At 35.7% G+C, this 279081-nt stretch overlaps 34 protein-coding genes, 3 long non-coding RNA genes and 2 pseudogenes across 75 annotated transcripts; 21 read left to right on the forward strand and 18 right to left on the reverse strand.

Moving 5' to 3' along the window:
- Positions 1 to 405: 405 nt before the first annotated feature.
- Positions 406 to 3972, forward strand: LOC127261909 (exportin-2-like; annotated as a pseudogene).
- Positions 3973 to 8200: 4228 nt separating this feature from the next.
- On the forward strand, positions 8201 to 10722 carry LOC127263333 (uncharacterized protein At4g00950-like). The gene is made up of 2 exons (XM_051292313.1): positions 8201 to 9292; positions 10499 to 10722. The coding sequence occupies exons 1-2, from the start codon at positions 8528 to 8530 to the stop codon at positions 10577 to 10579; spliced, it is 846 nt and encodes a 281-aa protein (XP_051148270.1). The 5' UTR covers positions 8201 to 8527; the 3' UTR covers positions 10580 to 10722.
- A 1576-nt stretch (positions 10723 to 12298) lies between these two features.
- On the reverse strand, positions 12299 to 16937 carry LOC127261313 (bifunctional fucokinase/fucose pyrophosphorylase). 2 transcript variants are annotated; one of them, XM_051289626.1, is made up of 7 exons: positions 16522 to 16937; positions 15860 to 16151; positions 15312 to 15676; positions 15018 to 15144; positions 13837 to 14847; positions 12925 to 13619; positions 12299 to 12815 (listed from the first exon to the last, which is right to left on the reverse strand). In XM_051289626.1, exons 1-7 carry the CDS (start codon positions 16861 to 16863, stop codon positions 12423 to 12425), a joined length of 3225 nt encoding a protein of 1074 aa, XP_051145583.1. In that variant the 5' UTR covers positions 16864 to 16937; the 3' UTR covers positions 12299 to 12422. The 2 variants fall into 2 exon arrangements, with proteins under 2 accessions (XP_051145583.1, XP_051145575.1); XM_051289618.1 differs by having other exon boundaries at positions 12925 to 13622.
- An 8356-nt stretch (positions 16938 to 25293) lies between these two features.
- Positions 25294 to 28286, forward strand: LOC127262214 (3-ketoacyl-CoA synthase 1-like). Its single transcript, XM_051290804.1, has one exon. The coding sequence runs from the start codon at positions 25689 to 25691 to the stop codon at positions 27528 to 27530; it is 1842 nt and encodes a 613-aa protein (XP_051146761.1). The 5' UTR covers positions 25294 to 25688; the 3' UTR covers positions 27531 to 28286.
- A 1113-nt stretch (positions 28287 to 29399) lies between these two features.
- On the reverse strand, positions 29400 to 31944 carry LOC127262346 (protein TILLER ANGLE CONTROL 1). Its single transcript, XM_051290999.1, has 5 exons — positions 31619 to 31944; positions 31385 to 31424; positions 30573 to 31261; positions 30340 to 30472; positions 29400 to 29765 (listed from the first exon to the last, which is right to left on the reverse strand). The coding sequence occupies exons 1-4, from the start codon at positions 31622 to 31624 to the stop codon at positions 30365 to 30367; spliced, it is 843 nt and encodes a 280-aa protein (XP_051146956.1). The 5' UTR covers positions 31625 to 31944; the 3' UTR covers positions 29400 to 29765; positions 30340 to 30364.
- A 4261-nt stretch (positions 31945 to 36205) lies between these two features.
- On the forward strand, positions 36206 to 41408 carry LOC127262505 (U-box domain-containing protein 43-like). 2 transcript variants are annotated; one of them, XM_051291215.1, is made up of 5 exons: positions 36206 to 36404; positions 36890 to 38255; positions 38430 to 38733; positions 39394 to 39887; positions 40208 to 41408. In XM_051291215.1, the coding sequence occupies exons 2-5, from the start codon at positions 37020 to 37022 to the stop codon at positions 41204 to 41206; spliced, it is 3033 nt and encodes a 1010-aa protein (XP_051147172.1). In that variant the 5' UTR covers positions 36206 to 36404; positions 36890 to 37019; the 3' UTR covers positions 41207 to 41408. The 2 variants fall into 2 exon arrangements, with proteins under 2 accessions (XP_051147172.1, XP_051147181.1); XM_051291224.1 differs by having other exon boundaries at positions 36206 to 36394.
- A 292-nt stretch (positions 41409 to 41700) lies between these two features.
- Positions 41701 to 50136, reverse strand: LOC127262470 (calcium-transporting ATPase, endoplasmic reticulum-type). Of its 6 annotated transcripts, none has more exons than XM_051291164.1 (8): positions 49594 to 50136; positions 44800 to 46345; positions 44602 to 44735; positions 43623 to 43901; positions 43162 to 43545; positions 42923 to 43032; positions 42556 to 42799; positions 41701 to 42455 (listed from the first exon to the last, which is right to left on the reverse strand). In XM_051291164.1, the coding sequence occupies exons 2-8, from the start codon at positions 46277 to 46279 to the stop codon at positions 41874 to 41876; spliced, it is 3213 nt and encodes a 1070-aa protein (XP_051147121.1). In that variant the 5' UTR covers positions 46280 to 46345; positions 49594 to 50136; the 3' UTR covers positions 41701 to 41873. The 6 variants fall into 6 exon arrangements, with proteins under 6 accessions (XP_051147121.1, XP_051147130.1, XP_051147139.1 ...); XM_051291173.1 differs by lacking the exon at positions 49594 to 50136 and adding an exon at positions 46531 to 46683; XM_051291182.1 differs by lacking the exon at positions 49594 to 50136 and adding an exon at positions 46507 to 46673.
- Positions 50137 to 52661: 2525 nt separating this feature from the next.
- On the forward strand, positions 52662 to 55451 carry LOC127262528 (protein LEAD-SENSITIVE 1). 5 transcript variants are annotated; one of them, XM_051291261.1, is made up of 5 exons: positions 52662 to 53171; positions 53267 to 53371; positions 53704 to 53835; positions 54523 to 55192; positions 55280 to 55451. In XM_051291261.1, the coding sequence occupies exons 3-5, from the start codon at positions 53742 to 53744 to the stop codon at positions 55335 to 55337; spliced, it is 822 nt and encodes a 273-aa protein (XP_051147218.1). In that variant the 5' UTR covers positions 52662 to 53171; positions 53267 to 53371; positions 53704 to 53741; the 3' UTR covers positions 55338 to 55451. The 5 variants fall into 5 exon arrangements, with proteins under 5 accessions (XP_051147218.1, XP_051147226.1, XP_051147210.1 ...); XM_051291253.1 differs by having other exon boundaries at positions 52663 to 53171; positions 53267 to 53612; XM_051291269.1 differs by having other exon boundaries at positions 52662 to 53371.
- Positions 55452 to 55493: 42 nt separating this feature from the next.
- On the reverse strand, positions 55494 to 57892 carry LOC127262518 (aluminum-activated malate transporter 10). The gene is made up of 6 exons (XM_051291235.1): positions 57212 to 57892; positions 56913 to 57053; positions 56518 to 56790; positions 56274 to 56416; positions 56027 to 56170; positions 55494 to 55916 (listed from the first exon to the last, which is right to left on the reverse strand). Exons 1-6 carry the CDS (start codon positions 57567 to 57569, stop codon positions 55494 to 55496), a joined length of 1482 nt encoding a protein of 493 aa, XP_051147192.1. The 5' UTR covers positions 57570 to 57892.
- A 4721-nt stretch (positions 57893 to 62613) lies between these two features.
- Positions 62614 to 65122, forward strand: LOC127262554 (uncharacterized). The gene is made up of 3 exons (XM_051291287.1): positions 62614 to 63053; positions 63843 to 63991; positions 64696 to 65122. Exons 1-3 carry the CDS (start codon positions 62868 to 62870, stop codon positions 64832 to 64834), a joined length of 474 nt encoding a protein of 157 aa, XP_051147244.1. The 5' UTR covers positions 62614 to 62867; the 3' UTR covers positions 64835 to 65122.
- Positions 65123 to 66177: 1055 nt separating this feature from the next.
- Positions 66178 to 68602, reverse strand: LOC127260242 (dof zinc finger protein DOF2.5). 2 transcript variants are annotated; one of them, XM_051287951.1, is made up of 2 exons: positions 68236 to 68602; positions 66178 to 67655 (listed from the first exon to the last, which is right to left on the reverse strand). In XM_051287951.1, exons 1-2 carry the CDS (start codon positions 68255 to 68257, stop codon positions 66643 to 66645), a joined length of 1035 nt encoding a protein of 344 aa, XP_051143908.1. In that variant the 5' UTR covers positions 68258 to 68602; the 3' UTR covers positions 66178 to 66642. The 2 variants fall into 2 exon arrangements, with proteins under 2 accessions (XP_051143908.1, XP_051143903.1); XM_051287946.1 differs by having other exon boundaries at positions 66182 to 67665; positions 68236 to 68601.
- Positions 68603 to 71630: 3028 nt separating this feature from the next.
- Positions 71631 to 74652, reverse strand: LOC127260227 (laccase-6). 3 transcript variants are annotated; one of them, XM_051287936.1, is made up of 7 exons: positions 74489 to 74652; positions 74360 to 74419; positions 74039 to 74190; positions 73686 to 73930; positions 73419 to 73571; positions 72394 to 73341; positions 71631 to 72023 (listed from the first exon to the last, which is right to left on the reverse strand). In XM_051287936.1, exons 1-7 carry the CDS (start codon positions 74537 to 74539, stop codon positions 71893 to 71895), a joined length of 1740 nt encoding a protein of 579 aa, XP_051143893.1. In that variant the 5' UTR covers positions 74540 to 74652; the 3' UTR covers positions 71631 to 71892. The 3 variants fall into 3 exon arrangements, with proteins under 3 accessions (XP_051143893.1, XP_051143884.1, XP_051143879.1); XM_051287927.1 differs by having other exon boundaries at positions 73443 to 73571; positions 74360 to 74652; XM_051287922.1 differs by having other exon boundaries at positions 74360 to 74652.
- Positions 74653 to 78019: 3367 nt separating this feature from the next.
- On the forward strand, positions 78020 to 92494 carry LOC127260850 (uncharacterized). 3 transcript variants are annotated; one of them, XM_051288824.1, is made up of 16 exons: positions 78025 to 78585; positions 78948 to 81548; positions 82439 to 82871; positions 83135 to 83363; positions 83904 to 84068; positions 84949 to 85221; positions 85323 to 85568; positions 86594 to 86980; positions 87066 to 88412; positions 88498 to 88554; positions 88923 to 89348; positions 90516 to 90739; positions 91012 to 91145; positions 91349 to 91606; positions 91683 to 91861; positions 91946 to 92494. In XM_051288824.1, exons 1-16 carry the CDS (start codon positions 78183 to 78185, stop codon positions 92051 to 92053), a joined length of 7470 nt encoding a protein of 2489 aa, XP_051144781.1. In that variant the 5' UTR covers positions 78025 to 78182; the 3' UTR covers positions 92054 to 92494. The 3 variants fall into 3 exon arrangements, 2 of the variants coding, with proteins under 2 accessions (XP_051144781.1, XP_051144791.1); XM_051288834.1 differs by having other exon boundaries at positions 78444 to 78585; positions 78968 to 81548; XR_007840816.1 differs by lacking the exons at positions 91683 to 91861; positions 91946 to 92494 and having other exon boundaries at positions 78020 to 78585; positions 91012 to 91271; positions 91349 to 91488.
- A 1125-nt stretch (positions 92495 to 93619) lies between these two features.
- On the forward strand, positions 93620 to 98594 carry LOC127261377 (heterogeneous nuclear ribonucleoprotein Q). Of its 4 annotated transcripts, none has more exons than XM_051289712.1 (9): positions 93620 to 93782; positions 95002 to 95454; positions 95535 to 95651; positions 95770 to 95910; positions 96002 to 96181; positions 97322 to 97526; positions 97779 to 97957; positions 98035 to 98123; positions 98202 to 98594. In XM_051289712.1, the coding sequence occupies exons 2-9, from the start codon at positions 95071 to 95073 to the stop codon at positions 98335 to 98337; spliced, it is 1431 nt and encodes a 476-aa protein (XP_051145669.1). In that variant the 5' UTR covers positions 93620 to 93782; positions 95002 to 95070; the 3' UTR covers positions 98338 to 98594. The 4 variants fall into 4 exon arrangements, with proteins under 4 accessions (XP_051145669.1, XP_051145693.1, XP_051145686.1 ...); XM_051289736.1 differs by having other exon boundaries at positions 98038 to 98123; XM_051289729.1 differs by having other exon boundaries at positions 93630 to 93782; positions 94977 to 95454.
- Positions 98595 to 99530: 936 nt separating this feature from the next.
- Positions 99531 to 105361, reverse strand: LOC127261716 (uncharacterized). 2 transcript variants are annotated; one of them, XR_007840977.1, is made up of 5 exons: positions 104896 to 105361; positions 103997 to 104099; positions 103369 to 103471; positions 102035 to 103249; positions 99531 to 100463 (listed from the first exon to the last, which is right to left on the reverse strand). XR_007840977.1 is itself a non-coding variant. In XM_051290055.1 (4 exons), exons 1-4 carry the CDS (start codon positions 105229 to 105231, stop codon positions 102325 to 102327), a joined length of 1467 nt encoding a protein of 488 aa, XP_051146012.1. In that variant the 5' UTR covers positions 105232 to 105361; the 3' UTR covers positions 100795 to 102324. The 2 variants fall into 2 exon arrangements, 1 of the variants encoding a protein (XP_051146012.1); XM_051290055.1 differs by lacking the exon at positions 99531 to 100463 and having other exon boundaries at positions 100795 to 103249.
- On the forward strand, positions 99697 to 101073 carry LOC127261720 (protein CURVATURE THYLAKOID 1B, chloroplastic). The gene is made up of 6 exons (XM_051290066.1): positions 99697 to 99892; positions 99992 to 100104; positions 100188 to 100274; positions 100369 to 100431; positions 100524 to 100561; positions 100686 to 101073. The coding sequence occupies exons 1-6, from the start codon at positions 99697 to 99699 to the stop codon at positions 100744 to 100746; spliced, it is 558 nt and encodes a 185-aa protein (XP_051146023.1). The 3' UTR covers positions 100747 to 101073.
- Positions 105362 to 108642: 3281 nt separating the features above from the next.
- Positions 108643 to 111316, forward strand: LOC127261727 (UV-stimulated scaffold protein A homolog). The gene is made up of 2 exons (XM_051290079.1): positions 108643 to 108935; positions 109267 to 111316. Exons 1-2 carry the CDS (start codon positions 108750 to 108752, stop codon positions 111046 to 111048), a joined length of 1968 nt encoding a protein of 655 aa, XP_051146036.1. The 5' UTR covers positions 108643 to 108749; the 3' UTR covers positions 111049 to 111316.
- A 1000-nt stretch (positions 111317 to 112316) lies between these two features.
- Positions 112317 to 118016, forward strand: LOC127261745 (E3 ubiquitin-protein ligase SINAT5-like). The gene is made up of 3 exons (XM_051290105.1): positions 112317 to 113054; positions 116893 to 117279; positions 117452 to 118016. The coding sequence occupies exons 1-3, from the start codon at positions 112845 to 112847 to the stop codon at positions 117812 to 117814; spliced, it is 960 nt and encodes a 319-aa protein (XP_051146062.1). The 5' UTR covers positions 112317 to 112844; the 3' UTR covers positions 117815 to 118016.
- Positions 118017 to 118219: 203 nt separating this feature from the next.
- Positions 118220 to 121439, reverse strand: LOC127261737 (phosphatidylinositol 4-kinase gamma 4). Its single transcript, XM_051290090.1, has 2 exons — positions 119450 to 121439; positions 118220 to 118921 (listed from the first exon to the last, which is right to left on the reverse strand). The coding sequence occupies exons 1-2, from the start codon at positions 120815 to 120817 to the stop codon at positions 118535 to 118537; spliced, it is 1755 nt and encodes a 584-aa protein (XP_051146047.1). The 5' UTR covers positions 120818 to 121439; the 3' UTR covers positions 118220 to 118534.
- Positions 121440 to 123002: 1563 nt separating this feature from the next.
- Positions 123003 to 129497, forward strand: LOC127262101 (dynamin-related protein 5A). Its single transcript, XM_051290629.1, has 15 exons — positions 123003 to 123441; positions 124139 to 124202; positions 124313 to 124417; positions 124656 to 124757; positions 125418 to 125468; positions 125590 to 125651; positions 126094 to 126184; positions 126337 to 126401; positions 126490 to 126684; positions 127211 to 127330; positions 127529 to 127599; positions 127694 to 127919; positions 128448 to 128498; positions 128686 to 128914; positions 128997 to 129497. Exons 1-15 carry the CDS (start codon positions 123313 to 123315, stop codon positions 129263 to 129265), a joined length of 1830 nt encoding a protein of 609 aa, XP_051146586.1. The 5' UTR covers positions 123003 to 123312; the 3' UTR covers positions 129266 to 129497.
- Positions 129498 to 129715: 218 nt separating this feature from the next.
- Positions 129716 to 142371, reverse strand: LOC127262091 (protein REDUCED CHLOROPLAST COVERAGE 1). Of its 2 annotated transcripts, none has more exons than XM_051290615.1 (25): positions 142171 to 142371; positions 141791 to 141867; positions 141633 to 141694; positions 140899 to 140991; positions 140714 to 140786; positions 140046 to 140429; positions 139050 to 139117; positions 138844 to 138975; positions 138543 to 138584; positions 137931 to 138455; positions 137687 to 137844; positions 136699 to 137230; positions 136559 to 136621; positions 136376 to 136477; positions 135623 to 135940; positions 135009 to 135101; positions 134812 to 134913; positions 134511 to 134615; positions 134265 to 134398; positions 133917 to 134100; positions 133467 to 133598; positions 133139 to 133251; positions 132753 to 132843; positions 130227 to 132498; positions 129716 to 130087 (listed from the first exon to the last, which is right to left on the reverse strand). In XM_051290615.1, the coding sequence occupies exons 2-24, from the start codon at positions 141849 to 141851 to the stop codon at positions 130336 to 130338; spliced, it is 5730 nt and encodes a 1909-aa protein (XP_051146572.1). In that variant the 5' UTR covers positions 141852 to 141867; positions 142171 to 142371; the 3' UTR covers positions 129716 to 130087; positions 130227 to 130335. The 2 variants fall into 2 exon arrangements, with proteins under 2 accessions (XP_051146572.1, XP_051146563.1); XM_051290606.1 differs by having other exon boundaries at positions 141791 to 141910.
- Positions 142372 to 149063: 6692 nt separating this feature from the next.
- On the reverse strand, positions 149064 to 149683 carry LOC127260297 (uncharacterized). Its single transcript, XR_007840694.1, has 3 exons — positions 149591 to 149683; positions 149431 to 149526; positions 149064 to 149334 (listed from the first exon to the last, which is right to left on the reverse strand). It is a non-coding gene; the product is annotated as an uncharacterized LOC127260297 (long non-coding RNA).
- Positions 149684 to 162533: 12850 nt separating this feature from the next.
- On the reverse strand, positions 162534 to 166315 carry LOC127260290 (uncharacterized). Its single transcript, XR_007840691.1, has 4 exons — positions 166223 to 166315; positions 166063 to 166158; positions 165572 to 165966; positions 162534 to 163068 (listed from the first exon to the last, which is right to left on the reverse strand). It is a non-coding gene; the product is annotated as an uncharacterized LOC127260290 (long non-coding RNA).
- A 1418-nt stretch (positions 166316 to 167733) lies between these two features.
- Positions 167734 to 170529, forward strand: LOC127261223 (probable F-box protein At3g61730). Its single transcript, XM_051289474.1, has 8 exons — positions 167734 to 167950; positions 168622 to 168821; positions 168910 to 168954; positions 169520 to 169684; positions 169811 to 169858; positions 169984 to 170154; positions 170220 to 170327; positions 170446 to 170529. The coding sequence occupies exons 1-8, from the start codon at positions 167862 to 167864 to the stop codon at positions 170526 to 170528; spliced, it is 909 nt and encodes a 302-aa protein (XP_051145431.1). The 5' UTR covers positions 167734 to 167861; the 3' UTR covers position 170529.
- A 1712-nt stretch (positions 170530 to 172241) lies between these two features.
- Positions 172242 to 174157, forward strand: LOC127261208 (putative RING-H2 finger protein ATL21A). Of its 2 annotated transcripts, none has more exons than XM_051289455.1 (2): positions 172242 to 172827; positions 173577 to 174157. In XM_051289455.1, exons 1-2 carry the CDS (start codon positions 172242 to 172244, stop codon positions 174005 to 174007), a joined length of 1017 nt encoding a protein of 338 aa, XP_051145412.1. In that variant the 3' UTR covers positions 174008 to 174157. The 2 variants fall into 2 exon arrangements, with proteins under 2 accessions (XP_051145412.1, XP_051145419.1); XM_051289462.1 differs by having other exon boundaries at positions 172242 to 172816; positions 173577 to 173970.
- A 93-nt stretch (positions 174158 to 174250) lies between these two features.
- Positions 174251 to 176829, reverse strand: LOC127261201 (uncharacterized). The gene is made up of 3 exons (XM_051289444.1): positions 175910 to 176829; positions 174819 to 175314; positions 174251 to 174649 (listed from the first exon to the last, which is right to left on the reverse strand). The coding sequence occupies exons 1-3, from the start codon at positions 176680 to 176682 to the stop codon at positions 174503 to 174505; spliced, it is 1416 nt and encodes a 471-aa protein (XP_051145401.1). The 5' UTR covers positions 176683 to 176829; the 3' UTR covers positions 174251 to 174502.
- A 996-nt stretch (positions 176830 to 177825) lies between these two features.
- Positions 177826 to 182212, forward strand: LOC127261232 (long chain acyl-CoA synthetase 4-like). Of its 2 annotated transcripts, XM_051289490.1 has the most exons (19): positions 177829 to 178110; positions 178282 to 178348; positions 178444 to 178533; positions 178640 to 178696; positions 178812 to 178860; positions 178976 to 179052; positions 179153 to 179192; positions 179281 to 179375; positions 179472 to 179648; positions 179758 to 179868; positions 179958 to 180045; positions 180130 to 180196; positions 180294 to 180369; positions 180446 to 180563; positions 180647 to 180892; positions 180964 to 181103; positions 181207 to 181392; positions 181479 to 181598; positions 181685 to 182212. In XM_051289490.1, exons 1-19 carry the CDS (start codon positions 177926 to 177928, stop codon positions 181718 to 181720), a joined length of 2025 nt encoding a protein of 674 aa, XP_051145447.1. In that variant the 5' UTR covers positions 177829 to 177925; the 3' UTR covers positions 181721 to 182212. The 2 variants fall into 2 exon arrangements, with proteins under 2 accessions (XP_051145442.1, XP_051145447.1); XM_051289485.1 differs by having other exon boundaries at positions 177826 to 178110; positions 179281 to 179648.
- Positions 179125 to 185423, reverse strand: LOC127261246 (uncharacterized). 6 transcript variants are annotated; one of them, XR_007840875.1, is made up of 12 exons: positions 185187 to 185423; positions 184884 to 185082; positions 183963 to 184012; positions 183682 to 183840; positions 183454 to 183559; positions 183177 to 183359; positions 182912 to 183077; positions 182512 to 182837; positions 182339 to 182428; positions 182170 to 182247; positions 179558 to 179858; positions 179125 to 179465 (listed from the first exon to the last, which is right to left on the reverse strand). XR_007840875.1 is itself a non-coding variant. In XM_051289528.1 (11 exons), the coding sequence occupies exons 3-10, from the start codon at positions 183969 to 183971 to the stop codon at positions 182177 to 182179; spliced, it is 1110 nt and encodes a 369-aa protein (XP_051145485.1). In that variant the 5' UTR covers positions 183972 to 184012; positions 184884 to 185082; positions 185187 to 185423; the 3' UTR covers positions 179472 to 179858; positions 182170 to 182176. The 6 variants fall into 6 exon arrangements, 5 of the variants coding, with proteins under 5 accessions (XP_051145485.1, XP_051145467.1, XP_051145476.1 ...); XM_051289528.1 differs by lacking the exon at positions 179125 to 179465 and having other exon boundaries at positions 179472 to 179858; XM_051289510.1 differs by lacking the exons at positions 179125 to 179465; positions 179558 to 179858 and adding an exon at positions 180892 to 181116.
- A 7127-nt stretch (positions 185424 to 192550) lies between these two features.
- On the forward strand, positions 192551 to 197513 carry LOC127261611 (DEAD-box ATP-dependent RNA helicase 31-like). 2 transcript variants are annotated; one of them, XM_051289891.1, is made up of 11 exons: positions 192551 to 192654; positions 192749 to 193675; positions 194112 to 194218; positions 194652 to 194707; positions 195121 to 195345; positions 195920 to 196126; positions 196195 to 196281; positions 196368 to 196463; positions 196593 to 196808; positions 196940 to 197122; positions 197189 to 197513. In XM_051289891.1, exons 2-11 carry the CDS (start codon positions 192984 to 192986, stop codon positions 197414 to 197416), a joined length of 2097 nt encoding a protein of 698 aa, XP_051145848.1. In that variant the 5' UTR covers positions 192551 to 192654; positions 192749 to 192983; the 3' UTR covers positions 197417 to 197513. The 2 variants fall into 2 exon arrangements, with proteins under 2 accessions (XP_051145848.1, XP_051145839.1); XM_051289882.1 differs by having other exon boundaries at positions 192607 to 193675.
- A 917-nt stretch (positions 197514 to 198430) lies between these two features.
- On the reverse strand, positions 198431 to 202454 carry LOC127261621 (protein WHAT'S THIS FACTOR 1 homolog, chloroplastic). Of its 6 annotated transcripts, none has more exons than XM_051289910.1 (2): positions 200614 to 202454; positions 198431 to 198794 (listed from the first exon to the last, which is right to left on the reverse strand). In XM_051289910.1, exon 1 carries the CDS (start codon positions 202230 to 202232, stop codon positions 200631 to 200633), a length of 1602 nt encoding a protein of 533 aa, XP_051145867.1. In that variant the 5' UTR covers positions 202233 to 202454; the 3' UTR covers positions 198431 to 198794; positions 200614 to 200630. The 6 variants fall into 6 exon arrangements, with proteins under 6 accessions (XP_051145867.1, XP_051145861.1, XP_051145894.1 ...); XM_051289904.1 differs by having other exon boundaries at positions 198431 to 198797; XM_051289937.1 differs by lacking the exon at positions 198431 to 198794 and adding an exon at positions 198835 to 199057.
- A 1684-nt stretch (positions 202455 to 204138) lies between these two features.
- LOC127261654 (probable serine/threonine-protein phosphatase 2A regulatory subunit B'' subunit TON2) lies at positions 204139 to 219229 on the reverse strand. Of its 3 annotated transcripts, XM_051289953.1 has the most exons (18): positions 219150 to 219229; positions 218903 to 219071; positions 218725 to 218816; positions 218482 to 218544; positions 217875 to 217973; positions 217391 to 217549; positions 216960 to 217031; positions 216751 to 216883; positions 216606 to 216670; positions 216216 to 216291; positions 210358 to 210459; positions 209423 to 209615; positions 208989 to 209239; positions 207682 to 207809; positions 206495 to 207014; positions 205290 to 205561; positions 205051 to 205167; positions 204139 to 204446 (listed from the first exon to the last, which is right to left on the reverse strand). In XM_051289953.1, the coding sequence occupies exons 2-13, from the start codon at positions 219033 to 219035 to the stop codon at positions 209029 to 209031; spliced, it is 1398 nt and encodes a 465-aa protein (XP_051145910.1). In that variant the 5' UTR covers positions 219036 to 219071; positions 219150 to 219229; the 3' UTR covers positions 204139 to 204446; positions 205051 to 205167; positions 205290 to 205561; positions 206495 to 207014; positions 207682 to 207809; positions 208989 to 209028. The 3 variants fall into 3 exon arrangements, with proteins under 3 accessions (XP_051145910.1, XP_051145907.1, XP_051145918.1); XM_051289950.1 differs by lacking the exons at positions 207682 to 207809; positions 219150 to 219229 and having other exon boundaries at positions 218903 to 219143; XM_051289961.1 differs by lacking the exons at positions 207682 to 207809; positions 208989 to 209239; positions 219150 to 219229 and having other exon boundaries at positions 218903 to 219143.
- Positions 219230 to 225172: 5943 nt separating this feature from the next.
- Positions 225173 to 228351, forward strand: LOC127260069 (rhodanese-like domain-containing protein 4, chloroplastic). Its single transcript, XM_051287732.1, has 8 exons — positions 225173 to 225922; positions 226573 to 226666; positions 226769 to 226855; positions 226938 to 227012; positions 227089 to 227163; positions 227231 to 227311; positions 227787 to 227987; positions 228075 to 228351. The coding sequence occupies exons 1-8, from the start codon at positions 225270 to 225272 to the stop codon at positions 228120 to 228122; spliced, it is 1314 nt and encodes a 437-aa protein (XP_051143689.1). The 5' UTR covers positions 225173 to 225269; the 3' UTR covers positions 228123 to 228351.
- A 1118-nt stretch (positions 228352 to 229469) lies between these two features.
- On the forward strand, positions 229470 to 231300 carry LOC127260078 (MYB-like transcription factor ETC3). Its single transcript, XM_051287743.1, has 3 exons — positions 229470 to 229609; positions 229690 to 229786; positions 231043 to 231300. Exons 1-3 carry the CDS (start codon positions 229573 to 229575, stop codon positions 231134 to 231136), a joined length of 228 nt encoding a protein of 75 aa, XP_051143700.1. The 5' UTR covers positions 229470 to 229572; the 3' UTR covers positions 231137 to 231300.
- A 9313-nt stretch (positions 231301 to 240613) lies between these two features.
- LOC127260085 (transcription factor WRKY19-like) lies at positions 240614 to 243109 on the forward strand. The gene is made up of 3 exons (XM_051287756.1): positions 240614 to 241141; positions 241234 to 241380; positions 242037 to 243109. Exons 1-3 carry the CDS (start codon positions 240819 to 240821, stop codon positions 242635 to 242637), a joined length of 1071 nt encoding a protein of 356 aa, XP_051143713.1. The 5' UTR covers positions 240614 to 240818; the 3' UTR covers positions 242638 to 243109.
- Positions 243110 to 249538: 6429 nt separating this feature from the next.
- Positions 249539 to 251242, forward strand: LOC127260093 (hydroquinone glucosyltransferase-like; annotated as a pseudogene).
- A 3164-nt stretch (positions 251243 to 254406) lies between these two features.
- On the reverse strand, positions 254407 to 256226 carry LOC127260100 (hydroquinone glucosyltransferase-like). The gene has a single exon (XM_051287781.1). The coding sequence runs from the start codon at positions 256206 to 256208 to the stop codon at positions 254775 to 254777; it is 1434 nt and encodes a 477-aa protein (XP_051143738.1). The 5' UTR covers positions 256209 to 256226; the 3' UTR covers positions 254407 to 254774.
- A 4747-nt stretch (positions 256227 to 260973) lies between these two features.
- Positions 260974 to 265547, forward strand: LOC127263381 (uncharacterized). The gene is made up of 3 exons (XR_007841473.1): positions 260974 to 261130; positions 262165 to 263715; positions 263808 to 265547. It is a non-coding gene; the product is annotated as an uncharacterized LOC127263381 (long non-coding RNA).
- LOC127263350 (protein ENHANCED DISEASE RESISTANCE 4-like) lies at positions 262650 to 271053 on the reverse strand. 3 transcript variants are annotated; one of them, XM_051292337.1, is made up of 9 exons: positions 270650 to 271053; positions 269397 to 269492; positions 269106 to 269180; positions 268715 to 268790; positions 265576 to 265709; positions 263424 to 265371; positions 263292 to 263352; positions 262991 to 263214; positions 262650 to 262901 (listed from the first exon to the last, which is right to left on the reverse strand). In XM_051292337.1, the coding sequence occupies exons 4-9, from the start codon at positions 268759 to 268761 to the stop codon at positions 262844 to 262846; spliced, it is 2472 nt and encodes an 823-aa protein (XP_051148294.1). In that variant the 5' UTR covers positions 268762 to 268790; positions 269106 to 269180; positions 269397 to 269492; positions 270650 to 271053; the 3' UTR covers positions 262650 to 262843. The 3 variants fall into 3 exon arrangements, with proteins under 3 accessions (XP_051148294.1, XP_051148308.1, XP_051148300.1); XM_051292351.1 differs by lacking the exon at positions 269106 to 269180; XM_051292343.1 differs by lacking the exon at positions 270650 to 271053 and adding an exon at positions 270431 to 270455 and having other exon boundaries at positions 268715 to 269180.
- A 162-nt stretch (positions 271054 to 271215) lies between these two features.
- Positions 271216 to 273112, reverse strand: LOC127263372 (lycopene beta cyclase, chloroplastic/chromoplastic). Its single transcript, XM_051292363.1, has 2 exons — positions 272989 to 273112; positions 271216 to 272754 (listed from the first exon to the last, which is right to left on the reverse strand). The coding sequence occupies exons 1-2, from the start codon at positions 273108 to 273110 to the stop codon at positions 271332 to 271334; spliced, it is 1545 nt and encodes a 514-aa protein (XP_051148320.1). The 5' UTR covers positions 273111 to 273112; the 3' UTR covers positions 271216 to 271331.
- Positions 273113 to 279081: the final 5969 nt, after the last annotated feature.

A 279081-nucleotide genomic window follows, 5' to 3' on the forward strand; every position in this document is an offset into this window, starting at 1 on the left:
TAAATTTAACAATTTATTATTCAACTGTAAAAAATTTATATTTGACATACTTTTGGAATTTAAAAATATTATTTAATATTTAAATTTAAAACTTTATTATTCAATGATAAAAAATTTAAATTTGACATACTTTTTGAATTTAAAAATAATAATATTTTATCAATTAAGTATAAATATAATGTATAAAATAATTATATATTATGTAATAATTTATTATTATTTTTAAATAAAAATTATTTTAAAGTGTTACAATCGAAAATAATGAAAAGGATAATCGGGACTAAAGACATTATATTTTATGAAAAAAATATTCCGAGGTATGTTTTTAATATATTATTTTTATAAAATATGCAATAATAAATGGTTGAAATTTACGGTAATCATTTATCATCGCTTATCACAGCCGCAGCTGCACAATTCACAAATCTCTCTATTTTCTTCTTCTCATTTTGTCTTCATTTCTTCTCCTCCTTAGTCCTGCTGCTCAGTTAAGGACCAAATGTGACTGATATTCTGATGGTATGATTCCTATAATTTTTAATTTTTTTTCAAAAAAAAAAAATAAAATTACTGAACCGCCGGTTGTTGGGATAATATAGGAACTGGAAGTCGGTTTCGGTTCAGCTTCAAACCAGGACCCCGCCGGTTCGAAACTGACTGGGCACGCTGACACGCTATGTTTTTTTGTTTTTGTTCTTTTCAGTGCAACCATTTCGTAGTTCTTCGGAGGTATCTGCGTGCGGTGCGGTGCGTTCCATCTCTCTCCGCTTCTCAGTCTCAGGATCTTTTCTTCTTCTTTGCTCTCGACGTTTTCTCATACTGCCCGGGGCATTTGGGGATTTATTATTTTTTTCTTCCTGCAATTTCAATCTAAAGTTCTCTGCAAACCTTACCCTCCCCCTTTTCAGCCGAAACTCGGGCCTACTGCGAGATAGTTATGGAGTGGAATCAGGAAACCCTGCACTTTCTTTCCCAATGCTTCCTCAACACCCTGTCTCCACTTCCTGAACCCCGCCGGAAAGCGGAGGCGGCTCTGGCGGAGGCCGCCGGTCGACCTAACTATGGTTTGGCTGTTCTACGTCTTGTTGCGGAGCCCTCCGTCGACGAGCAGAACCGTCAAAGTGCTGCCGTTAACTTTAAAAACCATCTCAAAGTTCATTGGGCCCTGCAACCCGACGACCCAGCAAAAGTTGTAGTCCCGGACTAGGAAAATGAGCAGATTAAGGCTCTGATTGTCAGTGTGATGGTGAACGCTTCCCCTAAAATTCAAGCTCAGCTTAGTGAGGATTTGACTATTATTGGAAAGCATGATTTCTCCAAAGCATGGCCAACTTTGTTACCGGAATTAGTGGTGACTTTGGATAAATTGAGTCGGGGAAATGACTATGTTTCAGTGAATGGGGTTTTGGCTACTTCAACTCATTGTTTAAGAAATTTAGGTATCAGTTCAAGACAAATGAATTGTTGCTTGATTTGAAATATTGTCTTGATAACTTTGCAAAGCCATTGTTGGAAGTGTTTAAACCGACTGCAGGGTTTATGGATCAGGTTGTGTCTTCTGCAGGTTCAAACCCTAGTGTTTTGAAGGATTATATAGAGTCACAGAGGCTTTGCTGTAGGATTTTTTATTCGCTCAACTTTATGGAGCTACCAGAGTTTTTTGAACATCATATGGACGAATGGATGATTGAGTTCAAGAAATATTTGACAGTTAAGTACCCTATTTGGAAGCTAGCGGGAAGGAAGGGCTTGCTTTGGTAGATGAGCTGCGAGCTGCTGTTTGTGAGAATATTAGCCTGTACATGGAGAAGGAGGAGATATTTCAAAAATATCTCAGTGGATTTGTGGAGGCGGTATGGGGGCTTTTGGTCGAAGCTTCAAGTTCTTCAAGCAGGGAGAAACTGACTGTGACCGCAATTAAGTTTTTAACCACAGTTAGCACGAGTGTTCATCATACATTGTTTTCAGGAGATCATATCTTGCAGGAGATTTGCCAGAGTGTTGTGATTCCAAATGTGATGTTAAGGGATGAGGATGAGGAGCTTTTTAAGATGAATTATGTGGAGTTCATTAGAAGAGACATGGAAGGCAGTGACCTTGACACAAGGAGGAGGATTGCTTGTGAGCTGCTCAAAGGAATTGCTTTAAATTACAAGGAGAAGGTGACTAAGAATGTTTCTTCTCAGGTACAGAGTCGTTTGGCATCATTTTCAGAGAACCCATCTGTAAACTGTGCTATCTATTTGGTTGTCTCCCTTGCCACAAAGAAAGCTGGTGTTAGTTCTGTTTCTACTGATCTTGTTGATGTTGAAAGCTTTTTTGGGTCCATTATGATGCCAGAATTGCGAAGCCACGATGTGGATGGATTTCCTATGTTAAAAGCTGGGGTCTTGAAGTTCTTCACCATGTTTAGGAATCAGATATCCAAGCCTGTTGCACTGGCGTTGCTTCCTGATGTGGTTCGCTTCCTTGTCTCTGAGTCAAATGTGGTCCATTCATATGCTGCTAGCTGTATTGAAAAGCTTTTTCTGGTGAAAGATGGAAGTATGGCTAGATATTCAGCTGCTGACATCAGCCCATTTCTGCTTCCATTGATGACCAACCTGTTTGCAGCCCTGTAGAAACCAGAATCTGAGGAGAATCAATATGTGATGAAATGCATCATGCGGGTTCTTGGAGTTGCTAATGTTTCACGTGATGTTGCTTTACCTTGCATCAATGGTCTGGCAAGTATTCTAAACAGGGTCTGTGAAAACCCCAAAAATCCAATCTTTAACCACTATCTGTTTGAATCGGTGGCTCTTTTAATCAAGCGAGCTTGTGAGCAAGACCCCTCCATCATTTCTGCTATGGAAACGAGTCTGCTGCCCAGCGTGCAAATGATCTTATCCAGAGATATCACTGAGGTTTTCCCGTATGCCTTCCAGCTGCTGGCTCAGCTTGTTGACTTAAATATAACTCCATTACCGGGGAAGTATATGGAGGTTTTTGCATTACTTCTTTTGCCTGAATCATGGAAAAAGTTGGCAAATGTTCCTGCCCTAGTGCGCTTGCTCCAGGTGTTCCTTAGAAAGGCACCACATGAACTAAATCAGCATGGGCGATTATCTAGTGTCCTCGGAATATTTAATATGCTAATTTCCTTTCCCAGTACTGATGAACAAGGATTCTATGTGCTCAACACTGTGATTGATAACCTTGGTTATGATGTACTCACTCCCTACATTAGCCATATTTGGGTTGCATTATTTAACCGACTGCAGCAGGTCAACCGAACTGTGAAATTTATCAAATCTCTTGTTATATTTATGTCACTTTTTTCTGGTGAAGCATGGCCCTGAAAAACTTCTTGGCTCCATGAATGCCGTTCAGCTTGATGTATTTCGGGCAATATTAGAGCAGTTTTGGATTCCTCATCTTAAGCTGATTGTTGGCTCAATGGAGCTCAAGTTAGCAGCTGTGGCTTCAACTACAGGAGGACAGAGTGGAAGGAGAGCCTGAGATTCCTGATTTCGGTGAAACTGTTGGTTACAATGCCACATTTGTTCATCTATACAATGCTGGAAGGAAAGAGGAAGACCCCCTACCAGATATTAAAGATCCCAAGCAATACCTGGTTGCATCCTCGGCAAATCTTTCTGCTTGTTCACCTGGAACATATCCATCAATCATTAATGAAAATCTTGATGCGGCAAATCAAGCTGCGTTATTGCAGCTTTGCAACTTGCACAACGTCACAATTGTTTGAGGCAGATACTAACCTAGTAAGTTTATCTTCTCGTGTGCTGATGTGGGGTGTGAATCATGTTAGTGCTTGTGCTAGGATTGCAACATGATATTTTGAGTTGTTCTTTCGTCCGCTTATGTGATCAAAGAAAGGAGTCTAAGTGTTGTGTCTCCCGTCAGGTTTGGATTCCAACAGATGTTTCTGGTAATAAAGAATGCAGTGACATATGAGAGTTATGAAATCAATTAATTTCCACTGATTCTCTTTATCTTGACACCTCTGGTAATAAATAATGCACTGACATGTGAAAGTTATAAAATCTATTAATTTCCACTGATTTTCTTTATTTTGTGGGTTCATACTCTCCAGATACCAATGTACCTTTGTTCTATGTTGCCCTAATGAATAATGATATTATGTGTATGCTTTAATAACTGAAGGTTCAGAAAGGATTATATTATCATAATATGGAAGGAGGATCCTTTAACAGATAGCTACCCACTCCTTAGTGAAGTACCGGTTTTGGAAAACCTGAAAAACTACTGTCTGGTCCAATAGTGAAGATTTTCCTCAAATGAATAGCTACCCTGCATCATCATTATTGGTATGTTGTAGTTCACATGGAATGTCGATGATAATTTGTTTTGTTCAGGTTAATTGATTTGTAGTAAATGGCTAATGTGGATCTTTATGTAATTATGTTCCTTTCTTTTCCTATATATCTTTTCTTGACAATATACTCTCTCCCCAAATTCTTGAAAGAAACAAAAAATTCTATGAAGTCAATTCGAGTTAAAAAGCTCTAGAAAGCCACAATGAAATATATAAATGCTGGCTAGACCAATTTACTTCCATCCAAATTGTTTTTCTCTGCCCTTAAACTTTTATCGGTCTTTATCTGAAGTTTTGAAGCTCACAGTGAAGTTATTTGTGTTCTGTCACACCATGTTATGGAATCAAGGAATTGGTGGAAATAATAGGCCTATCACCTGAGGTCTTTCTCTAGATGTTTTTGGTCGATTGATTGATTGATTGATTGATGATGGTCATTACTTTTGTGTCAGATCTTAATTGTCATTAACTGGTCCTTTTCTATAGTTCCTGGGTATCTCCCATGCAATGCAAGCTTATTTTTGGAGCCTGCTTGTTGGTTTAGGTGTGGTTATTTGCATTCTCTTGATTGATGACAGAGAGTTGATGATTATAACATGGGATTGAATTTTAAATACGCTATTCATCTTATTTTTTTTTTCAAAAAATATCAAATCAAACATCTATTTTTTATTTTTTATATTATACTAAAAATCAATTTTACATTCAAAACATCATATCAACACTTATTTATATCACGTCCATACAAGTATTCAAATTCAAAATTTTTACTATTTAAATTCCAACTCGAAATCCAAACCCCCAAATAAACACACGCTTTTCTGAGTTCTGCCTTTGGTTTGCTTTCAGGAGTGATGTGGAAATTATGGGAAGCCTGATGGTCTCTAGATGTAGTTCCCAGCATCTGGTCGTTTGACAACTGCCTGCTATTCTTGCGTTGTGATGTGGTGAATGGTCAGATTAAGGAAATCAATGGATGGATACTTGATAAGTTTCGGGTCAGTTCAGTTCAGGTCCACCGATTTGTTGTGAGGTTATGTTGGTGGAAATAGAGTTGCTGTTTGAGGAGAATTTGATTTGGGAAACAATGAAGGGTCAGTTGTGTTTGTGTGTTTGTTGTCAAGTGATTGAGGCCAGGAATGACTTTCTTTTTTGGGAGGCCATAATTTACAAACACCATTCACTCATTCGATTTTTGTTTTGGTTGGGGTCACATTGATCTTACTGGAGATATCTTTGTGATGGAAGGGTATGGTTACTAACGTTGTTGTTCTATTTGTGTTGTGACGGTGCATATCAGTCAGGTCGGTCAGAATACGTATGTGCGTGTGCGTGTGTGATTTAGTTGAACTTGTGTGTTAAAAATTCCTTCTGCCGGGGTTAGGGTTTAGGGTTAGGGTTAGGGTTAGGGTTGCGGTTGGGGTTGTGGATATGGTTATAAGAAAAGATGAGTGAGCAAGCCACTGTGTAGTCTGTCCTTCTAATCAGCAATCAATGTATCTAAGCTGCCAAGCCAAACCATATGCGTACATGCTGCTGAATGTTAAACATTCTTCTTTCTTCTTGTTAGAAAATTAGAATATTAAAAGTGGGGATGTGGGAAGGGGGAATATTTAATAAGCAGTCCTTAGTTGAGTTCTTGATGGGGATCTCAAATTTGGATGTGTGGCAAAATCCATCCAACCACGGTGACTGAGACTGAATTAATGAATGATCCAAGTGCGTGTCAAGAGAAGTGAACCCCTGGTTAAAATCAAAATGTACGGATTCAAAATTTCGTAACTTAACTATATATGTGTTACAATATGTTTAATTTAAGTAAAAATTAAAACATATTTAAAGAAATATTGATAGCAAGTGTATAATAATTATAATTATTTTTTTTTTTGATGAGTAGTGTAGAATTATTTTTAAAAGTCATATTTTGAATCGGAAAGAGAAAATAATAAAAAAATATATTCTGAATTGAAAATAAAAAAATTTAAAATATTTTTTGAATAAAAAAAATATAAATTATTTTTTAATATAATATAAAAAAATAAAAAGTTCATGAATAATAAAAATCCTGTCAAAAAATCCACAAAAAAATATATTTAAATATTTGAATTAAATATATATACTTAATTGCCAGTGAAGTTGTAGTTTAAAACCATTTGTCTATATATTACTATATGCTAGCAATTTATCATTGTGCTACTTACCATAAAAATAAATTTTAAAATATTAGATTTTAATTTATTTAATTTATCATTTGTCTATATATTACTATATACTAGCAATTTATCATTCTGTAAGTCCAGGTGTAATGCTAACCTGGTTTATGAAATAAAAGATTTCAACATTGTTATGATGACGGTTCAACCTACACAAGAAAATAGAAAATATAGGATGCTGCTTCATCACAGTTAATACTCACTCGATTCCACTGATTATTGCATATCATCATAGACCCTCATGCTTGTGTTGTGTTGTGTGATTGATCAAAAAAGGAGAATCTTCACCAAATAATGATAGTAATAATAATAATAATAAATAATAATGCTGCTAAAGGTAAAGCTTTAAGAGGAGACAAGATGAAGCAGAGAAGAAATTCCAAATGGGAAAACCAAAGAGTTAAAGAAAGAAAAAACCACAAAGATAAGACAACCAATATGCATCACTTTTACCGAGCCATCATATCATCCCTTTGCAGGTGTTGCTGTTGGTCTTGTGCTTTATGATATGTTCCCTATCTTTAATTTGAATATGAAATAAAGGGACCATTTCATTTCCCGTTTCTCTCCCTTTATTTTGATTTCAGATTGGCCATGATGATGATGATGATGATATAATAGTGTGAAAAGAAGAAGGCTTCTCCTGTGTTTTTTATTGGTTCCCCTGCGACGACTGTGTAAGCTAGCAGCAGAGACAAGATCGAGTACTGTAGTCTTGTCTCGTCTTGTTTCTAAATCTCCTACTAAACTAGAGTGTTTGAACCTGACAGTACAATAAAGAGAGGCATGTGTATGGAACGAATGAATACGCACCAAGTGAAATAATACTCCATTAGTGACTGACTAGTGAGATTTTTGAAACGATAAATAAATTAAACTCACAAGGATATGGGCAAACAGACAAAAAACTACAGCAGTACTGTCTGTGTGTCTCTCTGTAACTAGTGTATTTCCAACAGACAGAAAACTACAGCGGCCACTGCGCAATCGCCATGAATGAAAAGTATGTCAAGGAGTTGATTAAATAAAGGATTGGTTGAGACTAATGCAATTAGGGAAGATAGACAGTCAGTCAAATGGATGATGATTATGGCCGGTATATATCTAGATGTAGTTATTTTTTATTTTACTCGGTAGATTTTCTCGAAACTATTATTATCCAATATTCTTAAGAATGGAGTATTACTCCTATATGCATGCCAATGCCAGCTAACACTTGAAAATTTTCATACAAAATGCACTTCCAACGACCATTTAGTTTCAAAAAAGAAAAAGAAGCGATAATTCTCTTCTTTATCGCACACTATTCCTAGTCAGCCACAATAAAATAATCAGAGCACCTTTTAGCAGTCAACCATGGGAATTTTCAAAAGAGCTGCTGTATGTATGTATGTAGTACGACATGATACATCCATCCCGCCCAAGACAGAAAAAACTAACCACAGCAGCAATTGTCTACAAGTGACGACGACAACAACGATAATGTAGTAATAATAGTAGTAATAGAGTTAAGAGCGGAGTAGAGTGGGGTAGGGTAGGGTAGGTTAGTGATGGGATGTGTTTTATGAAAACAACACAAAACAAACTTAATTGATTCGATTCACATAAATAACCTTCCTTTCCTTGCCTTGCACAAATTAAAGCTAATAAACTCAAGACAGACAGACAGACAGATGAATGCAAAAAGATTAACACGCCATGACCAACCACATTAGTATTAGTATTAGTATTAGTATTAGTATTCGCATTCGTATTCGTATTCTTCCCGATAGCCAGCCGTAAGTAAGTAATCAGTAAAGTCCCTCCCTGTCCCTGGCCTTGAGCAGGCAGAGGAAATAAAAGCCTAATACAGTACCCTATATAGGTGACCTGACCTGACCTATCCACACATTGTTATCCTCTCCTCTCCTCTCCCATCTCCTTCCTCCCTCTCAAGGAAAGCATCATCGGCAGCGCTCCCCCAAGCAAAGCAAAGATGGGACTGGGGCACGAGGAGGAAGATGATGTAAGAAGAGATCCAACTCTCCCACCACTAACAACTACAACTAGTCTTCCGCCACTACCACTACACATACCAATACCATCAACAGCCACGATACACTCCCCAGACCATCCATCCACACCACCCCTGCAAGCCCCCGTCTCAGTCCCATTCAGGTGGGAGGAACTACCTGGAAAGCCCAGATCCTCCTCCTCCTCCTGCTGCTGCAACACCAACACCCCACCTCAACCACCACCACCCTTCAAGTTGGAGCTTCCACCCGCCAACAAATTTAAATTTACCAGGACACCCTCCCCCGCCACGGTTCTTGATGGGCCAGCTCATGTGGGCAGACCTAAGTTCTCTTCCTTCAGATGGTTTAGGGAGCGGGATTTCTATGGAAGCCCTCACGGGAGTAGCAGCGGCAGCAGCAGCAACAGCATTATTGGTGTGGAGGAACTGCTTGGGAGCAGCAAGCAGAAGAAGAGACGAGGAGGCTTCTTTGGTAGAATCAAGAATGGTAAGAGGGTAGTAGATGGAGGGAGCAGCTGCAGATTTTCGCCTTCCTCAATATCATCACCATCATCAGCATCATCATCAACAACAACAACAACTGCAACTTTTGACAGTGATTGTAGTGGTAGCAGCAACAAGGCTAATAATGCAAAGAGCAGTGGACTGGCACTGGCAGCAGATACTAGCATGACAACAAACGGGAGCTTTTCCAGTGTTCCAGCTTCTAAGCCTTCTCACTTCTTGGTGAGCTTTTCTTACTTGTGCACCTTACCTTTTCATTCACTCTTCATTAACAGGCCTGGTTTTTTAGGTCCTACTAACAACAAACAGGATGCATGCGTATTCTTGTTGTTTCTCTAAGTAAGTAAGAATGTATATATGCATAGTAATAAGTAGAGTATAGATGTTAAGGCAATGAGTGAGTTAGTAAGTTCAGTGAATAGTTATTTGGAACAGCGACACTAATTAACTAGGCGTCCATAGAACTGAGCTGGCCTAATGCAGCAGCAGCAGGCCAGGCAGCCCATGAGTGCATATATAGTGCTCGTATTCTGGCTGGGTTGGTATCCCAATCTCACCTCCATGCTTCTGCCAGTTCGTGCGTCAACTGTTTTTGTAGTAAATTTGATTTAGAATACTAACAAGTTCCACCGATTGATTGATGAGATGAGATGACATCATCAAGTCCTAATTAATGAGACAAGTGTAAACCTCTGAACTGGACCTTATCTACAACTGTGACTAGGTGCTGGGAAGTATTTCTTGTATCTTTTCGAGATTAACCCTTCTTTCTAAGTTGTTGAGTCAGCCGGGCTACATATCCTTGGCTCTTTCTGTTTCTATACAATAGAAATAAGGAATACTACTCTTCTTCTTGAAAATATTCTACCTTTTCTCCGGTTCTAGCTAGGGATGATGAATCGGGTAGAGCGTAGTATTATACTTTTCCCCCCCAAAAAGGATAAGGAGCAATAAAAGACAAGGCAAGCTACATTTCAGTCTGGCATTGTCTTCGTCATAGTTGTGTGCCCAAATGAACTAATTAATGTAGACATGTGATCATTAATCTTGGTGACTACTAGTGCTGCAGCAGCAGCAGGGAAGTGATACTAACAAACACATGACAGAGCATTGTTGGGGTCTTGATTGATTACAATAATGAATGTCCTGGCTCTTAAATAGTAATAATAATAATAACAGAAAGCACAGCACACACTGCTGGCTAGTCGGCCCAACCATTAACCGAAGGTAGTTGGAGGTACTGATTTCCCAGCTATCAACTCAACTTTGAAGAAGAGAAACAAGTGGGGTCTGGTCTGGTCTGGTCTGATAAGACTGCTACAATCACTAATCAGTTTCGCCTATTCAATAGACAGCTACTTCCAGGATCTTCAATAAAAGATGGTAGGTAACATGAGACACTTCTTTGTTTGTTTATGGTAATTTCAGGCATCTATCTACCAGGGTTTGAAACAAGTTATACAGCGGAAGAGTGGCCGAAAGTCCAGCAAAGAAGGGCAAGATTATTGAAGCATAATAAAAAATATACTTTGCCGCTTATATATATATATATATATATATATATTGTGAATCTGGTGTGCGCCTTTATCCGTTAACTCTGAGGTGGTTTGTGATAATGACTATATATATATATATCAATCATATTTCGTGTTTCTTCTCTTCAACTGTAACTATGAGCCTGATCGTTGTCAACATCCTAATCAAGCTTATTGTTGTAAAAATCACACAAACTTCGCACAAACTACAAACGATCCATCTGAAGAACAATGTGAAAATTAGACAAATGGGTTACATATAAAGAGTTCTATATATATATATATATATCATATATATTCTTGTATGCTTTTTCACTTGGTTAGTTTTAAAGACACATCACTCCAGCTGCCTTCGAGAGAAGTTAAAAAATATTTCATTAAATTTATTCCCATGTCTGACCTGCACGGGTCAAGTATATTTCTGCCATTCCAGTCCCCTCCCCTCAAGCTTGTTTATTTACCAGTAGTATCAGAAACCACCTGCAAAAAGGATAAAAAGTGTTGATCCGTTAAAGCAACAAGAGGTTAAGAACATGCAAGGCAGGTATGTAAGCTGGGCATATCATTTGGCAAGGCTATTTAGTCGCCCTAAATTGTTTGGTGTAGGCTTTAAACAGAATTGACAAAGCCCTCAGCAATCGAAAGCCAATATTGTATATTCAAACAAATATGATGATGCTGATGATGTTGCTAGGGGTTTAGGAGTATTTTCTCGTGCAACCAACTAAGAGGAGGCCTGGTGCCTATCCTAAGTGGTAAACGAGAATCTCACCAACATACATAAAATGCAACAGCAAAGCTTGGTGAAAATTGAGAAGGCGCTGCCACAAAGATCCATGAAGAAGAGTTCATAAAGATTGATAATGGAGTAGTAGTAGATGTTATGTTTACCACGTTGGATTTTTGTTACGCTTGTTCCTATTATTCTTCTCTCCTGGCTTGGACAAAAAGATGCGTGCGTTCTACAGGAGTGCCAGCACTCAGCAGCACCGTGCCATCGGTAGCAATTTGGCTCCATATTTCAAGCCATGAATTTCAGAATCAATTAACAGGATGCAAGAACGAGAGGAAAGCTAGTTTTACATAAATTTAGACAGACAGACAGCAGCAGCAATACATGTTACAATAGTCGACTCGCCCTGCTATTCAATTCAGCACCTACAGCAATATCCCAATGCACAAAAAGAAACAAGAATAGAATAGAAGTAGAGTCATCTCAAAAACAGCAAATGTTTATTATGTGAATGCAGAGGAGTGACCCTAAAGCAATGGCAGCTTACATCATTCAATGCAGACTGGGGGACATGCCTGGATGCTACATACGAGCCCAGCACAGGCCTTACAACCGCCGGAAGAAAAGAGCCCTGCACATCCACATTCTATAATTTCAGAATAGCATCCTAACTGTGGATTGATCGTTCAAGTAATGCAGTTGCACTCAAAAGAGTTGTTTCATTACGAAGCCGACCTCTTTGTGCGAACGATTTATGACTATATACGGTTCTTATCAGGTGATAACCATATGATCGCCGCTGCATACTTTCACTAAAAGGCAGCATAAATCCTAAACCCAGGATAGGATGAAGATGGCCCATCCAATGGGTTTGTTCAATTCAGACCAGCAACAAAGTGCCCCGGCCCAATTCTGAGTAAATGCACACATACATACATACATACATACGTAGAATAACCATATCCATCCAATCTTTTATTCAATTCAATTGCATATATATAACAACATTAACATATACCACCACCACCACCCATTTTGAGAAACTGTAAATGTTAAACATGTGCTCAGCTCAGCTCAACTCAGGTTATAGAAATACTTCCCAATCATAGATTACAACATCAAACTCGGGATTTCCAGTGACTAAATGCCTCAGCTCCTTGGCTGATTCAGCAGTTTTAGCCAGCAGCAGTGCAAAGCCCCCTCCCCCGGCGCCCACCAGTTTGTACCCACAGCAATATGGACTCGAAAATGCAAACAGCTTGTCCACAAACTCATTGCTGCAGTAGGGATCCAGCTCCTGATGCAGCCTCCAGGCCTCCACCATTATATCCCCTACCTCATCTATATCACCATTCATCATTGCTTCCCTACCCACCTTTGCGAGCTCCACAAGCCGTCTGATGCTGGAAACAAGTAGATTGTCCCGTTGGAGATATCGTACCACCACTTTTTGTAGGACCTGGTGAGCAAGTCGAACCTGGACATGCACACCAACACAGAAACACTAAGTACCGTTATATCTTTCCCCGGTCATAGGGATAATGGCAAAGGCGGAACAGTGTCTTAATAATAATGCTTGGTTTTACCTGGCCAGTAAATACAACAAGAAGCCGCTGCTGCAGTTCTGTGATCAGTTGAGGCGATGCAAGCAGGGGATTGACTTGAAGGCGCAATGGGACTCCAGGAAAACTTGAAGTAAATTTAATGCCAGGATAGAGTCCGCCAACCTGATCCTGCCAGCCCCCACCAGTGCCCATCACCTGTTCCAACACCAAAACAAGCTGCGTGATATTTTCATTACTATCATCTCCACCTGTTATTTGAAGAAGCGCTTTCACAACAGCTGCAGCTAAGATGCTCGAAGTCCCCAGGCCACTACCTCGAGGTACATGCGCCCACGTGAATATCTCCAAGCCATTAGATTGAAACTCAGTCTCATTCATAACATCAGTCACAAATAATGCAGACTTGACTAGTCGAAACGGATCGTTGCTGTCAAAAGGAGGTGCGATGGAGGAAGCATCACCAATATACAATCTATTTCCAGCATCATCATAAATCAACAGCCCAGTCTCTTTGGTTGTTTCTATGGTTGCACCGATGGGAAGAGAACCGCCCAATTTTATTGCCATGTTCAGAACGCAGCCAGATCGTTCCAAGCTCCAAGGAGGAGTATCACTCCAACCCCCGACAAAATCAACCCGGACAGGTAACTCCACCTTCACCTTCCTTGTGTGAAAATGTTGCTCAAGATTACCATGTGCTGGATTATATTTATGTGCTACTGTGGAGGACCAATTAGAGCAGGTAAAAAAAAAAAAAGAATAATAATGTCAATGACATAAAAGCTTTGTTAAAAAATAAACTTATGACATCAGGCATTTAGGAAAGTATCTGGGATCATTCTATTTGGATCACACTTCCCAAATGACAAGTTAATGACATTTAAGAGTACTCACAGTTTCATGAATAAATCTGCATTGAAAGAGTGATCTTACCTTTAAAGCCATATCTCACTGCCGTAGCAGTTTCATCTGCAACAGCATTCCATACTTTGAGTTCAATTTCAGAATTCACATGTTCCTGGTCGCACAATCTTAGCAGATCAAGGTGAACCTGGTGTGCCCTGCTTTTTGGAAGAATATGTGGATTTTGGGTTTGATGTTTAGTGCAAAGGGGTAAAAATCCTTTACATATTTCAATCCCATTGGTTTCTTTCTGCAAAATTTCTTGGCATAATTGAGATAGATTACGGCCCAGTAAACCAAAATTAAGGCAAGCTGAAACAATCCCTGCAGCAAGGTCAGCTTGGTGATTCGTGGAGCCCGACCACATCTTCGAGAAGTCAATAGATTTATGCAACTCCTCCAGACTCATACGATCTGACTCTTTCCACAAATGCAGGAGGTTTTCATCTTGTTTACACAACCCCATAACCCATGTTGCCACCTGTAGCATCTTCGAATAGGGAAGAACAGGAAATATCTTAGCATTCCACAAACACTTATCCTTGCTTTCCTTGGTACCCCATAGATCAGCATCATGGATTCCTAAATCCCCAATAACTTTCTTCCAGGGTTTCCCACAAAAGGTCCCATCATTTGAATGTGAGATTTTAGGGTTGTCATGAAGACCACAATATACTATAATTCTTTCTGTGTATTCTACCAAGGGAACCTCCCATAGACAATGGCGATCTGGAAGAATGAACCTGAAAGAACTTCCAAATACCATACTATCAGTTTCAGGCATATTTATGCCAACAACTATTGACTGAGAACCAATCTGGACTCCAGTCAAAATTGAGGAATCATATACAAGTGACTCTTCACCAATAGAGACACCTTCAGCTATTTTGCTAGACACAATTATAGCTGAGGCAGCAATATCAGATGCCGTTGTTGCTGGAATTGAACAGAGGTGCCTCCTGCCAACAAGATCAGAGCCAGTACCATTAAGATGATCCAAAACTTCACTTGAGGTTCCAAAGTGCAAGAACAATAGATCATCTGCACAGGAAAAGAATACATATTGTGAATACTTGACAAGTAAATTAAATTGAGAACTAAAATATATAAAACAAAACTAAAAAGAATAAATGATACATAAACTAAGCATCAACTAGCATTGACCTTGCAACATACATACAAGCAGAATAGCCCAACATCACTCAACATACTTGCACAAAAGGAGAACATCTTTTGTCTCCCCAATGACTCTATAAGTTCTTTCCCTAAAGGGCGTGACTTCAACCATTCATGCTTGGCAGGCACCCATGCTGCTACCAGATCTTCATACAAGCTCATCTACAAATGGTGAAATATATGAAGATAAAAATTTTCAGAGATGCTTCTAAAGCACGAGAACCTAATACACAAAGACTGAATTTACAGTACAAATGATGTAGCAGGAATGCAGATATGGAGTATAATTTATAACAAAGACAAGATCCACCCAAGCTTCCTTGACTTGCCTCTTTCCTGCTCTTCAGAAGTCCTGAAATCAGTGGTTGGCTGGAACAGGAAAGGGTGACAAGATCCACCCAAGCCTTGCCTCTAACTGCAATAATTCCAGTGTCAAGCAATGTTCTCCCATCATCTAGGATTGCGCTATGGACAACAAGATCCTCTACACTAGGTTTCTGGAGCAAATTCTCCACTGAAAAAATTGAGCGATGATCCATATGACACTCAATTTTAGATGCCACAATGACCCCATGATTAGAAGCAATGTCAAGGGTTATAGGAACAGTTACAATGGAAGCCGTATCCTCCGGAAGAACCATGCTGAAAGCATCAAAACAAGGAAGAACATCCCCAGTCATGATGAACAACCCACCTGAAAAATAATTGTTAGATAAGTAGTGAAAGCTAGATAGCTAATTGATTGCCAAGCACAAGATCAGTAGTCTTATAATGAGAACCAAATATATAAACAACAGGTGATTGTTCGACATACAATGTGAAGCCAATCTTCATTCCTGATAACATTTACTACAGCTAACAGGTCAGAACAAGTAACCTTCATTCTTAAAAGCTTGTCTCGCACAAGAAGCAATTGCAAGTATATGATCAAAGAGCAAGGGTACTGGGCCATCAGGATCATCTGCTGCCATATATGGAAGTGGAAGGAAAACTTTTCCCATTGGATTAGCCCACGGAACCCTCTTAGAGTCTCCTCCAGCATGAAGTAATAAGGTATTCTTTTTGCTTACAAACCCAACAAGCTCCCGAAGGGGGATTTCTTGATTCGAGGAGTCAGGAGGGGATTGCGAAACAGAGGTGGGAGTACAACAGTCGCTTGAACCTGATACCTGCTTGTGATTTTTCATGAACACTCAGTAGTTATCAATTAAGCAGCTACAGTTTAATGCGCCCGCAACTTGTCGCTAAAGCAAGCAGTTAAAAAAAACTCGGGATCTTCTACCTAACAAGAAATTACGAGAGAGCACACCAGAACAAACAAATGACACGCACGTAGTCTTATGATCAAATATGGATATGAGATCTTAATAAAGCGTCAGGACAACAGCAAAATGATCGAATTCCGTAGGTTTCAATGCGGCAATGTGGCCATTCCTCAAAGTCAATCAGCAGTCAACGTATAGCGGCACTCTATTCTATAATAGAGAGAGCAGAAGGAAGTGAAGGATAATAATCTGGTGTCCGGGCTGTAGAACATACCTCCGGTGAATCAAAAAGAGAGAGATGGCGGAGGTGATTGGCGAGGGCAGAAATGGCATTGAGTGTAGCAGCACCGGAGCCGATGCGGTGACCAAGAGGGTCGGGCACAGCCAGGGTGACGGTGGAGGTGGCGATGCGACCCATTCGCTTGGCACGGGTGAGCTGCCAGTTGTAGAGGTCGGCCTGCTCAGGGCTGGCGGCGGTGAGTACGATAGCATCCCAGGTAGGGACCCGGGTGGGATGGCGAACGGAGAGGCGTAGATGGTACCAAGCCCGCCGAAGCAACGTCGAGAGGTCGGCCTTGGATCGCCGCCGAGACCGAGATCGAGATCGGGTTTCCATGCCGATTCCAATTCGCCGACAGAAAGGGAGAAGACGGATCAATTTTAATGCTAAGGTAAATGTTATGTGGGACGCTAGGGAGTACCGCAAATGGGTAAGCATTTGACGTAATATTTATTTTTTCTTAAAAAATAAATAAATTGTTTAGGATGGATAATAATTATATAATTATTTGAATTATAATTATATTATATCATATATCACATATATATATATATATATTACTTTATTTTCGTTAAATCACAATTATGGTACAATGTTATATTTATACAAGAGATATATTAGATAGGATATATATATATAAATATATACAATATATATAGAATATATATCAACATCCCTTCAAACTCGGAACGGTGAAACCCAACTTGAGTTTGCTCAAAAAAGACTAAAAACGGCCGGGATGGTGAGGTTTGGTGAATCCGTCGGCCGTCTGACCAACAAAGGAAATGGGAGACAATGAGATGCTTCCATGAGCAACGTGATGATGTACAAGGTGACAGTCGATCTCGATGTGCTTCGTACGCTCGTGGAAGACATCATTCGTCGAAATCTTCATGGCGCTCTGACTGTCGCAATGGATAATAGTGGCAGAGGGCTGAGGCACTCCGAGATCAGCCAGCAGCCAGCGAAGCCATAGAAGCTCGGCAGTGGTATCGGCAAGGGCTCTATATTCGGACTCTGCGCTGGACCGGGAGACAATTGTCTGTTTCTTGCTGCACCACGAAATAAGCGAGTCGCCAAGGAAGAAGCAAAACCCGGTGGTCGAGCGGCGATCAGAGGGATCTCCCGCCCAATCAGCGTCAGAATACCCGGTCAAAACTAAGGAAGAACGAGCGGAATAATGAAGCCCATAAAGAAGAGTGTCTTTGACGTACCGGAGAATCCGTAGGACAGCAGAATGATGAGTCGTCCGAGGAGCAGACATAAATTGACTGACGGTATGGACGGCATAAGCAATATCCGGTCGAGTGACAGTCAGGTAGATGAGACTTCCCACCAGCTGACGATACAAAGTCGGATCATCAAGGGGAACGCCATCCATCGGAGTAAGACGACAATCAGAATTAAGAGGTGTAGGAGCAGTCTTGAAGTCAGTGAGACCGGCACTAGATAGGAGATCGGAGGCATTCTTGGCTTGAGAGATATATATCCGTCGGAGGTGTCGGAGATCTCAAGTCCTAGGAAGTACCGAAGAGGCCCTAAACTCTTCATCTCAAAGTGGCGGTGTAGATGAGCCTGCAACTCAGAGATACCTGATGCATCATCTCCCGTAATGATCATGTAATCCACATAAAGCAATAAAACAGTAATTCCAGTTGACCCACGTCGAATAAAGAGAGCCGAATCATGATCGTTAGAGGTAAAGCCAAGCTGGAGTAGAGCAAAGCTAAATTTCGAAAACCAAGCTTGAGGTGCCTGTTTCAAACCATATAGGGCACGGCGAAGTTTGCATACCTTGGAAGAGGTAGGAAAACCAGGAGGATGAGACATGTAGATGTCCTTGGATAAATCACCATGCAAGAACGCATTCTTGACATCAAGCTGATGCAAGGGCCACTGACGAGCGGCAGCGATGGCGATAAGACAACGGACAGAGGTAAGACGAACAACCGGGGCAAATGTCTCCTCATAGTCGATACCATACTGCTGGGTGTAGCCTTTGGCTACCAAACGCGCCTTGTAGCGCTCGATGGATCCATCAGAGTGAGTTTTGATTCTGAATACCCACTTGCAGCCAATAGGTTTCTTGCCAGAGGGAAGATCAACCATATCCCACGTATGAATTTTCTCCAAAGCCTGCAACTCCTCAGACATAGCCTGCCGCCACAACGGATTCGCATACGCCTCACGAAAGGACCTGGGCTCATGATGGGACAAGGTGGCGGAGAAACAGTGATAATCAAGTAAGTGAGTAGGAAGGTGACTAACCCGAGTGGAACGACGAGGGCCAGGATCAGGGGCTGAGATTGAAGTCGTGTCGGGCTCTGGTGATGGTGATGTATCGGAGTCGAGAGTAGGAGTAGGCTCGGGGATCATCGTCGGTTCAGGAGGCACAACCGGGACAGCGTCAGGGACGGGAGACAGAGCCGTGTCACCGGAGGGGAATAGAGGTGGAGAGGACAAGGTAAAGAACGGAGACGAACGATCAAAGGGGACTCGAAAGTGGGACAAGGAAGCGAATTTGGTATCCTCCCAAAATGTGACATGACGAGAAATACGTAGCTTATTGGAAATGGGATCCCAACAACGATAACCCTTATGCTCTAACCCGTATCCCAGGAAGCAACACAGACGCGCGCGAGGTTCTAACTTAGTGCGCTCATGAGGAGGGAGGAGGACAAAACTGACAAAACCGAAAGGGCGGAGAAAACTATAATCAGGGGTACGATTAAATAGTTTTTCAAAGGGACTGATATTACCCAAGACAGAGGGAGGGACACGATTTATAGTGTGGACAGCGGTAAGTGCGGCTTCCCCCCAAAAGCGATCCGGACAAGAGGCAGATAAGAGAAGGGTGCGGACTGTATCGAGGATATGTCGGTGTTTACGTTCGGCGCGACCATTTTGTGGAGAGGTGTATGGGCAGGAGCGTTTGACAACAGTACCTTGATCAGATAAGAAACGAAGAAATGATGAATCAGTATACTCAAGAGCATTATCTGTGCGGAGAGTTTTTATGATAGAGGAAAATTGGGTATGTATCATTTTAGCAAATGTCATATAAATAGATGGAAGTTCAGAACGATGCCTCAGAAAGTAAATCCACGTAAAGCGAGAATAGTCATCAATAAAAATCACAAAATAACGAGAATCATTCATAGACACAGCGGGCGAAGGTCCCCAAATATCTGAGTGAACTAAGGAAAACGGTGTATCCGCAATGGAAGTACTATGAGGAAATGACAAGGCAGGTTGTTTTCCCAACGAACAATCCACACAATGAAAAGACTCAAACTTGACAGAACCTAAACTACCCTGACTAATCAAATACCTGACTTTATTGGAGGACGCATGACTGAGACGATGATGCCATTGAAGGCAGGATGGTGTAGAGGTGGTGGCAGCCGAGATAGAGGGACGAGGGACCTGGAGTGACGTAAGTTCAAATAAGCAGCCCATCTTCCGGCCCTTCCCAAGAGTCCGCTAGTTTGCGCGTCCTGAACCTGCACACCAGTAGAAGAAAAAATCATTTGTTAGACCTTGATCAACTAATTTACCAACGGAGATCAGATTTAAGGTTAATTGAGGGATACAGTATGTGTCGGGGAGGGATAAGGATGAGGTGGATGTATGTCCGGTATAGGTGATGCGCATATGGGTACCATTTGCAGTAAGGATAGGAGGTAAGGATGGTGCGGTGGATGTGGAGGTCATAAGGCGTATATCAGAGGTCATATGATTACTGCAAGCAGAATCAAAATACCAAGGAGAGTTACCTGATGTGGTAGACATGGCGGTATTGAAGATAGAACCTGTTGCGCAGGCGCAGGCGTGGCAGAGGCTGTGGCAAAGGAGGTACCAGACTGAGGTCCATGAGAATGCCGAGGTTTGTAGTTACTACTGCTAGAGCGAGACGGCCTAATGGGGCAGTACTGTATGGTATGACCTAAAACATGACAGTAGTGACACTCCACCTTTGGGCAATGACCGAAGTTATGATCAGAAGACTGACATCTTATGCAGCGATGAGAACGATTCTGAGTAGGAGTTCGGGCGGTGACCGCAAGAGCAGAATCAAGCTGAGGAGCCTTAGCTAGGTGGATACGAGTTTCCTCAAACAAAATCTCCTTAATAGCTGCATCCAATATAGGAAGTGGATGCCGATGTAACAAAGAGGCAGGAACTGCCTCATACTCTGGATGCAAAGCCATCAAGACCTGAATGAGGCGAAGATGATCAGGACTGATCTCTGCTTGATCTAACCGATGCCAAAGGGGTTGCACTTGGGCAAGGAAATCGTTGATAGATTGCCCTGGTTCCTGTTTTAAATCATGGAGAGTGCTCCATAACTGATAATAGTGTGCCAAACCAGTAGCACGGAAGCGGACTGCCAAGAAATCCCACGCTGCCTTTGCAGTATCAAATTGAGCAAGCTGAACATGGATCGCCGGAGTGGAAGTATTGCGCAACCAAGTGAGAATTTGATGGTTCTTACTATCCCAATCCTCCAATTTTTCAATATAGGATTCAACAACTGTGGCGGTAGACGTAACTTCTCCTATAGAAACCGGAGCAATTGGAGCAACTATATCTCCCGTAACAATTCGCCACAATTTCCGACCTATCAAAAAACTTTTCATCGATTGTGCCCACAAACTGTAATTATCTCCGGACAGAACAACATTGATCGGAATATGGACATCCATATTTTCCATAGAAATTCAAGAGAAGACAATATCTCAAACTTCAACCCGAAAGCCGAAACGACAGAAACACAAGAAAATCGAATCGAACCCGAAACTCGAAAAGTCAACCGGATGCAAAAAACTACTCAAACGGAAGAAGTGAAGATACAATTGCGGAGGAAATCAAATTCCGAACATGACGGTGAAAAGATCGCCGCCAACGGCCGCCGCACGCGCCGGCGAGGCGTCCGGCCGAAAAACGCGTCAGGCGCGTGTGAGGCTCACGCGCCGCCGTTCGCCGAACTGTTCCGGTGTCCGGCTGGTCTCGTGGCGGCGAAGACGATGGTGGTGGCGGTGACGGTCGGAGGTGGTCGGAAATATGCTATTTGAAATGCGTGGATTGTTTCGATTTGGTCGGGAAAAGGCATGGCTCTGATACCATGTTACGATTAATGGAATAAATTTTATTTTCATTAAATCACAATTAGGGTACAATGTTATATTTATACCAGAGATATATTAGGAAGGATATATATATATATATATGTAAATATATACAATAATATATATCAACAATATATATATATAAGAGCTTAAGTGGATTCCATATTTTATAAATTTTTGCAATTTTGCTCTCTTATATATATAATAATATAATATGATAAGATGATTATTTTAATATATTTTTATTTAATTTATTATTTTAGATTTAAATTTTATTTTTATTTTTACAATTTTTTATTTTTTAATTAATGAAGTTACAATTTATTATTATTTTTACGTATTAATTTTATAAATAACTATTTTTATTATACATACTGTTTTTATAATTTTTTTATCTAATTAATTATTATTTTTTTGAATTTAGATTATTATAGCTTGTAATATTTATACTTATAAATATGAAAGGTTTGTTACTAAAATTTTATTTTTTTATTTGTGACTTACTTTAATAAATATGAAACTAAAATTAAATATATTTATTTTTTTAATATTAATTATATAAACTTGATATATCATATGTATATATATATTTATACTCAAACTGATATATTAACTTGTATATATATATATATATATGATACCCTGGAGTTCAACTGTAGCGGATGATCTGGTATTAGATTATTTGAAATTAGAGATTAAATAAATTGAATAGATTATTGTATATATTCATTTTTCAGAAGTTTAAAGGGTGTTTGTCTTGTAGTAATTTAAAAATTGGGACCTGAGAAGTCTTCCAAGTGCGTGTGAGTGCGACATAAGGACTCGTAGTGATCTGTAAGCCAATTTTATGATCCCGGTGCAACATGGAAAGTAAAGAAGGATGTGAGACCCCGGAGTTGGCCGTTGCTTGAGTCAATAATGTGAACATTCTTTTTCGGAGCAATACTAAAAGAACTAAGACTCTTGTTAATTTAATTTGTATGGTCAACCGTCCTAATACGCTTCTCTTGCGGGGATGTTACAATATATATTATATTTAATATTTATAGATGATGTGATTTTGCAGATAACTTTTATAAATAAGATGGTTTACTGTTTTTTAGAATATGTTTTTAAATGAATTTTTAATTGAGTGTTGGTGGAGAAAATTAATTTTTACATTCATAATATTTTTAAATGTGTTCACTAACCATAGTTTTGTAAAATATCAGTTCTATCAAATAAATTTTCTTTTTTTTTTTTCCTCATATTATGTCAATTTCTTAGTATTTTTTTGCTACTCTTTCTTATTAATTATATTTTATTTTTGATATATATTTTTCTACACGTAAAGTTAAGACCCGAAGAAACTGCCTTTTGAAATTGTTTGCTGATGAATCAGTCGCTCTTATTTCTAAATTTTGTTTAGGTTTATTGATTTATTTTTACTGCCTAAATTTTTTTCTTTTCATGAAATTATATTCACAGCACTAGCAAAAAATTTCTGTTTGGACGTTAAAAATTGTTCGATGAAATAATTCGTTATTGTTGTTGCATCTACCGTTGGTATCGTTGTCAAAGTTGCCAAATTACAAGAAAAGAAATAAGGTGGAAGGAATATGGAGAGAAATTATGCTGAATTTTTCATTAGAATTGATTAATAAAAAAAAAAAAAAAAAGTTGAGGATTCAAATTTGTGTCTATTCGCAACTAGACACTTTCCTCCCCATATATGTTATATCCGATTGTTATTTCACTTTAGACCCACATAATATATTATATTTAAAGACACAAATACATCATAAGTTATACCAAAAATAAAAATACACTTAAAAATCTCAACAGAAGTAATTGAGTTCACAACTGGTCTAGCCTGAGCGATTCCAACTCGATACTTTGCCTTTGATTTTAAGGCTATTGCGAATGATTGTTTTCGAGGGAGGGAGGCGACGCCGTTGAAAGAGTGAGAAGATTCTAAAAATAAGCCACTGTGTGTGTGTGTTTTCGTTCTTAGCTTAAAAAAGGCGTCGAAAATCTTGTAAGAACTGCTCGTGTGAATCCCTCTTTGTGTGGTCGGCCAATCAGTGTAACTTTCTTTCCATGGGGGGATTGGGTGGCAGTAGTAATAGTAATAGTAATAGTAATAGTAATAGATACAACTACTGCTCCCCCTCTTTCTTTGCTTCTTTTATTAAGATTGTCCGACTCGTTTAAATCCAAGGTCGTCTCCGACCGTGAACTTGATATCTATATATGTATCCAATTGGACGCATGCACAATGTGTTATATATATATATATATTGACTGTATGCTAAGAATATTATGCAATGATTATGCAACTAACCGAATAGACATGCATCATTTTCCAATCTCCCTGTTTGTGGGGAACACACTCACACACATATATATATATATATATTTCCAACTGCAGCCAGCCAACTACAACCAGTCTTCATTCATTCATGCCATGCCATGTCCATCACCAAACATGCATGCATGCTGCATGCCTCCCTCCTCCCTCATTAATGAACGAACAATCAAATCCAAGTAGCCCGCCGCCCCACACGTACGTACGTATTTATGATTAACGTTAACCTTAGCTAGCTATCTGCCTGGCCTGCAGTCGGCCTTAATTTAAAACTCCTCCTCATTATATATATTGCTCATTTATTCTAACGTTGAATTAAGTATATGATATCGGAAACATCACCAACATTTATTTAATTTTAAAATCCCTATGTATATATTACTTCATCGTGAATGCAGCCTAGTGTTTTGATCTCAGTCTCAGACATTGTGGTTATATATGAATATATAGAACCGAAGCAAATATATATTATTTGCTATTCAATTCTTTTTAAAATTTAAATGATATTATTTGAAATACTTTTCAAATTATTCAATTCAATTTTTTAAAATATAATTTTAACAATGTCATGCTCAAAATTTGATCCGAGTCAAAATCTTGTAATTATATACTCTCTCCATTAAAAAAAACAATAGTCCTATTTTTATTTTTACTAATCAACCTTCTACTTTTTACAAAACAATAGTCTTATTGTCGTCCTGGGTTCAAACCCCGACGTCTCAGGTCACCGACGCCTCAGATCACCTGCCACGGATTTTCACATCATCAAAAAAAAAAAAAAAAAAAAAATATTATAGACTCAATAGATCTGCACTAGAAGGAAAGCCTGAGTGAAAGTCTGAATATCACATTATCATTTGTCACTTTGCTTGCTAGCCTGCGCATTGATCACCGATTCAATATTTTACCCGTCACTTTATACACGCGTACATTATATATATATATATATATATAGAGAGAGAGAGAGAGAGAGAGAGACAGACAGAGAGACAGAGAGAGATAGGAGGAGTTTGGCTACCTGCAGCACGGAGAAATGAAAAGAAAACAATACTATATATATAGGTAAAGGTATGTAATATATACATAGGTAACATCTTCATAGGCACAGATAATATTTATTTACTAATAATAGTTCATGCATGTGTTAGATGAGATGATGGGTGGTGTTTGATATCTGCTTCTCTTTCTCTGTCTGAAGACGTAACAACCAACGACCCTTGTCATTAATTTCTCGGCTGCCCTTTTCTTCCTTTGGCATTCCCATTCTGCTATGCTATGCTATGCTACGCGTAGAGAGAGAGGGGCATGGAGCTGATCTGGTTGGTTGGTTGGTGAGTCGTCACTTTCTTCCATTACTCGCTCGTGGGGTGTTATAACCCAATCCCAGTTTGTTTTCCTGCACCTTTATCTATGTTTTTTATCCATACTGCACCGCACTGCATTGCATTGCATTGCATGATGCCCATCATCAGCCCAGTTAGTATCACCTTCCTTTCCTCATTCCACCTATACCATTCCCATTCCCATTCCAATTCCAGGCTATATATACACACACACACACACGCGCGGTACATACCCTCCACAATAAACCGCTAGCTAGCTAGGCTTTTCATGCTTTCCTATTGATTGGTTAATTAGTTTTAATTGATTGATTAATTAGAGCAGCAAGGTTGCTCGCTCAACTTATGCCCACTGCTCCCGCCTCCAAACTTTTTGGTTGGTTGGGTACCTTCCTTCCTTTCTTTCTTGTTGTTATCTATCTTATCTGTTTACACCCACCGGAGGGGCAGGGGAACATCTTCGTCAACACGGTCGATCGATCCGATCAATATTGGAAAATGAATGATACTACTAACAATGATGATAATAGCAGCAGCAGCAGCAGCATAGATATGAATGAGGAGCGGCTCCTGGCGGAGGTGGCTTTCAAGGAGGACTCCCCCTCCTCCGTCGTCATCAAGATCCGTCGGAAGCTGCCCGACTTCCTGCACTCCGTCAAGCTCAAATACGTGAAGCTTGGGTTCGGTTACTCCTGCTGCAGCAGCAGCAGCAGCAATCCTCCTCCTGCTGCAGTGTTTGTGTTCTTTACAGCCATAGCCATAGCCATAGCCGTGGCCTTCGCCACACACCTTTTGGGTGCGACTGCATTCACCACGACGTCTTTGCTGGCGGAGGCGTCACCATCATCGGTATTGGTGGGATGCGCAGCCCTCGCCGCCCTGCTAGGCATCGCCTGGGCAAGACGCCGGCGCTCCGTCTACCTGGTAGATTTCGCGTGCTACAAGCCCCACGATGAGAGGAAGCTGTCGGTGGACGCGTTCCTCAAGATGACCCAGGACACCGGCGCCTTCGGGCAGGACGCCGTCGACTTCCAGAGGAAGATATCCCGCCGCTCCGGCCTGGGCGACCAGACCTACTTCGCCCGGGGCATCACCTCCACCCCGCCTTGCCTGTCCATGGAGGAAGCTCGCCGGGAGGCGGAGGCCGTTATGTTCGGCGCGCTGGACTCCCTCCTCGGCAGCACCGGCGTCAAGCCCCAGGAGGTCGGGATCCTCATCGTCAACTGCAGCCTGTTCAACCCCACGCCGTCCCTCTCTTCCATGATCGTCAACCGCTTCAAGCTCCGGGCCGACATCAAGAGCTTCAACCTGGGCGGGATGGGGTGCAGCGCCGGCCTCATCTCGATCGACCTCGCGGACCGGCTGCTTCAGGCCAACCCCAACACCTACGCGCTGGTGGTGAGCACGGAGAACATAACCCTCAACTGGTACATGGGCAACGACCGCTCCATGCTGCTCTGCAACTGCATCTTCCGCATGGGCGGCGCCGCCATCCTCCTGTCCAACAGGCGCGGGGACAGGCAGCGGTCCAAGTACGAGCTGGTGCACACGATCCGCACCCACAAGGGGGCGGACGACAGCAGCTACGGGTGCGTGTACCAGCGCGAGGACGAGAAGGGGGTGGTGGGGGTGTCGCTGGCCCGGGAGCTGATGGCGGTGGCCGGCGACGCCCTGAAGACGAACATAACGACGCTGGGGCCCCTGGTGCTGCCGCTGTCGGAGCAGCTGAGGTTTCTGATGACGCTGGTGAGGAGGAAGGTGGCGGGGGCCCGGGTGAGGCCGTACATCCCGGACTTCAAGCGGGCGTTCGAGCACTTGTGCATCCACGCGGGGGGGAGGGCGGTGCTGGACGCGGTGCAGAAGAACCTGGGGCTGAGCGAGTGGCACATGGAGCCCTCCCGGATGACCCTGCACCGCTTCGGGAACACCTCCAGCAGCTCGCTCTGGTACGAGCTGGCCTACATGGAGGCCAAGGGCCGCCTCGCCAGGGGGAACCGGGTCTGGCAGATCGCCTTCGGGTCGGGGTTCAAGTGCAACAGCGCCGTCTGGAGGGCGCTGAGGCACATCCCCTCCTCCTCCTCCTGCAACCCCTGGCTCGATTGCATTCGGAAATACCCGGTGCAACTGGAGCCCCCCCATGCTACAGAAGAAATTCTCGCGCCCTCCTCCTTCAAAGGATCTTCTTAAAAGTACGCCCTACCCCTTACCCCTTCCGATCATCTATCTCTATCCATCTATCCATCTATCTATCTATCTATTGGGGGGAGTATTCATTCCTCCCTCCCGATTCCTTAAAATATATACATACGGATTACATTTATACGTGGGACATACATTAATATATACACACGCATATAAATTGGAAGTCCCGCAAAACTTCAACATCCCAAAGTGTTGGTACGGCCGTGTGGATCAATTTATATTAGTATTATGATTATTTTTATACGCAGCAAGTACTGTGCAAATTGATACATCCCATTCCTTGTGTTGTGTTGTATCCTCTTTCTCCGAATCCCTCCCTCCATTCGCCGCCCGCATCAATCTGTCAGTTGTTCGATGGATTCAATTGTCACCCGAGTATACACTGTTAGCTGAACGCGGTAGGATCTACATATTTACATGCTGGCTGTTAAACTATATATATATATATATACACACACGTAAATTACATTTATTGCTGTTGATAAGAAATTAGACCGTCAATTCTATCCGACTTGTAAGAGTTATTATTTGTATCCAATGAGATTCCAAGGTTGAGTTGTTTTGAAAATTAGCAAGACACTACTCTGTAGGATGGAGTGATGCATAATGCTCTACTTATATAAAGCATTAGCAAGACACTTGAAAAGAAAAGAGAGCTGTTGAAGCTGGCTTGGCGCTATAATTTTCATCCTTGTAATGGCGTGCTCGGCAGCCTTTCTGTTAGTTAAGGTTCTTTGAATATCTCTGTTGAGAAATTTCTTTCATGGTCGTGCCATTTTTGGGCTTTAGTACTGCATTGCATACCATTTTCTTTGTTTCGCTAAAATTGGTTGAGCTATACATACTGTATAGTCCTAATCGTGATGATGTGCCATAGTACTGTCTGTAGCTTCCGACAATGGTGCTGTGCCTGTGACAGCATACTGTATGCCGATTGAGTTGTCCTGATAAGTCGTAATTTGCTTGGATATATAACCATCAAATTATTAATTGGCATCAAAATAATGGTGTATTAGGTGAAAAGGGGGTCAAGATTTTAGCACGAAGTCGGGGTTGCTATTGAAACACTACAAGCTAAGCAACACACATGTATTTAATTATATATGAAAACGTATTTGCTCATTCTTCTGTTATGAACTTGCTTGTATTTTTCCTTTGAAGGCCAAAAAATCTGAGAAAAGAAAGGGCTGGGCTGCTTTTCTTTTCTTTTCTTTTCATTTCGTTTGGACATGATTGATCATTATATTATATAATATATAATTAATAATGAAATAAGGAGGAGGAATTGGGGGAGTGACTTTTAGTATCAAATTAATCAAACACAAATTAAGAAAGAAGATGATGATCAATGGTGAGGGAGGGAGGGGAGGCCAAGGGAGGAGCCTCAATCCAATCCAATCCAATCATTTTGAGCTAGTGCTCGCTCTCCAACACTAATATCATGTATCATCCTGCACTAGAATCACTGTTAGTTTGGATATCCGATCTCAACTACCTACCTAGTCAGTCCGGCTATTGAAGTTCTTACTATATATGGCTCCGATCTTTAATGAAGGAGTGTGTATTGATCGATCTTCTTGCGGAGTCCATGTCCATGTCCATGTCCATAGCTTCCTTCATGGGCTCGATCTTTACCGGTAGTAAAGGCTCATGGAGCAGCCATTAAATTTTATTTTATGGGTGTGTGGAAACTTTCTCTGTTCTATCTTCTTGTGTGCGATGAGTCCGATGACTAGTTTCCTTTTTTGGATGAATTGTGTTCGATTGTTTGTATGCATACATAAGCGGTTCAGTTCAATCTTTCAGCATTAGTCATATATTTGTTCAAATGAACAAACACCTTCACAGTGACACGCAACGGAAAATCAATGGATTTAACACAAACAGAGAAAGAAACAAAGAAACAGCAGACACACACACACTAGGACAGCAAGCAGCCAATAGAAGTAATTAATGCTGCACTGCATTCACGCGCAGTAAGTAACAACACGTAAATAAGCACCACGCACTGCCACCACTCGATCGCAATAACAAGTAAACACATCACATGTAAAAGACACACACACACACTCACACAAATAGCTTGTCCAGATATATAAATATATATATTCATTCTGACGACCCAATTACACAAGTAGATGATGATGCAGTCGAATCATCATCGTCATCATCATCAGCCGGTCTGTGCCTCATAGATCAATCTTATGTTTGCCGTAGCTCCTGCAGCAGCAACGAACATCAGGAGAGTAATTATATCATTAATTACATCACTCAAATACACGCACAAATATATATATATATATATATAAGGAGTGATTAAAAATTGAAAGGGGGAGACAGAAGGGACCACAAAAGTGTATGAACATGTTTGGGACAACTACAAGAATGAATATGTATGTCTATATTACAAAGTGAATAAGTAAGGGACATGACATGAAGCATGTGATGTTTGTTATCCTTGCCTCTTAATTCTCTCCACCTCAGCTTGCATCAGATAGATATCAGGAGGGATGATGTTAAAAATGTAACAATATCCAAATTCAGAATTTTCTTATAAAACTTAATTACTAATATGCTATGCTTGCTTGGGTCGATCGAGGCAGGCAGGCAGGCAGCCAGACAGATCATCTACAAACGATAAATTTGTTTTACCTATCAACTAATTAATTGATGCAAATGTGGTATGTATGTATATCTATTAACGAATTGGGGTTAAGCATTAACATATAGTAATTGCCAAGTAGTAGAAGAAAAGATAATTGCAGAGTAGAAATATATGTATATGCATGTGCACCATGAAGAAGGAAGGCTTCAGATAGCTAGTTGGTTAGATCTAGGAGGAGAGGTGGCTGTTTGTGAGGCTGGTGTGCCGCTGCCGCCACGTCAGTAGAAGGATGGATCTTCCTCTTCAGCATTCTCCTCATCAGCTGCACCCACCCATCCATTCAATACCATGAATACAATTCAATACACCCATTCAATCAATGATATATAGCCAGGGAGGGAGGGAGGGAGGGAGGGACTCACTCGATTGAGCTTGTGCATGGCGGGGCGAGCATGATCCTCCCCAATGATCTTCTTGGCGAATGACAGCCCTCCTCCATTTCCATTACTAGTACTATTACCAATGCTATGATTCTTCTTCGATTTCACCTGCTGCATCCCTGCAGCTTTCAAGTTTTTCTGCACCCTCCTCTGGTCATCATCATCATCATGATCGTCGTCAGCATCGCCCTCCTCCTCGTCAGAATCAGCCGAGAACAGCTCCGCAAGCGTGGTCCTCTCCCTCTTCATCTTCATCATTGCCGCATACTCAAATTGTGCCTCCTCCTCCTCCTCCTCCTCCTTCCGGCAGCTACAAGGACCGCGCTTCATCTCCAGCAACCCCGCGTAGTTGTGCGCATACGCAGCATACATTAATGGATTCGCATCCTCCTCACATTCGCTCATTGCCGCCTGCTGCTGCACTACCTGCTCTTCTTCCTCCTCCTCTTCCTCATAAGAAATTAGTGACATCACATCGTGACGATATTCTTCATCATCATCATCACTATGGTGGTCGACCTTGAGCCGATCATAGCCGAACGTCCCTATGGCCAGAATCCCTCCCTTCCACTCATCAAACACGTTGGAAGGAAGCCCTTTCTTCTCCTGCACCTGCAGCAGAAACTGCTTTTCATCCTCTTCACATTTCTTCCCATTTTGTGCTAATCCACCTGCCGCCGCAACACAATTGCATACAAGACAGGCAGACATTAATTAACTAATTAATAGTTTAAATCACTCAAATAACGGTTGTACGATACTTGCAAGAGAACCAACCACTCGGGGTTACTTACTATCTTTATGATAGAACCTTCGATGTACCCAGTTGAAAATCTACAAGAGCAACCCATCACCAAAAAGACATAAAAAATCAATAAGCAGCGGATCAAGTATGCATATAATATATATGTATGATATATATATATATATATATGTGGTTAGATAATTAATCAAGAAAGAGGCGTGTGCATGGGGATCGGAGGGGGAGGGCACATTCTTAATGATACAATCAATGTGAGCAAGCTTGCCTTCATACTGTGTTTCCCTCTCTTGTTTATCCTCCCTCGATCGAGATAGTTGGTTAAGTGCAGAGATATGAAAATTATTAATGGAGTCCAAGTAGAGATGATGATGCATGTAGTGAAAAAGGAAGAGGGGCCAAATGAACACTAATCTGTAATCCTGACATAGATTGCCACGTGGCCCGCCTCCTTCGTCCCGCTCTCCTTGGAAAAATTAGATTCTTGGAGTTGAAGTGGATAGACACATCTGCCCCTAGCAAACCTCGATCTACTCACTCACTCACTCACGTACGCACACTTTTATGTAATTCCATTGAGAATATCTTCTACTGTGAGCCCTGCCAAGTTAAAACTAGAAATTTTTGGGCTGTCCGACCGCATGCTAGATTTTTGATCTATATACATACATATATATAGTTGAGCTTTCATTTCCCATTTATCTTCTCTCTCTTAATACACATATTCAATCAAAGGGGCTTAGAACACCTTAATCACGTGTAAAATTATTTTATAAAAATAAAAAATTTACATTGTTATTTATAATCAAAATAGGAATCTATATATAACAGATGTAATAAATTCAAATTATATATAAAAGTGGCATTAGAGTATAGTGAAGTGGACTAGGTGGCATTGGACATTGGCTGTGATAGTGGGCTCGCCCTTGTTAACTGCGGATGTGCCTTGTGTTGAAAGTCTCCTGACAATGCTGGGTCGGTTCCGATTGAGGTGGTCAGACAGTGGATCCCTTTGTAATAGACGGTAAAAGGTGGGCAGAGAAAGTCCATTGGTTGGTCCTTGGTTTGAGGGGAGGATTATTGGGGTGCAAACCCAAGTTCCACATTGAAAATTGTGAAGAAAATTACACACCTTGTAAGTCTCAATGAACTCCACTAGTACGAGGCATTTTGAAAAATATCCAAAAACAAATCAGTGCGAGCTCAGCTGAGTTGACCCAGTCCCAACATAATCTAGAATAAAATCAACTCTAAAATAACTAACTTAATTTAATTTGAAAATTCAATAACTAAAATATCTCAACAACGAGCACAGCTGCTGCTACGGGAGGATGAAGATGCTTAATCTCATCCTTTTTGTTGCTGGTCTGTTAGATGTCGAAACTGTAGCCATTGTTCTTAAACTATAATATATATGTACTTGAGAAAGGATATAAGGAAATAGCCATATATATAAATAAAGGTGCTACAAATAAGGAAAAGGGAGAGGAGGAGGAGGAGCTGTTTGGAAGAGGGGTAGGGACGTCGTAGTGTTTGTTTGAGGGATAGTGCATCTCTCTCCGGGACAATGTATAGTAATTGTTGTATTGTCATGAATATTGTCGATGAGAAGTATATGGAAAGACCCAAGAGGAAGAAGCTAAGCAAAGCTAGCTCTAGCTAATGAAGGCCAGCCGGAGATGTATCATGTTAGTGTGTGTGTGTGTGTGCATAATGCATGCATGCATGCATATACATGGTAATGGTAATGGTAGTAGGTAGGTAGGTAGGTAGGTAGTGGTGACATTGACATGAGCTTTGGATTCCCACAAAACCCAATTCATCGACGATCACATGTATAGATACATGGATGGTATATGAATGGGCCTTGAGGATATCATGTGTTGGACTAGCTCTGTGGCTTGGATTGGCTTGGCTTGGCTAATTGGCTAATTGGCTTGGTAGACCCGACCATGATGAAAATCGACCACAAGCTCGCTGCCGCCCAATCGATTCATTCAATCATATATAATTATATGCCCATGTATGGATGGATCATTTATATTTTATATATATATATATATATATATATATACACCTAGAGGGGGAAAGGAAAGGAGAGGAGAGGAAAATGGAGATCTTTTTAAACAAACAAGTGGACCTGCCGGCTGGCCGGGGTGTGCTCAAATTAATTACTAAGAGCAGTAATTATCAACTATATTATTGTAGGCAGGGCAGGGGTAGGTGGGTGGGTGATGGCGACCAGGAAAAAGGTTCGATCGCCTTATGAATTTGTTTAACTCTTACGAAAACGCAGTCATTAATCATATATCCGCAAACGAAAATGTCGTCCATTCATATTTCCTTCCATCCTTCAAATGTATAATTACTCTATTAATTGACCATTTCATAATATCCACTCTCATCCACCCTTAATTATTGTCTACTTGCTTGCTTGCTTTCTTTCATTCAAATCAAGTCTCTCTCTCTATATATATATATATATATGTAAAATTGTTGGACCAACCTACGATCGATCTATCTATCAAATTCCCATAAAAAAAATAATAATAATAATAAATAATAATAATAATAAAAACAAAAATTTACCCGAGGGGCATTTACAGCATGACAACTAGATACTCCGTACTAATGAATGTTTTAATTAATCTATGCGTGTGTACTTTACTTTGACAAATATATTAGCCTCGGTCGGTTCCATCTATATATTTGAGATTGAGAATGATTTGTTTTATTATTAATTTTTGGACAAAATTATTGAATTATTTAAGTTGTGAAATACATCCAATTTAGATAGTATTTTTATTCTTTTTTTTTTTTTTTTGTTTAAGGTAAAGTATTTGAAGAAATTTTAACTAGGTTACTGTTTCGATATGCAAGACCTATTTTGTACTGAATTGGACCAAGTAAATGGGCCGAATTGAACTAAGGATAGTTTGTACCATTTGGGTTGATGGGCTGTTTTAATGTTTCTAATTTGGCCCACAGGTCTAAGCTATCTTCGGGCAATGGACTAAACCCGACCTTGTGGGTTTGGTTGGACTTTTCTCCATTTTTTTAATCTTCATGTATTGAACTTGTTTGGAGATTCTTGACGATTTACCTTTTAAGAATTAAAATTCTACTTTTTATACATAAATAAAGTAACATATAGTATTTAGAACTGTTATACGAATCGAGCCGTTCGTGAATTCGACTAGATTTAGTTCGATTAAAGCTCATTCACGAACGTTAACAAGTTGAACCGAGCAACATAAACAGACTCGTTTAGTTAACAAACGAGTCCGAACTTTGTTTGCAAAAGTTTGTTTAAATAATATATTTATTATAAATATTATATATATAATTATAATTTATAAATAAATGAAATATTAATTTATGATATATAAATAAAATAATTTAAAATTTTCTTTATAATTTATATATAAAATTTAAAAAATAAGACAAACAAGTTCGAACGAACTCAAACGAGCTTAATCGAGTCTAAACAAGCCGAACACGAACATAAAATCGATCACTATAAACGACCTCGAAAGCTTAACAAACGAACACGAGTCTTGTTCACGAACGTTAACAAATACTTAAAATTTGACTCAGCTGGTATAGTTAACAATTCTAATAGTAATATAATAATACTCATTCAATCCATGAAATATATATTCATATAAACTGGGTATGAGTTTTAATGAATATAATATTATATTAATTAATTGTAATATAATATAAAAATATTTTGGTAAGTACATAGGTGAGTTGATAAAATAATTGTTTTTTTTATAGATTAAATGTGTAAATATCTGGAAAGAGAGAGTAATATATATCACATATTTTAGAGCATATTATATACTAATATGTCACATGGTTGATTTGATCTAATTATTACATATTTATATAAAAAAATAATCATAATATTAATATAATATGTAAGATATATTTGGTGTCGGAAATAAATATTGCTCGAGGAATGCTATATAAGCCCGGAAAATTTAGCATTTTGTCGGACAACAGTTAGTGGTTCAATAAATTAAGCATTCCCTATGCAATAATCAATATGATTCAACATTTCTGCCATATCTTTTACAAGTACATTCTATCTTAGGGTATGTAGATCAAGCATATATGTCACATTAATGAGAATAATAACAAAATTTTATAATTACTGCCTTTTATAATTTCATATATGTGTAATACTACTAGTAGTTAGTTACTGCCTTTTTTAATTTCATATATGTGTAATACTACTAGTAGTTAATTACTGCCTTTTGCAAATACGTACATATTTGATATCCGAACTGAACCGAATAAATACCCGAAATCGCAAATCGTATTCAAACCGAAAATTTCGGGTAATCGAATTTTCGATTAATCGAAAATATTTGCAATATTTGCAAATAATTCGAATCGAACCGAAATTAAAAAATAATATATTAAAAAATTAATTAAAATTATAATTAAATCAAAATATTTCAAATATTCGAATTGAAACCGAACCGTAACCGAACTGAAACCGAACCTAATATAATTATTAATATAAATTTTAAAATATAATAAAATAAATATATAAATATATTCGGTTCTGTTAATCGAATCGAAAAAAATATCAAAAATCAAAACTGAACCTAACTAAATAAATATCAAATATGCTGTATTTGAACTGAATTTACTCGATTACCAAAAATTCGATTCGATTCTGTTCGCAGTTCAAAAATTCGGTTCGGTTTTTTTCCTACCCCTCCGGGCCTACATTGGATTGCACTTATTATTTCGCTTGCTGACCCCACCCATAAATACTTAATGCCCCTTCCCTTCCCTTGCCTTTCTTTCCAATTTCCATCCATCTAATTAGTATAGAATCATTTCAATTCTATTTTATATTATAATATTATTATACATATATATATATTAAATCCCGAGAGGCAGACCCTTGCAAGGTATGTTCCCGGCTACCTCCATTCATCTTCCCTCCCGCTGCTGCTGCTGCTGCTACTGATCAATGACTTTCTTCCTGTACCAACGATTCTCGAGTCTTTGTTTGGTAACCGAGGTCTGGTCAGGTCGGATCAGCTTTCTTCTTTCTTTCCTTATTTCCATGGTTCTAATGCGCTAGCTTTATCTTGTTGACTTTTATGGTCTTCGTGCGCAGAAAATATTGCTTTACCCCTAAACATTTACCAATGATTTTTAGGCCTGTCTCCGGATTTTAGTCTTGAGAATCTAATCTGTGCTTAGTAGAGAGCATTTATTGAATGATTTCATATCGAGACACGCTTGTTTAAAGTTTTTCTGTGAATTTAACCACTGGTTGGAGCTTTTCAATCCCAAACTGCTAAGCTTCATATAGTTCAATCGCATTGACTTCGAGTAAAGTACACAATTTTCCTGCTCCAACTTTCTTATTCTGTTCGTTTGTTGCATGGATTGATTGATGATTTCAGTATGCGTGCGCGCGCGCGCGTGTGTCGTTATTATAGCTGGAAAATTTGATTTATTGATCGATTGACTGGTAGGCGGATTCCTATGAATGTGTATATATGTATAGGTGGTATCAGAGATACTTGACAAGATAAGATGTATTAGAGACCTCTGAACCATTGTTCAACTCAACCTAATATGTGCATGCGGGCTGTTGAGTCGGCCGGTTCCTTCTGCAAGCGGATTGACTAGAGGGAATGGTAATGGATGTGATAACAAACTCTTCTCTTGATCCATTAATGGACTGTCTCTCTCAGATTGTTCAAGCTATCATTGAGCTCATATTAGCCTCAGAAAATGTCCTTGTTGAGAAGAAGAGCTTCTCGGAACTCTCGTCTTACTTGCATAGGATTGTTCCGCTCTTGAATGAGCTGAATAAGAAAGGCATGACTGATTCTGAAGGCTTGACTAATTTCATGGAGATTCTAGACCATGCACTTAAGGAAGCAAATAAACTGGTCAAGGACTGCAGTGAAAGGAACAGGTTTTATCTCTTTGTCAATTCTCGATCAATTGCAAAGCAGATTGGCCATATTACGAAAGAGATTATTCGTGCGATAAACTGCATTCCTTTTGCCTCCTTAGATATTTCATTGAAAATCAGGGAAGACATTGGCCATCTCATTAGTAGCATGCAGGCTGCTGAGTTCCAGACTGCGGTGGCTGAAGAAGAGATTCTGCAAAAAATAGAGTCAGGCATACAGAAAAGGAATGTTGATTGTAGCTATGCCAATAATTTGTTGGTGTCGATTGCCAAGGCTATTGGAGTTTCAACTGATCGTTCAGCATTAAGAAGGGAATTTGATGATTTCAAGAGTGAAATAGATAGCTTGCGACTGAGGAAAGACAAGGCTGAAACCATTCAAATGGACCAAATTATTGCCCTGCTGGAAAGGGCTGATGTTGCTCTGTCTATTGAAGATCGAGAAAAAAAATACTTAACCAAGAGAGAAGCTTTGGGTACACAGCCATTGGAGCCACTTGTATCATTTTATTGCCCGATTACTAATGAAGTTATGGTTGATCCCGTAGAGACACCATCAGGGCATACATTCGAGAGAAGTGCTATAGAGAAGTGGCTATCAGAGTCAAAAGAACCCTTGTGTCCGTTTACTTCAAATCCATTGGACACTTCAATGCTAAGACCTAACAAAACTCTGAGACAGTCTATTGAGGAATGGAAGGAGAGAAATGCCATGATCTCCATTGCTGCACTGAAATCAAAATTGTCATCTGGAGAAGAGGATGAGGTGCTTCATTGCTTGGAGCAGCTGAGGGATCTCTGTGAACAACGGGAAATACACAGAGAATGGCTAGTTTTGGATAACTACCTCCTGAGCCTTGTTGAGCTTCTTCGTGTGAGAAATCGGGATGTTAGAGCTGGAGCACTTCGAGTCCTTTGCTTGCTAACAAAAGAAAATGAAGATGCCAAGGTACTTGAGTTTTTTCAACTGTTTGGTTAAATATCCAATCCATCTGCCTGCTCCTCCCATCATAGAATAGCTCATCTATAGGGCAGCATACTATACTGTAGACAAGTTGTCTGTTGTCTCAATGATTACGTGTCCTGATATAAATGCACCTTTACATTGTGATTCATTTTCCAGGGAAGAATTTCTAAGGTTGAGAATTCCATCCAACTAATTGTTCAGCTTCTTGCACGTAGCCCTGGGGAAAGAAAATTGGCTGTGGCATTACTTCTGGAACTTTCAAAATCTGAACTGATCCGCGAGTGCATTGGCAAGTTCCAGGGCTGCATTCTTCTTCTTGTCACAATGTTGAATAGTACCGACGATCAAGCTGCCACAGATGCTCAGAAAGTGTTGGAAAATCTTTCATACTCTGATGACAATGTTATCCTGATGGCCAACAATAACTATTTTAAATATCTTCTTGAACGTCTAGCTTCTGGTATGTTTTGCTTTCCTTTTCTGTGTTAAAACTTAAATCACATTTTCTAGAGGAAGCTGTTTTGTTTTGAGATGCATAAACAATCCCAACTTTTCATCAGTACTAGACTGTATCCAATGTTTAAGTAGAGTGAGTGACTGACTCGCTGATTAACAGATTCACACTGCTTATGGGATCATTTTGATCGGTGGAATTCTTTTGGTAATCACAATAACTTTAATCAGTGCAGCCCTTAGAGTTTGATGATCGAGACAGGGCATGATGCAAATTTGAGATCTTGTCAACTGAATTACTAATTGATGGCTGTTCTTTATAATTATAAGCTATTCGCCTCAGCAGATTCAATAACACATGAAGATTGAGAAGTCCTGAAATATAATAATTGGTGTGGACTTGTCTTATTTGTAACTGGAATAATTTGTAATGCACTTGCTACAAAATTGACAGATGTGTTTCTGCCCTGAATTTTGTCCCATGAAGTTTTGCAACTCTTAAGGAATAAGGAACTGCTGTTTGAACTCAATAGTATTATTTGGTTAAAGGCTGGTTATGCAAGAAACAGAAAAGAAACTGACATTATAGTTTAACTTCCCTGTGCTACTATCTGGTTCATGACATGTCTTTGCAGCTGTAAACTTTATTCTGTTCTATTCATGGCAGGCTCAGAATCTGATCATGTTAAGAAGAGAATGGCAAAAACCTTGGGCGATATGGAATTGACTGATCACAACAAATCTCTCCTAGTTGAAAGCGGTGTCCTGGATTTACTACTTGTCTTAGTCTCGCATAATGAGCTAGAAATGAAGCAAGTAGCCATTCGAGCACTTTTGAATCTTTCCAAGTTGAAAAGGAACGGCCAGCAGATAATAAAGAAAGGTGCAGTCCATACTTTGTTGGACATTCTCTACCGCCAAACATCGTCGCAGAGTCTGCGTGAACTAGCTGCTGCCACCATAATGCATCTTGCTTTATCAACTATACCTGAAGATTCTGATTTAACACCTGTTCCAATGTTGGACTCTGATGAGGATATTGCCAAGCTCTTCTCCCTAATTAGTCTAACAGGCCCTGATCTGCAGCAAAAGATCCTCCGGGCTCTTCATGCCTTGAGTCTATCTCCATCTGCTGATATGGTCAAGTCTAAACTAAAGGAGGTAACTAGTTTTGTCCCAAGTAGAAACACGCTGCTTATATTTTTCATCACACAAATGCCTCTGCTCGTTTCGTGGTTGCACTGTCATCAGGATTTCAGCAGAGGATATGGCTGTTTTTATTCTCTGTCTAATAAACTAAACATGTGAAATAAAAGGAACTCCAAGTAGTGTTGTTAATGTTGTTTAATGCACGTCAAATCCCCTAAACACAATGGCACATCAAGAAAGAGATGAAAGATGCTGCAGTTTTCTTACAAGTATACTACTTTGCTTTATTATTACATTGATGCTCACGGATGCCTGATTTATTACTTTTACAGTGTGCAGCTGTCCAGATGCTGTTTCGATTGGTCGAGGGTGATGATGCCAATTTACGAGCAAGTGCTGTTAAGTTGTTAGGTTGCTTGACTGAAGAAGGTGATGAGGCCGCTGTGTCCGAACATGTGACGAAGAGTTCGGTTGAAACCTTGCTCAAGATCCTTACGACATCTGGTGATGACGACGAAATCTCCTCTACATTGGGTATAATTGCTAACCTTCCAAAGTCTGCTGAAATCTCTCGGTGGCTGCTGGAGTCCGGAGATCTCCAAACAGTTTTTAACTTTCTCGATAGCAACGGTAGTATTAGTGGCCGCCCTAGCCATAAGTTCATAGAGGATGCCGTGGGAGCTATTTGTCGGCTAACCATTAAAACGAGCCTGGAGCTGCAGAAGAAAGTAGCGGATGCCGGCGTCATCCCTTTGTTGGTGAACTTGCTACAGACAAGGAGCCGCCTAACAATAAAACGAGCCGCCACTTGCCTTGCTCAGCTCTCGGAGAGCTCTCCGCAGCTGAGCAGGCAAATGTCAAGGCGTCCAAAGTTGTGGTGTTTCTCAGCCATACCAGAGGCCGCCTGCCCCGTACACATGGGAGTGTGTACAGTTGCGTCGTCATTCTGCCTACTGGAGGCAGCAGCCGTCGGGCCTCTGGTCGAGGCCCTCGGGAATGCTGATCCCACGGTGTGTGAGTCTGCGCTGGATGCCCTCCTGACTTTGATGAGCGAGGAACGGCTGCAGAGGGGTTGCAAGGTGCTGGGCGAGGCCGGGGCGGTGCCGGCTATCATAAGCTTGCTGAGCAGCCCATCCCCGGGTCTGCAGGAGAAGGTTCTGAACTGCGTGGAGAGGATTTTCCGGCAGGTGGAGTACAAGCAGAGGTACGGAGCCTTAGCAAACATGCCGCTGGTGGACTTGACCCAGAGAGGAAACGCCAGGGTGAGGTCGTTAGCTGCCAGGGCACTTGCCCGACTCAGCATGCTTCACGAGCAGTCGAGTTTTTTCTAGGGACTCAGGTTCGATTCGGTTCGGAGATTCTTTTTGGTATTGTATTGTATTGTATTGTATGGTACCGTGCCTAAGTAAATAATAAGTAGTTAGCAGTAGTAGTAGCAGCACAAGATATGTATGTAGGGAGGGAGGGAGGGAGAGCTGGGATTACAAATAGTATCACTTACTGCTACGACTATTTACCACATATTCTTTTATAGATGGCATCCCATCCCATGTGTCGTTGTATACATATATATATAAAACACCCATGTCTTAAATCAATCTTTGTCCAGACCGGATAGATGTAATGTTTATTTATCTTTCTGAGCACAACCAATCGCTCCCCAGCTTGATGGATGATGGAGCAGTGAGTGAGTGAGTGACCTAGGTCGAATCCAATGATGATGTTAACTTATGGTCATTCCTACCTGCGCTGTGCTATTGCTGTGGTGTGGAGTTGTTACATTCATGATTCATCTCATGTGCAAAGACAAAAGCAAAGGCAGGCAGGCAGGCAGGCAGAGAGAGAGGCATTTCTAACATTGCCAAAACATATATATATATATATATTCAATTACATTACATTTAGAGAGAGGGAGGGAGGGAGGGACTTAGTAGTATGTAATGCTGCTCCATTCATTTCAGTTCAGACAGACGGAACATGCAGACAAACAGATCCACATCAAGCCAGTTTCACTTTTGCCTGCCGCAATCTCTTCCTCCTCCTCCTCCCCACAAACTTCAGAGCTTCGTCTATGAGGACGACGGGGGCAGAGAAGGCCAGCACAAGCAGCCACTCGTTCAAGCCAAGCGGGACGACGCCAAACACGTTGGCCAGGAAGGGCACGTAGAGGATCAGGCAGTGGAGCACGAGGGAGGCTGACATCGCCCCGAGAAGCCAAGGATTCCTCCACGGCGGCATGCTCATCAGGCTGTTGTCCTCCGACAGCGCATTGAGAGAGTTGAATAGCTCTATCGCCACCAGCACGGAGAGCGACAGCGTCGTCGCCTTGATCTTGCCGGAGGGGGAGAAATACTCACAGGGGTCGGAGAAAGCGATTGTGTGGCGGCGGAGGCCACTGCCAACGGTGAATGGAGATGCCGTGAACTCCGGCCAGGACGGGCACTCCCCCCAGCGCTGAAGCTGAGACAATGTAACGAGTGTGTGTCCGTCGTTCGCCAGGTCGATGCCGATGAATGAAGCCTGTGTGTACCACAACACAAACACTCCAACAGTTGCAACTCCGACGTAGGATCCAATCACCTGCAAGAAACAGATGGCAGAGAAGAGAAGAAAGGGTGCAGCACTGCATCAGAACAGATTCGAATTAAGTGAAAAGAAAAGGTATAGCAGCAAATCAAACCAAACCAAACCCAACCATGTAGCGGAACAGAACCCAAGAATCAATGAGAGCATCACTGCTCTTCCGGGGGGGCTTCTGCATGATACCCACATCCGGAGGGTTGAACCCAAGCGCAGTCGCTGGGGGGCCGTCCGTCACCAAATTCACCCACAGAAGCTGCACAGGTATCATGCACTCCGGCAGCCCCATAGCAGCAGCCACGAATATGGATATAACCTCTCCAATATTTGATGAAATCATGTACCTGCAGTGGAGGAGGGGAATCAATCCCTCATATTTTACAGAATCAGGGACGAGCAGCTACTCAGCTGTGGCCTGCCCCTTCTACTACACACACCTCACCCCATCTGCCAAATTCACTTCTTACCTGATAAAAGCCTTCATGTTGTTATAGATGGAGCGCCCTTCCGCAACAGCGGACACTATTGTGCTGAAATTATCATCTGCCAACACCATATCCGATGCCTCCTTCGCTACCTAACATCAACCGTGTTGAAGAGAATTTGAGCAACACAAGCTTAGTTTGTCAAGGAGATTAAGGAACAGAATCACAATGTCAAGTTCTTCAGTTTTCTTCATGTAAGGTGGTGTGCCTCCATGGATTACCTCAGTCCCAGTAAGGCCCATGGCTATTCCGATATCAGCAAGTTTTAAGGCGGGTGCATCATTGACCCCGTCTCCTGTCATGGCAACAATCTCTCCCATGCCCTTGAGCATCCTCACGATGTCTTGCTTGTGTCTAGGTTCGGATCTAGAGAAGACACGCCCTCCGGGTTTCGACAAAATATCCAATTGTTGTGAAGATGGAAGTGCCATGAACTCCTTACTGGTGAAACTTGCTCCTCGAAGATCCTCACCTTCAGAGAACAGACCAATTTCCTTACATATGGCCTCCGCAGTCGACTTATTGTCCCCAGTTATCACCATGACCTTTATTCCTGCACCCCTGCAGTCCTCAATCGCTTTGCGGACTTCCTCACGCGGAGGATCCTGCAATCTGAATTGTTCAGAAAAAGACCAGGCCTACCTTGTAACTAATAATCACAAACAGAAACACACTCACTCACCTGTATACCAATCACTCCTACAAAAACTAGACTGCTTTCTATTAAGGAATAGCATGAATGATCAAGCAACTTCTTGTGGGCTGCATGACCTTCAGTGTAGTAGTCTGAAAGCTCTTCCAGATCATCTTTGTAGGCTAAGCCTAAGCATCGAAGCCCCTTTGAACTCATGTCCAGCAGCCTTAATTGCAACTGTTGCCTACATTGTTCATCCATTGGGATAATTGATCCTACAGGGAGTAGCACATAGGAACTACGCTCCAATAAGCTTTCAACTGCACCCTGCAGAAGAAAAGAGCCATTCCAGCAGAACAATAGACAGAATGTAGATTCAAACCTTCACAGTGAGTGTTCTTCTAGTTTCACGAACTAATACACACTGAACCTATTTTAAGTATTCGAAATTTCAGGCTGGATACTTCCATTGCTAATGAGGAATGAGATGTGCTTCTTTGCATTTTAAAGTGTTTCGGATGTTGAACGAATGTTAGATGGTGCATTCTATGCTTTAAGTAGAACTACACAATAAATTGCATAAGATAAAAAACAAACATATCTCATGTTCACCATGACAGCTTCTCAAACCTATTTTCTATTTACAGTAGATTGCCTAAGGGTGTCTGATTGTGTTTACACACCAATTTTTACACTATTTATTTTACAGAAAAGTGTTTGTTCACTCTAAAAGTCATCAAATCCAACACTTACTTTCATCTAAAACTATTATATCCAAAACCTATTTTCTATTCAAAATAACACATTTATTCCATACAAAACACAAAGATAATAATAATAAATAGTACAAAATGAAAAATTACATCCAAAACCTATATTATATTCAGAAACATTTTAATTTTATAACAACCTAAAACATCACAAACCACAAACAACTACAGTTTAGTCTTTGCATGACATGAATAACAAGTCATCTCTTCTATAGGCACACAAGGAAATTTAGATTAAATAAATCTAGCAGCTATACCTTGACAAGAAGTCGGTTGCACCCATCTGGCTTGCGAACAAGAACACTCATTGACTTACGGACACGATCAAATTCCAGTGTCGCAACTCTTTTCAATCGTTTTATCCACCATTCGCAGCATGCTGAAATGAACACTGGGTGTTACAAATTTTAGACAGAATATCAGCAAAGATAAAATGACTGCATGCTGTTACTCACATAATTTAGCAGTTTTGTGGTCGATCAAATAATTGGACAAAATCTTTGAACAACGGATACTGTTCTTGACCTTGATGTCTGGAACACCCATCTTTTCAACTAAAACCTTGAGAGCAGCTTCAGTCGGCAATCCAGTTGCTCTATATAAAAGGCCATCACAATATACCCCGGCATCATTACAAACAGCACAAATCTGAGCCACAGCTAACAAGCTGGCATCCATATTATTGCAATTCCAGTCGACGATCCTCCCATCCTGAGGATCATAAGTTGTGCCTTCAACCCAGAAAATTCTTGAATCTGTTGTCTTAGCACCTAAGGTAAAAAATTCTGTGACTGACATTTGATTTGTTGTCAAGGTTCCTGTTTTATCGGAACAGATAACAGTTGTACACCCTAAGGTCTCCACACTCGGAAGCTTTCGTACTATTGCATTCTTTTGAGCCATTTTTCTAGTACCGAGAGCTAAGCAGGTTGTAATCACAGCAGGAAGGCCTTCAGGGATTGCAGCCACAGCAAGGGCAATTGCTATCTTAAAATAGTATGTGCATTTGTCAAAAGAGAAACGGAAATTGGAAGGCCATCCATTTGAAAGCTCCCATGTGAGAAAGTATTTGTAGTTGATAATCCACACCATGAGGCAAACAATGCCAATAGCAGTAGTAAGCCTATTACCAAATTCATCGAGCTTCTTCTGCAAAGGAGTTTCGTTTTCTTCATGTGATGCCTCATCTATCTGTGATTGTATCTTTCCCATTTCAGTGCACATCCCAATGCTCACAACAATGCAAACACAGCTGCCATTAGCGATGGTCGTTCCAGCAAAGACCATGTTTTCCTTGGCCTGCAGCTCGCAGTCATCCAAGAAAATGGGGTCAGTTCCTTTCATGACAGGCATGGCCTCTCCCGTCAGTGAACTCTGCTCCACTCTTAAAGTTGAGGTCTTCAAGACTGCCACTCTCATATCAGCCGGTACTTTGTCCCCAGCCCGTAAGTCCACAATATCCCCAGGGACAAGCTCACACGAAGGCAGATCTGGGACAACATACCCATCCCTAATCACCTTGCAAGAGTCGCATTGCATATTCTTCAATGCTTCGAGGGCTTTCTCAGCATTGCCTTCTTGCCAAACTCCAACCACAGCGTTAAGGATTAATATTGAAACTATGACAAAAGGTTCCATGTAGGATTCCAACCCTGATTCTTCAGTTTCATTCCGTTGCAAGTAGGCCAGTACAAATGAAATGAAAGCTGCAACTAGAAGGATTTTGACAAGCATATCATCAAATTGTTCCAAGAAAAGTCTCCAAAGGGGCTTACCCTCGTGTTTCTTGAGTTCGTTCCATCCATAAATCTCTCTCCTCTTCTCAACATCGTAAGTGCTCACACCTTTGTCTAACTTCACTTTGTACTCCTTCAAGCACTGCTCAACTGACCACGACCATGCCTTGAATGGCTTTCTGTCTGCTACTTCCCCCATCAAGAAATAAACCCACTCACTGAGTCCCCAAGATAAGTCTCCAGTACATTACCTCACTTCAAGCTCCTAAAATACGAAACAATAACTGAATTACAGGTGCAGTAGAAAACAACTGAGAAAATGTAGTAGTAAATGGAGATCCAATAATTGTGAAAAACATTACGTATCTTTCATAATTTGGTAGATAGATAGTAATGAGAATGTTAGGTCTAACCAGCCAACTTTACCAATCATCAATGTTGTTTTCTTACAGTGTGTGTCCCAGCCTCAGACATTGTTCTTAGTTTTTTTGCACTTGTTTCTCATGCGCCCAGACTCCTTTTCTTGTATTAATCAACAATCAATCGTGAGGCGCGAAAATAAACTCATGACTTCACTGTGTTACAAGTCTACTGATATACCAACTTGGCCACCTAGAAAGTTCAATAAAGGTCTGTTGGTGTTTGGTATGTTTCAGAATTAGTAAGGGGTGTTTGGCGAATAGCTTTTTTAAGAGTTTTCAATTTATTGAATAGTTTTTAGCTGTTTGACCAGTCAAAAAGCTAATTTAGGTGTTTGGACCAAAAAAACTAATTTATGAAAAGCTAACTTACCCAGCGTTTTAAAATAGTTTTTTCTATAAAAAATTTTTTATTCCTTATATGCCCTTAAAAATTTATTATAAATTTTACACAAATAAATATATTTTGATTATTTATTAATTATACTAGAATATTTTATTATATTATAGTTTTACTTTTATAAATTTAAAATAATTAATTTTTATATAAAAATTATTTTAATCGTAAAATATATAAATTTATTAAAATCAACATAAAATAAAAATATAAATATTTATAATTTATTTTTTTATTAAAATTCCATTATATAAATTTTATACTAAAAATAAATTAAATTTATTGAAAATTATAAATATAACGAACTAATAGATAACTAAAATAATAAATATATACGAAAAATTTATTATTTTATATTTTACATCATTTTCAATAAAAAAAAAAACTATTTATATATTTTAATAAAAATGTATTATTTTTTAAATCTAACTGTAATAAAAATAAATACTTTTATAACACTTTTACAATTTTCAATAATTAATAACAAAAAATTTTAAATATTCCAAACTAAAAAAACATAATTGAATATATTAAAAACAAGAATAAAATAGAAATGTCCTCAATCGTCATTTTACGTATAAACAGCTAATATCAAATAGTTGTTTTACCAAACATTTTAATACAAACAGCTAATCGAATCAGCTAGTCAAACCAGCTAATTGAATCAGCTAACAGCTAACAGCTAATTGAATCAACTAACAGCTATTGCCAAACACGCCCTAAAACAATAAATTAAAATTTATCTGATATGATATATTCATTCTGTTTCATAACTAAATATTCATTTACTTTTTGCACGTAATTTTAGAAATATTAGTATTATATTTGGATGTAGCAGGAATAAAGTAGAAATGACTAAAATAACTTTATTAGTAGTTTTGATATAAAGGTAATGACATTTGTGTAATATATTGTAAATTGTAAAAGTACTTGTTATGTAAATAATATAGTTACTAAAAAGGAAATGAATATTTGTTACGAGACGAACTAAAATAAAAAAAATGGATATTTTATTATAAGACGAAGGGAGTAATAAATATTTAACATGCTCTTTCGAATAGAATGAAAATAAAAATTCAGATGTAATATTAAATAAAAATATATATATATATATGATGGATGTATTCTTTTAGCAAAATTTCCAGAATTTCTACTATTTATAAAGTTTTTATTTTAAAAATAGCAAATCAAACATTTATTTTTCATATTATACTATCAATTTTATGTTCAAAATTCAAAATTTTTATCATTCCCTGAACAAACAAGCATGATGTGTTTTTAGGATAAATAAATAAATAACTGCAAATACATAGTCAAAATAAGATGGTGAAAACATAGTTGGATTTTAAGTACTCCTTACTTACAGTGAAATTAGTCCACTTGGATCAAGATATCAAGAAAAATAAATATTTTATAAAAAAAAAAATAAAAAATAAAGAACATAATTTAGTGTATTTTAAAAATTTAGTTAAAAATAAAGGTAATTAAAAAGAATGTAATAAAATTAATAATATCTGTTGTAAATAACTATTGAATGAAAAAAATATTAATTCGTTTACTTGGTCAAAATTAGCAAATTAGTAATAGAGTAAATTTAGGGTGTGTTTGTTTGGGGGTTTGAATTTTGAGTTGAGATTTGAATAGTAAAAATTTTGAATTTGAATAGTTGTACGATGTGATATATAAAATTGATTTTTTTAGTATAATATAAAAAATAAAAAATAGGCGTTTGATTCGATGTTTTGGAGGAATAGGATGAATAGTGGAAATTTTCACAAATCCTTCAAACAAACACAGGACGAACTACAAACAGACTGGAAAGTAAAATAAAAATAAATTTAATATAAATAGAATATATCTTTATTTTAACAATAATATAAACAATTTATTATTATTTTTTAAATATTTTAATATTTTTATCAATTATTTAATAATTATTTAATAATAACTTATTTTAATATTATTATTATTTTTAGTGTTCTTTGTCAATCAAATCTACCTAATTTTGACATAGGGGGGTGTATATAAAATTGAAAAAATAAATAGTTAAAAATATTGAGAGCATATTGGCAACACTCGGATGGATGGTAATTGGTAACTGGTAACCAAGCACAGCTAATAAATATACTACGCACACTCAACTCGTTACCGCAATATGGTTGACTCTTGGAGATCATATCGGATATAGAAAAGCTCCGGTTAGATGGAGACAGTTTTTGGAAGTTTGTGAAAAGTAATAATAAAAAAATAATATTTAATTTAATGTTATTTGAAAAACAGAGTTAAAATATCGTCCAGCCAAAAATGATTAAGTTTAAAAACAATTAACAAATACAAACCATTTTAATTTAATTAAATTTTTAACATTTTTTTTAACGAATCTCATTAACAAATATTTTATTTATTTATTGATCTTTAAAAATAGCTGATAACCGGAGCCATACTCTGTAGCTAGCACCTACCTACCTAACTACCTACCTAGATCTATTGTGTTTTGTCGTCGTCCCTATCGATCTGTTTTCTTCATAATCAACACATTAATTTGTCTAATTTCCTCCTACGAACGAACGAACAAACAAACAAACAAACAAACAATCTAACTGGAGAGCTTCTAGCAGTGCATAGGGTACGTGGATTACATCACATGGAAGGATTGGTGTTTAATTAATAAATCTGAAAGAACAAATTAAGGGTTACCCGGAATTGGAAGCAATCATCATCATCATCGTCATCGTCATCGTCAGAGAAAGGAAAATTGTGGATCTGCGAACCTCACCTCATCTCATCTCATCTATAATTGCAGTTTCTTTAAGAAATTTCATAGGGTGGGAGGGTGTTTGGAAGGAAGGAAGTCGAAAGTGTAAGCGAGCGAGCGAGCAAGCAAGCAAGCAATGCGCAGCAGCACTCGGAAGGATTGAAATGCGTAGGAACCCCAGACAGTCAAACAAACAAACAAACTCGCCTGATCGATCGCCGCTAAAACCACAGATAATTAAACCCTAGCTTCGACTTCGACCTCTGCGATCGAAAGAAATATCGCAGATTCCGAGCCGCAAATTAAAGAGAGAGGTAGGTGGCAGTGGGAGTGGCAGTGGCAGTGACGTGCTGCGGTCTATTGTTGGTGTGTGTTCACTCGCTGTTTGGGTGGGAAATGGGAAATGGGGAGAAGAGGAGATGTGGTGACGGGAATGAATTGGTCAAAATTGGTATCGCTATCGGACCCCTCCCTTCAACTTGTACCTCTATTCAAAAAGAAAACAACGTGGTGCCGTGAAAGAACGTGCTGCCGTGGACTCTGCTATAAATAAGGTCACGATCCTTAGCAGTTGTTGATATATATATATATATATATATATATTTTTTTTTTTTTTTAATGACGTGGGAATTCGGCTCACTGGGTAAACATAATCTCACGTTACAAATTCAACTTCTGAACCACTCGTCAAGTCTTAATTCTTTATATAGAAAATATTTTCTCATCATATATATATATATATAATTATAGCAAATGGTGTGACCTCATCCCTCAAATTTATGGCTTCTTTTATTTTTATTTTTTTATTTTAGATTTTTACAATTTTTTAATGCAATTTTTTTAATATATATCATTTACTAAATAATGAGATAGCGGGGTATAATGGAATACCAGAGTAGTTTATTTATTTATTTATTTATTTTAATTCTCTCAATAATTTTGGAGAATATTTGCAATTAGCCTTCGTTGCATTTTCGAAAGGATTTGCTAACTATCTCTTCAACCATTTGAGATTTTTTTAAAGAGACAAAACTCTCTCTTTTGCCATTTGAGATTTCGACCGTCTCACCTAAAAGCTCGAACTTGTTAGGGAAACTAAGCCACTAGTTACATATCCCGCAAACGGGAGTCCTCAACATAAGAGACAAAAACTCGACAAGGACTCTCCCTTCTGCCATTTAAAATTTCTTTGAAGAGGCAAAAACCATTTAAAATTTCTTTGAAGAGGCAAAAACCTTTCACAATAGTAGACCCACCGTTTTCTTATTTTTACATAATAAAATTACTTATTTCTTTCTAATCAAAGGATGTTTTGAGATTTTTTTTGTTATTTATATTTTTTACATAGAAACATGAAATTCAGAGCAGTTTATTTTAATTACATTTATTTCTACATTGTCTTATATCTTTTATTATAATTTCAATTTTATTTTTTTTCGTTTGCTAATTAACATTTTTGTATTGATGAAGTTAATTTGGCAAGGATTTGGTGACTCTCTATTCTATCATTTGAGATTTTTTTGAAGAGGCAAAATCTTGGTAAGAACTTACTTATTTATGATTAAAAGATGTTTTGAGATTTTTTTGTTAGTTTTTTATTTATGCAGAAGCATGAAATTCACAACAGTTTATTTTAATTACATTTATTTCTAAATTGTCTTCTATATTTTATTATAATTTCAATTTTTTTTTTTTTTGTCGTTTGCTAATTAACATTTTTGTATTAATAAAGTTAATTTGAAAAACATATTATATATATTTATTTTATAAATTATAAATAAATCATATATGTAAAATTTATCAAATATATAATTATATTACAATATTATTTTAAACATATTTTAATTATATATACATGGGTTTAAATGCTAGTATTATTAGAAAAACAAACAATCAAACAGACAAACTTCAATTCAATTGACTAGCCTTGAAATGAAAAAGTAAACGGGACTAACTGACGGTTAAAAGTGTGGAAGCAATGAATTGAATGCCGTCTAGTCCAGTCTCCTGCTTCGCGTCCCGTTAAAACCAATTATAATACTTCTTTTCTCATTCAAATACTCGCCTATTTTTTTATTTATTTTTTAATAAAATTATTACACTTTGTTTTTTCACATTAAAATCCTCTATTGAATTGATTGGAGCAATACATTGTACAATGCCAACGGTAGTAACTTGTTATTTGCATTGGATGCCACAAATTGAATTAATTGTATTGTTGAAGCAAGTTAATTAAATAAGTACATAATGTACTACAGCATTTATATATGATGAGGAATTGAGGATACTCGATCGATCTAGCTACTCCTGAATGAATGAATTGACCGCACCTGGAATCCCTTGGAGACGATCGATGTCATCGTGAAGTTTCTGCATTTGTAGCAGCTGTAAATAATCCTGCTGCAGCAGCAGCAGATCTCATCCTCCATTCTTCTCTTGTCTTGTCCGACTCTCCTCTCCTCTCGCCTTAAGTTTTGTCCATTATATTACTCTCCATCGATCGATCGATCACTTCATCATCATTATTATTATTATTATTATTATTATTATTAATAATATAATATTTATATAGACACCCAAAGTGGGCTCAGGCTCAACGCCTCATCCTCATCATTCCTCTTGTTATATAATTGTATCGGTTGATTTGGTTTGGTGTGGTGTGGTGTGTGGATTTCCATGTTCCATCGATTCACCATATATATATATATATATATATATATAATTGAGCTTAGCTTAGGTTAGGCTGCATGCCCCACCCCAACCACTTCTTTTCTCATCTACCATCATCCTTCAATTCATCACTCCTCTCCTCAGTATGCAGCAGCATCCCTTTTCTTCTACAACTCAATCATTTCACAGTATATATATATATATGTATATTCTATCTTTCTTTTTTCTTATGAGTGAGCCAAGATAACACTGTTTTGGGTGCCAAGATTTAAAGTACTATTTTTAGTATTTTTTTATTGAATAAAAAGTAATTATATATTTATATTAAATTAGTCTTAATTTTTACCTAATCAAAACTTCTTTAACACATTTTCATCTATTCATTTTTTGTATAACAATATAATATGTATCATATACATTGAAATCGTGAATAAATTTTGAATTGGACAAACAATCCCTTAAAAACGTGAGATAAGTAGAAACAAAATTGTAGTTTGAGCATTCCGCATAATCTTCGTGACTAAAAGTTTTCTTCAATTTACCCTGTGAGGGAATTCAGAAGGTACTTTGAAAAATAATTTATCCGGAAAGCAGCTCAACTGCAAATTAAGAGCGAGCGAGCGAGCGAGAGAGAGAATACGGCACAGAGAAGCAAAGAATGACTTCCTCCTCTGAGGCGAGGCGAGGCATCAATCAATCATCTACGGATGGACATGGTATTTGCATATTTGCATAGCATTGCAAGCACCACTGCATTTTTCCTTGGATTGGATGCCCAAAGCCAACGCAAGAATCTGTGGAATTTCTTCCCTTTATCGATGGGTCCTCCCTTCCACCCTAGCAGGGAAAAGTAAAATCATCCCTAGTTTCTTTTTTTTTTTAATTAAAATAATATTTGATAATATAACTATTAATTTTTTTTGAAACATATATAAATTCAAATAGTAAGGAACAATCCCTGGATGATACCATGCCCGTCGCCCGTCCATATTCCACGAGCTCCATAAAAGGCAAACAAAGAAGCCACAACACCCCCGGCGTACGTGTTGGGTGGGTGGGATCCATTAATTATATGCTATTGCTAGTGTAGTGAGTGAGTGCGATGCACTGCCTTGCTGCATCCCTATTTTCATCTTCATTTTTATTTTTATTTTTATAATGGTTGAGGTGGTTCAATAATCAGTACTAGATTAGTTTCGCAAACTAATCAATTGTGTCCTCTACCTATAATCTCCGACTTGTGTTTCTGCCTGCCGCTGCCCGGTGTTGGATATTCATTTTCGGGTTTCTGGTATAGAGATGTTTGCGTCCATTTGTTAAATTTTGTGAAAGGGAAAGGGAAAGGGAAAGGAATTGCTGAAATTTTTGCTTGTTTTTCGCAGCGGGGGTCTCATTCTAAATTTAACCCACCTTAGAAGAGATGGGTTTGCTCACGAATAGAGTGGAGAGGAATGAGATCAAGCCTGGGGATCATATCTATACTTACAGAGCAGTGTTTGCCTACTCTCACCATGGTTGCTAGCGATTTCCTAGTATTTTCTAATTTGTTTCTAGTTTCTGTTATGGTGCTTGTCTGAGGCTGTTTGTGTACATTGAGGAAAGAGGCAATGCTGCATTTACTAGTTTAGGATTGATTTCTTATCCAATTGGGTTAGCTAGCTTGATTGTGCTTTGGAATTTTGATTGCCCTGCCCGCCCGCCCAGGCTATTTTATCTCCTTGGTTTTCTCTGGAACCGAAAATATATATATACTTTTCTTAAAATCTCATTAACTTGTGGTTCTGGATGATGAGATCTGATCCTTAGTCACTGAGAGACTCGTTGCCTTCCATGTTGTACTAATAATTTGCTTGTCAACTGTCAATCTTCCTTCCTTGTGCTCATCGATTGAAATAACTATGCTGAAAGGTGAACATTTTCACCATTTTACAATTGCTCATTCTTAGATTCGAAGCTATGTGGCTTTTCTGCTGTCACTGAGTTTTATGATGGGCAATTCATATGGCTAGTTACTTAGAGGTCAATCTTGTCTTGTCTTGACATGTATAAGCCGGCTTCTTTCATATACGTGGAGCTGAACCATTTTTGTTCATACAATCAAGAAATCTGTGTGAAATGAAGTGAATTGAATTGAATTAGAATGTGTTGGTTTCGAATACCTACCTGCATTAACCACTTTCAGTGTGGCATTGTTTGTGTAGGTATCTTTGTTGGGGGTAGCAAAGTGGTTCATTTCACCCGTGTTGAAGGCTCGTCCACATCAGATCGCGAAGCATACAGCCCGGATGCGCAATGCCGAACGTTTCCAGACTGTGGCTTTAGGCAGCCAAACAGTGGGGTCGTTCTCTCCTGTCTTGATTGCTTCCTTCGAAACGGTTCCCTGTATTCCTTCGAGTATGGAGTCAGCCCGTCTCTTTTTATCGCTAAGGTGCGTGGAGGCACCTGCACAACTGCTGCCTCCGACCTAGCTGAGGCCGTTGTTCATCGTGCAATGTACCTGCTCCAAAATGGATTTGGGAACTACGATGTGTTTCAAAACAACTGCGAGGATTTTGCGCTGTACTGCAAAACTGGACTCCTCACAATCGATCGTCTGGGAGTTGGAAGAAGTGGACAAGCTTCGTCGGTCATTGGTGCGCCACTGGCTGCTCTTCTTTCCACACCATTGAAGCTGCTGATGCCCAGTCCAGTTGGCGTGGCTACACTGACTGCTGGAATGTACTGCATGAGCAGATACGCAACGGATATAGGAGTCCGAACGGATGTCATCAAGATAGACGTAGAGGACCTTGCTGTCAACCTTGGCTGGCTCGGGAATAACACTGAAGACCCAGCTTCAGGAGCTGCAAATTCTAACAGCCAACTTATTAGGTAATGTGTGATGTCTCTCTCCTTCATTGATTTAACATTGTGAAATCGTTTTGCCATCTTCTGTTATTATTTCTGCCATATATACAGACAAAACTACAGCATGGTATTGAATCACTCTGAAAAACTCCTCTCCCTCCAGTCCTGACTAAAGATTGATACTCGAACTCGATTAATTCTGTCGAGATCATGTTTATTATTACGATCGACACCAGTTTGCCTCCGCTGTACAGTAACAAAGGTATTACAATGTCCTGTTAAACAGTCATGTTGTGGCTATGTAGATCATCGTATGACTCGTATCTTAAACTTTCTGGCTTTGGAATTTCTTCGTCTCCTCTGCGCTTTCAACTTTGAATTCAGCTTTATCCGCAAGCCCAGTTACTGTCTGTGCAACAGTCTCTGTTCTTGCAGCGATCTCTATAAGTAGCGATGCCACGGTGACCAATGGAACAATTTTGGTGAGAGTAACAACCCGAGGACTGGCTTTCTCCTCCCCTGTATCACTAGCCATTTCTCCTGTTGATGCCATCCATTGTGTGGAGAGGGATTTCAGTGCATTCTGCAATTCCCGAACTGCGTTTCTCATCTCCTCGACCATGAGATCTGTTCTAGATGATTTCTTCATTGCAGCGATGGAAATCGCCAATTCTTTAAGCAGTGCAGAGGATGAGCCGCTTAATCTCACGCAAAACTTGCTGAAATGCTTCTTGAGAAAATCAGGGGCCTGTCGAGTTGGAAAATACGTGCGTTTGAGAAAAGAAAAGAAGACGAATGATGGGTGATACAGCATAAGATGTCCATATCCATATCAAATGATGGATGAATGACGAGTACCTTAGCATCCGAGGCGATGCTGGCATTAAGTGCTTCGATGCAGTAGGCACAGCTCCTCAGGGACGCCCCAACCTTGAGGTATTCCTTCCATGGATGCCCGAAGTTGAAGCTCCCATGGGCAGGCTCCCATCTGGCAAAGTTTGCCTGCAGGGAGAGGGAGGAGAATATTTGGTATTATTCGAACAGAGTTTGGGTAAATCAAAGAAAGGAATGAAGGACAAGACAACACAGTGAACTGAGAGCCTACCATGGATTCTTCAGTAGTTTTAGAATTGAGAGCACATTTGTAGCCATGTAAGGCTTTGGTGGTGGCAGCAGCTTCATTTTTACCACCATCACTGGCCTTGGCATCATCGTCATCACCATCTTTGAAATATTCGGCAACGCATGCTGCAGAGTGAGTTGAAGAACAAATGCATCAATCAATGGATACCTCCTCGATTAAGCTGTGTTGTGTGCGTGAGTATTCCTTATAATAAACAAACCATTACCATTTAGGGAATCGGAAAGCCTGTCCATGTTGGTGTTGATGATGTTGTGGAGCTCGGTTCCAGCCCAGACCGGGGAGACGACCATGGTGGTGATGACACAGAGCGAAGTGCCGATTGCGATGGTGGAGAGCCTGTGATGAGCCATCTCGAAGAGTTTGTCGACGCGGTAGCCCGAAACCGAGACGAGGCTGAAGGTGAGGATGAAGATCATGGCCCCGTAGTCGAACCGGGCTTTCACCGACGGAATGAACCTGGAGAAGGTCGCTGCGGTGGCTGCAATGCAATGCAATGCCACAAACAGATTTATAAACCAAATTAAATTAAGTCTGTCAGGGTCAGGCCAATCCCACAAAGACAAGTAAATTAAGGCTTAACTAAGTAAGTAATTAAGTTACCCAGAATGAAGACGGAGGCTTGCAGAATAACGGGCTGGAGGTTGTCGCCGGCGTGGCTGGCCACCCAGTGAACACCCATCCCCAGCGCCCCTGCCAAGAACGTCCCCGTCGCTCTGTTCACCGACTTGCAAAGCGTCGCGCCTTCCTCCGTCCATGCAAACATTCAAACCAACAAATCAAATAAAATAAAATCAATATATATATATATATATTATAATGAGCTAGGAACAGGATGGATTGATTGATTGATTGATTGTTGGTGTGGACGATGCCTGCAGGCTGTACATGTATATACGTACCCACAGTGTACTCGAACACGACGACGACGGTCATGACGGCCCACATGGCGGTTCCGCCGACGCCGTCGTAGAGGGGCCGCATGTAGTAGAACAAGGACACCAGCGAGAGCGCCAGCCCTACTTTGACGCAGTGCATTACCTTCTTAGGCTCGTTCCTGGCCATCTTCCACGCCCTCTCCAAGAACCCCCCAATTCCCATTCCCAACCCTAACCGGCTGCAGATGCACATTCTGCTGCTGCATCTTCTTCTCTCGCCAGCTGCTGCTGGTGCTGGTTCTAGAGCCCGACTCGCACCGCCCGGCATACTCACTCTCCATTCCAACGCCGCCGCCTGAGGTTCCTTGGAAGACGTTTTCATTTTGATTTGATCTGATCACCCAAGTACTCTCAGGTACTGCTACGTACTGTCAGTCAACTCAACTCAAGAAATGCTATATATGCTATGCTAGCTTAATTATGATTGTCCAATCTAATTACGGCAGGGCAAGGATTCTCTCTCTCTCTCTCTTCTCATGTGTTTCTGTCGACAAAAAACACAGATTGTGTGGTGTGGTGTGGTGTGGTGTGTTGGCTAGCACGCAGCCACAGGCGTACATTTATATATAGATGGCTGCTGCTGCTGCTGCTGCTGCTCCTCCTCCAATAAGAGCAAGGAAGAAGATTCTACATGCTGCTGCTAAAACTATATGCAATGCAAGGTAGGTCAGCTTAATTATTAATTCACCTCTCCATTTGATTTCTTTAATCTGGCTACCTCATTCCCCAATTCTGCACTTCTTTTCTATCACCACCACTAATAATATCTCTTGCCAACATGCAAGAGAAAGAAAGAAAGAAATGATAATAATAATAATAATCATAAAGGGCCACCATTGTGTGTGTGTGTGTATGTATATGCATGACCTAAACAGCGATGTAATAAACAGCCAGCCAGCTACAGCTACCTAAATTAATTCGGTTGATCTTTGTGAAAAAGAGAAATTAAAAGCAAAAGACCTAATTCTATTAACTAGTTAGTTAGTTGAAGACAGCCTCAAGTAACCGAGGAGCCATATATTGAATAAATAATAAAACTTAGTGGGATTGCTATTAGTTAATTAATTACTAGTATGTATATATACATATATTGCTGCTATTGTTATTACTATTGCTTATTTCCATGTAATATATACACATACATAATAATAATAATAATAATAATAATAATAATAATAATAATAATAAACAGATAATAGGAGGGAGGCCTTCATTCATCAACGCATGTAGCCAGAGTCACACTCAAATGTTGTCCTTATTCAACGCATAAAGAAATTAATTAGGTAACCATGCACACAGACACATTAATTAATTAACAAATTAGTTTTAGATATAGAATTACTTCTAACTAAATCCATAATAATTAATTAATCAAGAGCACTATGAATTTGGAAAAGCTAGTGCACCTATCACCATGAATTAATTATTAATTAGTCGAGATTAGAAAGAGGTAAACTAGCTAGGAAGCCAAATATATCAATTACATTAAATTAAATTAAATTAAATTAAAAGGCCAGTGTGCTTATGATACATCATCCGTCCACTACTTTTGCACATTTCATTTCTCTGCAGCATCTAATATATATATATATATATATATATAATGCATGCATGCATGCATGCATCTCTAATTTGCACAGGATATATAGCAACCTCTATCCACGTCCAATCCAAGTTGAGCTATTTACTAATTTGATCGACGTTAGAAATTTGATTTAGTTATGTAAATAGTAATAAATTGATTATTTGAATTATATGAATGAGTGAATCAAATATTGAATTGATTGGGCTATATATATATATATATATATGTATGTTGGGTCTTGTTTACAAGGTGAAGAAGGGAGGGCAACTCTCCGATCCGATCATTGTTAATTAGTATTAATTAGTTTTGAGATTATTTGGAGCTGGACCCACCGAACCGGATTTTGGCTTGCTCTTGCTCTTGGGCATGAGCATGGGATCGGAACAGATCATTTTATACCAATATAATAATACTCCATCCATGCCCTAAACTTTTGTAATTTTACTTGGACACGTACAAATACTACTATTTTAATATTAAAACAGGATATATGAAAAATAAATTCAAAGTATTATTAAAAATTAATAAAAATACGATATTCAAGTAATAAAAAAATAATTATTATTTGCTAAAATATAAGACCTAAAATTATAAATGAATAAAATTATTACTATAAATAAAATATATAGAAATTTAGAGAAATATTATAATTTTAGCTGACGGATGAAGTAATATATTTTCTAACAATTCTTTTTTTTTTTTTTTTAAGATAATACTAATGAGACATAAAAAGTATACATGATGCTAGTTTATATTAAAGGTAAAAATAAGTATTTGTTTAGTGTTTATATGATACATAATTTTTTAAAATATTTTTAAAAAATATAATATATATACATAATAAAAAGTACAGTATATATATAGAAAACATCATTAACTTATAGTATGTTTACAGTTTCTCACACCACTAAAAAACCTAAAATAATATATATATATATAAATATATATATAAATGTGCTTCTTTGGGTTTAATTTTTCAAATTTTATTAACCCTATTGAGTTTGTTTGACTACAATTTTTTTATTGATACGATTTTCAATTTTATCATTTCATAGATATCAAACATTCAATATAAAATATTTTATATTATTGATATAATTACACATCTTAAACAAACACAAAAATTTATTTACTTGTATTTGTATTTTTCTAATTATTGTTTGATTTTTAATGTTTTCTAAAACAATAATTATATTGCAATTTTTTTTTTTTCTATATGCTTGTCAATTAATATTATAAAAAATACAATATATAATGTATGTACTCTATTATTTAAAAGAAAGTTTAACAATTCAATATAATACTCCATCTCAACCCAATTAAAGATACTTATTTGACTTTTATACTTGAACTTAAGTATATTAGTAGTATTTTATAGACATGTAAATATAGTATTTTGATATTTAGTTGGAGGTTATTTTATTAAAGAAAACATATATCTTTTACTTGAAGAAATCAAAATGACAAACTAAATATATTTGGAGACAAAAGACGTATTATTTATATATTAATAACACAGTTTTTTTTACTTTATATAAAAAAATATTTCAAATAAAAAAAATACATATTTTGTTTTTTAAAAAATAGTAAAATAAAATAGGTATTATAAATAAGTAAACAAATCCAAAAATAATTTAAAATTTGTGCAGTATGGAATCCACCGCATCCCCATGGGTTTTGGGTAATTAATTAGGCAGATCGATCTTATACTACAACTACAAGCTAGTGCCTAGTGGTGCGTGACGCATTACACAACTTACACGTAGAGATACACTACACAACATATCAACCCTTTCTTTAATCTTAATCTTGTTCTATACTTATATTATTATTATTCAAATCTACAGAATAACGCTTATACAAGTCTCCTAAATATGAACTACTTATGTTGTAGTGTGATAAATTTTTAATGTATTTGGGGTTAGTAGCACCATTCTTGACTTTCGAAGTCCCAGAGCGAAATAAAAGCTACGGCCATAAATATATATATATATATATATATAATATTCTTTACTTATTATAAAATAAAAATAAAAAATATATTTTTTTAGTATAATTTTTAAAAATTGTGTAACGCCCCCTTATATTTTAACAAACTCTATATAAAACTCTCGTCATGTAAAAAATATAAATGAAAAGTCATATTCTCATCACAAAAAAAATATAAAAATAAGTTTCATCGAATATTTTTTAAAGTATAAAGGGGTTCATGTCATTTTTAAAATATATAGAAGATTTACAATGAGTTTCAAAATTATAAAGAAGTTATTGATAATTTTGCCTAATAATAATAATAATTTTATCTAATATTTATTATCTTTTTAGTGTAAAAAAATAATTAAAACAAAAATAAAAGACCCCTAAATATATATAAATGATCTACTCCGATTTTTTTTTACCTATAATAGAATATAAATATCAAATAAAATAATTTTTTTAGAATTTTTAGATAAAATATCAATAATATTATTAATATTAACAATGTTAAAACAAAAATTAGAAGCCCATAAATATGTATAAATAATATTTTTTTTATCTATAATAAAATATAAATAATTAAATAAAATAAATTTTCTAATATTTTTATATGCAAAATATCAATAATATTATTAATATTAACTTTGTTTAATTTTCTTTTTAATGATATTTTTAAATTTTAAAAGTATTTGGATTTGAACCCAAAACCTCAAAAATAATATAAATAAATCTTAACTATCAAGTCATGTCCTTCTATTAATATCAAATGATATATATAATATATAATATAAATAAATAATGAACTCTTTGGCCCGGGCTAGGACCAAGACGGCCTAGGGTTAGGCTATCTGACTTTACGGCTGTATGTTTTTGGGTGTGATGGGAAGTTTTTAGAGTGTTTGTGCGATAGTACAAAATCTAAGTTGGGAATAGGTGAGTTAGTTTTTTATTTCAAATACACAATTTTATTCTATTATATATATATATATATTTGATGTAGAAATTCGTAGCCGCTATTTGAAAGTGTGCACCGGAGAATTCTGCCGAATCTAATGCCCTGCAAACTAGACTCGCAAGTCACGCTAGGCGAACCATGACTGGCATGTGACCTGAGACTTGGGGTTGAACCCATAGCCTTACGGTCACGTCCAACACCCACACCACCAAATCATCCTTTACAGAATAATAAATATATACTTTTTAAATAGACGGAGAGAATATATTTTATCAGTAACAAAGGAATCTAATAACCCAAAAATTATTGAGCATTTTATTTTATATTTTGTATGAGTTGAAGAACATAATTAAGTGTTAGTTGTATATTTGAGATTTGAATAGTAAAATTTTGAATTATAATTTAGTTTTTAGTATAAATAAAAGAAAAAAAAAAATACTACTATATTAAATTTAATGTTTTTAAAATATTTTCATAAATAATAAATTTGGAGCAAAACTTAGAAACAAACAACCAGGGCCTAAAGAATAGTTAGCGAATTGGGCTTTGATAAAAGATGAGTAATTTCCGTTGGGCGACCATGAACTGAAATTAGAAGTAGGAATGAATCATACGAGCCGGGGGGGGCAAATGACAGTGGATCCCATGTTATGTTATGATGTTAAATATATATATATAATATAATAATCAATCAATCAATTAATTTATTTGTTAGCGGAGTTGCCAGAGTTGGATGGAATGGAATGAATTTGGGCCTGCAATGCAAAAGCAAAGTGATTAATGGGCTGGAAGCTCGCTAATAAGTTTGTAATAATTGCACCTCCAACGGTTACAGTCTTATCCACATTGCGTCTTCTTCTTGTGTTGTGTTGTCTTCTTCTTGTGTTGTGTTGTGCTGTGTTGTGATCACGGAACGGAGGAAGAAGAAAGAAATTAGGAGAAGAAGAAGAAGAAGAAGAAGAAGTAGAGCAGCAGAGAGGCGAGGTGGACAGGAAGGAAGAAGAGCACACGCTACGCTGCTGTGCTGCTGAAAGTTTTACAATCCTCCTCCTCCGTATCTATTATCTTCCATCCATCTGCTCCTCCGATCCAGTAGCGCAGCGATGGCCAAGCTCTATGTGAAGATGGTGCCGCCGCCCGATCTCAACCGGAACACCGAGTGGTTCACCTACCCAGGCGTTTGGACTAGTTATATTTTGTTCCTTTTCTTCTCCTGGCTCGTCGTCCTCTCCCTCACCAATTGCACCCCCGGCATGGCCTGGACAATCGTCAACCTTTGCCACTTCGTCGTACGCTCTCAATTTCCCTAGTTATTATTACTTTGATTGATTGATTGATTGATTGATTGGTGGTTCTGAATCTGATCAGATTCCGTGTGTCCTGTCCTAGCTGTTAAATGGCCTCAATTACTCCCCTCCCTCCCCTCTAGTTGCTATATATATATGTATGTATGTATGTATGTAGGTGGTGGGTATTTAGATCTGCTGTTTATTTGGGGGTCTACACTATTAACCCCAGCAATTGGATTTTATCTTTGACTTGAAGTCTTATTGTTTTCAATTCATATGTTGATTAGGTTGTTTAAACCTTTTTTTATTCAAAAATATAATATTGGATGAGTTGGTTGTTTGCTTCTGGATGTATGATCGCTTCCATATGTTGAAAAAATGAATTAATTGTGGAAAGCACAGCTTGGTAGTTTGCTTGGCTACTTGGTATTCTTTATGTCGGACAATTCAGTTAATAACTAAAAAGCTAGTTGCTTGATTGATAAACCATTGATGTTGCTTTCAACTCCTATCTTCCTTCTAAGAAGATAGAAGATTGAATACAATTCTTAACAAGTATTTGTTTTGATGCAGTCTTCTAAGTCTTTGTGATGCTTTGAGATAGATAGAATAAACCTGCTGGAGAAAACTGTGTAGTTTGAGCATGTTTAGGTCCTTTACCTCTTGAAACACATTGCTTTGGGGTGTAATCTACATCTAAAGCTTGTTACATTAGGCAGAATTGCTATGATCATCATTGAATCTCTCTGTGCAAGATCTTGTTTGACATGATTTTATGCATATGTTTAGGTGACTTACCACTTCTTTCATTGGAAAAAAGGGACCCCTTTTGGTGATGATCAGGGAATCTATAATCAGTTGACATGGTGGGAGCAGATGGACAATGGAAAGCAGCTCACTCGCAATAGAAAATTCCTCACCGTTGTTCCTGTGGTTCTGTAAGTTCCTCATTCGCATGTTTATCTTTGTCTCTTCACTTGGGCGATGTGTTATGTGATCTTTTGAAGTGCTCGTTGTTCTGTCCATGTGCTAGTTACCACAACATATGATATTGCTAATATATAGGCATTTTCATTGACTGTTTTTGTTTACAAGTAGATTAAAACATTTAACTATTTGTGTCGACAAACTAGATTGTGGGTTTTCCAATTTCAGTGGGACACTGTAACAAACCCCACATACTCAAAATAAATCTTGTTGTATTGGGAGTACTTGTTTTCTGGGTGAATACCATTTTCCTTGGTTAAGAGTCGCTAAAAGGATTTTGCATTGGTACATAAAAATGTGGATATTGAGGCACATATATACATCTGCTTCTATTGAGTATATTGTTAGAGGGGAGACAGAGCTATTTAGAAGATATTCAACAATGGACTTGTAAGGTCTTAATTGGTAGCTCGAAGTCGAATAGCAGGGATGGGAAAGTTGTATAGCGATTGTATGTATACAGAGTACTCGAGACTCGTGTTGTGCAGGTTCACTAGTATATTGTAATCAGCATGCTCTCTTCCTTTTTGTGCTCTTGTCTATCTCTATCTTAATTGTATCTTTGCATTGCATACATTCGCTTCCTTTCATTTCATTTCATTGCAAGTGTTTAATGGGTATCCATTCACCTGTTATCTGTATGCCGTGGTGACAGCTACTTGATGGCCTCACATACAACCGACTACCAAAATCCAATGCTGTTCTTCAACACGGTTGCAGTGCTTGTGCTGGTCATAGCAAAGTTCCCAAATATGCACAAGGTCCGAATCTTCGGAATCAATGGCGATCAGTGATCTGGAGCATGTGTGTGTGTGTGTATGGTGCCTTGTAAAGTGAGCTTGCTACACCCCACCCCATCCCTTCCCTGCCTGCCTGCCTGTATAGAAGTGAAAACTGGGAGTATATATACACATGAATACTGAATTTGTAGTTGTAGTTTGTACGAGCATCTTCTTCCCTGCCCGGAAGTGAAGTGAATAAAGTAATTATGTAAGCAAGTTGCATCTGTACAGCACATCTGAGCTTAATTATTTGCTGCATTGGATGTTGAGGATTGATTGATTGATTGTTTTTGCCATGTCTCTCTCTCTCTCTCTCTCTCTTTCTCTCTCTCTCTCTCTCTGCTTATGTTAGCTTATGTGAATCAAATCTTCCCTACGATGATGAAGTTTGGGTGTCGAGAGGAGGAGCTAACGATCCACTACAAAAAAAAAAAAAAAAAATAGTATATTTGTAACCGAATTCCGTTACTAAAGTTCACGTAGCTAACGTAATTTCATCTCAAATTCCGTCTGTAATATCATTAGTAACGGAAATATTGGATTTAACTTGTTACAAAATTGATATTTTTTTTTGTAGTAATCCAATCTCAGTTTCTTAAACACGTCAGTCATATCAATATATTCAATATATTTCATTTCATAGCCATCGCGTCACTATTCAAGTTGGGGTTGAGTTTTTTTTTTGTTATTTGGTGACCTGATCTATTATGCATTTTCAGTTATCGCGAGTCGATCCAAACCTCGATATGAAAAACACTATAAAATACATAGCTGCTACGTGTGTGTACATACATACATATATAAAATACGACATTACATATACTGATGGCAGGGCAGGGCAGTATTCCTTGCATGCTTATAGTCAGTCAGTCAGTCAGAGAACATGATTCTTCGAGGGACCCACCCACCACTACACAATAGTACTAATTAATTAATTACTTGTTTGAATTTGCTTTAATTATGACCCTTAGCCCCTGCGCTCTCTCTCTCTCTCTCTCTCTCTCTCTCAAGTGCTTTGTGACCTGGAAGAATCTCAGATCAAGATACGGACTTAATTAATTAATACTAGTAATTAAATAAACAACAATAACAGCAACATTTAATTCATCAAAACGCAGCAGGTAGGTACTGATGAAAATAATAGCTCTAAATATGATTTTACACACATGCAGATATATATATATATATATATAATAGTCTTTTGCATCCTCCAACCTGCAGCAGGGTCAGGGTGTGTTTGTTTGACTCATGTCATTTGAGTTTTGAATAGTAAGAATTGATTTACAAAGTATGCATGCATGTATTAATATATTTTTAGATTTTTGTTAACAATAATATCGCCTCGCCGTACAATAGACATAAGACGTTTGATCCAAGTAAGCTGCCATCACGTCCAGTACCAACAACCTAAGGGTTTCAACATGAAGACAAAAAACATGACTCCAAATATGTTGATGACTAAAATTAATTAATATATATTGGAATTAATGTGACCAATAATCAACCAAACTTGCTCTTAAAACTAAACAAAAAGAGAGACAGCTAGCTAAAATGTGAAGTAGCTAATATATATATCTAACTAATGACTCATTAATTAGAAATACAGTATTAATTAATTTGATTATACCTTTATGCAGGATGCTCGTATGTATGTATGTATGTCAGTTCTAAACACATATATATATATACATACATAAAGCAGCTATCCAACCACATACAGAAAGATGCACAAAAGGGAAGAAGATAAAAGTGAATATTAAAGCTGAAACAAAGAGAAATATTAAAAAAAAAAAAAATGCAGATGCAGTTGTCTCTTCTTTTCACCAAGACTCGCCACCTAACATTCCATTCCAAAATCCATTTGAACTATTATCATTGATATTCTCGTCGTGTCCCTTGTGGCCTTGATCCCCTTCATCTTCATCTTCATCTGTACCTGATGATGATTGTCTTTTTGCTCCAAAGGCAAACATGAGATTTCCATTGATATTATTATTATTATTATTATTATTATTACGATTCTTATTCTCCCGGGGGTTGCCGTCACAAGTACTAGAGGTAGTCGTAGTCGTCTCGTGTTGTCTATTCCCATTGATCCCCCCGACATCCATGGAAAAGGCAAGTGTTGGCTTATTGCTGTATTCATGGAACGGAAAACTACCTGATGCAAAAACACAAGTGGCCATACCCATGGGGAAGAAGGAGTTCAACCCTCCTGATCTACCTGCAGCAATTCCATTACTCAAAAAATTTAGAGCTGTGGAGGGGGTACTGCTGCTGGCGGAAGATGACGAACAAGCAATGACATCTGATCTATTCTCGATCTTGGGAAGCTCCAGAAACTGAGAGATCCCATGATGATGGTGATAGTCGTCTGGATCTTGGAAGCCAAGATTAAGATCTTGGCCTTGGCCTAGGCTAGTGTGGATTTTAGGGTTTTGAGAGGAGAAGTGATGAGGAGACATTAGCATGGTTGGAGGGTTGAGATCTGGAATCAGTTTGTGAGACAGGGAAACAGGTGATGTGAAAGTCGGTTTCCTGTTCTTCCTGGATCCCCCTCCAACTGGGACATTCCTTAGGGTTCCACCCTGGGTCCAGTACCTCCTGCAAGTCTTGCAGAAGTACCTTGGCTGGGTGAGGCTGTAATTGTTGTAGTAGCAGAATTTGGTGTTGGTGGAGTGGCATCTTGGGCAGTTTAGGGCTTGCGGCGGCCTCACTTTTCTCTCCACTGATGCTGCTGTTGCAGGCGGCGGGGGCGGCGGCTTTGGATTATTAGTATTTGCAGAACCACCGCCACCACCACCACCACCACCAGTTTCTGATATGAATCCCACTGCAAATTCCTGAAATCAATCAACATTATTGGATTTGGATTTGGTTTTGATTGATGCGTTTGGGGATTCATGAAGAAATCAATATGCATCAAAAGAAGAATTATATACACAAACACACATATTTATTAGCTGCTAATTCTGTACTGAAATTAAAAAGATATATACATATATATGGATCAAACTTGCTTGCCAAGCCCTTTTACTCCCCTAGCTAATTGGGAATTTATTTGAGAAGAAATAAGTCTTGAGTAATAAGAAAATTAATGATGCAAAGGTTTCCATTTTCTAACGAAGTCCTTCATCATCACTTCAATTTTAACATATCTATATATATATATATATATATAGATGGAAGAGAGGAAAGCGCAGTTATCTTCTGAGGAAGATACAGCTAGCTATCATATATATATATATATATATATAAATGGCAAGCTAAGCAGAAAGAAAGAAAGAAAGAGGGCCAGAAAAAGCACCTAGCTGGTTAGCTTCTTCACTAACAGCCACTAAGGGATGATACAAGAGGAAATTAAAGAGCAAGATCATATCTCAACAGGAAAATTGGCAAAAAGAAGAACTCACCTGCTGCTGCTGGTGCATCCATTGATGAGCACTATCCATGAATATAATTAAGACAGGCCGACGTGTGATTTGAACAATCCACAAAAAGCTAATCAATCCTATCCGGGAGAAAAATATGGATCATAGAAAAGTGAGGGAGAATACTTTTCCTTTCCTTGTTTGTACGTGTTTGATATGCAAATTATAGGTAAAGGAGGAATGTCTTGGTCGAATCGTTGAGGAATTGTGCTGTGCTTTGGGCTTGGCTTCTGATCGATCTTATGAGATGGCTGCAGAGATTAAAGAATAGAATAGAATAGAAATGCTTTATGAGATCATGTGATTATGGCAGGAAAAGGGGAGATGGTCCTGCCTTCATTAGCTTGTTTGTTTTGACTGCACTCATTACTCTCAACAAAAGAGTTTAATTAATTATTAATTGCATACATATATATATATATATATTATACACATGATGTGAATGTAAGTAAATTAGTGTTTTGTGTCAAGCTAATCTATTCTATCTATCAATCGAGAGTCAATAATCAATCATCATTTTCATCTCTAACCCTCCCTCCCTCTCAACCTAATCTGTTTTTTAATTTTTACTTTCTTGATTTGTAATGCTTCTCACCTTCTTCCTCTTCCTCCTCCTCTATCAGTGGTGGTGGTGGTGGTGGTGGTGGGGGGCGTTGTGAATGCATGTATCTATCTGTGTGTACCTTCTTTGGTGGGTTTCTGCCTTTTTTGACTCTTGAACGATGATCCATTCCATTCCATTAACTTTATATATATAATATATATATATATATATATTCTTCAGGTTTAATTCATGTCCCATTCGGAACATTCCCATTTCCCACTCACATTTTTCCCTATTCACCTGCCAATTTAATATTATCAATACCTTCAATTCTCCTCTTATACATATATATATATATATATATATTCTCTAGGGTCAATGTGAGGCCAACCCTCCATTCATAAAGTCATATATATATATATATATATATAAACTGACGTCGGATGATTTCTGAAAAAAAATATATATAATACATATACGCGTGTCCTGTTTTTGATCCTTTAAAACCCAATATTCATTAGCAGAATGTTGGTGAAAAGCGAAGGGAAATTGAGGATAAAATGGATATGGATATATATATATATATATATACTTTAATTTAAAACTTTGAAATTTAAAGAAAAGGTTATGATCACTCACAAAGAAATGATGATGGAGGGAGATGTGTGTAGGTATATAGCTGCTGCTGCTTTTGATATTTACTTGTGACTTTTCGAGGAGGTTAATTTCTGTAATGTTTCAAAGGCATCATCATATATATATATATATATATATATATATGTGAGCTCCCTTTTCATTTCAAAGGGAAAAAGTGATTCTTGTATATATGCATGCCTGCATGCTTAACATCACATCACACCATGGCTACTGCTTAATTAGAAGCCTTTTATATATATGTATGTATGAACTTCCATATTCTTTCCTAACTGAAAAAACGTTTCTCCATATTCTTTTTTTATATTATTTTTAAGGGTTAAGTCGATCTTGAGGGTAGATCGTATCAAATTGGAAGACAGGGATTAATTTCTTGTACCAACCACATCCACCACTTTAGTTTTTTTGTATATATAATCCATCCATCATATAATTTTACTTTATGTGTTTCGGCTGCACCTATATATACATATATATATATATATAAATACATCATCACATCACATCGACTGTGGTTAGGAAATTTTTAACATACATAGGACGTGTGATTTAATTTAACATGTGACTCGATTTATTGGATCTAATATCCAATGTGACTTATTTTTCCGAATATAATTTATATGTTATTAGATTCGTTCGGGAGTTTACCCAAATCAGATTATAAGAATAACCGTTGCGAGTTATCGCATTATAAATTTAAAAATAATAAAAAAGAAATTAACGAATATCTTTTATGTTACTTAGGATTCTTTTAACAATAACTAAAAATATCTATTTTTATTGAATAGAGAAAGCTCTATGTCATTGACAGTGACAAGAATAATTTTGCCCGTAACTTGCGTAATTATGTTAATAATATACCAACAATATTTTTTGATAAATGATGTCTCCTATTATAGTGTCCTATAGATAGATAGATAAATAAATGATCTATATTTCTTTAGATTTTAAATTTTAAGTGAGACTATTATTTTATATAGTATTAGAGTCAAAGCGTCCAATCTTACCATCCTCATTTATCGTCGTTCACGTACAAAATTCGTTAAGTAGTGTATATTTACCTTGTATGTGAGAAGACGTGTGGGTTAACTCCGCTATAAATAAATAAATTATTTGTGTCATTTCAAGTTTGTTGTTATCCTATATTAATTATAGACATGTTTCTTGGAGTTCTTTTTTTTTTTTTTTAAAGAACTTCCAAAATCCAAAGATATGGATTTTCTGGGGTATATGTTTTCTTTATTTTTAAAATCCAAAAGTTATAGTTTATGTAATTTGTGATTATAACAAATAGCATACAGATATGGGATAGAGTGAAGATGCAGTTATATAATGGTATGCTCCAAGACTCTAACATTGAAACTGAGTTCACATATTTATCTTAAATCAAGTTCATTGTAGGATGTATTATTTATTCTCTCTCTCTATATATATGAATGAATTTAATGTGTTGGCTCGATTTTCATAGCATCTCCAAGTGTTAGATTTTTTGTCAAGGTAGTGCCTTAGTTAGGATCTTGGAAAGGTGGTCTTCGGATTGACAAATTTCAGCTTTATTGCTTTGTCTTTAATTAATTGCCTCTTGAATGAAGTGGTGCTTGAGGGCAATGTGTGGTGCCTCGGATTCTTTGCCATCTGATTTGTTGTCACAATACAACACAGTTCCTTATTGTTGTTTGTGTCGCACATCAACCATGATTTTTCTTAGCCAAATGAACATATTTAATTTGGTAGATGATTGTGGTTTATTTTTTAAAGCTATGAAAATAGGGCTGATCCGATCCTATTATGAAAGCTATATCCAGATGTGCTTTTTGAATTATCAAGGGATTCGATCGCCTGATCCTATCACAATAACCAATCAAGTTGATATCAATATTATATTCTTCTTGTAACTTAATCTGAAATTCATACTACTTTGGATACATAAGAAAGATGAACCTTACTTGCTTAGATTAAACCAAAGGCTGTAAGTCAAAGTAAGACTAACACCTAACCACATTAGCTTATACCTAACAACACATTAATCTTCATTATTGATCAAAATGTTTGTTCATCTTCATGATTCATTCTATAGTTCTGCATCATCAAGCCAAGAATAATAAGGATTTTCATCCCACAAGAGGAAGAATATAGTAATATACTCCTATATGCCATGCTGTGCGTGCCTCACATATATTTGTTTCTTCACAATACTAAACATGGCTCATATACAGATATATAGACATATTTCAATGATTATTGCTGTCAATTTAGGGGAAAGACAGACAGAAATGAATGTAGAAATTACAAACTTAATGATAAAGATTCTTCTCAACTCATCATGTCATGTGAAAAGAATCACTCCCAATTAATACACACTTGCATTTTTCTTAAAATAATTTATCTCATCATTAACTAAAATCGTTATTGATTGGGCTGGACTGGACTGGACTGGACTCTTAGCAGCGAGGATAATCAGCGGGAGGATGGGGCAGGGTTTCCAGTGGTCCTTCCCCATTTTTGACGATGAACACCACAGACAATCCCCACGATAAATGTATGTCCAAATGGCAGTGCATAAACCAAACCCCTGCATGCATACACACATAAATATATAGTAGAATTATATATAAATGACTTTTGTTATATATTGAGTAGTAAGTAAAGCACTGGTATGTGATGCCCATTGCATTAGTTGAGATAGTCGAACAAAGAGAAACAGTCAATTAACGATCGAATGCAATTTTCTTAGTAAAAGCCAAAATTGAATACCAAGAGAAGTAACTAAATATTTATAAGTTTGAAAAACCTAAAGCCCTAATAAAAGAAATAAACCCAAAACACCAAAATCTTCACGTGGTCAAAAAATGTTGGATTAACTTAGAGATGAGCAGTGTGAACTTTGTCCAATTTCAAACATGCAGACAAAAAGACATAAAAAAATTAGGCATAATACGTACCTGGATTATCCGCGATGAATCTGATTGCAGCCCATCCACCAACAGGAACTCCAATGGTGTTCATGTAGGGCGGGTCGACTATATTGAGTTTCGCCGTATCGGGATTGTAGTTGCCGCTGCCATAGCCCACAACATAGAAGCTGTATCCATGAAGATGAATAGGATGGTTTTCAGTCGAAACAGTCCCAGTATCCTGCAAGATTAGCTGGATTCGAGTTCCATACTCCACCACAAAAACCCTAGTTCCATTCATGGAGTTGGTATCATTGGGAGCATTATTAGGTGCCCCAAATACAAAATCATAGAACTTCAGGGGTGACTCGGGAAAGTTGTCTGTAAAGTAGCCATCGATGCCCTTGTAGTAAGCTTCTAAGAGCGAAATGGTAGTAGGCCTCATAAAACTTATGTTGTTCATGGAAGCTGCCATAACCCCACCATTAACCCCTTGGCAGTTCTGCTTAGGGTTCTTTCTGCTGCACTTTTGGACATTGACGCCGATGGTGACAAAGAGGTTTCTGTCGATTTCTTTCGGAACTTGTGAAGAAGTATCCAGCCCTCTAAGCCCATCCATCACGGTTTTAACAGCGAAATTGTCGTTGAAGGTTGGAAGAGAAGCTGGTAAAGATAAGCTGTTTGGTGTGGCGCCTAAGTAGTGGAAATAGGCTATGGAAGTTATGTTCTGGAAGGGTACATTTTGTGCAGACATGTAAGGGCCCAAGGACATGGAATATCTGGCTATGGGTTGATTGGCAGTGACGAGAACATTTAGTGTCTGGCCAGGCCCCAGCATGACCTGGTCTGTGGTGTATGGCTTCGTGTACTCTGCATCTGCTTCCACAATTGTCAGTTTATGACTAGCAATTGCAAAGAAGTTTTCTGTGTTCATCCCTGCGTTGATCAGTCTAAGCAGGTATGTCTTCCCTGGAACTACATCAATCTTGTACACATCTGATCAATATATTAACCGATGATCGATCAGTAAGTCCCAGATAGATCTAATATATATATATATATATTGTTATTACAATGAAATGATTTGTAGTGCTTGCCATTGGAGGAGCAGTTATAATTGGGACCAGGATGGCCATTGATGGTGAAAGCATCTGCAGTAGGAGGCCCTCCTCCGCTCGCCAGAACTGCTCGCTCTAGTCGGGCTATGTCTCTCACCCAATACTCCCCTGCATGTATACATACACATTAGGTTTTTAATGGAGAGTTTATACTTAACTAATTAGGGCAATATATATATATATATATATATATAATTAATGAGATGGAAGAAGGAAGACGACCTAGAATAAGAATGTGCTCCTGATAGGGGTAAGGAAAAGGGTATGGAACGGCGGGTTTGGGGTAGACAACCATAGCACCATAAACAGTGGCTCGAAGCCATGAGAAGTGAGCGTGCCAGAAGAGGGTGCCCTTCTGCTGAATTAGGGTGAACTCGTAGCTGAAGCTCTGCCCGCTCTGGATTGGGCACTGGGTCACGTAGGAAGGCCCGTCGGACCAGCACGTTAGCCTCTGCCGGACACCGTGCCTGATGGATGGATGGATCGAATTAATTTATATCGATGATATGATGGATATATCAACAAATCGATCATGCATCAATTATATGGTATAGGATGGAATAGAGTACAAGTACCAGTGGATTGTAGCGTTATAAGGTGTGAGGTTGGAGACTTTAACAATAACCCGATCATCTTCTTGAGCATACACCACAGGTCCAGGGAACATGCCATTAATGGTGACTATGTTTTTGGTGTTGCATAGCTTCGTCACTCGCTTCATTTGCACCTACGTACATATATATATATATATATATATACACAAAGGCAGATAGACGTTGGTGAAGCATTAATTAAAAGTAAAACCCAACAACTGATATTAGTGATTCGTATAGAAGAAGAGAGAGTAATGAATGAATGAATGACGGATGGTGATAGATCTAGAGGAGGAGATCGACCTTGAAGTCATAGAATCTAGTGGAACTTCCGCGAGGCCATCTCTTGATTCCATGCACAAGCTGAGGATGAAACGACAATAGTAATATTGCTACTAAACCTAACCACAGCCTGCAAATAATTAGTAGTACCGCTGCACCACTGCTGATTCTTGAAGCAGCTGCTGCTGCTGCTGCTGCCATATAATCTATATAGCTAGGTGTGTGTATGTGCAGTACAGTAGTAGTGCTGAGACTGAGAGAATTAGCTAATTAAAGCTATATACATATATGATATATATATGAGATGGAGTTGGAGTTGGAGTTGGATTGCAAGGTAATTAAGGGAAGGGAGGCTTCTTTATAATGCAACCTGCAGTAACCACCCTATATAATATATATGTAGATACAGATACATTTCTCAATTAATTGAAACATATACATATACATATGCATGGTGCCACTGAGTCCATGCTTTGTTAAATATTTATTACTATATACAATTTGTTGTTCATGGCATGGCATGGCAGCCGATCGAGCAGGTGAAACGTACTAGTATTTATGGTGTTGTATATACTTATAGTGGCATCTAAATTGTGTAAATAATCTTTTAAGGCGAATGCCATAATTATAAAAATCTGTAAGAGTAGTAATACACTTAAGTTGTTGGGCGTAGTTGGTTCTTTATTGTCTTAATTGTCTTTATATATATTATACAGTAATGGACTCGCCTGGACAGGACTGTAGGAGTAAGTGAACATAATAATAATATATATATATATATATATATATAGATTAGGATTTAATTTAGATAAGGAGACGTGACCAGCTAACCGAGACGAGACGAGACGAGACATGCATGCTTTAAAACAAGTCTCATCAGAATCTTAGAACAATTGATCTTCCATGCGGAGCGTCGTAGGTATTTCTGTCCGTGTTCACGCAAATGGGGCAGTTAGAATAATTTCAAAAACAATTATGCACAACAATTATTAAAATAAATAAACAACAGCTTGATATATTTATTTATTTATAAATAATTGCTTATTAGTTTGTATGATGTCTTGCATGTTCATTTCTTCAGTAATGTATGTATATATATATATATATATAGGATAAGAGCTACAGCGTAACTGCCGTTAAACATGCAAGTCTCTGTCATTATAATATATATATGTATGTATGCCATAATTACCTAATACCTGTTGACATATTATTTGATACAATATTAGCTTGCATTGCAATGATTGTTTTGATAAAATATAAAAGCAGGGAGGAGATTCCAAAAATTTAAAAATTAAAGGGTCCATTATAAACACTAACATATTGGATTTGAATTATGAAGAAATCTATTGTAATAGCTAGATTTGACAGGACCGGAATGAGATATTACAATGATAGATAGGGGCCATATATAAGGGGATGATGCTTGGTCTGTAAATAAGCCCAAGGACAACCAAAGTCAATACACACACATACTACCGAAGATATGCATGCATTAATTATATATAATTAATATATCCATGACTGTTGGATATCATATCAGGCTGAGATTGCATGTCTTTTGAGATAATTAAAGGCTGAAAATGCATGCCTAAACTAGCTTAGGTAGGTAGTTACGTTGGGAATGAAATCAACCTAACTAGCTAGTCTAGTAATAATTATTGGACACAAGTCGATCAATGCAAACTAGATATTATATACATGCATGCTCCAACAAATTAAATGAATTAATACTAAACATAAATCTAATCAAACAAATTTTCTAACAATAAATATATATATATATGTACAACACATAACCTAGCTAGCTACATATCCTATCCTAACAATCGTATATATGGACAATGGATCTATCTATTCATAATAATAATGACTATTTCTTCTTCTTCTTCTTCTTTTTTTCTTAATTTGTTAGTGTGCCGTAGGTGCCGGCCAATAACGGGAATTAGAATTAGAATTAGAATGAGAATGATGAGCGGTTAGAGATGAGAATTTGGTGAGCATGAGGGGGCGATCGACGGCCTCTTCGTCTGCGTTGTAGCTGTAATTAATAATGTCAATGTCGTCGTCTGTGGTGGAGATGTTGATGCAGGCACAGCGCTCGAGCGAGGTGAAGAAGGCCGCGGCTACGGTGGCACCCACCCGGCTCGCCACCCTGTCCAGCCTCTCGCACCCCATCATCATCATCATCATGCCGCCGCCGCCGCACCCGCCATTGCCATCCCTCTCCCTCTCCCTCTCCCTCTCCCTCTCATTCCCTCCTCTCATTTCCCCCCTTTTGTGTTTTTTAAATTAATAATATCCGATATCGACCAAGTTCCTTCTATCTTATATTCTTATTTCTTCTACCTATACCATTACCATTAGCATGCAATGCAACTACAGCTTTGTTTAATTTTTTATTGGAGAAAGAATAATAATAAATGAAAGCTAAGTTAATTACAAGCAAAGCAAAGCAAAGAAGAAGCTACTTAATTAAGGGAGGAGGGAATTGGTGGTGAGAATTAATTAAGGCACATGAAAAGGAACAACTCACACTTGGAGGGATATTCCCATGTGTGTGTGTGTGTGTGTGGATAGGATCACAAGGCGTGTTAATGAGATAGAATATGATATTGCATGGAATTGGAACGGAAATAGGAACGGAAAATGGATCAAGAACCCCAAATATATTTTAACCAAATTCGCCATGATCATTGAAATTAACATACATATATATATATATATTTAATCCATATATGCAGAAAATTAAATATACATATATATATATATATATATATCTTTTGTCCAAATTTACCAACAACTAAAAACTATCATTTACTTATAAGTACATGAATGACCTTTGTATTGAATATTGAACTGAACATTGTTGCGCAGATTTTAATTAATATAACTTTCTATTATCAAGAAATACTATAATAAAATAGATATAATTCAAGATCTTCTTTCACTTTGTTTTAAAAGTTAGGTGAACTTTAATTTCTAATAATGAGGTGTTTATATTATGTAGATATATGGTATTATATTTTATAGAAACAAACATTATGAAGTTATTGGCTCATATTCATCTTTAAGGTCATGTGTATGATAGACAAATAATTATTAGATAGGCGGACTTCATATATACTACTAACACAATTAAATTTTATATAATAAATAAAAAATATTGGATATTTTAACCATTGTAAATAAAAATATTGGATATACGCAGTAACAGTATACTATTATCATACAGGTTTGTGTCTTTCGAGAAGTAAAATTGATTATGTATGTATAGCTGGGCAATCTTTTAACTATTATCCTACATTCATTCATTCATGTTTTGTTGGATTGACCTTTTATATTTGCATGGGCAATCTTTTGTTGTGCTCTTCCAATAAACAAACAAACAAAGGGGATAAAAGTCATTAATAGCTGAAGTCTTATCCCATACACCTTTTATTTTATTGACAAGAAGAGTATAGTATTGTAGTATAAGTTAAGTTGGCATTGAATCACACAAGTCATGTTTAGATGTGCTTGTGCATGGTTCAATTTATGAAATTAATCTCGATTATTATGTTACCTTTACACTTTATTATACTATACGTACGGTCTAATGAGATCATCTCATAAATTTTATTTTCGTTTTCTTTTTCCTCAATGGATCCATCCACCAATGTTCTCTGTTGTGTCTTTATTCTTTCTTCCCCAGATGTGAAAGCGTGCTCGCTGTCGTGTAATCAATCGTGTTTGCGATTTCAAGAAAGACCCTGCTGCTTGAGAGCTCCAAATAGACTACGCAAGCAGGCAGGCTGTCTCTCTCTCGAACAAATCTTACGAGAGGCCTTTTCCTCCTCCGACGATGAGAGAGGCCCTGTCCGATTCGCCGCCGCCAACACCGGATATTGCGTCCCGCTTCCCGTTAAGCTTACTCAATTACGAGACCATTCCGCCCGCTCCGTCCCGACCCATTTCTGGATCCGAGCCGCCGGCTGATTTTCTACTGGACTTTGTCGGCCACTCATGGATCGCTTACGGCGCCTCCTCTCTCCTTGTAATCTCTCACTTTCCAAATCCTCTATTGGAGGCCGAAACAAAAATTGGCCCTATTTATCGACAAGTGATAGAGCTGTCGACAGAGGCCGCTGCCGAATGCGTCTCGGCGGTTTCTTGGTCTCCCCTCACGCCTTCCGTCGGAGAACTCGCTGTGGCATTGGGTGATCGTATTGTGTTATTAAGCTACACTGAAGAAGAGAAGTGGAGCGGTAAGTTTGTCGTTGATTATACTTTGGAACTTTCAGACTTTCTTGAATGTCCGATACAACTGTAAACAAATATGCTCGAGCATGTGAAAATTTCACACACACTACTTACATGACATGATGCTGAAGCTTGATAAGTTCGATATGGTTGGAGGCTGGTGAATCAATCTTTCTATGTAATTTCTTCATCCATAATGTGCCTTTTCCTCTGCATTTTGAGAAAAATATCCATCCACTACAAGCTTAGTTGTCAATAATTAAAACTCTTCATATTTGCAAACCTTCAAACTTAATGTCTCTCTCCTCTCTGTTTCTGTGTCTCCTTGTTCTTGAAATCAAATATGAACTTATTTACTGAGATTCAGGTTCTTTTTGTTGGAGCCAGACTGCGGTGCTTGTACAATCCATGAAGGTGGAGGCTATGAAATGGACAGGTTCTGGAGATGGGATAGTTTCTGGAGGCAATGAGGTGGTGATGTGGAGGAGAAGGGATAAATCATGGGAACTAGCTTGGTCATTCAAGCCAAAAGTTACTCAAGTGCTTGTCTCTACCACATGGTCTGTAAATGGGTTTTCGGCTACAGCAGCACAGAGTAAACTGAAACTTGGGGGTTCATCATCTCCGTCAAATGAGGCAATAAAATGTGTTCTTGTCTGTCAAGGTGATGGACAATCCCCATACCCACTTGCTGAACTGCACCATCCAATGCCTGTTAGTATGATTCAATGGAGACCATCAACAGGAAAACTATCCAGTAGACATATCAGGCATGCATTCAGGCCCGTCTTGTTAACTTGCTGCCTTGATGGAGCTGTTAGATTGTGGGGTGAAATTGATGATGGGAGGATTAGAAGAGCTGGAAAGGATGGTAATGACCACAAAGCTGCGGAGTTATCTTTTTGTGTTATTGCTGTCATTGAGGTAAATCAAATTGTAGATGGCTTGTTAGGCTTTGATTTTTTTGTTCATTGGTCAACAGAAGTTGAAGGTGTGGCCTTTCTTGGTGGAAAAAATTGCTACCTTTCATGTTCTGATGATCTTCGAAATGATACTGCTGGTCGATGTGAGTGGTTAATTGGCTTTGGTCCTAAAAATGTAGCAATATTTTGGGCTGTTCACTGTCTTGATGATTTTGCTCCTGTGCGGTTTCCAAGGGTTACCTTATGGAAGGAACACCAGTTAGCCAGTTTTGAAATGGAGTCTACTCAATTGCTTATTCATAAAATTTTGATGATGAGGACTCAAGATTCTGGACCACCTGTTGATTGCTCTTTGGTTCACTTGTTGCCTAATAATTCTTTTGCCTGGATTCATTTGTATTCTCAAGCATCAACTAACTTTGAAAGGAATTCCACAAATGACACTAATTCTGAAAATCCTTCAACAAAGTGTGCCAGAAGGTTATTAGAAGTTGAGGGTCACACTGGAAAAGTTATTCAATTGGCAATTCATCCTTTTTCTTTTGAAGTTGAACTTGCTGCCTCTTTAGATGGAAATGGCATGCTTCTTTTCTGGTCACTTTCAACGTTCTTCAATAGCCATATAGGCCTACCGGTATCAAGTCCATCCTGGAAATTTCGAGGAAAATCTTTTTTCGATAATTCTGCAAAGTACACATGCATGTGCTGGGCTCCAACACTGCTAGGCAGGGATCAAGTTCTTCTAATGGGATATGCAGGTGGAGTTGATTGCTTTGTAGTCTACGCTTTGGACAGCGATGATGAAAAAATCCACATTCAAAAGTTATTTTCTATTCCTTTCAATAGTGGACATCATGAACAAAGTCCAAGTACTATCTGCTCAATTCCACTGCCATCTATCTGCAACGGGAAACTTGTTCATAGTAAATTTCTTCTTTTTTCTATCTGGATGGATGATTTTAGGGCCTTATCATGGGAAATCACAATTCATTGTAGTGAGTTACAAGGAAGCTTTTGTTCTGAGCATTTGCAAAACTTTGAGTTTGAAGTTTCTGATAAGAAATACTTTGTCACAATTGATCCTTCTTCATCGGATTTTCCTGCACCACACAATGATGACAAAGTTACAAGTTTTGCTGTTGTTTGCCCCAGTGAATGGACTTGGACTGTAGAGCAAAAGCTGAGTTATGATGAAATGGGCCCCTGTGGCTATGTATATCATATTGTAACTGGTTGCAGTAATGGCACTTTAAAACTGTGGAGAAGCATGCCATATCAGTCCCAGACATTGGATACGAATTGGTGTCTTGTTGGTGTGCTTACTTCTGCAGATACCCCTATCTTGGAAATATCTCCTAGTGCTTGTTGCCTAAATATTGCTACTGTTTCCAAAACAAGTAGACCAAATCATACTAGTATCCTTTCCATATGGGAATGCATGTACATCCAGAGTGCTGGCAGTTTCATGCTAGATGATAAACTATATTTTGATGGAGAGATTGTTGCAGTAAAATGGCTTAGGTTGGGAAATGGTCAGCTATTACTTGGGGTATCTCTACGAAATGAGTTGCATATATATGTCCGGAGACGGCATGGTGGCCAATACATTCTGAAATGTGAGAAACCTTTGGAAGGAAATTCTTGGGTTTGTATTGCAGTCAGTGGTGCTTTGCCTGCCATTTATGACTTCCTTTGGGGACCTAAGGGCACTGCTGTGGTGGTTCATGATGAGTATTTTCGCCATTTTAGTCACTTTTTATCATTATCTGAATATACTGGCTCAAATAAACATGCACACTCTACAATATTTGCTGATCCTAAACAATCACAAATACAAATGGTTGGAGGACTATATCATTCACAGTCGACTGCAAAGATGAAAGGTACATGCGGTTTGGAATCGATTATAAATGTTGAAAGTTCTCCATCAAACTACAAGAGAGGTACCGGGTTATGTTTCTGGAGCATGTCAGTAATAGCAGAAGTCATAGGTGGATCTCTGCCTCTATTTCACCCTGAGGTCCTCTTGATTAATTTGTATACAGGTAATTTGGGTGTAGAAGGGGTAATGATATTTCTATGTTTACAGAGTAGACATTTCTTTTTCCACTTTATTGCCTTGCGCTTATGTTCAACTATGCAAAAATTGTACAATTGCTGTTCAACTATGCAAAAATTGTACAATTGCTGTTCAACTATGAGAAAATTGTACATTGCACTTTAACAACTTTGAACAATAGAAGGAAGTTTGCTAATTAAAAGATGTAATTCTGACAATAATAGATGCCAACACTCAATATTTGGGATACTGGTTTCAACTCTACCTTTTTTTGCATTCTACAATAGAAGGAAGTTTGCTAATTAAAAGATGTAATTGTAACTGATATAAGGTGTATCAATGTTATAAAGCTGGATATATGATTGTGGTCCTTGTAAATATTTTCGTGAGGCCCATACTTACTGGTACCTAGGTAGATATTTATACTTTTACAATTAATGCTTGGTCAACTTGATCATTTTGTTTAAATGGCTAATGGCACAGATCCAAGCTTTAATATGATAGTTTGAGGGAATTAACAGCTCTCTTATTCCTGTTTTTTTTTGGGGGGGGAACCTTTTACATCTGTTGCTTAAGATGTGCTACTCTGTGTGCCTTTAGTACCCTCTGAAACGTGTAGCTTGAAGTGCTGCATAACTGATCCTCTTGATGTTGGTTTGCCCTAATATCGATTCTTTATTTTCTATATTGTATTTGTTACCACAGAAGCATCACAACTCTTTAAGACTCAGTTTAATTATTAGAATGAAAATACGGAATGGTTTAGCTTTCTCCAATGTGCATTCTTGTTATGGAACCTTTATATATCTTTTCATTAAATTATTGATTTTCAGTCCTTCATCCATTTTTATCCTCTACCAAATTGTGTTTATGTAGGTAACTGGAAACGTTCACTTATAGTACTGCACCATCTTGTTAAGCACATTGGGTCCAAAAATTTTTCGAAACTAGGATATGGTGCTAAAATGCCAAGGAATATAATTTTCCCTGTTCCACTGTCAAATTATTTTGAAGGGATGCTTCCATCCAGTTCCGGTGAAAAATCATTTCAGTGGAGCATTTCACCATTTCAAACAGGGAAGGCAGAATATACTTCATTTGGTGGTTATGGTGCTCTGAGTACTTCTCTATCTTCTTCACCACAATCTGAATTTGACAATTTCATTGAAGCACTTGAGAGATTGTATAAATATACATATATAACTGAAGTTGAAAAGTTACAGGCTATTGCCCTAATTGATCTTCTACGAGAAGTTAGTAGTCATCATTCGAAATGTGCATACGGAAGCCTTGATGAACCTGGTAGAAGGTACATTTGAACTTATTTATTTGCATCCTAGTTTTTAGTCATCTGATATAGTTACATTCTAACTCTCCAAACCATTATTCATGATACATGGGAGTCAAAATTGTACAGATATTAAAGAAATACAAGACCCAGCATTTAGGCATATGGATTTATTTTCTTTTATTTTCTCCCACCTATCTACAATATATTGATGTTCTTGCTCTTTGGTTTTTGTTTCCACTATGTACATGCTTATATTAACTTGGCAACATTTTTGTTCTAAGATTTTGGGTTGCAGTTAGGTTTCAGCAACTATATTATGCCCGAAGATTTAATAGGTTGCCACAAGTGGAAGAGATTGTTGTTTCTTCAGAGCTGATTGGGTGGGCTTTTCATTCAGATTGTCATGATAATTTGTTTGATTCCTTACTACCTACGGAGCCAACTTGGGACGAAATGCGTAGCATAGGTGTGGGATTTTGGTATTCAAATGTATCTCAGCTACGGGCTAAGGTACTTTGGAAGCTATACTAAAACTTAGAGCCGCTTTTAGCTATTGTGGTTGCTATGCTTGTTAACTTGAACAAATGATGCACAAGAATAATTGAATTTGGTTTTGTTTTAACTGTTTTTAATTTTTATTTTTAGTTTTATTATTTATTTATTTTTGTCAATTGCTATGGTAACATACTCATTTTAGATGTTAATATGAGTTGCGTGAGGAATTTACATTCAAACTTAACTATAGAATTAATGAGAAAGATATATGGTTGCATGCTCATGGTAGTGTTCCCTACTGCGGGAACGAGGTACAGTGACCTGAGATGCACGGGCCTTGTGGCCTGCTCAAGTCATACATTTATGGATGTGGCTGCAGTTAGCGACATGATACGATTTGTTGCCACCTTTGTGGATTGAGCTTATGTAACTATGTCATTCCATATATGTGGGTTTTTTCAGAAACTTCTTACTATTATATAAGTTTTATGTCCTTGATGATAGTTGTAAATAAGTCCTAATCTTTTGTATGAATTATTTGTTCTTTTGGATCAGATGGAACGATTAGCTAGACAAAGGTACATGAAAAATAAAGATCCAAAGGCCTGTGCACTGCTTTACATAGCATTGAATAGGGTTCAAGTTTTGTCTGGCTTGTTTAAAATGAGCAAAGATGATAAAGATAAACCATTGGCGGGATTTCTGTCTAGAAACTTCCAGGTACTTATTTTTGAGGTTCAATATTTTATTGGAAACTAATATTGATTGCTTGAATCCATGCTTCTTGTTTGATTGTAACAGAAAATTGTAGAGTATGCTGTATACCTTTATGTTTGATCTGCTTCTAGTATTGTTCTTTTGTTTGTGAATTAAGCTTGCTCTATACTTTGTGCGTGCAAGTAATTCGATGAGCATGGAGAAATGATAGAGTGACAAAAAATAAAAAAGGACTAGAAAGCCCCGAGTTTTTGGTCTAAAAATGTAATGACAGAGGAGAAAGATGATTGCTACATAGAGCTGTAGAAAGGAACACAATTCTTTTATGAAACTCCATTTCCCCCTCTACCATTTTATTAACAGAATCTGATCTCTATATAGTTGCTTTCCTTGTTTTCATGAAATTGCCACAACTGTATATGACATGACGTTGTATTGTTCTTAATTCTTATCACTATCAAAATCCCATAAACAAACTTTTTGACATGCATAGGCCAGTGTTATCTAGATAATTCTATTTGTGTCCTCTCTTTGTTCATGCATATGTATACTTTTATTCTTCTGTCTGTTCTACCTCCCACCACCCGCTCTTCTGGTTCATTTATGTTTTATATCTCATTATTAGTTTAATTTTCTTCTGATTTTTCAAATGTATAAAATGTTTAATCTTGAACGGGGCTTGAAATGATTGTTTTTGTAATTATCTAGCTGAATCTTGTTTTTTTACCATGTAATCTTGTACTCATTGCAAACCATTAGCTTAGTTTTGTGAGCGTCAATTTTTATCATTGATGGTGCCAAAAAGTGATTTTGGGGATGTAATATTGCATCCTCCTAGTTACTATTTTATAGTGAATCAACATTCTCAATTCTATCTTCCCAGGATGATAGAAATAAGGAAGCTGCTCTTAAAAATGCTTATGTACTTCTGGGGAAACATCAACTAGAGCTTGCAATAGCTTTCTTTTTGCTTGGAGGAGATGCATCTTCTGCTGTCACAGTTTGTGCTAAAAACCTTGGAGATGAGCAACTTGCTCTTGTAATTTGTCGTCTCTTGGAGGGGCATAGAGCCCCCCTTGAGCGCCATCTTATTTCAAAGTCTCTCCTCCCATCTGCAGTATCAAAAGGTGACATTTGGATGGCAAGTTTTCTGGAGGTATGGAGATGCAACATATTTATCTCATGAATCCATTTATACGTCCAATAAAGGTTGCATTTTTTCATGTTAATAGCTCATTCACTTTTGTTTTTGTACAGTGGGAATTAGGGAACTATTCTGTATCATTCATGAGAATGCTTGGTGGTGAAATGGGATCTGAGGATAATATTTCACTTCTTTCATCCTCTCATGTTTCTTTTCTAGATCCGAGTGTTGGTCAACATTGCTTTATGTTGGCTTTGAAGAATAGCATGAAAAATGCTATTGGGGAATTTAATGCTACCATTTTATGTCGGTTGGCAGCTTTGATGAGTTTCACTTCCCTTAGCAAATGTGGCTTGCATGTAAGTCACTCTGTCTTTTCACATTCTAGTTGGTCATTGTTTGCATTTTAGACTTGAAGTTGTTTGGTGGCATAAAATGCTGTTTGTCTGTCATATTTGTATGCTTGTAGCATTGCCTATTCTATGAGATGCTTAATGCATATAAATAGTTTCATCTAACAAAATTTATAATAATAGTTTAAGTAATTTATACTTATATGGAAGCTGTTCATTTAAACTACGGATTATTACTATTTGAGCCTTCTATCTTCACATAGTCTTTTTAGGTTTTTTTTTAGTTCAAATTGTGCCTATGCGATATCTTAAATTCCAAGTGAATATTTTAAAGCTAATATATATATATATATATATTCATCATAGTTGCTAATATTATCCTATAGTAGCACTATCGTGCCAGCAGTGTGGCTGTCGTCTGTTCCCCCCACTGTGTGGCAGTGGTCTTGCAGCAGGGGCAGGCTGTGTTTTACACACCGAAATGTCTGCCATCAGTGGTTAACTTTTTTTTTTTTTTTTTCTAGATCAGATGGACTCTTTGGCTTCCAACTTTATGATTTTTTAGGGTAAAAAGACCACTTCCATATTTTAGATTTAAAACTTGAAATCATTATGGTTGCCATACATAAAACTCCTTTCATTATTTATGTATACCTTCTTCTATACAATGACTTAAATATTGGTCATATCAGTATAGGGTAGGGTCTTAGGGGCTGGCTGCTGCTGTTATCATTGACCACCTATATATTTCATAATTTCTTAAAAAACTGAAACTTGCATCATATTTTAATATTTATTTTTGTGAATCAACACACCTTCCAAAATTGATAATTAAAACCTTGGCCTCAGTTAACTGATTCCTTGTGGTGTCTGCCATGATAGGCTTGACATATTTTTTAACACTAGAGCTCTGACCATCCATCGACTTGTCTAATGTAAACTATGCTTGTTGAGGGGATTTATCAAGATCCTCCATTGTTTTATATTATCCACTTTGACAGAGATTAATGTATGTTTTGTTCTTCTGTAAGCTTGAAGCTCTGGAGTGCCTTTCCTCATCATCTAATCTCTTTGGTGGCTCTACCCATGGGATTCAGATGCACAGCCCAACATGCAGTATTTTTGATATTGTGAAGCCATCTCCAGATAAAAGTTCCTCAAACTGGATAAAGGATGATGATAGCCATTTTATATCTCATTTTAAGTTACATTTGGCTATGCAATACATGTCAAATGTGTTAAGAGAGCATCCAAGTTGTGCAAACATCGACAAACCCTTTTCTGAAGAGTTTGTTAACAGTGTAATTGACTGTCAGGGATATCAAAACTTGCTAAAGGAATTTCAAGATGAATTGACTGCAACTATTGCCTATTTTCAGCAGAAATTTTCACTGGTTCCTTACCATCTACTTAGTATGGTAATTATTATAGATGATTTCATTTTTCTGCAATCTCACTTTTCTGTGCAAGACCATATGATCTCACTTGTTCTTCTACATGCAGATCCTGCTATATTTGCATTGTAACGGTCTTACGATTGTTGGACATTCTATATTGCAAGACTGTCTCAGAGAGTTTCTTCCACAAGGAATGTGTAATGGAACTCAGAATTTGATTTTCTCTTCATCCAATCTCCTCTTGAAAGCTACAGAAGAAGTTTCCAGCTTATTTGTGAAATATGTTGCTGAAGCTTGTAAAAATTGCTATTCCTCCACATTGTTTGCTAGTAATAGGCTTTCTGCTGATGGCAAGTTTTTCTGGCTTTCTGCCTGGGGATTTTCCAATCAAGGCATAGTATGGTCGTTTTGGCACTTAAGAGCCATGCTGCCGCTGTTTCTCAGATTCAATTCAGAAGAATTTTATATGTTACTCTCCTCTTTCCTGGATTTGTTTGAATTCAAGATACTTTTTGCTTCAGCGTGGCTTCAAAAGAATTTCAAGGCTGTTCTCGAAACTGTTAGACCTATCCTTGTCACATTCATTAAAGGGAGATCTCAGCATGAGATCAAGATGACAGAGCTAAAAACACTTTCTACTGAGATTGTGAAATTGCTCACACATGATTTGTCTGGTTATGATTTAGGAGTGTATGTTGGAAACAATGGAAAAAATGAACAACACAGTGAGGAGGTTCCAGTTGACAAGATCTGGCATATTATGACTGCTTCTTTATGGATGCATATGTCTGAATTCCTACATCATCAGCTCAGTGCACTGTCTGAAGAACTTGGTGAAAGTCTCCCTTCACCTTCCCTTTCTCCATCAGATTGTAACAGCAATAATTTAAGGATGCAATGTGTCTCAGTTTCAGGCATTTTAACTGATAATTTAAAGTTTGCATGCATTGGTGTATCCTCTTACTGTTCAAAGCAATTTGCAGCATTCCTACTTCATGTTACAAAGGAATCAAGCCAACTCAACTTATTTGATTCTGAAGATGGTCTGTCTAGGCTTGGAGCTGCAAATGAGTATCAGTTAAGTGAAATTTCAAATGGAAGAAGGTTTGTTGATTTTGAAGAATTATGGCATTTTTGTAATGATCCAAAAGTAATCCATGAAGCTCTTCTGCAAGAATACCATAATTGGTTACCTTATTATAAAGAAAAATTATCTAGTGGTTGGGGTGATGCATATATAAATATCACAAGAGAGTTTGAATCTGAGGAGATTTGTGATAAAGAAGATAGAGTTGGCAGTCCTAACCATTCAAGTGGTTCGCCATTAGCATGCCTATCCCCTGATGATCATCCCTTCAAAGGTTCTGGTGACAAAGATTCACATGATTCAAGGAGGATTATGCCTTTTCAAAATCCTAAAGATATTTATAAGAGAAATGGGGAACTTATTGAGGTATCATTTTTACTATTACTCTGGTATTAAGATACTATGATTATACATGAGTCTGTGTTTTCTCACCCTCATTATTTTGGAGTAGGCTTTGTGCATAAACTCCATTGATCAATGCCAAGGTGCCCTGGCTAGCAATAGAAAGGTCAGAACCTTCTCCATGATATAGTTGTGTTGCATTTTACTTTGGAATCTGCATAGTCAAACCTCACGACTTTGTGTAGGGTTTCCTAGTTCCTTACTTTATTTCTTAATCTTCTATAATTGTGCTATTTTGACATTTCGTTGCTTATTGGAACAGTAAGGATGTTGCTTGACGCAAAAGGGAGCAAACTAGTTTAGATTGAAAAATGATGTTGAAAGTATCATCCTGATATTGTCTACACCTGTGCTTGTGCCTTGTAATATTATTTAATAGATCATTTCAACTACATTATACATGTTTTCACCTTAGGTTGGAATTTGGTTCCTTGACTGTTGTTTATTCATGAATATGCTACTGTTTCAATTCAGGGGATAATATTTTTTAACTGGGAAGATGGGGCTCTTCATGGAGATAAGTCAGAATATATCTGGGAAGAAGCTGACTGGCCCCATAATGGGTGGGCAGGGTCCGAGTCCATTCCAGTACCTACTTATGTTTCTCCTGGTGTTGGCTTGGGGAGTAAGGAGGGTGCACACCTTGGATTAGGTGGAGCTACGATTGGTGCCAGTGCTTTGGTTAGACAAGGCAGGGATTTGAAAGGTGGAGCCTTTGGGATATCTGGTTATGCTGGTGTGGGAGCATCCAACCTTGGATGGGGGATCCAGGAAGGATTCGATGAGTACGTTGATCCACCAGCAACGGTGGACAACATCAAGACAATGGCATTTGCATCTCATCCATCGAGGTCTTTCTTCTTGGTTGGTTCTAGCAACACTCATGTATACCTATGGGAGGTATATATATCTAATGTACCGTAATCATCATGTATTTATCTGCAATCCTGTTTTAGACTGCTTATGATTATTCTAGCATTCAGGGCTCAGGTATGTCCTTGCTGAATTGTCATGTTTAAACAATAGAACCATGACTCTTTTGAATCTTTTGACTATTAAACTCCAGTATGTTTGCATGCATTGAATGACACCAAGCCACTGCTGTACAGTTGGTGTCCTAACTCCTAACCCTGCTAAGATCTTACATTAGTTGTTATTGAATCAATTTGTTTTCTTAAACTTATATTTTCCCAAAGTTAACTTATGCATTCGTCGGCCTACCTTTTCTTTTCTCTGGTCTAATCATGCTTATTTTAACCTTTACCTACTCTGGGAGTTGGCAATGAATACAACTTTGTGTTTTGCCAAGACATATACTACTTCAGATACTATTTTTTCTGAGTAATTTCTAGGTATTGTCTTTCCTCTTTTATTATGAATCAAAGAATCTTATTTCTACATGTATTGGACATATTGATATCTATCCACTTAACAACCATTTTACACTTATTATCTTGTTTTCATTACTTAACAACCCTATGTCTACACATTCCTTTAACATTCTCATTTTTGTTTTCCTCATCATGATAGCTGATCGAAAAGATTGTCAGATCAATCTTTTTGCTACCATGTGTTTCACAAAATATAGTTCAATTATTTGTCAATTATTTTCCACATGCTTTAACACTATATGAACTTTTTAATTTCCCATTGTTTCTCGAGGATACATCTAAGTAATTGGTGATTTTAGCTTTATGCTGCTGTGTATATATCCCTCATTGCTTCTATATTCCATACAAAGTTTGGTTATGGTAGAACCTGTCAATTTGAGATTATGATATACATACAAAGCTATATTAGTGTTATCCTCTCATAACTTTGAATGCACCGTTATTTTTAAAATTACTTGTTAGTAGCATCGACTGGTTGGTGGACTTTGGTCCTTGTCCCCGCATCTTGTTGAGCTAAGACGGTTTAAAGAGGAAATATTTGATGATGTCAACTTGTTAATTGAGAAACCATTGCGGCTATGGACTGAATGGGCACACATTCCATTTACTTTAATTCAAGATATGCAGTTAGTTTTTCTTACATAAATCAGTGCCTAATAAGTTTAAATTTTGACAGTTTGGCAAGGACAGAGCTACTGCAACATATGGAGTACTTCCAGCTGCCAATGTCCCCCCTCCTTATGCCCTTGCTTCTGTTTCTGCTTTGCGATTTGACCACTTTGGACATCGGTTTGTGACTGGTGCATTGGATGGCACTGTATGCACATGGCAGCTTGAAGTTGGTGGAAGGAGTAATGTTTGTCCTTCGGAATCTTCTGCCTGCTTCAATAATCATACAGCGTATGTCTCATCCCATTTAATTAAACTACAGTAATTTGAACTATAATTATCTAAAATTGAGAATCCTTGAGATTTCTAAAGATCTGCAACATTGTTGAAATTCTTACATGTTAATGTGTTAGCTACACAGTTCGATTTTACTGTGTTTTTATTGTTGGGGCGTTGTTGCACTTTATCTGAGAACTAATCATTAACGGTATTATTTTTAATCATCGTTTCAGGGTTTGATCCCTTGAATTCAATTATAACTTTTTGAAATTGTATTGTCATAGGGATGTGACTTACGTTACAGCAAGTGGATCAATTGTTGCTGCTGCTGGGTACAGTTCCAGTGGAGTAAATGTTGTTGTGTGGGACACACTTGCTCCTCCAGCCACGTCTAAAGCCTCTATAATGTGTCATGAAGGTTTGTTTTATTTACCATGTTCCTGTGATCTCTAGATGCATGTGATCCCAAAGGAAGTCTAAACCCTCGACAGGAGATTGTGTAAATTGATTCTTATCTGGCGGTGACATTTTTTGCCTGTCTGAGGCAAGTAAAATTGCATAGTTTTAATCTGAATCAATTGGGCAACTTATTAACTTATAATGTCATTTGTAATCTTCCAGGCGGTGCTCGATCCCTTGCTGTTTTTGACAATGACATAGGAAGTGGTTCCATTTCTCCACTTATTCTAACTGGTGGGAAAGGGGGAGATGTTGGATTGCACGATTTTCGGTACATAGCAACTGGAAGAACAAAGAAACACAAGCACTTGGATACTGGAGAGCAACATATGCATGCTCCATCTTCTGTAGATATGCGAAGCAAAACTGGGGACCAAAATAGAAATGGAATGCTTTGGTACATTCCAAAGGCTCACTCAGGTATGGTGATGGACACTGTATAGTTCAAATACTATCAAGAATTTGAACTGACTTGCATACTAACATCTGCATGAAGGTTGTGTGACCAAGATCTGTACAATCCCAAATACAAGTTTTTTCTTGACCGGGAGCAAGGATGGCGATGTTAAACTTTGGGATGCAAAGAGGGCCAAGCTAGTATTCCACTGGCCAAAATTGCACGAAAGGCACACCTTCTTTCAGCCTAGTTCTCGTGGATTTGGAGGGGTTGTCAGGGTAATGAAATTTTATGTACTGCCCATCCATTTGCATTCAAATGGAAGTAATCTCAAGAATTAATGGTGTTGTTTTGCATTGCAGTCTGCAGTTACGGACATTCAAGCAGTGTCTCATGGTTTCCTAACATGCGGTGGAGATGGTCTGGTCAAGTTTGTGAGGTTTCAAGATTTTGCTCCTGTGCCTCGCTGACGAGAAACCAATGATGAATTTAGATGGAATAGGGAGGTAGCAAAGGAAGAGGAGATCGATCATGGACAGACAGACAGACAGACCGACAGATAAATGATGCCATCGATCATGGACAGACAAACCGACAGATAAATGATGCCGTCTCCTTCCCTTCCTTCCCATTAAGGTCGATTTCGATTGCCAGTGGTATGTATGTATATATATATATATATATGCCCCAGCTACTGTGCCTTTCTTTTCTTTCTTTCTCTCCAATGGTAAGGAAGGAATTGGATCAGGCTGAAAGTAACTGTGTGGTATGTGTATCTGTATTATAGTGTCACGGGGGCAGAAATGTCAACATGGGACAATAGTGAGTATAGAGACACAAACATACCGACAGGACCTTACATGAAAATATACTGTGCCAATTGCAATGATGATTGGTTCACTTATCAGTTTTGCTTCATATTTGTTGTGTTTATGACTTTATGTATGTGGTGTTTTAAATTCTGTAGTAACACTATTCATTTAATATATACAGAGAAAACAAATTATTAATCGAACAATTGTAATTGTATTTTATTTTAAATTACTTGTTGCAAAATACAATATATTAGGAGGAACCAAAATAATAATAATAATAAATTAAATTATGCATTGTAGTATTCAAACTTGCTCCTATTGGTTTGCAATTTACACGTTCATTCTTTCCTCCTAACACGTTGAATTATTTAAGGCACAGAAACAATCCCATAATATTTAAACAAATAGGTGTTTTCGATAATATACGTCGGATGCAGAACGACTGTCCCACCCACCGTCATCAATTTATATATTCGCAAACGGGAGCCTCCAACAATATATATTAATATTGAGTCACAACAGCCGCTGCCACTTGAAATCTTGATTCTTTTGAATGCAAATGTTGCTCTCGAATGAATGGCGCTTCTTGGAGGAATTATTCCATCTTCTTTGAGGTTTTCATTGGGAGTGCTTCTGATGCCCTTTTGGTTGGCAAACGAAGACAGATAGGACCTATTGGGAGTGCTTCTGATCCCCTTTCCTCCAAAATGGATAGGACCTATTGATCCTTTACTAGTTGTTCCAATGGAAGAACTCTAAGAACCTATTAAGGTGGTACATTCTCCTACTACATCTAGGATAGGAGGACCCTTTCATGGAATGGAATGCTTGTTCAATAATTAATGATTCAATTCTGAATGGTATTCGGCATATCAATTGAAAGCATGAAATGGTAAAGAAAAATGAAAGATTTGAAGCTTGTACTATTCATTATTTTATTGTTCAACTTTTCTTTGCTCTTTATTCAGCGAATCTTAACATATAATATAATGAATAACTAATAAGTGCCCGTCAACAAAAAAGGAGTTATTATTAAATTATCGAAAAATAGAATCATCCTCTACATATTCTGTAAAATTGAATGTATAATTTGGAAAGTCATTAGAAGGAATGGTTGGCAGAGATAAATTGACAGAAATATCCTAAATAAAATTATTATAGGAATAGTAGAATTACCGAGGGCGGGTTAGGGTTACAAGTCTGGAACCGTGTAATGAATACATACATACATACATACATACAGCGATGGGGTTGGGGTTGGGGTTAAAAGCAACGCCTTTCTCATTTCTTACGGATTAGATCTTCTCATCACATCTCATGCTCCTCCTCCTCCTCCTCCACCCAGACAGTCTGATAAAGGAGAATCGATAAAAAGAAATTCTTGGTATGCAAAAAGTCTTACTACTGAAAATCTCCTCCTTCCCTCTACTTCTGTTAACTACATCAATCAATCAATCAATCACACGCACACAATTCATACATATACATACATACATACATATATACATACACAACTCACTCGCAGTCTCGCCTCTATTTTTTCTGATTTTGCCCGTGAATCAGTTTTGAAATAGAGCCCCAAAGGCCCTTCCTTGTTAGCTCCATGATGCGATTGATTGGTTTTTTTGTTTTTCCTCTTGTTTCGGGTTTGGGGGGTTGGGGGCTTGCGCGCCTTTGCTATCAACTCCACTACGATTTCCGGATCGAGGGCCTTTATTTGGATTCCTTTTCAAGGTTTTTAGGGGGTGGGGTCTGTCTGATTTAAGGATTAATACTTCAAGGTAGACGACGGTTCTATTTATTTAATTTTCTTCTCCTTATATTATTATTACTACTATTAATTCTTTGTTGGTCTTTGAGGATGGGATTGTAGTTTTTTACGGGATAACATCTTGTTGGTTGGAGCTGAATTAGGATGGGCGATCTTTTTATCTTTTACCTAAATTTGCTGAAACGTATGTTGATTCCTATTAATTTAGCATGCTACCGGGAATGGCTGCCACTTACTCCAAAAATGTTATGTGTCTCTATATCCCTTCCCTATACCAGGAACAACTTTTGTGCTTTACTTCCTTACAAACAATTTTCCGATAATTTGTTTGCCTTTCTTATATTTGGGTTATGGACGACTTTCTTGTTGTTTTTGGCCACACAACTACTTGATCTTGAAGTTTGTCCATGGGCAAGTGTCAGCTGCTTTCCGGTTTCAAGTGTATATGAAATCCCATGACACTTAGCTCTTCTGGTGAATCAACAGTTACCCACAATACTCATTCGGCTTTGGCTTTAAGTAGCTTGTCCTCTTCCAATGCACAAGTTTGGGTGGTTTTGTCTTGGAATTGAGTATTAAATTCTCTTCTATGTATTCCTTGGTTCATGACAATATACAACATTCCCAAATACTTGAAGATTACCACATAACACCCAAGAAACCGGAAGCAAAGTGCCCATATCCTATAATCCTACTATATATTGTATTTGAGAACCAATAACCCTTTTTGTTTAAATTCTTCCTAGGTAAATACCTATATAGCCTGCACCCATTCAGTCCGTGGATGGTTTTCTGTTTTGCCTGCAGTTGTTATAACAATGTAAGCATGCAGATTCTGTTGTTGGAAGCAAGGCTGAAACGGTGATTTCTTGTATCACAAGACTGGAAACATAAGACAATCATGGCAGAGAACAATGAAATTGAGGACCATGTGGAGCTGGATGATGACAATTATATTGAAGACGAGGATGATGTTGAAGAACCCATGGAAGATGAAGGATCTGGAGAAGGGGTTGAAGGAAATGTTGAAGAGCGCTATGATGATGTAAGAAGCGAAGATAGTGGAAAAGATCAATCTCCAGGGACTGAGATAAATGATAACCGCATTGGGGACATCGAGGATGAAGAAAACCCTTCGCCTATTGATGAAGTTGAGAGAAAAAAACGTGATGAGCTTCTTGGCCTTCCTCCACATGGTTCGGAAGTTTTCATAGGTGGACTACCTCGGGATGTTTCAGAGGAAGATTTAAGGGAACTCTGCGAACCATTTGGTGAAGTTTTTGAGGTTGGCCATAATTAAATAGAAATAAGCTTAAATACAGGCACTTTTTGACTTTCTACTCATAGATAAGTCATATAATGCAGGTGCGGATAATGAAAAACAGGGATACTGGTGAAGGTAAGGGCTTTGCTTTTGTAGCCTTCCAAGAAAAAGATATGGCTCAAAAGGCAATTGAAGAGTTGCATAACAAAGAATTTAAGGTGATTGGCTACTCTTGTCAGAAATTTTCCATAATGCCAGTGTTCTGGAGATATTTTATTTCTGTTGTCCTGCTGATTGGCTGAAATTTGTTGATATGTTGGTTGTTTTTGGCTGCAGGGAAGGACACTGCGGTGCTCACTATCAGAGTCGAAATACAGATTGTTCATTGGAAATGTACCTAAGAGTTGGACTGATGATGAGTTCAATAAAATCATTGAAGCTACTGGTCCTGGTGCTGAACTAATTGAACTGATCAAGGTGTCTTGCTTTCTTTATTAATTTCTAAATATGTGTAAATATGACGAGTTAAATTGTATATTTAATCTACTTTATTGCCCTTCAACTACAGGATCCACAGAACCCATCCCGTAATCGTGGTTTTGCATTTGTGGAATATTACAACCATGCATGTGCAGATTATTCTAGGCAACAAATGTCCTCAGCAAGCTTCAAGCTTGATGGCAACTCTCCAACTGTAACATGGGCTGATCCCAAGATAACATCTGATCATTCTGCTGCTGCTTCTCAGGTGTAATAATATCATTGAAATGCTCTGTATAATATTAATATGTATTGAGGTGCTATGATTCTTGGGGATTTTTTTGAGATCTAATTGTAGGATCAGCCGTTGGGTGGACTGATTTATATCAGGAATATATCAAGGAATCTGATTTTCATTAATGTAGAATGTGTGGCAATAATTATGAACCGTTGATAATTTGTTTTGACTGTCATGTGTAAGTAGAAACATGCTAGAAATAGCAATATTTTTACTTGGTTTTCATTCTACATTAACTTTATGGTTCCTCATTAGTGATTTGAATCATCCGAACTATATTAAATTTGCATTTTTATCTTCTTATTGATGCTTGATGTTGCTCAGTGTACGCATCAAATTTAAGGTGGTGTTAAATTTGGGATCAGATGGTGTGTATTTAGTGGGTTAAGTGGCAAAAGTTGGTTACGTGTAAAATGAATATTCTTATGTGTATGCACATTGCTAATGCTTCTAAATTCTAAGACAAATTTCCCTGCAGCATTTAACATTCCAGTAACTTGGGGTGGTTTTTGCACTATGTTTTTTTCCACATAGAATTATTCCTTTTTTCTTCTTCTCTTGATGGACAGCTTATTAACTTTTTGTGGAGATCCTTATTGGAACTTTTTGTGAATTCTATTATCCTTTATGCAATCCTCCATGCAAAATTTGAAATCCATTTTTTCCTCTCAATTTCTGTAACCCTTTTTTTCAGTAACTGTTTTTATTTGCATTGCTATCTATCAATTTATGCACTTGTCATTCATCATCTGTGGTTATATGCATTGTAAATATAACTGTAGTATACCGCGGTAATAAATCAGAATCATAAAATTAATTTGTTAATAGGCTTACAGCTATTACAATTAGTAATGAAATTAATACTCTGTTAGTATGATTTGCACTTATACACATCTAAGTTATTCATCATTTGGCACAATTACACTTAAAGACATTTAGGACAAGTCTTTTTGCTGGATTAGTATTGGTTGATATCCTGTGATAATTCCGCTTTGGTGTACTTATATGGCTTATCCATTTTGTAATGTTTGTGAAGTTGTTAGTGGTAGAAAATAAGGTTTTTGGTTGTTTGGTGCTTATGTTACTGGATGTCCATTTTATGTTATTCAGGTCAAGGCACTTTATGTCAAGAATATACCTGAAAATACATCTACCGAACAATTAAAGGAACTCTTTCAGCGTCACGGGGAAGTGACAAAGGTTGTTATGCCTCCAGCTAAAAGTGGTGGGAAAAGAGATTTTGGGTTTGTTCACTACGCAGAACGGTCAAGTGCATTAAAAGCTGTCAAAGAGTCAGAGAAATATGAGTTAAATGGTAAATTCCACATACTTCTTGTCCAGCGTTAACTTGTTCCAGTTTTCCAGTTTTTATTGTTAATAAATATTTATAAGTATTGCAACACAGGTTAACTTTGTGCCATGCTGTAATAATATACCAGTAAATTGGGGTTCTTGGATATTATCAAAAGAAACTAATGAACTATAAACTTTCTATGTTATCGTAGCTCTGCTTGCAGTGGCGTGAATTGTTTGGTTTATGAATCATATTATCTCATGTAAAATGCAGGTCAGGCGATAGAAGTTGTGCTGGCAAAACCTCAGACAGAGAAGAAATTTGATGCAGCAAATTCTCATGCCGCGTCACCAATTCCAAATTATATTCCTCATCCAGGTTATGCTGGCATACCCATGAATCCTTATCCACCAATAGCTGCTGGTTATAGCGCCGCTGCGGGGTTTCAGCAGGTACTTGCTGTAACATGTTTCTTTTATGGTTTCTTTTGGATACGTTCCACTGAGAGTCGTCTGTCTGACCATTTCAGCAGCCTATGATTTACGGAAGGGGACCAATGCCAGCAGGAATGCAGATGGTGCCAATGGTTCTACCAGATGGTCGAATTGGCTATGTGCTGTAAGTTCCGATTTGCTGCACGACTAACAAGGAACAGTTGATGTGGTTGACCACCTAATTACCATTCTTTTTTTGCAGCCAGCAGCCTGGTGTACAGATGCCATCACCTGTAAGACCAAGGAGGAATAATGTTGCCGGTGGACCACAAGCCCGCGGAGGGACAAGCAGTAGTAATGATGATACTAACCGTAACAGACGATACCGCCCTTACTAGTAGTGGTAGGAAAGTGAGTTTCTTCTATATGTGGATAGCAGCTGTAGCGGATCAGCATAACCTGAGAGATATTTGATGTTTAATCAATCAGTACAACACAACATTGGGCATAAAGAGAGTGCAAATGGTATATTCGAGCATTAGAGTCCGCAGCAGTTGCTGAATTTTCACTTTACTTTTAACATTTGTTTGGTGGTTTTGTTTCTTGGGGATAGAAGTGCAAAGATTAAAATGGGAATGCCAGCTTGCTTTTATTATATTTGGGGATGCATGAGCTATTCTGCTGCAGTGGTTTTTCTTTCTTTCACCTGTATCATCTTTCTCAGAGCCATATATCATTGTTCATTCATGGTGCTGAATTGTGCTGGGATGGTATAAGCATGATTTTTGCATTCAGTTTGTTTGGGAAGGAAGATTGAATCCTGAAAAAAAAAACATTTGTTTTTGGATGTAGAAGAATATCATTTTGGGAGAGGGGTTGATGTGTTGATTAGGCTGTGCCCCGGTTAGCACATAAAAATAGGTGCTATGGTAACATAAAAATGATGTGCTAACTGTTCATGCTAATCGGGTTTGCTGCATGAATATATTTTTATTGTTAAAATCAATGGTAACATATGTTGTATAAAAATTACAATATATAAGTCTCGTGTAATTGAAATTGTATGTTTTACAAAAAAATCTACCATTCATTTTTTTTTTTTTTTTTTTCTCCAAGAAAAAGAAAAGAAAGGAAAATAAAGCATAGAATAGAAGATAACTAAGAATTGTGGTGGAGATACGTTGCGAAGAGGATATATGTGCTTGTTACTTGGCTAATCCTCTAAATTAATTAAAAAATAATAGTAATAAATAAATAAATGAAAAGAAATTTCATTTTATTCTCAATAAAAACCGTATCATTTTTTTTTAACTAAAAAAATATCAATTATTACATATTCTCATCTAAATAAAATGGAATGACAAGTTAGTAGTAGTTAATAGTGAATTTGTAAAATGGATATTAGGAACGTATAGTAGCTACGTACATTATCCAGATTGAGTTCGAAATGAGTGGCTTTCCTTATACCGCTAATGCTATGCTGCTCATGGGACACGCACGTGCCCCAATATCACCATATATCCATTCTCCTCTCACCTCAACTTTTTATTATGGCCCAAGAAAAATTAATAATTGGATTGGAGGCTATATGTATTATTATTATTATATCAAATAAATAAAATTGAAGTGGGAGATCGACGGTGTACGTACGTATGTGAATCAATCAATTAAATCCAGCAACAGAAAAGGGCATAATAATAATAATAAGTAGCTAAGCTAAGCTGAGCTGAGATAGACAACAGAAGAGAAGAGAAGGCATGGCTTCCACAACTGCTGCGGCAACAACCCCTACTCGTCTTTCTTCATCGTCGTCCTCCTCGTCCTCACCTGCACCTCTCATCATCAATGCCAATCCTCGTCGTCCTGAATCATCTGCTGCTGCTGCTGCATTAATCAATTCTCCTCCTCCACCTTCTGGCAGCTTCCTTCATCTCCGGGCCACTACTGCCTACTGTCAGTACTACTACATACCCTACCTATTCGGTGATTGACTTGACTTGAAATTGTTGCTATATATAGATATCTAGCTCTGTTTTTTTGTAATTTGTGCAGATGCGAAGATGGCTCGGAATGTTATTGCCAAGGCTTCTGCCGGAGAGGTCGCCGCACCTCAAGCGGTCACCGCAACAACAACTCCCGAGATTGTCAAGACACTTCAAGACGCTGTAAGATCAAATTAATCAATCAATTAATTAATATCAACAACAACAAAAATAATATAGAATTTGAAACAAACATGTGCGTGCAGTGGGACAAAGTCGAAGACAAATATGCTGTTACTTCTCTTGCGGTGGCCGGAGGAGTTGCGCTTTGGGGATCTGTCGGAATGATATCGGTACCTCACCATCCTCATCCTCATCATCACCACTATCACCTAATCAATTGATTATATAATATGTGTATGTATGTATGTATGTATATGTATGTAGGCTATTGAGAAGCTCCCACTCATACCTGGAGTTCTCGAGCTCGTGGGAATTGGGTACACTGGCGTAAGTTCCATTTCAATTCAATCCTATTTCAACTGTATGTATGTATATATACACATTAATTTTAATTTGTTTCTTCTATCCTACTACTGCAGTGGTTTGCATACAAGAACCTGGTCTTTCAACCCGACAGGTAATTAAAAATAATATTTTATGATGATACATGGATGTTATAATCAAATAAACAAACAGTTTAATAAGATATCTACTAGTATAATGTATTGATTGATGGCATGGGTGTCCTAATTGAATTTCAGGGAAGCATTGATTCGAAAAATCAAGGATGCATATAAAGAAATCACAGGAAGCAGCAGCTGAAACAAAGGAAATTCCAAGAGGTGCACCCAAACAAACAACACATCTCTATTGTGTGCATCAATCTAATCACTTTCTACCACTTTGGGTTGCATAACATCTATAATATACATGCAACTCTACTTCTTTTGTATGACAAATTAAGACCTAACTGAGAAAAAAAAATATATATATATATATATAATAAAATTCTTACAAAAACATCTATATATATTTATTAAATTAAAGGGCATGATCATTTTTGTACATTGTAGATTTCAAATCCCCTGTCCCTGCCAGCATTCTTTTTTTGTTGCCCACATGAAGAATGAATGACTTACAATTATCAAACTTCATTGCATTAATATTGTTGCTATTGTATGTATGTGTATATATATATATATATATATATAATATACATACAGCTCGATCCGTTTTGGTGATGAAAGTAGAATTCACCACCATGTTCAATGTTCAACACAAAATTGAAATAATTGCTTTTGTAGTATATGCAATTGCAATCATTGTAGTTAAAATCATTTGACAAAACAATTTTGTCAATTTTTAAGTTCAAGTGTCTTAATGTTGGTTTTTAAGACTCTACAATGTGTTAACAAGTCCGCAAGCATTGCCTTCTTGGTCGGATATTGCAAATCATTTCACTTTATATCTTTACTTCTAATGAGCAACCCGGTTTCTAAAATAATCTATAAATGTGTAAGAATTCTCCAAACCACTCAGTTCCATAAAAAGGTAGTATTTCTGATCATTTATTTTGGTTCAAATGAACCATGAGATTGTCTGTCCATGCTTATATTATTGAAAAATGACCAGTTGGGGAGAGTTTCCAAATAGGGGTGTCAACTCTAACCGACCCAAGGGGAACCTGGATGATCAATCAATGAAGTCGATGATATCTCTAGGATTAACTGAAATCAATGTTCCGCTCTCCATTGGTCCAGAATCGATTCAAAGGATAAGAGCGGGCATGGAAGAAAGATTGTTCTTGATGAGAGCAATCCATCCTCCATGAGAAAGGGGATCTCTATCCCAAGAATTACTACACTTAGTTTAATTACCATAATGATTATGATTATGGTTGCTAGCAGCACTAAAGCTGAGTGAGTTCTGGGAATCACACCTAGTAAATCCTTGTATTTTTTACGCTGTGTGATTAGAATATTCGGACATCTGGCTAAGGTACAAGGGCACAAATCTACAGCTGCTCAAAACTGAGTCCTAAGGCAAAAACCAAAAAAAAAAAAAGTGAAATATCTTTGTAGAAGTAACACAAGTCAGACTCAGAACTGACCTTGTGCAGCAGTGGGTAACTACAGTTTCCCGGCCCAACAATAAGATTGCGACGATGATGATGATACAACAAAAGAGTAAGGAAAAGCGATCCATTGTAGCCACTGCAGAGAGAGAATTGATTGGTAATGTGCTTGATAAGGAGGGCAGCTGAAGATTCGATTCACTCTGTGTCTGCAGCTGGTTCAACATTTTTGTCTCCTGTTACTGGAGATAATACTCGGTTATGCTCTTTCTCGTTGCTCCTATCACTGGCATCGGACTTCCTGTCCCGGTTAGGACAATTTTTAATCAAATGTCCCTCTTTTCCACATAGTCATGAGAATTCTTATATTCTTTCTTGTGACAGCTACGATACTCTTCCTCAACCTTAATAAGATCCATCAGCATTTTGATCGGTAGAAATTCATCATCCTTCATCAACCTAGCCCGGAAGTCCTTCCAAGAAGGCGGGAGCTTTGAGATTATAGCACTGACATGGAAGGTGTCATCTATCATGATTCCAGATGTCTTGATAGAATTAGCAATATTTTGAAGTTCATTAATTTGCTCAAGAATCGGAAACCCATCAACCATCTGAAAATGAATATACTTGTAAACTTGTGAAATTTTTGTTCCAAAATCTTCGTTGTATGCTGCCCTGAGTTCTTCCCAGAGCTGTCGAGCAGACTGAACCTTTAGTGAATATGTCTGAAAGATACTGTCACATAGAGAATTCAAAATGTGGTGGCGGCACAGGTAGTCATCATCATTCCACCGTCGAATTCTAACCTTTTCATCGGAGCTAGCTTCTGCATTCAAATGTATGCTAGGGGTTGGCTCCGTCAGCACATATGCAATGTTCAACTGATTAAGGGATAACTCCATTCGATGTCTCCAACAATGGAAATTTCTTCCATCAAATCGAGTAGGCTGTATAGGAATCAACTCAGTACGAACTTCATTAGCTACTTGTCCTTGCCGGCTTGCCTCAAAGGGAGCCTGAACAATTCTTGTTGGACTTAGAATACTGGTCTTTAAAAGTTTATTCTCAGCAGCAGAACCTGTCACTTCACTTTCAGTGCGCTTCCTCGTACCAGTACTTGTCAAGTGAGAAGCTCCTACACTAGAGCGACTTCTATCCGCAGCAGAATCTGCCACTGATTTTCTAAAACCTGCTTCACGAACAGCTTCAGAGCAACGGCTCCGATTTTTCTGTTGATGGACAGCATGCTTCCTTCTCGCAAAACATCACACAGAACTTCAATTAATCTTAAATTTTGATTTGCAGGATGCACTATTGAAAAAAAGAAAACATCATTCTTTTAAAGTTCAAAGACGTAGAGATATTCTCACCCCAGCCGTGATTCTAATTTTACAATGGCTTCGTCTACAGAAGAAAACCTATTCCTGAACAATGACCATTGCTGCCTTGTCAAATTGACCCCCCCATCCTGTGCTGAATTCATAATATGTAAGAAAGTCATGTAAATACAAATTCAAAACAACGATGATATAGAAGAAAAAGGCCCAAACAAGAAGCAATGCTATGAGTGATAAAAGTCAAAAAGCTTAGGAACTCATACTTAAATCTCCAGCAGAGCATCTTCCAGTAAATGGTATTAAGATATATAACCAACAAAAACATGTAATCAGAAAAAAAGAACCAGTGATGACACAATCACTTTTCATAGAAACTAAAATTTTGATTATGTCAAAACTTGAGAGTGGTCATTGACAAAGTTAGCATAACTGTCGCACATCTAGGTTCTACACAGATGTGCTTATTATTTGAACCCCCATAACTTCTTATATTAGACCACAGAAACATAATAGGATCCTGAGGCAAATTAAGGTAAACAAAACTTAATATGTGACGACTTGATCACTTGGTGATAAAATAGTAAAATACCCAATTATATCCATAATAAAGGGCCTAAGGGGCTAATATAAAGCAAACGACAGCTACCAGAAAGAACATCACCTCTAGAAGGAAGCATATTTCCATCTTTTAGTACGAAATCCCGGATCCCAACCACGGTTCTGCCATATAAATCATGAATTGTCACCCACCTCTTCTCCGATAACTAATAAACCAGAAAACGACAAGCAATGTTAAACAAAAGCAACAAAGGGCTTTCCAACAGAAACAGTAATATCATCCAGTTGGACTTAGGACTTCTTTAGTAGCAAAATCTACCTAGAACTTCATCTATTTTAAGCGATAAAATTGACCGTTATGATGGGGATAAAATTCCGACAGTAATAATTAAAGAACACTATCACAGCTCTTTCATTCCATCATATGTTGTCCTTTTTAGTTCCATATGGAATAAACCCTTGGTTTATATCTCCTTGTTACTTTTCTCTAGACTAGACTTTACATATAAATGCTTCCTAGGGAAGAAGAATACTTCCTTGTTTCTCAACACTAAGGCAAAGCAGAAAGAGAAATCTTGATAAATCCATAAAAAACCTACTGCCAGGATTTCAAGAATGCCAACAAACCAAGAAATCATTCCTTCTTATAAAGAAGTTACATGTGCATTTCTTGATGAGGGAAGCTATCCCTAAATGCAATCAATGGACTACTAGATCCTTCTAATTTGTATATGCAGCTTAATCTTAAATAATATAAGCACTTCCTCAAAATCCATTCGTCAAACAACACTAACCATAGGACTTCTAACATGTCACACTGCACACATTTCCTCTTACAGAAGCCAAAGACGAGTGGCATAAACAAATTACAAACCACATTTCAACTCATAGAACGATCGTTCTATCCTTCGATTATGTAAATATAATCTTGGCCCCCTTTTCTGGCAAGCGTTGATTAGAACTAACCCCGATAATCAAAGCAAAAGAAACAACGAAACTAACCGTGACAACAACTTTGCTGCGGCTATTCCCTTGCGATCCGACTCCACTACTTCTTGGTTGCTGTTGCGGGTTACGTTCTTCTTTTAACACAGGATTATCACCGCCACCAGAACCTTTCGCCGAGGAAGGTGTTTCAAGAGTAGAGGCAGCAGTCGACAACAGAAAACGGTCGACGAGCTGTTGTACGAACTGGCGTTGGGCGAGGCTGGAGAGTTCGAATCCCAGCTTTTCGGTCGCGGCAGCTCGAACGCTACCTACGGTGGCTTTCTCCAAGTTAGACGCTTTGAGAATATCCAGGACCGCCTCCTTGATTCTGCGGCGCTGTTGCTCATCCATGGCTCTCTCGCCCTTTCTTGGGTGTTGGCAATGAGGATTGTGGGTGAACGACAATGGGGCAAACTATTACGGCGACGATCCTTGGGTGCCGCAGTGGAAGAAGGCTCTGTAAACAGTTTTAGAGTATTTGGTTCTTTTTTTTTTTTCTTTTTTTTTTATATTTAATTATATATACTTTTTTTACCAAATCCTATATCAATATTAAAATATTATTTAAAATAAATTAATTTTAAAATAAAATCAAATAAACTTTTTGTAAAAATAAATAATTTTTTAAAAATAATTTTTTTCTAGCAATATGGGTTTGTTTCTTCACCCTACATCCTAAAAAAGTAAATACTTCTCAAAAAAATATATTTCTTTTCTTTCACAAAATATTTGATCATATATTATTTTAATATGAAATTTAAACTAAAATTTTTCAAACTCTATCAAAAAAAAAAAAAACATACCTTATTTTAAAAGACTACCAAATTTAAAGATGCTAACAAATTCAATTTTTAAAATATAAAAATTTAGAAAACAAATAACCATATATTGAATTATTTTAAAATTTTAAGAAATTGGACTTTATATATATATTTTTTTTTTCAAACACAAAAACATACTCCTTACATTCTTTAATTAGGTATATTAGTATTAATACATGATATGAATAAAATAGAAATGATTAAATTTGATATAAAAATAATATTATTTGTGTAATATATTTTGAATTGTAAAAGTACATGTAATGTTAGGTACACAGCATACTTACTTAAAAAAAAATTAATGTTTTATTACAAGACGAACTAAACTAAAAAAAAATAATAATTTATAAGAGACGGATGAGTATCACATTTCAAGCCTATCAACCGATATGTCTTTGTTCGTGTTTAGACATACACAATGGAGTCTTTTAGATGGCTTCGATCTCTATATGGAAGTTTTTTCATTTTTTTTCACGTTGAAAAATAGAAGTAGCATTGACTTGTGTTTTTTTTTTTTTTTTTGGTTTTATTCTTTGAAAATATATCTTGAATTCATAATTAACATGGTATAATTTTTATATTTTTTTTTACCATATATAAGCGTTGACATGTCAGTTTTGTACGTTGCATTGAGGCTTTTTTTTGTCTGTCCATTTCATATACTTTCGGACGTCGCCTCTAATCAAACAGATCAGGCAACGGACTTCGGCCTTTTTTTATAACAGATAGCGACATCAACTACAACAACTCGGAGATGGTACCGAAGCACAGCTCCGAGAACCGCGTTTCCAGCTAACAACGTTCACCTCATCCATCCGGCTCTGAACAAATTTCCCTTTGGTTGTTTCGAATGGCTCCGGTCTCTTCTCATTTAATCTTCTTTGACTAAGAGACTTTGATTTTCAGCTCAGACCAAGTGCTATGGTTCGAAGTAACCACGCCTTAATATGGTACTTGGCGCGTGCTCTAAGCTACCCCCTAGAATCGGCTATTGGAAAAGACTTATATTTTCGTGGAAAACTTTGTCGTAGCTCACTGAATTTTACTAGCGATTTCTTTGTTTTTTATCTCTCATTTTTCCTCTCTCTATTTTAGTTTTTCACACATGACAAAGAACCACTCACACAAATATCTTTAATTTCCCTAAATTACCTCTGAATTGGCAAGGTTATTAACAAATTGATAACAAACTAATTAAAAGGGCGAGGGATTGCTTTAGGATTTGAATTTGGATTTGGGTTAAGAGTTTAGGCCATGTCTAGAGGGTAGCTTCGGAGTTGACCAACACATTATATTTTCGAAGGGTTGACCAACACATTATATTTTCGAAGGACTAATTGGATTAGACATTGAACAATCAAAATTTTCAACAGTATACATAACATCAAAAAGAATCATGTACAAATTGATATAAATGAGGAATAAGTGTACAAATTTGTATATACGAGGAACGTAATCATACTTCTCATTGTACAAATTGGCGGTAGCGGATCTAGAAGGAGTTTGAGGAAATACTAGTCTTTCCTAGTCCTAAATTTTTCACTCAAAATATTAAGACCGTTACTTTGTTATGTCTTTTTCTTTTCATCCATTACTACGACAAATAGAATAAAAAAATAAAAATATATACGTCAAATTTACAAAAATATTTCGATAGTCAACCTCTCGAAATTTAGAAACTGATTTTACCATTGTAAATGGGTATTATATGAAAAATATGGCCATACTTCTCAATATACGATCTTGTTTGTTAGAAACTTGTTGTGTTCTAAGCACATAGACATGTTATACGATTTTTGAATTAAAAAATATAATTTTAAAACACACGGATATACTTGTTTACATATATTATGAATATGATTACGCTATTTGATGCATAATCGTATATGCTAGGAGTATATCAATAAAATAACTTGTATATTTGTTTGTATATCTCATAAATATAATACTCCCATCGTCCCACATAACTTGTCCTTTCTATTTTTGGAAATATAATTATGTACTTTAATTGCATTTTAAATTTTAAATTTTATAATTTTCTTAATTTTAATTAAACTATTTACTTATCTTAATCTTAATCTATAATTATTTTTACTAAATAATAATTATTTTTACTAATACACTTCTTAATTACTTACTAATTATACTTTACCTAAATTATCGTGTCTACGGTAATACACCCATATTACATGGGACCGAGGAATATATTTTTTAATATACAATTATGCATTTTTTACGGTCATATAAATTCAATTTTTTTGAGTCTTGGAGATCCAAAAGTAAGTAGAGAATAGTTATCTACGGGATGCTAAGATTATAGATTGAAAGACTTCACTGAATTTCTCGTCTAATCCTTGAATTTTCACGGTCATATCAACAAAAACTCATTAATGCAACAGAATAATTAAATTTATATAAATTTGTGTGAAATTAAACTAATTTTACATGAAAAACTTCCATAAAACTAATTTTACATTGTCTCCTTCATATTGGAACGAAATTTGTACTTCATCCGTTTATCAAATTTAAAGGTTCCTTTTATTTGTTCATAAAAAAATATATATATTTTTAATTATAAATAATTTTACTTACTTATTAAATTATATCATTCAATATTATATTTATTTATAAATGCATTGCGACATTTAAATTCTCAATTTATTTAAAATAATTTCTTACTTTATTAATTTATATATATATATATTTTTATTTTATATTTTATATCAATCAATTAATATAATATTATATTACTAAATTGATGTGAGACTTAAATTCCAAGTCAAATTAAGATATAATTTGGGAACAAACGAATATTTAAAAATGATAATTTGATTTTTTAAACATAATGATATATATATATATTATGAAAGAAAAACACTAATGAAAAATTGAAAATATAACATAAGAAGGAAAACCTTAACCGCCATTGACTTTCTCAATAACAATCTACAATACCATATACGACTACAAAATCAGACAAATGCCACCGCCGGGAAATCCACGATCTAAATAAGAATAACTCCACCTCTCAAATACCGGTGGGAAGCCATGGCGGAGGAAGAAACCCAGAAACTAGTGGTTGTGGATTTGATTGACAAGGCGACCAACTCTACGGCGGGGGAGGTAGATCCCCGCCTTCTCAAGGCGATTAAAGTGACCGTTCGTTATTCGGATTCGGAGCTACGAGCTGCCGCCAAAGCCCTAATGTCACTCATGAGACGCGATCATTCTCAGGTGCGTAGAGGTTACAAAGACTCAATTATCTCTTGCTTATAAATAAAAGTCTAATTTGTACCTGGAGAGTGGTTGAATTGTTGTAATTTTCTCGTTGGAATTGGGGGTTAGGGCTAGTTTGCGAGTGATCCTGCTAGGTCAGAAAATCATTGTAAATCCCAGCTTCACTCTAGGAAGAAAGGATTTCCTTGTAAAAGAAATTTATATATATACATACATACATGACAGCCTTGTTTTCATTGTTGAATTGTTGCGACTCTTTTTTGTTCCATGCAATTGCATATATGGCTGAGTATGACATAAATTGAATCTCTTCGATTTCTTTTGGTAGGTTCGCTATCTTGCTCTTTTCATAATAGATGAACTTTTCATGCGCTCAAAGCTTTTCAGAAGTCTTCTTGTTGAGAACCTGGATCAGTTACTTAGCCTAAGCATTGGGTTTAGAAGAAATCATCCACTCCCTGCTCCTGTTTCTGTTGCATCTGTTCTGCGGTCAAAGGCTATTGAGTTTTTGGAGAAGTGGAATGAGCAATTTGGAATTCATTACCGGCAGGTCAGATTAGGCTATGACTATCTCAAGAACACTCTTCGTTTCCAATTTCCTAACCTACAAGCCAATGCTGCCCGAATACAGCAAGAGAGAAGGGAAAGAGAAATAAAAACAAAAGAGATCTTACTAAAAAAATTCGAATCTCTGAAGGCCAACTTTCCTTCAGTGAAAGAGGAAATAAAATCAAAGATTGACGAAATTGATGGGTGTTTAGAAATTCTTAGAGCTAAGGATGAAGATATGTCGCTGGCCCCTATGGATGAAGAAGAAATGGAAGAGTATCGTAATCCAGAGCTACGGCAAATACGGATTGATTCTTTGAAAGAAGGGGAAAAAGTTCAAGAGAACAGTGAAAATAAAGTTGTTTTTGATGCACTCAGGGAGTCTTACAAGGTTCTAATGACTAAGCATCTGGCTTTTATCCAGGAATCAATTTCAGTTCTAATAAGGGTGGAGACTACTGACAACAGGTTTATAGATGCTGCTTTGAAAGATCTCATAGATATAAGAAATATTATCCAGTCAACAATAAGAAAATGTGAAGAATCAGGTTGTACTCTTCCTAAAATTACACCTGCTGAAGAGGATGTTGTTTGGGAAGAAGGTATCATAGAAACATTTGATCATGGTAAACTTGGTCCAAGCCTTTCCAGAAGTAGCAATGAGCAAGATCCATATATTGGTGGTAGTTCAAGAGAAGCTGAATGCAGTAATAATTTGTCACGGGTAGATGCCAAAGAGAGTAATGCGAAGACTGGAAATGAATCAAACCCCTTACGAAGTAAGCTTTTGACTGAAGCTCCAGTTCTTAATTGGGGATCATTCCTTGACAGCTGGGGATCAGACAGAGATGTATTAGCTAATCAGAGGGGGTTGGAACTTGAAGGTCACTGGGGTAGGGTTGACCATGATGCGGTCATACCAGCAGAAAAGATTGCAGAACTCAATGTCCGGGCATTTGTTTATGAAGAAAAACCTGTTGATATCAAACCATGTCGAGCTCCTTTAAGGAAGGGTGGACTTTGTCAGAGAATGGATTTGAGAGTTTGCCCATTTCATGGACCCATCATCCCTAGGGATGATGAAGGAAAGCCTATGGAAGAGAACTCCTTAACAGATGATACAGTTACCCAGAAGCAGCCGGAAGTGTTGACCCCAGATGATGATAATAATGTAGTTGATCAGCTGTTTAGACAAGCTGTAAAGAATGTTCGGGAAAAAGACCAAGAAGCAGTGAAGAAGAGAGATCTTGACAAGCAGACCATAAAGAGAGCGAAGCTTGCAAAAGTGAGGGAGCATAATGAATCTGTGTTGCGTGATGCTGCAATCGCTTCAACTTCAAAATCTTTTCACGTTGGGGAAGATGCTGAAACGAGCAATGGCTCAGGATCTTCAGCTAAAACCAAGAAACAAACACTTGCATCAATGCTGAAAAAGAAAGAAACTTCTAAAGACAGATTAACTCAAAGGCTGTTGAACGCTCGAGTAAGGGACGCCACAGTCAGACAACTGACAGCATCTGAGGATGCAACCTACAGGGAAGCATTTCCAAATCAATGGTAGCTTAAACTCTTACATCCCTTCCATACTTGTTTTCTAAATGCTGGCTGGGGATGTAAGAGACCAAAATTGTTGTTCTTGTCTTGTCCAGTTTTACTTTAATATAGAGATTTTTAAATAAGTCGGATTACTTGAAAGTAGTTCAGTTGCTACTTCTCCCCACCCCTAGAATTCTGTTCAAATTCCTTGAGACTTTTCATTACATTTGTGTGTTTGTAAAATATGACTTGCAAAATTTAAGGAAATAAACACGTTTCATGATGTTTTCTTCCTTGTAGAATCTTACTTCTTCTTCATCAGCAATTAGGAATATTTTCATATGGATCTATCACAGATGCAGCCTTTAATCTTTGATTGATGTGAACTGATCCACACATTTCTTCTACTTTCTTGAAAAAATCATACATAAATATATATATTTCCATCTGTTTGGCAGGAAATGAGGCGTGAAGAAGTCAATGCCAGTGTCCCATAAGTCTGGGATTGCCACAGAATATATTGAAAAGATTCAACTTTCTTTTCAGACATTTCTGTATATTAATCTTGTCATAATTGTGAAGATGAATCTGACCATTAAGCATGGGAATATTGTTGCACTGTCCTGTACTCAGTTTGTTGCAGGAGAAGAATCTTGTGCACTTTGATAAAGAGAAGCCCAAAGAGAAAAAGGGATGGATTTCTTGCAATTCCAACTTACATACATACATGCTAAGGCAAAAGATGCTTCAAAAACTTGTTCTACTCTATTGCCCCTTTTTACTTTATAATAATGACTAGCATTAGCTGTTAATCTAAGCTTTGCTTTAATTTTATGTCAATTATACATAAATTCCAAATCTTTGTGTGGATAATTCTCTCCACAATCATTACACATGATTATGACAGCCCCAATATGTTTGCACAATTCCAACCCAATTTCTTTGCAATAACAAAGACATGCATCCATCATAGGTTGCTTTTGACTGACGACTTGTTAGTGAACTTGTTTAACAAAAGCCCATTTAGCATTTCAGACGTTTTACATTTTTGAAATATCCAAAATTAAAGATGCCAGTTTCTCCATGATATAACACTACATGCATACATACCAGTTGTCTGACTAGAATCCTCATCCAATTTAAGCACCCAAGCTGCCCATTTCTGACAAGCCTTTTAATAAGAAGAGTGTTGTTCTTTTCTTACATTGTGGGTGTGGTTGAGAAGTGTTATACCTAAATCTTTAAGAATTCAAAACTCATATTGAATAAGGGGTTGGCAAAACCTGCAGCCTGCATTTATGGCCACATCTTCTAAAGGGGGTTCCTTTTTTTTAATCTTTTTTCTTTGGCCAGCAGCAAAGAAATGGGAGCATGCTTATATTTATGGAAATCAATGCACCCTTTGAAGGTGTTTGGGCTGTATCGTACATTTGATTAATTAGCATATAATAATAATTATTGTTTTTAATGGCCGAAAAAGAAAAGGGGAAAAGGCCTCCAATGCCCATACTCTCTCTCTCTCCCCCCTTCTCTCAATGTCTCTCTCTCTCTCTCTCTCAAAAGAAACACCAAAAATATTAATTCAGACGAGAAAAGGGAAACTCAATCAAGAAAAGCACCTTGGCTCTCTCCTCCTCCTCCATTTTCTTTTTCTTGTTCACCCTCCAAAAATCTCGAAATCTGATGAGAATTGATTCAGGGTCATCAAGAGGAAGGGGAGCCAAGCCATAGGGAGAATTTCCCCAATATTTCACAACCCTCATGTTCTAGAAAGGATTTTTGCCCTTTTGATTTAAACCCAGAGAAATTTAAAAAGCAAGAATGGAATCCAGCATAGAATGCATATCTTCCACAGACGGAATGGATGAAGATGAGATCTCTCCCGCAAATCCGTATTCTCAGTTTTCATCCTCCAAGTCACCCGGCAATAATATTGGCAGCAATGGCGTGGTGATTAATCCAGCCACAAGTGTACACGAGCTTCTAGAATGCCCTGTTTGCACCAATTTTATGTATCCTCCCATCCATCAGGTTTAATTTAATCTGCTCTCGTTTTTATTTTTTTTATTTTTATTCTTTTTCCATTTTGAACTTTCTGTTAATTGGGTACTTGTGATTGTTTCCAAGATTCGATATTATACTGGTATTACGGACAAAATGCGTTGCCAAGATTCCATTTTTATGGGTTCGTTATTTGAAGGTTGAATCTGTTTTTAATGTTTGCTGTTCAGAACTATCTTGGTTTTTGTCGTGTGGAAGATGCCGTTTCTCTAGAAATTTCTGCATTTTTAGTTAGGGAGATACTTAAATGGTAAATGGTAATTCTTGCTTCTATGGTTAAATTTGATGGGATATTGGATTCTTTGTGAAGTGGTTTCTGGGATTGACCCAAATAGCTCCCCTTTCTTCTTCTGCTTTCTTATTTGGTTTGGCTGCAAACACACGGTAGATGTGATGTTTAATAACTTATACTTCTGTGCTGATTTGTTTAGTAGAATGAACAGTTTTTACTACCCTGGATTTTACTCTGGGAAGCTTAAGAAATGACAAGCATATAGGTCTTTTTTTTTAAAAATCTATGTTTGTACTTTCTATAATTGTGACATCAATGTCAGGTATGGTTAGGAATCCCAGTGCCACATCTTTGGCCGAGAACTGAGTCATAGAGATTAACCAAATCATTTGGCAGTCTTGAGAAGAATATTGTAGAATTCTATTTAAAATAGGGTAGAAGTATTCTATTTGGGAATGATTGTTATCGCAAACGCAAACAACATTGCTACTATGCTTCCAACATTTATCATCTCAAACCATTTAAAAATATGTCAAAATAGGATCACTTGTAATATTCTATTTCTATCCCTTTCCTATATAAAAAAATGTATACATTCAAAACTTTCTATTTTCTTTTATGCAAATGATTAATCATATATAAATATGTATTATATAATTTTATTTGTTACAAAACTACATCCATATTGAATATACTTTGTAGAGTTATAGCTTTAAAAACACTTAGATATACATTTTAAATTTATTTTTAGTCATGCATATGTTACATCATAACTCCAACATTACTCGAACATCTCACTCCAAACAGGAAAATGAAACTTCCAACCACAACCCGAAACAATAACCAACCATACCTATGGGTATGTTTGGTTATTATTTGAAACCAAAATCGCTTGCACGGTTTCTAATAAAGGTTTCTAATAAAGATACACTAGTTCTCATAAAATATCATATTGAAATACTAAGGGTGTGTTTGTTTGGAGGTTTGGATTTTGAGTTGAGATTTGAATAGTAAAGATTTTGAATTGAAATAGTTGTATGATGTGATATAAATAAGTATTGATGTGATGTTTTGAATGTAAAATTGATTTTTAGAATAATATAAAAAATGAAAATTGGTGTTTGATGTGATCTTTTTTGGGGGAAAATTTTGGATGAATAGTGGATTTTTGGCAAAATCTCTCAAACAAACACACCCTAAATCAAAACTTTAATAGAAAAACCCAAACCCAAATCAAAACCAAACGAACCTGTTTGGGATGTGTTAGAAATTCTATTTGATGCAAAATATGAGATAACGGTCTATATATTTTCCCAAACTTCTAAATTTGATTGTATTCGTAAGGTTGAATTAACATTGTTTTTGCTATAGTTGAGAAGTTGTTAGGTTTCATAGGGTGTATTAAAGTAGGAATAATTTGGTCCGTGAAAAGTTTTCAAAACCAAGTGCAAGTTCGACCTATAGGAGGTTAGATTTTTAAGGCATATTGTGGGCAATGAAAACACAAAGATGGACATGACAATGGAAAGACGATAATGGAGGGGGTAACATTAAAGTCCTATTAGAACTAAGGTCTTTTCTTTTGGAACGATTACCTTTAGTTCATCAAGGAACACTTATTGATCATGGTGCACTTGAATAACATGTGAAAAATCCCTAAGGCATTTACAGAGATAAAAGTGTCGATCAACAAGGAGCTGGTTCCCGTGCTTCTGGGCTTCTCAAAGTTGTTTTAAGTAATGGTGGGTGCATCAGGTGCTGCCATGGAGGAGTTCTAATGCAATATGATCATCCAATGGCATACTAGAGCCACAAATTGGTGGATATAGAGAGACAATGACACATGAGAAGAAGATGCTTATGGTAGTGCATTCACTGCATTGCCTAAAAGTGTGGGAGCAATACATGAAAGTGGGGATTCCTACCAAGATTGTCGCTGAAAACCGAACACTAAGGTATTTCCAATCTAAAAAAAAGAACAAAAACACTAACTAATAAACAAGTGTGTTTGTTGGATTTCATAATTCAAGTATGAAATTGAGTACCACCAAAGAAAGAGACACATAGTGGCAAATCCATAGTGTATGATGTAAGAAAACATCATAGGCTAGATTAGGGAAGGCTTAGTGTATGACAAACAAGTGCAAGGCTTATATGACCTAAATGAGAAGGATAAGATGAAGTGATTCTCATTGAAGAATGGCTTGTTTTTTTCCATAACAAGTTCTGGATGTATATGTTGGCATAAGGGCAGTCAATATGAGATATCGTAATGATAGCAAATATGTGGTACATGCTGGCAATCACCGACCTTAGTACTATTGTAGAAGAGGTTCTAATGGCTGAACATGAAAGAAGATCTAGACAATTATGTTTAGACTTTTTTAGTGTGCTAGTAAGACAAGGTGGAAAACCAACTATCAGCGGGTTGCACAATTTTGCTTTAACTTACAAAAAATGAAAATATGAGGAAAAGCCTACTCAAAACATACTTGGTTTCCAACAAGCAACACAAAAGAACTTGGTGGTTACAAAGGATATAGCCTACTACCATTCCACTTTGTCAAGGGTTGGTAAGATCATACCTGCCTGTGAGAAGGTCCAAAAGAGGGTGAAAAAATGAGGACTAGAAGAGAACGGACCAAGAGTTCAAAGGTGACCAAGTATTAGTGACATTTTACCAACACGGGAGATTCAAGGTGTCACTAAGGTTTGACTCAATGTTATGGGGGATTATTTATCATAGCAAAGAATATTGGAGCCATTATACATTTGATGCTAAAGCCATACCATAAAGGCAGGATCCAAGCCGGACTGGGAGAGCATTGATAGGGATGTAAGTGCCATATGACAAGGTTGTCAAGGAGATTTTAACCGATGGGGTTGTGAGGCATAGGAATTACACACCATTGATGGAATACTTAGTGCATTAGAGAGTGTTCCCCGAGGATGAGGTTAGTGGGAGCCAACCAAAAATTTGTGGCCATGTCTGAAGTTTTAAGTAATAGTGCACTACCAAGATAGGAGAAGCCAATATAAACTGTGGGTGCAATTGCAAATGCTGAGATAAACTAGTATGCATCAAATGAATCTTTGGGTGCGAATGCTTAGAGCAAAGACTATGAGTTTCTTCTACCTGTACTGTCCTCTCACATACAGACATCGATTTGTTTCATGAAGACTTGCATGTAGAACACTTCCGTATGTATGGGTGATTGTGGGAATTTGAACGAGACTCCCAAACATTACATCTGGTCTAAACTAGTAGGAAGTCGCACTAATATTTGATTACATCAATCTTACTATAGTTTGGGTCTTGTTTCTTATTTGATATCTCGCCTAGTAGGTGATCTGATGTGAAGCTTTCTTCAAATTTGTCACTTATTTGTTAAACCATTTTCCCAATTCACCTGATTGATGAAATGTAACCATGCAAAGTTTATTGCAATCTTGTTGACTGGGTGCCTAATCATTGCCTTCAAGTGAACCGATCCTGTTATTGTAATTTGTGTGAGTTTGGCACTGTCCTGATTACATTTTATTGAAGCTACCCTAACATCAAGTTGATTGCTGCAGTGCCACAATGGCCACACTCTATGTTCCACGTGTAAGGCAAGGGTTCACAACCGATGCCCGACTTGTAGACAGGAGCTAGGTGATATAAGGTGCCTGGCTCTCGAAAAGGTGGCTGAATCGCTTGAACTTTCATGCAAGTATTCTTCCCTTGGGTGCCCAGAGGTCTTCCCTTACTATAGCAAGTTGAAGCATGAGGCTATCTGCAGCTTTAGGCCATACAACTGTCCCTATGCTGGCTCGGAGTGCTCTGTTGTTGGCGATATCCCATACCTAGTTGCTCACTTGAGAGATGATCACAAGGTGGATATGCATTCTGGGTGCACCTTCAATCATCGTTATGTCAAATCAAATCCTCGTGATGTAGAAAATGCAACTTGGATGCTGACAGTAAGTACTTTTTTTTAGATGTATGCTCGACTCTGCTGCATAAAAACAAAAAAAAATGATGTTATTACCATCTCTTGTCGAGTTTCTGTATATACCTTCTGCAAATCAAGCCTCAGGAATACTTTAAGCCCGAGCAAACTGGCCTGTAGTGAGTGTCTTTTTCCTTGTGCAGGTTTTCCATTGTTTCGGCCAGTACTTCTGTCTACACTTCGAAGCGTTTCAACTTGGAATGGCTCCTGTCTACATGGCTTTCCTTCGGTTCATGGGTGATGAAGTGGATGCTCGGAACTATAGCTACAGTTTGGAGGTAGGTGGGAATGGTCGAAAGCTGATATGGGAAGGCACCCCTCGGAGCATCAGAGATAGCCACAGAAAGGTGCGGGACAGCCATGATGGCCTCATTATACAGCGCAACATGGCACTGTTTTTCTCCGGGGGTGACAGGAAAGAACTTAAGCTACGAGTGACAGGGCGAATATGGAAGGAACAACATAGCTTGGATGGTGGAGCATGTGTGCCCAATTTGTGCACTTAGTTAATAACAATAATTATAACAAGAAGAATTGCTGCCTATGCTTCATTTATGTCTGGGCTTCAGCAATCTCTATCTCTCAGCCAGTCTCCTGTGCTTTAAACCTTCCTTTTATCTTCTTTGGATGTTGCCAGTAACAATGTGTATTCTTACATTTCTTGGGAGTGTACTGTTGTTTCTTGAAAAGGGGTTTCCTGTCTAATTATGACACTGTTGATGCTGTAAGAACGTGTGTTTTCCGAACTTTCTGAATTTCAAGAAAGGTTAAGCAAGCTGCCTTAAGTTCTCTTACAATTTGAAGAGTTGGGAGTTTGAAGTCAGGTAATGTGTTTGATTTAATTTGTTTCCTCTTTACATACATATGTAACAGAAGAGTATTTTCAAAATGGAAAGGGAACAACTGAAAAATGAAAATTCAACAGATCATTCTTTCAACAATCACAGAGCTCGAAAGCAACATTGACATAATAATGGAGGGAGTCCGGATGGATTACCCGAAGGGACTACATATCAGAACTAACCCAAGTCCGGATATCATTATTATGAGGTCAAGAGTGCTGAACTAAAATCACACATAAATCAGGTGAGATGATCATCCCTGAGACACCGACTCGAGTAACTTAACTTAAAGAACAGACATTCACAATAGGAGGTATGTGCGGGTGAGGCAACGCTGAGGAGATAACATACTATAAACATAGACACACACTTATGTAAGGTTTACTAATTAGAGTTGAGTACGCTGCGCTCAAGGCGGCGATCCATGATGATGGAGACAGACTCAAGGAATGCTGCTTCGCTCGAGCCTGGGAGCACACAGTCCTGAGCTTCCCTAACTATCTCCTCAATCACAGATTCCTTCCTTATTGTTTCTCTGCACATCATATTGCCTATGGTAAATGCCGTGAGTCCCTTCTCTGCGCCTTTCTTCAGAAGCATGGTGGAGATGCGTAGCACACGAGCACACTCAGGGGATAACTCCCACCCATAGAATTTGAGCAAGGCAATGTCTTCTTCTGCATCCATTGACCTTATGTATTCAATTGTGTCTGAGCTGAAAGGCTGACGAGCTTGAGGCCAGTAGAGCCAGTCAAATGTACAATCTTCAAACTGTCAAGGATAAGGATGATCATCAGTAGTGAATTCTGCACAACCTACAAATGGTACTCATAAAGTATAACTAATTACAGACTTATATGTGAGGAACTCCACAATTTCACTAATTAAGTATTCTATGCAAGAAGCTCCACGACAATTAGTCATTTGAGAATAAAATAACAAGGGCCACAAAGATGTACGGCCAATAGGCAGGTGCACTTGATGTATTATTTCATCATTACCAGCCATGGAGTATATCATTTCAAACTTTCAAAACTCTAATAGCTTCCGCCAAAACAGCAAAATATTATTATAGAATTTAGCTACTCTATCAAAGGAAAATACACTGTTTCTTTGCACTGATTCACAGTGGGAAGCACAAATTGATTTTAATTGTCTCGACCTAACCTGATGTTGGGCCATAAAAACCAGAAGTTTCCATGAAAACTAGCAGAGATCAATACATATATATATATATGCGTGTGTGTGTGTGTGTATTAAAGAGCCCAGCAATAAGTCGAACAGAGAAAGAAAACTTACAGTATATGGTAAGCAATAGCCATGGTCAATGGGGATAAGCTTAATTTGACCATACTCATCTTTGCTGACTAATATATTCCCAGCATGCCTATCTGCATTGGCCATCCTCATATCCAGAACAGCAATCTTGTGCACCTCCTGGACAGGGAAGGCACTAGGGCCTATATCCTCACAGCTCCCATTATTCTCCATGAACATTTGCAAGGAGCCACACTTGATAGATACACCTCCTTGATGATTAAAACCTTCGTGGAGGCATCTGACATAGACAGTTGGAGGGACCCCCGCAAAGCCCCATGTGTCAGCATAGAGAGTGCGCCGACCACCCTTTGGATGATCCAGTAAATAGACAGCACACTCTCTGATTGCACCCTCTCCAACTCTGGTGCCCTTCTTCAATCCTTCTCCATCCTCTGACAAGGGCAGCCCTCGGGGGTTATTCACAGCCATGGGCTCCTCATCCACTGGCTTGAAAACAGATACATATTTTGTCCCAGAGGCATCCAGCATAAAATATGCACCGCCAGTGCCCTCGGAAGACCTTATTGGATAACTCCCACTGTCCAATCCATTCAGAGTAGACTCAATCAAATCCCTAATCTCTGAAGGTAACTCAATCTTCTGGTTAACAATTACAGGCTCCAGTACTATCTGCCTGTCTGGAGGTTTCCTCGGCGCTGCATAAATACTTTCACTATCAAAATCACGTTCATACCCCTTTTCTCTCCCTAAATCACCCTCTCTTATGCCATTCTGCCGTGGTGCTTCGATAGACAGCTCAAAGTGCTTTCCAACTGGTGAAGCCCTGATTTTTGCAGTCTTGCGGACAAAGAAATGAATCACGGCATCAGTATAATCCTTGGAGAGATCATTAATCAACCTGTGATCCTCAATTGGCTTGCCATTCAGCAAAACCTCTTGATCTTCCTCAACAAGCTCTAAGCTTCTCTTATGTGCTATCTGCCTTTTAACATATCCAACATTTCGGCTCCTCTCGACATGGAAAGAGAACTCTTTACCACAGCAAGTGCTAACATTAATAACCTGAAGATCTGACAGACGAAGGACCAAATGCAGAACATTCCCATCGCTCACATCATAGTCTCGAACAAGGGAATCGCTCCGCGACAATGCCCTACCTCCACAAACCAATTTTTGGTTCCTAGTGAATATGCCTTTAAAGGTTTGAATCCTGAGTTTCACAGATTGAATTGATTCAGACCCCAGAACCTGCATTGGGACAAAAGAACCCGGCATTGACACAAAGATCGAAATGGATTCTTGATCAAATTCAGGCGATGGAGGCGGCATGAACGTCAAACTATCCTCTCGAAAGGGGACGATCGAAACTACACCAGCAGAAGACATTTCTACAAATTCCCCTTCAGCTCAAATCCCAAAACCTAAAATGTTAAACTCCTGAAATACGAAATCTCACCAAATCGGCACGCCCATTATATTCATCACGCATATACAATAACCTAAATTAATTAAAACGAGCCTAAAACTAAACCGATTCGAATGGAAAAGCCCACAAACCCTAATAGGATTCGTGATTGGCCATATCGTCAGCAATCGGCCAAATACCTAAAAATCAATTTTATTTTTTTTTAATTTTTAAAAAAATGAAACAATGCGCGTAGCTTTCAGGAACGGAGCATCAAGAATTTGATGGAAACGGCGTCTTGAGACTGAATGATTCCACGAATTGGGAACCAGATGAGCTGAAAACAAAGAGGATTTGTGACCACCGAGGAAACCCCTCCCCTCGGCAGAGTTGGCGAAGGCGAAGGAGTAGGGAATCGCAGGGGCAATCGAATTGAGAAAGGGGAAACTGGGATGGATCTGTGTCTTCTTATGGCTTTGGGTTTGTATACGTTAATGGAAAACTGAAGATTGGAGAAGAAGAAAGGGTAAGCGCAAACGTGGTTGAACCGTCGGGCTGCAGTAGGCGTTGAATGACGACTTTGACGGGGAGAAGAGGAGGAGGAGCCTATGAATTTCAAATGAAACAATAATTATTAATTAATTAATCGATTTTTACAACTTTCCAAAATATACCTTATTATTCTAATCGAAGAATACAATTTAGTCCTAGCATACATACCTCGACTCGATGTAAACTTAGGGTGTGTTTGTTTGGGGGTTTGAATTTTGAGTTGGGATTTGAATAGTAAAAATTTTGAATTTGAATAGTTGTATGATGTGATATAAATAGGTGATGATGTGATGTTTTGAATGTAAAATTGATTTTTAGTATAATATAAAAAATAAAAAATAGGTGTTTGATTTGATGTTTTTGGGGGGAAAATTTTGGATGAATAGTGGAATTTAATCCAAATCCATCAAACGAACACACCCTTAGGGTGCGTTTGTTCAGTAGTTTTGAATTTTAAATTGATATTTAAATAGTAAAAAGTTTTGAATTAAAATAAATTTTTAAAAGAAAATCTTAAACAAACACACCCTTAGTTGTCTTTTTGAGCAAGATTAGGAAATTTTACTTGTCCTTTTAGCAAGATTAGTCTAATTTCCTACAGTACTTTCATTAAGGTCCGTCACATATTGAATAGTACTATCATTTTTCTGAAATAAATTATACTATATTTTAATTAGATTTTAAATTTTATAATTTTTAATTTTTAAAACTTTAACTAAAATTAATTTTAATTTATAATTATTTATATTATATTAAAATTAATTTTACTAATACTTATATTTACAGTAACCTTAAACGTAACGTTATATTCAAAATGAATAAAGTATAAAAGTAATTATTTTACATAATTTTAGTGAATATTACTATTAGCTAAGAAGTAAGACCTATAAAGCATCATATAGATCGACGGTCCAATCATTATTCATCTCATTTTTTTTTAAAAAAAAATTAAATCAAAAATCTATTTATTATTCTTATATTTTTTATTAAAAATCAATTTAATTTTATATTCAAAATATCACATTAATACCTATTTATATCATATTGTACAACTATTCAAATTCAAAATTTTTACTATTCAAATCTCTAACTCAAAATCCAAACCCCCAAACAAACACACCCTTAATGTATTTAACTATTGTACTAAAATTAATATATATATATTATACTACATGAAATTATATTACGTATTATTAAACTATATGTTATATGTATTGTATATTTAAACTGGATTGAAAGTGGATAAACATGAGCCAAATTGCTCTATTTACACAACACAATTTCATTCATTTAATACTTTATTTATTTTTTAAAAAATATTATATTAAATATATATTTTTTCACAAAATATCAAATTAAATAGTAATTTTTTATTTTTTTTTCAAACTTTTAAATTCCTAAAAACCTCATAAATTCCTATCTAAACAAATCCGTTATTCATTCATGTGTAACATATTAAAAATTTTTTATTACCAGATGTATTGATTTAATTTTTATTTAAATAATATTTTATTTTAAAAAAAATAATAATATATTTTTATTAAAAATAAAATATAAATGTAATTTAAGCTTTTATTTGTAAGGCGAAGAGCGTCCGATCCTTACGAGTAACGAGTAAAAGGCGAAGAGCGAGTCAAGCCCCCCCACTTATTATTACAACTTCAAGACAACCTCCGAGCCGAACAGAGCAGAAAAGGCCACCGTTATTATCACCGTGTTTGAATTTTGAATTTCGACTCTCCTCAGACTCCGATCCATCTCTCCTTGCATCCCCACTTTGAGTTTGATATCTCTTCTTCTCTACGCAATCGAGTTCGAGGTCGAGGTCGAGGTCCAGATCCAACGCTAGTTTGCGACTGGACTGCTGCCCCATCGTATCGTATCATATCGTATATCATTGACTGGGAACTGACTTGGAGGGGATATGGAGAGCTTGATTTCGTTGGTGAACCGATTGCAGAGGGCGTGCACCGCGCTCGGGGATTACGGCGATGAGAGTGCCTTGCCTACTCTCTGGGATGCTCTGCCTTCTATAGCTGTTGTCGGCGGACAGGTTCGATTGATTTTCTTTCATTTTTTTTTTATGCGGATCTACCGAATTTGATTTGGTTTAGTTTCTCTTGTCTTCATCGGTTGTGTATACTGTATAGATAGATTCGCATCAATCTTTGTTTAAACCGATGATGGTTGATGCTATTTCTAGCGCCTTGGAGCTTAGATCTACGTCTTAAGCGTGTTCAATTTTTTAGTTTGTTTATCTCTATTGTAGGGTTATCCTGTCATTTTTTGTTCTCAAAACTGTTGAGGCAGGCTCAAAGTTGTAGTATGACCATTTGAAGTGGTTTGTTCTGGAAATAGCTTTCATTAGGGTTTACTTTTCTATAGTTTCACAGTTCTTTAAACTTAATCGAACATGCATTTCTCCCGATAGTTATACTGATCTACGTTTACAGAGCATCCCTTGGTGTAACTGAACGCTTGCTGAATATTTTCTCTGAAAGTATTGGGGGTTTGATTTTCAATACCAAATAGATGGTGTAGATACGATCTGTTTCCTTGTGATGCAACTAGTTTTTTGAGTGCCTTATATTTTTGAATTCTGCAGATACTCTGTATTAGTTTTCTAAAGATTTCTGCAGTATCGCTACAGCTATCCTGTAAATTGTAAATTGCACTTTGTTTTGACACTCTTTCCACTTGATGTTAAATATGTTTTTGGTTTAAATACATCTACTATTTATTTTGTGCAGAGTTCTGGAAAGTCCTCTGTACTCGAAAGTATTGTTGGGAAGGACTTCTTACCTCGTGGATCTGGTAAACTAGTGTTCTTACATGTCAAAGCATGCCATTTCTGATATGTGAAAACACCTTTTGGCACATTGGCTCACAATATTGTCACTGCTGATTTTATACATGATATACAGGTATTGTTACTCGACGTCCACTTGTCTTGCAGCTTCATAAGCTAGAGGAAGGTAGAGAATATGCAGAATTTGGCCATCTTCCTAGGAAAAGATTCACCGATTTTGGTAAGTTCCATCATCAATTCATCTGTCTGTGGATCAAATTTCATTTAGAAGCACTGAGAAGATTCCACAGATACTTCATTGAGTTCTGATCGGATAGTATATATGTGGATTAGCCATACATATTATTTTCTCCTACTTCTTGTTTCTAGAGTGAGTTTTTCCCCAGAGTGAATGAATATATCGCATATTATACTGATTTGAGAATCTGATTATTATTTAATTAATTAATTATGTACAGCTGCTGTGAGGAAGGAGATCGCTGATGAAACTGATAGAGAAACAGGACGCACTAAACAGATTTCTTCTGTTCCAATTTATCTTAGTATTTATTCTCCAAATGGTAGGTGTAGATTGGATCTCACCCATTTATGTTAGTTTATTTATTTATCAATGTATAATTTTGTTGATGTTCTAGGAGATGTGTATAGATACTTGTTCTGGTTGGATTTTATTAAGAATCATATGATGGCAATGATGGTTATACAGAAATGTAGCTATAAAGTAAAAAAAAACACAAACAAAAAAAAAAAACCACTAATTAAAAATCCCATGTAAAATAAATGATGTAAAAGTTGAAAATTTAATAAGAAATGTGGATTATGTTCCGAAGACACAAAAAGCTACACATGAAATCAAGACATGATAATTTATTTAACTTATAATTTCAAGGCCTTGTTTGTTCAACTCATTCTTCATTTGATGAATTCTCTTATTAGTGTTTTATTTCTACTTTAACAGTATAAAATCTGTAGTTTTTTTACCTTTCTGGTGATTGCAAGACATTGCTCTTGTTATTGTGTCTTTCAGGCATACACAAGCACCCATGCCCCTTAATTTTTCTTCTTATAAAGATAGTTATTCAGTTCAATTATCTTTCCATTGAGGTCCTAGTTTATTTCTAGTTCCTTATCCAGCTCCAATTGTAGATCTACTTTTAATTGGAAGTGGCCAATAATAGATGTAGCGAATAGTGAGTAATTTCATGTTCTTGTTATTGCAGTTGTGAATTTAACATTGATTGATCTTCCTGGACTTACTAAGGTGGCCGTTGGTGAGTTATTTTAGCATTATTATTATTATTATTATTATCATCATCACTACCACACACTGTCAGTTCTATCATAGTACCTTCAAAAAATAAACTTAGCAATTGATATACTGGTTTATCATAGAGGGCCAGCCAGACAGCATTGTGATGGATATTGAGAACATGGTCCGATCTTATATTGAAAAGGTACTCCATTACTATTGTTAATGTAATTTTCATGAAAGATAGTATTCTATGTTCATACTTCAAAATGTTGTACGAATCTATGATTCATATTACTCATATTTCCAGTTTGTCTAGTTGTCAACTATGTCCTTTTTTTGTCCTTTTTCTAATCATGAGAAACTCATTTTAGATTTATGGGTTCGTGCGGTACACTTTTGAGATTGGAAGTCTTTCAAATTTGTGAATGTAATATACTTGGATCATACATATTTACTTTTTTATATTACTTTCAACTTAGAGAAGTGTACACAAGGTTAAGCATAAAAGACAATGGAGTCTAGAAGATTCTTTTGTTTGCCTTAATTGTAAAATGAAGTAGACCTCATAGGACACATTATTTGATTTTTGAATTTTTTTATTAGTTGAATGGTGTTGATATTTATGCCCATAAATGTATTTTCAGCCCAACTGTATTATTCTGGCAATTTCTCCAGCCAACCAAGATCTTGCAACTTCGGATGCCATTAAAATTTCCCGTGAAGTAGACCCAAAAGGTAAAATGAGTACAAACTGATATACTGGTTTGTGATCATGTTTCCACAACTTGCACAATACACCAGCCTTATGCTACTCTTCAAAAGTTTTACTTGAAATAATCTTTATTACATGTGTTTTATTGTAAACTGTTTTTACTATTCTTTCTCAGGAGAGAGGACATTTGGAGTTCTAACCAAGATTGACCTTATGGACAAGGGTACTGATGCTGTAGATGTAAGTTCAAAATTATAGATTGTATTCTCCTGGTGTTGTAAAAGGTTTATATACTTTCCATATGACTACTTTTTATTTGAATTCTTAGATTTTGGAAGGAAAAGCATATAGGTTGCAGTTCCCATGGATAGGTGTTGTTAATCGCTCTCAACAAGACATTAACAAGAATGTCGACATGATTGCTGCAAGACGTAGAGAGCGGGATTATTTTGCTCAATCCCCAGAGTACAAACATCTTGCTAACAGGATGGGTTCAGAGTATCTGGGGAAAGTCTTGTCCAAAGTAAGTTTCATGTTGCCATTTATAACATTTTGGTTTAGGTATAGCTATGTAAACTATTGCAAATCAGGTTTGTTCTTAAATTTGTGATAAGAAGATTGAACTTGGTTGAAACTTGAAATACTTGTCTTGAAGAAATTTCTAAAATGATCATTCTCGCTACAATTTGTGCTTATTTGACTGGTATGCTCAAATGTTAGACAAGTGAAGGGTTTGTTTGTTTTGTAAAATAGTTTGAAAAAATATTTTTTTATGTGAGGTATAGAAAATTGTGCAGTTAATATAAAAATAAGTGTAATATATTAATTTTTTTGGAGAAATGTGTTGGTTTGTTTTGAAAAAAAGAACACACCAGAAGTTTTCTCTCTTTTGACCTAGACACATGCTATAGCATTGACTCTATTGAGTCCTATATGTTGCTATGCATTTGGTAAATTAAATTGGGAACAAGTTTGGTTTTATTGACTGTTGCTCCTTGGGTCAAAATTTTAAGTCCGATTACTGATGCTTGTATTTCTTGCTAATCTAGCATTTGGAAACCGTTATCAAATCCCGAATTCCAGGCCTTCAGTCCCTAATCAACAAAACTATTATTGAGCTGGAATCTGAGTTGAGTCGTCTGGGAAAGCCCATTGCAAACGATGCTGGAGTAAGTTTTTTCCTTGCTCATTCTTTGGCTATTTAATCTCAGTTATATAGCAATGACTCCTTTGTATTCTCTTGATTGGACCTGGCTGTTTCTGTTCTTTCTAGGAATTCTTATATCCACTAAGGATGCTATCTTCAATATCAAACATGCTGCATGATTTAATAATCAATACCTTGACAAATATGGGTAATAATGCAGGGAAAATTGTACATGATCATGGAAATTTGCCGTACATTTGATGGAATATTCAAGGAGCACCTTGATGGAGTGTATGCATCTGTGATTTTTTGATACATACCTTCGTAGTGCAAAATACTTTGCATAATGTATTTTGATCCTTCCTTTTGTTATCTGATTTTGCAGACGTCCAGGCGGTGATAATATAAATAATGTCTTTGATAACCAATTGCCTGCTGCGTTGAAGCGTTTGCAGTTTGATAAGCATCTTGCTATGGAAAATGTACGAAAATTGATTACTGAAGCTGATGGTTATCAGCCTCATCTTATAGCCCCAGAACAAGGTTACCGTCGTCTCATTGAGACCGCCCTGCTCACAATTAAAGGTCCTGCCGAAGCTGCTGTCGATGCGGTATGAAATTTCAGCATTGTAATGTTAATATAAACATGGCATTTGTTTGCACAATTTATACGTTTATACCAGGATTAATTTATTTCCAGCATTATGTCAAAAGTCACTATGATGATGGCTGGTGCTACTGTTTCTGCCAACTGATTTTTAACACAGCGATTTTCTCTATATTTTTTTGGCCTCATCCTTTATAACTGGTTTAGGTCTCTTTATTTATTTATTAAATATATAATGAAGCAGATTTACTTTTGCCATTACATAAGATGAATGTAGAAAATTAGTCTTCTGACATTGATGAAAAGACTAATGTTGGGTGATGGTTCTGCTTAATTTTAGTGTGCAACTTGATGCTTCTACCATAGTTCTTGGGTTTTCACAAATCATTGAAATAAAGATGTGTACTTTATTATATTTCCTGGTTCATCGAGAGGGCTTTTTGAAGTTGATTCTGACAGCACTATCTATTATCAATCAGCTGAGTCGATTATGACAAGCTGCTTTACAAACCTGTTGATGTTGTCTTTACAGGTCCATGCAATCCTGAAGGACCTTGTTCACAAGTCGATGAATGAAACATCTGTGAGTCTTGAGCCCATTTGGTTTAGAATTACAGTGCTTTTTTGTTAGTTTGATCTTCAGATTTCATTTGTTAACATTGCTAGAGGTTCTTCGGCAGGTTGGAATTGGAAATAAATCTCTACTAGTAAAACCGTATGGCTGTGTGAGTTATAGAATTAATAAATGTATCTCTCTGTTGATTGGGCAGGAGCTGAAGCAGTACCCCTCTCTCAGGGTCGAGGTTGGGAATGCTGCGATCGATTCCTTGAACAGAATGAAGGAAGAAAGCAGAAAAGCCGCTCTACAGCTAGTAGAAATGGAGTGCTGTTACCTGACTGTAGATTTCTTCCGGAAACTTCCTCAAGACGTGGAGAAAGGCGGGAATCCCACCCATTCAATTTTCGATAGATACAATGACTCGTATCTACGCAGAATAGGTGAGTAATAGTTGCATTTTTTATTATTTTTTTAATCTTTGTTCTATTTCAGTATTATTGAAATATTACGTTTTGTGCGCAGCAACAAATGTGCTGTCTTATGTGAATATGGTGTGTGCAAGTTTGAGAAACTCGATTCCGAAATCAGTAGTTTATTGCCAAGTCCGAGAGGCGAAGCGCAGCCTGCTGGATCATTTTTTTACAGAACTAGGGACGAAGGAAGCTAGGCATCTGGGCAAACTGTTGGACGAGGATCCGGCAATCATGCAGCGCCGGACATCGCTCGCAAAAAGGCTGGAGCTGTACAGAGCGGCGCAGGCTGAGATTGATTCTGTGGCTTGGTCCAAGTAAGATGAACGAATGAATAGGTTTGTACTCTACTCTACTCTACTCTACTGTTTTATTTCTGCATTACGCATTTGAACCACCTCGATCGCTCGCCCGCCCTTTTACCTTTAATGTTTATTTGTTTGGTCGATTGATCTAGTTATATTCTTTGTACACTAGCGTGAAATCTCATTGAATCATCATCTACTACTACTACGTGATTTTGGTTATGATAATACTTGTCCTTATTTTATTATTTTTGGTTTGCACACTCTATGACTTTTAATTAAAACATGCATGGTAGCCATGAAACCGTCTCGTGCGTATGCACAATCCTTACATAGTTGAAGAATAAGTGATCGAAGATATTGCAGCTATATCCCTGTACACGGAGTGTTCGTCGTTTCTTATGAAAACAGGGCTGGTTTCCGCAAGCTCATGGAAACTATTACATGTAACAATTTCACCTAATCAAATATAAAATTCCACAATAGGCTTGGCAATTTCACCAAAATGAATTAAGTCAGAAAATGTAAAGAATCGGAACAAGAGTGACAGACAGTGTTCAGGTCTCTTGTATAAAAATGATAATAATGTCAAGAAAGAAAGAATAGCTTTGTGTAGTGTAGTGTAGTGTAGTGTCGGAAGGAGCAACAAATTGTAAATGGTTTATTGTGCATGGCCAAAGGAATTCCTCATCCTCAAAAATAAGAAAAAGTAAGCAAGGAAAGGAAAGGAAAGGATCAAGACTCATCTGAAAATGCAGAAATTTTGCTCAAAGGAAGGAAGCCCTACTCCTACTGCTACATCTCCAATTTCCATCCATCCTTGAGATCACATGGCAACCTGCATACATACAACGACAATGAACTCGATCGGATTAGTGATTGATGATCTATCTATCTATCTATCTATCGAGCAAAGGCAACGGGCAACCCCGACAGAATCATGGAGCATTCAAAAAGAAAGAAGGAAAGGTACGAACCGGCATGTTTGTGTGCTGCCCACAAATACATTTTACTCATCACATCAGAGCTGGCACTGATCATACTTTCAAAATACAACACTTTTCTTATATAAGCTGCAGGGTCCTCTTACGCATTTGCAGTGCTACTTTCTCTGGAATCAAAACTTGTTGATCTAGGATGTTCGGTTTCCCTCATAACTCTGGTATACACAACCTTGAACGGCTGCGAACTGTATGGTTTCTTCAGCATACTTACAGGCATGCGCAGCATCTGCTTCCGGTTCCTTCTACCTCTAACTAAAATGCTAAAGGTTTTCTCATTCTCTGCTTTCCACTGCTGTCTTTGCGCGTGGTAATCGTTAAACTCATGACCTTCTTCAGTTTGTCCACTACTGCGGCTCAACAGGTTAACTGGAAGGGATATGCTGTGATAACCAGAATCGCTGAGTTCTTCCTGATTTCCCGGTTTACTTACATTGGTCTCAGTTAAGTTCTCAATGGCCTCTGATGCTGGAAGATCTATTTCCTTCTTAGATTCATTGCTGCTGTCAAGATCTGCAGGTAAATTCGGCGCCAAATTTAAATTCTCCGAGTTTATAGGATGTTCCCCAGTCTCCAAAACAGGTTTACCAAATGACTCAACCACAGTTGGAGAGGGTAACTCTATAGATTGGCAGCCTGGCCACATTGTGGCCGGGATGAACTCTGGTAAAGTGTTGGTGCGCATGTTGCATTTCCAGGGGAACTGACTGGGATGGAATTGGTTGCCAGTCATTTGAAATGTGCTAGCTGGCATCGACTGGGGCTGCGTATATGGAGGGTATATAAATGGCGGCAATGGGTGAATCAAGTTTGGTGTTTGAGGGGGCGACGGATATGGATGGTGGGGAGAGGTACCCATAGGACTCGGTAACATGGTAGCATGACCTGGATGGATAGCCATATTCATTTGCCAAGGCCCAATTGGTGGAACAGCTCCCGGACCAGACGGGAGAGTAATGTTCAAAGGCAGTGGTCCAACACGCGGAGAAACTAGTGATGGATTGTACGGCGCGGCTGATGCAGATAACTTTTTGTTGGAAACCTCTCTGTAGTCATTCACAGGTTTTGCTTTCAGTTCTTCGCCGCCTTTGTTGGTTTCTGTAGTCTCATCCACTGAATTTTCTCCGGAAGCATCAATCTCTGAGGGATGAACATAATTCGACACATCATCAGTGTCGAGACTTAGCTCATCCATTGGATTGGACACATCATAGCTGGATTCCATAGGTGCAATGTTCTCAGTGATGACCTCTGAGTTATTATTGTTCTCTCCCTGATTAGACTGTATTTCCTCTTTCTGCTCAAGGTTGTCATTTTCTGCATCATGTAGATCGGCTGTGGAATCCATTGATACATCCTCAGTAATAACTTCCTGCTTGTCTTCAGCATTCAATACAACTGACACTGATTTTTCTTTCTCATTGTCTTGCATCTTTATATGTTCTTCGGGTTCATCATTCTGAGGCTGCCTCGCCTGCAACATAGATATGGTACCAGGTGGTGCCAGAGCTACTTCCTTGTACGAGGGAGATTTGCCCAAATTTACAATTGAACCTCTTTTTGCGACTGTTCCAACTTCTTTTGGTGAAACTGATGATTCAGATGGAGGGTGTAATGCCTCACCTTCATTGTTAGCGCTGTCAACCGCCGCATCCACATTGATTGAGTTCACAGACTTCACTCTGTATGCCACTGTTTTCACTACTTTCCGTCCAACTTTGGTTACCAATGATGGATTTTTTGCTACATAATATTCTGTAAATCTTCCGGGAGACATTGCACGCCTCTTCAACACATAGTATTTACCACTTTGATGGTTAGTTTTCTGTCTGGACTGATCCACTTCAGTGACAAAATCTCTTTTTTGATGATTAAGCATCTTGTATCCATGTTGACGGCGCTGTCTTAGACGCCTTCCAAACAAACCAGCTGATCTTGGTCTTTGGACTGGCTGCCATCCATCTTCTCCTTCTGGATGTGCTTCAACTGAGGCATCAATGGAAATGGCAGGGGTTTTAACTACTGATTCTTCGGGCAATGGTTTCTCGGGCTGGACAGGTGTCTCCTTGATAGATTCTTGTAGATTTTCTTTCGACTGAACTGGAAGAGAATAAGATGCATCATTTGATGACTCAGCAGCAGAGTCAGAGACTACTTTGTCATCCTCAGACTCCTCCTTGAAGGCATCTTTTGGGAGCACTTCAGTATCGGAGGTGGCTAGATGGCTTTGAGGAGATTTCACCTTTGCCTGAATTATGTAAAACATTATAAAGGCGTCAGAAAATATGATTATTTTGTAAATAAGTTGAAGCTTCTAGGCATCTTCAGGGGCTAGTGCTACACGAACAAACAACTCGTTTCTTTCTAATGAAAATCCCATTCCATTATGTGTTAGCAACATCAAAGCCTTGAAAATCATAAGTGGAAATAAATCCTCATAGCCTTCTAGTAAGACAATGTGACCAGTGTCTTGCATAAGTAAATAAAAGAAACAAGGAGAACCTTTGCAATGTAATTTCTTCTCTTTGATCCTGCAGCATCTTTGCCTTTAGCATCATGACTTGGATTGATGTAGTCAAGCAAATCTGATACACTGCCAAAAACAACCATCTATAGATTCAGAATAGTTAGAGGCTGAAGAAACTACATGGTAACAGTGGGATGGATGACATATCCCTCTGTATTGCCAAACACCCACAAATTATGCCATCAAAGTGATAAATTAAAACTGTAAACTAATCATTTTCCGTGAAAAGGACCACCAGGAACCTCAGTCTCTAATTATGCCGGCTAAGGATAAAAATGGAGGCTGCAGCAATTAGCCTTTCAAATTGCAACATCACAGAATGCATCAAATTCTAGTTTTACCAGGAAAACTGATGATTTACCTGAGGTGGCCCTTGCTGGCTATAGATGCATCTGGCTTCCGAGTTCCATTTCGAGCAGCTTCTTGCTGCTCAAAAGCTTTCGATTCAAAGTATTCTAGCCATGCAGCGGCATCCTGTGGAATTCATATGTAAGAACAAGGAAACCAAGTAATACTATGGATGCCAAAAATACATGGAAGTTTGATCGATTAGCATAGTCCCAATTATACAAGACATGCAGTATTAGAAAATTAAAATTTATTTATAATTTAAAAAAAAAATAAAAATACTACTATCATTTCTGTTTTACATTTTGAGGAGCAAGAGGGAAAACCTTTTAATCATATACCTGTGTTCGAAGATCATCAGGTCCCAGCTTTGCCCGGAGTATTTGTAAGGTTGTCTGTTCATGCTGAACACTCAAAGGATATGCCTCCATCAATGATAGGGCAATTGCAATGGCATGATAACTAGCAGCTGTCTGAAAAACAGAAAATAATTCAATATCATTTTAGAAGAAAAAGAGGAAGAAGAATTATGCAAGCCGTTTTGTAACTTGCAAAAAATTCATACGAAAAATGAAAAAGATGAACGGAAGAAGCACATTGTTTATTGTCATTAAGTGCAAAACGCTGCTCATAGTTGAGAGTAAAGCTTAGAGGAAACAAAATGGCATTTAAACACGGAAAGACACAAGTGCACAGTCCACTGAACAAGGCAAGTTCATGCATGCTAAATTGCTAATGTAAAAATTGATTTCACAAATATATAACGATTAATGTAAAGTTGTAGTCTGAACCTGAATGTGGTCCGGCCCAAGAAGCCGTTGATTGCACTTCAGAGCTTTATGAAGATATCTTAGAGCAACATGCACATTACCCAACCCTTCCTCCATCATTGCTACATTTATGTATGTTGCAGCAGTGTTTGGATGTGATGGGCCGCATGTCAAATGTAACAGATACAACGCTCGCTTAACATATCTGAACAAAAAAAAAAAGAAAAGGAAAAATTACCTCCCTCCAAAAGAACAATAAAGGGCAAATTGCAAATAATGACTTCATCATTTAAGATGCAACCCTGATCATTTTCAGATAATATATTTATTTTGGGGGAAATTCCTAAGAACCAAAGATTGTATACATACTTGAGAGCCAATTCTGTGTGTTGTAGTCTGTAGTAGAAAACAGCAAGATCCCCATAACTTTTCATGGTATCTGGATGATCAAGACCAAGCTCTCTTTCATTGATATCCAAAGCTTTTTGCTGATATATTGTCGCCTGTACGTAATGAATGAAGTAGACAGGATGCACCGATACTGCATTAGATGTTTGAGAATATAACAAAATTTTGCAGATTCAATCTTCCAAAGAAACAAAAAGGTTGAGCAACCTGATTGAAGTCTCCTGTGTGATATAAAACAACCGCAAGAAGGCTATAAGCACCGGCAGTCATTCGATGATAGGGTCCACACACTGCCACCAACTTTGCCAAGGCCTGACATTATGAGGAAGATAGTATCCAACTCATTGATAAGAAAAGGGTAATTTGGATTTTATTTTATCTTTTATCAACATTGTTGAGGAACAACCTTCCGAAAAAGAAGGAAAGAAAATGCTCTTATGAAATTACAATCAGAATTACATTCATAACAAAAATCTTGCAAGGATTTACTGTCAGCCCTATGAATTACCTTTGTTCCATAGCTAACAGCTTCTTCAAGTTTTCCCTTATCCAGAGCTGTTTTAGAAGATTCCAAGAGTTGCCTTCCATCCGCTGAAGAACAGGCCGCTTGCTATAAGAAATAACAAGTTTATTACATGTGTTCATCTAATAAATGGAAAAGGAAAGGCAGAGTATGCGTTGCACTTATAGTGGAGTTAAAATCACCTTGTGCACTGGTACAAGACTGACTATGTCTTCTTTCCTGAAAGGGCGTTCTGATTTCATATCGAAATCTCTAGGTACAAGCTCAATACCCACCTACGAACATAGGAAAACAATCCTTTATACCATTCTTATGTTTCAAATTCTAGCCAACATGTGGAAAATGAAGCATGTAATAATTTTACTCCCAGCTAATATATGTCGCTAAGAGAATTCAATACCTCCAATATTAATGCTAGATGCATAACCTCTTTCTCCATTAGAATAATACCAGCGCTATTACGACGTGAGTAAAATTACTAAATCTCATTTTCTTCGACTAGAGTTTAAGAAATTAAATTTTAATGATTTGTTGAAGCCTACATACACTCAAAAAACCTACTGACATTGCAAAAGACCTTACTACCTCTATAAATATCTTAATTATTAATAGGCATAGTAACTAGCATATGTGTAGCATTATCAGCTGAGCCTTGTAATTTTCTGAATGTATGTGATACCTCTCACCCTATGTCATATCTATTCTTCTTATCTAGATCACATGGTCGAGATACTAATTTACTATCAAGATTAAGAAGCACATATATTTAACCTGCCGAAACATAAAATCAATGTACCTTATGACATAAGCCACGAAGAATTGCATACTTTCTCACATCTTCATAATTAGAACTATTTAGATGCCAATCATATCTCTTCTTCAGAAACATTTCAAGCCATCTCCATACAATAGAATTCACACCATAAGTTTGATTTGATTCTTCTTTTCCAGGAACTCCAAGCATCAAATTCAGCGCTGCAGCAATTGTTGCTGCCATTTTCTTAGTATTGTCGACTGCAGATATTACTGCCTGAAGAATATGCTTAAAAGCTCGCACTATCATCTCATGGATGCAAAGAGATTGCACGTGAGATAACTTCTCCGAAAGCTTAACCTGTTAAAATTGAGAATTAGGTGGTGCTCAGCAGGTGCATTCAAGTAAGAAAATAAAAGAGGTTTCATTTCCTTCAATAACACTGAAATCATGAGGCTTGCACATACATCAGAATCATGGTTATTTGCTAAGGAAGTAGCATATATCATCTTAAAAAGAAACCATTAGTGAATCGAATTGGCTGTGACAAAGACGCCAATGTTGACAGAATTTTTCAGTGTGTTCTTAGAGCATGCAGGTTTGGGTGTCACCTAAGCCAATAAACGCACCGTCAACCAACATTTCATGGCCTTCATGTGAGGATAAAGTTTTTCTCTAAAATTCATAGCAAGAAAACAACAACAACAACAACAAAAAGAATAATAATAATAACAACGACAACAAAAAACACATGATAAGCAGACAGAAGAGTCAATATCACCATAAGGAACGTACAACTTGTCCAAGAGAACGCATCCGAAGGCCTCTAGTGTGCATGAAATCTGTTAGCGTACGACCATCCACTGGAGAAAGTTCCAAAGAACCAAAATCTGCAACCTGTTTAAAACATGAATGTAGCATGAATTTGAGATTATATTCAGCCATACATATATGTAGAGGGAAAATTTATCATATTACCAGTTTTGGCAGGGCAACTTCAGTATAATACTTTTGGGACAACTCAATTAGTTCACGCACCGACTGTGACATAATGAAAGACAGTAAGCACAGTTTACATTATTAATATACATATTCATGATTAAAATATACTCCGCTACCTTTGCATGGAGTCCAGTGTCTGACTCTTTTAGCCGAGCAAAAGCATCATCAGACAAAAGAGTTTTCAGTGTTTGCTCATTTTCACCTGCACTAGTATCAGGTTGAGATCCAACCATATCAGCCATTGCTATTTTGGCCTCATCCTTCACTTCATCTGCAACAGACTTAAAATTTTCAGGTTGTAGGTCGGTAGTGCCTCCATTTGAGTTCTTCTTTCTATTTTTAAGGGATTTAAGAGGTGTTCCTAGTCCCTCAACCTTCATTTGATTTTTGGTTTTCTCATTAGATGGCTTCTTCTCTTTTTCTGTTTTTTTCTGATCTTGCAAATGTTGTATCCAGCAAGCTCCAAGTTCCCATCTGACAAAAGCATCATTGCGAGATTCTTCTTCCTGAAGTTTTGTGAGACTGTCTTCTAACAATCTCTCAACAAACAAACAGGAAGAATCAAGTTCTTCACAGTCTGATGTATGAGATTGCAAGATTAGCTTATTCTGTTCAGGAGTTGCATTTTCATGAAGAAGCATCCTTAAACTGCAAATACAAGGTCAAACTAAGTGTCAGATATCAGTTAAAAATAAGGTTGTGCTTAGATATTTGGAAGAATACAAAGAAATGGGGCTAAATTTGCCAGAGGAGTATTTCATATGATGTAAATAGATGTTGGATGTGATATTTTGTATAGAAATTTTTTATGTAATATGTTGAATGAAAGATAGGTATTTTATGTGATATATTTAAAAAATGTACTGTTGATTAATAGTATTAAAAGTTATTTGAAAACATGTATAAACAGGGCCTAAATTGCAAGGAATGCCAATATATAAACAATATAAAATATACCATAGAAAAAGTCTATAATAAGTGCAATAACATATGCTTTATTAAGGATAAAAGTGATCCAGGAAGTACAATTTAAAACCACGAAGTTGGAAGGAAACTTAGAATAATGATTGACTTGTTAAAATGGTAGCAGACAATCTGGTATACCTGTTAATATTAAGAGCATTTGCCCCACCATCCGACTGATCTAGAAGCTCTTGAAATTGCAATGAATGATTCACATTCACATTTTGGAGCCCTTGAACCTTCACACTTGCAATATAACCACAATACCTTATGTTCACAACACCTAGGGTGGCAATATCCTGCATCACCATGTGCAAATATCATCAATAAAGTATCTGTCAGAAATGTAGTATCAATTTAATTCCATATCCCCGGGACTTCTTACATGAGCAGCAGTGTTTTCATCAGCTGTAATCCCCTTAAGCAGGTTTCTTTCACCCAGTTTGTTGGCATCTACCCCTATTGCATCTGGTCCATCAATTTTAGTATCAATTTTGCTGCTAGCATTAGAGGCATCCTTGATGACAGCTATGTTCAAGTCCCCAACTTTCTCTGAATAGATAATCTGATTGTTCAAGGCGGAATGAGACAGCTTGGGTGTTCCTTGCACATGCCGCACAGCTGCAATTGCTCTAAAAATAGCAACATCTACAAACAAACTGTGAAGAAGAAAAGCTTTTCTGTCTCGAGCTTGCCTCTCCTCAGTAGTTTTGCACGGCATTGATGCAAGGAACAGAAATTCATTTGCATAAGGAATCAAATCACTTTTACCATCTCTCCCTAAACCACCTCCATTCCCTCCCCAATTTTCATCTTCTGTAGGCAGAGGAGGAAATGTTGAAGGTGATTGTGCAGCTATAGGCGGTATAAGCCATGTGTTGGCTCTGAAGCCGAAAGGAAGATTCCCAAACTGCAGAAAGAAATGGCTTAAGTAGTCAAATATTTTACAGATAACATCTGGATGCTCAGAGATGAATTCAAGGATGTTTAACCATACCTTATTTCTCTCTGTGAATGCTTTCATGAGTTCATCATAAGCCTGAGATTAATTATTTAGATTTGTTAGATTTTAGGATATTAACACTCTTTGAAGCAGATATCTTACACAAGTTTCCTCCACAGTACAAGGAAGGCATGGGTATAAAAATCCTTGGTTAATAGGAAGTTAATTAAAACTGAGAATAAAACAATTCATGTCCTTGTTCCTCTACACAGAGAATACGTAGTAGGCCAAAACTGAAATTGTATAATACCGAACATTTAGTTAAATTCCAAGCAGTTGGGTTCTTGGAACTAACATTATCAAAGGCTCTACTAAGTTGTCTCAAAAGATCAACAAGATTGTGACAAAGGATTTGCTGCTTTCCAGTGCTGTAGAAACCATTTTTGGTAGCTTCGATGGGCACCAATTTACCACTGAACAATTTTACCTGCAAGGAACCAGTGTAACACATTAGATTTTGCCATTTTGCTTTCATCCAAATAATAGCTAAAATGTTCTTACTTCAAGAGTGAAAAGATGATCGGCTCCCAAAACTTCATAGTCACTTTTCTTCGTTGCTCTCCTTATAACTAATCCAAGACCACCAAATAGTTTAGGAGTATATGCACGTATCATAAATCACTTATAATGGAGAAATTCTATAACAGAAAGAAACTGTTTCTGTTAGTGAATATTAATATGAAAAGCCTTTTTGCAATACATATAAGTTACTCCAATGCTTAAGGAGTGAACCTATAGTAGAAATTATGATTCTCCATTTCCATAAACATAAAGAAGATAACATCAACTGCAAACAGCAACATTATAAGCCATTTCCTCAACATCTGACAAGCATTAGCTTAAACACAATCAATAAATCAATTCCAACATATTACCAAACAAACTGTGCCTAAAAGTGTATATAGATATATATATATATATGAAATAATTTCACACCCATCCCATAAAATGCATCAAAGATGGGAGGCGTGACCTGGAATGGGAATCTGAGATAGCATGAAGCAAACATAACCATGTGCACTTAACCAAACTAAATAAAATGCAATAGCAATACTTTAACGCATGAGAACTGCACAATTGGCCTATCTCATTTTTTTAATACTCATCTTGGTCGTTAATCTGAAATTTTTGTTCCAAAGATCCTCCACAAGCACTACTACACTTATAAAACAAATTATAATTTAGACTACATCACAGCTCCTATTGAAATTCAAAATTCCACTATACGTTATTATAGGAATTATCCACAAACTTGATGACCTAAATGAGTGCATGCATATCTAATAAGACAAAGATCGTCTTAACAACATGCTATGATTTCAACTAGGTGACCGCATGATCAATTTCACGTAAACATATCATACCTTTTCATCATGAATCAAGACTTAGGAAAGCAACGAAAATTTAACCAAATCATGATGATGATCTTCGTGAATGCATTTTTAAACATTCTGGCACAAAAAATACCAAACAGTGAGTGAAGCGCAAGAGACTTACATTGCAGAGGAGGAGCGAGATGCGTGAGAGAAAAGAACTCGTAAAAACTCCCCAACTTGGGAGAAGTATTGTTCAACTCTCCTCCTCCGTCAATCGCCACGGGAGATGGCTCTTTCGTCTCTCTATCCGCCGCCCCATGTGATGGCGGTGGAGACGAATGCTCTTTGCTACTCTTCGCGCGAGGAGACTTGCTCGATTTCTTGGAATTCTTGATATCCTGCGCCCCTCGCCCATCCTTGCTGACGTCACCGACCTTCGTGGTGGCGGGGGCGGAAGAAGCAGAAGAAGAATCCTTGCTCGCCGGAGGGCCAAACGACGTCGTGCAGGCCACGATATCGAGCAGGCGTCTCACGTGCGCCGCAGAGCTCTCGTCATCGTAGTCCTCTGTACACACGCGCGCACGATGATTAATCAGACTATTGTCTAATGGTAAAACTAAAATATACTGTATATAGTACTCCCTTATTTCTTATTGTCAATTTTTTTTATAAATTCTCTTTTTTCTATATACATATATATATTTTTTTAAAAATTTATAATTTTTTAAATAAAAGATTAATATATTACATATATTTATTTTTTTTATATTATTTCTACAATTTATCTTTATCGTATTGTATATTAAAAATATTAAAAACACAAAACAAATATATATAGCGTTCTTCTACCTTCCACGAGCGTTAGGGTGCAAGGCTTCAGTGCGGAGACGTCCACCGTATCTTTTAAACGTGGGCCCCTAACCTGTCCAGGGTAAAATGGGTAATGCAAATTATTTATTAGCATTTCATTCAAAAAAAAAAATCTCAAATATTAATTAGTGTTCCAATTAATAATAATAATAATAATATCTTACCTCGTGAGATAAGGAGAAATTGGTAATATGACATGTAGCAACATTCACCAATAGTAAACGACGAATATCAATAATTCGGTCCGTAGATATTCCCTGCATTCAAAATTTATATAGATATAGTTTTTTTAAAAAAATAAAAAATAAAAATAATAATTTTAAGTCCGTATCAAGGCCGCACAATGTCTTACAATTGCCGCCACAATTCTTATAAAACACACAATTCAATGTCTTAACGTGTTTTATACATTTGTCAGAATTGTTTGATAGAAAATACAACCATTCAACGTAATTACCATTAATTACCTGAATTTCAATAAAATGCAACAAATATATTTTTATATATATTTCTAATTAATACTACGCTCGTTCTCCTGATTTTTCATGACCGTTGAAGAGCAAAAAATAAAATAAAATTCTATTTATATAGTACTTAAAAATTCGTACAAATAATTGTCGACCTCAATATTAGAAAAAAAAGTCCTCCGCATTTGTTTCATGTTGTTTCTTCTCATATCATTCAATCAATGAAGTATACGGCTCTATTTATATACATATATTTTTTCACTTTTTTTATTAAATAATATCCTAGTATTAAATATTTTTTTATAAAATATTACAATATTAGAAATAATGTTTTATTATTTTAAAATTTTAAATTTTCTATCTAAATAGAATTTAATATTACGAGAGACAGACATATATATGTGCATATAAAATTACAGTGTTAAACAAACCTTGAGTATAACGTAAGTGTCGTCGGGGAGGTTAATTTTAACATCCATCACTACTGGAAGGACTGCAAATGTAAATAAATAATATACGATTTAATTAGGTTCATTGAAAATAAATTAATAAATATAGATGTATTACAGATAGGAAAAGGCAAATGTACCCTTATCTTCCTTCTTCTTCCGGTCACCCTTCGCCTTACCACGGCCAGTCTTCGGTGCCATTTTCGAACAGGAAGAGCTTCGAATATTGATTTTTCTCAAATAAGATATCGATATCTATTCTGCTTTCGAAGCATCAGATAATCAATTCGTGATGAAAAAATTGTGAATAATCAGATATCGTGTATCAATCCATGTGCCATAGCATTCGAAAAACTGGAATTAATGAAGTTGAATTGAATGTTTTCCAGATAACGAACTACGAGAATATTCTGACGCAGAAGCAGCCTCAGAGCGACAGAATTGACAGATTGACGAATCTTATTTAATGTCGCATTAAATACTTCTAACAAAGCAGGAACTGAGTGAAACCAATACTCACCAACAATTAAGCAATTAAGCAGATAACCAAGCAGCTCCAGCTGGTTGTACCCTGCGCAGCAGAAGCAGTACTGCGAATCTCCTCTCAGATATCTAGAAAACGGAATGAAGGTTTATGTGAGGTTTTTGTTCAGAGCGGATAAGAGTGCGCCATATAAGGAAGGAGGAGTCGAGACTTATCGATTGGGAGAAGGAGAATGGGAGAAGCAAAAGAGAAAGAGATATAGAGAGGGGGGGGTGGGGGTGGGGGTGGGGTTGGGTGGGGTGGGGTGGGTGGTGATGGTGGTGGTGGGGTGTGATAAGGAAGGAAGGGCTGAGATTTAATGGCCAGAATTGAACAATGGCAGCTTCTGCCCAGCGGCAAACTGCTGCAGTGATTATCATCATTTTTATCATTTTCTTTTTCACGCTGAATTTTGCCCAAATTCTTTACTAGGTATTTCATATTGTTTGTTATATTTTATTTTAATAATAATAATTTAAATATAATATTTTATAAAAATAATATATATCTTTGTATATTATACTTTTTCTATCCATCAATAGGTGGAATATAAATTTTAATAAATATCGTATTATATTAGCTAATTATGATTTAAAATAAAAATATTTTGCTAAGTATATAAATGAATTAGTGAATTGAGATAAAAAAAAATAAAAATATATTTAACCCAATCATATAAAATATTGATTAAAAAAAAGGTATATAGAAATATTAAGTAGTTTTAATAATATAATTATTTTAGAGTGCCTTTGGTTGTATTTTCATTATCTCATATTACACTTTTTTTTATTATTATTATGTAGAATCTGTAGTCGCTATCCGAAAGTGAATCGACAGGAAAGTCACACTAGGCAATCTTACGGTCACAAATCCAACTTCTATACCACCAAGTCATCTCTTTAGGGACTAAAATAGTTTATAGTTCATAGTTTATGTGAGCTCCACTTATTACTCATCTATTTTATATTTATTTTTATTTATCAAAATATCATAATACATTTCACATTTTACTCCACTAAATCTATGATATTTTAGACTTTTTTTCGTTTTACACATATTGACTTACAGTATAGAATTATTTTTCTTAATTTACAATAGAAATTTTATAAGACAATGTAGGTGTGATGGATAAAGTAAATAGTATATGGGCTACATTTGCTTTAAGTTTTCATTGATAAAAAATAAAAGTATATTTATCAATAATAATAATAATAATAAAATATTATTTTATTTTATAATATATCACATCAAATTATTATACAAACTTAAAATATAATTACACATATATTAATATACCGTAATTTTTTTAATTATGCACGAGTTATTTTTTATTTTTTGTATTATTTAAAAATATATTATTTTTTATAAAATAACATACATATTAATAACAATTTACTAAGATATAAATTTAAAAATCTATAATATACATATTTAGTTTCTTTTTCTTTTTTTTTTATCAAATATATCAATAAAATTTGGCTCAATTTACATAGATATTACTTTTTTCATTCTTCAAATTTAATTTTTTTTTTTTAATATTAAAGACACTACAAAATAAAAAATAAAATTTTTTGAATCACTACAAAAAATTAATCACAACTGACAAATTTTTCATCGCAATTTTCAATTACAAGGGAATATACGGCCAAATGAAAGTTATAGTAAATATTGTGTAGTAATTTTGAAATGACAATTAAGATTTTCTGTGCGGTTCAGTAGCAATATTTTTCTACGGAATTTTTTTACAAAATATTACTAATAATCACCCAAAAATATCAAATCAAACACTTATTTTTTATTTTTTATATTATACTAAAAATTAATTTTACATTCAAAACATCACATCAACACCTATTTATATCACATTATACAACTATTCAAATTCAAAATTTTTACTATTCAAATCTCAACTCAAAATCCAAATCCCCAAACAAACACACCCTTTTAGAAAAAATATTTGTTGCTAATTGAAAAAATAATAAGGTAAATAGATAAATTAATAATTAAATAAATTTTTATTTATTAAAGTATATATAATAAAATCATAGGTATATAAAATTATTCATTATAAATAATTATACATAAATTAAGTGGACAAAAAATATAAATTGTGATATAATTATTTTCGACAAAAAGAATACTGAGTTTGTTCATCCAACCAATTTTTTCTTTAATATAATTTTTAATATATATAATATTTATATTTTATTTTCTTAAAAATCAATAATTTAAGCTAAAAATATTATTTTTTATATTATCGACATAATTCTATATATTTCACATAAATATATATATACATATAAAAGACTAAAAGATTAATAAATAAACCCATAAAATAAATATATAAATATATATATGTATAAAAGACTAAAAGATTAATAAATAAACCCATAAAATAAATATCTAAATATTTTATTATATTAGTATAAATTCATAGGTATGTGTATGTAATATGTATGCATGGAGCTTCGGATGAGCGGCTGGCAGATGGATGGCAGATCCAAACACTGGGACCACCCTAGCCTAGCTAGTTACCAATTTTATTGTTTTTAATAAAAATAAAAACAAACTATGTAGTGTTATTCTTATTAATTATTAATTATTAAATTTTCAACTAAAAAAAAAAAAAAGTGGCTAGTATCGTATTGATTTGATAATAATTCCGCGTGATGCTTATTTAATAACACTAGTCAGAAAAATGAGGTAGGTAAGTAAATTGATTATTATATATAAAAAAATTATTAAATAATTGAGAAAATGATTGGATAAGTAGAAAAAGTAGAAAAAAAAAAAAGGTTATTATTTATAAAAATATGGATAATAAAGTTACGAGTGAATAAAGTTGTTTATGATAAATAGACCTACATACCTTTAACGGACAATTTAAAAAATTATATAATTATACGGGAAGAAGGGAGTATTATTTATGTAATTTTAGTTTAATAGACAAAATTTACAAAATTTTAAAATAAAACATATACTAAAAACTTCCTTTTTTTTTTTTAAATGACAACAATCCAATTATTGTATAGTTTCTGGTAGTTGTGCAATTTTTTTAGCATGAGAAACAAAATTGGAGATAAAATTTTGTACTGCATTATGGATTTCATAAATAGACAATTCCAAAAACATTTTCAACTCTTCTATGAAAGACAAAAATATATATAATATGTTGAACTACGAACATAAAAATGTTATATTATATATTTGAAAATGTTTTTACAATAATTGATATATAATACGATATAGAACTGAATAATTATATATATATATATAATAATTTACTATGTTCTAAAGTTTTTCAACGGTAGTTTTCATTCATAACGGATTGAATTTCATCGGATCGTTCTTCAATATGATCCAAATCATTGTAAAATTCTAATTTTGAATATTTTTTTCTTCAATTGAGTAGTATTGAGAGAAAAACGATAGAATTCTTTTTGTGTGTACGTAAAATGATTCTCTTCTCATAGAAAAAAATAATTTTTATAACTAAATATATTTCATATTTAGAAAGATTAAATTAGACACACAAATAGCATAAAATCGTTGTCTTAATTAACATTTTAAACAAAACAATATTTTTGGCCATTAATTAAATTTTGATTGTTGATCCATATTTGGATTCAATAGTCTAAATACAATGAACACAATATTGAATATAGAATTTAGCATCATACCCGGATTGATAACATACCGTTTTTATTTATAAATTTGAATTGCAACAATAATTTTTCTTAAGCGCATGACATCTACCATACATATTGAAAATTGAAATGATCTACCAATTTTGGTTGTCATTTTACAATTTACATTTTATTTAAACTATTGCTATTCTATATAATGTTTAAATAAATATTTGCCACATTTCTCTCATATTGTGTTTTTATAATTTGTGGGATTTTTATTGTTAATTATCTAAAGTTATGAAAGTATTATGAGGAAATGTGAAGTTGTTAAGATGAAGTAGATTTTATTATGTTTTAAATAATTTATAAGAGGAATAATGCATTTTTACTGTAAAATGTGTTTAAATTTTTTATAAAATATTTTTTTAATAAAGTATTTAAAAAATAATAAAAATTTATATTTCACTCAAATGAACTTGGATCATTAGTGACCTAAAGTCAAGTCGGCGTGTCTGTTTTATAGGTTTGAGAGTTGTGTTTGATGTTTCCTATAATAAAATTATATATTAAAATAATTTTATTTTTTTGTTTTAGTGTAAATTTAATTTAACAAGCTTTTTTTATTTTTTTATTGTTCTCTTCTACATAATATATATCTCTTGCCTCTTTTTATTAGGCATAATTAATCACCTCAATATTTCACTATCTTGTCATTCATATTAGTAAAATATTCCAACATTCGCTTACTTGCCATCCATACAATTTTTCATAAATTGTAATTAACTTCATTTTTTATTTAATTTTAATGTAAATAATATATTCATTTTTAAATTATAAGAAAAAAATTTCATTATTCTTTACTTAAGCTTATTTGCTTCTCAAATGCAAATACATAGAAATTTTTCCTTCCACGCAATATTTTCCTTTAGAAACATTTTATTTTTAAAAAAATAATATTAATAAATTATGGTTATTATCATTATTATTATTATTATTATTTTCAATAAAACTCATGGACGAGTATTATTTTCCTCCTTTGTAAAATTTAAAATATAAAAAAAAAATTTAAATCAATTAGTATTTTTTTTTTCATGACGTGATAACCCGCAAGTGCACACTGCGTAAACCCCCAGCCGAAACCTAATACCCTGTAAACCAGGCCCCACGGAAAAGTCACACTAGGCGAACCATGTATAGCAGGTGACCAGAGGTGTCGAGAGTTTGAATCCATGACCTCACGAATCACAAGTCCAACCCTAACACCTTCAGGTCATCCCTTATGGGACAATTAGTGTTTACTTTTGGCATTTAGTGAAGTGAAAGCATAAAAAATTAGGCTACTAATGTTAGACCAATTTTATTATATAGTTTGTGAAATTTCTAGGGTTAGATAACCCACATTTGTATGTATATACACATGAAAATGATGCCCTCAGGATAATACCATTTTGCACCACTCATTATGTATACATATACATGTATATATATATATATATATTATTGATTATTTTTGCAAGTAAATGAATTTTAAAAATAGTCAATTGTCAATAATATATGTATATACATATATATGCGTGCGTGTAGACAAATATTGAATGGGCTTCAAAAGGACAAATTTTATGTGAAATGAACTTGAATTTCTTTGCATCGATTGTGATCTTTATAGTTCCACGCATTTTTTATTTTTATTTTATAAACATATAATTACAAAGAGCAAAAAAATTAAATAGGTACAAGTGTGTTCATTTGTATTGGTTACACACACAATTAAAATTATTTTTCTCAAATCATATATTATAAAATAAAATAATTTTCACATAATTTTATTTACAGATTTCTTTATATATGTATATATATAGTCATTGTCGTTGATGGCAATATCTATATTGATCTTTAATTTGTTGGTATTCTTTGATTTTAAAAGTATGCTCGGTAAACTTGTGTGGATATATATATATATATATGCATATATATTGATAATTTTAGATAAAATAGTTATTGCATGTAGTATTTTATATGAAGTATAGGTGTTAGATGTAATATTTTGTACTAATTTTGTAGTATGTACTTTTATTATATTTTATATATATATAAACATAAATAAATTTTTCATATAAAATATCGGATTTTTTTGCCCAATAATACTTTTATTGATATGCTTTTTAATATATATTTTATTTTTCTCACAAAAATTAGTATTTAATATAAAATATTATTATTTATATTATCGACACAATTCTGCATATTTTACGTACAAAATACTTCAAATTAAAATACTAACTAAACAAACTCCTATCTAATATTGATTTTATCTAAAAATTGATATTAAAATAAAAAAAACAAAATCACAAAATGGTAAGTGCACAGGAAAATGTTGAGCTTGTATCAAGGCATTTTTCAATATTTTAAAATATAATATGTATGTATATATATATATATTGCAAAAATAAATTACATAAGACTTCTAACAAAAGATTATTTAATTACATGCTCTATATATTGTAAAAACAGAAACAATAATGCAAATGCGCTTTTTTACTAATTTAAATCCATGTAGAATCATCTAACAATATGTTTAAATAAATGTATCTTTTTTAGTGATCAATAATGACACTCTAATAATTTATTGTAACACATTCTTAAAAGTGAAATAATACTATACTTTTCAAACTTATGCTATTATTTTTAATTTGAAATGTTTCAAACTTTAACAATTATTTTGTATTCGTATAATATATATATATATATAATTACACCTTACATATTCTTATAACAATAATATCAATATAATTTAATTATATTATAAAATAAAATTGTTCATTCATCACTCTATTACTACATACACATAAAATAATAAAATTTTAAAATTTACATACCAAAAATAAATAAATTATTATTATTATTATTATTATTATTTGTTGATGTAATTTTTCAACAAAAATAAAGTAAAATTCAAAGATATAGAAAATATCCTTAAACTTGATTAATTAGTGCCTGAGATTAGGAATCTCTAAACACTGTACGGTACAGAAAATAAACTGGAAAATAAAAGACTGAAATTTAAAGTGGTGATCCCCAAATCTGACTTTGCTTTTTTGAAGTTGATTGAAGATGCCTTGCCAAATGATGATCCAAACTTTAAATATTCCCTGGGAAACCATACTGAAAACCGTCACCCGAACGGTTACAACGTCTCCTTCTCAACCGTCTTCCAACCTTTCTCATGCTGACACGTGTCCCCAGCAGACCAAAATTCCCTATATTTCACTCCTTGAGCCGACCACAAACCTTCCGCTCTTTTGGCCCGACTTCGTCCTTCGTCCGACCTACTTCTTCGCCCGACCCCACTTGGGCCGACCTCCATATCAACCGCCCCCTGTCTTTGATCAAAGGCTTCCGCGTTTGTCCGACTCCGCCTTCTATCCGACCTACAATTTACCCGACCTGCGGATATCCCATCTCGACGACTTTCCGTCTCGAGGACCTCCCGACTTGAAAACCTTCCGACTCATCGTCTTTCCGTCTTGCGGACCTCCCGACCTGAAAACCTTCCGACTTGAGGTCTTTCCGTCTTGCGGACCTCCCGACCTGAAAACCTTCCGACTTGAGGTCTTTCCATCTTGCGGACCTCCCGACCTGAAGACCTTCCGACTTGAGGTCTTTCCGTCTTGCGGACCTCCCGACCTGAAGACCTTCCGACTTGAGGTCTTTCCGTCTTGCGGACCTCCCGACCTGAAGACCTTCCGACTTGAGGTCTTTCCATCTTGAGGGCCTCCCGACCTGAAGACCTTCCGACCTGAGGTCTTTCCGTCCTGAGGACCTACCGACCTAAGAACCTTCCGTCCTGAGGTCTTTCCGTCCTGAGGACCTACCGACCTAAGAACCTTCCGACCTATATTTTCCTTAGAAATAAATAAATAAATTTATTTTCCTTGATTTCCTCACGGTGTCCTTCAGCCAGTTCAATCAACCCTATTGCCAGGCCCATTCTTCTTTTTACCTTGGGCTTTTAACCTAATTCTAAATTTCGTACGTAACAACTTGCCCGCCGCCAAGGGACTTTCAAACGCCATTTAACAATCAATGTTTGGAAGTTCATAAATCACTACCCTCTTGAAAAACTCCCTTAGCAACTGCACCAGTTACTGCAACACTCCTGATAAACTTCCTTCTTCGTAATACAAGCCTGTGTGAATCACAATCCCAAAACATTCTAACTATGGCGAATCAATACATGCCTGCCCTTCCTTTCGACGGAACCCTTCCAGAAGGTCCATTTTCAGCCTCGAAAGTACTAACTCCGACGATCCGTCCATATTGCACTACTCCTGAAGATTCAAATCGGATGAGGGAAGTTTTGGAATCTCGCAACGCCCTGACTATCAACAATCCCAACTACCAAGCAGTTCGCATCCGGGACAGCATCAAGACCCATCTCACAGACCCAAAAGATCTGTATCGCGCTTGGTATCGACGGGTAGCAGAACACTTCCAGACCCAATGGCGTTTGCAAAAAATCGACCAAGCAATATTGCTGTCCACCATGCCTATCAACCTGCATGAGAAGGTGTTGTTGGCCATGTCTGCCTTCTGGAATGCGGAAAATGGGACTTTCCTCTTCCCATCAGGCCCCTTTGGCCCAACTCTTATGGACGTGGCCATGATCGCACATCTCCCAGTCGTGGGTGAAGACCCTGTAATGGGAGCCCTAGATGGGCAGGAGCCATCAGAAGACCATCCGGGATGGTCTTTACAAGGTGTGAAGGAATGGGGTTGGACAAAGTTCGCAACCGACCAGCAAGGGGCTCCAGGGACCCCTGTAACCGACCGGGAGCATACTGCCTTTATCCTGTTCTGGCTTTGTAGGTACGTCATTGTTTCCCCTTCCAAAAGTGTCCTTCCTTCTCACCTCGACCTGGCCATTCATATTGCGTCAGGTCGGTTCTTCTCCCTTGGTACTCTATTTTTAGCCAATCTGTTCGAAGGACTCACCAGGGTTAGCCTTCGTTTAACAGATAACGATAATAGGAAATTAGACACTGCCGCGTCGGGTCCGTTTTGGTTTTTAGAACTTTGGTTCCGTCTTTACTTCCCCAACGCGTTTAACTTAGGATCTCCGCCCACTATGCCAACATCTGAAAAACATTTAGGATTAGTCCTCAACCGACTCTGCTCAGGACGCAATAAACTCCAATCTTCCGATCCAATAATAACCGCCATTTTAACAGATACCCGCAGTAACTCTCGATTTTCTATGTATAAAAAGTATGCGGGTTATGCTCCCGACCATTTTTGGCCCTTTCCAGTACCAAACCCGCTTCCGACTCCTGAGCCTTGTCCTCATCCCACCTATCCTTTCGCCTGGGACGTCGCCCTCAAACCCAGGTCTCTTTTTAGTAGCAAGAAACTTGATAAAAAAGGACAGAAAACTTTTTACACCTTTAACTATGAACCTCAATTCATGGCGCGCCAGTTCGGCTGTTGCCAAGGTATCCCTGGACCCGTCGCGTGTCCCCAAATAATTTTTCAAAGTCCCGACCGACGAGTCCTTCCTAATTCAATCCCTTCTTATATCTCCCAGCTCACCACGTATATAATTTCCAATTCTTATATTCCTTTCCGCTCCAACCCTGAGATTGTAGATACTTTCAATGAATGGTGGTCGGTTGTATGGTCCCTGATATCCCCTGATGAGGGTCGGTTGCTGAACATACTCCTCCCCCCCCAAGGATTGGTTCTAGGGACGGCGAGACATACTAGCACCCAACAACAAACAGCCGCCCCGGGAATCGGATCTGGTGGTCCCACGCGCAAAAGAAAAACTTCCCAGCTGCAAACACCCCCGACCTCGGAGACCGACCAGCAAACACTAGCAGACCTTGGAATAAATAGGACGTCAGCAAGGACCCGACCCCGAATTGGTAATGTTTCTTAACACCGTGAACCAATTCACTAAATCGTAACTTTGATTCTACTCATTTCATTCCCCAGAACCGACCTTGGTGACACCGACCATGCAACCGACGCCAGCACCAACCGACCATTCAATCGGGCCTTTGGTCCAGACCAATTTGCCAATGAGCAGTCGGGCGGAGGACCCGACGCGGAGGCAAACTCTTCCTCCCGCACCGAGGAGTGGTCGGGCCAGGCCCCCGACCAGGAGACAATCTTTACCAGCAGTGCCTACAGAACCAGTAAGTTCTCTCACCAGCACTCCTTAGTATTCTAATGATCAACCTTGATATAGTTAACAACAAACATTTTCATGATTTTCCACAGACACCTTCACCCATCCCATCAGCAGCAGGGGTCTCTTCTGACAGCGAAGGGACTACTTCCCAGATGGGTCGGCCGCCATACATGGCATCAGACTCATCTATGTCAAAGGAAGAACCAGCCGCCCTCGCCGAGGCTGGCCCTCAAAACGACATCCCTGATGCTGCTGATCCCGAAATCGAAGGTGCCCCAGAGATCCTGGCTGCAGTGGCTCTAGATGTAGCCGTCCAACCTGCAGCCGCCCTACCAGCAGCGGCGCTCCCTCTAGCTATCGAATGGCAGGCAGAAGAACCACCTGTGGCAGCCCAACCTCCAGAAATGGAAGAAATGTCTTCATCCGATTCGGAGACTTCTGTGAATTTGGTAAGATTAAACCAATCCATGCCATAACTTTTCTTTCGAAAAACACTAACTGTTTCAAATACTACTTTCCATAGGGACCCAGGTCGGCACCTCAGCGTCCATTAGCAGCAGCCGACGAGTCGGCTGCTGTTATACCAGCTGTCTGCCCAACTCGACCGACCTCATTGCTGCCCCCCTCACTGACAGCAGTCCGCCCAGAGGTACCACATATTTTCTCCGAACAAATTTGCAACTCCCTTGGAATATTTATTGACATTGTAGGACTTGCAGGGGCCTTCGGACTTAGCTGTCCTATCAACTGTTCCAGTTCCAGCGGAGGCCCAGACTGTGTTCATGAGGCCATTAACCGTCCCCTGTCCGAATTAAGGTCCGATTTATTGGACAAGCTCATTCAGACGGTTGGTGGCCTTCTTTTTTACACTCCAACGGAATCACCAGCCGTCCCCATTCTGCATCGGCTGATGGAAAGACTTACAGAGCTCAAGACTGAAGTATTAGTCATTGGCCTTCTGTCAGCCGAAACCCCCCAGCCCGACTTCGATCAAACAACGCTGGAGAATTCTTTGGCTAAGACTCGAGAATCCCTTCAGCAGACTACTGGAAGACTGGGTGGTCTCCTTAGCACGAAAGCTCTGGTTGATGATGCCATTCAGAAAAAGGAGGCAGAATTGCGGGAGCTGAGGAAAGAACAGTCTACCCTGGATAAGCAAATTACCAATGAACAGCATCTGCTTGAGAAGTATACCAAAAATGAGGCTGAATTGGATCAAGAGTTGAAAACCCAAGCCCGATCCCAATTCATCAGAAGATATCAGACGGCTGCCAATACCAGAAGGCTATCCAGGGATGAAAACAAATGGACACAGATAAAAACTGCCCTAGGGGCACTGTTGTAATATTTCCCCCTTTGTAACAATACTTGACTTAGTAATCCATTTTTTTCTTCTTCTCACAAAACAAGGATCACCTTTCACTTTCCAACTTTGTAGGAATAGAAACAAACTCCTTCTTTAAAAGAACATTGTTTCTCACATTTGAAGAAACACATTCCCAGGCATATTTTAAAATTAAAACACTGAAAGTGTTAACAAACATGGCGAATGACCGACCTCATGTTCCATCAAGCAACTGGGAGGGTGTTCTTCAACCCTTCTTTGTAGGTAATCACCCTATTGGAGGCCATGCAGAAGACTTGTTACATATACTCAAGCAACTAGACTTCAAATTCCGATTCTCCCAACGAGGAAGAAGAACCATTCATCGAGTCATCCGCCTGATGGAAAAAGTCATTGAGGGGTATGAACCTCTTCATGACATCCTTAGCCGCATTCCTGATCTTCATCATCACATGGAAATGATCGAAAATCACGCAGCAACCATACTTCCAGATCTCGGTTGGGATAACATATTTTCCAATCAACGAAAAGTTTTTTCAAGATTGCAGACCATCGTTGATCGTGAACATCAAGCCCTAACAGACATGCAAGCACGTACCCATCAAGATTTAGATGAAATGCAAAGCCAATGGGAAAGGTACCGACCAGATTTGGAAGATCTTATTGAAGAAGAACCAGAGCTAATATCCACTCACTGGGATGAAAAGTCTGATTCAGAGGCAGAAAACTTCCCACAAATACACGATGACTAACAGAAATGAACCTTTAAATAGGTTCGAACCCCATAAATGGGTTCTGAATAATATTTTGTTTCAGGCAGTTTTGTTATCTGAAAAGGCAGGATAATACCTCTTCAGATATTTAGCATTAATACAATCATGTACTCTTCTCCCTTCATGATTTACAATAATGAAAGCGCCATTCCCAATATCTTTTTGAACAATGTAAGGTCCTTCCCAATTCGGTGACCACTTTCCCAATTGGTCAGTTTTCTTATATGTAGGAAGAATGGTCTTCCAGACTAGGTCTCCTTTTTGGAATGTCCTGTGAAGAACTTTCTTTCCGTAACTCCATGCTCTGATTTCACTCTGTTTCACACTTCGATCTATTGCGTGGAGACGGTTAACATCCAAATCTTCTAACTGCTGCAACATAAGTTGTTGGTATTCCTTTGTAAGATCACTATCAGTAAATTCTGTTCGGCCAGATGATACTCGAATTTCGGCTGGTAAAACAGCATCTTGGCCAAACGTAAGTTGGTAAGGTGAGAACCCTGTGGCCGTATTTCTGGTATTTCTATGTGCCCATAAAGCCTGAGACAATAACAAATGCCACTTTCTTGGGTTCCCTTCAATCATCTTCTTTATAATCCCAATGATAATCTTATTTGCTGCTTCCGCCTGTCCATTGGCTTGGGGATAATAAGGTGAAGAATGATGTAACCGAACACCGAATTCTGCCAAGAAATTAGAGAACTTTTCCCCTGTAAAGACCAAGCCTTGGTCGGTTGTTATAGACTGAGGAATACCATATCTGTAAATAATTTGGTTCAAAACGAAGTCTATCACTTCTTTCTGATCCACATTTTTCAAAGCAACTGCTTCTACCCATTTGGTAAAGTAATCAGTCGCGACCAATATGAAACAATGATGTTTCGATGAACCAGGATGTATCTTACCAATAATATCCATAGCCCATGATTTAAAAGGCCATGGTTTTGCCAAGAATTGCAATTCGGTTACTGGCAAATGGTTTAAGTTTCCATGTCTCTGACATTCCTGGCAGCCTTTGGCAAATTGTATGCAGTCTTCAAAAATCTTTGGCCAGAAAAAACCCAAGCGATGAATGGCCCATCTCATATTGAGACCTGCCCGATGAGCTCCACATATCCCACCATGTACTTCTGTCATCACTTCTAGAGCTTCTTTAGATCCCAAGCATTTCAAAAGTAAACCTTCAAATGATCTATTGTACAAAATTCCATTTATCAATTGAAAACGTAAAGCCTTCAATCGTGTCGCAATTGAAACACTCGCACCAGGATTCTGTAAATACAGGATAAGCTCTGTTCTCCAATCGGGCACTGTTTCGCAGTCGGGCTCCTGTCCGACAGTCTCCTGCTCGACCAGAACTTCGCAGTCGGGGTCCTGTCCGATAGTCTCATGCCCGACCATAACTTCGCAGTCGGGGTTCTGTCCGATAGTCTCATGCCCGACCATAACTTCGCAGTCGGGGTTCTGTCCGATAGTCTCCTGCCCGACCGTAACTTCGCAGTCGGGCTCCTGTCCAATAGCCTCTTGCCCGACCGTAACTTTGCAGTCGGGCTCCTGTCCAAAAGCCTCTTGCCCGACCGTAACTTTGCAGTCGGGCTCCTGACCGACCGTTTCTTGCCCGACCATTCGGTCACATATTGGGTCTGTCTTTTCTTCTATGCCCGACTTGATCTCCGACCACATATCCTCCAGAATTCCTTTACAGGCCCTTTGAGCCAACTCATCGGCACGTTGGTTTTCTTTCCTCGGAATGAACTCAATTATTACTTCTGAGATTTTCGTCAGTAACCGACCCACAATGTCCCTGTATCTACGAAGATGAGGGTAATTACAAACATATTGGTTGTTTACCTGGTTGATTACTAGTTGAGAATCCCCTCTTATGATTACAGACTGGACCTTCCTGGCTATTAAAGCCTCCAGACCCAAAATTAAAGCCTCATATTCTGCCGAATTATGGGTCATGGCTTCCAATCGTAATTGTAAGTTGATCTTTTGACCATCAGGTCCTTGCAAAAAGACCCCTGCCCCTGATTTGTTTCCAGAGGTAGAACCATCAAAGAACATCAACCATGTTCTGGTACTTATATATGGCACACATCCGACCTGTAGATTATCCAGATATGATGAGCAACTAAATGGTCGGACACTATCACAAAGAGAATACCCGACTTGTGAGAATTCTGCCAAGAAGTCGGCTACTGCTTGTCCCTTAATTGCCCTCAGCGGGGAATGTTGAAGATCGAAAGGAGCCAATTTGATGGCCCATTTCATGAGTCTGCCCTTCATAGTAGGTCTCTGTAAAATCAATTTGATGAGATCCACCTTTGATATGACCTCAACTCTTCTGGGCAGCAAATAATGCTCGAGTTTAGTGCAAGCGAAGACCAATGAATAACACATTTTTTCTGGCATAGTGTAATTCAGTTCTGGTCCTGTAAGGGTTTTACTGAGATAGTAAATTGCCCTTTCCTTCCCGTCATCACCATCCTGCGCCAATAAACAACTAACCACTTCATATGTATTAGCCAAATAAAGTTTGAGTGGCCGACCTTGTTTAGGAGGCATCAAGACTGGAGGGTGAACCAATGCCTGCTTGATAGCATCTAAAGCCGTCTGTTGGTCGGGACCCCATTCAAAGGCAATTTTTCCAGCTTTCAACAATTTAGTAATGGGTCTGACCTTGCCAGCAGCATTAGAAATGAAACGCCTCAAATAATTCACCTTACCCAACAGACTTTGGATTTCTTTAACCGTCTTGGGTGGCCGACTATCAAGAATGGCTTTAGCCTTATTGGCATCAATTTCAATTCCTCTCTCATGAACTAAGAACCCTAGAAAGCTCCCGGCTGATATTCCAAAAGCACATTTGGTTGGATTCATCTTCAACTTGTACTTCTTCATTCTTTCAAATGCCTCTTCAAGATCTCTCAAATGTTCGTCAAAACTGGCAGATTTAACTATCACATCATCAATATACACTTCCATAGATCTGCCAATTAAATCATGAAAGATTGAATTCATGGCTCTTTGGTAAGTTGCCCCTGCATTCTTTAACCCGAATGGCATGACTGTCCATTCATAAATACCCAAAGCCCCTGGGCATCTGAATGCTGTCTTAGGAATGTCTTCTTCTGCCAAGAATATTTGGTTATAACCTGCATAACCATCCATCAGACTAAGGATTTTATGCCCTGCTGCCGCATCTATCAGCATGTCGGCCATAGGCATCACATATTCGTCCTTAGGGGTAGCTAGATTCAAATCCCTAAAGTCGATGCATATCCTTATCTTACCATTTTTCTTGACCACTGGCACAATATTAGCCAGCCACTCCGCATAACGGCAAGGTTGAATGAAACCCACTTTGAGAAGTTTTTGGATTTCTTCCTTGATTTGAGGCATCAGATCTGGACTCATTCGCCTTGGAGGTTGTTTGTAAGGTTTACAACCTTCTTTGATGGGCAATCGATGCTCTATTAGACTTCTTGTCAAACCAGGCATCTCTGAATAATCCCATGCTAAACAATCAATGTTGTTTCTAATAACTTCGAGCATCATTGTTTGTTGCTCTTTAGACAAATAACCACTTAACCTGATCACTTTTGGAACCAATTCGGTTCCTAAATTAAACTCCAATAATGGGTCTTGTGATGAAGCTGTTGGTTCTGTTTTTTCTAATAAGTCGGGCCAACGAAATTGTTCATCTTCTTGGAGGTGAACATCCAGAATCTCTTTACTATTTTCTGCTTTATGTAATAACTGCTTTAAATAGAACTTATTAATAAGAGAACTACATACTTCTAAGCTTGTATCTTCCATTACAAACAAATTATACGGGAATGGGTGTGGCTTTATCATGAGCCATACAATAAAGGTGTTCTTTTAATAGAACATCGAGTTCTGGCCAGTGACTTTATAACCCTTGTTTGGGTATTCCCTGGCCATATACAATTGAGACATCGGAGCCAAAGGACTAGCATAAAACACTGACTCTTCAACTTGTTCTGATACATCGAATGGGTTGTCATTCGCTTCCATTTTGAAAACCTGATCTCCTTCCCAGAACATTAATTGTTGGTGCAAGGTTGATGGCACACATCGAGAGGCATGAATCCAGTCTCTTCCCAGCAAGAGAGAGTATGTAGTATCTGCGTCCACAATAAAGAAAACAGTGGAAATCTTCTTTGGTCCGACTTCAATTGTGGCAACCATCATGCCTTCAGGCTTGGTCGGCTGCCCTGTAAAACTTGTCATTTCGAATTCCACAGGAGATAGATCATGTATTCCTTTTCCTAACTTCTTAAGAGTCTTCAATGGCATAACATTAAAAACTGCTCCATTATCCACGAAAACCTTTGTGATTGGTTTCCCACAAATATGAGCATTAACATACAGAGGCTTCAAATGGGAGATCGCACCCTCTGGAATAGGAGGAAACACAATCGAAGGTGGCTCCGGTTGAGGCTCAGAGTCTGAGGTCTTTGCCCCCTCTGTCTCCTCTAATTCACCATCTGCCAAGAAAGCCCATAAAGGTTCGTCCATAGTTTCATCTACCAGACTCGCCCACGTCGGTTCATCACTCATCTGATTAATCTCTGTCATTCGACAAGGGATTCGTGGTCCCAGACGAGATTTAACAGATCTTGAACTTTCCTCTGTAGTTATAACTTCTTCCTTCGTCTTGTTCTGAGGTTGAAGCGTCAAAGATTCTATACGGAAGTCTTCAAGAGATGGATTGATGTTGATTCGTTCACAATGTTGGCATCTAAAACCTTTAATTATTTCATCTGCCACACCTTTACCTTTCCCCAGTCCCGACGAACTTCTTTTGGTATGGTCGGAAGCGCCTAATCTGTCATTCGGTTGCTTTCCTGACCAGACCCGACTGGACCGACCAACTGCAGACTGAATGGTTACTCCCTGCTCGTTGGTCGTTTGTTCTGTAAAGATCCGAATGGACTGATCTCCTGCCAAGTGGTCGGCTGCTTTTTGTTCGTCGGTTAGTTGTTTTGCTGAAGGAACTCGTTTCCCATACTTTGCAGCATACCTGCGTTTGGCATTGCGAATCTGTGTACGATTCATACCTGGGAAACAAGGATCTATATCAACTGGTAAAGGCTTTTTATTTCGAGCCCAATTGTTCCCGACTGACCCTGTTTTTCTGGTCGGGTGGTCACGAACTAACGCCCTTTCTTTCACCTCCACATTAAAAGAACCGTCTGGATGGTCCCATTTTTCAGCGACTGGTTTCTCACAAACTTTGAGTCGTTCTTCCGGTCGGCTGCTGTTTGGCCGACTTCCTTTTTTTGTTTCGGGGCTTGGCTGGTTTCGTTCCCCTTTTTGTCCATCGTTGGCCGAACTTTTCCTTGTTTCCGAACTTGGTTGGATGTCAACCATTGCCGTTGTTACATTCGGAAACGGTTGCTGGTCTACACCTAGAATGATGTATTTGAGCCGACCTGTCTTGATGGCCTTTTGAATTTCCTTCCTAAAATGAGTACACTGACTTGTAGTGTGTGTGAAAGAATTATGCCACTTACAATATGGTCTCCCTTTGATTTCTTCTTTAGTGGCAAGTCTTTGGCCCTTTGGAATACGGATCTGCCCATCAGTCAGTAGGATATCAAAGATTTCATCAGCTTTCGAACTATCAAAGGTCGGTTGCTCCTTTCCTTCAGATCCTGGTACTGGCTTCAATTTAGGACATACATACGGTTTTCCAGAAAGGATTTCGGCTGCCATCTCTTCTGACTGATTAAAATCAAAGTCGCATGTTTCTGTTCCCATACTCGCCATATGTTGGCCTCTATTACGCCTGTTATGCTGATCTTCCTCTCTGAACAAAGATTCTAGACGTCCTGCCTTGGATGCAAGACTTGCCAAATCCTCAACATCCAGGGCAGTGAGTGCCTTTCTTAAACGAGTATGCATATTCCGGACCACTAAATTGGTCATCTCTTTCTCACTGATTACCGTAGGACATCGTCCCTTCATCAATCGCACCCTTTCTATAAACTGTGAAGCAGTTTCTTCTGGATACTGTCTCAATTCAAGTAAATCAGTTAAAGAAACAACTGGTAAAGGATTAAAAAATCTAGCGTGAAATGCCATCTCCAGTCCTTCCCATGTCTGAATTTGTCCTGGAGGCAAACTTACAAACCACGAAAACGCCGTTCTAGTAAGAGATAAACCAAACAGCTGTAACTTATAAAAAGGGTTATTGCCAACTTCTCCTAATTGTGCTGTGAACCGACCAACATGTTCTATGGTGGAAGATCCGTCCTCCCCTGAGAATGCATGAAAGTCGGGTGGTCGAAAATTCCTTGGGAGAGGGTGTTCATGAATGATCCTTTCTGGGAAAGGTCTTTGATATGCAGGGCGGTTAGCCATCTGAGGAGTTAATCCATACTGATCCCTTAATATATGTGCAATCTCATCAGGATCTACATGAAAGCGTTGATGATCAGGAACCTGGAACGGATCCTGCACAGGAATATGAATCGGATCATGTATATATCCTTCAGGCCTGTCCTCCCTTGTATTGTTCGGCTGCGAATTGGTAACCCTTGGTCCCAGTGGAACATTGTTGGGAAAAGTCAAAGGAGTTTTTCCCCGATCCATTCGGTTGGGATTTGTGGCACTTGGGAATGTACTATCCACGAATGATGGCCCTGCGAAATTTGCCTGTGGTCTGGACGGTGACACTCCTGGTGGCGTTTGAGTGGGTTGAAGACTAACCCTTGACAGTGCTTGATCTATCATGTTCTGCAACTGACTCTGTTGCTCACGCAACATGTTCGTTTGTTGCTCACGCAACATATTCTGCATAACCAAGGTATGCTGGTTGTTCATTTGTTGAACATAAGACCACCAATCAGTTGGTGGTTGTGGGATTTCCCCGGCATTTGGCACAATGGGTGGTGGAACGGATTCTCCCACCGGTGTCGAAGATGTTTGCGGTTGTGAACTTGCCATAACCCTTCCGATGATTCGGCCGGATCTAAGACGTATGAAATTATCGCCGGAATTGGAATGAGCAATTTTGTCTTGCTCCCACTGTGGTCGCCAATTTGTTGATGTAATTTTTCAACAAAAATAAAGTAAAATTCAAAGATATAGAAAATATCCTTAAACTTGATTAATTAGTGCCTGAGATTAGGAATCTCTAAACACTGTACGGTACAGAAAATAAACTGGAAAATAAAAGACTGAAATTTAAAGTGGTGATCCCCAAATCTGACTTTGCTTTTTTTAAGTTGATTGAAGATGCCTTGCCAAATGATGATCCAAATCCTTAAATATTCTTTGAAGAAAACGTTCAAAACCGTCGCACTGTTTCACCAACCGTTCCCACCAGTTACAGAACTCAGAACTGCCTCTTTCATTGACACATGTCTTTAACCGCCTCGCCAACCGCATAACCCAACGACCGACCAACCGACCAATCTAGATACATAATTGGTCGCCAGATCAAAAGACTCACTGGTCGCCCCATCAAACGACCACTATTTGGTCTCTTCAATCGTCTGACCTATCAACAGACCTTTCTTCGCCCGACTTCCTTTTTCGACCGACCCCCATAGCAGCCAACCTTTGTATCAACCGACCCATTTATCCGACTGCGGATAATCCGACCTGCTTGCCCGACCGTGGACCATCTGAATTGCTTATCTGATTGAGAACCAACCGACTGAGAACCCACCGACTGACTCTGGATACCTTATTATTATTATTATTATTATTATTATTATTATTATTATTATTATTATTATTATTTTTTGTGCTTAACAATAAGCCTCCTCCTCAAGACTCCTAAACATCACTTCCAGTGATGTTTTAGGAGTTTGCAGGCCGGCATCCGAGGCTACGTCAGCCTCAGATCCGACCTCCATCCTTCGAGGCTACGTTGGACCCGACCTCCATTTATCGCGGACTGGTGCTGGCCTGGACGTTGGTCGATCTTGCACTACCATTGTATTCAGACTCCCGTCCGACTTATTCCTCCTTTCGGCCACTGTTGTTCTGTCATTCTTTTGCTCGCCTGAAAAGTTATGGTCGGCGACCTGACCCGTGTCCGTCCATTCGGCGGGGTCCTCCTGACCTGTATCCGTCCATTCGGCGGGGTCCTCCTGACCTGTATCCGTCCAGGTTACGTAGTCCTCCCGATTTTTGTCCGTCCAGTCGACGTGGTCTTCTCGATCTGTATTCGTCCAGTCGGCGTGGTCCTCCCGACCTTTGTCCATCCAGTCGGTGTGGTTGTCCCGACTACGGTCCGTCCATTCGGTGTGGTCCTCCCGACCATGGTCCGTCCAGTCGGTGTGGTCTTCCCGACCATGGTCCGTCCAGGCGTCGTGATCCTGCCGACCTGTCTCCGTCCATTCGGTCGTCCCTGGTCGGGCCTGTCCTCCTGTTTGGTCCTGATTCCAGTCTGTCTGACTGGGTATATGCTCAGGAATGGCGTTGTCCGTTTGGGGGCATGACATTTCTGGCGGTGCAGGAACCGAATTCAACATGAATTTTGATTGCTCCATCAAGTTTTGCATTGCGTCATGTATTGCCTGCAGATTTGCTATCTGCTGGTCGTACATTTGCCGAAAACATGCTGTAAAACCTGCTGTCAATTCGGCCCGTAGTTGGGAAGCTTCTTCTGCCGTGATAAAGCCAACGGCTGTACTGTGGAATTGAAAATTTGCCATATGGATCAGCAATTTTCTCCCACTGTGGTCGCCAATTTGTTGATGTAATTTTTCAACAAAAATAAAGTAAAATTCAAAGATATAGAAAATATCCTTAAACTTGATTAATTAGTGCCTGAGATTAGGAATCTCTAAACACTGTATGGTACAGAAAATAAATTGGAAAATAAAAGACTGAAATTTAAAGTGGTGATCCCCAAATCTGACTTTGCTTTGTTGAAGTTGATTGAAGATGCCTTGCCAAATGATGATCCAAATCCTTAAATATTCTTTGAAGAAAACGTTCAGAACCGTCGCACTGTTTCACCAACCGTTCCCACCGGTTACAGAACTCAGAACTGCCTCTTTCATTGACACATGTCTTTAACCGCCTCGCCAACCGCATAACCCAACGACCGACCAACCGACCAATCTAGATACATAATTGGTCGCCAGATCAAAAGACTCACTGGTCGCCCCATCAAACGACCACTATTTGGTCTCTTCAATCGTCTGACCTATCAACAGACCTTTCTTCGCCCGACTTCCTTTTTCGACCGACCCCCATAGCAGCCAACCTTTGTATCAACCGACCCATTTATCCGACTGCGGATAATCCGACCTGCTTGCCCGACCGCGGACCATCTGACTTGCTTATCTGATTGAGAACCAACCGACTGAGAACCCACCGACTGACTTTGGATACCTTATTATTATTATTATTATTATTATTATTATTATTATTATTATTATTATTATTATTTGTGCGTAACAACATGCCTCCTCCTCACTGACAGCAGTCCGCCCAGAGGTACCACATATTTTCTCCGAACAAATTTGCAACTCCCTTGGAATATTTATTGACATTGTAGGACTTGCAGGGGCCTTCGGACTTAGCTGTCCTATCAACTGTTCCAGTTCCAGCGGAGGCCCAGACTGTGTTCACTGAGGCCATTAACCGTCCCCTGTCCGAATTAAGGTCCGATTTATTGGACAAGCTCATTCAGACGGTTGGTGGCCTTCTTTTTTACACTCCAACGGAATCACCAGCCGTCCCCATTCTGCATCGGCTGATGGAAAGACTTACAGAGCTCAAGACTGAAGTATTAGTCATTGGCCTTCTGTCATCCGAAACCCCCCAGCCCGACTTCGATCAAACAACGCTGGAGAATTCTTTGGCTAAGACTCGAGAATCCCTTCAGCAGACTACTGGAAGACTGGGTGGTCTCCTTAGCACGAAAGCTCTGGTTGATGATGCCATTCAGAAAAAGGAGGCAGAATTGCGGGAGCTGAGAAAAGAACAGTCTACCCTGGATAAGCAAATTACCAATGAACAGCATCTGCTTGAGAAGTATACCAAAAATGAGGCTGAATTGGATCAAGAGTTGAAAACCCAAGCCCGATCCCAATTCATCAGAAGATATCAGACGGCTGCCAATACCAGAAGGCTATCCAGGGATGAAAACAAATGGACACAGATAAAAACTGCCCTAGGGGCACTGTTGTAATATTTCCCCCTTTGTAACAATACTTGACTTAGTAATCCATTTTTTTCTTCTTCTCACAAAACAAGGATCACCTTTCACTTTCCAACTTTGTAGGAATAGAAACAAACTCCTTCTTTAAAAGAACATTGTTTCTCACATTTGAAGAAACACATTCCCAGGCATATTTTAAAATTAAAACACTGAAAGTGTTAACAAACATGGCGAATGACCGACCTCATGTTCCATCAAGCAACTGGGAGGGTGTTCTTCAACCCTTCTTTGTAGGTAATCACCCTATTGGAGGCCATGCAGAAGACTTGTTACATATACTCAAGCAACTAGACTTCAAATTCCGATTCTCCCAACGAGGAAGAAGAACCATTCATCGAGTCATCCGCCTGATGGAAAAAGTCATTGAGGGGTATGAACCTCTTCATGACATCCTTAGCCGCATTCCTGATCTTCATCATCACATGGAAATGATCGAAAATCACGCAGCAACCATACTTCCAGATCTCGGTTGGGATAACATATTTTCCAATCAACGAAAAGGTTTTTCAAGATTGCGGACCATCGTTGATCGTGAACATCAAGCCCTAACAGACATGCAAGCACGTACCCATCAAGATTTAGATGAAATGCAAAGCCAATGGGAAAGGTACCGACCAGAGTTGGAAGATCTTATTGAAGAAGAACCAGAGCTAATATCCACTCACTGGGATGAAAAGACTGATTCAGAGGCAGAAAACTTCCCACAAATACACGATGACTAACAGAAATGGGTATATGCTCAGGAATGGCGTTGTCCGTTTGGGGGCATGACATTTCTGGCGGTGCAGGAACCGAATTCAACATGAATTTTGATTGCTCCATCAAGTTTTGCATTGCGTCATGTATTGCCTGCAGATTTGCTATCTGCTGGTCGTACATTTGCCGAAAACATGCTGTAAAACCTGCTGTCAATTCGGCCCGTAGTTGGGAAGCTTCTTCTGCCGTGATAAAGCCAACGGCTGTACTGTGGAATTGAAAATTTGCCATATGGATCAGCAATTTTCTCCCACTGTGGTCGCCAATTTGTTGATGTAATTTTTCAACAAAAATAAAGTAAAATTCAAAGATATAGAAAATATCCTTAAACTTGATTAATTAGTGCCTGAGATTAGGAATCTCTAAACACTGTATGGTACAGAAAATAAATTGGAAAATAAAAGACTGAAATTTAAAGTGGTGATCCCCAAATCTGACTTTGCTTTGTTGAAGTTGATTGAAGATGCCTTGCCAAATGATGATCCAAACCTTAAATATTCCCTAGGAAACCATACTGAAAACCGTCACCCGAACGGTTACAACGTCTCCTTCTCAACCGTCTTCCAACCTTTCTCATGCTGACACGTGTCCCCAGCAGACCAAAATTCCCTATATTTCACTCCTTGAGCCGACCACAAACCTTCCGCTCTTTTGGCCCGACTTCGTCCTTCGTCCGACCTACTTCTTCGCCCGACCCCACTTGGGCCGACCTCCATATCAACCGCCCCCTGTCTTTGATCAAAGGCTTCCGCGTTTGTCCGACTCCGCCTTCTATCCGACCTACAATTTACCCGACCTGCGGATATCCCATCTCGACGACTTTCCGTCTCGAGGACCTCCCGACTTGAAAACCTTCCGACTCATCGTCTTTCCGTCTTGCGGACCTCCCGACCTGAAAACCTTCCGACTTGAGGTCTTTCCGTCTTGCGGACCTCCCGACCTGAAAACCTTCCGACTTGAGGTCTTTCCATCTTGCGGACCTCCCGACCTGAAGACCTTCCGACTTGAGGTCTTTCCGTCTTGCGGACCTCCCGACCTGAAGACCTTCCGACTTGAGGTCTTTCCGTCTTGCGGACCTCCCGACCTGAAGACCTTCCGACTTGAGGTCTTTCCATCTTGAGGGCCTCCCGACCTGAAGACCTTCCGACCTGAGGTCTTTCCGTCCTGAGGACCTACCGACCTAAGAACCTTCCGTCCTGAGGTCTTTCCGTCCTGAGGACCTACCGACCTAAGAACCTTCCGACCTATATTTTCCTTAGAAATAAATAAATAAATTTATTTTCCTTGATTTCCTCACGGTGTCCTTCAGCCAGTTCAATCAACCCTATTGCCAGGCCCATTCTTCTTTTTACCTTGGGCTTTTAACCTAATTCTAAATTTCGTACGTAACATTATTATTATTATTATTATTATTATTATTATTATTATTATTATTAGAACTCACAAAAGTGTTGGAAGAAGTCAACTAGTGACAATCTCCAACCGAAATTAATTATTAAAACGATTATTAATTTTTAAAGCGCAGTGTAAGTGGGGCGGTATTCAAAATTAAATAATTAAATAATTATGCAGATTGAATTGATCGCGTGCTTGGCCTTAAAAGCGTTTTTACTTAGTGATATTATTAAATCGTCATTTGCCACAAATAGTTAGTGGTAGTGGCGTACTACGTGCCACCTGATTATTTCCCAATGTATCTTCTCTTAAATAGACGGCTATGATTGGTCGATGATAACCAATAGGTAATAGCCATTCAGATATGCAATTAGACATGCATTCAGAATTACGGAAAGATTGGGGGAGCCAATCATAAAGCCTGTCTTTTGAATTTGAACTTTAGAAAGATTAAAATTTTGTTTATTTTTTTTTTCAATATATTTCAAGATTATTTATTTTGTCTAATTTCAATAATAAAAAAAAACATTATTACTTTCATAAAATATTATATCAAATTTATAACAATCCTTACACTCTAAACAAAATATATACTATTAAAATACATTTAAAGAAAAACCCAAATTAATAGTATTATATTTTAATTTAATTTTAAAACACGATCAAACAATTTTTAATCTAAAAATCTGATTGCAAATAACAATTTTCTCCTGAACACTATTCATTGCTCTGTTTTTTATGCAAAAAAATAGAGTTTGGCTTAAATAAAATATGGTAATAATAATAAAATTAGCTCAAAATTTAAAAATTATGTTTATATTCACATTTTTGTAATATTTGATACTATCAATAAAAAATAATTATTTTAAAAAATATCACATAAAATATATTATCTCAAAAATTATTATATTTAATAGTGTTAATTTTTTAAAAATAAAAATAAAAAATTAAACCTGAAAAAACATCTGTACGAAAGTCCTGTTAAGTTGGAGAGGGCCACAGAAATAAATAAGCATAACCAGCCACTAAAAGAATCCCTTCAGGGCCAGAAAAATAATTTAGACCCGTTAATGTCTTGGGCCAATTAATGGGCTCAAATTTTAAAATAACTCCTAATTATTTAAATAATTAAATTAACAAAATAATAATAGAGAGAGAAGGATCGAGGAGTCGGCATTGCCCCGCGAGAATTTAAATTCAGAATTTCCCGCAACTATAAATACGGTTTATGTGGAGTTCCGATCTCATCTTTATCACAGGCGTTTGGTCCTTCAGTCGGTCCAAGCACTTCAGGCGCTAAATATCGTATTAAAACAAGCAAAATTGCGTTTCCCAACCGGAGGAAGTACAGTGCAGTGATTTATAGAAATTAAGCTTGGAAACAATGGGGAAGCGAATGAGAAAAGCGAGATCAATGTGCAGCTGTGCCTCTCCCAGATCCTTGTACCTTACTCCTCACTCAATTTTCAGCTGGTATACTCGTTGTTTACAAGCTTAGATTTGAGTTTTTGTTGATGAGTTCTTATTTTAGTTAATTCAGATGATCGATTCATTATGCTCGAATTAAGGTGAATTTTGCATCGATTATAAACTTGATATTGCGATCTCAGATTTGTTGAATAGAGATTGAATTTTGAAAGACTTTTAGCTTTAGGAGCTGAATTGATTGATATAAGAGTGTTAGGTAATTTAGCTTAAAATTAAGTTAGACAATGGCATTAGTTTATGTTGATTTTCTGGAGCTTATGAGAGCTACATTTTGACTGTCTTTTGGCCGCTCTTTGTATTAATGAATTCATTTATTTCTATTACTTGGCGCCATTTTCAGAAAAGCTATGTGTTACGAAAATATTGAGCTTCTTCTACTTACAATAAATGAGGTCCTATGAGAGAATCTTGCATTCTTTTTTTCCATCTTTGATCCAAAGCTTTCCTTCAGGATATAGCATACTCGATGATTTTCCATTTCCATGTTCCAACATTTCTGGAGGTCACTCTGCAAGGCAGAAACATGACTGCTTATTGTAAACTTAGTTAGGAGTAAACTCTTGTTGACAAATATTATTGTGTATTAACATGCGTTGTTATTCAGCAAGAAATCTGCTCATTTCCATAACCTTTGTGTACATCATGAATGTTCATAGGTATGAGGAGGATGTATGGACAGAGATTGCAAAGTTTTTGGATGGAAGATCTTTAGTGATGCTTGCAGTGACCTGCAAATGGTTCAACCGCATTATGACAGAGGATAGTGTGTGGAAATATGCATGTTTGCGTGATCTTCAGGTTCCTGACCCTGGAAATGTTGCTTTCAAATGGATCAAACTTTACGCGACGGCTTTTGGTATTATATTCAACCTAACTAATATTCCCTCTAAGAATGTAACTCCACAATTTCTATTCACTTATCAAAAGCTGAATTAATTTTGCAGATGGAAGTCACACATATATGTTTCGTCAGCAAGAGAAGCATATTGGTAAATGCATTCTTGTTCACTATTAGTTGCAACGTAGATATTAGTTACCACAACAAAAGTAATCAAGCCATAACTGATATTGACTTACAAAATGAATCAAACTTTTGAATTGTGGTGTAGCAAGCATACATATCTGCCTAATTTAGTTGGTAGTACTCTATGATCTCCTCCAAATTCACCACATGAAATTGTTTACTACTAAAATTACTATTAGAAAACCACTGTATTTGAAGCTGGAGCTCTCCAAATAGTTATATATGTTAATTTTCTTTCATATTGCATAAAATGCATTTTTCATATCCTCAATGCTAAAAAATTTGCTGTAAATATTGCATCATGTTCACCAGCAAGTTATGCTCAGTAATTATTCAGGAACGTTACTTGTATCGATTTTTTTGATGTTATTGAGTTGGGAGATATGGTAGAGAAGATTGAGCTCATCATCGGTTTACATAACTTTCTTGTTTCTGTCACACTTACTGCTACCTTAATTAATGGACAATACTAATCTCCCTCAGATATTAATTTCAGTCCTTTTACTTTAATCTGTTGATCTGTTAACTAGATTGGATGCGCATTGGAGCATTCTTGTTCGACTCCCACACTGCTCTCCTTACCGAGAATTTAATGGGACTCCCGAGAACTCCCAATGAAAAGACAACGGAGAAAATGTTGCAGCAAGAAGGCTGTTGTCTGTTAAACAATATGAAAACTGGAATTTGGATAGCTGGTAATTCATTTGATAGCATTATTCCACTTGTTGATTACTTATGAAGCAGCATATAAACATAATGACAAATGATCAGTTATTAATCTAACTGCCAACAATCCCTACTGTGTTTCATGTTTGATGAAGACTTGCAGCTGGTTCGATGTCCAGTTTGTGACCTTGATTCGTGTGATGGTAAGTCAATTCACGAGTAACCATCTCCAAAATTTACGCCGGTGATATTATTTACTAAACATTACATATCCGTTGCATAAACCAGCAAATTGAAATATAAACTCTTTTGTGCTGCTCCATTTCAGGAACGATGCAAACCTTAGATGCAAGACACATTGAGCTCTTCCTAAACGAAGGATACCTAAACGGGAGCTGGGACTATCATACACTAGGATCCCACGACGTCAACAAGCAGACAGATGGGGCTTCTGGCGGAATTTTCGACTTTGAACATCTCCATGATCCATCCACTTCAGGTAGGCATCACTATTTTCATCTGATTATATATCTCTATCTTAGTATAACCATTGGTGGCGTGCAGATATCTTCGATCTCAAGTCATGGGTGGGAAAACGAAATGACTGGCAACCAAAAGCGATGATAACTCTCCATGCAGTTGCAGTGAACACCAATTTGCAAGAGAATGAAGGTAATGATCTTATACAGCATCATTACTTCCTATGTCCTAAAACTGTGACCCAAAATCGAATCAATTAGAAAAAGCTATGGATGTTTCAACTATAATCCTGTCAAATACAAAATTCCAGGTCTTCAGATTAAATACCATGCTATGAGGGCTGGAAAAGACGGCGAAGTCGTATCGATTCGCATATCCCAACAGCTTCTTTAGTCAGTATAGTCCTTAATATTTTAAACCCCTGCCTTTCATAGTTCATTCTCTAAATCAATAAAACACTCACTCTGTCCAGAATATTTTTTCATCCATGTAAAGATATACATACATACATTTTGTTATTTGCAGATTCCCCATAGGATTCCAAATTAAATAATCATACATTGTGTTCAGCTCCACTATTTTATTTTCTATTCACAGCTCTGCAGGTCAGGACACTCTGCGCGAACTTCGTATAGTCCGCTCGTAAGTTTATTTATTTTCATTACAATTCATATATTCAACCAATATTGATATGGACATTCTTCATTTCCCCTTCTTTATTTTCTTCTTCTTTTTCCCAGCTGTACATTCCAAGAACCACTGTCCAGCTTCTTATTGTGGCAATAACAGCTTCCCAATTCGATACCCTTTTAAGCTACAAGACCAACACTCTACAAATTGCAGCTATACTACACTGCAATGCAGCCCTCAAGGTACAGTTATCCTAAATCTTCCTAATTCCGAAGATTTTTATTTCTACGTACGTTACATAGACTATAAGTCATCAGTGATTGTGCTCTCCGACCCTGAAAACTGTCTGCCGAGGCGGCTTATCAGCTTGAACCTTTTTTCTGCAACTCCTCTTGTGGCTTCCTATGGTCGAAACTACACCTTCTATACCTGTCCGTATGAAGTGATCCGTGCCGCAAATTTAACTCATATCGACTGCCTAACCAATTCATCCTTTGCTACGGTGGCGACTCACACGATTTCAAGATATGTGATGAACACGCTATACAGGTGCAACGAGATTGTCACTAAATTTGTCCCGGCTACATGGCCAAACCAAGATGACTTCATTGCCAATCCAATCAACTTTATCTTGGCGTGGTACTCACCTCCTTGCGAAAACTGTCCTGCAAAACAAACAGGTAACTTATATATTAGTTTTCTTTCAATTCCGATAGCTACATATATACATCTCATCGGAGATAGGTGCCGGAGCAGTGACGGACAGGTTTCTGGGAATAGCCTTCCTCCTAATGGCTTACTTTCTAACAGTGATATGGCCTTCAGTCATCTGCATAGGCTGCTGCGTTCATTTCATGAAACTGTTCAGAAAGGAAAAGAACGAGTCCTCTGCAGTAAACACCTCTGATTTAACGTAACCACATCTCTTTTCCCATCTTCACTAACTCACTTAAATTCAATAATGGTCCAAAATAATACCCCTTTAGCAGCACAACTAACAGAAAACCACAGATCCCAAAATCTGGTAAAAATATGTTTTCTTAAAATATCTCATCCACCTTTCACTATTCAAGTTGAAAATTTTTCAAATTGCCTCCTAAGTGAAGGAAGCTTAGGATGAGGAGGTCTGTTCAGCCATGCAAATTGCAATTGAACAATACATCACCATCACCATCACTATCACAAGCTGCTGTTGCCTCTTGCAAACACCCAATGTCCAAAACTACATTAACTTCTATTTGACTATTTTTATTCAAAAAAAAAAGAAAAACAAAAACAACAACAATAATAATACAAATAAAAAAACAATAGTCTATATGCTTCCATTCAAATAAATAAAAAACACCCAAACACAACATATAACAAAAGCAAAACACTCCCCTCCTTCTCCATCTCTCTCTCCCAAAACCATTACATTAGTTGACCACAAAACCTGCAAAACTTCATCGAAAAACCATAAAATCTTAAAGCTCTCGTATGGGCTTCCAAAGCTTCTTGATTGTGATTCTTTTCTCGGTAGCCCATGCTAAGAGCGGTTGTCCAACTTCTCGCTGCGATGCCAACGGCGTCGCCATACAGCCTCCCTTCTGGTTACAAGGTCAGACGCCTCTAAACTGTATGTCTCCCGGATTTAATCTAAGCTGCAACACAAAGAATATATCAATACTGAATCTTCCTCACGATGAAGAGTTCTATGTGAGTTCTATATACTACAGCGAAAAAAGAGTGATGCTATACGACCCCAACAATTGCCTTCCTAGACGACTTCTACACTTGAACCTTTCATCTTCTCCCTTCAAGGCCGTCTCCTATCAGAAATACACCTTTTTTCGGTGCCCAAAAGGCCAGGCAGTTCAGTACGGCGCAACTATTATTGATTGCATGAGCAACACAACTACTGATATAATTGCAGCAAGGGATGACTTAGATCCACTGTTTTTGATGTTCTGCGATAAAATCGCCAGCATACCAGTCCCGGTTTCATCTGGTTATAATGATCTTCCGGACGAGCTTGAGCTAACATGGAACGACAAAGATTGCAAGGATTGCAGGTCTACAACTAGTAAGAATGATCTCCTTTGCCTTAAATCTTTTACATCTATGCATAAGTGTTTGAAATCATCAAACTAATCCTGGAAATATAGTTGTTCAGCAGGAATGATTCTAATTCATGTGCAACTTCTGCAGTTTCTATTCTAGCTTATAGTCTATACAATCTTGATTATGACAGCACAGCCATGGATTTTTTGGGTACATGGTTGTCTCCGGCATTATTATAAAGCAACACAGATTTGACAAAGCCAATGTCAACCATGTATTTATTTCCAACTTTCTATGTTAGAGAGAGAGATTAAGGGCAAATGTGTATTATTTCACCTTAAAAATCTGAGTGTAAACGTCACACTACATACGCATCATCCTAGATTAAACTATGTTAGTCAATCAAGTCGAGTCCATTCGAGCTTATTCTTAAATTTACAGTTCGTATGGAGCAAGCAACATTGACCCAAAAATTCCTATCGCGGCCCTAATCAAATAAAGTAAACTTGACTAGGATGATAGGATCAGTTACCAATCCTAAACAAGCATTTCTTGAACTATAATAAACTTGTTTATAACAATAATCGAGTCAATCCTCTTCACTTATCAAGGTTTCAATTAGCTCTTTTCACTGTGGTAGATAATCTTAAAATATGAACGAAAAAGACATCCATATCGAAATAGTTACCAGAAATTGCCATATCATGATTCTTACAAAAGATAATGAAATAACTCATCGTGTTTTCATCACTGATGTATCAAACTTTGCAGGTCCGAGTGCGCATCAGCACCACAAAACTCACACACTGATCATGTTATCTGTTGTTCTGTCGGCCCTGGTTATACCTTCACTGATATTCACCATATCCTGCTGCATGTGCATGGTGGCGCGCGACAACTCTCGGTCTCAGATCACAGATACAAACCAAAACCAAAATCAAACTGGTGGCAGGGCTGCTGTATCCCTTGGCCTCGACAAATCCACAATCGAGACCTACAGAAAGATAACAGTTGGTGAAAGCCGCCACATTGAAGGCCCTAATGATGTAACCTGCACAATATGCCTCGGAGATTACGCCCCAAATGAAACAATAAGATTCATGCCAGAATGCGAGCATTGCTTCCATGTCGAGTGTATAGATGAGTGGTTAAGCATAAACAATAAGTGCCCCGTCTGCAGGAATTTACAGACACCCGTTTAAATTGGATCATATTCTAGGCTAAAAGGACACCCAAATATTTTCATGTGTCTATATAATATATATATATATATATATCTTCTTCTGTGGGTTTCTGTATATTCAGAATATTCGGATGAGATGAGTATTTGAACTTACGCGGATTCTTGCCTTCCTTCCACATATGCCATCAATTTGTTGAGCATGCGCAGAGGTAAGTAAATAACACATTAAACCAACAGATTATCAAGATAGAAAGCATTATAATTGTAAAAGGAAGTATTTATAAGAAATATCAAAGCCGATTTGATTTGAACAGCATTACAGTAGACTTAAAGAAGATCGAGGTGCATTCTATATCTAAGTAGCTCAAACAGACAGAAGATACAGTACATAAAGCATTTGGTGCATTACACATGATTTCAGTAGGCGCTAAAAAAGCATTCAAGCTCGGTTTCATTGGTTGTGAACAATGAACATGGTACGGTACACTGATAGTGTTAGATCATACTTGGCATTTCATTTCTTGGCAAAAAGCTTCTTTGGAAGCATCTCTAATGGTGTTGTTTTGAGCAGGAAAAGCCTAGCTGCACGTTCTTGCAGAGTCCCTCCACATTTCAACCCCCGGGTTTGAAGTTCAGATTTCAATCGTTCCATGCCAAGAACCTACAATTCAGACATTGGTAGATAACATGAGCAACCAACCAATAAAAAAAAAAAAAATTCAGATACAAACGTCATAAAAAAAAAAAAAAATTCAGATACAAAACATGGCTAACTAAGCAAGACCGGGGAACCTAAACATAGTATAGGGCTTGTCAATCTTTCAACATACCTCTAATTCAGCTGCTGAATGATATTCATCAAAGTTAAGGGGCTTCTCTGAGCTCTGAAGATCTGAACTTACAGATATCGGGGGGTCTTCATGAACTGGCTCGAGTACACTGTTTTTCACTTCTGTGAGTGATCTCTGCGGCAGCTCGTATACAACTTCATTACAAACCCCGTTTTTCTCAACATAATCTAGCACTTGAGTATTCTCTTGTTCACTGCTTTCATCCTCACTACTTTTATTTAAATTTAATGGATACTCAGCAACGTTACGTACTTCATCTGAGCCACTTTCGGAGGAACCTTGATCAACAGATTCAGTAACATGTTCCTTACAGGGAATTGAACCAGTACTAGTCTCTGCCTCTTTGCTCGAATCAGAATGACTCCCATTATCTATAACAGATTTCTCATTTTCGCCTTCCTCTTCTTTATCACTGCCCTCCTCATCCATGTCGTCCTCGTCGCTGTCGCTGTCACCCACTTTTCTCTTTCCAAACCTGAATGCATATTTTTTTTTTAAAAAAAAAAGGAATAATTAGATAATTGTCACAGTATCAAAAGATCTTCCACAGGATTCATTCCGCAGAATACTACAATTCAACCACATTTTCACATAGTCAACATAGTTAAAATATTCAGCAACAATACCCTGAAAAACAAGAGTTTTTTCCTAACTAGTTATGTCATTTCTCCAACAATAATAATTATATTATATTCATTTCTAAAAGGGTCCTATTATGGTGATGATTGGGGTTAATCTACACTATAATGACATACACAACACATGGTTATATTAAATATCATTAATATCTATTGTCATTTATATATTATATACTATGTTGTATTAACATGTCATATGTGGTGATATCAATTGTCACAAGTATTATGTGGATTATGTGTACTAACATGTGATATACTGTTAAGACCGATTATGGTCATGTGTTGTCTATTTGTTACATCCATGAATGATATCATTTAGTACCCTAATCAAAACCTTCCAAGAAACACCACATCTTCCCATATCAATCCATCCATGAAATCATACATAGTTATGTAAGTCAAAACAGCAGAAAGGAGTTCAGATATTCTCACCATATCTTCAATCTCTTGGGTGCAGACTCAATTCCCTTAGCCAAATCCTTCTTCCTCTTGGAGCTCAACAATTTCTGCTGCTGAACTGATTCTCTCACAGACCTCTCCACCTCCTCCATGCACTTGGCTGAATCTTCCCTGTATTTCGCTACATACTTCTCCGTACTATCGCCCCCTTTCCCCTTTCCACTCTTCACAATCTCCTTCGTCTTCTTCTTAATGAACTCTTCAGCCATCTTTTCCAACTTCCTCTCCTCCGTCTCCGCCCTCCACTCCTCCAGCCTCTTTTCCGCGTTCACATGTCTCAGTCTTCGCCCATTCATATCCCTACAAGCATCAAAATTGTTCGTTTTCTTCTGCCCAGCCTTCGTTGCCGCCCCTCTGAGCAACGACCCAAATCCCCCTTTCCCGCCCCGAAGCCTCAGCAAAAGATGCACGATCACAGGAAATTTCCTCGGCCTATTCGCAACCGCAGAACCACCTAGATTACAATCTTCCTCTCCATCTAATTGGCCGCTCGAATCGGGGCCTAGGGTTTTGAAAATCTGTAATTTCTCGTTGGGCTGAGTGATATTCAGAAACTGATCGTCGCGAAGGATGTTGGAATTCTGAAGAACAAGACGCTGGAGGCCGGAGGGGATAGAAGTTAGGGTTTCGATCCGGCTCTTTAGGGCAGAGACGGGAATCGAGGGTTCGCCGAAATTCAAAATCTTGTGCTTTCCATCCAGCAATTTCACGAACACCTGGTGGATATCCGACTGGAACAGATCCATGTCAATTCCTTGAGAGATCGATCGTTAACACCGTCGGCCGACGATACCACTTTGTATCCCCTGAAACCGTATCAAAAGACGCAACTGTTGTTGCCTTTCCTCGACCAAATTGCAGAATCCTCAATCCAAGTGATAAATCGAAACAAGATTTATTGAACGGACCTAAACGCGGAAAGATCCATTAAATAGGAGACGTCCACTTCTTCGATGTATCTTTGGAGTTTGGACTAATCTAATTGGGCTTTTGGTCCGTCCAATTTTAAGCCCAAATTATTCATCGCACTTTGTGTTCAATATTACTAATAATTAATATAAAAAAAAACAATGCAGACTTTGTATAGTATAAATAGTTAAGGGTAAACATTAGGGTTTTGTTTTGGGGTTTGGGAAATTTTGATTTAAAATTGTATTTAAATAATACTCCACTAGATAAGATAGTTTATGAGAAAAAATAATAAATATTTATTTTTAAAAAATGCTACAAAATTTTTTAATAAAAAAGCACACTCCAAAGGAGGTTAAAAAACATAAAGACTATTTTTATGTTTTTAAATTGTTGCATTTCTATATTAAGCTATTTCACAATTTTAAAAAAATGACCTCGAGGATCGCTCCATTATTTTCCCCTGGTTGAATTTCCTTCTTTGAGCTTAGGAGATTGTATCTTCAAATTCAAGAATTCATTCAAATTTGATTATTAGTTTGTTAATGTTTTTAGAGTTAGCAACTATATTAGTTTGCTTTTCTACTTTGTTATTAATTATATATATATATATATATATGTAGTAAGTGCTTTATGGCAAAGAGAAGAGAATCGAAATCGAAAGACATAAATCTACAGGGAAAATGAAAATGAAGAAGACAGAAGATGAAAGAAGGAGGTAATATATTTGTTAAATAAAGCTGTTTTTTCCATAGTGTAGTGTAGACTGTGTGGTAGCCATTGTTGGCATCGAAAAGAAGCCAAAGTTAGCATTAGCAAATAGCAATAGCAATAGCAATAGCAATAGCATGCATGTGAAGGAAGTCAATGATGGCGTTGGGAGTTAGTTGGTTAGATGAGCAGACTGATTTATTGATTAATAACAGTATTGGCAGAGGCAGAACGGCAAACGCTTTGGCCACCAACAATATCGACTTTCATTAATTCAATGCCTTCCTTCCTTCCATCGTCACTTCTTCACCCCAATTGTTAAATTAATTTCATCTCTGTGTATATATATATATATATATATGTCAGAATATGTGTGTCTGTAACTACATTGATACTGAGATTGAAATTGAAGTGATGATGGGAAGGGAGAAGAAGTTCGTGGTGGAGATTGAAGAGGCGAAGGATGGGAAGGGTTCAGTTTACAGAAACGAGAGTGTGAAAGATGGATTCAAGCCACTACCTCAGCGCCTTCAGTCCTGCTGGGACAGCTTCTGGTAATTCAATTCAATTAGTTAATTATTGATTAAACCAACAAACACGTTCTTCCTTCCTTCATTAACCTAGTTAGCTAGCTCAATCAGTAACATATATCTGTGTCAATATTGTACCTGATGATGATGATGGATATTCCATGTTAACTTGTTGATATATCGTCGAGCGAGCAGCGAGTCGGTGGAGAAATATCCGGAAAACAGAATGCTCGGGGAGAGGGAAATGCTGCCTGGAGGGAAGGTATTAATTAACTATTATTATGATCATGTTCTGTTCTGTCCTGTGTGAAGAAGATAAGAAGATGATTGTTCGATTGGTGTTGATGGTGATGGTAGGCAGGGGAGTACAGATGGTTAAGTTACAGACAAGTGCATCAAGTAGTGATGCAAGTCGGAGCCTCCATGCTCGCCCAAGGAATCTCACAAGTCAGTCAGACTTTCCAATTACTTACTAATTATTCAACTAAATTACTATCCTGTTCAATTCAATTGGATGATGGTTGCTGTATTCCAATTGCAATTGCAAATGCAGGGTGGTAGATGCGGGATCTATGGTGCCAACTGCCCCCAGTGGATTATTACCATGCAGGTGCTGCTGGATCATCTACCTATAGATCCCCCCCCCCCCCCACCCCCCCTAATAGTAGATAAGAGAATTAATGGTGTTCTTCTTCTTCTTCTTCTTCATCTTCTTCTTCGTGCAGGCCTGCAATGCTTTGGGGCTTTACTGTGTGCCATTATACGACACTCTTGGTAACTCACTGCTCTGTCTCTCCTCTACTTGAGTAGAAAGAAGTTTTAGACAGATAGATTACACTGCAGCTGCCCACACTCTATTCACTTATTAGGTTTGGTTTCGATTTTGCAGGCGCTGGTGCAGTCGAATACATCATCTGCCATGCTGAGATATCAATTGCCTTCGTCGAATCTAACAAAATTTCTGAGGCAATTCAATAATCATACATAGCATCATCATCATCACATATATATATATATATAGTTCCTTTCTCTGATCTGATTAATTACAATATATTACACAATACAGATCTTGAAAACATTTCCCTACACTCAGAAATACTTGAAAAGTAAGTGATAAGGCAGTGTCTGTTTTGTGTGTTTGTGTCCTCCATTCTCTATTTAAAGGGCTACTACTTATATACTCGACTCACTCAGCTATTGTAAGCTTTGGAGAGTTCACACAAGATCAGAAGCAGACAGCAGCCAATTTCGGGTGCAACATCTATTCTTGGGATGACTTTTTGCTTCTGGTTAGTTTAACTGTTTTCTTTATCGACGAATTTCATTTCATTTCATTTCTATCATCGCTCCCGTTTATCTACTCTTTCATCCTGCTGCTACTGCAGGGGAAGAAGAATAAGCAGTTTGAATTAGACCTCCCGACAAAGAAGAGGGCAGACATTTGTACAATAATGTATACGAGTGGAACGACCGGTGATCCTAAGGGAGTCATGATCTCCAACGAAGCCGTTCTCTCCATCATATCCGGAGTCAATCATCATTTGGAAACCATCGATGAAGAGGTCAGTCAACACAAAACATCCAAACATCACTTTCTGTCTGGTCTGAAAAAATCCATGTCTGATCCATGATGATTAACGTTGTTTCTCCAACCACATTTGTGTTCAACAGTTCAGGGAGAACGACGTATATCTGTCCTATCTCCCTCTAGCCCACATATTCGATCGGGTCATGGAAGAACTCTTTATTTCTAAAGGTGCATCAATTGGCTTCTGGCAAAAGGTAAGAAAAAGACACAATGATCAATTCCATAATATACTACGATCATTTTTGTTAGTATACCCAACGATTCATATTCGCATTCGAAACAGGATATAAAGAAGCTGCTAGACGACATCAAAGAACTCAAACCAACAGCGCTGTGCGCCGTTCCTCGCGTTCTAGACAGGATATATTCCGGTATCTAAGACTAAGAATTTATAAACAATCGACACCGATGAAAAAAATATATATATAACTCTTGAACGCTTTCAAACTTCTCAGGTTTGCTCGAGAAAGTTTCTTCTGCAGGTATCCTCAGGCACACTCTCTTCAATGCAGCCTATTCCTAGTAAGTTCTGCACTCTTCTTAGAATAAATACTCATCGAAGAAATCGAATTGAATCCAATAGAATAAGAAAAGTAAAAGCAATGTCAACCATGCGCAGCAAACTGCGCAACATTAGCAAAGGCTATAAGCATAAAGAGGCAGCTCCAACATTCGACAAACTGATATTCAACAAGGTTAGGATAATCTAACCACGACGCAGCTAAGTAAAACTATGAGCTTATAATGAAAAACTTAGTTCATCTCATGTAGATTAACCAAGGTCTAGGAGGAAATCTACGGCTCATACTATCTGGAGCAGCCCCGCTTTCTCCTACTGTCGAGACCTTTCTACGCACTGTGACCTGTGCACATGTTCTACAAGGATACGGTATGTGCTCTAAATCATAAACTCTAAGCAAAAAATGCCTACTCATAATAACAATGTATAATCGATTGTTCGACTTCCTGCAGGTTTAACCGAAACCTGTGCAGGATCATTCGTTGCACGACCCGATGAGTTTAGTATGATCGGAACAGTGGGTCCTCCACTCCCCATCGTAGACATACGACTGGAATCTGTTCCAGACATGGGATACGATGCACTTTCAAGCACTCCTCGAGGAGAAATATGTATTCGGGGCAAGTGTTTGTTCTCTGGGTACTATAAACGCGAGGATCTCACCAAAGAAGTGATGATCGACGAATGGTTCCACACAGGTATAAAATATTTCTACTCATACTTAGGATAGCGAGTCGATATCCTTACAAGTGTTTTTTCTTCGCAAAAGGGGACATTGGGGAATGGCAGCCAGACGGTAGCATGAAGATAATCGACAGGAAGAAAAACATTTTCAAACTTTCCCAAGGAGAGTATGTATCAGTAGAGAACCTGGAGAGCATTTATTCCCTCTGCAGCAGTATCGACTCGGTGAGTTGTTTCTCTGTTTATACACAATCAAGAACAAGTAAATATGTAAAAGCTATAATCTTCGAAAGAAAAAACACAATAAATAAATAATGTTACGTTGCAGATATGGATCTACGGAAGCAGCTACAAATCCTATCTCGTCGCTGTAGTCAATCCTAATATAGAATCTCTAGAGCACTGGGCAGCTGGAGAAGGCCAAGTTTCGGGAGATATCGATACCATATGCAAAAATCCGAAAGCAAGAGACTACATCCTCGGAGAACTAACAAAGATAGGTAAAGAAAAGAAGGTAAATTCTAATATTTGGCTCGGTAAATCCACCATAAGCTTCTTCTGCATTGCCAAAAGCATCTGTTCTAACTTTAAATCGCGCAGCTAAAGGGATTCGAGTTCATTAAGGCTGTTCATATTGACCCTGTACCATTCGACATGGAACGCGATCTTTTGACGCCGACTTACAAGAAGAAAAGGAACAAGTTCTACAACTATTATCAGGTCTTGCTCATTCGATGTTCTAAGACTAAATTTAATTCAGAAAAATAGCATGCCAAGGCTAATATCAAACTCATGTTCGATTGCAGACTGCCGTCGAAGACATGTACGAGAAAATACACTGATCAGCCCTGACGTTCGATGCATTCTGTTTCACAGAACAAAATATCTAAATTCATGCTTTTCAGAATACAATCAGATTTACAATTCGGTACAGAATCATGTAAAGATGAATGAACAAATCTGGACTGCATCAATATTCGAAGTACCGGCATTTTATTATTCGATTCAATAGAAGTAGCATGATAAGATCTTGCATTGAAAGATGTTACCATGTGCAATATTTATAGTACATAAAATTAGAACTCTAGCAAAAGAGAACTAGCAACTGCTTCGACTACAACAGATGGATTATACTTTCCGAACCCTCTGTCTCGATCTGTTGTTAACTAGACCATCGTTATATTATGGCTTACAAGGATAGTTATTTTTGCTCGTTATAACGATTATTGTACATAAACTCAATCTAGACTAAGTTTTTGGAGACTCGATGGAGATGAAAATACCGTCTCACCTTAGGTCTACGACTTCTCTTCATCTGACGGAGGTCCTTGCCCTGGAACAGAATCAGAACTGACAAAGAACTCCTCTACTGTAAAAAAATAAAACGAAAATCAAGTATTACAAATAGCACTTGAATGAAATTCGAAATGTTGTAAGAAAATAGGCATGTTCCTTTTTACCTATATCCTCTTGCTCAGGAGAATCGAGAAGAATATCCGAATCCGACGGCAAAAATGGCGAACCGGGATAGTTCCCAAGAGCCCCTAAATCTGCTTATGTTTGTTTTTTCAAGTCACTAAATGAAATATTCAGAACGACAAATCGGAATATGATAGAAACAAGGTTCGATTACCTCCCAAGTTCGACAAATCTGCAGTGAGGTCTGTAAGGCTAAAATTCCACGGAATCTGACCCAAGGATCCGAGGGAATCTCTCGAATTCCCAGCTCCGTTATCTGGAGGAAGCTGAAGCCCTACTGAACTCGCGACATCAGATGTAAATGCAGAATCGAGCGCTGAAGCATCGACTCCAATTCCAGAAATTTCCGACGCACTGAACGGAAAATGGCCACTCGATGCGACAGATGTCGGGCTCACGGGCACATCCGACATCGATGACATTCCGTTGTTCGGCGGCATAACAGGCGACACGTCAGCTGCAGTAGTGTCGATAACCATACTACAAAGAACACAAAATTATCTTGAGGAGAAAGAAAATTGAAATAAATAGAGTCAGGTGGAAGTGTTTCTTACTCATTTCCAGAATTCATTGGCATCGGATGGAAATTTCCCGGGGCGGGAACTCCATTGACGATGTGGCAGCCGGGTGCCGAATAGCCCATAGGATCGATATGCGGTTGTCCCGTCGCAGGCAGCGGAGGGTGCTGAATGACGGGATATCCCACAGGTAAGTTGTTGACTGCACTGCAAAGACGAGTCAAAGAATATCGACGGCGAAAGCGAACGAAAAATGTAATTTTCTGTAATTACAGCGCTGAATATGGCGAACGATATTTACCAGGCATTGGATGAATTCCATTTTGCATCGGGGCTAGAGGAATCTTAGGGGGCACCGGATACTTCGTTAGGTGATATTGATGCTCGAGCAAGTGGTTGAATAAGATAATTTGTTTCTTCAATTTAAGCCGTATGTAGTAAGCTCGGAAGAACTCGGCATTCTCTTCTTCGAGTTTCTGCCACACTATTCGAAGAGAAGAATGGCAACACAAACAAGATTGACGATAAGAAATTTTCAGACAGTTTAGGAAAGGTTAATTTGAGACAAAATTACAAACCTAGTGTTGTGAAACCGGGATCTATCCTAGCACGATTCAGTAGGGTTTTCACCACCTCATCTCGATTCATATAAAGCTGCAGGCATCGTTCTATTAGATTCTGAACCTACAGCACGTTAAAACAGTGGTTCCACGTTGAGAATTGCAGTCCAAAAAGTCCCCCGACAAAATAACAAAAAGAATAAAGAAAGGACAAGGATGATGATAATGATGATGATGATAGCTCACAAGCTCAATATCTTCTCGGGAAACTTTTCGATTGTCGTTGCTTGATCCCGAAACTGACCCGGAATCCGGTACAGGAGCATCAGGGGCATTGTTTGTCTGTTCGGTTTGCGAATCATGTGAAACATGATTTGGCTTTATGTCCTGTAAGATCTTTTGATCCTGTAAGAAGTTTTTCAGTTCACAAAAGCATTATTCAACTAAAGTATATCTTTAACCAAACACCCTAGTAATCAAGATCGAATCAACAATCCCAAATAAACATTAAAGAATTTGAATCGTACCTTCTGCATTTTAGCTAAGAGAAAGCTGACAATGATTCTCCATTCACCACCTAACACAAAAGTCCAGCGGCACGTAATCCATTCACAAGTAGTAGTTAAGGCAAGGATTAGAGTATTCTTAAATCAGGCAAATAAGACAACCAATTTCCAATAAAAATGAATATCCGACAGCAATGATTATCCGAGCTTTAGCAAGATCTGTTTCGACGAAAAGTCCATCCCTTATTCATAATCAAATCTTTTTATATCCTCTTAGTCAAGAAGATATTTTTCCCCAAAATTTTCAAGCAAAATGTACTTCAAAATTTATTTTCTTTTAAACTTCAATCTCACCTACAACACCAAATTTCAAGTAGTTCTGTAGAAAGCAATCAAGTTGCTTCAGAAGAACTCAAACAAAGTAAAGGTGACTTTTTGTTTGCAGCTAATTAATTATTCGTCGACATAATCAACTACATGATAAAGAACCTCTAAAACCAAAACTTTTTTCAGGGCATATCTTACAAACAACTCAAGCATTCTCATACAACATTTTAAGGGATTCGGAAACACATCTTCAAGAACTCATCACAATCAAATTACTCATCATTAAGCAGAACTTGAATCAGTGCAAAAATTAAAAAGAATATCTCTGCAGGGACAATTCCAATTTGTGAAGACCCCAAAACACTTCCTTTTCTTTATTTTAACCTAACCTTTTGTTATAATATTCTGCAGGAATAAAGTTGCCAGATCTCCAAATCTTTAAATCTAAGTGAAAATCTACACCCAATCCGAATCATAAGTTGAAAGCTAAAATTCCAACTCCCCTTAAGCATCGAAAAGATCTACAGAATCCGAAACAGTACATCATCAAAATATCATTTAAAAGACCCACAAACGAAGCCACTTTTTTACAAACAAAAAAAAAAAACAAATTACCTTTTCAAATGGCTTTCCCCTGGAAACGTCAGAAAGGTCCAACTTTTAACATCGTATCGACAAATTACACAACCCCAGAAAAGAATCGACACCAGATTCACAATAAATCATCAATCGAAACCCCAACCAACAAAACCTAGGAGATGAACAGGCTGCGCGAAGCAAGAACTCAAGAAAACTTCTCAAAACCCTCCCAGAGCTGCATTTTTTGAAGCAAATAAAATTAAAAATTAAAAAATCAAAAACCTAATTACAATTCCTGAAAAGCTGAGCATTCAATTTTGCTGCAAAGAGAGTGGGTACCATAAAGCAGCAGCAGCAGCAGAAGCAGCTACTGTTGGTGGTTGGAATCATGGAGGGTTTGCATCTGGAAAGAAAATGTATGTAAGGAGGTATGGGAAATCCTGTGAGAGGTTTAATTGTGGTTTAATTGCAGTGCTGTCGCAGGGGAAGAGGAGTGTGGTGATGATAAGTTTGTGTGAACTGTAGAAAGTGAAAGGGAAGAGAAAGAAAGCAGAAGAAGAAAAGAGAAGAGAAAGGGGGAGAGGAATGGGAGAAATAATTAAAAAATAAAAAATAATAATAACAATAATAATAATAGTAATAAAAAATCTGTACGCTGACCAAATTGCAGCTGTGCTTTTGGGGCTGGGTTTTTGTTTTCATTTAAAATCAAAATTGACCAAGAATTTTATTTTATTTTATTTTATTTTTTGGCCTCAATTATTGCAAACCTAAATCATTGCTTCAACTACGCTTTCTATAATTACAACACACACACACTACACTATTTTTATCTCTTTCTACTAACTGCTTAAACTGGGCTTCCAACATTATTTATTTATTGGTTTTTTTACTATTATTAATATTCTTGTAATGATAACTACTTTGGACTTAATTATTATTATTTGTTTAAATTTTATCTTACAAAACAAATATTACCTGTACCAATAATTGGGTTATAAGTATTACACAACTGTATCTGATTACATTTTTTTTTTTTGGGGGGTATAAATTTCATACTGCATGGATATTGTGTGTACTCTTACGTCAAACAGACTCTAATACCTATAATGTATTTGTTTAATATTTATAATTTGATTAAACATATGATAAATTTAAAATACTTTTTTTTATTATTTATTGTTAAAAAAATATAATTTAGTTATATAAAATATTTTTGAAGTGTATTAAGAAAGTGACATAGGGATATACCACCAAATTGTTTGTTGTTTGGTTATACCATCAATAATAGTATTATGGTCCTCTCAATATTCTCTTCACTTGTTTCCCTAGGAATATTTCTTTAAGTGTAGCTATGCTTACGTACGTACACATTATTTTAAATTTTAATATTATTTATTAACAATTAATATTTTAAATATTTATTTTTATATATATAAAGTACTGTATCAAACGCCTAATTATTATTATTTATTTTTTTCTAAAAAGGTCTTCAAAATTCTAAAATTTATACAAACAAATCTAGCTAGTGTAGATGCCTAGTGCTAATTAAATTACATCAAAGTATTGTAATGGTGTTTTAATCATTGAATTTGCATTCAATAGTCAAATAAGTTAAAAGAATATTTTAGTGGCGTTCTTTTTGTAAAAATTTAGAGAGATTTGATTTATTTTTAATTTTTTAAGATAAGTTTGGGAATATGTATTCCCTTTGAGTTCGTAGGTTTGTTTTGATTTTAGAAATTTTTATGCATATTGTTTTTATAGGTAATGAATGCAGTGATGTAAATGTGTAATATAACAAAATAATAATAATAATAAACAATTAAATTAAAGTTAAAATCATGAAAAAAAATGTTGTGAATTGTATAATTTTTATTACTCCCTCGGTCCCGCAACAAGAGTGGCGTTTGTTTTTTGCACGTAGATTTTTTAATATTAGTATTATATTGGATTGTAATAAAAAAGACAAAAATACCCCTATTAGTATGGTGTAATATAAAAGTAATGACATTTATATAATATATTGTAAGTTGAAAGGGTATTTATTATGTGAAATAGGTAATACAATTACTAAATTAGGAAATAGTAACCTTATTTTGGGACGAACGAAAATGGAAAATATAAAATGGTAACTTTTCATTGAGACAGAGGGAGTATTAAAAGAAATTAAACTTAAAGTAGATAAAATAAAAAGTGGGATGTATTGTGTAGTATTTATTTATTTTTTTTTTCAATGTCTGCTCGAAATAGAAAAATATGTCAAACCCAGCTAAAGCTTCAATTTTCGTGTGTTTGTTTGGGGGTTTGGATTTTGAGTTGGGATTTGAATAGTAAAAATTTTGAATTTGAATAGTTGTATGATGTGATATAAATAGGTATTGTTGTGATATTTTGAATGTAAATTTGATTTTTAGTATAATATAAAAAATGAAAAATAGGTATTTGATTTGATTTGATATTTTTGGAAGAAAAAATAGGATAAATAGTGTATTCTAAATCCAATCCCCCAAGCAAACACTCCCTTCGGTCTCGCGCCTATTTTGCACTGCACTTAGTGCGTGTTTGTTTGAGAGTTTGGATTTTGAATTGAGATTTGAATAGTAAAAAATTTAAATGGTAATAGTTGTATGATGTCGTAATAAATATGAATTGACGTGATGTTTTAAATGTAAAATTAATTTTTAGAATAATATAAAAAATAAAAAAAATAAATATTTTAATTTGATATTTTTTTAAAAAAAGGGAATAATAAACAATAGAATTTGGGGAATTTCCCATACCAACGCACCCTAAGTTTTCAAAACCATGGGACAAAGGAGCAGTGGAGCACACCCTTAATTACTTATTTTATATTTTCAATAAACTTCTATATGTTTTTTTTTTTTTTTTTTTACAATTTTTTTTTTCATATTAAGTATATATTTTCTTTATCCCAATTCATTTTGTTTAATATTATTATTATTTTTATATGTATCATCCAAAAATATTCATTAGAAACAATTATATTTACATACTAAAATTTTCACACCTTCTACCAAAATTATTCAATTTGTTTTGTACTTTTAATGGCGAAAATATCAAAATTATCTTCGGGTGTGTTTGCTTGAGGCTTTGGATTTTTTTTGTTGGAATTTTAATAGTAAAAATTTTGAATTTAAATAATTGTATGATGAGATATAAATATGTATGAATATGATATTTTGAATGTAAAATTAATTTTTAATATAATATATAAAAAAAAAACAAAATATTTGATTTGATATTTTTTAAGAAAACAAATTTGATAAATAGTAGAAATCTAAAATTTTTGATAAATAAACATATATTTACACACTTTTACTAATTAATAAAATATTGCTATTATATTTGAATCTGTTTAACAAAAAAAATAAATACATGAATAAATATTTCATAGTAGCCTCATTGTGCCTATGATGTATCACCTGGCGAATGATTCGTGGGGCTGCCATGAAAATAGTATATATAAATTGAGAAGGTTGAGATGATAAAATATAAATATGTTTATTTTATTATACTAATACTTATTATAGTCTAGATATTTTAAATGTTACACCAAAATAATTGAACGTAATGCCATTTTCTTTTATGATTTGGATATGCTAGTATATGAACGGTCGATAATATTAATATATATATATATATAACCACACACTTCCTTATATTTAACATCTTAGTTGTGTTTGGTTGAGAATTTAGATTTTGTTGAAATTTGAATAATAAGAAAGTTAAATTTTAATAATTATATGATGTAATATAAATATGTATTAATATTATATTTTGAATATAAAATTAATTTTTAGTACAATATAAATAAAAAAATAAGTATTTGATCTAGTGTTTTTTGGGAAAAAAAATAGTAAATTCTTGACAATTCCAACCAAATGTGTGTTTTATTTAGATTTGATTTTAAAAAAAAAAATAATTTGAGTTTGATATTAAAATAATATTTTATATAAAAAGATATGTATTATTTAGATTTGATTTAAAAAAAAAATAATTTGAATTTGATATTAAAATAATATTTTATATAAAAAGGTACGTATTTATTTTCGGTAAATATACAAATTCAAATAGTAAATTTTTGAAAACTTTTGATAAAAAAAAACACTTATTTTTTTGTGATTTCAGATTGAAATAAACATTGTCGACTTCAGTTTTTAATAAAAATATATTATTTTTTTACAAAAATATAATATTAAAATATTATTTAAACAAAATTCAAATCAATACTATTATATTTCTACAGCTCAATCCAAACGCGGTCTTGACACTACGTAGGCGTCACTTTACAGGATATCCTTCCCCATCAACGGATCTGCGGTAATGTATGGGCCGCAGTCCGGGACCACTGTCCATTTGAAAATGTTTTTCTCGGGACCCAGGACCTCAACACCAAATGAGGCACAGAAAGATCCATACCGTGTGGTTCTTGGGGTGCCGGGACTTTCCGAGAATAGGTGGTCAATCATTATTTGTGCCTTGGCAACAAAATTATTCTGTAAAGCTATTGCCTATTGATTTTAAAATTTATGTCCTTTTTTCGGGCAATCTTTAAAAAGTAACCAACTTTGTAGTATTTGTTCAAAGACAGTTTGATTTTAATTTAAAATTTTGATTTAAATAATATTTTATTAAAATAATTTATAAAAAAAATAATACATTTGTATTACAAACATACATATTTAATAGTAATAATTTGTATTTTAAATAGAAAACAAACACACCTAAAAAAATACATACCTTCAACGGACCTTACTTCCTACATCCGCCCCAAATAGAGTTTATACATAATTTTCATATTTAAGTATTATTTTTTCAAATTTATTTTTATATTTTAGATAACAATAACCTTTTTATTTATTTAAAATTCGCTCTCAATTTAAACACATAAAAGTAGCATTGCCACTATAGTACATTACATATTGCTATCAATTAAATATTTTCTAATAAAATTTCTAAAATATACTTACATAACTTTTATTTTATATTAAAACTTTAATTTTTTTAATTTGCTATATCCTATTAAACAGCACATTTTGCAAAGAGAGTACTAATTTATTCGTGAGATATGTATGCTCTCTGTCTCCATTCGGGAAAGGAAGGAAATAATAATTTTAATAATAATAATAATAATAATAATAATAATAATAATAATTATTATTATTAAAATGAAGTGAAAATTCTTGACAGGGTGGCTTCTGTACCGTAATTTGCTAACTGTAATGTACTACTGACCAACCATCTGTTTCTGACACCCAACCCAACTAACTGTAAGATTTCTTTTTTTTTTTTTTTTTTTTTTTTTTTTTTTTTTTTTTTAATACTGTGTAAAAAATATTCATTCCCACGTAATTTGTCCTTATTTTCTATTTTCGTTTGTTCCATATAACTTATCCTTTCTATTTTCAGAATTATAATTATGCACTTTAGTCGCATTTTAAATTTTAAATTTTATAATTTTTTTAATTTTAATTAAACTATTTATTTATTTTCATCTTAATCTATAATTATTTTTATTAAATAATAATAATTTTTACTAATACACTTTTTAATTACTTACTAATTATATTTTACCTAAATTCTCGTGTCTACAATAATACACCCATATTACATGGGACGAAGGGAGTAATAAAAATAGTTTATATTAAACTCCCGTCCTGGATAAATTAGGAATTATTGTAAATACAAAATTTTAGATAAAATATAATTAATAAATAATTAAAAAGTATATAATAAAAATAGTTATTAATTAAAATTAAAATAACTATATAATTTAATTAAAATTAAAAAATTATGATATTTAAAACGTGATTAAATTATATCATTATATTTCTAAAATAGAGTATGAGAGAGGAACTGAAATAAAAAATGTAGACATTTTAAGTGTGGAATGGAGGGAATATAGCTTTGTTATTTTACCAAAATTTATCAATATATTTTTTCAAAAAAAATAATAATAATAACATAATACGTACATATTATTATACTATAATTCTTTATATGTTTTTAAAAAAATATTTTTAAAAATAAAAATACAAAACAAACACACCCTATGTATTTAGTTAGTTGGATGAGATTGTTTTTGAGAGTTTTGTTTAGATAAAAGTTTTTTCTTAAAAAAAAAATAATTACAATTTATACTAGTATTTAATTTGACACTCTCTCCGTTTTCGCTAATTTGTTTACTTTATCGGCGCACAGAGTTTTAAATATTATGTAATTAGTAAGTAATTAAAAAATATATTAGTAAAAATAATTACGATATAATATAAATAATTATAAATTAAGATTAAAATAATTAAATAGTGTATTAAAATAAAATATATATAAATTATGAATTTTAAAACATGATTAAATTATATAATTATATTTTTAATAAAAAAGAATGACATAGGACGACCGAAATGGAAAGAGTGAACAAATTATTTCAGATAGATGAAGTATTTGATAAGAAAAAATAAATATTTTTCAAAAATTAATGAATAATACAAATTTAAAAAATAGAATTATAGTATTAATAAATGAGTTTGTTTAAGATGAAAATTTTAAAGTAATTTTGGTTTTGGATTAGTAGAAGAAATAGTGAAGTGTTTGATAGTATTTTAACGAATGAAAGAACAAATAAAAATTTCTAATTGCACTTAGATGAGATAACCCTGAATGTTAATTATTAATTAACACAATGCATATAAGACAGAGATACCATCTATTTATAAATCAAGTTTTAACTAAAATAATATTTTAAATAAATTATATTTTATTTGTTCATCACACTTATTTTTTTATTTCTTTTTTAATAGCTCCATTTTATTTACAGAAAATTGCCTATAATTTCCTTGTGGTTTCGAAACTCGGCGTAAATTCTCTCTCTACTTTAAAAATTGTGTGACGTCCCTTATACTTTAAAAAATGTTGCATGAAACCACTTTGTGGTTTCGAAACTCAGCATAAATTCTCATTTTATTTTAAAAAAATTGCATGACGCTTACTTATACTTTAAAAAATATTGCATAAAACCCACATGCCATGCAAAATATATAAATAGGAAATCATTTTTTTATCACACGAGGAAAGTTTCATGGTGGTGGGGTTTCATGCAACGTTTTTTTAAGTATAAGGAGGTACCATGCAATTTTTAAAGTAAAGAGAGATTTTAAGCTGAATTTTGAACACACATAGAAGTTATAAGCAATTTTATCTTTTATTTATTCATAATTTTATTTATTTTAATTTTATTAAATAGTAGTAGTTACTAACTTACCACTATTTTTTTTTATGAACTTTTAATAGATTTTTTTTTAATTAAATAATAATATTATTTTTAAAAATATATTTTTAATTATTTATTAATTACTATATTTTACATAAAAAAATAGTACTATTAATTTAAATAAAGTGAGAGAGCAGTAGAAGAGGTGAATTGTAGGTTGTGTTTTTGTTTTGTTTTGTGCAGAGCAGAGCAGCCAATGACAGCGAGTTATGTGAATCATTGTCAAATTGGCCCGACCCGTCGCGGTCGGGCTGCCCTGTACACGTTTCAATTTCTCAGTGGTGAATCGTGGCCTGCTACTGACCGCCCCTCTATTAGGCTGCCCGAACTCACTAATGGGCCGAGCCGGGCCGATTGATTAGGCCCAACTGATAATTAAAGGTGCGCCTTGCCTAGAGCGACCATAAACGACGTCGTATGGGCTTTTGGTGAAGTGGAGCCGGAAACAGCTTAAACCCTACTGTGTCAGAATAGAGATTGGGTGAGAACGAGCTTAAACCCTAGCTCGTCCAGGTATTGAAAATTCTTATCTTTCCACAATGCTGTGCAAAATTTCTCCATTTCACCCCGTTACCAGACCTCTTATTTCCATGATTTTTCCCCACAGACTGAAATATCAATTCGTCGGCCACCAAAAATTACATAGGAAGTTGCTTTTATCCAGAAGCCAACCGCCGAGTCGAGCTTCATTCGGGACAAGCAACTTCTCCACGCGCTCGGGCCGGGGAAGGACTGGAAATGATGCGCCAGCAGGATTGTCGTCCAAGAGTTTAATCGAGGATGAGGCCGAGTTAAGCGACTGGGTTAGTGGGTTGAGTTCCAGTTCGTTTAAGAAAACGAGAATGTACAGTGATAGTGAGAACGATGCAGATGATGTTAATAGAGGTTCTAGGAGTAGAGACAGAGGTGGGAAGAGAGGGAGGGAGAGTGACTTCGATAAGGATTCTGACCTCACGAATAGGCGAAGGAGCGGGAGCCGCAGCTCCGGTAATTTTGACTATCCCAAAAGGCGGGGAGATGGCGGCAGGTCTAGAGAACCATTCTCAGGGAGGAGGAGGGATGAGAATGGCTCCCAAGTTTCCTTAGGTTGGAGAGACCAGGGCCGTAAGTTTGGGGGCCGTTTGGAGGAGACGAAGAAAGGGAGTAGTAATGATTTCCTCGGCAGGGGATACGGGGAGAGGACAGAGAGGAGGCAGAGTGGGAGAGGCGGGGAAACGACGTATGGAAAGGGAAGGGATAGAGGCAGTAATTGGGGTAGTTTAGGGGTTAAGAAAGAAGGGAAATCGATGGGTAGAAAATCGTTGATTGTTGAAGATGAGGAGGAGGAAGAGGAGGAGGAGGATAAGGGATATAACAGTTTCAAAGAGTTGATTGACAGTGACGAAGTGGATGATGATGATGATGACGACGATGACGAAGATGAGGACGACAAGGATCAGGATGTGGGGGAAGAAGGGTTGTTTGAGAAAGTTAGTTCTTCCCAGTCGCCTCAAAGCTCACCTGGAAGATCTGATTCTTACCTTAGTGAAAGCAGGTCATATTGGAATCTTCCTTTGTGTACATTCATTGTTGTGTTATCTTTCTATATCATTTTGTAGAAAAAAGGTTTCAGCTTTGAGTGCTAGTTTGGTGGAAGGAGCGCAGTAGAATATGCCATGCAGAATGGTTGGTGGTCTTTGAATTAGGAAATTGGAAACATAAGAGAATTGTCTGGTTTTAAAAAATACACGCCTTTTCATTTGGCAATTCACGGAATTTGATCTGGTAGTCAATAGGCCGTCCCCACAGACTTAGTCTTAGTCTTAATGTTAGCCTGCTAGAAGATACTATTCTGAAATTAGTACTGTAAAGAGTTTGCAAATAGTTAATACTGAATACACAATCAGTGGAAGTCTCAATGTTCCTTTTTGTAAGAATTGTTGGTTAGAAAGGGCCTTCTCAAGCAAAATTTTAATGTGAAATCTCTACAGGTTTGATCAGTATTCCCTCTCACCATTGACACAGAAGGCAATTAAAGATGCTGGATATGAAAAGATGACTTTGGTACAGGAAGCAACACTTCCGCTTATTCTGAAAGGTAGATTAAAAGTGTTTTACTTTTAATCATACACATGAGTTAAAACTACTTATTGCTGAAATGAAATTCCCATTTTTTTATTTTTGTTCTTTTGTAGTAACTAAGATAAGGTTTAAATCTTCCTTGCTAGATTTAATAGTTAGAATACCAAAAGATTTGATTTCTCTGCAGTGTTGGAAATATTTTTCTATATAAAATATCATTACCATTGATAAGGCTGATATATGATGAACATACTGTGGCTATAATGGGTAAGTATGTTATATTTTTTATTTTCTGTCGTGTTTTACTTTCTTTAATGGGTAAGTATGTTATATTTTTTATTTTCTGTCGTGTTTTACTTTCTTTAAAATTGTAGGATTTGTACCCTTGCATGCATTAGGCCTGGCATATTGCTATCTCTAATTCCTCTCATGGCTGATGTATGTTTCAGGAAAGGATGTGATGGCCAAGGCAAAAACTGGGACTGGGAAAACTGTAGCCTTTTTGGTAATGCTCCAAAATTTTATATTCTATATTGTTTTCATCTATATCTTCTAGTCAAACATGGCAAAAATGTGTGAACTTGAGTTTCATATTACTCCACTACTTGTCGGTTTCACAATAAGCCATCTCTGAAGCATCAAGACAGTTTTCTTATATGAAATATTGTAGTCGTAAAGCAGCTGAATTGATGACTAACTGAGTGATAGATTGTTTGGGTTTGGAGCTCTACAAAAAAATTTTCTTGCATAAAATCCTTTGTTTGGAGCAGCATGTCGTATTGGAAGACAATATACATAGACAAAATATGTCTATCACTTGGACATTAATTATTGAATGATATAGTTAGTAGAATTTGAGTCTGGAATAAGTTCAGGCTTCTATCTTCAATGCTTTTAGATTCTCTCTTTCAATTTCAGCTTCCTGCAATTGAACTTGTAGTAAAGTCGCCCCCGATCACTCGAGATCAAAAACGACCTCCTATACACGTGCTTGTTATATGCCCCACTCGAGAGCTTGCTACACAGGCTGCTAAAGAGGCTGACACCTTGTTGAAGTATCATCCTTCAATTGGTGTTCAAGTTGTCATAGGAGGTACACGGCTAGCTCTGGAACAAAAGCGAATGCAAGCCAACCCATGCCAGGTAAGCTGTGTACTTTGTCATTGTCATTGAGTTTTAGCCAAACTATTATCTATTTCACTTGATGAAATATAATTTATTTTTTTCTCTCTAGATCTGTAGTGAATATATGTGCATATAATTTCTGTCCTCATTTGTGTGTTACTGTGTTACATTTTTATTTTTAAAATCTTAGGTATTGAATAAAAATGCATCAATCTGTTCTCTGAGACATTGAACTTTGTTTGGGGTGTGATTGTGAGTCAACCAGAAACCTCACATGATAGAATTCCTCGAGGTTTAACCAAAAGGCAGTTTGAATTGAGGTCTATCAACTGGTGGTGTGCTAAAAACTTATATTTCAATTCCATTTATAAAGCACAAACTAAATGAAATGCTCGCAGTTTATTATGACTTTTTGTATCAGCCAACTCCCTTGTGGTGTGTCTACTATGTGAGATTGTAGGGGATTATTTAGTCCCTCTAAGATCAAATAATTTTCCTCTCCCATGTAGTAAATGCACCCCATTGGTCTTCTATACTATTTGTTAATTTTCATTTGTTGGATGCTATGTATCTTTAAATATTCAAACCCCAGATACTTGTGGCAACGCCTGGACGACTTAGAGATCATGTAGAGAATACACCTGGATTTGCCACCCGTCTCATGGGAGTTAAAGTGTTGGTCCTCGACGAAGCTGATCATTTATTGGACATGGGATTCCGCAAAGAAATAGAGAAAATAATAGCTGCTGTTCCCAAACAGCGCCAAACACTTCTGTTTTCTGCTACAATCCCCTCTGAGGTAGTATTCCTCATAAAAGGTGCCTTTCTCTTGACATGAGTAAATACTTAGAACACCTTGCAACGCAGGTTCGTCAAATTTGCCATATTGCTCTAAAAAGAGATCATGAATTCATAAACACGGTACAAGAAGGAACTGAAGATACTCATGCACAGGTAAGATGGATGCTCACTGTGTTCTTTTAGTGTCTTTTATTGCTGTGCTCTTTTGAATTACCGGACTTTGTGTTTAACCTTTTTAGGTCCAACAAAGGCATATGGTTGCTCCTTTGGATAAACACTTTTCGCTTCTTTATGCTCTCCTAAAAGAGCATATTTCCGATGATATTAATTATAAGGTATCAAAAATTCCTTAATTCAAGTACCATTTACATCTATTGTGAATCATCCCTATATGTAGTTATATATTTAATTAAGACATTTGAAAATGGCTAATAAGCTATTCTGTAATTGTTTGTGTGCAACAGATTCTTGTTTTCTGCACAACTGCAATGGTAACAAGACTCGTTGCCGAGTTTCTCAGCGAGCTAAACTTAAATGTTCGGGAGATTCACTCCCGAAAGCCTCAAAGTTACAGAACCCGAGTTTCTGATGAGTTCCGAAAGTCAAAAGGCCTTATCCTCGTCACATCTGATGTTTCAGCCCGCGGTGTTGATTACCCGGACGTGACTCAAGTTATACAGGTTAGGCTATTTACGCACCAAGGAGTAAAAAATAAAAAAAAATTACACTTGTCACTTAAAGTATACTATACTATACTCATTTAGGTCAATATTGTTTACTGTCCTCCCTCAACTCCATTTGCAAATTGTAGATTGGCGTCCCAGCAGATCGACAGCAGTACATTCATCGGCTGGGTCGAACAGGGCGTAAAGGGAAAGAGGGACAGGGCATATTGCTGTTGGCACCCTGGGAGGAGTTCTTCCTGTCCAATGTCAAAGACTTACCGATAACTAAAGCACCAGAGCCACTGATTGATCCAGACACCCGCACAAAGGTAATGGATCGAAAACTTTTTATTTAGTTATTTATGTTTGGACAGAATGTAACGTAAAGTTTGCAGGTGGAACGAGCGTTGTCCCATGTGGCGGTGAAGAACAAAGAAGCGGCGTATCAGGCATGGCTGGGGTACTACAACTCGAACAAAAATGTGGGTCGCGATAAATGCCGGCTGGTGGAGCTGGCGAACGAGTTCAGCCGGAGCATGGGAATGGACAACCCTCCGGCGATCTCCAAGATGGTTCTTGGCAAAATGGGTCTGAAAAATGTACCTGGTTTGAGGTCCAAGTAGAGACAAGAGAGAGAGGTACACCTTTCTCTCTCTCTCTCTCCTACTTCAATACTACTTGCATTCAAATCAATACAATGATCATCGTATATTTGGTTTATATAGGTGATACTAGTATGTAATGGAAGACCTAATTTTATTTGATTTTCTTGCCTTTTACTGAAATGAAGTGTTCATAACAGTAACTATTTCATGTCGTTTTGTTTAGTAGACATGACATGTCAAAATGAAAGATTTTGTTAATTAGCTTGGCTCGACTCTTTCCCCTAACAAATAAACTCAACAGAGTCATATGTTAAATGACAATGATAGTTTATTGGGGTAAAGTAATTTTTTAGGTTTTTTTTTTTTTTTTTTTTGTCCATTTCTCTATTTTTAAAGCAATCGTTTTTATAGATTATTCATCAAATATGTATAAAAAAATTATAGTTCAGGACTACTCTTTGGATCAAATCTAACACAAGCACAAATTCTCATGCTTTACACTACATAATAAATAGTACTCCCTCGGTATGGTAAATTAACACACTTGAGCTCAACACGGATTAAGATATTGAAAATGTAATAAAAATAAAAAAGTAATTAGTGATATTTTTAAAAATTTAGTTAGGAACTAAATAAAAGTAATGTAATAAAGATAGTCATATTTTTGTTGTAAATAGAAAGTAATAATTAAATATTGTTCGGTTGATTTTTATTAAAATTATTAATTGGATAAATTTAAGGAAAATAGTAAAAAAGGAAAGTGAATAAATAAATGAATTAATGTAATACACCGAATACTACTAATAGTATAAATAAATACTCTCCTGGGGCACTGAAGTAGACAACAAATTAAAATTTCTGATTCTAAATCCGTGATAAAAACACCAGAATGATTACTAAATGAACAATTACTAGGTTATCATGTTTGAGCTTCAATACTTCCAATATGTGATGACTAACTACTTCTGATTTTTCTTTTCTATGTAATAAATCAAACTGTTCAAAGTCAAGCCTTGAAAGAAAGATAGAAACTGTAATCCAAAGAGCTTGATTCATGGGATTTCATATTTCTGATTAATATGGATATGGTTTATCTTTGGCAATTACACTGAATAAACTTAAACTTACTTCCCTCTTAACACTCTAACAAGTAATGATAACAATAATAACTAAAACCATAGAGCATTGGATGGAACAGTACTCACCTCTAACCACAAACATCGTCGACATACACTTCCATACCAAGACGTATTCTGTTCCCCCCTTCAAAGGTTTCTCGTATCTACATACATACATACATACATATATATATATGTGTAGATTGCTGCCGCCACCAGAAACCTTTGAGGAAGAGAGAACAGACTGTATCCTGGTTGCTCGCGCATCCCGACATCTCCTGCTGCAAACAAAGACATAATAAATGCATAGCTTATTAACTCTCTCCCGAAAGGTCTAATTAGGAATCAAACTTCGACAACAACAAGAAGAAGAGGTGTGGTGTGTGATGCACAAGCAAAGAGAGAGGGGCCTTTCTTTATAGGTAGGCAGAAAAACAGAGCACGACACAGTGGGGTGGGGCCTAACTATCTTTGAGCCGAGCAGCCTAACAAAGATGCATTTGATGATTCTGGATAACAGACACGAGTTGCTGTGAACCTGCTGCTGCATTATATCGATAAATTTTAAAGCAAGAATATGCCCCCCGAATCTAAACTACACAAGTCAACAAGAATAAATAAAGCATCTCTCTCTCTCTCTCTCTCTCTCTCTCTCTCTCTCTTTCAAGCACATAAACACTTATTACATATATATATGTCAACTATTCACCACATTCGATTCTTCAATCACGTAGCCACTAACTTGCAAGGATGCAGCAGATTGTCATGAGCATGTACAGTTAAAAGAACAGAAGGGATATATATATATATATATAAGTCGAGCATCAGAATCTGTAATTTATTACACAGTCAGATACAAAAAACAAACAAGGTGACTTCTTTTTGCATGGAACATGGCTTCCCAAAGATAATTAGTATTTGGAGAGGGCTGCTTCTGGCTGACCTAATTCTCCAAGTTTATTGGCAACACAAGGAATGCATGAGATTAAAGAATTTCAGCTTATGTGTACTGCCTTTCGATCAACAGAATCCTACCAAAAAGGAATAAATTCACTTAACCAACATAGGGCTTGCTCATCACTTTACAATCATGCAATTCCATCCATCTCTGTAATTGCCAATACAACAAGTAAAATTCAGGCTAAAGTAGCTAGCAATTATTATACAATTCTAATCTTAAAAAAGGGGGGAAGGGGAAAACAAAACCAGCTGATAAATTCTTTGGTCCCCACCCTCCAATCTCCATACGAATTCTCTAAAGACTAGTGATGAATATTGGTGTCAAATGAACCATAAAAGAAAATAAAAACAAGTCAAATCTTGGAGTGGGTGGTTGTGTTACTGTATCACTTTACATAATAAAGCACATAAAGCTTTAGCAATGAGTAAGTATTGCATAACGAGTCATAACAAGAAAAATTAAGGAAGCAAATAGAAAGAACCATATTCGGTAATAGAATAACAAAAAAGATAGTTGCACAAATTGTAGCATGGATCAACTGTGTTCAATCAGGAGGAAGATCCAACGGTAATTATCATCTAATCTAGATGAAAAATATATAAGTAGAATCAAAGTAATCCAGAGATAATATATCTTGCTAGCATAGCTATCTGAGTTAGCATGAATATCAAGAAACTTCTCTTTCATAGATTCGGATGATTGTTCTCCCTTTTGCCCCTTCAGTTACCCTCCATATTCAATGAATTTCCACATACAATTTCCTTTTCATACTCCTAAAGGGTTAATGCTAACCATATCTGAGCATGAGGAGGCAAGTTTGGGCAACTTGAATAGTATATGGAGAATAATGCACTGTAAAATTTTAATTCCGAATATATATATATATATATGTATGTGTGTGTGTGTGTACGTTGAACAAACAAGAAAGGCATCACAAAGACATGAAAGATTTCTCCACAAATTTCCAGCTCCGATGAATAATGTCTTAAACATAGAAGCAAGTTTCATATGAAGAGCACATATCATCGAAACAACGGAGAAAGATGATGTAATATTAAAAACATTATCCGAAACAGCACATAATCGAATAGAGATGCATAATTAAAACTTGTAAAGCATTTTATGCAACAACTCACTTATTCTCTTTACAGTTTCACCAGCGTTCTCTTGGACGGCCATCTGGAAATACAGGTTCAAGAACTTCATCGCCCTTCGTCGAGCCATTAGCTTGCTCAGTTGGTTTGCTAACTTGGAAACTCAGCAAGGAATCGTAATTTTCATCGTTGAAGTCTGGAGGCAGATCATACTCACCATCATCGTCAAAATCATCGCTGTTCCATTCGTCATCAGAGTTCTCATCTTTGTCATCTCCACCATCACTTTCTAGATTATTGATATCCGACCATTCATCATCATCATCCTCATCTTCACCTGATTCATCCGCTTGCCCAGTTCCATTCGCTTCATCAGAATTGTTTCTCAGAGCATTTCTCCTACCAAACTTCGGGACATTTACTAATGCACGAAGCCTCTCCTTGATTAACAACATCTTGTCCTTTTCTATCAACTGCGAATCACGATAGGCTTCCCGGAGGAAAACCGAATCTCTATCCCCCTTCTGCGACACATAGAACATATCAGGATGCCGTATCAACATCCCCCTAAGCTGTTGAGAGAATCTAAACTCCTCTCGAAAATGGGTCAAATGATCCACAAGCGTCCTCTTCTCGAGTGTAAGGCTTAAAATCTCATGAACAACACCACAAGCATGTTTCTCCTTTTCAGCTGAACCAGACCTCAGCTCTGAAAATTCAGAATAAGGCGAAATGTAGGGCATATCTCTAAACCGACAAATCCTCCTCATCTCACCTTTGGAAAGACTAAGCCCTTTCGGTAGCTTAACTCGATTAAATCTTGGGGCCCGGTCAATTATCAAATTCCTCTCTTCCATCTCCCGCTCACGATTCTCCTCTTCCGCAAGCTCTGCTGCAGACACAGCAAGCTCGGGATCCCAATGACTCAACTCTAATGCCGGACCTCGCCCCGTTGCGACGACCTTGAAATACTGCGGGTATCGATGACATATAGTGTCGCGAAACTCCGCCGGAAGCCCCAAATCAGTCCTCAAGTGTGCTATCTTCTCCAAAAGAATCCGCTTATCGATTGACATCATCAACAATTTCCTCAACTTAACAACCAACAACTCCTCCATTTCGTTCCTAATCTTCATCTCCTCAAGGTAAAGCCTCTCTGCTTCCGACGTCAACTTGAACTTCAATAAATACGCCCCCTCTTCCACAATTTCGAACACCCCCGGAAACTTCCTCAGCAGCGCAATAAACCGCCGCCGTTTCTCCAGCCCCAATGCTCTCCTAAACCTCCCCAAATCACGAAGTGCCATAGCTCTATCCGGCTGGCTCATCAAAATCTTCCTAATCTTCAAAACCAGTTTCAGCTTCTTATCCCTTTGGATCACATTATCGAAGGGAAGCTCTTTCCTCCTCTTCACAGCACCACCGGCCGTAATTACAGGATAACGAGGTCTCCCATGACTGCTAGATTTAATCTTTTCTGCTAAACCTAAACTTTGCCCCAAAAAAGGAGTCCTCTGCAACTTCTCCGACGAATACGATAAGCTTAAGGCGGAGTAACAAGGCTTGGGCCTTTGGAGCAGCGACGAGTTATACGACACAAGTGGAAGAGCACTAATTGCAGGAGAAGCTATATGCGAGGAAACTAAGAATTGGGGCTCCATGGAAACTTTAAAAGTTCTTATGCAGAATCGCAGGGAAGATAACACATAGAGCACTACAGTGTTGGGTGATTACACATTAATAGCGAGCAAGAAAGGATACGGTCTGAAATCAACAGCGTAAACCTTCGTCGGCGCCGATAAACCCTTCCGCAGATATTTCGACCCTTCAATAGCTTCTTTGGTGGAGATGAGCAGGTTAGCTCATTTGGGACTTCTTGAAATAAAAAAAAATTAAAAAATAAACAAATAATGAAAATATAAAGTGCGTTTGTATATACAGTAACATTAAAAAATAAAGAAACCCATACAAGTATTACGCTTGTTTTAGCCATAAAATTTTCACGTTTTTAAAAAATATAAAAAATATAAAAAAAATAATATTTTTGCCAAATATTTGATAATATATATATATTTTTTTAAAAATTACTAATAAATATTGCCAAAAAAATTCTAGAACTGACAGTATAAACAAACTTATTCTTTAAAATATTTTGATAATTCAGATAAAAATACTTAACATTAGAAATATTAAAAAAAACACACTTACTAGTTTTTTTTGCAAAAAAATATCTATTTAAATTTACAATATAACAAATAAGACCAGCTAACAAGAGTCTATTTGGTTGTCCCTTTCGTTTGTGGTAAAAGATATTGGTTGATTATTAATTGAATTAAAATGTATTGTGTTGCACTTTGCATATATTTCAGAATGAACTATAATTTACAATGAAATCATAGGTTCATAAAATATATGTTATATTGACTTATATAATATATATAACCAATCTAATCTATATAATAAATATCTAATCTAAACTATAAATTGAATAGTAATAGCCCTCCAAACTCAAATAATACCGCAAAAAAACTATTTTGAGTTTGCAGCCAAAATTGTAGAGTCAAATTAAACCAGAAACAATACTGTTAACTAAAGTCGCAGACAAAACTCAACGAATCAGAGAAAAAAATAAAACTTGCTTATAAGAGTTGAGCCTAAAAAATGTGACTCTCAATGCAATTGCGAACGGAGCTATGAATAGAATAACAAAAAACAATCAAATGTCGAACATATATTTTGTTAAAATTTAAAAAAAAATTGATAAAAATTTATATGCTAACAATCACAGCCGGATTTCAAAATCAAAAGACCTCGGAAAACATTCCAAATCAAATGTACACAATAAAACAAACTCTAATATCATATTATAATTTGCAGAAATTTCAAAGTAACATATAATTAATAATGAAATCAAGAACTACAAATATGACTTGATAAACTCAATATTACAAAAGAAACACAATATATAAACATAATCACACAGTGTATATATATATATAATATATTTTAGAAGTAAAAAAAATCAATAATTCAACACATAATATTAATTTTATACTATGAGCATGCATACCTTTTCTAACCTAAAAATACCTCAAATTACAAACCCCCAAACCTAACTATATATAAATCAAAACGAACAATCTCAAAATTATTTATATATTTCTCTAAACCATTGTCTACTAACATTAGCAACATCAATTTAATCATCCAAAACAAAATTCAATACAACCTATTCCTAAGTAGCAAGACACATATCTCAACCCCAAATCAAAAGAATCGAATGCAACCAATAAAACCCACATAAATCTAAGCCCGATCCAAATTAAAACCCCAAGACATAAGTTAATTCGCGTTCGCATCAATCACAATTTCATTCAAAAAAGAATTATCAAACAAAAAATGAACAGATTAACACTAAAAACAAAAGCTGGAACTAAATTAAGGCAAATAAAATTTGAGTTAATACACAATGGCACAAGCCTAAAAATCTGAGACTGGATAATACAAGGTAAAACCAATTAAAACAAACAGCCTAAGGTGAAACAAAATTAAACCGAATACGAAGGCTAAGCAGCAACAAAGCATAATGACATAACTAAAACCTAAAAACTCAGTTTGCAGCAGAGCTAAAGCAGAAAAACAAAATTCAAAATAAAAATTACACAAAAAGAACACATACTCACAACACAACCATACGAATTAGCTTAAATAAGCAACAATAAAACAAGAAACGGTTCGAAAACACACATTAATAACAACGAAGTGAATCAACTACTCTAGTTTTTTTGTTGCTTCGAAATTCAAACTTCCCGCATCTTCCTCCTCACACTTACTACGAATCAATGGAGACCAGCAATGAACCACATGGAATCAACCTTTGGAAAAACAACAAGAAAGAATAAGCAATCAAACAAAAATGAATAGATCAACACTACAAACAAAAGCTGGAACTAAACTAATGCAAATAAAATTGGAGCTAAAACACTATTACAACATAAACTTAAAAGTAAGATTAGCTAACACAAAGGTAAAGCTAATCATAACTAAGCAGGCTAAGATGAAAGTATGAAACAAAACTAAACCAAGTACAAAAGCTAAGCAGCAAAAAAGACATGATAAAACAACAAAACATCAGACAACTGAAAACTAAACTAAAAATTCAGCATGCGCCAGATACAGACCTAAAGCAGAGCATCAAAATTGAAAACAAAAACCACAAAAAGAACACATAATCACCCACGAGCCTATGCTAAAACTGGAATTAATACTAAGCTTAGCTCCAGCTAAAACATACTCACAATCAAAGATGAACAATGCTAACTATCGAATTAACACTAATTAACCTTAGCTAAACTAATGAACACAACAAATAAACCTATGAAACAAAAACTTAAGCAGATGTAACGCGATGAAAAATAAACTATGTAGTACCTTACCATAAACCAAACCAGATACAAGAATGAAAATAAAGAAATGTACATTAAGAGAGTCCTCCAGTCTCCAGTATCTGTGGAATGTGGATGATGGAATAACAGATGAGATAGGAGCTGATGTTTCCTCATGCACTGTACCTAAAGGGCAGCCTAACCGAAAAGGCTAGGTTAAAACAAACTCAATAAATAAGGACAAACAGTAGAAGGCAAACCAAAAGGAGTTCTTATCTCCAAGAATACTAATATTGTCTTCCGTCACATTCCAAGAAGTGGAAATAATCTTACAGATTTCCTTGCTAAGCATAGAGAGCTTCTATCGAGATCTCCTGTGTTTTCTCCCCTCTCAATCTCTCATTTCCTCCTACGAGTTTTGACAAACTGATTGTTAATTGTATTTAACATGTAAAAATGTTATTGATAAGAATGCTGACAATTTAGATAAAAATAAGGATCTTATTTTTTTCCCTAGTAGATGTACTCCCTCCTTTATGTCAGATTGAAGAGTTTTGCCTCCACGGCTCCCCCTCCTACCCTGGATCCTTTTGTAACCCTTGGAGCTTAAAAAATATAAAATAAAATAAAAAATATAGTCTATGTTCTGATTTTAAATATAGCAACATCAATGTGGTATGAATGCAATATTTCAGCAAGTTTCTCTGTCATGAACATACGAGTACTTAATATTACCAAGCAAATCCTTCACAAGATATGCAGATGTTTCTATTTAGTGAACATCTGTCAGGAGTTCAAATTTAGATTGCGTATTGTGGTCCAACTCCAACTCTAATTCAATTTAATAATTATCTTAGCATTATACTATTACAGCACTTACTCAAAGAAGACGCTTAGGCTACATATTGCTATAAGTGGAAACTTGCTGAAAAAATTCCATGGTCCAAAGTCGAACAGAGTTCGTAAATCCCCCTATCACAGTGTCAACCTTAATAGACTCCAAAAACTCGCTCATTGGTAGAAGAATTTTAAAACTAAAAAAACAAACAAACAAACATTATGCAAATGTCAAGTGAATATATACTTCCAATTTGATCTATGAATAAAGATAGATTTAATTGCTTGGTATCATCATCAGAGATAAATCATATGATTATTCTTATCACACACACTAGCGCTATAGTTGCATATCAATCCATTTCTTTTGCTAACAGACTACCTTATTGATCCTTTAAATTCCTTTTCTTTTTTTTTTCTATTTATGAAGAATTAAATGCCAAGCAATAGTAACTTATCACACACATTAACGATATAGTTGCATATCAATCCATTTTCTTTTGCTAATAGACTACCTTATTGATCCTTAAAATTCCCTTTTTTTTCTTTTTTTTTTTTTTCTATTTATGAAGAATTAAATCCCAAGCAATAGTAAAAGTATAAAGGTAATAAATGCCAAAGATTTTTACCTTCCAACCATCTTTTTGGAGCATTGAGTACTCTAATATAATGTGTAAAAGTTTGTGGAGGAAGTCCTCTACCTCTTTCAAGCTTCACAAATTGGCCTTTTTAGCTCCATTCAAGCCATTCTTCATGCTTAGGGAGGGCAATGGGTCCAGATTGACCCAATACACAACCCAAAACCAATTCATTTAATTGAGATCGGGTCCAACTATTTGAGTATTGCGTCCGGTTTGGGTCGGGTACAGTAGAAAAACAATCGGGTGAGGTCAGATCACGGTTTTTATATCATTTTCACTGCCAGCGCTGCTGCCTGCTACGCCGCCACTGCCTGCTACCAAAGCAACATTGCTATTTTTTATATATAAATTTTTTCCATACCCTTGGTCCTCGGGCCTTTATTGTGTCTTGCAGGTCTTCATCGGATAGGATCCAGGTAGCGTTGGGTCCAAACAAGTTTGGGTCTGATCGGGTCTTGGATATTAGAAAATATTCAGATTGGGTCTTGGGTCCTTGCAAACGCGACCCATTGTCATCCCTATGCATGCTTGTCAGGCTACTTCTATTTTCTGGATGAATACATGCCAAGATCAGAAGATCCTGAAATCAAATAAATAGAAACATAAGAACTCATAAAAGAATTTGTAGAAAGGAGTATGGAAAATCATTTTATACTTTACAACTTTTTTGTCACTTCCACATACCCATAAAAGATCAGTGTGACTGTGTGGTTCCTCAAATTGAAAACTTTCTAAACAATGAAATTGTAGAATCAAATACTAAATATTTACAATCAACAGTCACAGAGACAGAGAGCAGGTGTGGCAAAAGTTAGATGGCTTTTAGGCGAAGCCTTGTAAACATATGTTATGCCATGTGTTCATGATAACCAACTTAAGAAGAAAACAATGAAAAGAACAGAGTCCAAAAATGTAGAAGAAAATAAGGAAATGACAAATACCACACAATTGCTTGGAATTCAATTGATCCCAACATTAACTTTCTTTGTGGGAGAGTCCTGAGTTACCCCTTCTATTTAACTAATATATAAGCCTCTCTAATTATCTTCGCTGATCACACATATCTTTCATGTCTCTCCCACCACTCATCCCAAGCCCAAAAACATATGGATGGCATACAAAAGGAAAATAGAGAAGAAAGAATAGGTCGTAGGAGAGATGAGTGATAGAGACAAGAAAAAGGCTGGTTTAATCTGAATTCATCAAATCACAATAGGTAATGTTAGTAGCAGGACACAACTAAGCACCTTTAGCGCTCAGCTTTGCAAAGTTGTTGATGCATATGGAAGAGATCGATGAACAAAATCTGGAAGTGCACATAACAATGGCTTGAATCATGGAAGTTCAGTCCATTATTGGCTGAAGACTAGTTTATCTGAAACACCATAAAGATCACTCAGGTACTCAATTAAGGAAGTACAAACCTTCTCGCAAAGAACATCACAGATACGCATTTTAGTATAACACAAACTTCTTAAGAGTAATAATGCCGCAATGCAACTAAAAATTTAAAACAGATTTGGCCATAATGGAGCAAGGGCTACATCAATTATTAAGCATAACATGGTCTTTTATCATTCAAGAATTTCAGTAAATAGCTCAAGATGGTTATATAATTTGCATTATGTGTGTGGTTTATATTATCAAGTAAAATAGGTAAGTACAAAAATTTTAGAACAATTTTATTTGTGACAGCAATCTAGGTAGCAGTACTGTTCATTCTAGAAGTAAAAATGGACCAAATTCTAGCATGCCAATAAAAAAGCCACACACACATATATATGTGTAAGGGGAAAAAGAGAAAAAACATAACTGCGGCATCAAGAAAGAAAACATACTGAGGCGGTCAATAATGCCACCAGAGGTCATAAGAAGGTTTGGTGCTACTTGGAAAGCCTTTTTTGGACAAAAGAGGAGAGAAACCTTATTGACAAACATGGAACCTCCACCATCAAGCAAAACAATAAGACTACTTTGCTTGATACATTTCGAGGGGCAGGTGCATCAAACTTGGAAACAAATGACCAGATATCATTAAAGCTCTCGCTCAAAAGATCTATTTATTATGGCCTACAACGATACCATCACTTTTTTCAAGATTGTACACATTGCTCAATGCATTTTCAGTACCTAATGAATAATTTATATCACTCATGTTTCCATGGGAAGGATCTCTGGATACACCATGACTTATCTACAGGTTCAGAAGCATTTTCATCTAGTGTCAAATCATTTGTTTCTAAAGATCCCTTACCAGTTTCTTCTGTAGCAATATCTATGTCTGCCTCATTATGTTCCCTTACGTGTCAAGGAATGAATGCATACTCCCAAACAAAACTAAAACCAACATGCTCCCATACTACATCAAAACTAACTAAATAACACAAATTGTCACAAGGTTCTACTCAGTTAACGGCAGAGCATTCATTCTTTAGAAGTTATCCAACATCCTTCACCAGTTTTTCCTACTGCTATTTTGAATTCCGTTATGCATGATGATAACATAGTTAGCTAATAAATTCTCAGACACAATTATTACAGGATACAAAGAAACCTTAAACTTGTTGTTCCTCTTCTGGTGGCTCTTCCTCTTCCTAAAGAAGGTTCTCTCGGTTATCATGAGCCCAGAAACCTTGCACATCTACAAGCATGCTCACAACTGTGCCCCCCTGTTTGCACGCAAGCATATCCGCAAGAGTTATTTTCAGTGGATCGGCAGGTTTCACCATATCCCAGATTTTATTGCGTACATCCTCGACACACAGCTCATAGTTCCCACCCTCAATCCATTTCTTTTGTACGTCCCTGTTTCATTGTGGGATTGTATGTAATGAAATGTTTCATAAGAACACACATTATTGGACACACCCACCAGATTAGATCTTCATTGAGCACTAGGAGTTGCAGCAATGTTCTTTGATTATTTATAAAATGCATACAAACAAAAATAATTTTAAGGATTTAGGAGAGAGTTTGATTTATCTGAACCTGAAGAGTGTGTGGATATCAGCAGTTGTGACAAATCCCCTTCCCTGAAGATCAAGACACCTAGATAAGTATGTCAATCCTTCTGGAGTGTCTTTGTTTTCTAAAGCTAAAACAAAGTCGAGAAAATTCTCGAAATCCATCTCCCCAGTGTTTCCACCACCACTTGTCCCATGTGGTACGTTCTCATCAAACACTGTGCAAGTACAATAAAGTGTGTTATTGAGAGACAGCACAGTTAACAGCTCTTGTGTATACAAAATTTCCAGTGGGCATAACAAGACATGAATTGGAGCCCATAAAATAACATTTCGCTAAAGTATAAACGTCTATGACTATATTTGGGTTGATGGAAAGAATTTGAACATCAGAAGACACTGCTCTAATAACATGTCAGAATAGTCTGTTAAGCAACAAATAATCAGTAATAATCTCATAAGTTCACAAACAGACCACACCAGTGACTACAACCTTGGTTTTATCAATAAAAATTGAAACCATTCCCATAGCTTTTCCATGACTCCAATCCCAATATTTGTGTTTCTAAAAACTGTTTTCAATTTAGTTCTTGATTCCAAAATTCCAACCAGAACTAGAACTAAGAGCATAACTAGGTGTCACTACTTACTCATTCTGTGAGTGCCTAATTTCAGATATGAAGTTTTATTTGGAAACATAACAGAGGAGCTACACAAATGCACAATTTTTTATATAAACAATAGTAAAGATCACTATATGTAGGATTATGGGCGAGTGCGCATATGAAATGGCTATTGTGAAATTGATATGTAGGAGCTGAAACAAAGATAAAAGGATGAGCAGAAGGATGCTCATAAAGTGTCACTGAGGCACATTCGAACAGTAGTCCAGGGGGCAAAAAATATCAAATAAATAAATAAAAGTTAGAAGATAGTCGAAGGAGGGATTTCAGTTTTAACCTCTCTCAATGAAGATATCAGTCAATGTTCCATCTGCATAATCTCGAAGCTCCTGTTTGCTTAATGTTCCATTCATATCTTTATCAAGAGCTAGGAACATATCTGAAGAAACATAAGTTTACAAAGACAGGCATTTCAGACATCAAAAACACTTCTACACTTCCAGAAGCACAAGAGAATAAAACGCACAAATTAGATATGGTCCCCATTCTAACAATTGCACACATTTGCCAGAAGTATGAGAATTATATACTTATGAATGAGATATATGAAAAGAGGTAGAAGAATTGTTGAAATATAACCATTGAGATTATCCAAATATACAAATGAATCAAGTACAGAATCAAATTAACTTTCTTAGAATGCAAAAAGAAGGCATGCAACTGATTTGGAGCATCGGGGTGGCGAAGCCACGGCCGTTGTTGGTCTACAGCCGATGGCGTCGCGGCGAACGGGATGGGCCGGCAGTGGTTTAGTTATTTATCCTTATTATTTATTATTTGTTATTGTCGTGTTTTATTAGTTATGGGCCTAATTGTTAAGCTTAGGGTTAATCGTTATTTAAGTGTGTGGTGAAGACATTAGCATATTTGATTATTGAGAAAATAAATAGGAGCCTTCCGGCTATTTGGCAAACGTGTTGCCTTTAATTCTTTGAGTGCTAACAATTGGTGCGGTAAGCGTGGAACACTCACCCGGGATGACGAACACACGCAATGAACAAAGATTTGAGGATTTGGAGAATAGACCGGCGGAGATGAGGCAGAGACGAAGACTATGGCGAAGGATCAGGCAAGGGTAACCGAGCAGCTGAAGGAGATCGCTTGTACCTTGGCCAGACTAACGGCTTCCGTCACTTCCACCCCGCGACAGTAGGTGGGCGATGATGTGGTAGACTCGGCCTTGACCGAGGCGGGGTGTGAGATTAGGGCTGAAGAAGAGGGATCTGACACCACCATCGCTGCCCTCCTTTGACGAGGCAGATCCAATCAGTTGGTTAGCGAGGGCCAACCAGCAGTTCGAGTTGCACCATACAGCCGAGCAGTTGAAATTGGCCGCTGCAATGGTGGCGATGGAGGAATTGGCACTATACTAGTTTTCGTGGATTCGATCCATAAAGCTGAATATGACGGGTGGAATTTTCTCGGGCTCCGACAAACCGATTTGATGCTCATTTTAAGGGAAGCCCCTTCGAGAGGTTAGGGGCGGTTGCGCAAACAGGCATGGTGGAGGAATACTCCAACTTGTTTGTTCAGTTGGCCAATCAGGTTCCGGGTTTGAGTGATGAATATTATTTGGGATACTTTATAAAGGTGTAGTCAGAAGAGATTTGAGGTTCTCTCCATTCATGCGGCCGCAAGATTTGGAGAAGGCGATGGACCTAACAAGAGATGTGGAGTCAAATTTGGCAATTGTGGGTAGGGACCGAGGTTGGAGGGCTAACAGTAGTACGTTCACGCAGCCTGCTTCCTACGGCCGGCCTACATCAGGGTAGAGTTTTTCCTCGGGACCGAGGCCTAGCATGCCTCAGTCGGTGGGGTTCACGGGGTCTTCTGGCCTAAGACCCCCGCAGCGAATTCAACCAGCACGGTCGTTCTCCGGGCTGCAGTCGGCCGCTCGATATTTCTCCCGCATGCCTTCTCAAGAGACGGCGGAACTTCAAACGAAAAGTTTATGCTTTCGCTGTAAAAAAACGTATATGTCAGGGCATCAATGCCCCATGCGGCAACTGAATGTATTGATAGCAGAGAAGGACGAGGCGTTAGATCTACACTGTTTTGAGTTTCATGGTGATCCTAATCGGCAAGAAGAGGGAGCAGCCGTAGTCTTGCCGAAAAATGGGGAGAATGAGGAGGCCGTGTTGCCAATGTACTCGATGACGTGGCTCACCGGGCTCTGAAACTTAAGCTTCGTGGGAGAAATGCTTGGGCTTCGGGTTACGGCGTTGGTTGACAATGGTACTAGCCATAATTTCATCTAGAGTCTCGTGGTGGCGGAGCTCGATTTGAAGCCTAATGAGTTGAGCCGGTTCGGGGTTCAGCTGGGCGATGGGCGGCACTTGGAGTCGGCGGGGATATGCCGCAATATCGGGTTTTCAATGGCCGGTCTCGAGTTAAAAGCGGATTTTCACATTTTTCCGCTAGGTGGAGTAGACGACATCATTGGGGTAGCGTGGTTGGCGACACTTGGGGAAATTAAGACAAAATGGGCCAAATTGACGATGTCATTTGTTTTTTAAGGAAGGCGAGTGCATTTAAGGGGAGATCCAGCTCTGTGTAGGGGACCATTGGGGTCCGTGCGTTGGTTCGAATGGAGGAAGTGGAGTTGTTGGTTATGGTAGTATTGGGGCCGCTGCTAGGGGTGCCGGAGCCTGCAGGGGAGGCTATCGCAAAGGTTTTATCACAATTTGAGAGGGTCTTCGGTGATCCAGAGGAGCTGTCCCCGACTCGCGGTACCGAGCACAGGGTCAAGTTGGCGCCAGGTTTGAGGCTTGTATCGGTGAGGTCATATCGCTATTGTCAGGTGCAGAAGAATGAGATTGAGCGAATGTTTGCGGACATGCTCCTAACCAGAATCATCCAACCCATTCAACAGCCCGGTGTTGTTAGTTAAGAAAACATATGGTAGCTGGCGTTTCTGTGTGGACTATTGGGAGCTTAATAAGGTGACAGTGCTGAATAAGTACCCCATTCCCGCTATTTCTGAGTTATTAGATAAGCTGTCGGAAGCGGTGATATTTTCAAAGATTGACCTGGGTTTCAGATACCACTAGATTCGGGTAAAGGATCGTGATATTTATAAAACGGTGTTTAGCACTCATAGTGGTCACTATGAGTTCCTGCTTATGCCATTTGGGCTGACTAACGTACCGGAAACCTTTCAATCCGCTATGAATGATCTTTTTCAACCTTGTCTTAGGAAATTTGTGCTCGTAACTTTTGATAACATTTTGGTTTACAGAAGGTCTTGGCAGCAGCGTAAGGACCACTTGAGATAGGTCCTATAGGTCTTGCAAGATAATATGTATAAAGCAAACCGAAAGAAATGCTCATTTGGTTGCTCGAAGTTCTGAGTATTTAGGTCATGTGATATCAGGGTTGGGGTAGAGATGGATCCAGAAAAAATACGGGTGGTTGTGGAGTGGCCTGGTCCTTCCAGTGTCCGTGATATTACCGGTTATTATCGCCGGTTCGTTCAGGGGTATGGGCAGATTGCACGACCTTACAGACTTAAGAAGACTGTTTTTGTTCTGTTCACTTGGACAGAAGCGGCCGAGAGAGGCGTTTCAAACGTTAAAATCGGCTTTGACAATGGCTCCGGTTTTGGCGATGCCAGATTTCCGGAAGTGGTTCGTGATTTGAGTGTGAAACCTCCGGGTCTGGGATTGGCGCCGTGCATATGCAGGAGGAGCGTATAATCGCTTACTTCAGTAAGTCCTTGGCCAAAAAAACCCTTACGCGGTCAACATTCGAGAGGGAGATGATGAGGTTGGTTTTCGCAGTGCGGCATTGGAGGCCGTATTTGGTGGGTCGCCAGTTTACGGTGAGAACTCCTCTCACAGAAGATCGTTACGCCCTCTTAGCAAAATTGGGTGGCAAAATTATTGGGCTATGATTTTGTTATTGAGTACAAGCCCAGTGCGGCCAACTCGGCGGTGGATGCGCTTTCTCGGAAGGGGAATGAAAGCGTCTTGTTAGCACTCAGTAGTACAGATTGGGGTGAGTTGGGGGATGTGCTATCCGAGCAAGACACGTGATAGCTTCGTTCAGAGCGTTGTTGCTGATCTCCGTCGGGATCCGAGCATTCGACCAGGGTTTGAGGCGGTCGACGGAAAATTGCTCTATAAGAGCCGCATTGTGCTGGCCTCTGACTCGGTGTAGATTCCAAAACCATTTCAGGAATTCCACGACACCTCTTTGGGAGGCCATGCTGGAGCTCTGCAGACGTATAAGAGGATCGCTTCGAGTGTTTATTGGAAAGGCATATTCCGGGCAGTACAGGACTACGTGGCAAAATACTTGATCTGCCAGAAGGCGAAATACAAGGCTCTGTCATCGGCCGGGTTGTTGCAGCCGTTACCGGTTCTGGATCTCATTTGGGAGGATGTTTCAATGGATTTCATCACCACGTTGACGAAGTCTCAGGGGTATAGCTCGGTGATGGTAGTGGTTAATCGCCTCTCCAAGTATGGTCATTTTATAGCACTAAAAGACAATCTCACGGCAAGGTAGGTGGCCGAGGCCTTCATGCGTGAGGTGGTCCGTTTGCATGGAATTCCACGGTCCATTGTCAGTGACCGGGATCCTTTATTTGTCAGCGTTTTCTGGAAGGAGCTTTTCAAGTTGTCGGGAACTCAGCTCAAGTTTAGTTCTGCGTATCATCCTGAAACGGATGGTCAAACAGAGGTGCTTAACAAGGTGTTTGAGGACTTATTTGGGTTGTTTTACAGGGGAGCAACCAAAGAGGTGGGTGAACTGGCTGCCCTGAGCGGGATATTCGTACAATATGGTGTTCCAGACTGCAGCAAAATTAACGTCATTCGAAGTTGTGTATGGGTGGCAATTCCCCACGCTCCGGAGGAAATTGCCAGGTGAGTGTCGCACGGTGGCGGTGGCTAAAATGCTTCAGAGCTGAGATCGGATGTTGACTCGTCTACATGACAATTTGATAACGTGCGAGGAAGAGAATGGTGCGTTCGACCAACCGTCATCGCCGCAATGTCAGTTATGGGGTGGGCAACCGGGAGTTTTTGAAAGCGCGTCCCCATCGACAGACGTCGCTGGCCAGCAAACAACACAAGCTCGCCGCCAAGTTCTTTGGGCTATATGAAGTGGTGGCATGCATTGGCCCTACTGCCTACAAGTTGGGGCTGCCGGAGACCAGCCGCATTCATCCAATTTTCCATGTTTCGCAGCTTAAGAGAGTTATTGGTGACCATGCAGTGGAGGCCAGCTTACCGGATTCCTTGGAGTTTCTAGAGGTTCCTGTGTTCGAACCCGAGGCGGTGTTGGCAAGGCAGAGCGTGGAAGAGGTTGGTGTTAAGGTGGAACAATTGTTGGTACGTTGAGTTGGTCAGCCGGAGGAGGACGCAAGCTAGATGAGCGGGCGTGAGTTCCAACTGCAGTTTCCTTGGTTCAACCTTGGGGACAAGGTTGTTCTCGAGGGTGAGGGAGTTGATGTGGAGCAAGGGGTCGGGGTGGCGCAGCCACGGCCGTTGTTGGTCTACGGCCGACTGCGTCGCTGCGAGCGGGCTAGGCCGGCAGTGATTTAGTTATTTATCCTTATTATTGTATTATTTGTTATTGTTGTGTTTTTATTAGTTGTGGACCTAATTGTTGGGCTTAGGGTTAATTGTTATTCAAGTGTGGTGACGACATTGTTGAGCATCTTTGATTATTGAGAAAATAAACAGAGCCTTATGGCTATTTGGCAAACGCGTTGCGTTTGATTCTTTGAGTGCTAACAGCAACATAATAGGAGAGAGACTCTGTTCAGCAAGATCAATCAATAGCCAAAATTTAAACAGTTACTTAAACCTAGATTTGAATAAGCATATATTACATGATCTCAAGGATAAAATTTAATGAATGGATACGAAACTAATCCCACATCTAACAAGAGTCAAAACGCTTAAATAGACCTCATAGCTGGAAATTGTTTTCAGTTCAAAACTGGAGGGGAAAGAAGATCTCTAAGATTGACAACGAAAAATAAAATAAGAATTAACATCATGAATTAGTACTTATTCTCCAGTAAATTATAAAGAAAGAACAGCACTTACCAATATGTTACAATAATAGCAGCATCAATGAAACATGCATATTATACATATCTAGCAATAACCTCAGAGGACTTACCACAGATACGTTGAGCAGATGTCAAAGAGAACCAATTTTCACCCTGTTCAGTAGCAGTAGCTTCTTCCTCACTTTCCTGAGTGCAGATAAAAATTAAACAAATCAATGTTTCAGAAGTTACAAGAAGCAACAGAATGCCTGATGAGATCCAAAATATTAATTCAACAGAAGAGAAAAAAAAAAAGGAAGGTTATCTAATACGAAACTTGAAAAATCAAATCCATTGTAGATGAGAAGAACACATTTTGACAATACAGAACAGTGGAGCCAAATTGAAACTTTAAAAAACTTGCCTTAAAAATTGAACGCATGCCTAAATCTTACTATTATTATTATTATTTCATTTATCATGTATTGAATCGTTTTCCAATAAACTAACATCAAGTATACCTGGTGCAGTTCCATTAGCTCCTGGAGACTATTACTAAGCAACACCTTCGTTATGCAAGCATTACCTGCCATTAACCTCTAATTTTCACATGCCACCATCTTCAAATAAATTAGCATCAGAAAACTATAAAAACTTAGAGCCAACCTCGTTTATATGGATCACAGAAGAAAAAGAATTTGTGTGCAGCTATGCGACAGTACATTTGAACAAAATCTACAGGCATGTCCTTCAACTGAGCCAATTTTGGAATAAGTCCCCTTATATACGCCTCCAATTCCTATTTCATGAGATGATCATCAGATTTCTATCCATTATGAAAAGTGATCCATGGCACAAAAAAAGTGATAACTTACATGAGGTTGAAGAAAGCCATCAGAATCATCATCAAGCTCACTCATATCAATTCTTGCTTGAGTAAGTGCAACCTGGAGTTTAATGAAGTAATATCGAATGCAATTCCAGAACAAGTTTCATTTCATTCAGCCACTATTGTCAATCCACTTTTCTTGTGAACAGAAAGGACCTTAAATTCTTAATTGTTTGCTACTTTTTCAATGGCTTTATAACTGAAGATTAAGGGAAGAAGCTAAGGCATTAAGAGTTTAAAATTTTTGTTTCACTTTTCCCACAAGTTAGATAATTCTATAGACAGGTAGACCACAGTCATGGGTAGTATACAAAGCAAAAGGCGGAAACAGCTGTCCTAACAAATCAGCATGAAATGATAATGAGAAAAGTAATTTTCTGAAAGTATAAACAGTGCAGCAGAGTCAGCAGACTATACCGAGCGCATCACATAGAGATAAAAGGGGAGAATAGAAATTCTTCCAGATGCATCTTTCTCAAACTTCACGAAATTGGATGGACCAAAATACCGTTGGCATTTGGGGCCTATTTGTTCCGTGCATACAGCGGCAACATGGCAGAAGTCTTCATAATTAATCTAAACAATAAAAGATGAATAAATATCAGCAAAACTTCACTCAACCAACTAATCAGACATCATATTATTCATTGTAAGATACAAAAAATACTGCACAATCAGGTTGACAAACTACCAAAACAAGATCTTGCAGAAATAATAGTACACTCTTTTATCTTTCCAAATCCCAGCCAACATTCTGATGCAAACTTGACTTTCATTTAATGGCATTAACTAGCAGAGCAAAAACAAAGAGGCATTCATGAATTGCAAGCATGGAAAATACTACACAAATTCAAGGTCAATGAATGGTAACAGTTACATTGCTCAATGAACATCAGTATACCTTTTCAGCACCAGTTGCATCATCGATAACACAATTTTCCTTCAGGCGAACCCACATTGCATCCAGGTCATCAGCATTCAGCAGATGATCACATTGTTTCTGACAAGAGAAAACTCAATAATGTAATCACAAATCTAAAATAAAAACAACAAAAACCCAAGACAATTACCACAACGTAATTTATATTTTTTTGAATGTGAAAAACATCCCCAAAATAAATTGAATAAAATTAAGAACCACAGCTCACTCCTAAGGTAACACTAGAGTTCGACAAAACTTGTGAACAACGTTGAAAATGGCTAGTGCTAACTCACGATCGATGTCGACTCTGTTAAACAATGAAGACAGGAAAACAATCAGATCTACATACCAACACCTTATACAACAAACTAAATGACAAAGAATAAGATCTCCGTTACCTTGACAAACCTATAAATATTCCTACAAGAAGCAATCTCAGTAAGGATAAATGTACAGAAATAATTATGTTAAATCCGGGCCTGAAATTCAACGATGTTATATTACCAGGAAATGAGACACGAACCAAACTAGGAAAAGCAATTAAACAACTATAGAAACAAAAACACACACTCACACAGCCAAGTACCTTGAGAAAACGATATTTGGCCAGCCTGTGAACCCTATGGTTGATGGAACCATCGTCAGGTTTCTGTAAAAGCAGAATCCATGAGCTTAGCCGAAGAACAACAACGCATAATTGAAAAACCTAATATGAAAGTTTCCGATCAAAAAAAAAAAAAAAAACCTAATATGAAAGTGAATTATACCCTTAACAGAAGAACTACAAAAACTAATTAAAAGACCTAACACGAAGGTAAATATATCATACCTGTTTGTAGAAGCTAGGAATTGAATCAGCTTCCCCGCACTTCTGTTGCATGTCCTTAAAAATGTCCCGCAAAATCTCCTTGGTCTCCGATTCTACACGGAGCAAGAAAGAACCATCAATGTCAGCTCCGCCAATTGTTCCGCCTAAATAGCTAGGGTAAGCAAACGTCTAGAAATACCAATAATAGCTTCGTATCCTAAGCCGGTGCCGGATCCGATGAAGCGGCGAAGATTTCGAATCCAAAGCATGGCAGCCGACGCCGGTATCTTCTTGAGTGCCGCCGCTTCGCCGTCGCTTGACCCGCTGTCCATTTTCGATCAATTCCAAATCTCCTTCCGAGATCTCACCTGCAAAAAGCCACAATATATTTTAGGGGTTGGAGTCGGTGATTTGTGTTGCTCAAACCGCCTCTCTGCAGTCGCTACCATTCAGTTTCGGGAAATTAATGCCTTCGGTTGCTTGTATAATTGCTCTTTCAAATTCCAATGAAATATGTCAGTTGATCCAAAATATTTTTTTTAAATATGGTAAATATTCCAAAAATATATATAATATAATATTACATACATATATTAAGGGTGTGCTTGTTCGAGGGTTTGAATTTTGAGTTGTGATTTGAATAGTAAAAATTTTGAATTTAAATAGTTGTATGATGTTATATAAATAGGTCTTGATGTGATGTTTTAAATGTAAAATTGATTTTTAGTATAATATAAAAAATAAAAAATAGGTGTTTAATATGATGTTTTTTGGAGAAAAAAATGAAATGAATAGTGTATATTAAATCCAATCTCTCAAACAAACATACCCCACATATATATATAATATAATATATTCACTCAAAAAAAAATTAAACAATTGAATACAAAATATTATTATCTCTTTTCATCCGGTAGAAGTATGTTATTTTCATTGTAAATTTACAAAAAACTCTTCACGATGGACTATAAAATATTATTTTTTATATTATCTATATGATTATTATTATTATCTAACATAAAAAAAAATGATTTTAGTAAAATATATTTTCTTTATCCAGTGACAAAATATATTTATTTTTATTTTGAATTGTTCAGCTATAAAATATGGGTAAACTGTTTTTTAGTGCAATTATTGGACCCTTTATCGTTTTAGTCAATGTCGCAAACTAGGCCTATAAGTGAAAAATTTTTGTTGTTATAGTCCTCCGGCGCCGGAGACGCCCGCGTGGCTCGTCGAAAGGTGACGTGTCCGCTGGGTTAGCGACACCGGGCAGACACGTGGATTTTTTTTATTTTTTTTCTCTTTTTTAAATTTTTTTAAAAACTTATTTTTCATTTATTTTTAATTTATTTGTATTTTTTTATTTGGTCCAATTAAAAATAAATTAACATAAATGAAAAAATAAATAAATCCATGTTTCCGCCGGGTGTTGCTGACCCGGCGTACACGTTACATTTCGACGAGCCACGCGGGTGTTGCTGACCTGGCGGGACACCTGGCGGAGACGTCACATCCGGCGAGCCACGCGGGTGTCTCCGGCGCCGGAAGACTAAAACAACGAAAATTTTTCACTCATGGAACTAGCTTGCGACAGGCTCCACTTACGGGACTAAAATGATAAATGGTAACGGGACTAAAAAAACAGTTTACCCATAAAATATTAATATTTTTCTTTTTTACAAATATATTTATTTATCTTTCCATTATTACTTTTACACACGATAAAATAGAATTTTTACATTTTTTTTTTAAGTATTACTATATTTAAAATACTATTATTTCTTAAATTTTTACTCCAAAAATAGTAAATTTATACTTTTTATAATGGAAGAATTGAGTATCAAATTGGTGTTTTCGGTTACCAGTTAAATTATTGAGTTGAAAGTGATTAATGTAATTAATATTTTATTATGATGTAATATATATAAAATTTAAAATATGTGTTTAATTATTTTAATAATTATATCGTAACTAAATATATACAATATATATCAATAAAATTTTATATATTACAAATAAATAAAAAAATATAAATTTTTATTGATGATTAATATAAATTAATTTGCAAATAAATATGGAGTTTTTAATGAATATAAATATATTTGTTTATTGAGGAGGGTAATAGAAATTATAAATTCTGAATGAATTTTGACTGGATCCGTATGATGTAATATTTTTTTAAAAAAATTGAGAGCATAGTGTCAACATGGTCCCGGAAGCTAAATATCTCATTCAGTCATGCAATTGTATACTCATTTAACGGACATGAGTTTTAAAAAAATAAATAATTATTCTTACTTTTTATAGTAAAAAAGAAACAAAAATATAATAATATTTATTTTAAAAAATGATAATATTTTTTTATAACAATTAAAAAAAATAAAGTACATATTTAAACGACGGAATAAATATTAATTTTTTATATCATATTAAAATTACTTTAGATTTAAAATATCATCAATTTTTATTTAAATCATATTAAACAATTATTTTAAATTAAAATTTTACCATCCAAATCAAACTTTATACAAATATTTTTTCCAATTATATAATGTATAACTTATATAATTAAAATTTCGTTGCGTATAAGATCGGGCACAGACTGAAAAAGCCAATAAATCATCTGTGGTGAGAATATGGCGCACGACGATGGTGTGATTTTAATGACAAAGATGCGGGCAAGCGTCAACAAATTTTGACTCAATCGGAGAGATCTAGGGTTTTGATCAGTCAGTCGACCGATGTGAATAAAATTTCAAGAAGATTTGGATTTATTTAATCAATCTATTTTTGTAATTTAGTTCGATTTGATCAAATTGTAATTTTAAATTTTTAAAAATAAATAATAAATAATTACTCGGTTAGCGGTGCAAAATAGCCACGTGACACACACATCGGTTTCTACTGGCGACAAGTCATCATCGGGTGTTCACATCAACTTACGTCCAACTTTCCGGGAAGAAAGAAATTAAAAAAAAAATATCTGAAGATAAAATCATATTTTCATAGATTAATAAAAAAAAAAATTGTGTTAAAGAATGATAATGAATCGTTTACTCGACAAAAATTATATTTTTTTATTTTTAAAATTATATGAAAAAATAATTAAATTTTTTAAATATTTACTATAAATGTATGGTGCGTTGTTTTTGTAAAATAAATAAATAAATAAATAAAAATCAAACATATTCAAAAAATATATAAATTACAAACATTCATTATTTTTATAATATTTACACAATTTATTTTACATAAAAAATAATATTTTTTCAAATTATTTACGCAACAAACAACACCATATTTAAAATTTAAAATATAAATTAATTATTATATATTTTAATCTTTAACATACTCGGACTATGCACGAGTATAATGCAACTATAGAATTATCAATAAAATTGTACTATTACATCTGTCTCGTAACAAAAGTATCAATGAGTTTTTTTGTCGTATTGATAATAGTTTTTTATAATACAAATACAATAATATTTGTGAAGTAAATTATATAAATATAAAAATATTTTTAATGTTAAATACAGCTGTTGGATTTTATAAGGCAAATGTAGTATTTTTTTAATAAAAATATTTCAAAATAATAAACATACATATTCTAATAAAATTAACCATAAAAAGTTTTAAAAATATATATTAAACGGTGTCGTTCGGATACACATAATTGATCTTCTGCCTGAGGTAAGCAATTTCCTGGAAAATCTGGATCGATATTTTAACTCAGAATTAATTGTCAATTATAATAAATGTACTCATCAAAAAGACGCTAGTTGATGAACTATTGTAATAAATGTACAAACAAACAACTATCATATATCATACACATTATTCAAAATAAAATACCAAATACATTACACAACACATAACAAGATAATTGCATGCGTATGGTTCATTATTACTATTTATTAGGTCATCTCCGATCCAACGCTATTAATAATGCTGAGTTGAATTGGTTGATTTGGCGTCGGTTGCCGACGTAAAATCTAATATTAAAAATTGTCAATTTTTTACGTTACTTTATTATTATTATTATTATTATTATTATTATTGATCCTTTTTTTATTTTTTGTTTTTTAAAGTTATTATGAATTGTAAATATAAAGTAATGATTTTAAAATAATATATAAAATAAAATATTAAAGAATATTTTTTAGTAAAATTAAAGTTATAAATTAAAATAAAAATACTATAGCAATTGTAGTTTTTAAATTAAAATTATATAAATAAAATTTGTGAGTTGAAAATGACCTTATTAACCGTTATGCTCTTGTATTTGCACACATTAAATTATTTCTTTAGAAGATTTTAATATATCATCAATAATTAAAAACTTAAGAAATGAGTTAGACTTAGGCCCGATCTGCAATGATGAAGGGTCGACAAAAATAAACAAAAATATGTTCCAATGGATACTCAAGGATGATGAATCTCAGATAATTTGGAAGTCATAAATAGAAAAAAAAACTAATAATAATAATTTAATTTATTTTTTTCATGCAAATTTCAAAAAAAGATCTTCATTACTTTTATTGGCTAAAATATTTGAATAGAATCTTATACACACAAAAAAAAAAATAAAAAAATCTAAATTCAATGATAACTTAAAAAATAAACTATAGTAAAATAACTAATGTTCTGATTGTGCAACCACTTTTGAATTTTTAGCATTAAATATGTATTTTTTCTTATAAAATATTATATTAATTACTATTTTTCTTACTAATTATAAATTTCAAAATTTCAAACTCTACGAAAATCCTTATCTAAACAAAACTTGAAAGAGAGATGAATTATCTCTTAAATTATAAAATTGGAGATTAATAGACTCACAATATGAATATCATGGTTACACCTCTAAAATTGGGCCATTGTTTTTTTTTTTTTTTGAATGATGTGCTAACTTCTTGTTATTTTTCTAGAGGGTGTTTGTTTGGGGTTTAGATTTTGAGTTGGGATTTGAATAGTAAAAATTTTGAATTTGAATAGTTGTATGATGCGATATAAATAGGTGCTGATGTGATGTTTTGAATTTAAAATTGATTTTTAGTATAATATAAAAAATGAAAAATAAGTATTTGATTTGATATTTTTGGGGAAAAAATTGGATGAATAGTGTAAATCCAATTCAATCCCCCAAACAAACACACCCTATTTTAAGTAAATTTTTGATCGTATTTAATAATCTCTCCCTCGTTCAAATCTATTCTCATTTTCTTTTTTTTTTATTGTCATCCAAATTTATTCTTGTTTTTATTTTTTTAGTAAAAAAATATCACTTTTTTTAACCAAAAAAAATTAAAATTTTTTATTTTACATATTTTTCTTAAAATTCGTGTCCGGTCAAATGAGCACACAATTAGACGACGGAAAGAATAACTTACAAATTAAATCAAACAAGACAAATTATACTAAATTATATATGAGGCGAGGATCGGTCCGAACTTTCAAGGGATTCCAGACAAAACAAAAATAGAGTCCCTAAATATATATATATATAATATTTTTTATTTATAATAAAAATTTAAACAATTAAATAAATTATTTTTTCTAATATTTGTAGATGCAAAAATAGTACTATTTATTTTTCTTAATAATCCTATAAATTAAAATTCATAATCTTGCCATTACAAAATAATTTTACAATACCAAATTATATTTCTTTTAATTACAAATAAATCAAATAATAAATATATACTATATAGTAACAATACATTTATAACATAAATATTTAACTGGCCTGAACCAACCTCTCTCTTGCCCACGTCCATAGGACTGGCCCTGATGGGGCAAAACTACAACGAGCCCGTCAAAACTAAAACGAATCGGGATTTGAACCCATTGTCTATGGATGACAATGGGTCGGCATGAGTTGGACCCGACCCGAATTTATATTACTGGACCCAAGATTCGATTTTGATTCGACTATAATTCGAATCCGACTATACACATACCCGACTTGAACAATATCCGACAAAACCCGACGGATCAAATAAATCTAATTTTTTTTTTTACAATTTTTAAAATTTAATTTAAAATTTGACTTAAACCCGATATATACTAAAATTATATATATGTTATTAAAACATATTACAATAAAATAAATTAAATTAAACATATTTTAAATATAATTAATATCATTAATTTTTTTTTCATATATATAATTAATATATTAGCAACATATTTAACCTGTGCGAAGATCCATCATTGGACTCGAGATTCTATCCGAATCTGGATATCTAAACTGAACCTAAACCTGATATTCAAATAATTAAATCCGACTTCAAATAAATAAATAAATAAATAGAATCAAAGTTGGGTTCGGGTTTACGGTTTACCCAAGACCCGAGAGCAATGAGCCGTTGTTGCTATAAATATAGCCAATGCCTCCAACGGTGGCCACACAATATGAACAGAGTCAAAAACCCAATCCATCCATCCAATAAAATGGAGCCACGTCATCCATGGCGCCACGTGGCAGTCAATCCACTCACCTCCCCCGCTCCCCTCAAGGTAGGGGAAGAAAAACTCTGTAAGGTGAAATCAAAACCCTAATGGAAGCTCTAAAGGCAGCAGTTTCTCCAAAACCCGTATCAGTTCTTCCCAAAAGAAACAAAACCAACTGCAAGAACAACTTCTCCTTCTCCCCGACGCCTCTGTCTCGATTCAAAACAAAAACTTCCCCCAATTTCAGACCTAATTCAAATCCACCTTCCAATTTTCTGTCGGCCCCCTTGATTCTCCTGTCGTCAATCGCCATTTCCGCCTCCAATTTAGCCAAAGCATTGTCTTACGAAGAAGCCCTCCAGCAAACCGTCAGCGGCGGCGGCGGCGGGGATTTCGACATCGCCGGAGTTTTCGACAGCTTCACCTCCTTCGCCGCCGACAATGGCGTAATCATCGGCGGCGTGGCGGCGATTCTGGCGGCGCCGTTGGCGGTTGCTCAGCTGATCGGCGGGAAGCCGAAAGCTTGGGGAGTGGTGAATGCGAAAACAGCTTATGAGAAATTGGGGGAGGATCCGGAGGCTCAGTTGGTGGACATTCGTGAGCCGTCGGAGATGAAAGAGGTGGGGAGTCCTGACATTCGTGGCCTTAAGAAAAGCGCCATTGCTGTCGGGTTCAGACGGGAGGATAAAGCTGCGTTCTTGAATTTCTTGTCTTTGAAGATGAAGGATCCTCAGAACACCACTTTGTTTGTTTTGGACAAGTAAGGTTTTGTTTTTTTTCCCCTTTTTGTGATTTCATATGATCTTCGATGATAATGTATTGTTAGATTTATTAGAATAAATCACTTCGACTGTAGTTTAGGGTGCTTCATTGGCAAAGAAAAGAATCGAATGGTAGAGAAAAAAAATGTAAATAAGAAAAAATAATTAATTATATTATTTGGTAAAACACACCTTGACAAATGGTATCCAATTGTATTTGACGATGATATTTGATGGTGGTATAAGTTAGATGGATTGGAAAAGTGACAAATAGATAGGATTAAAATTATATATTTTCCAAGTGGTAATAAATCTCAAATAATTCCAAAGACAGTCTGCCGATACATTCCATGGCTCTGATACCATATTACATTTTTGGAGAATTTTTGACATATTTATTAATAATGAAATCAGGTCAATTTTATAAACTCGGATAAATTCAAATAATAACAACCTAAGTCTGCTTTCTCATATTACATCTTTGGACACTAACATTGTTCTATAGCTATTTTTAATGCTCGATCCGGATTTGATCTACCGACCGATTCATCTCTTTATTAATTTCTTACATTTCGAACATTTATTGCCATACTATAAAAACTTCTCACAAGAACTTTCCCACTTAATCAATCAATTGTGATGAAGCTAGATTCGATGGGAACTCTGAGCTCGTGGCGGAGCTGGCAACGGCGAATGGCTTCAAAGCTGCATTCGCAATTCGAGACGGCGCTGAAGGATGGCTGGTTCCTAACCACCTTAAACATCATTTGCATATGCAATTAATTGTACAAGAATTACTAGTGTAAGAACAAAGCTTTACATTATGTCCGAAACTAATGTTGCAGAACAGCAGCCTTCCCTGGATACTTCCCAAGAAGGCTTTTAGCTTCGATCCCAGTCGGGTTTTTGATGCCATTAGCGACGCTTTTGGGGTAAATATCTCAGTTTCAATCAATCCATTATTTGTTATTACATTATTGAATTTGTTACGAGGACTTATTACCGGATTTGCAGGTGGCTTCAGAACGAGTTCCATTTATCTTCGGCACTGCAGCTGCGGCTTTTCTTGGACTGGTTACCTATACGGAGGTTTAATTAACTTATTCTTACCGGGAGTTTCGATCCTTTTTAGCAGATACGATATTTATTTAGTTTGTTCTTTCAGGTAGAACCCATTCTCCAAGTGTTGGGATCGATTGCTATACTTCAGTTCATACGCCAGAAACTCGCGTCCGCTGAGGTTTGTCTTTATTGCTCGTGTCTGTCCTTACAAGCTTTCAGCGCGGCATTTTTAATGTTGTTTGCAGAAAAGGGAACGGACAGCTCAACAAATCGATGAGTTCTTGACTACTAAGATTGTCATTAAGGATCTCCCTGGCGACATTCAGGTGATTGATCTGTTTCTACATTTAGACACTTCGGTTGTGTTTACTTATAATAAATATTTTCTTTATGCACGGTTTTCAATAAAAATACTACCTCCTTCCCTTAACATGAGTAATATTTGCTGCACTTAGATTTTTTTAATATTAACATTATATTGGTTTGTAGAGAAAATGACAAAAATACCCTTATTTGTGTTGTGTAATGTAAAAGTAATGACATTTGTGTAATCTAGTGTCAATTGTAAGGATATTTATTATATTAGGTAAGTAGTACAATTACTAAAAGGAAAATAGTACATTTGTTTTGGAATAGACACAAATAGAAAATGGAACTTTCTTATGGGACGGAGCATAGTACAATAATTTTATTTTACAAAACATTACATCAAACTACTATTACAGAAATCCGAAGCGAACAAAGTTTTCCGTATTCTGAAAGTTTCACGATTTATGGTCAATTTTTCATTGACAATTTCAGAAAATTGGGAAGGCTTTATTACCGGTAGCCGGAAAGGCCTTACCTGTCGAGACATCCCCTGATGTTCAGACAAATCTCAAAGCCGCAGTGGAGGCGGCGGCAGTGTCGGGACCAAAACCAGGACTCAACTCAGTCCCACAAGCACAAATTTTCATAGACTTGCTTCCTGGGCTCTTAACACCACTTTCGCCATATCCTAACGTATGTCTTGTTTCGCCTGTTTTTCGATTTTGTCTTGTCTTAAAATGGTTGAGATAACTCGGGTTCACATTCCTGTCCTGATTGCAGTATCCCGACTACAAGCCCCCGTCATCACCCATGCCGTCACAGCCTTGACGAGGTTGTCCGAATCCACACACAGCATATGTATGTATATGTTGTTTACCGCATCGTTTAGCTCTTTATTATGAGGCCAATGGTTTAAATATGTACGTTGCCCGGATGTGAATATCTTAGGTTGACCGTACACAAATAAGTGTTTTTTCTGATAAGAGTTGGGGAAACTTTGTACTTACGGAAAGCACGGAGTAAGATATTCTTAATATGATTATTGTTGTTGTCGGCATTGTTACTAGGTTTATTTAGTGATGTGTTGTCCAGTGATGGTGACGGAGATGGCGATGGTAAGTGATTTTTGTGTGTGGTGGTGATCAAGTTTCGCGACAAAGGCTCCCGCCCAGGGCCTACAAAAGGGGGCCTATTATATATATATATATATATATTATAATGTGATAATCCATCATCGTTACCTTTCAAATGTATTTTAGATAAACCTTCAATTGAATTTAATGGCCTGCAAATTAGACTTCGAAAAATAAATTACATTAGACGAACCATGTGTAGCAGATTAGGATTGTCAATTGGGCACGTAATCCGGTATATATTTTTACGGATTCGGAATTCAATCAAAACCCGGATCCGAATCCGGTTCCGGAACCAGATCCGTATTATACGGTACTTATGGTTTCGATCGGGAATTGACTCAGATCTGGTACTATATATTATATATGATTATTTATTATATAATTATATATTTTATTACATAATTAAATATTTACGTCATATTTTATAAATCTAAAACTTCTGCCCTAATTCACGTCATCCAAATAAAATATAACACGTCGCCACAAGACTACATTTTTTTAGATTATCTTAAATTTGCTCTAAGGTATTGGACTCGAGAACCGGACCGAATCTGACTGGGCCGGATCTAGTCCACATTTTTCAGGTTCCGAAGGATCCGAAATCGAATCCAGGGACCAAATTAAAAGGGCGGATCCGGATTTGGAATTCTAAAATCCGGACCGGGTCCGTCCCGTATACAATAATATAGCAGACACAATTTCAAAGTATAGGATTTAAGATTTTCACTTTTTTTTTACTATATATATTTGATAACATGGCACCTGCAATCACTGTTCAACCGTTGGTGCTAGAAAAAATTATTTTATTTAATCATTTATATTTTATTATAAGTAAAAAAATTTCATTTGTATATATTTAAGGTTTCTTATTTTTGTTTTGTTTCGAGCCTCTCGAAAGTCAGGACCAGCTCTAGTGGTGATTGATGGAAGGATAGGGTCAACGTCTCTTTCGACTGGGGTAGGGCCACGACTTCTTTCTATCTATCCTGTTGTGTAAGAATATCTTCTCATCTTTTCTCTTCATCGTCATCCATTTCAGTCGGGGACCGGATAGACTCTCCTCTTGGGATCTATAAATTCTTCAACTGGCCATGGTCGACTAAATCGCCATTCTTCGGAATCCCGACTAGACTAGACGGATCATGGATGAATGCAAGAAGAAGCTTCAAAGTTCACTAGGTAATGAAATTATTGACATTAAAATTTGTTGTAGAGTTGGGTTGAGGTGTTTATAATTTGATGTTTTTTTGGTTATGTAGAAAAAAGTAGTATTAGTAGTGATATGGAGAATAGGAGGAAGATGAGTGAGGAGGAAGAAGACATGATTGCCAGAATGCATAAGCTTGTGGGAGATAAGTAAGTGTCATGTATTATTTTTTACGACAAATTACATGATAGCCAAGCGATGTATTTAGTATAAATGTCAAAATATATTATTTTTTATTTATACGTGAAATATATCTCTATGTTAGATTAAAATATGCAGAAAAATTATTTTTGTTTATACAAATATTTAAATAGCTTTAATTTTTTTAATTTCACGAAATATGATATATTTTATCCGTTTATACCAAAACACGATTGTGTTATATAATTTACTCTTATTTATATTGTATTCGGGTTTGTTCTTTCAACTATTTTTTTTTCGACACGATTTATAATATATATAATACTCCATTTGTTCTAACTCAACGTACCATTTTTACCATTTTCGTCTGTTCCACTCAAAAGTATCCATTTTCTATTTTAGTAAAAGTAATATTTTAACTGTTACCTCAATTACAAACATACTATTACACATAAATTACAAAAACATCAAAATTTATTACACACTTCCACTAGCTCATAAAATACTACTTCCTCCGTCCGCCTCTAAGGATCACATTTACTTTTTTGCGTCATTGTAGTATTATAAGACACTAATGAAAATATTTTTGCAATTTTTTCTTAATTTGTACTATGTTTTTATATAATAATTAATATTTGAATATTAAAACACAAAAAGTAAATAAAACTCTTAGAATGGAGGTAGTATTATTTTTTAATATATTACAAAACTCCAAAGAGCCCTCTTGGACCAAGATGGAGAGAGTATATTATATTCAATCTTCTCACAAAAAAAAAAAAAAAAAACAATATTCAAGGTAAAGTATTATTTTTTTATGTTACTTACACAATTTTTTCTATATCACATAAAAAAAAAAAATATTTTAAATAAAAACACTAAACAAACAAACCCTCATATTTGATGGAAATTAATAATAATCCATCCGTCTCATATCAATATATCTATTTGTTTTTTGCATGGATTTTTAAAAATATTAGTATTATATTGGGATAAAGTAGAAATAAAAGTAAAAAGACTAAATTAACCTTATTAGTGTTGTATGATATAAAGGTAATGATATTTGTGTAATATATTATAAATTTGGGTATTTGTAATGTTAAGTAGATATTACCATTACTGAAAAAAGAAATAAATACTTTTTATAGACAAACCAAAATAGAGAAAAGATAGATTGTTAAAGAATCGAGGGAGTAATACTTTGAGAATAAATAATGGATTTTTTTTTAAAAAAAATTATTTTGGTAATTAATTTGTTGTTGTTCAGGTGGGAATTGATTGCGGGGAGAATTCCAGGCAGGAAAGCAGATGAAATTCAGAGATTTTGGTTGAACAACAAAAAAACAAACACACGCTCCTAAAACACTCATTTTGATTAACCTAATCATTTTTATATAATAAATACTATTTAATATATTTAGTGTGCCGAAATAATAAAGCCATTGAATGTTATTGCAGGCAGATTCAGTGGTCTATTATATATAGTGATGGTGTTTTTATTATTTTTAATTTTTTTTCTTTTTTATTTTGAGCTGTTGGATATATATATATATTAAAAAAATATAATTTAGAAAAATATTAATATATGCAAATATGTTGAAATAATTATAAAAAATTATCTTTTTACGCGGATAATCATAAAATATAATGCTGAATAATTTATTATCAATAGTAGTTTAAATTTTAAGAGGTAATGTTGAATAAGTAATAAGATGCTAAATGTTGACATAAATTTACACATCATTGGATGTGTAAAACTCTCACCACATTCTTTCCATATTCTATTCATATATTTGTTTGAGTTGGTAAAAAAAATAATAATAATAAAAATAAAAAAACTAAAAAAAAGAAGAAGAAAGAAGTGTTCCTTAAAGTTAGTTGGTATAAAGATTACGTGGGCTTTAGTAGTTGGGCCTTTTAGTACAGCCCAATTCAACAAGAACTTTTTTTTTTTTTTTTTATCGGAAAAATCAAGGATTATATATATATAAATAAAATAATAATAGTTAAATACATATACACCGGGCATATCCGGGAAGCAATCAACTCAAAAGGAACAATCAACAGTAGTCTATCAGCTGCTAATTCAAAAGTGCTTGACTAATCAAAACTATGATATAAAATTCTGCACGCACGCATGGGCCATCACCAAAGGGCCAATCCCTACATTTAATAAAATTAAAGTAAACAAACTCCATAAAGCTGGAGCTATCGAACAGCCACAATAGCCTCCTCACCTTGGGAAGAACTTTAATATACAAGTAATTGATACTATGATGGATAAGGAGTGGAGGATTAATAATACTCTATAATTAAATGACTTAAATGGATGAATTTGTGAAGAAAACGAGGAAGTGGATTGATAATGTAAGTTCAAATTTTTAAGGCTTGGGATTGCAAAGATTTACTAGTAACAATCATAATGAGCTTACCAAGAGTTCAATAAAACCTATTTTATTTTATTATGGTTTGAAATTTATTTTTAATTTAAGTTTTTGTTTAAATATTTTAATATAATATTTTGTATAAAAATAAATTATATATTTTATTAAAATTTATGCAAAATAAATACTCTCTCCGTCCACCGCCAATCTATCTATTTTGTCATTTTAGTTTGTCCATTGCAAATGTATCCATTTTTGTTTTGTTTAGTAAATGCACCTTCCACTAAAATATAAAATTACCCTCCTTTATATAATATTACACAAATATCATCAAATAACACCACTTAATACCATAAATATTAAGGGATATAATGGTCTTTATGTATATTAATTGTACCACATATCAATATAATACTAATATACTAAAATCTACGTGCAAAAAGTAAACATATAGATAGACGGTGGACAGAAGGAGTAGTAATAATTTAAAACTCCAATCACAACCAAACACTAGGTTACTTTTATTCTTACTTCTTTCTTCTTGATCTATCTAGTTTGTTGCAATATGTTCTTCAAGCATTTTATTATAACTTATCTTTATTTTTACGCTTATTTCAACTTTCATTTAATTTTAAATCTTTATATTTTGGCTTGTCTCACATTTCATTTGTTATTTTATTTTTTTATAATCTTTTATTATCTCGAATATTAAGCACGGCACTTCACCCGAAAGCTTTCTTAAGCTAGTTGGGGAGCCCTTCATCACATCCATCCGGAAAACCCAACCCCGAGTAGGCCACAAACGGTAATTTTTTAACGATAACAAATTGACATACCTAATAGAACATATAGGTCTCATACTCTTTGTCCAATTTTCAGAAGGTCTTGAGAACACTTATTTCTACAGGTACCAAAAAAAAAAGAAAAAAGGACCCTAGTAGTTCTTTATATTATGAAAAGCTAAAACACGTCGAACCTTTATATTTAAAATTTAGGTTCAAATGAAATTAAAATGATATATAAATTAAACATATATCATAATATATAGACTAGGTCGTATTTATTAATACAGGCTCTTTAATCATTAAATTAAAAAAATCTCAGAAAAGACATAACCGCTTACGCGTTGTGATTAATTAATTGACGACAAAGTTCACATATACGTACACATATATGTATATGTATGGAATGGAATTTCTATGAACTCGACTGATGTGTAATACGCAACGACGTCGTTCTGATCCTCCTTTCCTGCCAATGAGAAAAACAATTATTATTATTATAATTAGTATTATTGAATTGGTCCAACTTAATTAACTTGTTTATTTATTTTCAGCTTTAATGAGACAAAAAAGTTTGTATTATAATAAAATTGATTTAATCATTGTTGTAACTAACTAATTAATTAAGCTGCTCACAATTCTTTTAAAAAATTAAATTATTTATTTTATATTTAAAAAATAGTTTTCTAATCGAGAATAATTATGTCATTTTTTTATTACTTGTATGCCTGAATTTACGTATAATTTATTTATAATTTTATTAGTCCTATTTTAATTAATAGTAATCAATTTACTACTCTTTTTTATGCTAAAACTATTAGTTTTTTTAATTATTATTTCGTAATATTACCATTTTTTTAATTTTTTTTATTTACTCCATGAACATATTAAAATACTAGTATCATTAAATTTTTGTACACAATGAAAGCAGTATAAATATTTTGAACAGAAAGAGTATATATTATTTCAAAATATCAATATTCAATATTTATTCTTAATTTAAGTTATTATTTAATTAAAAATTCAAAAGACTTCAAAAAATATAATCAAAGGATAAACCAATTTTTGTTTTCAATTAATTCGTTAACGTTGGCTAATTGTTTATTTATATTATTATAATTATTATTATAATAGTATTACAGAAACAAGTCATATTTGTCAGTGAGAAAATATTTTGTGAGGTGTCAAATAGCTTAATGAATTGCACAAAGATGCTTCCTCGCAATTTGTCTCTTTCACACTTAAATATATAAATATATATATATATATATTTACCTTTTTATTTATTTATTGTGAAGGTTTTTTGTTTTTTTCAAAAAAAAATTAACTTTTTATTTGGTTCGTAATTTCGTTATATATTAATAAGCTATTTTATTTTTTATTTTTTTTTAAGACAATGAAATGTTGACAATATTTCAGAAAATCTCAATTTGATGGTGACAGCTCTACGCGTTAAACCAAATTCCAATGAATTATTATATCAATTTAATTTTTATTATACTTGCTCTTATCATATTTTCAGTGATAATCTTTTAAATTCATTATTCACGCATCTTTATTTATTTATTTGGTGTTATGAAAATTATTGCATTTTAAATTAAACATAACTAATAAGGAAAAATATAGATAAATTTCTTTTATTGAAAATTATGTAGAAATTAAAAGAATAAATCGTTTGAATTTATTCACCCAATTATTATTATTATTATTATTATTATTATTATTGTTTTTGTTAAACTCAATTTTGGTTGAATATTAATAAATATACTCCAAATACATACACATCCACATAATATATATTATCTAACCAATTTTCATATTTCACATAAAAAAAATACATTAAATTAAAATATTAAATAAATACTAGATCTAAGTGCCGAGACATTTCTCATTTGAAAGTTTGGTCCTAGTCCGTAGGTGTATATGAGTGTAATCATAATAATAATAATAATAATAATAATAATAATAATAATTAATTGTATAAATTGTTTATACAATTAAAATATTACAATAAATAAAAATGGACTATATATTATCTTTGAAAAAAAAAACAGGCAACAAATAATTTTTTTGTTTTTTTTAAAAATAGATGAGTGTGTTCTTTAAATTAATTTTTTTTGTCTTTTTGTTAATTTTAAAAAATATACATTATTTATTTATATGAGATAGAATCAAGTAATAAAATTAAATAATGTATTTTTATGCATGAGTGATGAATATCATGTATATATATACACACATAATATATATTATTATTAAATGTATTATTTTATTTTATTATTATAATAAATTAAAAAATAATAGTATTTTATTAATTAGTAGAAATATATAAAATAATTTTGATATCTTTACTCTTAATAGTGCAAATAAATGAATATTTTTGTAAAAATTAAAAGTATTTTAATATTTAGATATAATTACTTTTATTATAATTAAAATTTAATATTTTTTAATGAAATAAAAAAAGTTACGAAAATAATATATTGAGTCAGAACAAAAAATATAAGAAAAATAATACAAATACATATAAACATGGGCTATAATTTTGTAACTTAAGCTGAAATGTTTCATTCTCATCCAATAGCCTTGATGTTAAAATAAGGATATATTTACATGCATTTAAAAATTACTTTTGTCATTATTTATTTATAATATTATTTTTGAAAAGTACATCACATTTTATATGTATTTTATCTTATGAAATCGTATTATATCAAATATTCAAACTTTATTATCTAATTCTCTCATTTTATTAATTAAATAAAAAATTACATTGATTACGTTGAACCAGTGGCAAAACTAATTGAGTTAAATAGATTAATATAAGTAAATTTACTTTTACATTATTGAATATAGACAATAAATTAATTTTAATCAATAACCAAATAAATCTATAATATATATTTATATATATAAATCCATTAAAGCACGTGGGACACGCCTCAATCATACAGCCCCTTTTTCTAAGGCAATGAATTTCAATCCTTTTATTATTATTATTATTATTATTATTATTTATTTTGCATATATATTAAAAATAATATTTCACCCGTCGCATATAAGAAACAGTATTTAAATTTCGATGGAAATTTAAATGAGTAAAATAAAATAAAAATTAGATAATATGATAAAAAAATATATATATATTTGTTTTTTTTATTTAAATAATATGATTAGATAAAAATATATTAATTATTTTTTATTTGTAAAATATGTAAAAATATTAAATAAAAAATATTACCGGTATAAAGGACAGGAGAGATTACTTAAATAACATAAAAATCTATCTATTAAATTACTCCATTAAATAAAAAATGAAGGAAAAAGTACAAACCTTATCACTTTGCTGATACAAAAATATAATAATAATAATAATAATAATAATAATAATAATAATAATAATAGAAATAAATAATATACTATAGTTAGATGTGCGGTGGCAAGCTGCTTTGTTGCAATTCACATACAATGATACAAGTGTGAAAAGGGTGATTTCCAAAATTTCCGTCACGTCATAAGATGACGTCATCGGATGACGTCATCACATGCCCATTTTATTTATTTTCTGTATCTTCCTCCCCAAGGAGAATAAATAAATATATAAAATCTATTTATTTAAAAAAAAAAAGAGAAAAACAGGATTGAAATTGTTGACTCATTCGTATGGTACGCCTCGCGGAAGCTTCGTTATTTCCTTGACTTCAATGCAATAATAATAATAATAATAATATTAATTATTTAATGTTGGTTCCAAGAAAGTTCGATCCTTTCCTAGTTATAATATTCGGTCGGTTCTCAAATATTTCAATAAAATCTGATCCATTCCAAAACCTATGGCTACGACAGCATTGTGAAATTTGGCAAGAAACTACACTACCTAAAATGATAAGCATTACTATTACTGGACCTTTTATTTTCATTTTATATATACTTACAACATTTTTATTTATTTATTTTTTTGCTTGAGATTATATAAGAGAAGAAAAAGAAAACAAATAATGGGTCTGTTTGCCCAAGGGTTTTTTCAGAATTATGATTTCCAAAAAATAATATTTTATATATTTTTACACAATTCTTTTATTACACATAAAAAACAAATTCAAAAAAAAGTTTAACTATTTATTACAAAAAGTAAAAAAAAAAATTATAAATCAAATATTCAATTTAAAATAATATATTTTATTTCTTTAACATAATTTTCAAATATCACGTATGAAAGAATCAATTCATTCAATATAGTCCGGTGAAGCCATTGTGTATTTGTATATTTTTTTTCGCTATTTGTATATTTTTATTAGTTTGAAAGTAAAATAATAATATATATATTTTGAATAATGAATGAGTCTTAAATAGTAAAAAATCTAAAAGAAAAAAAACAAAAACATGTAAGTAATCAAATTCTATTTATGGGGTTTTTGGTTGTATTTTTTGGTTTTTTTCTTTTGTAATTTATTTTTTATATAGTTTTTTAAAAAATATTAATATGCTAAACATATTTATTATTTTTATATTACATACAAAATTTCTTATATTATCAAACAAAAAGACAAAACAAACACACATGTTTTTGTGTTTTTAGAATAATGAAAATTTTGAATTGTAATATTTTTTCTTGAAGTGATGTAAATAAGTATTTATGATATATATATATTTTTGTTTATATGTGAGATATTAAGTAAAATATAACTATATAATATAATGTTTTTAGGAAAATATTAAAATAATTATTATTGATGAATATTGAAAGCATATGAGAAAAAAATACAACCGAACAACAATAAAATTTAGTTGTATTTAATTGTATTGCTTTGTTTGGGAATAATAATTTTATAATTGAAATAATTGTTTAATGTGATATATGAATATAATTTAAAATTTTAAATAAAAATATATTTTAAAAGTATTAATATAAATAATAGTAGTACTTTATAATATAATTTGTTTTTAGAAAAAATCTATTTTAATGTAAAAGAATAGTGATGATTATGCTTTGAAAATCAATGGTATGTTTCTTTTCGTTGAGTTTGAGAAAATTTGATTTGAATTTGATATTAAAATAATGTTTAATGATATATTTTATGAAGAAAAATATATATTTTTTTCAGATAACGGGCACATAATAAAATTTGAAAAAATTGCATTGAACAAACAGACCCATTGCTTTTCTTATATATATATAAAACTTTTTATTGTATTAGTGTTTTGCTTTATTAATTTTTTAATTAATATTTTTGTTTAATTGATATAAATAAATACTCCCTTCTTCTGTCTTATAAAATAAGTTAAAAACTTTTGGCACATTGCCTTGGAATAGTGATGACTATATGTTTTGAAAAGACATCCTAAATACACCCATTATTTTTCTTAGAAATAATATAATTTTTATCTTAAATATTAATATTTTTTAATTTTAAATTGAAATCAAAACTATTTATTTTTCACACTTTTTAATAATAGCCATATTACGTATTTAACAAAATAATATATCAAAATAATATTTAAATAAAAACTCAAATCAAAATTTCATTTCAAATTAATTTCAAAGCACAACTTAGAAATGTATAAATTATCTCTCTTAGACGTATTCCATTTGATCTAAATTCTTTATGTACTTCAACTTTATTTGTTTGTATGGTTTTCATTTAACTTGTAATATAGATTATTGTTTAAAAAATAATATCAAATAAAATATCTATTCTTGCTTTTTTTTTCTTATATAAAAAAATGATTTTATATTCACTACACATGAACACCTATTTATACGATATCAAATAATTATTTTAATTCAAAAATTTTGATTTGTTAGACTGTGGTTTAAAATTGAATTTGAATTTTTGTTTAAATAATATTATGATGTAATGTTTTATAAAAAGAAATAATATATTTTTATTAAAAATTATATTAAGTGAATAATAAAGTATTAATTTTGATTTGAATTGGTAAAAGAACAAACCTGTTTGAATATTTGAAATATGCTAACAAAACCCAAATTTTTATTTAAAATTCAAAGCCAAAACCTAAGGTTTGTGTTTATTGTTCAATATTTTTGTTTTGTGAGATAATTTGAAAGAGGATTTTTTTTTTTAAATGTGAGGCATAAAATATTGTGTAAGAAATATAAAAATAATGAATAATTGTAATATATTAATATTTTTTCGAAAAAACGTGTGTATATTTTTTTCTTTAAAAGAGCATAATTTTTTGTTTACCTAGCATTTCACACTAATTGTAAGACGACATATTTACATTAATTATCATTCAATATTAATTTTAAAATTGTGTAGTATTAAATACCTTGCATAAAATTCACTATGTATGTATATATATATCATCTGTACTTTAATATAAATATTTTCCATATATATACATACATATAGTACATCAATTATGTTTTATAACATTTTTAAAAAAAAAAAAAAATTATCAAGAAAATATAACCCCACCATTATTTATAATAATAATAATAAGTGTCGATGGAATTATTGGAAACTCCAAATGTGGTAAAGATTGAATTGTAAAATAATGAGCATCTAGATGGAATTAGTGAAAGCAACTTTTGTCACCATAATTAATTATACATTTTCTTTAGAATAAAATAATAATTAAGTGAGTAACAGATTCAGATTACGTAAAGTATGTGATCGATGTACTTTGACTATTGAGCTAAATTTTTAATTGTAACAAATTTTCTATTAGCATTTCCAATTTTAATTTTATTTCCAATCAAACAAAATTTATGTAGAATACTCAAAAGTGAATATTCATGCACTCTGTGTGTATCTGTATTTTTTTGTTTGTCTCATTTCATATTATTATAAAAAAATCGCTTTGGTCAAAATTACATGTAAAAAATTATATAAATAATAAAATAAATATATTCATTATTTTCTAAAAATTATTCAGTATTAATTTTAAGGGTGGGCAAGGTTCCGATATTTGCAAATACTCAAGTATTTGATATTCGAACCGAATTGAACAAATACCCGAAATCACAAACAGTATCCGAATCGAAAATTTCGGGTAAAAAAAATACTCCCTCCGTCTCATATCTATATATTCATTTGCTTTTTGTACGGAGTTTTAGGAATATTAGGATAAAGCATAAATAAAAGTAAAATGACTAAATTAACCCTATTTGTTAGGTAGATAGTATAATTACTTAAAAAAAAAAATAGACACTTAACGGAGGAAGTATATATTAAAAAATAATTAAAATTTTAATTAAATAAAAATATTTACAAATATTTCAAATAACCGAACGGAAATCAAACCGAATATGATTATTAATACTATAAATTTGAAAATATAATAATATTAACATATAAATATATTCGGTTCGGTTAATCGAACCGAAAAAAATATAAAAAATCGAAATCGAATCGAACTGAACAAATATCAAATATGCAGTATTTGTATTCAAATTGAATTTGTTCGATTAATTGAAAATTCGATTAGATTTAACGGTTAGGGGATTCGATTTTATTTTTTTGTCCAACCCAAATTAATTTTACCAAAGATACTAATGAATCAAGAGATGCACCGTGTGGCCCTGTTTGAAACGTTCAATTAAAATGTATTGATAGTTTGTTCAAAAAAATAATATAATGGATAAATAAATAAATAGGAAGGAAGAAGTGTTATTTCGTTGTGGCACTTACCCCACTCTCCATTAACGTCTTCTTTATAATCTGCTCATCTATCTTCTTCCCCTTTATTTCCCTTTCTCTTCTCCTCTCTCCTCACTCTCTCTCTCTCTTCAGTTTCGGACATGATTTTCCAGTAAATCAATTAAGGAAGAACCTGCCTGCCTGAATCTGGTCTGAATCTGAATCTGACAGAAGATATAGATTTATATATATACATTGATCGTCGATATAATGGGGGATTCCGATTCGAATTCGAATTCCGATTTTATTTCCGACGCGGTGGTGAGTTTGTTGACGGAGGGGTTGGAGACGGCGGCGCAGCTCAAAACGCAGCTGAAACCGCCGCCGGCGGTCTCGTCGGAGATTTGCCAGGCGTTGCTGGACAAGATACTCTCTTCCTACGACAACGCATTGAAACAGCTCGCCTTCCTCGGACAAGGCAGAAATTCCCAATCACTGATTATCAATCCTGACGACTGTCCTAATTCGCCGCCGCTCAGCCACGAGATCGGCCGCCGCCCGCCGCCCGCCGATAACCAGAGGCCAAAGAAAAGGTGACCCCAAGGCCTTTGTTTATTAATTTATTTTTTGGTTAATCGTATAATTATTAACTTAGCGATGGATGGATGGTTTTGTTGATTTGCAGAAAGACATTACAGAAATGGAATAAACAGGTGAAGGTTGGGGGAATTGAGAAGACAGGGTCAGGGTTAGGGTTAGAGTCCCAACTCCAAGATGGGTACAGTTGGAGGAAGTACGGACAGAAGAACATCTTGGGATGTACTAATCCCAGGTTAGTGACGAAGCTTTAGATTGGGTTTTTTTTTTTTTTTTTTTTATTAAGATATTTGAAAGTTTGAAAAAAAAAAATAAAAAAAAATAAAGTACTCTCCGATTATCAAATTTATTTTTATTTTTTTTATAGTTCGTTTGTTAAATTTATTACATTATTAATTTTGTTAAAGTTAACACATTAATATTTAATTATTATATTTTATTTAACATTTATTTACAACAGATATCACTAACTTTATTATATTTTTTTTAAAAAAATTTATTTTCATAAAAATATTCCAAACTAGTTATATTTTTTCAATAAAATATTATTTATTTAAAATTTCATGTGGAATCGAAATAAACTATTTTTAGTGGACAATATTTTTTAATAGTACCAAATGGAAGTTGGGAAAATAGCTAGGAGTATGAATGGTAATGGAATGCGTAATCTGATCCAAATTCAGATTCATATTATGAATATGTCATTTTTGGACAGACTTGTTGCTGCTTTTGACTTCCCCCTCAATCAATCAATTAATACAACTACACAATTTCATTAATCACTCACTCACCTAATTCCATGTATCTCTCAAATATTTTATTATTTATTATTATTGTTCGAGTAAACTTCAAAATATCTTGTAACAATGGAATTTGTTACAACTGGTGCAGGGCATATTACCGATGCACGCACCGGAACACGCAAGGGTGCCTAGCCACAAAACACGTACAACGCGGCGACGACGATCCGTCGCTCTACGAGATCTCTTACCAAGGCAAACACACCTGCGTCACCGTCCCAAAACACTCTAAGAACAACAACAACCTTAATCAACCTCAACCTCAACCTCAACCTCCCCAAACAACAACATTTATAGTCAACAATCCTAATCCCAATCCCGATCAGCAGCAATTAATTGCCCAATCCGAATCCCCGTATTCGTATCCTTCGACGCAAACCGAGTCCGAGAGAATGAGCTTCTTCCCAGACCCGTTCTTGCTGTCCCCGGCCACCTCCGACTCCAATTACTTCTCCCTGTCCGAATGCAATGTCGACGATTTCGGATTGACGATCCCGAACAGCAGCAGCAGCCTGCAGGAGGATTCTTCAGATGTTGCAGAGATCATTTCAAATCCAAATCCAAATTCGAATCTTTACCCATTGGCTGCAGGGGATGATGAATATGATCATTGGGACTTCTCCATCACTCCTATCGACTTCGACTCCCATTTCTTCGACGCCTTCGATCAGCCCGAATCGCTCGTCGTCTGATTAAATGATCCAACATATACATACATATAGATATAGATAAAGATAAAGATTCCAATCCCAATTAATCCCCCAGGCAAATATTAATTAAGGCAACTCAACTCAAGTTAACAGTGAATTGTAATAATAATTTTCAGCTGTCTTTATTACAATGTTGTAATATATATTGGTGAGTGTCGTAGCCCTTTTCCTAGTCCTAGTCCTAGTCATAGTCATAGCCATAGTTCTGCTTGGAATTTGGGATGCAGGCATCTTTCTTTTTTTTTTTTTTTTTTTTAATATGACGTGCGACCATAGCCGCTATTCGAAAGTGCGTACTGAGTAACCTCCGGTCGAACCTAATACCCTGCAAACCAGACATCTTTCTTTGTGCTGTGTTGTGTTGGTGTAGTGAACAGCTAGCAAGCTAGCACTTGTAAGTAACTTAGTTGTATTCTTTTGTGGGTTTATGACAAATTTTTACTATTCAATTTTATTTTTTTCAAAAATCTCACATTCAAACAATTATTATTATTACTTTTTTTTATATCATACTACAAATTTATTTTACATTTAAAATATTAAATCAACTTCTATTTATATCACATCAAACATCTATTTAAATTCGTTTTTACTATTGAAAAATCCATACTAAAAAAGTAAAACCCACAAACAAACACACCCTTAATTAATTAACTACTTTTTAAAATGTTACTGCTATATTACTCTCAGAGTAATTGGTTCTACTTAATTTGTTATTTTCTCAAATATAATTATAAGTTTTAATCACATTTTAAATTATTTATAATTTTAATTAAACTATTTAGTTATTCAATAGTTAATTTTACTTTAAAAAAATTTATATTTACATTAATATACACTTCTCACTAAGTAATGTCCGAATTCGAATTGGGCTTTGTCTTCTTGTTGGGCCTTCTGATATGGTAATTAATAGCCCAGTTGACTTTATTAAACCCGTTCTGCCTGTTAAAAATGAGACACTTTTGGGCCCTCTATGATGTGACGATTTACATATTGGGCTCGGCCCACCTATAATCTGATGTTTGGCGGGATCCTCTCTTATTTACGGTGTTTCCTCTTTACGAGTTGATGTTTAACACTACCTCTTCCAAAATTATGCCTATATACTTAGGCATGAATTTTAATAAAAGTAGATAATAATAATAATAATAATAATAATAATAATAATAATAATAATATTATGGGTAAATTATATAACATTTTTTGTATTTTACTAAAAATGCATAAAACACTTTATATTTTATTGTTGCGTGAAACCTCATGTGTTAATATAAAATTTGCACGAAACACCTTATTTGTTCAAAACTAATGTTTAATTCTAAATAAAGATCTAAAATACATAAATTTTATACAAATAAAGTAAAATATCTTAAATAATTTTTTTAATAAATAAATAAATAAATAATTGATTAATTCTTCGTTTTATAAGTTTTGGAAGACAAATTATTATTTGATTGTTAGAGAATCAACACATTATATGCGGGGACAATATATTATATATCTTCTTTTTGTCTATATTATCCATTTTAGTTTGTTTCAAATTTCATATTTTTTTTTACAAAAAAAAATAAATATTTAATTATATTTTAAAATTTTAAATTTATAAATTTTAATATTTATTAGACTAATTAATCATATTAATTTTAATTTATAATTATTTATATGATATTGAAATGATTTTATTTATAAATTATTTTCTAATTACATCTCTAAATTATTATTTTTTTCCTATTTATAATTTACATGACACGAGAGGTTGGGCAGAAAAAAAGAGTATATAATAATGCTAGTGTGTTTTTTTAGTTGACTTGGCATTAGATTTTTTTTTTAAATATTGATATAATTTTTTTTTTTTTTAAAAAAATTATACTCCATCATTCTGATGGAAGATATTTATTCATTATTTTTTTTAATAGTAGATTAAACAAAAATACTCTCCCCCGGCCTGTCGCGCGTGTCGTGTTTATATTGTTATTTATGTAAGTTTTACATTTTATGTACTATTTTTTTTAGAAAATACTTATACAATTTAATCTAATTTTAAATTTTATAATTTATTATTTTTAAAATTTTAATAAATTAATTATTTATTTTAATGTTAATATAGTATTATTTTTATTTAATATATTTTTAATTATTTACTAGTTATATTACTACTAAATATTTGCATGTGCAGTAATGTGAACACGATAGTTGAGACTAAGGGATTAATATTTTATTGATTAATAAATAAAATGTGTAAGCTAATTTTGATATTGCTGCTTTACAAGTAAAAGAAAATTGATATTTTATAAAATTTATGAATTTTTTGATATGTATATATTAATTACTTTTAGTATAATAGAATAATGATACTTTTTAATATAAAAATAATATTGAGCCGGAAAGAATTGAATATGTAAAATAATAAATTATAAATACTAAAAAAATGTGTAAAAACAAAAACCAAACACACAAATTCACATTTAACTAAGGATTTGTTTGTTCAGTGTTTTAATTCAAATTTATTTTTTTTACGTGAGAGGTATAAAATATTATGTCGTTAATAAAAAAAATCAATATTTTATGTTGAATTTTAATTTTTATAAATAAATAAAATATATATTAAAAATTGGACAAATAAATCACAATCTCACGAATACACATGAATAGAATTAAACCATGAATAATCACACATATATAACTATCCTAGCAATGCTTCAGTTAGAATGTTAATTAGGTCAAATCAACACAATACTAATTTTATCCATCAAATCAAACAATCGAGACATGTGCCAACAATCGTATTATATAATTCTACAAAACATAAATTTCAAACTACCCAAATGTAAAAACAATTACTCCCTCCATCCCACCTAGCTATCATGTTTATGTTGCTATTTCTATCCGTTCTACATCTCATACCATTTTTTTTTAAAAATGATTACGCATCTTAATCTCATTTAAATTTTTTTAATTTTAATTTATTTTAATTATAATTAAATTAATTAAGTATCTTAATCTTAATTTATAATAATTTATATTATAAATTAATTATTTTCAATAATATATTTTTAATTATTTATTAATTATATTTATCATAAATTTTTGTAGGTGGGATGGAGGGAGTATTATTTTGTTCTTTTAGGGTTTGTTTGTTTATTATAAAAAATAGATTTACAAATTGGCTTATTCTAATTAAACAGATTTTGTCCAGACAAAAATATTGAAAAATAATAATTAATAAAAGATTTTTATACCTTTAATTAAGAAATTTTATTTATACTATCATAAATGATTGGATAACTATTTATATATTTTATCCATAATGATTAGTTATAAACACAAAATATAATTATTAATATGGAGTATATTAATGATATAATTTATTAATATCTTATTGTATACATATAGTTTATATTGACAACTTTAATAAATGCAAATAAACATATATATATACATTTGCATAAAATTACAAAAAAAAATTATTGCAAAAAAAAAGTAAAATAAAAAGAAAAACATGTATGTGTGAAAAAAAAACTATATTAAAAAAAATTATTTATCTTGAAAAAAAAGAAAATATTAATAAATTTATTAACCGATTCAACATCAAATTAGAAATTTTTTTCTAAATCACTACCAAATAAATTGTATATAACATTTGTTATTGATATCTTATAAATGAAGAAAAAAAAATCACACCAGGTGAATCATGTGTGACAAATGACTTGAGGTACAAACACCAACACCCACACTACGAGGCATCCTTACATAACCTCTTTATTACTTTGATTTAATATGGGTGGGGAAAGTAGTACAAACATATTTAATAAAATAAATAAACATAATGCATTCTCACAATTTCATTTTTTACAATTTCTCTACATTCGATGAATGAAACTAGAGAATATAAAATTGCTTATTTCTGAATTCTGAATTCTGCTCATCGAGAAAACAGGTCCGTTCTTGACCTTTATTAGGCTCGGGGCAAAATTAAAATATTGGACATTTAAATATATATCTTATATAATAATAATAATAATAATAATAATAATAATAATAATAATATAATATATATATTTTAATATAAATATATTAATAAAATATTTTTTTATATATTAAAAGATCAAAATATAAATATAAAATTAATGTGATATATTTAGTATAACATAAAAAATTTAAAAAATATATTTGATTTAATATTTTTTAAAGAATGTTTTTATAAACAATCAAAAGTCTTTAAAAGAAAATTTTCAAACAAAAATATTTATTAAGGGTTTGTTTGTTTTGATTGGTATAAGGAAAATTTTGGTTTGAATTTGATATTAAGATAATATTTGATGAAATGTTTGTGAGAGAGAAACATATAATCAGTAAAAATTAGAAAGTTTAGATTAAATAAACAAACTCAATGTTTATATAATACACAAATTTTTAAAACTACTATTAAAAAATATAATAAAATATACAAATTTAAACATATAAATATAAAAATAAAAATAATAAGAACACAAAAATATTACTCTATCATATCTTTTTAATTTTACATAATTCACAAAAAAATATAAAATCATACCATTAAATAAACATACTAAAACATACAAATAAATAATTTAAAAATTAATGTAAAAATCATTTAATTAAAAAATAATTATAAAATAAATTTTTTATTTAAATTTTATTTTATACATTCTAAAAAAAATAATAATAATATATATATTAATATATAGAAGTATATATATATATATTATTGTGGCCCTTATGGGCCCTTAGAAGGAATGGGCCTGGGCAACGGGCCCCATGGCCGGGCCTGCGAGAAGAGTCTGGAGAAAACGACAACGAAGACGTTAGTCGGCATTCTTAATTTTCTTATTGATGGGGACCGAGAGAAAAAAAAGGTAATATGTTGGCACCGACGGTCTCCACCTATTAAGGGGTACAGTGATGGCACATTGATTAGGGAAGGGATCACCAGCCCCCTCCTCATCCTGTCCCACATATACATACATATATATATATATATATCATGTGTATGCAAGGTTGTCTTGAGTTTTTTTGGCCAATGAACAAAAATAAATTATAAATTTTACAAATACAGGATTAAAAAATATTTTTAAAGTAATATAATCGATTGACGTCGATTGAACAAGAGATTGGACATGATGGTCTGGACAGTGTCGATTTGAAAAAAAAAATGAAAGACAAACTGCGTAAAAATTCAAAAAGCGAAAAGAACTTGGTGAAAGAAAGAGAAGAAGGTGAGACGAATTTGTTATGAATATTGGTGCAGTGCGAGAGAGTGTGATGTAGAGAAGTATAGATGACTATTAAATTTGGAAAGATGGGTAAGATATGATTACAAAGACATATATTTTATTGAGATATAATTCTAAAAGTATTTAAAATACCAACAAAAGACTACATCTTTCGCGAAAAGGAAAGAGTACTATATTATTATAGTTTAAAATTTAATTTTAAAATTAAATTGAATAATTAAGAGAAAAAAATATAAATTAAAATTAAATTTTAATTTTAAAATTTAAAAGTTAATAATAGTAATATATAATTTTAAAATATGAGTAATCTGTTAATTAAGAATTTGACCAGTTGCTTATCTTGCTTATGCTAAGAGTCCCCTCTCTGTACATGTATGTGTAAGTGTATATATTTCTTTTGATCAATTTGAAAAAAAATTGATTTTAATTTAATATAAAAATAATATTTAATATGATATTTTATGAGAAAAATTATGTATTTTTTTTTTGAAAATACAAAGTCAAAATATTAAAATATTTGGAAAACTGATTACAGAAGCATACGTGTCTTGTTTTCTTATCATTTAATATTGATAGCAAATGTTTGGTCCCAATAAAAACATGTTAATAAATGTTGACTGTAACAGGTTCCTGATCCTAACCAATAATTACAACTGAACCAATAAATACACATATCTCTCTCTCTTTATATATACACGCCTTTATTCCAAAATATCTGTGTGTTTACTGTGTTATTTGATTTTTAGTTTTATTATTTTACTTTTTTGTTTTTTCAAAAAATTTAAATCAAAATATTTATTTTTTATTTATTATATTACATTAAAATTAAATTTTATATTTAAAATATCATATCAATAAAAATTTATATCATATCAAATAATTATTTTAATTCAAAATTTTACTATTCAAAATAAAAATTTTGAGACTAAACACAAAGTTTTGGAATCCGTAATTTTAAAAATAATATTTTATAAAAAAATTATATTTAATGCTATACTCCCTACGTCTCACATTGCATGTATAGTTACGGTAGACACGAAAATTTAAGATAAATATAATTAATAGATAATTAATAATATATTAGTAAAAATAATTATCATATAATATAAATAATTATATATTAATATTAAAATAAATAATTAGTTTAATTAAAATTACAAAAAATTAAATTATAAAATTTAAAAATAAAATTAAAGTGTGTAATTATTTTTTTTTAAAAAAAGTAACATTAGATACGAGATAAACATAAACGACATCATGAATATAATAAGTGAATAAGAGGGACTATGTTTTTAAAAAATACATAGTATCAAAATTTTAGGAATGGTTAGAGTGTTGATTTGGAAAATTCAGTACTGTGCTAGCATCCATAATATATAAAAACAAAATACAGTCAATTATTATTTGTGTGCTATAAAATTATAGCATGTGTTGTTAGTTCATGTTCTGTATTTGTATTGTTGATTTAGAATTACAAGTATATTGTATAAGAATATATAATATGCTAAAATTAACTATTTTTTATACTATATAAATCTATAATATGTGTTGTTAGTTTATTTGTTATATTTATATTATATAAATATATAATATACTGCATGTAGTAACACTGTTGCTGTCTGAATTCAAACTACATTGGTAAACAAACCAACCTATAAATTGTCAATTCAAAATTTGAACTTTATACATATATACATATGTATCGTCAATGGAAGTCTCCGCCGCCGGTCACATCGCCGTACTTTCGTCGCCGGGGATGGGCCACCTGATCCCCCTCGTAGAATTCTCCAAGCGCCTCCTCCACCGCCACCGCATCGCCACCACATTCATCATCCCCACCGACGGACCTCTCTCCCACGCCGAAACCACCTTCCTCTCCGCCCTACCACCCTCCATCGACGCCGTCTTCCTCCTCGCCGTCGACCTCCACGATCTCCCCGCCGACGCCAGGTTCGAGACACGTGTCGCGCTGACGATGATCCGATCCCTGCCGTCGATTCGAGACGCCGTCAAGTCCCTCCACCACCGGCGACGCCTCTCCGCCTTCGTCGTCGATCTTTTCGCGGCCTACGCGTTAGAAGCCGCCGCTGAATTCGGTATTCCCCGATACATGTTCTTCCCCTCCACCGCCATGGTCCTGTTGCTGTTCCTTCTCACGCCGGAGCTCGACAAAACCGTTTCCGGCGAGTTCTGGGAGGCGCCGGAAAAATTCCGGCTACCGGGATGCGTCCCGTTGCACGGCATGGACTTCGCGGGACCTCTCCAGGATCGCAAAAACGATGCCTACAAATGGTTCCTTCACCTCACCAAAAATTTCAGATTACCAGAAGGAATCATCCTCAACACCTTCAAAGAAATCGAGCCCGGCGCCGTTGAAGCTCTGCAGAAGAAGGAAATTGGAAACCCTACTATTTACCCAGTGGGTCCGCTGATTCGAACCGGGTCGAATCCGAATCCGAATCCGGATTCGGAAACCCACCCGTGTCTAAAATGGTTGGATCGTCAACCGGGCGGGTCAGTTCTGTACGTATCGTTCGGGAGCGGAGGAACGCTGTCGCACGATCAAACAATCGAGCTCGCCGTCGGACTGGAAATGAGCGAGCAGAGGTTTTTATGGGTAATTAAATGCCCACACAGCAAGCTGTCGTATTTCAACGTCAAAAACTCCGACGATCCGCTGGCGTATCTGCCTGAGGCTTTCTGGACCGGACGGCCGGCCGGGGCCTGGTGGTGCCGGGGTGGGTCCCGCAGGAGGAGATTTTGGCGCGTGAATCGACAGGGGGGTTTCTGACGCACTGCGGGTGGAATTCGACGCTTGAGAGCGTCGTCAATGGCGTCCCGATGATCGCGTGGCCTCTCTACGCGGAGCAGCGGATGAACGCGGTGATGCTGCAGGAGGATCTGCGGGTGGCGCTGAGGTTGCCGGAGAAGAAATTGGGGGAGAATCGGAATTTGGTGGTGGGGAGGTTGGAGATTGCGGAGGTTGTGAAGGAATTGATGGTGGAAGGGGAGGAGATTCGAGGTCGAATTAGGGAATTGCAGGTTGCAGGTGCAGAAGCAATTGGGGAAAATGGAGAATCTGCAAAAACCCTAGAAGCATTGGCCGAAATGTGGAAGAAGAAGACGACGACGACGCAAGAGTAGTGTGTTAGTGATCCCAGTCCCGGGAGCACAACACCCGCATCGAACCACAGTATTATTAAAAAATAAAATAATACCAACAATGTATTTTCATAAATTCTTAATCACTTAAAATGCCCTCTTATCCTATCCATCATTTCTTGTTAATCAATTGATTAAGTAAATTTCATTTATTATATTTTTCATCTAAATTTTCTATTTAATTAAATAAAATAAAATTTTCTATGATATATATATATATATATTAGTAGTATTACTATATTCTAATTAAGTTTCATTAACGTGAGGTTGATTACCCAAATCAACACCATATTAATTAAAACAATAAGCATCATCACCAATCTATTAATTAATATATCCATGATTGTTCTCGTCGGGTCTAATTTGCAGGGTATTAGGTTCAGTCGGAGTTTACTCAATGCACGCTTTTGGATAGCAACTGCGGGTTCCTACATCGTCCAAAAAAAAAATTTATATATATCCACATGGTTGTTGGTTCTCCTTAAATAGTAGTGATCTTTTTGAAAATAAATATAGTATTGAAAAGTTATCAATTTATTTGCTATAAATAAAAAGCACACATTTTTCTAGATAATTATGTATAAAAAACATAATAATGAAAAGGAGAGAAATTTTTTTCGTGCTATTTAAATAGGCATTTTTATTTATTTTTATCTGTTCAATAAATTTATATTTTTAGTAAATTTTATCAATATTAAATAATATTTAATTAATATAAATCAACTTAAAATTTATTTTTTAACACCTTACTTACAAGATTATTATAATATTTTGGCAAAACAGCGAAAAACCTCTGTAGTTACCGAATCTGCTGAAACCTCCCCTTAGTACTAAAATTTCAAAAAACCTACTCCTGGTTTGTAAAACGTTGCACACTCGCCCCCTCTTTTAAATCACACTGAGGCCGTTAAATTTTAGCCTTATCAGACCGTTATGCCCCTGAGCATTTTCCATTCTTTCTTATGTTCTTTCTTCTTCTATTCTTTCTTCTTCTCATTCTCTTCTCTGCAACTTCTTTCTTCCATCTTCTTTTCTTCCCCCAATTCTTCTTCACAATCTTTTTCCTTATTTTTTCTCTTCTTCTTCTCCAATTCTTTTTCAGGACATAGTAGTTCCATCCGCTTCTTTTTTTTCTTCTTTTTCTTCAAATTTTCTCTTTCTTCTTTTCCAATTCTTTTTCTAAGCCATAGCAGTTCCACCGCTTTTTTCTTTTTTTTTTTCTCCAATTTTTTTTTCTTATTCTTTATCACCGATTCTTCTTTGAAGAGTGAAGAATTGGAAAAGAATAAGAAGAGAAAGAAAATGACGGGCAGAAGCGGCTAGAGCAGGAAGAAGGAAGAAAAAAAGAAAGAAAGAGAATAAAGAAGAGACGGGAAAGAAGGGGCTGGATATGAGATTTTTTTTTCTCCAATTTTATTTTTTTTCTCTATCTTTTTTTTTCCAATTTTCTTTCTTCTTTATTTTTTCTCCCCAATTCTTTCGTACACGGTTGCAACCAACAACAAATTCTTTCTTTCTTCTTAGATTGATTTCAAATTTTGATGTCAAATTGAATTTTCAGATTTTTGGGTTTGGTAAAAACAGAAGAAGTATTTCTAGATTTGGTACAACACGCATTCACATCTCCATCTCCATGTTCGGTCAATTAATTATGATAAATTTGGGATTGGTTTAAAATTTACGATGTGTTTAGGGGATTTAAAATGAAAAAAAAATGAATTGAGATAAAATTCTAGAAGTGTGCAGAAGAATAAGAAAGAAGAAGAATGAGGAAGAAGAAAACGAGGAAGAAGAAGTGATTGTAAAAAGTAGTCATTAGGGTATTTTAGTAATTTTATATAGAAATATATCACTCTATGGACCAAAAATCGCATTCCAGGCGCGTGATATATAACCTCCGTTAAATCCAAACGGACAAGGGATTTTTTGCAACATTTTAGAAACCACAAGTAGGTTTTTTGGAGTTTTAAAACTACGGAGGGTTTTCAGCTATTTCGGGAAACCAAATGGGAGTTTTTTGCTATTTTGCCTAATATTTTTTTATTTATATCTCCCTCTTCAATCAACTTAATTAAAATCATAAATTCTTAGTCTCGTAAGGATGAGCCGATAGCGTGGAGTTTGGATGTGTGACCGTGGGTCATGGGTTCAAAAGTCTTGTACTTTTAAGCCATTGTGTCTGCTCTAAACAAGCCATTGTACATTTTATTTTTGATAAAAAAAAAAAAGGAGAAAAATCTGAATTGGCAATGAGGCCTTCTATACCATCACCATTGGGGCGTGCTCTTATAATTAAAATTCATTCAATTTTTTTTAATAAATAAATATTTATATTTATATTTAAAATTTTCAATGATTTTTATAATATAGTTTACATTAATTATAAATAATTAAAAATATTTTCTATTTAATTGTATTGTACTTATAAAATGTTATTTCCTATAGAATGACATCCATATTATATATATTTTACTAAAATATAAGATTTGAAATATTTAAAATGCATATTCTAATTTTCTTTTAATTATATATACTCCCTCGGTTCGTCAAATTTATTTATTTATCTTTTTAATCCGTTCGTTGAATATATTCAATTACTAATTTTGACAAAATTAACAAATCAATATGTAATTACTATCCCTAGTTCACTATTTATTTACAACAAATATCAATGCTTTTAATTTTTAACTAAATTTTCAAAAATATTTTCAAATATCTTTTTACTTTTATCACTTTTTTTTTTATGTATAAAATATTCATTTTTTTTTTATCTTTTCAATTTAAATAAACTAATTTTAATGGATAGAGAGAGTATATATTAATTTTTATTCTAAAATATCGACGTTACTGCTCAAATTAAAAAAAAATAAAAATGAATAAACTAAGATCATATGTCATTATCATTAATTCATTACATTTCAGTATCTGAAATATTGTGCTACAAACAATGATGACGATTAAAAATCTTATGTACTTTACTTACACCGTATGAATATTGTCAATAATAATAATTCAAAAAACTATACAAATAATAGATACGAAAGATCAATTATTGATATTTTTTGGGCTTTACTTACATCGCATTAATATTGTCAATAGAAATGAAAAATATTGTTCATAATATTGACAATGTTGTCACAAAGAAATTTTGTTCATAATATTGACAATGTTGTCACAAAGAAATTTTGGATATCTTATAAGAAAGAAAAAAAAAAATTATTTTTTTAAAAGAAAAAATGACAAAATTTAAATAGTAAAATTTCAAAAAATTTGACAAGAAAGACATCCAAAATATGTGGGATAACTTTAGACATAGTCAATAACTTGCTATATGCATCTCTGTATAAAAAATTGTGGTGATATCATATCAGGCAATCATTATAATGAGCAACTAAAATCAAAGATCACAAATCTTAATAAATTAAGTAATTAATCTGCAAGTGTAGGTAAGAATTGGCCATATCGATCTTTTACTTCCTACCTAATTGAAGATATATATATATATATATACACACAGACATATAAGATATGCAGATTACATCACAATAAATAATTAAGCAATGCAAAATCTAATTTAAATATGCATGCATGGTAGAATAGATACCAATTACTTCTTGGCGAATCCAGACCATCCATGTGGCATCAACGGTGTGGATGGATGCAGGTGCTGTGCTCCCGGGACTCTCCTGTGTTGCGTAGTCCCTACTCTTTCGTTGTCGTCGTCTTCGTCTTCTTCCACATTTCGGCCAATGCTTCTAGGGTTTTTGCAGACTCCCCATTTTCCCCAATTGCTTCTGCACCTGCAACCTGCAATTTCCTAATTCGATCTCGAATCTCCTTCCCTTCCACCATCAATTCCTTCACAACCTCCGCAATCTCCAACCTCCCGACGACGAAATTCCGATTCTCCCCCAATTTCTTCTCCGGCGACCTCAGTGCCACCCGCCGATCCTCCTGCAGCATCACCGCGTTCATCCTCTGCTCCGCGTAGAGCGGCCACGCGATCATCGGGACGCCATTGACGACGCTCTCAAGCGTCGAATTCCACCCGCAGTGCGTCAGAAACCCCCCCGTCGATTCACGCGCCAGAATCTCCTCCTGCGGGACCCACCCCGGCACCACCAGGCCCCTGCCGGCCGTCCGGTCCAGAAAGCCCTCAGGCAGATACGCCAGCGGATCGTCGGAGTTTTTGACGTTGAAATACGACGGCTTGCTGTCTGGGCATTTAATTACCCATAGAAACCTCTGCTCGCTCATTTCCAGTCCGACGGCAAGTTCGATTGTTTGATCGTGCGACAGCGTTCCTCCGCTCCCGAACGATACGTACAGAACTGACCCGCTCGGTTGACGATCCAACCATTTTAGACACTGGCGGGTTTCCGAATCCGGATTCGGATTCGACCCGGTTCGAATCAGCGGACCCACTGGGTAAATAGTAGGGTTTCCAATTTCCTTCTTCTGCAGAGCTTCAATGGCGCCGGGTTCCATTTCTTTGAAGGTGTTGAGGATGATTCCTTCTGGTAATCTGTAATTTTTGGTGAGGTGAACGAACCATTTGTAGGCATCGTTTTTGCGATCCTGGAGGGGGTCCACCAAGTCCCTGCCGTGCACCGGGACGCATCCCGGTAGCCGGAATTTCTCCGGCGCCTCCCAGAACTCGCCGGAAACGGTTTTTTCGAGCTCCGGCGTGAGAAGGAACAGCAACAGGGCCATGGCGGTGGAGGCGAAAAAGATGTATCGGGGAATACCGAATTCAGCGGCGACTGCGAACGCGTCGGTCCCGAAAAGATCGGCGACGAAGGCGGAGAGGCGTCGCCGGTGGTGGAGGGACTTGATGGCGTTTCGAATCGAAGGCAGGGAGCGGATCATCGTGAGTGAAATGCGCGTCTCGATTTTGACGTCGGCGGGGAGATCGTGGAGGTCGACGGCGGGGAGGAGGACGGCGGCGATGGAGAGTGGTAGGGCGGAGAGGAAGGTGGTTTCGGCGCTGGAGAGAGGGCCGTCGGTGGGGATGATGAATGTGGTGGCGATGCGGTGGCGGTGGAGGAGGCGCTTGGAGAATTCTACGAGGGGGATCAGGTGGCCCATCCCCGGCGACGAAAGTACGGCGATGTGACCGGCGGCTGAGATTTCCATTGATGATATATATATATATATATATATATAATAAATGCAGCTAGAATTATTTGAGTGAGGTTATTGGGCTTATATATAGCGAAATATATATGTATGTAGTAGATAGTTAGGTGTTGATTTACCACCAACTAGTTCTAATTAGACGTTTGTTTGTTTGTTTGTTTTTTTTTTGTTTTTTTTTTTATTTTTTTATTTTAAAGCAGACAACTTTTGTGTTAGAAATTTTGAAGAAAATTATTTTATTAATCATCAAAATAAAAGGCTATATATATAGACAATAAAAAACGACTCAATAGACTAAAATATAAGTAATATAATATATAGATAAAACGAAATTTAAATACAAATTTACTAAATTTAAAATCAAATATCTAAAATATTTCAATTACTATGCTCTGAAATGATAATGTGTACAGTTTAAATCGAAGGGGATTTTCTGTATCACCTTTCCTGTCCCATTCTCAGCACTATCTCACACTACATGGTTGTGTATCTACACTATTACACACTCAAAACTAGCATCTAAATTTTGGGTCAAAATGTTATATAATTTATTTAATTTTTAATTAATAAATTTAAATAAAAATAATGATAGAATTATATATGAATTTAAATAATTTTAGAGGCAAATTGTATATAAATACATAAAAACTAATATTTTTAACACTAAAAAAATTATAAAAAATTGGATTTAGAGGATCAATTAACCCCAAACCCTAGTATAGTTCCACCCTGTATATCTATATATAGGTGTGAGTACGAGAGAGATGATGCCGAGAATTCTATAAATTATTTTGTCATATATATTATCTTTTTGTATTATATTATATTTTATTAATATAAATTATATATGTTTTTTAATTTTTTAAAAACACTTTTACACTTAATATTAATATAATAATATTATTTTTTAATTTTCATACTCATTCCAAATGTCCTTTGTTTTGGGATGTAAGGTGTATAATTTTTTAGAATTATAAACAAAAAATAATTATAAATATATATATTTATTAACAGGAGGAAGGAGTATAAGCATAATGAACGAAATTAATAAAAATTAAGATTTAAAATAAATTTATTTTATTTTATTTTTAAAAACATGACGAAGTAATAAATTAAAATACAACATATATATATATATATACAGAGGATTTTTTTAAAAAAGAAACTTTTTTATTTTTTTATTTATTTTTGAAATCGAGGATTTGGTGGCGTGAGGGGAAGCTGGGTGGTATTTATTGGTGGATCTCATGAGGTCCCTTTTTTCTACATTAATAAATAATAGTGAGGTTAATTAATATGGTTTTTCATGGGACCAAAATCATGTATCTCGACAATTTATGTGCTGTCACTTTTAAAATAATAAAAAAGACATGGTTACGTTCACGAATTAATTCTTCAATTATTTTAATAATTTATAATATAAATAAGGCAAAACTTTTTGAAAAAAAATCGCTCTTTAATTTGAAAGACTGCATTATTATCCTGATTTATTTATTTTTAAATATTGTACATCATTTTTTAAAAATTATACGAGAATCTTTCGTACTTTAACAATACGGTACACAATTTCTTACAATATTTTTTTTAGCCACACATAAAATGTTTATTTGTTCATAGAGGGAACGCCTGTGGTTGGGAAAACATTTTAATTTATTTAATTATTTAAATTTAAATTTGTAATTATTTTTATTAATATATTTTTTAATTACTTGTTTATTATGCTTTACCTTAATTTTCAAATCTACAGTAATGCAAACAATTTATCCAAAATGAAAAAATAAATTGTATAAATTTTTTTAAGATATAAAAAAATCTCAAATAATTTGAAGTTATAAATAAATATAATACATACGCTTGAAGTGACGAGTGAAGTACAAATAATTTTTCCTAGAAATAAAAGAATGCAAATAAGTATAAGGGTGAAGCGATGATCACGATCAAGACGTGATACAGATTTAAGAGGACAAATCCGTGGCGGGATAAGAAAATAGTCACGAGAGCAATAATAGCAGCGCATGATGCTTGAAAGCGGCGACGGAAAATTGTCTGATGTCACACCTAGTGCCCCAAAATTGAGTGTCATTATTGCTATTTTTGAGTACATGTCATTTAAAAGTGTCCGTGTTGCACTCGTTGTTTTTGTCAAGTTAGTGTTTCTTTTACCGTAGTTGTCGCCACAAATCGTTTCGTAGTATGTTATGGCTTTGCATTATACTTTCCAAGACATTCAAAAGCTAATTAATGAGATTCTTTCTACCAATTTTGATCCTCATATATCTGTAAGTAACATCCGTTGGTTTTTTTTTTTTTTTTAATCGGCAACATGCATTGGTATTATAATTTTACGTGTTTAATCATATGATTTATAGTATCAAACTTATGTGTTCTTTCATTTCCACTATGACTTTACCTCTCACACACATTGTCAATAACTGACATATGCACATAACTCACATTAGTTATATTTGAACCACATCTTTATTTCTTACTGATATTTATTGTATCTTTAAATTAAACTTAAATTTATTTTGATTGGTCAGTTAGTTGAATAAAAATTTAGTATTGTAATTTTATCTTCTGGTGTACTGATTCATGATTCACAGAAAGGCTAGCTTCCTGGGACGGACGTAAGACGAGATTATATAAGTTCAACTACCTTTAGATTCTCTATCATTTGTTCCTTTCAATTATAGTTTCTGCATCCTCTTCTTCTCCTGGTTATTAGTGACATCCATAGACGGGAAAATTTTTATAGTGGTGGCACAATAGATATATTAAAATAACAATATTAATATTTATAAAAATAAATTATTATTATTAATGATATAGAAAATAATATTATAATACTATTATATATATTTAAAATATAAATTAATTATTTTCATTGGATTGAATTTTAATTATTTGGATATTCATGATAGTTTAAAATTTAAATAATCCACTAAAATATTTTTGAATAACAATGACATTCAAATTTTGAGTGGGGGCACTCAAACTTTTTAGTGGTGGCACAATTATTTAAATATAAAAAATTTCTTTTGGTGTGATAAAATCAACGGTGGTACGTGCTATCACTGCCTTCTACTTGAATCCGCCCTCGGTGACATCATCGGTTAGAACACATGTTTACAATTAAACTCCGATCTCTCGCCACTAAATGCGTCTTAGGTTCTATGGATTTGAATTCTCTTGAATATATTTTTATTCTTTCTCACAATCTCTCTATAAACCTTTCTCTTTGTATATTAAGATATTTGATGGCCTTCACCTGTAGAATTTATTAACGAGTATACATATTTTGTGATTTTTATTAATGATTTTTTTTTTTCCATATTATATGGATTTTACTTTATGAAACAATATTATGAGCTTGCATGAATTTATATCACTTTTGCCAAAATGATGCATACTCAATTTTTTTATAATATTCAAATATTACGTACTGATAATGCCCTAGAGTATAATGATTTTGTGTCTCGGCTTCCTTTCTTCTCAGGGTATTTTTCTTTAGCGGTCTTGTCTATACACATCCTAACAAAATAATTGTACAGAGCGTAAGCATCATCATATCCTCGATATAGTCAATGTGTTTTTTTCTATCCTCCTCGTGTCTTGATTGTTTCTAGGGTGAAGCTGCTTGTGTTTTTGTCTACACCATCAATAAGTTAATTTTCTCGGCCCTTTATGGCATCACTTATTTAAAAAAACTTTTCGATCAGTCCCCTGATTATTTTCTTCATCTATTTGGTTGTATATATTTTGTCCCTTTTTAACATCGCAAACGCAATAAGTTAGAACCATGAGCACGTTTGTATTTCTTCTTGGATTATTGAGTAGAACATAAAGATTATCGGTACATATTGAGGTCCGGTATTTAGCCGTCATGGTATCTCTCGTCATATTCCTTATCATTTGATAACTTAATAAACAAAATAATATATATTTGCATACATAAATGTTTCGACAATAGACAAAATATAATATATTTTATATCTTAATAAAATTTAATGTAATTTTTATAAAAAAGCAAAAATTACATTTTAAAAAAAAAAAAACCTATGAACTCTAAATAGTAAAATTTCAATAATGAATCCCAAAAATTTTGGAGTCAAAAGGAAGTTTTGTTGAATGTGTTGGATGGATTTTTTTTTTTATAATAATTATGTAATAAAGATTGATTATTGTGGTAGATTAAAAAAAAAAAACATAATGAATTTAATAAATATTTATATTATATATTGAATTAAAATATAATTTTTTAAAAATTATATATTATGTAATAATATAATTTACATGAAGTATTATTATATAAAAAAAGATACTATTTTATAAAATTTTAAAAATATAAATATACAAAAATAATATTATATAATGTTAATAATATTTATCATTATTTCATAAAAATATAATAATATATAATAAATTTAATTATAAATATAATATTTTTATAAAAAAATAACAATATTTTAGGATTTACCTTGATTATTGTACAGGCTTCTTATTTACTGGGTTCTTCCTTTCTTTCTTGATCACCCCTGCTGAAAAACCAGAACCGGCGGGTCGAATCGTCCGGTTTGAAACCCAATGGGCCTAGGCATATCTAATGGTGGGTCAGTTGGGTCGAATCCAATCCAGATTTGGAGGTTTGGAACGGGTCGGGTTTAATTTTTCTTACCGGGGCGGGTTGAGGTCCGGTGAAACCGGCCCATTGCCTTCCCCTAATTGTCTTCTCTGTGGGTATATATTTATATGATTGGGAAAGGCCAGAGAATCGACACAATTCCAGAAGCAAAAACGAAATTGCAGATTGATTAAAGAGAATGATTTACCGGAAATGGAGTTTGCTGACCGGACCGGTCACTATTCTGGCCGGAATCTGCGGGACAGTGACTGCTGCTCAGCTTATCTTCTTTGACAACGTGAGTTTTTATATCCTATTTTTCTAGTTTTTCGCTCAATTGATAATCGCTGCTCTATTTTTTGTTTTCTAATTTGTTTAAAATTATTATGTTTTATGAATATTGCTTATTCTTTTTAGAAGTATTCGAAATCAAAATCGTGTGATGGCGTAGAGCGTTTGACAAATTTCTTCTTGTGTTGGTGTATATGAATCTCTATCGGATCTCAAGAAAATAATAGATGTGCGGTGGTTTTTTTTTTTTTTTTTTTTTTTTTTTTTTTTTTTTTGTATTTCTCGCTTACCGATTTGGAATTGGCGATCATATCGTGTATACGATTTCAACTTCTCGATGAAATTATTGAATATGTTACAATTAACCCTAATTTTAAAACAAGGACTAGCGTTTTCCATTATTAAGCGTGCCAAGGAGATGCAGGAGATTTAATCCGATGTGTGGTCATCTTTTTCCTCATTGAACTTTCATTTCCAGATTAGGGATGCACAATTAATCGCATGTGGAAAATGGTCATCAAGAACCTGCTCATCAATTATCATTGATCTTTGTTTTTGTTGTTTGTTAGTGTGGAAGAATTTGTCTACTTATTTGGAATTTTGGAATATAATCTCGATGAAGATTTCATAGGTGTTGGTTGAAGGCCAAGCTTAAACTAGTAACAAATCAAGTGGAAAACTTCTGGAATTTGCTCATAATTATTATCATTGATCTTTGTTTTTGTTGTTTGCTAGTGTTGATGAATTTGTCTAGTTATTTGGAATTTCGGAATATAATCTCGATGAAGATTGCATAAGTTTTGGTTGAAGGCCAAGCTTAAACTAGTGACAAATCTAGTGAAAAACTTCTCATTTTGTTCTGGATTGCTATTCTAATCCCATGCTATCAATTACCATCTGATTGTGCTGAATTCTGAGCTTTATGTACATATAATGCTTGAGTTTTTCTTGTCCTTCTAGTAACTTCCTTAACAATGGTGATCGAATACTTTTTGTAATCCGCAAGGAGGTAGTACCAGTTACAGTTTCTCGATGATGCAGGAATTGCTATGGAAGAAAAGAAATCTACCGAAGGACTCAGGCTCATCTTCAACCACATCATCTTCTTAGAAAGCTCGAATGAGGTTTTTCTTTTGTGGGGTGGTCTCCATCGTTTAATAAACATACCGTTCCATGTTATAATCGACATTGAAATGACTCGTTGCTCTTTTGTGCAGCCGAACAATTCTCTATTCATATAATATTTCCTGGCTTAGTTTGTAGCAGGAGATTAAGGCTTGTTTCGAGGTTTTTTTTCACTATGATAATTCTTCCCAATGTTATATAATAATTTGCATTGTTCATCCAATTCTGTGATTCTGCCTCTCATAAACCAACTTGTTCTTGATCAGTTATTTAACATAGGATTCATTTATATCTGAAATTGGTGAAATTATTGCTTTGAAATTATTGTTTCCATGTTATGTTAAAAATGAGAAAGTTTGCAGGGACACCAAGAAATGATCTTTCTTTAATGGCCTTCAATGTCTGTGTTTCGAAATCTGATTTTCTGTTGTTGATAATGCTCAAATATACAAATTTGTTCTCAATCCATGATCGAAAGGTATTCAGTTTCTAACGCCTCAGTAGTAAGGTTGTACTAAATCAGTATTTCTTACAGACAGCCCTCTTCTTACTTCAGCTTCCTCGGCGACAACCCGAGGTCGTTGCAAAGTCCAATTTAGGCAGCTGCAGCTTTCGGGGCTCTCATGCCGAATCCGCGCTTCATTCTCTCCACACTGTGACATCAGCAACGCAGGTCAGATTCAAGACAACAAAGCCAGAGACAGGTAGAAATATAATGTCCCAGGTTGTGTTAGGTACTTACGTCGGCGCAAGCTTCCCGAGACCATCGAGCTCCTCGCCAGTGTCCTCGTCCAGCACTCGTCCGGAAATCTCGATGATGAAAGAACGGTCCCTCTCCGTCGGGAGCCCTCTGCTTCCCAGCAATGTCAGATCTTTCTGGTTCAGCTCTCTCCCGTTCACGAACACGCCCGTGTTCCCGCCTGCGCAACCATCTGGCATCGGGTAGTTCAATTCCTCGATAAATGGCTGCGGTAAAGAAAACGACAATGGGAAAAGACAGCGATGATCAACAAATCGACAGTTGAGAGCTCGACGACGCTTACAGGGATTATGCCGAGACAAGGGCCTCCCATAACTCCCCAGAATCCGGCGCGAAAGTCGTACCTGTTTCAAGATCGGATATTATCATATCGTGAAATCGGGAAATTGGGCGATGAAGAGGGTGCAAGCTTTACCAGTAATGCCCCGGGTGGATCGGTCCGGCGACTTTCTCCGCCTTCTTGATCGTCCGGTTGGTAATCAGATGGCCATTCACTGTGACGCTAGCTTTCTCGTCGTTCCATTTGTCTTTAAAGCTCTTCTTTATAATGCCGGCGAAGAATGACTCGGCTCCTCTGCTACCCTTCAGCTGATCACCTTCCCGGCTTCCTTCCCCGGAATCGAACGTGGCCCCGGTGTTGCCAAACTCGTTTGACGACAAATCGATCTCCGTCGCCGCCGATATCTGTCGACTCGTCGCCTTGCTCGGTAATTGCTTTTCATGCTCGGATCGTCCGCTTCTGTTCCCATTCCCTTCCTTCGATTGATACGTTGCATGATTATTGTTCGAATGCTCAAAGTGATCCTGAAGAGACGAGCCTAGAGGAGGCGAACATCGCTTGTTCTTCGTCGACAGGTCAGCTGATCCCGAATCTTCGTCCGCCTCGGAAGCATACGTCGACGTCGAACGGCGGTTGCTTCCCTGCCGGGTCACCGGCTGTTCGGATTCTCTAACCGTGGCGCAGAAATCGTACCCGTAGTTATCGTAATCCTCGGACGAGAAGGTTGTCCGAACTTGGCTCGGGTGCTTCGCTAGTATATCCTCGACTTCGTTGGGATTATTGTCCTCCGCCTCAACCTCGTACGAGACGACTAAACTCCTGTCCGAGACCGTGAATATGATCAGCGACGAGCACGCGCCGCATCTCATTCTCTTCCTACCGTCGTCCTTCACCAGAACTCTCTTTGGCAGCAGCAGCAGCTCAAAACAATTGTTGCAAGTCAAGATCGGTACGCCGCCGGCGACAGGGCGGCGGTGCTTCCCGCCGGCGAGAAAATGCACTCGAGGAGGAGGACGGCGTCGTGGCAAGAAACCATCAATGTCGGAGTCGACGTCGCTCGGCCATCTTGTCTGGGCATTTTGAATCCTCCCGGGACGACGATGGTTACCGTAAGTACGGGATCCAAATGACCCGGGATTGTCGAGATACCCGAAAACCCCGTCATATGGCATCGCCGGCATTTTCTGGAAGCATCGGTAACACGAGCAAGTCGGATGATGCCCGCCGAAATCCGGCGGATACGATGGCTCCACGTAAGCCATCGTGTCGTCCCGGTAGGGTCCCGACCTATATGGCCTCGACGGGTACATTTGGTATGCTGCCGAAGGCCTTCTATGGACCTGCGACATCGACGGATCGCCGTATCCCGGAACGTGCCGCGTCGACGGATAAAAATGCGCCCCGATTTCCGGCCTATGCATCGACGGCGGCGGTTCGACGTACTGATTCCTTGCGAACGGAAAATCGGGATAGGGATTTTGCATCGAGGCGCGACGATCGTCAGGATGATGCCAATAAGGATCGATCCTTCTCGACTCGTGGGGGATCTTTTCTTTCCCTTTGTCGCCCAAATTCCCCGATCGGCTCAGCTGATCTTTCAGCTCGTCGAGCTTCTTTAGAAGCTCGGCTCGATCGCGACCTACATTGTCGAATTCTTCGACGACGGCAATGTTGTTGGTCCCGTTTCGAGCTGCGGTTTCGTCGCTGTAGCTCGACGGATTCGACGAAGACGACGGCCCGATAGGTTCTTCCTTCTCCATCCTCCTCCATGAGCCATTTGTTTGGCATTCCTTCCCTATCCTTACATCCTCGTTTTCTCTGAAACCTCGATCAATTTCAGAACAATGTTCGTCGACAACTAACCCTGTCTCCTTAGTAATCGAGTTTTCTCGAATCTCGCCGGCGCCGGCGGTACGGCTGAAGGAACTAACGCTGGAGCGGACATCGCTCTCGGAGCCGTCACTCGTGTCCAAGGCTCTTCTGTCTGAAACATCCACAATTTTGTCGTATCCATCAGTGAGCTTCTCTGCGGTTCCTACAATTCCTTCAGACCTCTCGCTAGAATTGACGTTTTTGTTCTTAGCTGAAGACAGAATAATAATAACACAGAAAGAAAGCACAATAATCGAATCAACAGCCGTACACAAAAAACAGTAACGAGTGCAGAGAGAGAAGAAGAGATCCAAGTTTGTTAGAGATTAAGGATGAAGGAAGCAGATATGACCACAAACCTAATCAAAAAGGGGGAAAAACAGATAAGAAGAAGAGGAAATAGGAAATAATGGACCTCTGAGAACAGCACCGCAGCCGCCGCACTGATAAACGGAGAAATCGGTAACTTCCGGCAACAAATTCTGGCACTTAGGGCAGCGGACGAGGCGGATTTTGGCTGCTTCCGACATCTCTTCTTCTTCTTCTTCCCTAATCAAAAAAATCTTCAGACAGACGGACAACAGGAAAGAAGAAGTTATAATTATTGTTCAAAGTTACATCTCCTATTTTTCTTCAGATCGAAAAATCAGCCCAGAATTTGGTGGTTGAGTCAAAGAATCTTTTGAATACATACAGAAAAGAAAGCAAGCAAGCAAGCCGAGAAGGTGCTGAAGCTGCAATTTTCGATTTTATTTATTTATTTATTCATTTCCTGCTGAGGTTTGTGGACAAAAAAAAATATATATATATTTTAATTTATTCATTTTTTTTATTCTGATCATTCTATAATTAACTATTTATTTTTGTTTTAGTATCGGTATTTTTTATTAATATTAAAAATATTTCTATAATTTTACAATATATTATGCCTTTATATCACACAAATATTGATAAAATTATTTATATTATATTCTAATATAATACTAAAATAATATATAAATAAAGGACGAAAAAAAAAAAAAAAAGTACTTCATTCATTCTAAAAAATAGAATCTTATTGTTTGGATACAATATTTAAAAAATATTAATATTATATTGATAGTTAATAAAAAATATAAAAAAATAATAATAATTGTGTAATAATAATAAAAAAATATAAATAATTTTACAGTAATATAATTATTTATAAAAATAAAACTATTATTTTAAAACTAACAAAAATACGTGTATAAGGTTTCTTTTCGCCGGCTTTGATAAATTAACACAAATAATTATTAATAAAGAAAGAAATATGCATTGGAGTAGGCTTTTTCAGTTCCCAATAATTCCGAAACAAAGGAAAAGTGGATGAGAGAAAAGTTAAAGCCCAAAGAAGAAATCACATCACAGTCCACAGTTAGTGATTACTGAGGTTAGGGAGCTTCTTACAAAACAAAATTAGGGATATGATTATTACTATATACTATTAATTATTATTAGGGTTTCTATGATAATCACAAATTAGAGCAGAATGATCAATCACGTCATATTTTTTATCAAGAAAAGACAAGAGATGTATGTATAGAGAGAGAAAGAGAAAGAGAAAGAGAGGGTCAGTGTAAGAATTCCACCAAAGCTTCTAAAGGAGGAAATGAAATTACAGCACAGCACAGGCACAGGCACGGGCCACCAACCCCACCCCACCCCACAAAAACCCTAAATTCAAAATTTTGAAGTAGTAGATGTTTCTTTTTTCTTCTTTGATTCCGCCATGTATGACTTTTAAGCTCAGATCTTTTCACATGATGGAGACAGACAGACAGAGAAAATAAAAAATAAAAGGAAAGAAAAAGGAGGGTTTTGGTTTGGCCTTAATTTGTAAAAAAGAGTGAGTGAGTGAGTGAGTGATATAGGCAAAATGCTTTTTGAGTTGTAATTTAGCTTTGATCCTACACCTCTGCCTCTTACTAACAAACACTTACAAAATAGAATTGTTGCTAGAAAAAAAATTAATAATAAACCGATGTTTCCACAATGTACTTTCGCTAATTTATCACTATTTATTTTTTAAAAAATATCAAATTACACATACTTTTTTTTTTTTTTACATAATATCAAATCAAATACTAATTTTTTATTTTTTATTTTAAATTTTTAAATTTTCAAAAATCTCAAACAAAATTTTTGATACAGTGTGATTTCATACTAAATTGTGAATTGTTTAAGTACATACAGTTTGAAATTTTAGGTATTTTAGTAAATACCGATAAAATCGGTTCTATTGTAAAAAAAAAAAATAATAAAAAAAAAAGGAATAAAAATAAGCGTACTTTTCTTTATTTATCTATCATAAAGAATAAGCTATTTTATTTTTTAAATCATACAATTTTTTCTACTTTTATTATTACAAAAGATCAAAAGTATACACTGTATTAAAATCGGTCCTCAAACCAAATAAATCTATTTTACATGATAAGAAAATATTATTTTGATATTTTAGTCAGTATATTAATTTTTGATGCGGTATTTCTATAATATAATTTTTAATATATCAAATATAAGATCAGTAGTACAATAAATAGATAAATAGACAATTGTACTTTGAAACTTTTAATAGTATTATATATTGTGATATTGTTATAATATGAATAATATACACTCTTTTTCATCTGCTTAAAAAGTAAATATATATATATATTTTTATAAAGTTTAATAAAAATTATATTTTAATTATAGTTGATAATAATTTTAATAGGTAAGGACTATTTTATTCTTATGATGTGTAAAATCAAAGTAAAAATGTTGATAAAAATAAGTATAAATATGACGGTATTTATAATATATTGTGGGATTTATGAAGTTCAATAAATATGACATTTTATATTTAGACAATAAAAAATAACAAAATATATACTTACCCAATGCACGGAATGAATAAAATGCAAGAATTTTTTTAAAATTATGTGTAAATACTAGAAAAGAAACTAATATATTAATTTTAAATAAATTAAAATGACAAAATATTTTTAAAATTATGTGTAAATACTAAAAAAGAAACTAATATATTAATTTTAAATAAATTAAAATGACAAAATAATACACAAAAATAGACAAATAATATATAATTTCAATTAACATAATATTATTCATATTTATAGAGTATGGTGTATAAACGTATTTTATGTGATTAACTATCATTGTCATTATCTATATATATATATTAGACTTTGTCAAATGGGCAATCACAATAATGTCTTCCACCAACTCATTGGATATGATTTATGTAATAATCCAAGTGGAGAATTAAATAATAAGTACCACTTACAATTACAAAATAGCTTTTGACCTCCACAATATATATTATTAATCTTTTCTTGTCCTTGTCCACATATTCCAACCTATATTATCAATCATGCTTACGTTGGAGTTTGTTCACATCTAAAGGTGGGAAATGAAATTTTGAAAAAACAATGGTGGGAATTATTCAGGCAGCTAGCTTAAACTAAGACAAATAATTATACTATGCAACTCCAAACCAGATTTTTTTAACATAACTGCAGAGTGGAGAACATTACCAGATGATGACACCTAGGAAAGTCCCAATCTTTAACAGTAGGATCATCAGAACAGGAGCCCAACTTCAAGTCTGTCCTGGAAATAGTACCAAACATAAAAAAAGAAGAGAAATAAAAGCACAACTGAAGAATGAGGTATTTACTGTCTAAACTCACATATGGAAGAACTGTGTTAAGGCATTTGGAAAGAAACATAGGTCAGGGAAGGAATGTTGAAGCATATAATCCACACAACGGTCAATTTGGCAAGAAGAAATATGGATCATGAAATAATATACAAGGGCATTCACAAGAGATCATTGAAGAAGCAAAAAAACTAACAAAATCCATTCCAAGATACATAAAAGTAGCGGATTAATGCTATTTCGAAGCGTTTACCAAGGCATCATACCTCAAGACACAGACAAATCAGTTTTGTTGAGCAGATTTATTTGTTAGAACATTGTTCATATTATTTATCCATTACCTGCAATGAGGTAAAACTGTAAAATCAGTGGTCAACCAAACTACTGATAAAGCACTCAATATCATTTTGCAAAGCATGGAATCACCAGTGACCATCCAATTCTCATTGTAACTCCATAACACAGATTTAACTGCTTCACAAGCTTAACATAACAACTTCTGGCGATCTTTTCTTGTTTTCTGAACAACGTTAAAAAACAGTGTAGATTCGAAGTACCTGCAGAATTGTTTAAAAGTTCAAGGAATGCCCATTCCACATTGTGAATTTGCCACTATGAGATCCAGTAATAAGTTGTCTCCCACTAGGATTCCACTGTCAAAAAAGTTGAGCTCAAACACATTAAAATATGTGCTTTGTTACTTCATAATTTCTTAAGAATTTGCACAATATGTACCTCCTAGGTGAATGATATTCATTAGCAACTATTTGTTAGAAACTTGCTTACAATAGAACACATCTCATAACTTCATATTTGATTGTGCTTAAAACAGATTTAGATTCGTAGTAGAATTCTAATGGATTTCCTATTTTATTATTGTAATGAATCATAAAGTGTCTTTTATTATTAGTACAAACCTTTCATGTCAATCCTTGAACTCAATGAGTTAATGGCTACATTTATAACAAGACACTATTTTCTTGAAAAGATAGCTCATGCATGATTTCCTTTACTGAGCCCTCAAGCTATTATTATTATTGTAATGAAATCCCTTGTCTAAACTCCCATTTTTCAGGCTGCAGCATACCATTACTACAATTCTGCACCAGTGATGTAATGCAGAGTAGCTGTTTCTTTCTTGATGGTGTTTGCTGCTTGTTTTCATGTTGTTTATTTACTTATTGGCAGATCCTCACTTCAGTGTGTTTGGAACTTCCTACAACCAAAGTTACACTATGAATCTATGCCAACCAGATTATCTGTCCACTTATCCATAGTTAACCTCAATCACCACTACTTGCGATGCTAAATTTTATATCTAGTTACTGCTAGTTGTAAGAAAGATAATAACATACTCTACAAAACTTCTCTCCTTATAAAGACAAAGAAGGCACACAACAAAGGAAATCATGAATCCTCCAAAGAACTGACAGCAAGAATGTGTAAAATTTCAAAACATAAAAAGTTATCAAAGAGTATTTTGAAGCAGTAAGCAAATTGACACCAATCCTGATAAATTTAATTCCAATTACTATTAGTTATAAGGCACATAATCACGGGTAACTTTACAGGGAAAAAGCTCTATGCTTACTTGTATATTTGGGTCACAAAGATTCAACCACTCCATAGAAGAGACCAACCTATGCTACAGATATAAGAAATTAAGGGATGGTTTGTGTAGCATGCATCTCCTAGAGAGGCATTAAAAGTTCGACAAGATTAAGAATGTTACAGTAGAAATTTCATAGTCTACTGGAAAATTCATGCTAATACAACCAAGGCAGGGAAAAGGTAAATGAGCTGCAAATACCTTGTACAGGGCGGCAAGAAGACGAAAATGCTGAGGACCTGCAGCAGCTAAACTTGTGCAGGTGATGGCATTGGCAAGAGCTTGCTCCAGGCCTCCTTCATTAATCTCTCCGATGGACAAAAATCAATAGATCATGGGTTTTTTGATGAAATTCTAGCGCACAGCTAGAATTTTAAAAGAATAACGAAAGGAAACACACTGTCCCCACCCTAGATATCACTTATAAACAACATTATACCTTAATACATGTTCAAATCCAGATATCCATAATTAAGATAGTCTGAAGATCTTTGGAAATGCAAATTGATTCATTTCTCAAAGCATTAAAAGCATATAACAGTCAGCATTAAAAGAAGTTCAAACCTAGCCAGCATCCATGGTAATTGCTGTCTACCTTGTTGAGATTCATCCATAAATATTCAGATAACAAAAATGCTCATTTCTAAGATGAAAACTGGTTCAATATTTTCAAATATCATAACAACAACACATCGCGTCCACATAATGAAGCAGCACCTTATTGAGATAAGATTGAATGATCTTATGAATAGAAATATAACTCATGCTGTCAAGAAAAGCTGGGACATTAATAAATACAGAATGTGCTTCGAATGTCAACAGAAATATACACAATTTCTACGGAAGCTTAGAAAGCAGAAACAGAAACATAAGCCAAATATATTCAATCTCTATCAGTTACCAAGTTGTTCACCATGTTTACCAAAGGAACCGTACCCTTAGCCATAATTTCTAACCTAGAAGTATTCGAGGCATGAGCAAACAAGGAGAGCCCAAAAAGCACGAGCTCCGGAAGAAAAAGCCGAGACGACAAGAATCCATGCCAGTACCTCGGCTCCAAGTCAAAGAATGCATCAAAGAATCTTCTTGTGGCCGGTAAATCAAGCTTAAGTAGAATGTCCATCCCAAAACAAAAGAATTCCCTTTGGCGTCTCCTTTCTATAGGCCATAAGTCTTTCCAAACTTCTGAGGATAAGTCGTCTCCCTGAGTGCCTGCATCAGAACCTAGGTGCCTGACAATAGCATTAGCAACAATCGGCGCAGCAGCCAAAGTTCTTGCAACCATGTATCCAGTCGAAGGATGCACCATTCCTGCAGTGCCACCAATTCCGACAACTCTTTGAGGCAGCACTGGCAATGGGCCTCCCATTGGAATCACACAGTGTTCGTCCTCTTCGATGCTCTTTACTTTTATGCCTAAGTGGTTCAGTCGAGCAACCATCCTTTCTTGAATATCCTTTATCGACACCCCAGGACGGGCCACAAGGGAAGTCTCTTCTAGGAAAATTCTTTGTTTAGAAAACGGCATTGCATAAAGAAAAGTCGGGATTTGCCTATTCCGCTCCTTCAATTCCTTACTGTTGTTAAGATGTGAGTCTCTCCAATCCATGAAAACCATCTTATTTACATTGAAGGGATGCTCCTCAACTTCTGCTAAAATTCCGTAGGCAACTTGGTAGCCGGGATTATACGGCTTATCATATTGTACAAGACAGCGGGAGAATCCTGTAGCATCGAGAACTACTGCTGCCCGAATGGCGACACCATCATTGCAAATCAACAGGGATTTGGACTCCTCATGGACCACTCTCACTACCTTAGCTTGATGAAACTTAACCCCATTCAAGATGCATTTCTGCATCATCTTTGATTTCAGCTGCTTCCTGTTAACCCTTCCGTATGGCCTATCCAGATCTTTAGTCGTTCTCTCATCAATAAACACCTCAGCACCGGACCACGTTGTGTCCAGACAATCCAGCAAATCCATAGCTTCAAATTCATCCACCCAAACGCCATAGTTGTTTGGCCAAATCAACTTTGGAGAAGGATCAATGGAGCAAACAGAGAGCCCTGCCTCAGATACCTGCTGCGCCACCGCAAGCCCCGCCGGACCCCCACCAACAACCGCCAAATCCACCACAAGGCTTTTCAAAGGGTCGTATAAAGGAAGCTCGAATTCGAGATTCTCCTTTTTGGTTTCAGGCACGAGCTCCAACAGCGCACTGGAACTTGCCATGGCGCAACAGCCTCTGCTCAATTTAAGCTTGGAAACAGACTTCCTCTCAACACTATGAGGCTTGAAACCGCTGAAACCACTAAATTTATCAGCAAATCCATGAATTCGATGCAGAAACTCAAGCTTGGTGTGAGTCCCGAGAATCGTGTCCATTGATTTGATTTTTAGCAAGATAACAACACTTGTGCGAAGGAATTTCTCCAATACACACAACCACACCCTCACAGCAATTTGTTCATTACGAGATAGAATCTCAAAATTTCTCAAGAAATCTAGAAGAAAAAATTGAATTGCTGCCACTTACTTGCATCGGAAAGCATTTACCGTTTCCCCGCAGGATGAGGCTGTCGCTGTCGGTTGAAACGAGAAGGTAGTGAGCGTGTGGACTGTCGTCAATGGCAGAGCAGCTCCTTTTGTGACATCCATATCCTCCCTCTATCTTCTTAATTTTATTTATTTATTTATTTTTTATATTATTATTATTATTATCCACTATGAAATTAATTCAGACCACGCCAAATGTCCGCACCGAAGTGACCTTGAAAAATTATTTTGGTACTAATTATTTTTGTTTCGATTTAAATTTTTTGACATGATTTAAATTAAAAATAAATCAATCCCTTCAATATCTTCAAATGGAATAAGAAAAATCAAATCAAATTTTGAGTCTAATATTTAAATGATATTGTTAAATTTTTACTTTAAAAATTTTAATCAAATTGAATAATTTGAAATTTTGAATTGAATACATATATTATTTACAATTCAAAATGATCGAATATTGAATTGAATAATCTAATAATTTTACAAATTAAATCGAATATTGCAGTATTCTTTTCAATTCTATTCACAAGAAATCTTGAACTAATGACTTTGCTATTTTACTATTTCAAATTCAATCACATTTTGCAATAAATAAATGTAGTATTATTTTCTTTTCTGAACAAAATTTTAAACTAAACAAACCCACGACTTAAATTAAATACTTAATTTTAAACTACAACCAAACAAACACGCATTTCTTCTTTCTATTTATTTATTTATGTTTTTGCCATGAAGCAACAAATTAACGAAAATTTCGGTTAGGCCAATGGGCTGGCCTATACGATGGGCCAATTTATTTATTTATTTAATAATCACAAAAAGTCAAAATAGGTAAAAACTAAAAAATTTAAAAATAAATAAATAAACAGGAGAGAAGAGTAAATTAATTATATTTTAAAATAGTATGAAAAAGTAAATAAATTATAAATTTAAAAATGTGATTTCTCATTTATTATTATTTTTGTTTTCATTTTTGTCATAACTAGTCTTGAAAATTAATAATTATAATAACCAATATTGAAAATTTTGTTTTGTAAATAATAATTACAATGTCTATTACAATTGCTGGTATGTTCACCTAAAATAGCAAATACACAAAACAATGTCTAACCGACGTCAAATCGTGCTCCATTTTTTGGCTTTGCTATACTGCAACGCCCAATTTTTGGTGTTGCAGTGTAACAATCCAAAAGATGGCTTTGCTCCATTTTTTCTTTTTCTTTTATTAATTTTTAAATTTATTTTTTCTAATTTTTTTTTAAAAAAAAATTGTTTAAAATAGTATAAAAATTAAATATTTAAAAAATAATAGTGAAAAATGAAATTATGGTTGAAGTAATATTACTGTAGCAACTGCATGTTTAGAGTTAAAATTAAATAAATAGAGTTGATGGATTGGAGATGGTGTAAAGAATCATAAAGTTGACAACAAAAATTTAATTTGAGCCAACATGACTGAAAAATATATTACTTTATTGAAATGATCGTTCGCAAAGATCATATGTGCTTCACATCTGACCGCTTGTTCTTGAAGTTGATACAATTGAAAATAAAAGATAATATATTACAAGTAAATTTGTTGGATTAAGGAAAAATGCCAAAAAGAAAGTGGAATTTTTATTAATACTATTGCGATGATGATGGAGGCTGCAAAAGTTGGACTTGCTAAGGAGCTGGAAATGAAGAGATTTCTATAAATAAAATATTTTATTTGTTTTAAAAACTCAAATATTTTTTCCTGCATTTATCTTTCTGTATTTATATATACATATGTATATATATTTGCCTAATTTTTTTTACTACAATGCCACCGTTCCAAATAATAAAATATTTATATTTGTGTACATAACATACATTTTAGAGGTGAATGTAATTATTGTTTGATCTTGTTACTATGTCATTTTTTTTTTAATTTTTTTTCATTATTTGTACATATTTGCAATACTTATCAATATTAAATTTAGCAGGAATTATGTTATTCCATATGAGAAGATCCCTAACCCCCACTCTCTTTGAAATTTTTTTTTTTTTATATTATCTCATTTCTTAATTGTTTAATTAGATTTGTATACAATTGAATAATTAAGTTTTTAATAATGTTAAGTTAATAATTTTAAATACATGCAATATAATGTTTGTAATTACTAAGCAAATAATTACAAATTGGGTTGTCAGTCTATTGAAAGTTTTAATTGAAATAATATTACATAATTTAGAACAATAATAAAATATTATATATAGAGTGTGTTGTTTTTATATTCATTGTGTGCTATTTAATTATATCAAGTATGTTGTACATACACATATTCATCAACTGTGATTATTAAATACTATTTTCGTTCGATTATAAGAATCTCATTTATTTTTAACGTGTTGAATTTGAATATTAATCATTATATTAAAATATAGTACAAATTAATTTTTTTTTTTTTGTAAAAATACTTCAATTGATGTCTTATAATACTATTATAAGAACATTTGTAAAAAAAAAATTATACAAATACAAGGATATTTTTAATGTTAAGTACAATGATGCAAAAGTAAATGTAACCCTCAAAGGCAGAGGCGGATGAATGAAATATATAATATAGGCTTATCATATGTATATACATATAATTGCAACAGATCAAAACTTTAGAACTTCTACTCAAAATGTCATAAGAATTGCATCACATATAACCTCTAAGCATATTGTATACAAAGTTGTTTACACTACAATTTTGGAGACTTTGGTACTATTCAATTTTTCAAAACATCACATTAAATATATTTTTTCTCTCACAAAATATCAAATCAAATATTCAATTTTCTTAAAAAAATACTAACTTATTATTATTTTCAAAGTGCTAAAATTTCAAAAGTCTGTGTGCAAACATAGTAGAAAACTATTTTGTTTTGAGCCTCCCGACTAAATCTAATGTGGTTTAGATCGGCCTAGATTGGTCCAGTTGGATCCTTCACAGACCACACTTTTGTGTCTCTTGAACTTCTTTTTTTTTTATGATATATTTATTCCTGCATAAAGTAATGTAATTTTCAAAATTTTAATATTACTTTAAATAAAAGTTACAAATTAAAACTTACATGATATTTTATATTTATGAATACAAATTTGTAATTAAAAAAAACAGAAAAGTATGATTGTTTTAAAATATTGTCATTGTCAATACAACATTGTTATATACTTCCGTATATGTATATCAAGTTTATAGCAATATTATCTAAAGATACATTACTTTTTAAACACTTGATTAAATAATTTTTTATTTATCAATTTTAAAGATATTTGCTTGTATTCAACTGAAATATAAACTTATAAAATATATATTAAATAAAAAATTAATCTGTATATGACAAATTTGTATGTATCGTCTTCACAACATTGTTGCTAATAGTATACATCTCATTGTAACAATTTCTCTTACGCTCCAATACTAGCATTTTTTTTTTCTTATATATAATATTTTCATCTTTTTTCACAAAATTACAAATCTCCTTCTATGACAATCATGACTAATTTATTTAGTTTTTCAAAAAAAATATTTAATTCACCTAATGCTGTCTTGTTCTTGCCAAACATACTTTAATTCACCAATTTATTTACTAACTGTACTCATTAATTAATTGCCTACCAACTATACACTTTAATTTACCAACCATATAATCTCTTCAGTTTTAAAAATACATAGATTATGTTCTTTTGTAGATTTTACCACAGCTTTTTACTATCCAAATTCTTCTTTCCCTCCGAAACTATCACATTAAACAATTATTTTTATTTTTTTATATTATACTATAAATATATTTTACATTCAAAACATCATATCAATTTTTATTTATATCACATTAAACAATTTAAATATAATTTTTTACTATTCAAAAATCCAAACAAAAAACCTAAACCCACAAACAAACACACCCATAGCAATTATTTGAAATATATATAATAATCACAAGCATAAATTTGATTTAGCAAACAACCTGTATGAAATTTATTTCACACTACATAGATAAACAATTAAATTGCAATAATGTGTAAAATGACAGATCAATTGAAACGATCTAAAGAATAACCTTAACAATAACATGTGACCACTTATGTTTAATTGAAAAATAAACTTAAAAAAAAAACATTAAATAAGAAAATTAGATACAAAACCTACAAATGACATGGATATAGATTGAATGTGAATCCTTTGCTTTTTTAGTCTGATTTGACTCAATCAACATATATAATAAAGATATACGACACATACTTCTACATAGTAAAAATTGTAAAACATATGTTATGTATAAATATACAATATTGTTTATAATATATATATTTTTACCTTTATTATATATCCTAATCGAGTCAAATCAATAATGAATTTGCCTCCACGGAAGCCATACTCACGAACATTATATTTGTACAATTGCACACTTGTTTCACATATTCTATATATATATAGGATGATTAATTCCAAAAGTTGTTTGAACATTAGTTCCGCACACATCATCGACATTAGCAATTTCAAATGTTTTGAGAGTATTGTGTGCTTCTAAAAGAAAATATATTATTTTAAAATTTGATATGAAATAAATGTACGTGTAAATTATTTATGCTCGTATTCGTGCAAAACAAACTAGATAAGAGTAAAGAAAAATAAAAATAAATAAAAAAACAATGACTTTTAGAAGAATGATATTTAATCCTTAAGTCAATTGTATAATTACCATGAATTGTGATGTTTTATTACCAAGGAATTTGATTCATGCATAATGGATAATATATAAATATGGACAACTTCCACTAAACTCCTTATATTTAATTTTAAATTCTTATTTACTCCCTTTAATTTGTCCTTTTTTACTCTCCATTTTTATGAATTTGTTCTTTTTCATTCTATATCTATCTAAAAATTCTAAAATGCTCTTATTTAATTTCTCATATCTATTGTATTTTTCATTTTATCTTTATGTATAAATCTTTAATTTTTACCTTATAAATTTACTTTCTTATTATACATATAATAAATAAATAACGATATGAAATAAATATTGACAGAAAAAAACATTAAAAATATAAATTTATAACAATTTAAAAAAGAGAATTTGTTAATAATATATAAAATAAAACTTAATTGTACAATAATTTATTTGAAAAAGTATATATATATTCTTGTGTAGATACACAAAAAAAAATAATGGAGTATAAAAAATTAATGTTGTAAAAATTAATATATTTTAAAAAATAATTATATACTAATGTATGATATGCTATTGATAATATTAATAAGTCAAATGATATAATATACAAATATTCATACCATGACAAATAGTTAAAAATATTTATTCGTAATCCTTAAACAACAATGCAATATATTTATAATGATATAGTGTCTCAAATGAATAAAATGTCAGTAAAGGAATAAAAAGTATTTCAAATATTATTTAAAGAATTAATATTGAAAATAAATTTTTAAAAATATAAATCTTCATTTGACAAATTTTTTATTTTTGTAATTAAAATAATCGGCATGTGAAAATAGATGAATTGACTTTTTTTAGATTGTATGAGAATAGAGACAAAAAAATAAATAAAATATTATTTAAAGGGTAAAATAAGATGTTTATATAATAAATTTATAAATAGGGAGCTATATGGAATAATATGTAGTTTAAATGAAAGAATTTGCAGGTACGGATTGACAAGGAAAAATAATTAAGAGTTAGAGATTTTAAGAGAATTAACTCTATAAATATTTTGTACTAAATTATAGACTTTATATAAATAAATAAAGTGTATATTAGATATTGTGTTAACGTATATATATTATGTTTTTTAAATAATATTTATGAGAATTTGTTTTTTTAAAAAAACACTAAGTTAACAAACTCTCTCTATCGTAGACTTCTTCTATAATTATTTAATTACTATATAAATTGTAATGTAGACTTCTTCTTGAATTTAAAATGGATCAATACTATATAAGTTGGTAGCATATAGTTATGGTGAATCTTAGGCACAAATAATAAATTGGGGGCTAAAGGTGTTGGGTCCTTAATTATTTGATTTTTATATTTTTATTAT

The sequence above is a fragment of the Andrographis paniculata genome, unplaced genomic scaffold, assembly GCF_009805555.1.
Source record: "Andrographis paniculata isolate CXL003 unplaced genomic scaffold, ASM980555v1 Contig15END, whole genome shotgun sequence".
In the NCBI taxonomy this organism is placed as follows: Eukaryota; Viridiplantae; Streptophyta; class Magnoliopsida; order Lamiales; family Acanthaceae; genus Andrographis; species Andrographis paniculata.

Excerpts from the sequence above, each read along its gene's own strand:
- LOC127263333 (XM_051292313.1), top strand. The coding sequence starts at position 8,528 with ATGGGACTGGGGCACGAGGAGGAAGATGATGTAAGAAGAGATCCAACT. Across the intron at positions 9,293-10,498 it reads CTAAGCCTTCTCACTTCTTG|GCATCTATCTACCAGGGTTT; the intron begins GTGAGCTTTTCT and ends TGGTAATTTCAG.
- LOC127261313 (XM_051289618.1), bottom strand. The coding sequence starts at position 16,863 with ATGGAAACCCGATCTCGATCTCGGTCTCGGCGGCGATCCAAGGCCGAC. Across the intron at positions 15,145-15,311 it reads TTCTGAAGAGCAGGAAAGAG|ATGAGCTTGTATGAAGATCT; the intron begins GCAAGTCAAGGA and ends CACCATTTGTAG. Across the intron at positions 14,848-15,017 it reads GATGTTCTCCTTTTGTGCAA|ATGATCTATTGTTCTTGCAC; the intron begins GTATGTTGAGTG and ends TTTCCTGTGCAG.
- LOC127262214 (XM_051290804.1), top strand. The coding sequence starts at position 25,689 with ATGCCCACTGCTCCCGCCTCCAAACTTTTTGGTTGGTTGGGTACCTTC.
- LOC127262346 (XM_051290999.1), bottom strand. Across the intron at positions 31,262-31,384 it reads AAGGTTCTATCATAAAGATA|GTGGATTAGCACAAAATGGG; the intron begins GTAAGTAACCCC and ends TTGCGGCGGCAG. Across the intron at positions 30,473-30,572 it reads CCATGCACAAGCTCAATCGA|CTGATGAGGAGAATGCTGAA; the intron begins GTGAGTCCCTCC and ends GGGTGGGTGCAG.
- LOC127262505 (XM_051291215.1), top strand. The coding sequence starts at position 37,020 with ATGGTAATGGATGTGATAACAAACTCTTCTCTTGATCCATTAATGGAC. Across the intron at positions 38,256-38,429 it reads AAGAAAATGAAGATGCCAAG|GGAAGAATTTCTAAGGTTGA; the intron begins GTACTTGAGTTT and ends TTCATTTTCCAG. Across the intron at positions 39,888-40,207 it reads TCAAGTCTAAACTAAAGGAG|TGTGCAGCTGTCCAGATGCT; the intron begins GTAACTAGTTTT and ends TTACTTTTACAG.
- LOC127262470 (XM_051291164.1), bottom strand. The coding sequence starts at position 46,279 with ATGGGGGAAGTAGCAGACAGAAAGCCATTCAAGGCATGGTCGTGGTCA. Across the intron at positions 43,902-44,601 it reads GCAACCGACTTCTTGTCAAG|GGTGCAGTTGAAAGCTTATT; the intron begins GTATAGCTGCTA and ends TTTCTTCTGCAG. Across the intron at positions 42,800-42,922 it reads AACATGAAGGCTTTTATCAG|GTACATGATTTCATCAAATA; the intron begins GTAAGAAGTGAA and ends CCTCCACTGCAG.
- LOC127262528 (XM_051291269.1), top strand. The coding sequence starts at position 53,742 with ATGGGTTTGCTCACGAATAGAGTGGAGAGGAATGAGATCAAGCCTGGG. Across the intron at positions 53,836-54,522 it reads GTTTGCCTACTCTCACCATG|GTATCTTTGTTGGGGGTAGC; the intron begins GTTGCTAGCGAT and ends TTGTTTGTGTAG. Across the intron at positions 55,193-55,279 it reads TCTAACAGCCAACTTATTAG|ACAAAACTACAGCATGGTAT; the intron begins GTAATGTGTGAT and ends CCATATATACAG.
- LOC127262518 (XM_051291235.1), bottom strand. The coding sequence starts at position 57,569 with ATGAAAACGTCTTCCAAGGAACCTCAGGCGGCGGCGTTGGAATGGAGA. Across the intron at positions 56,791-56,912 it reads AGCCTCCGTCTTCATTCTGG|CCACCGCAGCGACCTTCTCC; the intron begins GTAACTTAATTA and ends ATTGCATTGCAG. Across the intron at positions 55,917-56,026 it reads GCATCGCCTCGGATGCTAAG|GCCCCTGATTTTCTCAAGAA; the intron begins GTACTCGTCATT and ends CCAACTCGACAG.
- LOC127262554 (XM_051291287.1), top strand. The coding sequence starts at position 62,868 with ATGGCCAAGCTCTATGTGAAGATGGTGCCGCCGCCCGATCTCAACCGG. Across the intron at positions 63,054-63,842 it reads TCAACCTTTGCCACTTCGTC|GTGACTTACCACTTCTTTCA; the intron begins GTACGCTCTCAA and ends GCATATGTTTAG. Across the intron at positions 63,992-64,695 it reads ACCGTTGTTCCTGTGGTTCT|CTACTTGATGGCCTCACATA; the intron begins GTAAGTTCCTCA and ends CCGTGGTGACAG.
- LOC127260242 (XM_051287946.1), bottom strand. The coding sequence starts at position 68,274 with ATGGATAGTGCTCATCAATGGATGCACCAGCAGCAGCAG. Across the intron at positions 67,666-68,235 it reads GGATGCACCAGCAGCAGCAG|GAATTTGCAGTGGGATTCAT; the intron begins GTGAGTTCTTCT and ends GATTGATTTCAG.
- LOC127260227 (XM_051287922.1), bottom strand. The coding sequence starts at position 74,539 with ATGGCAGCAGCAGCAGCAGCAGCTGCTTCAAGAATCAGCAGTGGTGCA. Across the intron at positions 73,931-74,038 it reads TATAACGCTACAATCCACTG|GCACGGTGTCCGGCAGAGGC; the intron begins GTACTTGTACTC and ends TCCATCCATCAG. Across the intron at positions 73,572-73,685 it reads GGAGCACATTCTTATTCTAG|GGGAGTATTGGGTGAGAGAC; the intron begins GTCGTCTTCCTT and ends GTATACATGCAG.
- LOC127260850 (XM_051288824.1), top strand. The coding sequence starts at position 78,183 with ATGAGAGAGGCCCTGTCCGATTCGCCGCCGCCAACACCGGATATTGCG. Across the intron at positions 86,981-87,065 it reads CTTACCATCTACTTAGTATG|ATCCTGCTATATTTGCATTG; the intron begins GTAATTATTATA and ends TTCTACATGCAG. Across the intron at positions 90,740-91,011 it reads TGCTTCAATAATCATACAGC|GGATGTGACTTACGTTACAG; the intron begins GTATGTCTCATC and ends GTATTGTCATAG.
- LOC127261377 (XM_051289712.1), top strand. The coding sequence starts at position 95,071 with ATGGCAGAGAACAATGAAATTGAGGACCATGTGGAGCTGGATGATGAC. Across the intron at positions 97,527-97,778 it reads AGAGAAATATGAGTTAAATG|GTCAGGCGATAGAAGTTGTG; the intron begins GTAAATTCCACA and ends TGTAAAATGCAG. Across the intron at positions 98,124-98,201 it reads GGTCGAATTGGCTATGTGCT|CCAGCAGCCTGGTGTACAGA; the intron begins GTAAGTTCCGAT and ends CTTTTTTTGCAG.
- LOC127261720 (XM_051290066.1), top strand. The coding sequence starts at position 99,697 with ATGGCTTCCACAACTGCTGCGGCAACAACCCCTACTCGTCTTTCTTCA. Across the intron at positions 99,893-99,991 it reads CCGGGCCACTACTGCCTACT|ATGCGAAGATGGCTCGGAAT; the intron begins GTCAGTACTACT and ends TAATTTGTGCAG. Across the intron at positions 100,275-100,368 it reads GATCTGTCGGAATGATATCG|GCTATTGAGAAGCTCCCACT; the intron begins GTACCTCACCAT and ends ATATGTATGTAG.
- LOC127261716 (XM_051290055.1), bottom strand. The coding sequence starts at position 105,231 with ATGGATGAGCAACAGCGCCGCAGAATCAAGGAGGCGGTCCTGGATATT. Across the intron at positions 104,100-104,895 it reads GCAGCAAAGTTGTTGTCACG|TTATCGGAGAAGAGGTGGGT; the intron begins GTTAGTTTCGTT and ends CTGGTTTATTAG. Across the intron at positions 103,472-103,996 it reads AAATATGCTTCCTTCTAGAG|CACAGGATGGGGGGGTCAAT; the intron begins GTGATGTTCTTT and ends TTATGAATTCAG.
- LOC127261727 (XM_051290079.1), top strand. The coding sequence starts at position 108,750 with ATGGCGGAGGAAGAAACCCAGAAACTAGTGGTTGTGGATTTGATTGAC. Across the intron at positions 108,936-109,266 it reads TGAGACGCGATCATTCTCAG|GTTCGCTATCTTGCTCTTTT; the intron begins GTGCGTAGAGGT and ends TTCTTTTGGTAG.
- LOC127261745 (XM_051290105.1), top strand. The coding sequence starts at position 112,845 with ATGGAATCCAGCATAGAATGCATATCTTCCACAGACGGAATGGATGAA. Across the intron at positions 113,055-116,892 it reads TGTATCCTCCCATCCATCAG|TGCCACAATGGCCACACTCT; the intron begins GTTTAATTTAAT and ends TGATTGCTGCAG. Across the intron at positions 117,280-117,451 it reads ATGCAACTTGGATGCTGACA|GTTTTCCATTGTTTCGGCCA; the intron begins GTAAGTACTTTT and ends TTCCTTGTGCAG.
- LOC127261737 (XM_051290090.1), bottom strand. The coding sequence starts at position 120,817 with ATGTCTTCTGCTGGTGTAGTTTCGATCGTCCCCTTTCGAGAGGATAGT. Across the intron at positions 118,922-119,449 it reads GCTATTGCTTACCATATACT|TTTGAAGATTGTACATTTGA; the intron begins GTAAGTTTTCTT and ends TATCCTTGACAG.
- LOC127262101 (XM_051290629.1), top strand. The coding sequence starts at position 123,313 with ATGGAGAGCTTGATTTCGTTGGTGAACCGATTGCAGAGGGCGTGCACC. Across the intron at positions 125,652-126,093 it reads TCCGATCTTATATTGAAAAG|CCCAACTGTATTATTCTGGC; the intron begins GTACTCCATTAC and ends ATGTATTTTCAG. Across the intron at positions 126,185-126,336 it reads CCGTGAAGTAGACCCAAAAG|GAGAGAGGACATTTGGAGTT; the intron begins GTAAAATGAGTA and ends ATTCTTTCTCAG.
- LOC127262091 (XM_051290615.1), bottom strand. The coding sequence starts at position 141,851 with ATGGCACCGAAGACTGGCCGTGGTAAGGCGAAGGGTGACCGGAAGAAG. Across the intron at positions 136,478-136,558 it reads AAGTTGCCCTGCCAAAACTG|GTTGCAGATTTTGGTTCTTT; the intron begins GTAATATGATAA and ends TGTTTTAAACAG. Across the intron at positions 133,252-133,466 it reads CTGATGATCTTCGAACACAG|GATGCCGCTGCATGGCTAGA; the intron begins GTATATGATTAA and ends TGAATTCCACAG.
- LOC127261223 (XM_051289474.1), top strand. The coding sequence starts at position 167,862 with ATGGGGAAGCGAATGAGAAAAGCGAGATCAATGTGCAGCTGTGCCTCT. Across the intron at positions 168,955-169,519 it reads TCAGCAAGAGAAGCATATTG|ATTGGATGCGCATTGGAGCA; the intron begins GTAAATGCATTC and ends TCTGTTAACTAG. Across the intron at positions 169,685-169,810 it reads AACTGGAATTTGGATAGCTG|ACTTGCAGCTGGTTCGATGT; the intron begins GTAATTCATTTG and ends TGTTTGATGAAG.
- LOC127261208 (XM_051289455.1), top strand. The coding sequence starts at position 172,242 with ATGGGCTTCCAAAGCTTCTTGATTGTGATTCTTTTCTCGGTAGCCCAT. Across the intron at positions 172,828-173,576 it reads GGATTGCAGGTCTACAACTA|GTCCGAGTGCGCATCAGCAC; the intron begins GTAAGAATGATC and ends CAAACTTTGCAG.
- LOC127261201 (XM_051289444.1), bottom strand. The coding sequence starts at position 176,682 with ATGGATCTGTTCCAGTCGGATATCCACCAGGTGTTCGTGAAATTGCTG. Across the intron at positions 175,315-175,909 it reads CCCAAGAGATTGAAGATATG|GTTTGGAAAGAGAAAAGTGG; the intron begins GTGAGAATATCT and ends ATATGCATTCAG. Across the intron at positions 174,650-174,818 it reads ATTCAGCAGCTGAATTAGAG|GTTCTTGGCATGGAACGATT; the intron begins GTATGTTGAAAG and ends TCTGAATTGTAG.
- LOC127261232 (XM_051289485.1), top strand. The coding sequence starts at position 177,926 with ATGTGTGTCTGTAACTACATTGATACTGAGATTGAAATTGAAGTGATG. Across the intron at positions 178,861-178,975 it reads GCCATTATACGACACTCTTG|GCGCTGGTGCAGTCGAATAC; the intron begins GTAACTCACTGC and ends TCGATTTTGCAG. Across the intron at positions 179,053-179,152 it reads AATCTAACAAAATTTCTGAG|ATCTTGAAAACATTTCCCTA; the intron begins GCAATTCAATAA and ends TACACAATACAG.
- LOC127261246 (XM_051289528.1), bottom strand. Across the intron at positions 183,360-183,453 it reads TCCCGGTTTCACAACACTAG|TGTGGCAGAAACTCGAAGAA; the intron begins GTTTGTAATTTT and ends CTCTTCGAATAG. Across the intron at positions 182,248-182,338 it reads TCCTGAGCAAGAGGATATAG|TAGAGGAGTTCTTTGTCAGT; the intron begins GTAAAAAGGAAC and ends ATTTTTTTACAG.
- LOC127261611 (XM_051289882.1), top strand. The coding sequence starts at position 192,681 with ATGCTGTGCAAAATTTCTCCATTTCACCCCGTTACCAGACCTCTTATT. Across the intron at positions 194,708-195,120 it reads GGAAAACTGTAGCCTTTTTG|CTTCCTGCAATTGAACTTGT; the intron begins GTAATGCTCCAA and ends TTTCAATTTCAG. Across the intron at positions 197,123-197,188 it reads ATCCAGACACCCGCACAAAG|GTGGAACGAGCGTTGTCCCA; the intron begins GTAATGGATCGA and ends TAAAGTTTGCAG.
- LOC127261621 (XM_051289910.1), bottom strand. The coding sequence starts at position 202,232 with ATGGAGCCCCAATTCTTAGTTTCCTCGCATATAGCTTCTCCTGCAATT.
- LOC127261654 (XM_051289953.1), bottom strand. The coding sequence starts at position 219,035 with ATGGACAGCGGGTCAAGCGACGGCGAAGCGGCGGCACTCAAGAAGATA. Across the intron at positions 216,671-216,750 it reads CTGTGATCCATATAAACGAG|GTAATGCTTGCATAACGAAG; the intron begins GTTGGCTCTAAG and ends GGTTAATGGCAG. Across the intron at positions 210,460-216,215 it reads ATCTGCTCAACGTATCTGTG|ATATGTTCCTAGCTCTTGAT; the intron begins GTAAGTCCTCTG and ends ATGTTTCTTCAG.
- LOC127260069 (XM_051287732.1), top strand. The coding sequence starts at position 225,270 with ATGGAAGCTCTAAAGGCAGCAGTTTCTCCAAAACCCGTATCAGTTCTT. Across the intron at positions 225,923-226,572 it reads ACTTTGTTTGTTTTGGACAA|ATTCGATGGGAACTCTGAGC; the intron begins GTAAGGTTTTGT and ends TGATGAAGCTAG. Across the intron at positions 227,013-227,088 it reads GACTGGTTACCTATACGGAG|GTAGAACCCATTCTCCAAGT; the intron begins GTTTAATTAACT and ends TTGTTCTTTCAG.
- LOC127260078 (XM_051287743.1), top strand. The coding sequence starts at position 229,573 with ATGGATGAATGCAAGAAGAAGCTTCAAAGTTCACTAG. Across the intron at positions 229,610-229,689 it reads GAAGCTTCAAAGTTCACTAG|AAAAAAGTAGTATTAGTAGT; the intron begins GTAATGAAATTA and ends TTGGTTATGTAG. Across the intron at positions 229,787-231,042 it reads CATAAGCTTGTGGGAGATAA|GTGGGAATTGATTGCGGGGA; the intron begins GTAAGTGTCATG and ends GTTGTTGTTCAG.
- LOC127260085 (XM_051287756.1), top strand. The coding sequence starts at position 240,819 with ATGGGGGATTCCGATTCGAATTCGAATTCCGATTTTATTTCCGACGCG. Across the intron at positions 241,142-241,233 it reads AACCAGAGGCCAAAGAAAAG|AAAGACATTACAGAAATGGA; the intron begins GTGACCCCAAGG and ends GTTGATTTGCAG. Across the intron at positions 241,381-242,036 it reads TTGGGATGTACTAATCCCAG|GGCATATTACCGATGCACGC; the intron begins GTTAGTGACGAA and ends CAACTGGTGCAG.
- LOC127260100 (XM_051287781.1), bottom strand. The coding sequence starts at position 256,208 with ATGGAAATCTCAGCCGCCGGTCACATCGCCGTACTTTCGTCGCCGGGG.
- LOC127263350 (XM_051292351.1), bottom strand. The coding sequence starts at position 268,761 with ATGATCCTACTGTTAAAGATTGGGACTTTCCTAGGTGTCATCATCTG. Across the intron at positions 263,215-263,291 it reads CTTGTCTCGGCATAATCCCT|CCATTTATCGAGGAATTGAA; the intron begins GTAAGCGTCGTC and ends TCTTTACCGCAG. Across the intron at positions 262,902-262,990 it reads CTCGGGAAGCTTGCGCCGAC|TGTGGAGAGAATGAAGCGCG; the intron begins GTAAGTACCTAA and ends CTGATGTCACAG.
- LOC127263372 (XM_051292363.1), bottom strand. The coding sequence starts at position 273,110 with ATGGATGTCACAAAAGGAGCTGCTCTGCCATTGACGACAGTCCACACG. Across the intron at positions 272,755-272,988 it reads GTAAATGCTTTCCGATGCAA|CGGTTTCAAGCCTCATAGTG; the intron begins GTAAGTGGCAGC and ends TAGTGGTTTCAG.